Source organism: Dasypus novemcinctus, chromosome 11 (assembly GCF_030445035.2).
Source record: "Dasypus novemcinctus isolate mDasNov1 chromosome 11, mDasNov1.1.hap2, whole genome shotgun sequence".
NCBI classification, from domain to species: Eukaryota; Metazoa; Chordata; class Mammalia; order Cingulata; family Dasypodidae; genus Dasypus; species Dasypus novemcinctus.
Genome location: NC_080683.1, coordinates 100,456,277 through 100,744,634, shown reverse-complemented (window position 1 = coordinate 100,744,634; position 288,358 = coordinate 100,456,277). Strand labels below are relative to the sequence as shown.

Sequence of the window (288,358 nt, the reverse complement as noted above, 5' to 3'; positions counted from 1 at the left end):
AACAACTTCAGTGGGACACTTTGGATTTGAGAGCTAATCTCCATATATGTTGAGGGGGGTAGAATACAGAACAAAAGGGAGAAGAGGTGTGGAATAGAGCAGGGGTAGGGGAAGAGGAAGAAGAACAGCAAAAATAAATAAATTATATACATATATATGGCGGGGCCAAGACAGAGACGGGAAAATGTCGGTGAGAGTTTACAATCTCTGATGGTAACCTGAAGGACTTTTAAATGCTGAGATACAATGACAGGTCTCCATTTTCCCAAACTTTCAGTAAATGACTACTACCTAAAAAGCTCAGTGGTAAGTGTTTTAGGGATATCGAGGAAAAATGGCTGCTTTCCTTAGCTAGGTAGGCACAAGACAAAGACCAGAAAGCATCTCCTGAAAGTGAAACACAGTTGAAATGAGGAGCTCACAGGAAAAATAATATTAGATCAAAAAGTTACCATGAGAAAATTCTAACAAATGTACCACATTAATGAAAGAGTTAATATTAGGGTGGTATTTGGGAAGTCTGTATTTTATGCGTGTTTTTCTGTAAGTCTTAAACTACTCTAGTAAAAATACAAAACTGAATAGGACACCAGGACCTTGTAACAACTTGGTAGGCTGACCATGAAGGTCTTCTGAGATTTCAGCTGCAAGATGGTGGTGGACAGAACAGGGAACAGGAAGCAAAACTGATTAAACACCGCAGTGTGCCAGGAGCTAGATTAGGACATTTTTAATTAATATTGTTTTTAGTACAATAATGCATTAATACCATAAACAATCATCTCTTTAAAAAAGTTACCATGAGAAAACAAATCCATTGGGAGTCCTGGAAATCTTGTGTAGGACATTGGTATTTCCACCGAACATGAAGTGGGAGATTCAGAGCAATTCAATGTCACTCCTCTCTATGCTTTGGTTTCATAATCTGTAGAATGGATTTGATAATGAGATTCACTTCAAAGAGTTATTTGAGGATGAAATTATTTAATAGCTATGAATCACTAACAACAGTTTGGCACGTGGTGTTACAGAAATGTTTATTAAATAAAAATAAACAAATTGAAATAAATAACAAAGGATGGCTAAAACTGTATGGTATTGGCAGGGAACTAGGCAGATAAATCAATGGAACACACTCAAATCTACAAAGAGATTCAGAAATATGTAAACCTTCAGTAGGTGATGAAGATCACATTTCGCCTCAGTGAGAAAAGAACAGAGCATTTAATAAATGCTGTAGGCACAACTGCTTGCTCTGATTGTTCATGAACAAACATTGTAGAAAGAAAATACTGAGCTCAGATTGATCTCAGATTTTTCTTCACTCAAGTATTGATCTAACTAAACAATTTACAAGGATAATTTAGGAAATTCGATATATGGACTCTGGTCTCTAAACTTCCAAAATGCATATTTCAACATTATTATTTAACATCCTCAGTTCTTCCCTTTGTATTTCCTATTGTGGAGTTTCCTTTAGCTCTATTTTTAGCTAGAGTTAAAAGTTCTTTAGATATATGGAAGACAGTTAACATGTGACTGTATTAAATCATATAGTCCAAGAGGACATATACCTGGTGAGTTAGTTTGTGATGGCTGCTATAACAAAAACCATAGAATACCATAGACTGGATTGCTTAACAGGCATTCATTATCTCTACAGTTTTGGAGGCTAGAAGTCCAAAATCAAGGTTCTGATGGGGTCATGCTTTCTCTTAAGTCTGTAGCATTCTGGCCATGGCCTGCCAGCAGTCAATAACTTAATCTCTGCCATCACATGGCCATCTATGTCCAACTGTATCCATTTCCTCTGCTTAAAAGGACTCCAGTCAAACTGGCCTCACCTTAACTGTAACATCTTCCAAGATCCTTTTTACAAATGGGTTCACATCCACAGGACCAGGGATTAGGACATGAACATGTGAGGGGCATGATTCAATCCATATCACCTGATCTGGATCAGTTAAATGTATTTAGTGTAAGCAGGGAGCACCCTTCCTTACATGGCCTTGATTTTATACAGTGGGCTAAGCACTGAGCAGTTTAAACTGGTCACATCACTTGAGGACAGTTCCAAAACTGCAGGCATTCACTTATAAAGAGTTGGTGGTCCCCTGAGAGCACTACCCCAAGGAGTCTATACATTTCTCGGTCGTTCAGTTGTGACACTTAGTAGCAATGGGAGAAGGGGCAGGTAATAGCGTAGCAGGGCCCTAGGAATTACAGCTGATACTAGCTCCAGGTGACACACTGGCATGTCCATGAGTCACTTTTGAGGCTGCCCCATTACCTCTAGACAATGACTACATATATTCATGGTCAAAGACATTATTTTTATCCTGCCTTTTGTTCATAACCAAGCCTAGGAAAAAAGACTGATTGTATTATTTTTAAAGCTCTCTCTCCCCACTACCCCTCTCCTTTCAAGTGCATCATGAAATTTTTAAAAAGCACTGCTATTTCTAAGAGCTCTGAAAAATATGTACCGGGCATGTATTTTAAGACTACAATTATTAAAAATGAAATTGCTATCCCTGGCTTTAGGGTCATAGCATGTGAAGCTTTACTGGGTACTTTTCAATCTAGCAAAAAAAGTTAAATGTTTATTCTCTGCCTCCCTCCAACCATTTTCCTTCACATGTAAATCAGATTATGTCATGCCTTTTTTCATGCCTCCCCACTGGGTGCAAAATAAAATACAAATTCCTTCCTCTGGGGTATGAGGCGCTGAGTGGAATGGTGCCTGCTCCTCCTTGCCCACATCTCTTGCCACTATTCAACAGCTCCACTGACAGCCAGAACCTCTGCTTTAGCCCTTCCCTCTTCCTAGCTTGCTTGTCTCCCACAAATCCCATTCCCTGACCATCACATGACTTGCTCCTTTTTATTCATACCTCAGTTGAAACATCACTTCCTCAGAGAAGACTTCATTGATGACCCAACCTAAAATACCCAGACACTAGCGCCCAATTTTCATTTTTTAAAAAAAGGTAAATGTTTAAATGGTATCTTTTAGTAATATCCCGGAAATGCTTGGATCTGTGATGTTTGACTGCTATGTGCCATCCTTTGCTATCCCAATATCCCCCTGCCCTCAGTTACTCTGCTTTGCACTTAAAGATGACCTTCATATTGAACTATTAAACCTGTGAGGTAGCACAGCATCCCAGTGCGTCCCCTTCCCCTGGCCTCTTAGTGCCCCCTGCTGGGGTCCTTCGGGAATGCTACCTGCTCTTGCCCTGCTGCGCAGGAACAAACTTCTTACATACTATATGCACTCACAAAGGTAATGTACTATAATGTTATGGTCCCGAAATATTTTTCTTTTTCCCTGGTTCACAGGCGCCACCAATGACGATTTAGATATCACCAGTTTCTGCAAAAACATGTGCTTTCCCAGAAAACTTGAATGGGTCTCAAGGGACTGAAACAAAGTTTCTGAAGGCTAAAGCCATTCTTATTAATCATGCATGGCGTGTGCAAACAGGCACATCTAGATTCTGCTCATGAAGTGGCCTTGTGGTACTGTGAGAGCAAAAACAAGAATTATAAGCCCACCAGGGACTCCACAGTCACCCCGTGGTGGTGGAGATGCTGCTCTAAATCTGCTGTCCTCCATGAGATGTAATGCTCTCTGCTTGCTTTTTCTGCTTGGACTTCTGAAATAATCTCCAGAAACCCTAGCTCATTTTTCAATTGCTATTTAGTTTGCTCTTCTGGTTGCTCAGTGAAGGGCACCGATTCCTTCCTGTTTCTTTTGCCTTCTCTACCCTTACTCCCTACCCAGCTCATCCTGATTTCCCTTGAGTGTATTAAAGGAATGCTTAGAGGACCTGGTATGATTCATTTCCTCCACATGTCTTGCTTATGTTAATGCTGGCAGGTTGGCTACTTTCCTAAACATCCTCACTATCACTTAATATAAAATATTTTTCAAAGAGACAATAAAGTGTTGTAAGACAAGATTTTACTAAGCATAGATGGTATGCCTTGTCCTGTGCTAAATTCTGATAGAATCATACCTATTTGTGCAGAAGGAGTACTCCACACACACTGCAGAGGACTCAGGCAAGTGTGTAGCAATAAGTTTTCAAGAATATATAATTCCAGGGAAAGAATGAAAAAAATACTAAATTTATTAAGCTCCTAATCTGCATTATCCTCACAATAAATCTACAAAATAGTATTATTGTTCCCATTTTTTCAAATAAAAGAAAACAGAAGGTCAAAAATATTAAGAAAGTTTCCTAAAGCCATATAATGAGAAGAATTATGATTAAAACATATTGAATACCATGATAATCCAAATATAATATTGGCAGAATAAAAGTACTCAATGCACCATAATATAAAGTAAAATAAACAAGTGTGTGCAAGGTCAAAATGATTAATGCATTTATTTTTTTTTCATTCATTTTTTAAAAAATATTACATTCAAAAAATATGAAATCCCATTCAACCCCACCGCCCCCTGATTAATGCATTTAAAAGAGGGAGAAACCACATCTGGTGAGGGGGACTAGAAAGTCTTCAGAAAGGAACTATATTTAGGATAGCCCTTGGAGAAAGGTCAAGATTTCAACACACAATCTGGGACAAAAAGAATCGGTTCTATAAAAACATACCTAGAACTAATAGGTGAGTTTAGCATGGTTGCAGGATTGAAGGTCAACACAAAAATATCCATGGTATTTCTATACGTTAACAATATACATGTAGAAACTGATTTTTAAAACAATATCATTTACAGTAGCCCTCCCCATAAAAATGAAATAGGTATATATCTAATAGAACATGTGCTGGATTTGTATGCTGAAAACTACAAAATGCAATGAAAGAAATCAAAGAAGACCTAAATAAATGGAGAGATATACCATCCTCGACAATCTGAAAACTGAAGTAGTAAAGACTTGAACAATTCTCCCAAAATTGATATATAGATTTAATGCAATTCCAATTTTTGTGGATATGGTGTGGTAGTTAATTTCATGTGTCAACTTGGCTAAGTTATAGTGTCCAATTACTTTCCCCAACTTCAGTATTGGCTATTGCTGGAATTTCCATGGGTAATTCAGATTAAGGACTTCAGTATCACCTTTTTGGAATTTCCAGATTGCAGCCTGCCCTATGGAGTTTGGAGATGCCAGCCCCAATGTCATATGAGCCACAACCTTATAATAAACCTATATATCCTTTTGGTTCTTTTTCTCTAAATCTCACCTATTGTACAAAATTTAACTCAAAATGATCTTAAAGGAAAACAGGAGAAAATCTTCATTACCTGGGTTTAATCAAGGAATTCTTAGATATGACAACAAAAGCATGTTCCACAAAAGAAAAAAAAATGATAAATTTGAAGTTCATCAGAATTTAAAATTTTTATTCTGCTAAAGATATTGTCAATAAAATAAAAATAGCTATGGACTAGGAGAAAATATTTGCAAGTCAAATATCCAACAAAGGACTCATATCCAGAATATATAAAAAATCTCTAAACTAAACAGTAAGGAAAGAAATAATCCAATTAGAAAATGGACAAAGGAATTAAACAGACACTCACCCAAGATGATATACAAATGGTAAATAAACACATAAAAGATGATCAACATCATTTGGCACTAAACACTAAAATTAAAACCATGAGATACCACTAAACACTGGTCAGATTGGCTAAATTTTAAAATACTAGTAATACCAAGTACTGATGAGGATGCAAAAAACAAAAAACAAAAACAGAAATGCTCATACTTTGCTGGTGGGAATGCAAATTGTACAGACATTCTGGAAAATAGTTTAGTTCTGGAGACTCCAATTACTAGGTATTTACCCTAGAAAATTTATGTTCAAATAAAATCCTGTACATGAATGTTTGTATTGTTGCTATTCATACTCCTGCTAACTGGAAACAACCCAAACATCCTTCAGCAGGTGAATGGTTAAACACACTATGATACATCCATAGCATGGAATGTTACTCTGCAATGAAAAGAAAGAAACTATTGATACACGAAACAATTTGGATGAATTAAGGACTCCTAGACTATGATTTATGGGGTACATTAAAAAGGAGACAGGAAGGAGATAAGAAAGAAAGAGAAGGAAATAAGGGAGGCAGGAGACAAATTACCAACAACTACAGCAGTCAAGATTCACATTCATGACCATGATGACAGAAAAGAGGAAATGCAGTTAAATAGCAAATCATAAACCAAATGTACAGAATGTGGTAACTTAGAAATAGGTTAAAGAAGAGGGAGATGACACTGAACAAGCAAGACACTTGTTAAATGATGTAAAGATCACTGTCTTCTTGCTAAGTCCCAAAGTAACACATTTATATATCAGGAAAAAAGGTTCAGATCACCAAGAGACAGATTTTTCTTAACTTTATTTCAACTTTAAAAACTAAAATAACTGATGAAAGGCAGTGTGGCAGTTTGAGATTACTTTATGAATCCCAGAAAGAAAAAGATTATGTTTGTAACTAATCTAATCCTCTGGGTGTGAAACCCTTTGAGTGCATTAAATTCAACTGAAGGACCTTTGATTCAGCTACTTGCTAAGATCACTTTAGGGCTTTTGATTGGGCTATGTCAGTAAGGCATAACTCACGTTGGATCTCCGCCCTCTTGCTGGGTCTGATAGAAATGGAAACACAAAAAAAGGCTGACTGAGACAGACACAGAAAGAGAGAGCTCTGTCATTTTTCATCCTGCCATGTGACAGAAAGGAGAAGGCTCCAACAGCTGAGGCCCCAGGGAAAGATGAGCCTGAGTTTATAACAGAAATTTGGAAGAAAGCAGAACAGCCACAATTGATATAGGAAGCCCTAAGAGACAAATCCTACGCCAATTTGCAGCTGAAAATCTGGAAGAAAGTACAGCAGTTGAGCCTGAGAGAGAGAGCCCAGAGGGGAAGTAAAGACCCGGTAGAGATCACCCACCATCTTGCTTCAACAAGTGGCAGCTGACTTTGGTAAGAAAGCATCTCTTATGGTACCTTGAGCTGGACTTTTCACAGCCTTGGAACTGTAAGCTTTTACCCCAAATTAAAACCCTTTATAAGAGCCAACACATTTTCTGGTATTTGCATTAGCAGCCCTTTGGCAAACCAAGACAGGCAGTTTAACAAATTATGGAGGCATTACTTTAAAAATTCCTGTCCAGGCACATTTATCTTCTTTAATCCAAATAAACAAACTCTATTGTTTCCCCAGTATTCTGAAAGATGAATAAATGAGTGCAGATTGGTTAAGTGATATGACCAAGGTCTTGTTAATGAAGAAAATGAAAAAAAAAATGCTTAATCATTTTCACATCTCGTAAAACTAAATCCCATATTCTTTTTTTATTCTTAGCATTGATATAGTACCTTCTTTGCCTTTTCTACAAAAAGATTTCAATATTTCTGTTAAACATAGTCCATAAGCTACATTAGTTTCATTCCTCCTTTGCACCTCCACCACAAGAGACAGATTTTAAGCCAAAGCATTTTCCAGCAAATTCCCTTCCTTTTCTACTCAAGATACCATCAAGTAATAATCACAATTACTCAGCCCTCTGCTAGAGAAACCTTTTTCCTTGAACTTATTTGAAAGTTGAGATGGGAATGGATGGGACTCAAGCAGTTGAGTGCCTGCTTCCCACATGGGAGGTCCTAGGTTCAGGTCCCAGTGCCTCCTAAAAAAAAAAAAAAAAAAACAAGCAAAATAAATGCAGGAAAAACAAAACAAAACTGGGGAACAGATGAGGCTCAGTGGTTGAGCACTGGTTTCCCACATACAAGGTCATAGGTTCAATCCCTGGCCCCCAGTACCTCAAAAAAAAAGTTGAGAGTCAGTAGAAATTCTCATATGTACCCCATCACCTTCTTAGAAAGGATGGATTGATAGAAATGGGCCTATCCACAATCAAGTCCCTCATAAGAGACTTGATTTCCTCTTTTATACATAATGTCATGGTTTGAAGCTGTATGTACCCCTGAAAACCATGTTCTTAAATTTAATCCATTCCTTTGGGTATGGACATATTTTAAGTAAGACCTCTGATGAGGCTACTTCAGCTAAGATGTGACCCACCTCATTCAGGATAGGTCTTGATACTCTTACTGAAGACCTTCATAAGAGAATGAAATAGAGAGAAAGAAAAAGCCACGAAGCAAAAAGCTGAAAGAAACAAAACCTGGAAGAGAAGGGAGAGACTAACAGATGCTGCCGTGTGCCCTGCCACGTGCAGAGGAACCAGGATCACCGGCTGTCAGCCCCCAGAATGCCGGTATCTGGAAAGAAAGTATCACCTTCGTAGTGCCTTGATTTGGACATTTTCCTGGACTCAAACCAGTGTGCAAATAAATCCCCATTGTTTAAGTTGAGCCATTTCATGGTATTTGCATAATAAGCAGCCTAGGAAATTAAAACAGATTTTGGCACTGGGGAAGTGGGTACTGTTACTGCAAAGACAAAAAAAGGGGAACAGCTTTGTAGTTGGCTGATAAGTAGAGGTGGGAAGCATTGTGAGGTACTTGATAGAAAAGGCTGAGATTGCTTTGATGCGACCATTGGAAGAAATATGGACGCTAAAGATACTTTTCATGAGGCTTTAGACAGAAGTGATGAATGTGTTATTGGAAATTGGAGGAAAGGCAGTCCTTGTTTTTGCCAAGAGCACTTGGCAAAATTGAGTTCTGATGCTCAATGAAGGCAGAATTAGAGACTGATAAACTTAGATATTTAGCTAAGGCAATTTCCAAATGAAATGTGGAAAGGGCAGCCTGCTTTCTCCTTGCAGCTTATAATAAAATGAGAGAGGAATGGGACAAGCTGACAAATGAACTCCTGGGTACAAAGAAACCAGAAATGGATGGTTTGGACAACTCTGAATTTCCAGAAAGCAAGTCCCCAGAAAACAGTGTGCCATGTGAGGATTTAACTGAACGTGGATCCAGTCAGCCTTTTCAGTGCAAGTCAGGATTGGCAATGCAGCTTTCCAGGAATGACGTGTGGAGCCCAACCACCATCCTGATGCTTGCACCCCAGTATTGGGGAGAGCTTGACGACTGCACAAGCACTTGGAAGGGGTGGGACTGCCACTTCATTCGGACTGGAGAACAAAACATCATTCTGGAATTGTTTGGAACCCATGACCCCTGTTTTCCTTCCTTCACTCTGTTGTATATTGGAAAATGACAACTTGTTTTCTAGGTTTCAAAGCTCCTCCCCCAGGACAGAACACACCATAACCAATTGTGATGAGACTTTATACTAAGCATCGTTTCTGAAAAGGCATAATCATTTGGAGAATTATGTGGAATGAATGTATTTTACATATAGAAAGAACATATCTTTGTGGGGTCCAGATAGTAGAGTGTGGTAGTTTGAAGCTGTATGTACCCAAAAAAAACATGTTCTCAAATAGAATCCCTTCCTATGGGTGTGGACCCATAGTAAGTAGGGGCTTTGGCGTGGCTACTTCAGTTAAGATGTGACCCACCTCATTGACAATAGATCTTAATCTTATTACTGGAATCCTTAGAACGAAATTCAGAAGAGAGAAAGCCATAGAATCAAGAAGTTGAAAGCAAGGAAACTTGGAAGAGAAGGGAGAGACCAGAAGATGCCACCATGTGCCTCACCATGTGACAGAGGAGTCCAGAATGGCTGGCAGTCAGTCTCTGGAAGAGCGCATTGCCTGCTGATGCTCTATTTGGACATTTTTCAGCTTCAAACCCATGAGCAAATAAATTCCCATTGTTTAAGCTGAACCATTTTATGGTATTTGCTTTAAGCAGCCTAGGAAACTAAAACATACAATATGATTGACACTGATGGCATACAGTTACACATTGGCATTCTCATTTGGAGCACTGAGAAACAAACATCCTCTGCTGGCAAATTAGCAAGTATGCTGCTAAAGATAACTATAAGAGCTAAAGAAGATTTCAGCCTTTCCTTTTCTCCCCTTGTTGAAACTAACGTAGATTATCCCATGGTATGGAATGGTCCCAGCCTTCCAATACAAATTTCCTTAAAAACAGTTTATCAGATTCATCCATTAACAAATGAAGGAAGCTTTGTCACAAGACAAATTGCTCAAAAGCTTCTCTCCCCAGCCTGCTTCCTAAGATTGTCCAAGGACTCATGGGAACAGTATAATTGGTCCTTGATAATTCTATATCAATCATAATTATGGCTTTGTGGGAGTTTTATAATTTTTAAAATGCAGTTACATCTCTTATCTCAGTCGAGCAATGTTTTGATAATTTTGCAGATAGAAAAGCTGATGTTCAGATTGGTTATGAGCTTAGTCAAAGAACTGTAAATGGCAGAGTCTGGACTTCTGATTCAGATTCTAGTATGGTGGGGTTTTGTTTGTTTGTTTGTTTTTTACCTTCTCTTTATTGAAATGGGGTTAGGGACCAAACCCTTAACCTAGTAACAAGGAATTAGTCCAGATTCATTATTACTTTATTCTCTCCTTAGCCTAGTAGATGGGCTATTTCCATAGATGAATCAGGACAAGCTAATTTTCCTTTTTCTTTGCAAAGTATACTGGTGGGCTATAACCCAGAAGCATTTTTCACAAAGAGATACCCAGTACAGTCTCTACACACTCCAGCAACATACTGGAAGATATATTAATCCCATAGTTTTATTTCATTTCTTAATTCTTTTTATCTTCCAAGACTTTTAAAAATGAAATCTATGGATTTTTTTTAAGAACAGCAATTTTTGACTATGTTGATAATAAATAAATTACTTCTTAAGGAAAGCCAATAAAACTTCTCTGTTGGTGTTTATTTTCCCCAAGAATTTTTAGAACAGGGATTATGGAGGAAATAGAAGGAGAACATACTATGAACTCATATTATGAACTCTGTGACATTTATCAGTTTCATTTCTGCCAAAGAAAGAAACATTATGATAATGTCATGTTTTCATAAATATATTTGAAAATTGTGAAAATGTTATATTAACATTACAGAGCATAATGGCTGTGAATGCATGCATAAGTGCCTTCAATGCAAACATATATAGCCACTTCAAAGAATCCAATCTAGAGCAGTAGATGTAATTTAATACCAAATGCTTTTATTAACTTTATGGGCTGGAACATTTCATCATTTGCCTATTGAGGAGCCCAGGACATCTAGAGTAGCCAGTGGTGTATGTTAGAAAGGAATCTGGGGAAAGCAGATTTGGCTCAGTGGACAGAGCATCCACCTACCACATGGGAGGTCCAGGGTTCAAACCCACGGCCTCCTGACCCGTGTGATGAGCTGGCCCATGTGTAGTGCTGATGCGCATGAGGAGTGCTGTGTCACACAGGGGTGTCCCCCACATAGGGGAGCCCCACGCACAAGGAGTGCACCCTGCAAGGAGAGCCACCCCACGCGACAAAAGTACAGCCCCTCCAGGAGTGGTGCCACACACACAGAGAGCTGACACAGCAAGATGATGCAACAAGAAAAGCAACGCAGTTTCCCAGTGCTGCATGACAAGAATGTAAGGAGACACAGAAGAACACACAACGAATGGACACAGAGAGCTGACAATAAGGGGGAGGGGAGAGAAATAAATAAAAATAAATCCCTAAAAAAAAAAAGAAAGGAATCTGTTGATACCACTGATATATCAGTGCTGACGCTACACCTCCAAGAGCCCCCTCCACTGTCCATCCCCACCCTTCCCCCACCCATATTCCCTTTGGCCATGGGGAACCAAGGAGGATCTCTTATGAAGGTTAAATGCAGAATCCTTGGCCCGGTCTTACTGAGCCAACACTTACTCCAGGCTTACTGAATCAGGAACTTCAATAAGCACACCAGGAGACTCTTTTGCACATTTAAGTTTGAGGACCACAGATCTAGACTCATGGACCCCTAGTACTCAATAACCCCTCCCTTGGAAGAACTCTGGGCTTTTCCATCACCAGCCCAAACAACCTAACATGTGACTTCTTCAGCTTGCTGTCAGATCAGAGCATAGGATCTGATAAAATCTTTCACGCAGAAATGCTAACAAACAATACTTATTTGTTAATCTTTCTCAAAGCATGATTACAGAGGATGTTTACACATGTGTAGAAAATGTCAGGTGCCTAATGTGTTATTTCAAGCAATAGAGATAGGCTGGAGGAGTAGATACTATCAGTTCTGTTTTTCCATGGTCATTCCTGAGAACCTTCAAATTACGGTAAATTTTGTTTTTAAAAAAAATCACTAGCTGTTTTCATAGACAGCCACCCTGGAAGAGCATGTCAGGATAGAAGTAATATTAGCTGCATTAGGGAACATCCTAATCCTAGGGAAAATGAATATATGAAGGGGATGCCAAGGCATGATACATCACGTTGATTAAGCAACGCAAATAATTTTTAAAGCATATTTCTGAATTAAAATATAACAGGTTGGGAAGTGGACTTGGCCCAATGGATAGGGTGTCTGCCTACCACGTGGGAGGTCTGCGGTTCAAACCCCGGGCCTCCTTGACCTGTGTGGAGCTGGCCCATGCGCAGTGCTGATGCACGCAAGGAGTGCCATGCCATGCAGAGGTGTCCCCTGCATAGGGGAGCCCCACACGCAAGGAGTGAGCCCCATAAGGAGACCCGCCCAGTGCGAAACAAAGTACAGCCTGCCCAGGAGTGGTGCCACACACATAGAGAACTGACGCAGCAAAGAGACACAGATTCCTGTGCCGCTGACAACAACAGAAGCGGACAAAGAAGAACACGCAGCAAATGGGCACAGAGAACAGACAACTGGGGGGGGGGGAGGGGAAGGGGAGAGAAATAAATAAAATAAATCTTAAAAAAAATAAAAAAAATAAAAAAAAACATAACTGGTAAATGTCAACTATAAGAAAAGTAGGATCTTTCCTATTCTATTGTACTTTTCCTTTAAAAAAAATAAAGGAAATTTTTCTTAATTTCTTAAATTTTTCTTAAAATGTACATGCTAAGTACATTTTATTTTCTTAAAACTAACTTCCTTGAAATTTAGCCTACATTAAGTGCCCAAATCGTTAAGTGACCTTGAAATTTAGCCTACATTAAGTGCCTAAATTGTTAAGTGATAAATGTTCATAAAATGAACATACTGAAATAAACATAAAATTCCTAGCTCATCAAAAGTCTCCTCATGCTATTTTCCACTCATTAACCACCATTCAGGTACAACTACTCTCCTAACTTCTAACAACATAATCTAGTTTTGCTAATGCACTTTTTTTTTCATTTTTTTAAATTATCTTTTTTTAAAGACACATAGATCATAAAAAATGTTACATTTAAAAATATAACAGGCTCCCATATACCCCACACCCCACCCCACCCCCACTCCTCCCACATCAACAACCTCTTTCATCATTGTGACATATTCATTTGGTGAATACATTTTGGAGCACTGCTGCACCACACTTTTAAATGGAAAGAACTCTGCCATTTTGTATTAGTTATATTATTGCCCATTTGCCATTAAAGCAAAGACATAGTAATTAGAGATGTTAGGTTTCCCTAAGGACTTCTTCAGAGCATGTTTTTCCAGAAGTCCGTCATCTTGAATTATCAGACTCTGAAAGTGCCAGTTTTGAAATGATGACTTTTATCACATGGACCTAAAACAGAAGAGTAATGATGTTGAAAGGAGCCACTATGTCAGGTGAGCAAGAGCAAATCGTTACTGCTACATGAAATATGGCCATGGCTTTAGCCATAAATTCATAGGAAACTTCCTTTATGTACAACACTTTGTTCTTTTATTATTATCGAGGAGAAGTATGACTTTGCCTTTAGCCATGCTCAGATCCTCTAGGGAGAAATATTAAGTATATAAACATGTGAGGAATGAACTTCAGCATTGTAATACATAATGAATATATTAGAGGCATAAAAGCTGTAATAAATGGATAGAACCAATACCAGAGCATTTCATATTTAGAATGGGTAGTAATACTTCATTCTGACTGAGCAATTCATAGATGAGGTAGATGCTTTCCTTACCCTTCATTCAAATTTAGCAGTGCATCGATTTTCATGTTTTTTTAAAGCTGAATGATGAATTAATCAGGGACTGACTTCCCTACTACCATTTTTTTTTTCAAAACAGGGAGTGGGAGAAATAAACCAACTTGGAAACTCTCACTAACTTGGAGGAACTGTGAGAAGAGTACCCAATGATAGTTTCTTCCAGCTACAATGGATTCTGATAAAAATACTGTGAGACAAAGGGAAAAAGAAATATCATTACATATATTTACTATGCAATTGGGTGGTTGTGGTGATTTCTTGGTTGCCGGTTATCTAATAAAATAAGTTTAGCCCTACTTCCAATGAGCTTAAAGTTCAAAATTAAATTATTATTATTTTTAAAGGTTTATGTATTTATTTATTTCTCTCCCCCACCCCTGACTCTGGTCATCTGTTTTCTTTGTCTATGTGCTGCATATTCTTCTTTGTCTGCTTCTGTTGTTGTCAGTGGCACAGGAATTTGTGTTCCTTTTTGTTGCGTCATCTTGTTGTGTCAGCTCTCCGTGTGAGCAGAGCCATTCTTAGGCAGGCTACACTTTCTTTCGCACTGGGCAGCTCTCCTTATGGGGTGCACTCCTTGCGCGTGGGGCTCTTCTACACGGGGGACACCCCTGCGTGGCATGGCACTCCTTGTGCACATCAGCACTGCACATGGGCCAGCTCCACACGGGTCAAGGAGACCCAGGGTTTGAACCGTGGACCTCCCATGTGGTAGACGGATGCCCTAACCAATTGACCAAGTCTGCTTCCCTCAAAATTAAATTATATCAGGCTTTTTCTCCATGATAAACCCATGGGCAATCAACTTTATTATTTTGGTGTGAATGGAAGGGAGCAACCAAGTGGATATTCCTGAACTACAAATGTTCCAAAAGCTTTTTTTTTCTTTATTAAAGTTTTGGGTTTAGCGAACAATTATGCATAAAATACAGGGATCCATTACACTACCCCACCACCAACACCTTGCATTGGTGTGGAACATTGATTACAATTGATGATAGCACACTTTTATAATTGTACTATTTAATTAAAGTACATGGTTTAACTTAGGGCTCACTGTTTGTGTAGTGTAAGTTCCATGTATTACTTTAAATTTTTATTCTGATACCCTATATACAATCAAACATTTCCCCTTTTAATTATATTCAGATATATATTTCAGTGCCATTAATTGCATTCACAATGTTGTGCCACCATCAGCACCATCTATTATCAAAAAATACCTATCATTCCAAATAGGAACCCTGTACATTTTAAGTCTTATCTTCCAATTCTTCATCCATACCCTGTCCCCTGGTAACCTATATTCTAGATTATGACTACAAGTTTGCTTATTCTAATTGTTTCAAATCAGTGAGATCATGTAATATCTGTGTTTCTGTGTCTGGATTATTTCTCTTCAAGGTTCATCCATGTTGTTGCATGTATCAGGGCTTCATTACTTTTGCTGGCTGAATGATATTTCATCATACATACATACATACATACATACAATAATGCATCCATTCATCAGTTGATGGACACCTAAATTGTCTCCAGATATTTGATTCTTTTAGTTGCCATTGTGGATGAAATTTTTTCATGATTTCTTCTTCTGATTGTTCATTGCCTGGGTATAGAAACATGGTTGATTTTTGGTTACTGGTCTTGTACCTCACCACTTTGCTGAATTCATTAATTAGCTCTAGGAGCTTTGTTGAGGATTTGTCCTGTATTTTCTGTATATAGGATCATGTCTTCTTCCCAAAGGAGAAGTTTTACTTCTTCATTTCCAATTTGGACAACTTTCATGTCTTTTTCTTGCCTAATTGCTCTGGCAAGAACTTCCAGTATATGGTAATTTGAAATTATATGTTTCCCAGAAAAATCATGCTCTTAAAGCTAATCCATTCCTGAGGGTGTGGACCCATTGCAAGTAGAATCTTTTCATAAGGTTACTTCACTTAAGGCTTGGCCCAGGGTGGGTCTTAATCTTCTTACTAAGAGTCCTTTATATGAGAGTGAATTTCAGACAAAGAGAGAGAAAGCCACAGAAGCAAGAAAGTGAAAGCAAAGAAACCTGGAAGAGAAAGGAGAGACCAGCAGACACTGCCATGAACCTTGTCATATGACAGAGGGGCTCAGGGTCCCCAGCAGCTGATCTTTAGGGAGAAAGCATTGCTGATGATGACTTGATTTGGACCTTTTTCTCAGCCTCAAAACTGTAAGCTTGTATGTGAATAAATTCCTACTGTTAAAAGCCAATCCATTTTATGGTATCTGCTTTTGGCAGCTTAGCAAACTAAAACACAGTACAATGTTAAATAACAGTGGTGACAGTGGGTATCCTTCTTTTGTTCCCGATCTTAGCTCTGCTAATCAAAAGCTGTTTTCAGTGATTGGTCATACTTACTCCTGTTCTTGGGAAAAAGGATTTTTATGTCCCTTCCTGTCACCAGCAAGCTAGCCAAGGGCTGTACCCTACAGTGGCCTCCTGAGAATGGGCGATGGGCACCGGTAACCACCACACAGAGAGAGCAATTTAGCGTTCTTTACAATAATTCGTCAACTTCTTTCTCCTGCACTTTCCTGGATGCTGTACCATATTCTTCTAGTCTCTGGGGTTTCTAAATGGTTGTTTCAGACAGTTCCTGCCTGTTTAACAGATGTTTTGGTTGAATGAGTTCTAGAGCTCCCTACTCCACCAACTTCCTACATACCTCTGTTCCTAAAGCTTTATCATTTAATGTGTGCTTTAGTTTGCTGAAAGCTACCAGAAGCAATATACCAGAAATGGGTTGACCTTTACAATGGGGGTTTATTAACGTATAAGGCTAAGAAAAATGTGCAAATCAAGGCATCAGGTGACACTCTGTCCCCAACAACCAGCTGCCAGCAATCCCAGACACCTCTGACAAATGGGGAAGCATATGGTCCTCCCTTACCCCTGAGTCTCATCACTTTCATCTTCCTGGTTTCTGTGACTTCCTCTCTTGGCTTCTGTGGGTTTCTCCCTGTCTCTGTCGCTCCCTCTCTCTGTATTCATCCTGTTTATAAAGGACTCCTATAGGAGGTTTAGGGCCCACCCTGAGTGATGCTCTACTGAAGTAACTAATCCAAAGAAGGAACCACCTACAATAGTTTTACACCCACAGGAGTGTGTGGAGAAACTGCCGGACGTTAAAAAGTTTCCATGACAGGCCAGAGGTTAAAATGTTGCCAAGAAGCAAATGAGAGAATGGACCTTGAACAGCAGGTGCTTTCAACACAGACCACTAACCTGAACAACCCCTGAATATTTGCAAAAAGAAACATTTGAGTCCTGCACCCCATGGGGAAATGTGGGCCTGATTGCTCTCGCAAAGTGTTATCTAAAAAGTAAAAACAGTAGCTATACTTCCATCCCCGAAATATTCAATAAATATGATGTGGAAGCTTGGGTCACGACTCTTAGTCCTTGAGACTCTGAGTCTCCTGTTCGCATCTTTTCTTAATTCTTGAGTCTCTTTCTTAAGTTCTGCAGTGCCTCCTGTTCGAGTCGTTCCTTTGTTGAGCTGGTCTCAACAGAACTGGATTAACTCTAAAGAGATGATCGTTTCTGGGATCCCAAAGAGCCTCAAACCACCACAATGTGTTTTCCCCTATATTTATATGTGGTTCTGTCTGACACCCTAATAATTAAATCACAGTACTTCCAACAAAATAATGAAACCATCTTGTAAAGACTTAACTCATCAAGTAATCAACATTTCCATGTGATCCAATTTGAACTTCTCCCTAAATCATTCTTCATGCTGAAATATGTAGCACTTCTCAGACAGATGAAAATTAGTTTCCCTCTTCAAAACTTTCACTCAAAAGAAACAACACATGGCTTCAAATTATTTCTTTCATGTGCTATAGGAATAGCATAAATAGATATGTGTAAAGTAAAACTGGCTATAATTAATTAGGGTCACTACTAATTCTTAAAAACAGCTCACAACCAAATTTTAATATAATTCACCTTGGGATGATAAAGAAGCATCCAAGACTACTATTTAAGCAAATTACCTGTTTTAAAGACCTGGGCAGAAAGGAAGAACCCAGAAAAAAAGTCAGTATGATTGAAAATGGAATTTCATAAGTGACCTTCTAAGCTAAGATAGAGGCTGTGCCAGAAACAATCCCTTGAGCATGTAGCTAAGCAGCTTTTTATTTGGTCCAGGCAAAGCTGAGTTCCAAGGGCTTAAAGATACTGTCAAAAGCAGTGGTTCTCAAAGAGTTGCTCAGCAACAGTGTAGCCTGGAAACTTTTTAGAAAGTGCAAGCTCATAGGCTGAACTTCAGACTTACCATATCAAAATCTGGGGATGTGATATGGCAGTCTAAATTTTTAACAAGCCCTTCAGAGGATTCTGATATTCTCTGAACTTTGAGAACCATTGGTCTAATGCAGAGGTTAGCAAACTTTTTTGGTAAAAGGCCAGATAGTCAGTGTTTAGGCTTTGCAAGGTTGCCTCTGTCTCAACTACTCAGCTCTGCTATGCCATGCCTAAGCAGTCAGTCAATATGTAAATGAATGGTATGTTGTGTTCTAATGAAACTATATTTACGAAAACTGGTAGCTGTCCTTGTAATAGAAAAGGGGTGGGAGAAAGAGGAGGCAGCAGGTTTGCTTGCTACCTCTCTCTTCTCACCTTCTCCTCTTTTTTTTTTTCAGATTTTTAAAAAATTTCTTTCTCTCTCCTTCCTCTTCCTTTCCCCCCGCCCCCAGTCATCTGCTCTCTGTGTCCATTTGCTGTGTGTTCTTCTGTGTCTGCTTGCATTCTTGTCAACAGCACTGGGAATCTATGTCTCTTTTTGTTGCATCGTCTTGCTGCATCAGCTCTCCATGTGTGCGGCTTCACTCCTGGGCAGGCTGCACTTTTTTCACTCTAGGCAGCTCTCCTTACAGGGAGCATCCCTTGTGCATGGGGCTCCCCTACACAGGGGACACCCCTGCTTGGCACGGCACTCCTTGTGCGCATCAGCACTGCGCATGGGCCAACTCATCACATGGGTCAGGAGGCCCTGGGTTTGAACCTTGGACCTCCCATGTGGTAGGCAGACACCTTTCCCATTGGGCCAAATCCAGTTCCCTACCGTTTCCTCTTTGAATGTCCTAACAGCTAGCAATGAGTCTGGATGGCACAACATGATCTTTGGGCACCTTACATTTGAATGTACAAGCACTTCCCTGCTTCTTCTGGAGAACTGTGCGCAGGAAATGTCCAAGCCATTTGCTAATTAAGGATTTGTTATGAATTGAATTGTCTGCCCAAAAAAGACTGGAAGTCCTAATCCTCAGTACCTCAGAATGTGATCTTATTTGGAAATGGGGTCCTTATTTATGTAATTAGGCAAAATAAAATGAGGTCATTCTAGAGTAGGCCCTTAAATATCCAATATGACCAGTGTCCTTGTAAGAAAAGGTAATTTAAACACAGACAGACAGAGGGGAAAACACCATGGGTTGCCAACAAGCCACCGTTAGGAGCTGGGAGAAATGCATGGAACAGATTCCTCCCTACAGAGTTCTAGGAAGCATGGCCCTGCTAACACCTTGGTTTCAGACTTCCTGCCTCCACAACTGTGACACAACCAATTTCTGCTGTTTTAAGGCACCCAGTTTGTGGCACTTTGTTACAGAGCCCAAGGAAACTAAGACAGGGTAAGATACAGAGAGGAAATCAGTAGAAAGATATGAACATAAATCTACCAGTTCATTAGTTGGTAGAATTTCAGGTCTCAGAAAGAAAGAACAGCCTTAAGATTGAAATATAAACACCATAACCATCATTTATCCGAGTTTTTGTGTCGTTTTTTTAAAAGAAATATTCTCTGTTTTTCTCTGCCCTATCCTCAGGGAACAAAATAAAGGAGTTTGATATCTTTCACTCATAAATAAAAAGAAAACCAGACAGATCACAATGAGCCTGGCAGTAAATGTGCCATTTGAACATCTGCACCCGGATGTCCTACTAGAACACAAACTCAACAAGCCCCAGAGGAAAAATTATTACCTTCCTTCTAAAACAAAGGTTCTTAAATTCTAACAGATATCAGAATCACCTGGAGGGCTTGTTAAATCACCAACGTGGGGCTGGAACATTTACAAAGCTAACAAGTTCCCAGGTAATGCAGATGGCACTGATCTGGAAAGCACCCTGAGAACTATTGCTCCAAGGCAGGTTCTTCCTCTTGTGTCCCCAATGCTAGTTGCCAAAATCATTGTCTCTCTAGGCACCTTAGAGAAAACCTGAGTCATTCTTATGTTATCACTCTCTCTCCCCACCACCCTCTCCCCCAACAATCAACCATATCTGGATAACTTTGCCTTCTCAATATTTTAGAAATTCAATCTCTCTTTATCATCCTTATTGTCAATGCCTTGGTTTAGGCCAGTGTTCCCAACCTTTTAAAAAATTATATTCATAAAGTTAGAGGGCTAAACTGATCTAATTGTTCATGACTGTAGAAAAGAGCCCTTGGGTTCCAGCCATCCCTAGGGTGACAGGAATCTAAATCTCAGCACAGGCATTCTGTTCATCCAGTGGGGAAGTCATGTTTTAGGCATTCAATACCATGTCTTCAATATTTTTGTAGCTGTCCAGGTATTCTACCAAATTATAGATTTAACAACTCAAACACACTGTCCAGTAGCCCTAATGATTTTTTTTTTTTTTTTTTTTTTTACATTATAAGTCTAACCAAATACTCTAAAGCCAAATACTTCTTAGGGCTCCTTGTACCCTACAAAATGTACTTGAAATTCACTTAGATTTGTACACATGATATATCAGTCATGATTCTTACAAGTAACAGATATCAAAGTAAAAATAGGATAAGGAAGATTTATTTACAAAAATGAGAGTGTAGGGCAATGATTCTCAACAGTGGCAATCAGGGACATCTAGCAATGTTTGAAGGCAATTTGTATTATCAAGGCAGAGAAAGACTGCGTGTTATTGGCATCTACCAGGTAGAGGAGAGGGATGCTGCCAAACAACCTACAATGCACAAGACAATCCCTACCACAAGGAAATCATCTGGCCCACAATAACAACAGAGCCATGGTTGAGAGCCTGCCACAAAGTAAATCTCAATAAATGTTTGTCAAACTGAACTAAACCTGAACTACAAACACAATTCCCTGGTACAACAAACTCTGCTTGAGTCAACTAAAGAGGAATCACATTAGATGATCCTTGTCAGATGGTGGAACCTCCACATTTCATACTGGGCTTTGATATCTGCTTGAAGTTCACCTTTTTTAAAGAGAATTGATCCAAACCAGTTAGTAGCTTTTATGAGGCTGAGGAGTTTCAAGATTTTCCTGAGATGTTTGAGAGCCCAGTTTGTCAATATTGTGCTTGAAGGAAAATCCTCAGAAACAGACTTTTGTTTCCACTCCAGGTGGAAAATGAATGCAAAATACATTTGCATTTATACATTCATAAAATATTTACTGAGAGCTTACTACATTCCAAACACTGCTCAAAACAAGCTTGAAAATCCAACTCAATATCACCTAAAGAAGGTTTAGCTCTGATTTTTCAGGTAAATCTTTTCTTAACTTTCAGATTAGAAAATCAGACTCATTCTTCCAGGTTGCATCATATACAGGTATGACCCGAGGGTCCCAGTGATGAGCTCTACAAGAAGAAATGGAGAGGAAAATTTGCCTTTGCATGTTTCCAATTCTTTCCATTATGTTGAGGGAAGGCACATATATTTTGTCGCAGGAAATATTCTGTTTTCCAATTACCTGGAACTGTAGAAAATGGAATAGTCATTCATGTCCTTGACTAAAATTTTCAGGTAGGGGTAATTCTTGTAAGTCATTCCTCAGAAATAATTAACTACTATCGCTCTCAGTGAAAGTAGAATAGTTAACAGGCTAGATGGAGTCATTTGTGTGTCACTTGCTACAAATATATATTTATTCTTTTATGCCAATACTGGTGGTGTGAATACTTGGTATAGTTCCCTCTATTCTCTTCCCTGCTCCCACAACAGAAATGTGTAATCAATCATGGCACTCTTTCCCCCTGAGCCTGGGCATGGCCTCTATACATAAAACTTCAGGAGGCCACCATTGAAAGACAGGAATTGGCATTTCAGGTAAAATCTACTTGTGTTTCCTTGGCAAAGATATTGACTCTGGGAAGCCCTTGTTAACATAAAAATATGTACCTGGAAAAAGCAAATAACTCAATGACATTATATTATCTTATTTTATTTATTTAGTCCATATATTTCTTAGTAGAGACCTGATAGGATAGAATGTGTAAAAACCAGTCAGTTCTGATAAAAGGGCACCAGCCAGAGATGGAAGGAAAAATTCCAGGACAAGAGGTGATAAATTTATATGATATATTTATATGTCCAATCTAGATCTCTTTCCTGAACTCCAAATCCATATATCTAACTGTCTTCTTGAAATCTTCAGTTGGATTTTCAACAGTGACAACTCTAAATTAAAATGTCCAATGAACTTCTACTTTCTGCCAAGATGGAATCACATAACCTGTATTTAGCCACCTTCCTACCCTTATACAACTAGGAAATGAGACAAAGTACATGAAACAACCATTTTCATACATTGAATAACAGGTAGCATGGACAACGATCCCAAGAGAGAGGAAACAAACAAGGTAAGCCCTACACTTGTCCCACCTTACTTCATGAAGAGAGTTTCCAGGCTGCATTGTAGGAAAAAAGAACAGAGCCCAGTTTCCTCACTGAGTTAAGGAGTTAGAAATAGGAGTTCAGAGAGTCCAGGACAGCTAGGATTTATGATGCAGAATCCCAAAGAGAAGGGAACTACCTGCTGAGAATTCCAAAGATGTGCAGAGGAGTCCTCTTGAGTATTTGGGTAATAATATAAGTACATGCGCAAAGAAACTACCTGAGGCAGGAGAAAGAAGCTCCAAAAACAGCAATTCTGGAAGTTCACACAAAGCTGGGAATACTTAAAGTTCCCACCAGCAAGAAGAGAAAACTCGGCAATATATAGAGCATTGGAAAAAATCCTCAGAAGTGTATAATATTTTTTTCAGTCTTCTTATTTATTTATTTGCTTATTTGTTTGTTTATTTATTTATTTATTTCTCCATCCCTTCCCCTCCTCCCACCCTGCTATTTCTGCTGTCTGTGTTATCTTCTCTTCTCATTTTCTCTCCTTTAAGATTCATCAGGATTTGATCCTGGAGAACTCTGTTGGAGAGAGAGGTTCCCTGTCAATTGTACCACTTCACTTCCTGGTTTCTGCTGCACTTCACCTTGACTCTCCCCTTGTCTCTCTTTTGATGTGTCATCATCTTGCTGCATGACTAACTTTTGCGGAGCACTGGCTTACCACATGGGCAAGTCCGTGGGCACTGACTTGCCATGTGGGCATGCTTTCTCTTCTTTTTTTTCACCAAAAGGCCCCAAGGATCTAACCCAGGTCCTCCCATATGGTAGGTGGAAGCTCTATCACTTGAGCCACATCCACTTCCCAGAAGTGTATAATCTTAACACTGTGGATAAATTAACTTTGGACTAAAGAGTACTCTGGATTCTCCTTAACAAAGCTTAGAAGTGGCATCAAATGGATCAAAATGATTCCAAATAACTGCACATCAGAACAATGCCCAGCATTATTTAAAGGAATAAAACTCATGATGACATAAAATTCCCAATATCTGTCTTTAGATTAAAAAAATAATCAGATATCAAAGAAAGAAGATACATGACCCAGAACCAGGAAAAAAATCAATAACATCAGACCCAGAATTTATAAAAATGATGAAATTGATAGACAAGGGATTTCAAGCAATATTATAATTATACTCCACATGCTCAAGGAAGTGGAAGAAAACATGGTCATATTGAGGAAAGAAATGGAAAATATAAAAAACAATTATAATTTTTATATAATATATAGATTAAAGTATAATATCAGAAATGAAAATTATGATGGAAGGCACAGATCCAAGAATCCCAAACAGAAGAAACATAAATAAAACTACACCAGGGCATATCATAATCAAATCACTGAAAAACAGGGGTAAAAAAAAAAGCTTAAAAGTAGCTAAAATTAAAAGGCACAATAAATATAAAGGATAAAGATCAGGATCACAACAGGATTCTTATCAGAAACAATGAAAACCAGAAGACTATGAAGCAACTGAATGTATGGGGGTAAGGGATGGGAGGAAAACTGCCAATCTAAAATACTATATCTAGTGAAAATACCTTTCAAAAAAGATAGTGAATTAAAGATTTTTCAAACAAATAAAAAAGCTGAATGGATTAATCACCAGCAGACCATACACTAAAAGAAATATTAAAAGAAATTCTTCTAAAAGAAGGAAAATTACACCAGATCTAATTTGGATTTACACAAAGGAATGAAGAACATAACATGAGGGAAATATGTAGGTAAATGTAAAAAAATAAAAATGTCCCAAATTGAACTATTGATCTTGTCCTCAAAACCTGCTTCTTGTTCAGTCTTTCTCTATCTCATTTAATGGCATTTCCACTCTTTCATGCTAAGTCCAAAATTTTACAACTCCATAGGTATCTCCTTGCAGCTTGCCTCCATCATTTTTCCTCAGCTATTGCAGTAGCCTTGGCTCTTACATTTGACCTGCAGCAGTGTATTGATGGGGCAGCAGAGTAATCCTGTGAAAACATATGATGGTTCATGTCACACCTCTACTCACAAGTTCCAGTAGCTCCCCATCTCACCCAGAGAAAAGCCAAAGCTCTTGCTGAGGCTTAGAGGCCTAGGAGGATCTGCCTGTCTCCACCTTCATGCCAACCTGAGGTCATCTCCTACACTCTTCCCCTCACTCAGTTCAGGGCACTCTGACCTCCTTGCTGTTCCTCATGCATCAGGTAGCCTCATTTTGTCCTCTGTCTTCCATTCTCCCCCAGATACCAAGATGACTTGTTCTCTCACGTCCTCTGAGTCTTTCCTCAAATGTCGTGTTTTCAGTGAAACCTTTCCTGAACACAGTGTTTAAAGTTGCAACTTTCCACATATTCTCTCCTACCCACTTCCCTTCTCTATCCCACATGCCTTATACCATGTGTTCACTGTGTCGTCTCTCCCTGCTGGGATATAAGTTTCATGAAGACAGGGATATTGTCTTTCTTCTTTTACATGTCTAGAGCAGTGGCTGGCATATTGAAAACCTCAATAAATATTTGAAGGAATGGTGGGAATGGCATACTTGGGCCAAGTCCTATAGCTGTTGTGCATGCTCTTTGTCACCAGGGGGTAGCGCAAGGGCATTGGGCAATGATGGAAGCTGGAGAGGCACTGAAAGCTGGAGATGTGGAGAGGGTTTCAAACCCAAGTCATGTAGTAGAGCCTGCTTAGAAGAGGATATAGAGAGAACTGGAAGCAAGTCTCTGCTTTGCTCTGTGTGACCTTGAGCATAACTCCACTTTTTAGTTTCTTCATGTTTTAAGGCTAGCATGAGATTTGTAGAAGTGATTAATTTCTGACTCTAATAATCCATGAATAAAAATCAAACAGAATTCCCACACAGCCTCTTTTAATTTCACAGACTTAAAGGTAGGGGCAAGGTACTTCCCATAAAGTTATATACAAGCCACTGGGATTAAATTTGATACCCTCAAGTTCAATAGGAAGACTTATTCTTTTACATGAAGTAAGACTATGTCAAAGAGTGTGCTTGACTCTATTTATTCCCATATCTATTTTTTAATGAGAAGGAGTAATACTTCTGAAAGGGGAAGAAACGTTAGCACCACTCTGGAGATGCCTGTGCCCTGAGATAATGTCAATTAAGTGCTGTGGTTTATTTCCTTGTTTTTATTCTTTTGGGGAGAAGCTAATGTACAGCAATATAAGGCAAATAAGTTAGTGCTTCCTGGAAAAGAGGCCGTTTAAATTTATCCTTGGAAAAAGAAAAGACTGAATGTATGTTCTTAATGATGGAAGAATTTAATTTTTCTCTAAAAGGAGCAGCATTTCTAAAATAAACCAGGGGAGGGCAGTAAAGAGTTACGTATAGCTGCATGTAGTCAAGGTTTTCATACAACAGAATTCTATTTTCAACTAATTTATTTTTGTTTTACGGCGCCCTAATAAAATTCACACACAATTTTTCTGGTTTGAAAAAAATTTAAGCTGCCATCAAAGGATTCGTGGAGATTACTTTGGGCATTAAGTTAGCATAGCACCTCAGGATTAAAAATTCCCTGCCTTTCATATTACCACTGACTAGGAAGCATACAACATCAGCAAAAGAAATCAATTTTTCAGGATGAAGTATTACAAACTTAATGAAAGGCACACTTTTATGGGACTAAATTCATTAATTCCTACCTTTAACACAATTTTTTCTTTGCCCTAACATTTTACTTATTTCATAAAGTCTAATCTAGGTTCATGTCTCACGAATTTTATTTTTTCATTGGGAAAAGAGGACATGAACAAACAAAAAGGTTGGACTTCCTCATATTGTTATTATTTTAAAGCAAAATCAAACATGAGAGCTATGTTTCTTTGGCCCTAACTCCAGTGGTGTATATGGGTGTCTCTGGATGGAAATATTTGGACTACAAAAGGAGAAAAAAATGTAATTGTGCTATGTACATAAAAGGTGTTAAATAAACACATCTGACTTTCTGTCTGATTTCCTGACAGAATAGTAAATAGGTAAGGGTACCAAGTGAATCACACTATCCAAGTCAGATCCCAGCTACATTTTCATAATACCTGGTATTTTCCTTTGTAGCACATAAACAAATTGTAATTATCTAATCATGTGTTGTTTTTTATTCTCTATCTCCACCACTTAGAACTCTCCCTTACCCCATTTCATTCGAGATTGCATTCCTGACAACACTACACAATGTATATTCATATAGCAGAGGCTCAATAAATATTTGTGAATCAATAAATAAGTCTTCTAGATTCTTAGTTCCAAGGGCAGTGATGCCCTGTGTTACTTCAGATTCTTGGTATTTAGCACATAGCATGGTAGAAAGTGTAAATCTAATTATTGTTTCCTGAATAAAGCCCTGGATAATTACTTTATTCTCTCTACAGGATACAGCAGGGAAGGAAATACATTTCATGCTCTTATGCAAACATTCTAGTGGGAAATGGGACACACAGATAATAGACACATACATATGAATAAGTAAGTGATCAAAATATCAAACAGTGGAAACTATATACAAACTCTTCTAGGATGTCAATGTAATAGAGTTCTCCAGAGAAACAGAATCAGCAGAAGATATATGCATATATTATATATATATGTAAACATTAAGAGATTTATTATAGGAATTGGCTCACTCAACCTTGGGGTTGGCAAGTCTGAATTCCATAGGGCAGGCTGCAAGTTGGAAACTTCATAGAAGATGAAGTTGGATTCCCCAGGAGAAGCCACAAGTTGGAAACTCCACTGAAGGCAACATTGAATTCCTTAGAACAAGTTGGATAGCTGAAGTAGAGACAGAAATTTTTCTTTCTGACTTCTGCAATCCTTAGTTTTGGCTTTTAAGACCTCCAACTGCTGGGGTAAAGGGAGTTTTTTCATTGCTGAGGCAATGTCCTTTGTTGATAATAGATGCAATCAGCCATTGATGTAATCCCTTTCCTGTAGTCACAAATGCAGCTATGAAATACTCTCACAGTAACAATCAAGCCAGAGCTTGTTTGACCTAACAACTGGACAGCTAACTGTGCCAAGCTGATGCGTGAACTTAACCATCACAGTCAGGAAAGCCTGCTCTGGGTGATCAATACCCAAGCTGAGAGCTGAAAGGGCATCTCTGAAGAGCACAGAGGAGTCTTCATGATCAAGGTTACATCCAGGGCACAGGCCCTGAAAAGGAAAGAGTTTGGCAGATTCAAAGGGTCAACAAGGCAAGAAGTAATGGCTGCAGGAAGGCATAACTGCCCATTGTGTCATTCATGGTAATGGAAATTGAAGAAAAGAATGGCACAAGAAATGTGGTAACGGAACAATCATCTAATAGCTAACAAAAAGGAGTCCTGCCCTAAGCACTCAAAGGCATGCTATGTGGCACTCTCAGCATCTAATTTTGCATCATTGTACATAGGAAGAATCCCACACAAAAGACTTAAGGAAAGCTTATGTTTATAATGCTAATTTAAATATTAGGGTACAGAATTCCTTAGAAGAAGTTCAACTAGGCAAAGACTACTCAAAGAAATAAGGTATTATTCCTACTCACTTGTTAAATCATTATTCAATGAATATTTAGCAAGTGCTTTTCTATTGTCAGGCTCAATTCTCCATGCTGGGGAGTTCTGTGAAAATCGGTCTCAAAACCAACTAAAATTGCTGCAGAAGGACATAGAACACATTATTTCTCCCCATATCTGAGAAAGAAGAACCTCGATGTGAGAGTCCTTAGATGTTGGGAGAAACATTATATCACATTACTTTCAAATAAGCCTCCCCCAACCAATCTGTGATATTCATAAGGAATGATATAGGTAAGGGACATGGAGACTAGCTTATCTTTTTAAAAAGTGTAAAGTAAGCTGTAAGCAGTATTAATACAAGATCTGAAGAGAGAATACCCAAAAAGCATGTCATTGAAAAACAGGAAGAAACATCCTATTTATCATGATTTCTTTAAAAAGAGAATCATTGTTTTCTGTCTCTGCTCTGTTAACACACAATACATCTCTACAGAAAAATTAATATAATCACTGAAAAATGGCAGAGATGGGGTAGGAGGAAGTGGATTCAATTTTTTAAAAATCAAAACAAATAACACTGACATGCTGGACCCCAGCCTCATTTAATTATAAATCATTTCTTTCTCAAGTTTCCATTCCCCATTATTTCCCACTCCCACTACAGAGCCTCAATTTTTTTTTTTTGTTCTGCTCAATAGCTTTCAGTGATTCTCAAGGAAAAGCGGGCATCTCTTGCTCTTTTCCCAGGCTTTCTTCTCATTCCTTGAAAGCCAAAAAGGGGGGGGGGGGGTGACAAGGAGAGTCTGTTTGGCACTGCCTGGTTCCCCATCATGCGACAGTGATGTCATGGGCTGGGGGCACACTGACTGGCTGCTCCTGAACTGGTCATGCTGTCTTCACACACGGAGCAGCAATCAGCAGGCAACTAAATCACATCTGAGCACAGGCTGTCTCCACAAAGACAACCAAGAGGCAGCATTCAATGGCTAACAAAGCATCCCTCAAGCATGAAAGAACAGTAGACATGCAGGCTGCTGAAGAGAGAAGCCTTCTAATATTTACAACCAGTGTGTTTGAGAATTGTATAGAATGAGAATAACTGATGGGATGCTATCTGAAGTTCACGCTTGGAAGAAGCTGCATGTTTAACCTTAGAGGTAGGAGGTAGTGCCAAGACATAGAATAAAGAAACAAATAAGAAAAGAAGGGAGAGCATAAGAAGGGAAATCACAGTATGCCAACACCAGGAATTGATGACATTTGTTGCACATTAGGTTCCCATGAACTCAGCGTTAATTATTCCCAAATGCGACTTTGTGAATTGCATATATTTTAGATGCCATTTATTTTTTTAATACATCATTAGGAAGAGAGTTATTTCTTGAAATTGCAAATGCTTTCCTTTGGAAACACTTCAAAAAATTTTAACGCTGACCAAAGATCATCAAAATGATATCTAAAATATTTAGTAAACTGACTAACAATAAATCTCTTCCCTGGGGCAGAGACTGTTAGTTACTGCTTTATAAGGTATACATAATCATGTCATTTGTGATCTCAGAAATGGGTTGTACCAGAAGAAACAGATCAACTCTGACTTAACCTGCCGCCGAGGTCTGAGCCACTCCTTACAGGAAAGCACATTTACTAATTGTCTCGTTACCTACTCACTTGCTTACCTACCCCTACCGATGCATCCTTCTGTGCATTGAACACTCACCACGCAGTTCATATATTATATTGCTTAGTTGCACTTAACCTTTTTCTCATCACTTTTCTCTTCTGAAAAGGCTTCAACAATATCAAGTTGCATCCTTTTAAGATAGACTCTTTTAAAGAGACATTTAATAAGATCCATATTTGGAAACCTGCTTAGTTCCAGGATTAATTACCTCCTAATTGAGGTAAGCAGAATAATCAAAACATTGATTCTACTAAAACTTGAATGTGAGATATACAAGGTTTTAGAATTAAACTTGGAAAAAAATGCAAATTAAGAGATTAGGTCACATGTGTGCATTGTTTACCCCTCTATTTATTAATTATAGAATCTATTTCCTAAGGTGGGGTGCTGGCAGCAGAAGGAGGTGGAGATGGAGGGGCTTTCTAATCAATGAGAGGCCAGCCCAAGGAGGCAGACCATCGAATGCCTGAGGATCAGTCTCCAGATGTAAGCATGATGTTCCTGACTCAGAGCCCACTTCCGCCTAATTTCTTCTACCTCTATTCCCAAAATCGGAGCCATTGACAGTTGAAATACACAAGCATAGACCCTGACCAAACAGATTTACCCAGCTCCTTTCAATCCCTCTCAGTACAGATTATTCCACAGCCTCTTGATGAGGGTTTTGCTCTGGGCACCAGGTCCCAACATGGTGGTTCATCCTTCTCTGCCAAAGGTGGAACAAAGTCTTGGGCTGATCAGATTCAAGAGACTACACAAGAGTTTGCCTTGATGAGTCAGAATTGCCCTCTGATTTTGGATAGGGATATTTCACATTTCCTTTTCAAAGCCAAGCACACTTCCTTTCAGATGGGTTACATTTCCATCTGAGGATGATACAAACAATCTGGCATACCATACAATTAATGAAGGCAGGATACAGATTAGGAACATAAAGTACAACTTAAAGCAATTTGGACTAGAATTTTTAATGTTATGAAAGTATATTGATAATTTTGAAATTTACTATATTTCAAGATTATTTTAAAGGCCTGTGGTTATTGTTGAAACACTATGAAAAATAACAACAATCATTTATTAGATATAGAAACCGAATCCTAAATAGTGATCAACTCTATTTGGGATGGTCGTGTCTATAAAACAGTGATCAGACTAAGTGTGTAATATAGGATTTAGACATTTTCTGTGCATTTCTATGGTAGAAAGTCATGTCTCAAGATTTAGAAACTGTCATCCTTCTCTCATTTAACCTGATGTACTCACCAGGTACAGCCAGGCTTCTATTTTGTGTATGAAGAGATGGAGAACAAAGCTGTAAAACACATTCTAGTTTAATCTTGAGTAATGAAAGTCCTGCCTCTTAATCATTTTTCAGAAATGACTACATTCTGTCAAAAGTGATTCATTCAAAGAAATGCATGATAACATTGTCACCAATCATATTGTTGAAAGTCTTTAAAAATGATAATGACTGTTATTTGTTAAAATGTGTACTGTGCTAAAATGTGTCAACTGGAACTTGCAACCTTCTCTGGAGAACAATTGGTATCAATAGCCTTAAGAATTTAGAATTTTTCATATTCTTTGATCCAGTGATTTCACTTCTAGAAATTAATGTGAGGGAAAAAAATTAAAGACATAGTCTAAGACTGACGTATAAAGATATCCTGCACAGTACTATTAATAATGATGAAACATTTGAAGCAACCTAGATTTCAAACATCAACTAAATGGTTATATTGCTCACATTTAAACTGCTGTCAAAGATGACCCATGTTTTTAAAGGACATTCATGACCAAACTCCTCCAAGAGATTACACCGATCATTGTCCCCTCCTTCCGCACCCCAACAGCTCTGTGGTGGGCAGGCTGGCACATTGTGATCTAGCTGCATCCCAACAGATTGGATCTCAGTCAGCTCCCTTGTCGCTCGCTCTCCAGTTTCCCATAGCGACTCAGACTGGCATTTCTCTCCTCAAAACACAACGCTGAAAAGTCTGTTTTCAATCCCTAATCTCTCAGCTGCCCTCCTCCCCTCCACAATTCTCAGGAAAGAGTAACGTAGTAAATATCTCAGTCCTGAATTTGAAAGTTATGGGTACCTAAGGGACCCAGTCAAGGAGGGGAGGCATGTCAACTAGGCATCCAAAAAGTCTTTGGCCAATCCAGTGCCAGGCACACTACAGAAGTCAAGTGCTGGGAAATCTGTCCCCCTAAGGCAGCCTCACCAAGGGGCTACATGGCAAGGCTGGACCAAGAGGGACTGAAAGCCCCTGGTTCAATCTCTGTTTAATAAAGTTCTGAGCCTGTGTGCAGAGACCATGAATGGCTCTAGTTTCAGGGGTCTGAAGAAAACATTAGGCAGAAGTGGGCTCTGAGTCAGTACATCATGCTTGTATCTGGAGAATGATCGCTTGGGCATTGGGGGTCTGCTTCCTTGGGAGGCCTCTTTGGTTGATCAGAAAGCACCCTCCCCATCTCCACCTGCATGAACGGCCACCACCCACCTCCAGGAACGGATTCCATCAGCTCCTTGCTTGTTCCTCCTTGACTATAAATCTCATTAGCAAAACCCTCTCACTTTAATCTTCAAACATTTTACTTACATGATCTCTATAAGAATTTTGAAAAACTGTGTACCCTCACACACATTTTTAACTTTAATGAAAAACTACTCATTCTAAGTTTAAACAGTTACTAAGGACGTCATTTCTCTTGTATTCTAAAGTTTGACATTTAAAATACATCTACTAAAACACCCTTTTAAAAGTATCCTAAGTATGATAACTCTGTAAAGTGTCAAATTGGCTAGGCTGAACTCTTTCCCAGAATCCTCTTTCCTATATGTTTCTGGTAATGGTGGGCCCAAAAGAGAGTCTCGTGGGAGATTTTCAGGATGAAAGTCAGGCAGCAGCCTTAGCTCACACACATTTGGCTTCTCTCCTGGCACACCTCATTGGGATGGGTCAGGAGTCCTGATCTGCAACTGTTTCAGCTGCCCCTGGATCCTCCTTCAGCTTCTCCCAGGACAGGTGAGCATTTAGCTCCATGACTGAGGGTTTCAGCTGCTCCTGTAGGATGCCATGTCATTAGGTTTAGATGCAGTGAGAACTGACACAGATTCCAGACCATCCCTGTGGGATTCAGCTTAAGCTTGAGGATTCCAGCTTGTCCTTCATTTCTTCATTACCCCTCCCCAAATGTCTGCCCTGTAGACTTCAAGTTCCAGTATCAGATGCAAAGGCAACCTCCTTAGAAAGGCTGTTTAACCAGACCCCACAATGGCATAAGGTCAAATCCTTGTAAAAAAAAATCCAATCTTTAATAAAAATACATAAATAGATATAGATTGATTAGATAGATGTTGAGAGGTGATAGATAGATAGATAGAGAAATAGATAGATAGATAGATTAGACAGTCAGACAACCCCCCTCCCCCAAGGGTTCTGTTTTTCTGAACCCTGATTGAACACAAAGGAATCTAAATACCATAGTGGTTTGATATTCGCCATTATTCATTTTAAAAATCCATGACCTATCTCTTCTTAAAGTCAGAATTTTACTTAATTCCTTTTTTCCTTGAGCTCACACTTCCATTACACTTTTTATCCCATTCCACTATTATATAAATGTAATATATTTTTATTTTTGCCAAACATTGGTCACTCTATCATGCTTTTCTTTAACAAAAATACATATGTAAATTTAAATTTTTATTTCCTATGATCAGAAGTGTCTAAGTATTTTAACATGTCTTATGGATTTTGTTTTTATTCCCATTGTTAATAGTAAATGATTGATCAAATTACAAAAATGCGTTGTTAATTTTCAAACATCTATATTGGTTGCCGGAGGCTGCTGGCATCCAAAAATGTGTTAGATTCCATTGATAATGAATGATTCTAGCACATGTGTCTGTGGGCCAACTGGAAATCAGCTCTGCTCTAGGCGGAGCTTGCTCAGGGCAGATTATCTGGGATAATTCTGCTCCACGTACCTTCCATCATCCTCCTGGGACACACTGCCTCGTCTGGGCATGTCTTTGGCACAGGGATGGCAGAAGCCTAAGGGAGCCAGGAGAAAACCCACAGCCTGTTCAGGCCTAGGCTCAGAACTGGCACTCTGTCACTTCTACCAAATTCTGTTAGCCAAAGCAAATTGCAAGGTCAAAACCAGAAGCAAGGGCTAGAGAATATACTCTACATTTTTGGTGGGAAGAGCTACAAAGTTTCAAGGCAAAGAGAGAAGAGAGGAGAGTAAAGAAGCAGAGCCCATAGTCTACCGTATATCTATGGTAGGCCTTAGTCTACCAAGTCTACCGTAGCATCTGTTGAGGAGATTGATGGTGCTGTTGTATTTTTTCTTTCACATTAGCTTACATATTGTAGAGCTATCAGGCCACCAGAATGAAAGAGATGTGAGCATTTATTCATTCTTTTTTTAGTTTTTATGGATATAGCACTGAGAAATATTTTTTACATAAATAAAAACGGGAAAAGTCATTTTAGCCTAAAAATATCATTTTTTTGAATTCCTTCCAAGTTCCTTAAAAAAATCCCATAATAATCTATCATCAAAAAGTATTTTCAGTAATTCATCAGCATATTGAAAGCAAAGAATTAGAAACCGCATCACTAGCAAAAGAATTTATCTAATCATTAGAGGTATTCACTTTCTCACCACTGTACTATTACTATGTCCCTTTATTTGTTATCTGGGAAATTTTTACACCATGGAGTCATATACCATTAAAAGATCCTGGATGTGTGACAAGAACACCTTTCTTTTATTTTCTTATTCTTTTAAAGATTTGTTTTTTATTTCTTTCTCTCCCCTTCCCCCTCTATACCACCCCCCACCAGTTGTCTGCTCTCTGTGTCCATTCACTCTGTGTGTTCTTCTATGTCTGCTTGCATTTTTGTCAGGTGGCACCGGGTATCTGTGTCTCTTTTTGTTGCATCACCTTGCTGCATCAGCTCCCTGTATGTGTGGCACCACTCCTAGGCAGGCTGTGCTTTTCTCGCGTGGGGCAGCTCTCCTTACGGGGCACACTCCTTGCACATGGGGCTCCCCTACGTGAGGGACACCCCTGCGTGGCAGGGCACTCCTTGCGCACATCAGCACTGCGCTGGGCCAGCTCACCACACAGGCCAAGAGGCCCTGGGTTCAAACCCTGGACCTCCCATGTGGTGGGCGGATACTCTCTCAGTTGAGCCAAATCTGCTTCCCACCTTTCTTTTATAAAGGGGGAATAAGGACTTATGAATAGGGAAGTGGAAAGGGGTCTGGCCTAATGCTTCTATCATAGGTGTAACCATAGGCAGAGACATTTTAGAAAGCAGAGACCTGGGAAATCCTTGTCACCACTAGCTAGATGTGTAAGTATTCTGTCTTCAAGCTTCAGTGCTGCTATGAGCATATAATTTCAGAGATAGTGTAAATGTTGGGAATTTCATCAAACCCTTTTGAAGCAGGCTAGTAAGATAGGGAATAGACAGATCTGGAACCTGACAGAGAGTCCACGTAGAAATCAGGAACACCCAAGATGGCTGCTGGAGGAACCCCACCCCCGGGATTCTGCTACCTAGAACAAAGACTCCTTCCTGAGAACAAGGAAAAGCTGTGGATGTTCCCTAGAAACTTTATCATTGGGTCCTCACTAAGGAATTGATGGGTGGGGTAATCAATCCAAACAGCACACAGCTGGAAACCCCTCCCCTGCCATTAGCAAAGGGGTGGAATAATTAACAGTTTAAAAGCCAGGCACAGACTGGAATGCAGTCTCTCGCCTTGCTCTTTTGCCTATGGACCCAGCCTGTCCTCTGTGTGTCATTTTTTGCCATTTTCCCTCTGCCATGTGACCACACAAGTAAATCTGGGGATTTATAATCTATAATGGGGAATTGTAGCTTGTAAATCAGCCCTCTTCATCCCTTTTCATCCCCTTCCTCACTACCTGGGACCCCTGCTCTGTTATTTTCTGTTATTTTCTCCCATTTCTCTTCCCTCCCTACCTGAATAAATTACTGTCCTAACTCACCCGGCATGCTCTTGAAATTCATTTCTGCAGCATAGCCAGGAAACTTGATAGAATCTGGTAACACTTTCATCTATATTCAGACAAATACATAAAAGTAATAACAGATATACAAAATAATCAAGCTATTGGGCTTTCAGGCAAGGCTCCAATTTCTTAATACAAAGGCAGTCTTTCAGTTACTGTCCCCACCCCCAGGAGCTTCTTTATCTGCAACAAAAGCCAAGTTTTCAAACCTCTCTTCCCCCAAATTTAACAGTAACACCACTACTTAATTATAAATTCAAGATGCTTCAAAGAGAAAAACAATCAAAGGGAAATATGCTTTAGAAACTTTGATAGTAAAAGAGACACAGTAGGACTGATTAAGCCTTCAATGTCTGCATTAGAAAGCAGGTACAATAAAACCCCCTGTTGCTAAAGAGCACATGTCTTTCAGTGACAATGACAGCTACAAAAAGCACCAGGAAATGATGCAAATGCCAGGTCCTGATGATTTTATGAAAATACTCTTTAAAGTAGTTCTGGGTAAGTTCTTCCTTTTTAACCTGCCTGTGTTCATCAGTAACACATAACAGGTAAATTTTGAAAATGTAAATTAGTGTATTCGCTGGTTTCACCTAATATTAAGTGTTCACAGCTACATACACAGAAGACTTTATAATTCCTACACCCCTGAGCTTCAAAGCAAATGAAAGGATGAGAGAAGCAGCCTTGCTACCTCCAGAAAAAGTGCAGTTTACGTTCTCGTTGCTGAATTAATTGGAAACAAAGAAATATTTTCTTCTGGATCATTTCTGTACAGGAACTAGAATGTCTTAAAGAGGTATTGAAAGTGGAAAGTGGCCATGCTTAGCGAAGTTACCCATTTTAAAGACTCAGAAAGAAACTGAAAATGGATATGGGAAAGTAGGAATGATTCATACAGATCTTGAACTTGGTCTTTTGGGAGAACAGATACATTATCTCCAGTGCTTACAGCATCTAATCCCCAGCACCTTCACAAGAAAGCCCATAATGAAAGCCAATTACCTCACAACATGTCACTAGAAAGAATGATCCATCTAATTTCCATTGTTTACTGGCCTACATGGTGTTACCATGGTTCAGGCAACCTCATTACAAGTGACACTAAATATGCAGAGTATGAATGGAGAATACAGAAAGGCACCAGGAATGGTGCTGTATGAAATTCAATGATTCCTTGGTTTATAGCAACAAACCTGTCTGCCTAATGGGGGAACATACCAAGAGGAAGGGAAAGCCTCAAGAAAATAGGGGAGTAAGTCACAAAATATGTGAAATTTCATAAGCTTCCTAATACAACTAAAAACTAATTTATTCGCTAATTTACTAATTTAATTTAGTTATAACACTAAAGCAAGAAAATGGGCATTGCAGAGAGCTTACCAGAGTAAAAGGAAGGTAAGAAAAAAAAGCCAATCCTCACGATCTTGTCCCAGATCTTCATTACTTGGTTAAAGTATTCCACTGTTACCCAAGTCACAGACTGGAGAAAAAACAACCATTGTCGTTTCAGTAACTTTTGTTTTCTTTTGCTTTGTTTGTAGCTTGAATATTTTCTTCACATTAACTTATTCACACCTTATTTTTCAATATTTTACTTTTACACGTGTGTGAGTGTATTAAAAAATATAAATATGTGTGTGTTTATGTTGTTTTTTCCTGAACCATTTGAGAGCTAGTTGCAGACACCAAAATATTTCAGCATGCATCCCAAGAATCAGGACTTTTTCTTACATAACCACATACAATTATCAAATTCAGAAGGCTTATCATAGCATATATTATACACTATACAGTTTATTTTCCATTTTTGCCAACTATCCCAATGATGTCCTTATGGAGATGTCTTGTCCCAATCCAGGAGTATGCATTGCATTTACTTGTCAGTTTCCTTTAGTATCTTTTAATATGAATGATTCCTCCATCTTTCTTCCTTTGTCTTTCATGACACTGATCTTTCTGAAGACTGCAGGCCAGTTGGTTTGTAGAATCCCCCTTATCAGATGTTTTCTTAAGTGTATATTCATTTTATGCATTTTAGACCAGAATATATCATTAGTGCACCACAACAGGCTCATCTGTTTGTCCCATTGCTAGTAGCATTAACTTTGAACACTTGGTTAAGGCGGCATCTGATGTTTTTCTCCACTGTAAAGTTTCCATTTTTCTTTTTTGTAATTAATTAATCATCTGTAAGGAAATACTTTGAGATAAGATAATATCCTGTTCCTCTTCAAACCTTCACCCCATAGTTTTACCATCTGTCGATAATACTCACTTGAATTCAATATTATTGTGATGGGTAAGAAAATCATTTCAGTATCCTCTGAAAGAACTGTATTAGTAGAAAAGAAAAAACGTTTACGTTGTGTCATTTCTCATATTTATACCTTGAAATGTATGGAGAAATACTTAGGCAATTTGATCGAACTTGCAATTTAATTGATTTCTTAAGAAACACAAAATTACTTCTTTCCCACTCCCATCTCTTTGAGTGCCAAGTCTTTTCTCTCGTGAATACCTAATACGTGTGTAAGTGTCTGTGCATGCAGCAGTTATTATTACCGGTTAGTTTCTAAGAAAGTGCTGGGGCAAAATATAAGCTATACATGTTTATTCTAATACAATCCTTGCTGCTCCTTTTCATAAACTAACACTGACTACTGAAAGGGAAAAACCATCACTAACTGTACCACAATCTGCAGTCAAAGGTAACTTGCTGGTTTGAAAGAAGAGACCTTTGTCCTCTCCCCAGCGCCTTTCAAAGGCTCAGAAGTACAAAACATTTCCCAATTAGAAATCAAGATACATATATTCCTCTGACCAGAGCAGCAACTGGAGTAATGTCATCCTATCTCATTCTATGCAAACTTAGAGTCTATCACCCCCTAGAAAAATAACTGGGCAATAATTATGGAGGATGAATATTTTTAAAACTCTGGGAGATGTAGACCCCATAAACAAAACTGTAAGTAGATATAGAAACAGGATGGGCCCATATACTACTGCATACAGGAAATTGTGGTCTTTTCCAGAATTCTGATGCTTTACGATTTCAGACAACCAAACTGTGTGGACAAAATAAGATCCCAACTCAAGTCAAGCAGAGCCCTATTCACTACATGTCTGGCACAGACATCAATTAGGCTAGGAACTAAGTATCAATATGTCATCCAACTTTAGAGCTGAGAACATATTGACTAACACTCAGTGTTGCAATGTCTGTGACTTACGCTAAAATATTCCAGCAGAGATATTGCGTTGCATTTGTGCTAATCAGTTTAATCTTCAACTGTCTGGCATTTTACCACTGTAATGGAAAGTTCACACACCCAGGTACACAGCTATTATTAAGAAAGCAAAGCCCATAGGTGGTCAGTGGAAGTTCTAATAAAAAAGCCCACACTCCGTGCTAATGAGCAAACTGGACCTCGGAAATGAGTTGTTTTGGTTTTTTTCAGATTTGTTTATTTATTTTTCCCCTTTCCCTCCTCCTTCTCCTCCCCAGCCCTGCTGTTTTTGCTGTCTGTGTCCATTTGCTGTGTGATCTTCTGTGTCTATTTCTCTTTTTGTCTTCTCTTCTCATTTTTTCTCCTGTAGAATGCACCAGGATTCGATCCTGGGTACCCCTGATGTGGAGAGGAGTTCCCTGACAGCTGTGCCACCTCAGTTCCCACTCTGTGCTGCGTTTCACACCTTGATTCTCCCCTTTGTCTCTCTTTCCTTGCATCATCATCTTGCTGCGTGACTCACTTGCATGGGCACTCAGCTCATTGCCTGGGCACTTGGTTTGCCTCTTGGGCACTCATGCAGGGACTCAGCTCGCCACACGGGCACTCGGCTCACCACATGGGCACTGGCTCGCTGCTCAGGCACTCTTTCTCTTCTTCTTTTTTACCAGGAGGCCCCAGGGATAGAACCTGGATCCTCCATATGGTAGGCAGAAGCTGTATTACTTGAATGACATCCACTTCCCCAGAAATGAGTTTTTATTGGGGAAAATAATGATCTATGCGCTAGCATGAAGGATTTTGGAAATGAATACTCAATGGTGAAATTAAAGATACTCAAAATATGTTGCTTGGCTAAAAAAATATATATGTGTGTGGGACATATATTCTTTTGGAGGTGCACACTCCCTCTAGCATCTATGAACAAAGTAGAACCCAGAAAGGTGGCAGCCTTATCCTTAGCGATGATGCTTTAGGCTAAATGCCTACCTGCTCCAGCCTCCAGAGATGAACTCATGACAGCTTATACAGTGCCAAGTCACCTTGGAGCCTGTGACAAAAGGAAAATATGTGTCTTTATATATGCTTACCAAAATATTCTCCCATATTTTGAGCCAAGTAGGAAAAGTTAGTAATAGCTCTGCAGTCACAAAACATGCTGTCCAATTGGATCACATGCCATTGTGACTCTCACAGACCTGCCCTCATGGGCCAGAAACCACTGGTGGTTTGAACATGTAATCTCATGGGTTGTTTCTAGTGTATCAAACATTTATTAAAACCTAAATAATTACTAGGCGGTATTTTTAGTTTTTAATTTTTGATGCGATTTCTTTTAATTTTAAGAGAATTTCATACTCTTGTATTCTACAAGAATTGCTACCAACTCTTCCCAAACAAATAAGGCATCAGAAGAAACCACATAGATTTCAGCTAAAAATGCTAGCTAGATTTGCAGGGAAAGGTGACTAATGAATTTTCAGATGAACAGAGGCTACCTCAGGCTGTTGCTATGGTGCTTTGATACCTCTTGGCAGCAATTTGCTGGCTTAACAGGAAAGAAGACAAATGAACACTCCAGCAAAATGTTTCATGCAACACCAGCAATTGTTCCAAGCATAATACCATTCTTGCCTGGGTGATCTGAGAATAAATGCTTTCAAGTCACATACATAAGAGGGAATTCTGTAAGTATAAGACAGGTATCTCAATATCAATCAGTGACATAATAAGACAAATCTGCCTGGGACACTAATCAGAAAATAGACTTTTTTCCCTTTATATTGTGACAGCCATTTCTGTTTATGTAATTGCATAGTTTTAGATACCACAATCACTTTAGAAAGTTTTCATCATTCTCACCAAATATTTTAAGACTTTAGTGTACATCTCTGTAATATAATTGTCAGTATTTCTGATGCTTTTGTTTTATGACATGACACTGATCACTCCTGCTAATTAATTCTCTGGTAATAAAGTCCATTTTAATGACGGTGGCTCTGTTAAAAAATATGCATTAATTAATAAATCTGGTTTTATTATGTTTGATGTGGCTCAAAGGCAGTATCTCCACTAAGCTGTACAAATATACAGTACATACACACATACACGCACATTATACAAATATGTATGCTAGAACAGGAGCTCCTCCAGGGCAGGGATCTTTGTCTGTTTGGACCAGTGCTGTATTCCAAGCACTTAGAACAGTGCACACACAAGGAACTGGATTAATATTTGGAGAGAATTGTCCTGTATGAAAACATAATTGTCTCGGCCTTGTACACAACATTGAAAGTGTGTGGTTTTGTTTTTCTAACTTCAGTCTCCATTTTCATACTTTTCCCTGCCCCTGTCAATTTCACTCTATTCCCTATAGGCCTTTAAAAACATTAAAAACAAAACCAATATTTATAACTTTTATATAATGCATCATGTCTGAATGAGGATATGCACTTGACATTCATTATCTCATTTAAACCCCACACCAGTACTATAACTTAGTTTTTATTAAAAGCCTTCACTTAATGGATGGGACGAATTGAATCACAGAGGAGTAAATACCTTGACTGCAATTTTAAAAAGTGGAGGAATTGGAATCAGACCTCAAGTGCCTCTAACTAGAAGCCCTGACTTTCTGCATCTTATCCTATCACTGCCCAATGGCCTCTGCTCACTTAGCCCGCCTCACTACCGCAACGCAAGAGGATGTGCTATTTCTGGAGCATGCATATATCATCTTTCTTAAGTCTTCAAATCCTCACCTCCCTTCTCAGTTCCTTTTCCCCATCCCACCATGCCAGAATCCCATCCTCTCTGTCAAAACGAGGAGGAGGTCACAGAGGGTGGCTGACTAATAAACTCATTATAGTTAGTGTGAATAAGTTTCACTCAATATGCCCCATATTTCCATTTTAAGCCTTTAATCTCTATTGTGCAATGTTAAGTTTTATCTACTCACAAAAGGAATTCAGGTATCAGCAAGAAATCAAGAACAGTATCTCCATAATTAAATATGATTTCATTCACTCAACACTGTTGATTATAAAGCTCACTTACCTATTTGTCAAACACCTTGTTAGCCAGTGCGTTACAAAGTGGAGTCAAGTTGAGCTGCCTTCCTCCAGGAACTCATGGAGGAGAGGGATCCGGAGAAAAGGAGGGTGTGATCAGGGGCATTAACGATTTTAAGTAAGGTGATTGAGGTGGCCCTCACCAAAACAAGATTAATTCCACCTGAAAACATGAGGTAAGTTTTGGCAAAGGAGGTGATTTTATGCTGGGTCTTTTAGAAAAAATAATAATAATTTGGGAAAGAAAGAAAGGGGTGAATTTAGACTGGGCAAAGGAACAATATGCACAAAGGAGAAGAAATGGGTAGTTGCATTTTTTAGGAACTGACCGTCTATTTTTAATTAGAATGTGGGTGGTGGTGGGAGAAACAGGAGACCACACTGAGGGAGGAAAAGAGGATATAAAACTAACAGGACTATCGGTCCCTGGCCTTGTAAGAAAAGCAGTCCTCCAGTCCTACGTGGCAAAGCTCAAGGAATATTCAAAGCCAACTTTCTAAATCATCAGTTCTTAAAGTCTGGGGACACAAAAACTTCAAATGGAATGTAATATGTGTGGAACAGAATCAAAAGGCCTGAATTCTTACAGTAAAAGAGAAACAACTTTTATGCTGATTTTATTTTTTAAGTTAAGGAACAGACATATTGTAGAAAGAACTGCATTTTATTTTTTTTTTAAAAGGACTCTTCCCATCCCGCCACACCAGCCTTCTCTTCTTCTACTAATCCCGACTCCCTCAGTGACGCCATTCGCCAGTTGGCTCAGTCAAAACCTTACGAGTCATCCTTGCTTTCTCTCTGCACTTTACCCCCTACATTCATGCCATCAACAAATGCCAATGCTTCTACTTTCACAACATAGTATAAAACAGGCTACCCGTCTCCACGGCCACTACCTCAACCCAAGAATCCCTTCTCAACCAGACTACAAACCTTCCCAATGTTCCTATACCTTCACTATAAATGGTTCTCTGGAAAAGAGCCAAAATAATCTTCCTTAAAGTCTTTTTGTGATCACTACAAAAAGTGATCACATAATATTTAATATATCCAAATGTATAAAGGAAAATAGAATAAGCATCTGTTTAGCACTACCTGCATTAGGATATATAACTTTCTCAACACAATTAAGTCCCCCCTATTTATCTCTCTCCAACCAATTCTCCCATTTACCACCAACCAACTATCCTTTATTTTATGTTTATTTGGGCCACACAGCTTTTGGCTCTACTACATATGTATGTTTACTATCTGTAGCAATATACTATTTTTGCATTTTAAAGTTTAAAATATATTGCATTTATCCTCTGAAAATGTCATGGGTTTTTCCCACTCATTATTATGACATTATGACATTTATTCATGTTCATTTTCATGTCTGTATAATATTTTACATTCGGAGTAGACAATACTTCATTTTTCCATTCTCCAGTTGATGCATATTTAGTGGTTTCCAGGGATTTTGTTGTTTTTACCAATAATGCTACCTGAATATTTTTATACATGATTCTTGTTCATTTGGGAAAGTTTATTCTTAGGTGTACCCCTAGGACTAAGTTGCTAAGCAACAAACAATTTGCATCTTCAACTTTATATTGTAGAACTGACATAATCTGATTATTTGCAGTTACTAGGCTCCTTTGGAATATACAGGGACCCCAATCATTAGAAGTGAGGGCTCTCACCACTGTCTCCAACAACTTTAGAGTCTGATGACATATAGCAATGAAAGCAAGTTTCATAGATTTTATCCAGCAAGCTGGTCCAGAGACAGTCATAGCTGTTGAAACAGTCCATATCCATTGGCCCAGTGGAGTCCCAGCTTTTCTCCTTTTGGCAAAAATCTCATTGCTTAAGAGTCACTCGACTGAGGCAGCAATAGTTCAGAGGCAGGATTCATCTCACCTTCCAAAAGTATCAAGTAACAAAAAACCCTGTTAGGAATCTGGACACAATACCAGATGATGTCTTAGGTCCAGGCACCAATCTGGGACAACTGAATTCACTATGAGAATGCTCCTACCACATTCAGGCAAGAGCGGAGGTGCCTGTTTAAGTTAGTCAATCCATATATTTCAAATGTCATTCATTTCACCTAAGAAAAATATTTTCTAGCATTCTCTAATTAATGAACCTAGTACTGATTAGAGGTAGAGAATCAGAAAGGGCCGTTAATAGCTTCTGTGGGAATGTAAGCTTCTGATTGGTGCCTTTCCAACCCTAACTCACCCCTCTCAGGTATGTGTGGCCAATTAGTATAGTATAAGTATAGTATATATAGTATAAGGTTTAATTAAATACCCTTGTGTTGTAGATTAAAATGACAAACACACTTACCAATATTTAAATTTAACAAGTAATGTAAATTTACAGATAAATTTGCAGATAATACAATAATGTGTTTCCTCTGCTATCTTTTGTATAAATTTCTCGAGCACAAATACCTCGTCTGAATTTTCCATTATAGCCCCACAGTGTCTATGAGTGCCTTAAATGGAGAAATTAAGAAAAGGAAGAATTTATGTAATCCAGCTGATTGTAGTGGTAGGAATAATATAAATAAGAGAACTAAATTAATTGTTAGTTCTTAAAACCTTCAACATCTCAGTTACCTAAAAAAACAAATCTATGAACTAGTCTTGATTCTTCCTTCTCCTTCAACTTACATCGCCAAGTTCTCTTTACTGACTTTCTTCTCATCTCTAACAGACTTTACAACTTTTACGTGGCCCATTACATTAGTCTTCTAAGTGCTCTTGCTGACTTCCATATTTCCTTCTTGAAAAACATCTTTTAATGGCATTATCTTTACAAAATCAGGTCTCAATTTCAGGCAATATGGTGTAGTATATGTTTTTTAAAAGCTCATAGTAAAAAACTAGAAATATTAAGAGTATGGAAAATACCATTTTAATTTCTAAACTAACTTTACTGGAGATCAAGGGACCTCAGAAAAGATTTTGAAAACTGAGGAGAGGAGAGGGGGAGCAGATGTGGCTCAAGAAGTTGAGTGCCTGCCTCCCACATAGGGGGTCCTTGGGTTTGGCTCCTGGTGCCTCCTAAACAAGACACACAAACAATGAGCACATATAGAGCAAAAAAAAACAATGAGCAGACAATGAGCACAAACAAAATGAGCAGGGAGTAGATGTGGCTCAAGCAGTTGAGTGCCCACCGCCCATATGGGAGGTCCTGGGTTAGGTTCCCTGTGCCTCCTAAAAAAAAAGCACACCAAAAAAACAGACAATGAACAATCAGCAGACAAAGAACAAAAACAAAAATAAAACTATGAACAGACAACAAGCAAAAACAAGGAGTATAAAAACAACAACAAGCAAACAGACAAGGGAGACATCTCCGCAGGGAGGGGATTTAGTGGGTGGGGTAGGGGGCAACCTGAGGAGGCTGGAAATAGAGCATGCCCTTGGTGATAATTGCTAGCCTTGTTACCAACTGTTACAGTTTCCTAGGCTGCTCAAGCAAATACTATAAAAACGGGTCAGGTTAAACAACAGGAATTTATTTGCTCACAGTTTTGAGGTTAAAAAAGGTCCAAATCAAGATACTATCAAGGTGATCCATTCTTCCCAAAGACCAGCATTCTGGGGCTGGCTGCCAGCAATTGGCGTGTCACATGGCAAGGCACATGGCGACCTCTCCTGGCCTCTGCCTTCTCTTCCAGGTTCTGTTTAATTTTAGCGTCTTGCTTCCTGTGATGTTCTCTATGTGTGTATTTCATTCTGCTCATAAAGGACTCCAGTAATAGGACTAACACTTATCCTGACTGGGCCGGGCCACAACTTAACTCAGGGGTTCTTAACAAGGGGTCTGTGAGCTTGAATTGAAATTTTTAAAAAAACATTATTCTGGTGGGGATATGTTGGTGCAGGTATGATATATTTATTAAATTATACACAGTATAGTGTGGACTTAGTAAGCAGTCTATGGTTTTCCCCTGACTGGCAAGGGGTCCATGGAACAAAAGAGGTTAAGAACCTCTGCCTTAACTGAATGAACCTCATCAAAAGACTCTTCTCACAATGGGTTCATACCCTCAGAAATGGATTAAATTTAAGAACATGTATTTCTGGGGTACAGACAACTCTAAACCACCATACCAAGGGCTTGGCTTTTGATAGTTACCTGAACAATGGTTACAGGTGAAAAAGTAGGAAATTTGAACTCCCAATAAACCTTGGAGGCTTGAAGGAAACTACACACAGTTAAAGGGTAGGCTAGAAAATAATCCACTCAGGAGCAAAAGGGACTTTTCTCAGTCTGGGCTCTGAGAGGTTAAAATTTTTTTTCGTGTAGTGATGTTGACCATGCAAGAGCTTGTAGAAGTTCTCATTTTGGGTTCTGAATGCGGATTATGTGTTTAACATTTTCTTTTCAATAAATGAATTTTATTTTTGAAAAAAAAAATTTTTATAGTCCTTAAAACTAGTAAAAACAGTTTGTTCTTTAGTGAAATTTGACGTTTGAATCTACAGGGTGTACATATGAGAAATCAACAGAAAAACAGTCACTACTTTGTAATGTCCTTGAGTAAACTTAGTATTTGGGGAACTAGTTTTTCTTTAAGAGTGACATTACCTCAGCCCAAGTCACCCAGAATGTACAAACATAAGCCCCAGTGAACAAGTCAAAATCCAAAATTGTGTACCACACGAAGGAAAAGGCCATGTAGGCAGCTTTTTGGAAACAAAAACCAAAAAATATCATCTTTCAATAATTTAGAATAATGACCAAAGAAATTAAATATGTAAACATACAAATGCACACATACGTGAGATGCAAAAAATAAAAATAAAAACCAGTATATTTGAAAAAAAAAAAGAGCTTTTAGAAATGAAAGACACATTCATTGAAATGATCATTCTCCATTTTATTACTACCAACAGAATTCCTGTTTTTAGGATTGGCAACGTTCTCAGACTCCCTTGCATTTAGAGGTTGTGATGTGATTCAGTTATGTCCAAGAATGTGTAAACTGAAATCACACATTAGGAAATTCAGGTAAACTTTTTGAAAGTGTCAGAATCTGCAGGCATGTCTCCTTGATCTTTTCACCTTCCTGTCCTTTCTACCTAGGACATGTATGAAAACCTGGAGGTGTAGCATCTCTCTTACAATTAAAAGTCATTGAGGATGAAGACAAAGACCTATATTCCAAAAGGTGATGGGGCAAAAGAAAAAATATATAATAGGCTATTGGTGATATCACTATGCAGTTGCACCCACACTGGATTACCTATTTCTAAACCTCTTTTACTTAAGACTTTAAAAAAACTATTTCTTTAAGACCCTAATGAGTTTTTAGTTACTTTCAGCCAACTGCAATTCTAAATGACATGAAATTGTTAAATACCATGTGTCTTAGTTTGCCAGGGCTGTTTTAACAAAGTACTACTGAATAGTTGACTTAAACAGCAGAAACTTTTTACCTCATGGTTCTTGAGGTTAAAAGCCAGATATCAAATCGTCATCAGGGTCATATTCCAACTAATAGAGGAGAATCTGTACCATGTCTCTACCCAGGCTATTAGTGCATGGCTGGCAATCCATGGTGTTCCTTGGTTTATGCCAGCATAATTCAATCTCTGACTCTATCACATGGTTAAATGGTTAGCGCTCTCTCACTCTCTCTTCAAAGGTGTATTTACAAATAAGTTCACATTCCAGGCCTGGTTAGGAATTGAACATGTGTTTTGTGAGGACTAAGTTTAATCCATAATACCATGTTAAAGAGGGCCAAGGAGGAAATAAGTGAAAGGTAATTCTGATGTAGCAAACAGAAGCAAAAAGATGGAACATAAGAAAGGAAGGTTTAGAGACATGGGATAGAATGAGAATGTCAAACTTATTTTTAATAGGAGTTACGGAACTAGAGAATACAGAAAATAAAGATGATGTAATATTCAAAAGATAATAAATGAGAATTTACAAGACCTGATAAAAATAAGAACCCATCTATAAAGAAGCCCAACAAATCCCAAGCTAAGTAAATTAAATGGGACAGTAAAGTTAGATATCTTAAACACAGATAGATAGAAAAGACAGATCATCTAAAAATGATTAATCAACAGACAGCACAAATTAATCTGACGTAATTATCAGCAGTAACAATCGAAGATAGAAGCAAGTGGAAAGAAAATAACAGAATAACAATCTTAGAATTTTATACCCAGCTAAACTATATGGCAAAAAAGGAAGGTGTGCCTGTAAAATAAATATATTTTTGGAAAATCAAACATTGACAAAGAAAAACAATGCTAAAATAGCACTAAAATATTTGACAATGATAAAATGTTATGAGAGGGGAATGATCAGATTTTAAAAAGGGTTCCAATATCAAATTCTACTATCCAAGTATTGTACTTGAGGAGAATCAATTTATTGTTAAAATTAAACTTTAGATAATTGCTTATGTGAAAATTTAAGATTTATCATTAAAAGCAATAAAATATTTAAATTCCAAATAAATAGAAGGAATAAAGAAAATTTGAGCAACTCAAAAAGGTAAGAAATAAGAACAAACCCTACAAAAAAAAAGAAAAAGAAATATAGATATACCAGTATGCAAAACAATAATTTGATCAAATTAATCAGACAAAAAGTTAAGTTAGATTAGTTTAGGTATGCCAGTTCTATGAAATACAGATGAGATAAATGCATGACAGAAAGATACCTAAAGGTTAAAGCAAAAAATAGAAAACTTTTAAAAATATACATACACACAAATGCATGAAACATCACAAGAAAGCAAGCTGAGAAAGCATATTGATATGAATATAACTAATTTTATGAGAAAAACATAGGGAAAAAGATAATTCACTGAGGAGATGTACACCTAACAAACATCCTCAAACATATGTAAAAAGTGTCAATATTTTTAGTAGACAGCTTTCAAAGATGGCCCTCATTAATCCCTGCCTCCTGGTATTCACACCCTTCTGGAAATCCTCCTACTGAGTGAACCTCGAAGCTAAACATAGTGACTTGCTTCCAGTGAGTAGAATATGGCAAAAGTTATGGGATCTCCCTTCCATGATTAGATTACACATACTGTGACTTCTGTTTCCATAGTACTCTCTCTCTGATTCTTCTCACTTGGCCGTTCTGATGAAGCAAGCTGGAAAAGCCCACGTTAAGGAACTAAGTGCAGCCTCTGGTCAATCACCAGTAGCCTTCGGCCAAAAGAGCTGGAGGAACTGAATCTTGCAGCAGCTATATGAGTGAGCTCCTAAACCGACCCTACCTCAGTTAAAACCTCACATAAGACTGAAGTTCCAGTCAACTCTTTCATGTGAGCCTTGTGAGAGACCCTGAAGCACAGATCCAGGCAAACCTTGCCTGTATCCCAAAGTCACAGAAAATATGAGATAATAAATGTGTGTTGTTTTAAGCTGCTAAATGTTGGGAAATTTTGTTACAAAGCAATAGATTACTAATACACTATCATACAGAACATATTCTCTTACCACAATGTAATTTAGTTATAATACAAAGGATAAATAAAAACAAACAAAACATACACATTTGAAAAGTTAAGTTCATTTCTAAATAATGGAATCAAAGAAAATTTATGACAAAAAATTTTGAAATATTTAGAACTACATGAAAACATATAGGATGTAGCTAAAGCTTTATTTAGAAGACAGTATATAGCTTTATATTGCAATAAAAATAGAACAACCACAAATTAATGAGTTTATCAACCCAAGGAATAACTGAATAGGTTCAAAGAAAGTAGAGGGTAGAAAATAATCATTTTTAAAAGTACGTTTCAAACAATCCAGTAGATTGAAAAAAACAAACCTGGTTCTTTTAAAATCTAATAAAATAGAAAACTTATGGAAAAAATAATTTTAAAAATAAATCAAGAAAAATACTTAAGGCATAAAGAAAGTGATATAATCATAGGGAGAAATTGTTTTTGATAAAACAGAATTCTATGAACAATGTTGTGGCGATTTATGCTTACTCTTTAGTGAAATTTCTCTTACATATTACTATATCACCTTTGTGTTTTTTGCTTTATATTTATTCTTTTTTTTTAAAGTTCAAGTACTCTTTTAAAAAATATTTGTTCATTTATTTTTTATTTCTCTCCCATTTCTCCCCCTCCCCCCAGTTGTCTGCTGTGTCCATTCACTGTGTGTTCTTCTGTGTCCACTTATATTCTTGTCAGCGGCACTGGGTAACTGCATCTCTTTTTTTGTTGCATCATCTTGCTGCATCAGCTCTCCCTGTGTGCAGTGTCACTCCTGGGCAGGTTGCACTTTTTTTCGCATGGGGCGGCTCTCCTTATGGGACTCACTCTTTGCACGTAGGGCTCCCCTACGTGGGGGACACCCCTGCGTGGCATGGCACTCCTTGCGTGCATCAGCACTGCTCATGGGCCAGCTCACCACATGGGTAAGGAGGCCCTGGGTTTGAACCCTGGACCTCCCATGTGGTAGGTGGATGCTCTATCAGTTGAGCCAAATCTGCTTCTCTATATTCTTTATTCTGTATATTAATCATTTTCCAGTTATATATATCTTGCAAATTATCTTGGCCTAGTGGCAGTTTCTTCACTCTCTTTTTGTTGTCTCTTGATGAACAAAAAATCTTAAGTTTGATGTAGTCAAATTAATCCATCTCTTTCCATTATAGTTGATGTTTTTCATGCCTAAAGAAGTCAATTTATAAATTGACACCAGGATACTCACCCACATTTTCTCCTTATAGTTTGAGTTTTTATCTCATATTCAAGTCTCTACATGTATAGCAAGAGGTATGGGTCCAATTTCATTTTTCCACCATATGGATAACTAATTGTAACTGCACCACTTGTTGAATAGCTATGAATTCTCTCCAGTATTCAAAGCCATGTCTCCATAGAGATGTGAGATCAGTTCTCTATTCTGTTGCATTTGTCTCCTGGTTTACCCTCATGTCAGTATCACAACAGTATTGATAATTGGTATAGTAAGTATCCTCACCTTCCCTTCTTGTGAGGACTTTGTTGGCTATCCTTGGTGCTATGTTTTTCCATTCCTATTTTAGAAAAGCTTTTCAAGTTCCATGAAATATTAATTGACAGCTAATTTCACATGTAGGTTATGGTATTTTTATGTAATGAAAGAGTATGGATTGAAATAAATGACTAAACTAGAACTAGACATATGGCATAGCTAAAAGTCACAAAATATTCAGTCAAATAAGTTCTAGAAGGACTCATACAGTATATCATATTAAATTTACACATTTAAATAAATGCTATGTACTTTTTAAGGGCACGTGTTTATGTGGTAAAATTATCAAGACCTGCACGTAATGAAAAGACAAATTTCATGGTGTTTATTATATCTGAGGCAATGGGAGCTAAGCAGGCATAAACAAAGCATTTCAGCAATACAGTGTGTGGGAGAGGGATGAGTTGATAGGGTGGTTTGTGAAAGAACATGTAATAGTATGACTATTTATGAAAGAAAAACATTCATTTGAATGGATATTTACTAACATATCAATGGCCCTAACTAAGAACTTTCTCCTCTTTCCCTCACTACCCATCTTTATTCCCCTCCTTCCTACCAATATGCAGATAAATGGAGAAATGAAACTTGTAGGCATATCAAGACAAAGTTTACTGTAGACATAATAAAATTTATTATATATTTGAACACAATCTCAAATAAACCACAAAAAAACTGTAACATTCTCTTGAGTTTTAGAATGGAAAAGTTGATTCAACTACTGATAGTGTCCCTAAATGCCACTGAAACTTTAAAGTCCTTTATTTCTATTTTAAGGTGAAAATAAACTCAATTCAAAAAGATACCATTAAAATTTTAAGCTTTAAAAGAATATGGGAAGAACCCTAAATGTTCACTGCCCAACTTCCCCAGTTGGCAGGAACGTCCTGTACAATAACCCTGTAAGCCCAAACTACTTCATTTCCAGTGTTGAGAGCTTACAGCCCAAGTCAGCTCATGCCATCTTTGGTTTTTACTGTTTCTAAATTGTTCCTTTTATGGTGCAAACTTGTTTTCTTAGAATTTATGCCCATAAATATGATAGTATACAAATACATGGTCTAATCATTTACAAATGCCAACTTTAAATACAATTACAGGCATGATGATTTCCAAAGTATGTGGTTACTTTGTAACAGTGAATTTTTGCTTTGGCAGTCTCACTTATAAAACATATTAACTTACTTTTTAAACCTAAAAAGCAAAAACACAGAAAAACAATGTTTTTCTAATGAATAGTAATGGTTTCTTAAATATAATATTTTTATTCTGTAAAATTAATTTTCTCAGCCCTTTGGGAATCAGGATGATTTGAGTTATTTATGATGAGATCTTCATCTACAAGACTCTTTTTTTTACATGGAAATCAACCAGTCAGAAGGATGATTAGTTCCACTCTCTTCATCAATTGACCTAAATTTGCTGATTTTACATCTTCTCCGGCAAGCCAAAGGATTGGGTGTGCAATCTCCTCCTCAGCCTGCCTCTCTGCTCTCCTGCTTTAATTCTCCCAGTTACCCGGAAAGCAGACTATAGCTTGTCCACGTAAAAGTCCTCAAATCATCCCATTAAATAAAAACTCATTTTGAGCCTTTCTCTTGGGGTGTCCTGGCAAAGAAAAGGCCACTGCTGCATCCTGTCACACTTTCTTTGAGAAAAACTCATACCTTCTGATTGATTTCAGGAAGTATTTACTAAGTGCCAGGTCTTGTACTAGGACCTGGAGTTGCTGGAAGGACAGCTTGTGACATTCTCTTCCTCAAAAGTTGGCAGTGCTAATGATGGCACTCCACTCACAGAGTGAAAAAGTGAGGCAACCCGTGTCCCATGGTGTTTAGGACTCGGACATGGCCCTAACGAGACCTTGGTGTTTTTCCAAGAGTAGATAAGGCATAGCAGTTTTAGTCTGAGTTTACGTGTGAGGTTTTAACAAGAATGAATTAAAAGACTGACATTTTTCATATTAAGAATAACTGTTATTTAGTGAGAAGTCATTTGCTTTTCTATATAAATGGCAATTTCAAAAAGGTCCTACATAACAACAAAGGCATATTCAAGTCAGGAATTCTGCTGGCTCAATCTTCACAAAGATTTATATAACAATTTTCTCAAATCAATCTCAGAAACAGAGCAATGTTACATTTTCTGTGAACACAAACTAATGATTGTACTGGACGTAATACTGTTTAAGGCAATCTCTGTAGGAATTATGGTCAAGATTCATAATTGCACAAATTTGAAAGGCCTTACATTTCGCATCACAAATTGCACTGCTGTCATAACTCACAAAGAAGTAGTTGTAGTATTTTATAAACTGCTTACTATCCAGGACTGCCAATTGCTTGGCTAATCCATATAAACTTTTTGGCTGCAAATCTTCAATATCATAGGCCTGGGTAAGGATGTACTCCAGCTTCCAGTTGGATTCTCCCTTTAGATTAGCTTCTGTCAGGTTCAAGTAATACTGCAACATATCCTACAGTTCAAACAATAACAAAGCCTGGTTCATTTATCAGCATATAAAGTACTGCACAGTGAGAAGAGTCTATCATACCGGGATCTGTGTGACTTTTATCACTTAACTGAAAGTTGTGGTCATTTTTAAAAAGCAAGAATTGGTTTAAAGAAAAAGCCTTGATCAAAAAATATATATATAAAAATACTGAAAGGGTACAAGAGGAAATAATCCAAACTATATAGAGAAAATACGGAGAGTAAAAAGCCTTTGATTCACACACCTTGGCGATTACAGCTGCTGATGGATGTGGATATATTATAAATCAGTTAATGTCACTTTGGGAGCTTGAAATTGGCCATGATCGGAGTATTTACATCACAGAAATTGGCAAACACTACAAATCAAGATTTTTTTCCCCTGGAGAACTAATTGTTAAACATTTACCAGCACCCCTGTGTGTGTATGTGTGTGTGTGTATAGCTCTAGCCTTAACATGCAAACACAAATATAATTATAATATACATACCTATTTAAGTTTTTGGATGTGTTAAGAATGGAAAAATACTTGGCAGTTTTGCACTTTCAAAAACTATTTTATTTAGTGCTATATCACAGACATCTTTCCATGTCAGTAGATACACACACACATACACTTATATCAGAGGTTCACATCCAAGAAATAGGTAACTATTAGTTGTCAAAGAATTTCTTTAGACTAGTTTAAAGGTCAACTATATTATTTCCTCATTTAATCTAATATTTATGAATTAAACCAGATTTTTTCTGCTCTACCTCCTTTGTGAAAGCATGCTCTGGGAAAAAGCAGAGCCATCTCCTACTAAATTTATCCTGGATAGAAATGCAATGACAACAACAGAGACTAGATTTGAAGTGAATTTTTCCCAATATTTGTAGAAAAGGGCAGTTATCCAACCTGAAGGACCCATGAGCTAAATGCCTAGCCTTTTGATGTTAAAGGGATCTCAAACATCAATCCTGCACACACTCCCAAGAACTCAGTTGCCAAGATAAATGTTCAATCCAATTTTTCTTTGTTTGTTCGTTTTGTTTCTCCTAATATTTATTGGGTGTTTACTTTGGCTAAGCATTTTTCTAGGATGTTTTACATATATTTACTCATTCAATCCTCACAATTAATTCACAACTCAGAGACTTCAGTAGTATTTTAATCCCCATTTTTCAGAGAAGTGGACTGGAAGACAGAGAAATTAAGTGATAGAGCTCATGAGAGAATATGGTTCTAAAGCCGTCTCTACACTTACATTCTGGTAAACAGGAATTAATAACAAAAATGGCTTAGTGAAGAGTTTCAATATGCATGCAAGTCCACAAATTAGGTACCACCCAAGTAAATTTTCATCTAAATACTTGTTAGGATGGACAGAAACAGCCTCCCAAAGCCGATCTCATAAACCCACACTTAGGAAATGCTGGCAAATATTACAAACATCAAAAATAATAAAGACATCATGAGATTTCAATATAAAATAAAAGTCACACTATTATGCTTAGAAACATCCAACTAAACTAATGAAATCTGTGATGACATGCATTAATATGGAGTCAACTCTAAAACTATACCAACTTACCAATAATTTATAATCACGAGCAGCATATTGAAATAGTCTTACGCCAGGATTGTTGGTTTGTTTTTCTTGCACACTCTTCACTGGAGTAACAGCAGGAGCCACAAACAAGGAACTTACTGGACTTCCTAGATAAAGCACATGTAATTATGCATATTTTAAAATTGTGTTTAATTACATTAAAAAATATGAACAGATTCCAGATTACGATGTTAAGATAGAACAACCAAATGATTCGTGATTAATGGATCCTGATTTGAATATTACAACTATAAAAATACATTTTTAAGAAAATTGGGGAATTTGTTATTCTAAATATTTATTATGGACAAAAAAAATAGTAATTTTTATGGTTATTCAGCATTACCAAAGAATTATTGTTGATTTTGTTCGGTAAGGTAATTTTATTGTGGTTATTTAATGTCTATACATTTTAGCAAAGCATACAAAAGTATATAGGGCTGAAATTATATGATGTGTGAGATTCATTTAAAAATACTTCAGGGAAGCGGATTTGGCTCAAGGGATAGAGAATCCGCCTACCCAGGGTTCAAACCCAGGGCCTCCTGGCCCATGTGATGAGCTGGTCCAAGCGCAGTGCTGATGCACGCAAGGAGTGCTGTGCCACACAGGGGCGTCACCTGCGTAGGGGAGCCCCACATGCAAGGAATGCACCCCACAAGGACAGCCACCCTGCATGAAAAAGTGCAGCCTGCCCAGGAGTGGTGCCGCACACACGGAGCGCTGATGCAATGAAAAGAGACACAGATTCCCGGTGCCGCTGACAAGAATATAAGCAGACACAGAAGAACACAGAGTGGATGGACATAGAACAGACAACTGGGGAGGGGGGAAGGGGAGTGAAATAAATAAAAATAAATAAATCTTTTTAAAAAAATTTTTAAAATAAAAATAATTCAGCAAAAAAAAGAAGGAGAAAGGGATAGGTAAAGCAAATACAGCAAAATCCTGAAAAATGTAAAATACAGATTTGTTCTATCTCTACTCCCTACTTTTATGTGTATATATACACATTTATATATCTATTACGTGTCTATTTTTATATACATATTTGAAAACATTCATAACAAAAAATACAATTCTATTACAAGTGCACATACACAAAAATACATATAGGGAAGTAAATGTGGTTCAGGCAATTGAGCTCCTGCCTACCACATGGGAGGTCTCTGGTTTGGTTCCCAGTGCCTCCTAAAGAAGACAGTGAGCTGATACAACAGGCAAGTTTGGCAAGCTGACACAACACACTGATCCAGCAAGAGACACAAGCAAAGCATAATGAGAGCCACAACAAAGCAGGGAGCGGAGGTTCCTAGTGCCTCCTAGAAAAATGAGCAAGACAGCAAGCTAGCATGATGGGCTGGCATGACAGGCTGGCACAACTGGCAGGCCCAGGGAGCTGATGGAAGCAGGATGACGCAACAAAAAACAAAGAAGAAAAACAAAATGAGAGACACAACAAAGAAGGGAACAAGAGGTGGCTCAAGCAATTAGGTGCCTTCCACCCACATTGGAAGTGCCAGGTTCAGTTCCTAGTGTGTCCTAAGAAAACAAGGACGATGAACAGGCACAGCAAGTGAAAACGAGGGGGTTGAGAAGAAATAAATAAAATAAATCTTAAAAAAAATATATATATATATATATAGACAAATACACATACACAAAACCCAAAACTAGCTTGCTCTGCAGCTCTACCTAAAACAATTCATACTGACCAAAGTGACATTATTATCCTAGTAATGAAAGAACTTGTAACACTGATATAAAGACAATGGTCACCAGAGGTTCTAAGGGGAGGGAGAGGGAAGAATAGGTGTAACATGGGGCATTTTGGAACACTGGAATCATTCTGCCTGACATTGCAATGACAGATATAGGCCATTACACATTTTGTTAAAACCTATATTATTGTGCAGTGCAAAGTGTAAACCATAATGTAAACTCCATACCACAGTTAGTAGCCATGCTTCAATATTTGTTTATCAATTGTAACTAATAAAGATGTTATTAATAGGGGGAAATGTGAGAAGGGGGGAGGATGGGGTATATGGGAATCCCCTATATTTTCAATGTAACGTTTATGTAGTCTAAACTTCTTTAAAAATAAAGAAAAATAAAAATTAAGAAAACCGTATTTCAATAATCACATAAGAACTTGATTAAAAGTGTCACCATGCCTTATACATGTTATGACTAAATTTCTTTCTGAGTAAAAAAAAGCTATCAAAAGCTGGAAAGGGGGCTATTTCTATGGAGCCAATTCATTCTAGATGAAAGAGGAACAAAATTTTTAAAAATGTACCCAATTACTAACAATATTGCTTATTGCTTTTTCTCCTGACTAGTGTAAAATCAGACCTTATTTTATTAACTCCCTATTTTCTGCCCTCATGCAGCAGTAATCTCTAAAAATGGGAGACAATCTAAAATCATTGTTTTGTTTGATGTTAGAGCCTCTTTTTTTAAAATTTTTTTATTTTTGTTTTTTGTTGTTGATTATACACTTGGGATGACCTGTATGATTTATTAATACGTATCAAGAAAAATGACTTTAAAAAATGCAGACCAGTAAGTCAAGCCCTCAATATCACTGCATGTAAAATGAACCTCATTCTTCAAAAACTGAAAATTAGTAGACCCTGAGGGAAAAGGCCTGGAAGAATGGGTGGAACATAGGGTATTGTTAGGGCACTGGAACTGTTCTGCATGATCCTGCAACGATGAACACAGGCCATTACATATTTTGCCAAACCTGTAAAATTTTATGGTGCATACTTTCTTTTAATCCTTTACACTGATTTATTTTTTTTAATATATTTTTATTTATTTTAAAAAGATACTTAGATTACATAAAATGTTATATAAAAAAATATAAGGGATTCCCTTACGTCCCACTCCCCACACCTCCCACTTAGAGCCTCTTCTGTTTGTTTTCTTTTAACGCTACCTTGTGAGAACAACAATACACACTTAAAAGTCAAAGCTTAGTATATTTTATTTTAAAACACTATGCTTACTTTTTTAAATGCTGAGAAAAGTAAAACAAATCACATCAAAAGAAAGTTAAATAACAGGCAGATAAATAACAAGCAGTACTATTTCTCCAAACTCAAGGATCTAAAAGAAAATTTGAGAGAACCAAATTTCAGAAGCTATTATGCTGACAGCAATTAAATGATGCGGGTCCTGAGGAACTTAGGTTGAAAATAACCCAGTTGCAGTTCTAATATTATTTGAGCACTCACCGTACAACCATGTGAGGTAACTGAAAAGGCTGGCACTGATGAAACTTAATTTACTGGATCAGTAAATTTACTAGTTTCTCCCTGTTTTGCCTTAGCAATCTTGGACCAGGGAAGTATTAGGGAAAGGTGCTGGGTCTTCCCTACTTTCCTTTGGTGTCTTGAACTGAGGAGATTCAAACAGAATATCACCTTACCTTTTTTATCTGTAAGAACCATAATGCTATCCCTGTGAGTGTGTCCATAAAATTGTCCTATAATAATATCACTGTATTTTCTAAAAATATCTAGTAACTTCTCATTATAATATTCTCTCATCGCTGTGATGTTCTTTGAGGAGGGCAGATACCCCACTGGGATATGTGCTATGATGTACACCTGAAAGAAGAAACACAGGGAGGACTGATGAGAATCCATTTACACACTTACCATAATTAAATGACATTTGGATGCCCAAGACTGAAAACATATTAATTCAAACCTAGCAAACGAATATACCATCTCTCCTATTTAGTACAAGAAAGAGTATGAAGCTATTAAGGTCACTATATTTGCACTCATCTCATTTAGACTACACTGTTGACAATATGAGGGAACTGTGCCCTCGGTTGCAAATTTTTAAAATGGTCCTCTTTTTATATTAGCAGATGTCAATCCCCAAAAAATTAAAAGCAAAATAAAACTAAACAAAACAACTACAGAGATAAGTCATAATTTATTTCTTGTGAAACCATCTTCACATTCTAATACTTTTCTTCATACCTGACATTCTCTCCCCCCACCCCCAATTTCAATAGATATACTTGTTTAGTCCTCTGTTCATTCCCTGATGATTGTGGTCGGTGTGATCTACCTTCTCCTCATTTTGCCGAGAGCTATTCAAGGTATATTCTAGCCATTCAAACTGATATGCCGGGTCAGTCTTGTTCAGGGTCACAATATTTGGGCCGTAATACAAGTTTGTGTTTAGACTGATGATCCTAAGGCTCAGATTAACTTTCTGTGAATAAAAGCCACCTATAAAAACAAATCCAAAATGCATTTTAGGAAAACACACACATGTGTATTATTGTAAAAGCAAATTCTTAATTAAGGTTTACAATCCAGTCTAGAAGTTTGTACTTATTTCTCATTGTTTAGGAGGTACATACATTCACTGTCATTAAATTAGAATTAGATTCAATGAACATTTATTGAAAGTCTCCTAGGTGCCAGGTTCAATGCTGGCACTTCCACATAATGAAGTAGCAAGAGATGAATACTATATTGCAGTGGCTTGGAGCTGCATAGACGCAAAAAAAAAAAAAAAAAAAGTTCTTAAACTTAATCCAATCCTGTGGGTGTGAACTCATTTCAAGTAGGACTTTTTGATGAGGTTACTTCAGTTAAAGTGTGGCCCAATTCAATCAGAATGGGTCTTACTCCTAACAAAGTAAGTAAGAGTCCTTTGTAAGTGGAATGAAATTCAGATACATAGAGAGAAAGCCACGGGAATCAAGAAGCTGAAATTCAATGGAACTTGGAAGAGAGGGGATAGGCCAGGGGAGGCCACCGTGTGCCCTGCCATGTAACAAAGGAGCCCAGTTCCAAGGACCCCTGGCAGCTACCTCCAGAATATGGCCCATGTTCTGCCCAGAATTTTCACCCTGTCTTTGGGGGAAACCATTGCCTTGATGATACCTTGATTTGGACTTTCTCTTAGCCTCAAAACCATGGCTAATAAATTCCCATTGTTTAACCACCCTATTACGTGGTATTTGGTGGAGCAGCCGAGGAAACTATTCAGATGAGGAAAGGATTAACTATTTCAGTACCAAGCGATGAGTTATTGAATTTTTGTAAAAGAAAGATTAACACACCATCCCTAATTTTATATTATTGGAAAGTTAAGATGAGGGATATTGTAAATCTAAAAATCCAAAGAATGCAAACACACTTGGAGTTTTCCAGAGTCTACTGGGAAAGAAATGGCAGAGGAACTAGAGTTGCCACAACCTCAGTGCTGAAGAGGCATAAAGGCAAGCAAGTGTGTGATGCAGTGGTGGCAGGACACCCAAGGGCCTGCCACAATGATGCTTCCAGAGCTAAGCCACTGCGATCTTAGCCCTGCCTCTGGTGCTCTCCACTCACTCGCCATCCATGCCTTTCCTCAGCTTTCAAACATGACTACTCACTGCCTCTTTGATTTCCTTTATTCTTCCCTGTCATCATGTCAGCTTATGATTCTTAGTATGGTTGCAGCAGGGAAAACAGGTATGAACCTGATGGAAACTATTTTTGCACAGCTGCCCTTTAAGATGTTCAACATTAAACATGTACCCCAATGTTTTAAATGTAGAGTTGTCCTAAATCCATCCCTCTGCACCTTCGACATCTTTGGGCCAGCAAGCCATTTACGAGATCTTTTCTGCCCATTTCCTCCACTTTACACTGAGCCTCCTTTGACTGAATCTAGAGTGTCCCTTTAGGAACCCTGAGTGTTTCTTGTGACTCTCTCTTCAACCTGCACAACTTTTCCATGTGTTTGGGAGCCTAGGACAAGCCTAAATTAATCAGGACCATTCATTAATTTTAAGATAGCAGGTCTCAAATTCATATACTCTGTGATTTGCTGAGTGGTAGCAAAATAATAAAAATAATAATTATAATAATAGTGGCAAGCCAAAGATTTTTAAAAAATAGTGGAAAAAATAAGTTACAATGGAGAGACTTCTAGAACTGACTTAATATTTGTCTGAAATTTTTCAAAACCCCAAGATTTTAGTTTACCAGCTGGGTATTTCAGTTAAGCTCACAAAATGTCAGGGATTTTCATAATTATGGCTTGTAAGCCACTGGAGCAGGGACTTTGTAGGCAAAGTTCCCACTCATGGAATGTCCTACTGTGGAAGGCTTAGGCACCATTCTTCCCAAACTCTCAAGGTCCATTTTAAAACCTTAGTTAACCTCAATTTGCCAGCTGTTTGATTTTATGAAATTGGGCTTACTTGGTTAAAAGTTAGTGGCTGTTCTCTCTTTTCAATACATTTGCTAACTATAAACATATGCTTTTTAAATTTAATATTAGGTGAAAAAAAATAGTATATAATCCAAGATACTAATTACAAGCATAATGTTAAAATATGAAATTCACCAAAATGATATATGGGGGTTTGAAATGGTGGAATTCTTGGTTATTTTTCCCCTTTTTAATTGTTCAACCTACTATAATGTGTTTATATTGCTCTCTTGAGTTTAAAGGCATTTTAAGACAAAAGGTCAAGGAATAATTAGAAATGCATGAGCTTAGGAGAAAGGTCAGGACTGATGGCTGGAATTGAGGGTACTTGCCCCATGGCTGAAGCCGTGGTGGTCAAAGGCTCTGAGGTACACAGAAGGGGCCGAGGAGAAGCAATGGAGACAAGAAGAGAGAAATGCAATATGTGGAACATATGCTTTTCTGTACATTCCAATCCCAAGCTCTGCTTTTGTTTCATGAGGAACATAGCTACCTGAGGGTGGGAGAAGATTAGGAAATGCTCCCTACAAGATAAACTGGTTCACAATGGGTGTCACAAAGCCATGTTTCTACTGTCCTCCACAGAAACTGGGTGCTGAGGCTCTCTGGCATTGGCACACCCAGACAAATATTCAAGATTTATGTCTAAACTGCATGACTAAAACTGGAGGCAAAATAGGGATGAGTTGTTATTTCACTTACCTTTCCTTAAAGTATGAATAGCTTCCTCATTTAACCATGGTTTCCAAAGGTCTGCTACTGCATTGTACACTTGGCTGGTGAATGTAGGCAGTTGATCCTGGCCACAAACGATACAATCCACCACTTATACATTAATATACATATAAACTAATTAATTTAAGCATTAAGTGAACATGTGCTACTGCCTTAGGTATCTGGAGATACAAGGATGAATATGACAAAGACTAATCTTCAAGGAATTTATAATCTACTTGAGAGAGGGGAAACAAAATATAACCTGCAGGCCATAAAACAATGTCCGGAGTGCTACTATAGAGGTTCTGGAGGATGTAGGTGCAAAAACTATCAAGTCTGCTCCAGGGGTTAGGGTAGAGCGCCATGAAAAATTTGAACCAGAAGTTGAATAATGGTTGCACCAAATCGACAAGAGGCCTTAAGGCAAAAACAACAGCCCAGCACAGACAGAGAGGTAAGCAAAGTGTGCACTACATATAGGGAAGAGCAGGTGTTTTGGGGTGGCCAGGTATGGGTGGGAGAATGCTTATTTAAGAGACACTGAAGGCAGGCTTGAGAGTGAACAAACAGGGCCTGGCACAGCATGCCACAGGAATAGGAGACTCTTCATGATTCTAAAATTAAACAAAGCCTCTGAAATGTTAAAACTATTACAAAGCTTCTTAACTCACTGAATGAAGATTTGCAACTGCATGCACTTGATTTGAAGATGCTTCTTTATAGCAACATAAATTACATCGACATGTTTTGACTTTCTAAAGAATACATTATAAATACAAAACATTTTTATTATTATAAAGAGGAGAAAATAGAACTGTCTTTGTGGTGACATAAACTCTAGGGATAAAACGAAACAATAAGAAAGAAAATGCTGAATGAAAATCCAGAACTCAATTGTGAAGTTGGGTAACCATTTCTATTTTTTTGTTTTAAAGAATGATATTAAAAAATTGAAGCTCTTACATTCACTCCCCCCATTTCCTTCTTCATACTGCTGATAAAGATCTATTTCTTAAAGAAGTTTCCCAAACAGCATTAATCAAAACAGTCATTTTCTATGACACCCAAGTTCAAGGTGACTTTTCACAACTACCTAATAATTGCTGAAAACATATACACTTAGGATAAGTAATAACCAAATAATTTGCTTTAATTAGAACTAATTACCCAAAACATCTTTTCAGTATGCATAAGAGATCAGATAACCCCACTGAGTTTGACAAAGGCTTAGGCCAATTTAGATTGTGATTTGAAAAACAGTGGTAGTAATAATAACAATAATAATATAAAAAACAGAAAGTGTGGACTACTTGTTTACTTTGGGACAGATGCCAACATACTAATATGATTTTATAAAATCTTTAAATTATATTAAAATCACTCTAGACTTTCCTGTGTTCTAAATATGAAAAATATGAGCACCAGAGAAAACAGAGGCATGCGCAGTGAGTGCCGTGCCACCTCTTCTGTTGTAATAGTTATGGACCTGCATCAGTATGTGTATGTTTATGTAACCATGGAGCATGTTTATGGGCACTTAATGGAGAAATAACACATCAAATTTATTTCTTCCTAACATTAACCAGAATTAGATATCAAATAGTTTCTAAAAGAACTTGGGGTTTTTTTCACGTTTCATTTGATATTTCTGAAACTGCAGGAGAGATGGCAGTAGAATACTGAAAAGAAAACTATTTTAGATATAAAATCATAAGCTAGAAAGACAAACATTTAAATGTTTAAATTTTTCCTAGCTATGCATATAATTGGATTTATTTTGGAAGTTAGATAGTATCTTTATCTTTGCATTATTAAAAGATTTGACTTTAAGAAGACAGAAATAGAGGTAAAATAAAGCAAATCCTCAAAGGAGTTAGGAAAATGCTTCTTGTATCACTACTGAATGCCTACATAACGTATGAACAAGCTGCAATAACCAGCATCTCACTTATTCAGGGCTTATTATTTGCCAGATAATAAGCTATTCCCAGGAAAACTTTGCAGGTTAGGCATGATTGTTCTTACTTACAAATGAGGAACGTACAGACCAGGAACATTTAGTGAGTTACCAGGTTGGTCAAGCCATTAAGAAGCAGGCCAAGATGGGGACTTCAATTCTAATGAATATGACTCCAAATCCCCCATACTTCCCCCTCCACCAGCTAGCTGCCTGTCACCTAAGGCAAAATAAAAACAGTGTGTATAGCCTTGGGACACCTGTAGATTGCTGGTTCTCAAGCCTTTGAACTGTGATATCTACATCTCAACATCCCAAAAGTTGACCATTGGTTGAGATGCTGACTCACAAAGACTTACATACTGTATATCTTAAGACTTGAGGCCAGTACCACAAAGTCATTTGAAATTTAGGCTTGCCCTAGATTACAACTTATCAAAATCACTGTAATCAGGTTAGATAAGCAAAAATATCAAAGTCCCCATTAAACACCCAGATGAGATGGACAAGAGATTCTAAGCAAAGAAACAATATAGACAAAGATAGAGAGGTATGAGAATGAATACAATGCATAGGAAGTATTGAGTGTTTTAGTCTGGGAGTGATGTGCCAAAGGAGGTTGGTCTAACAGAACAAAGGATTGGGGTGAAGAGCTCTGGGATATGGTGCTTTTTCTGGATGTGGATGTGGATGTAATTCTGAGAACTTGCACAAGTAGCCTAATGTTTCTGGCCCTCAGTTCTGTCATATATAAAATGAAGGGCAAATGTAGCCCAATAGTAGGCAAATTTTTCTGTAACAGGCAAGATAATAAATAGTTTAGGCTTGTAAGATATACTGTCTCTGTCACATCCTAATCAGCTCTGCCATTAAAACACAAAAATAGCCATAGACAATGCAGAAACAAATGGATGTAACTGCATTACAAAAAAATCTTGATTTACAAAAACTGGCCATGGGGAAGTTTGGCGTACAGGACATAGTTCACCAGCCCCTGGACCTAACAATCTCTGGGATCTCTTGCATCTTTACAAATCTAAGATCTGACGCCACAGAGCAGGATCCTGTAAACAGGACTGGCAGCCAGCTGTTATGCACAGGTTGCTTAGGAACTTCGGCTCTGCCTAGAAGCACATCTTAATTAGATCAACTTCATTAGACTTGAATAAGGAAGTCCCTCTTTGCTTCTTATGACAGTTTGCTATTTTTTTGCTTTATAAATACAATCTAGTTTAGATCAGAATGTGCAGAGCTTTGAATGCCTCACAGAAAGTTTTCAAAATGAAAACATTTGTCAACATTAACCATCATTGTTAACCCTGTCATGGAAATGTGAATGAACAAACACAAATTTTGAAAAAAGAGAAATTGAGGAAGATTATGAAGGAAAGCTCAACGTAATAGTCCAAAACTAGGTAATTTGTTTCTGAAAACTCACTATTAACATAACATTTCAGGAATCATTAAAAGCTTCACTTCAAAGTCCCCAAGGCCCTCATCTTGCTTCTTCAATAATCAGCATTAGGAGCCCACACCACCTCCATCAGCCGACTACTTTTTTTCCCACCATGGGCATGTTATTGTCATAATTTTGACACTACTCATGGGAAAAATCCTCTAAGCACTTCTGGAAGTTGAGGTGAATTTACCTGTGGCCAGTAGTCATGATTACCCAGTGCAGGGAAAACCTGGAGATTTGGAAAGAGACTCTGGACAGTGGTTGTCATATTAGCGATCACATTTATGACGGTGTCTGTCGAGAGTTCTCGCACCGGAACGTGAGGAGGGCTATCTCTGAAAAGTAGATACAACCATAGAGAACAAAATCAGTTTCTATAAAGAATCACGGGACTAATGCATGAGGCCTTGCCATGCCTATCATTGCAGATTTCCACTATAAAACAGCCAATGCCTTTAAAAAGTGTTGATAAACAACTCTATACCTCCCTCTCCTCTGCAGAGAATCCTACTGGAAAGAAAATGTCACGTAAAAGAGAAGCTGGAAATCACAGCCTATTTCACTGCCTGATGGAAGATTTATGAGAGGCTACCAACCTACCAAAAATGGGTAGTATTAAGAGTATAAAGTTCAGAGCAAAATGCCTGGATTCAAATTTCAGCTTTGCCACTTATGTGCCGTGTGGAAGTTACCGTGAGCAAGTTACTTAGATGCTCAGTGCCTCCATTTCTCCATCTATAAAATGGGATAGTAATAATACCTATTGTTAAGGTTGAGTTATGATATATAAATTAAACAGCGCCTAGCACAAAGTAAGCACTCTGTATTACCTATAATAATCATTCCTTCTACTAGAAACATTGGCCTCTTCATTTTGCCATGACAGATAGGACTAGTTGATTATATCACCAGAAGATGATGCTTTACAAAATCGTCTTCACAGGGTAACTCCCACTGTAGCCTTTTGTTCTTGCTTTCAATTTAATTAAGACCTATTTTCACATTAATCAACACTTTAAGACATTTATACAAAAATGTGCTAGTTTTGGATTCATCTCTTATTAACATAGACATATTTTCAAAGCCTGCATAAAATATAGGAGGTTTTAAGAATTTTCTTATCTTGGATAATGTTGGTTAATTCTATCTATTGTTTTTCTAACCAAATAATTCTTAAAACATAATTAATCATAAGGAATTCAGCATTCAAATGAAGCTTAGGAGACTGTAGATGAATACTGAGGAATTCATGCCTATTTCTCTGAACACTTACCCTGTCCATATCATGAAAGATGCTTCTTGTCCTGAATTTTTAATAAAATCAAATGCTGACAAAATAAGTTGATATGGAGAATCACACAGAATGTCTCCAAAAGGGCCAGGATTGGAGGCATTTGCACCTTTGGATGAGGAGCACACTTTTGTGTGGTCATCTGTGATGTGGTAAGTGGGATCTAAGTGTAAGTCAGTCACATGCCAAAACTGTCCTGTTAATTAGAAAAGAAATGCTGTTAACTCTAGTTCTTCTTCTTTGGAATCCCCATGCAAATATTTACAGTAAGACTAGAGACAGTGGTTCCTCCCTGTGAAGGTCATAGAGATTTAAAAGTTCGTAAACCCTAAAGTTAAATGCAATCCTTCCTGGATTAGCTCGGAATAAGCAGGACTATATATAACAAATCTGAATAATGAAATACGTGGAAACATCCTGCTAGGATGTCAATAAAAACATCACACTGTGTCTTAAAAGCATGTCCCCTGGCAGAATTTAAGGCTTCAGAAATTACATTCTTCTTAGAGAAAAATTGACACAGGAATATGATGTGGTTTGTTAGGTTACACAGTGAGTAAATTGCAGAACAAGGAACTAAATCCTACTTCTAATTTCTTGCCCTATCTTGCCTCTCAACATTAATGTAAAAAGAATATAAATCTTGAATATTAGCTTTTAAGCTAAAAGTAGGATTTTCCTGAGGTTCTTAACATGTATTTAATAGAGGTACATCTTCTCTCATGAATGTCTATAAAAATAAAATGTTAATTATATTAAGGAAAGTGTTTTTTAAGGAGGATGCTGCCAGTGCGATTTTAGGTAGAAGCCAAAAACCTCTGCTTGAAAATCATCCTGAGAAAGATTCTTTCATTGGGAAAAAATCCTACTACTACTACTAATAGTACCTTCTCAATTTATTAAGCATTTACTATGTGTGAGGCACTGCAATAAGCAATTTAAAAATAGACTTATTTCAGTCTCAAAACTACTCCCTGAGGTAGATATGATTGTCCTCATTTAGAGTTGAAAAACAAAGGCTGAATTGATTAGGAAATATGCTCTGATATGCACAGCTAATAAGGCAGAATCAACATCTGAACCCTCATTAGAAGAGCCCCCACGTTTACATATACATAATTTCCGTATATCTTCAGTGATTTCACTGCACCCTCAGGAGCAATTTTTAAATTATTTTAATACTGAGATTCTATCAGATTGATTTTTTTAGTTCACTCTGATTATCATTGATCTATATCAGAAACACGTCAGTCATGACATAGCAGTATGTAGTTACATCAGCAGCAGGTAGCAAACGAGGTAGGATGCAAACCTTCATCTTTATCAGTATGTCTGTATGTGGGCAAACACTAGAAGAAAAAGCTGCTGCAGGAAAGTGAAAGTCGAAAAGAGTTGATTTGTTAAGGTGGTAAAAATGTCAGTTCATTTTGGTTGCCCTTTTTCCCAATATTGTTGTATAATTTTGTAACACATTTAAGTTTACAGATAAGAAGTGGTAGACAAAAGGTCCAGAAGAACATAGACATAAAACAGCTTTTGTGGTCACTTACTAAGTTTTTAGTCACCATTTTAAAAAATTACCAAAAGTAATTTGATTTATTTTATTCCCAAATTCAGAAAATACCCTAACCTCTGTTTTCAGCTTTAAACCAAACACCAAGTAGAAGTAGCAGAAAGCTCTGAATCATCCTGGAGGCTGTTCTTCCTCAGAGTATTAACATATAGTCCATCTCATTTTCATGTAAACAGGTATTTCTTTTAATATTTGTAGAATGTTAAGGTGTAGTAAACTGCATACAAGAGAAAGTATAGCACCATGGCTAAGAGCAGAGACTCCACAGTCAGACTGCCTGCCTTGCAATACAAGTTCCACCACGAGCTATGTGACTTTGGCCTCTGTTTCCTCATCTGTAAAATGGAAATATTCCTAGCATGAGAATTAAGTGACTGAGCTAACACACTAAGAAGGTCCCTGACATCTAGTAAAATCTGTTAGTTTTATTACTGTTCTTTTGTAACCCAAAATCTAGAGTAATGGTTAAAATTTATTGAATACTGATTATGTGCTGAGTACTGCATTTTAGACTTTGCATGTATTAACTCGTTATCATCTCCATTTCATAAATAGAGAACTAAAGTACACAAAGATTAAGTCCAAGTCACATATTTTTTTAAGCAACAGAGCCAGGATAAGTATTCAGGGAATCAGGGACTCCAGAGTCCCTGTTGCCAGTAGCCTTTGCACACACTGTCTGTCTTCACATTCTAAAGTCCTCCAATCTCACTTTCCTCACATGTAAAACAGATGTGCGATACATGGGCGATGATTAAGGGAAACAAGACCATAGAAACATTAAATTTGTATAACCAAACTGAAATGCATTAAGGCCCCACCCCTCTGATGGAAATAGTCCCTGTGTTTATATATTCCCAGCATCTCGAATATTTCTACCTGCCAGGGCCCTTGACAAGCAATTCTTTAATTTACATATGATGATGACGTTTTGGCAAAGGCTGGCCCCAGGATTTTTTCAAGGTCTCCTTCAGTATTAAAAGCTGAACCACAACTGGTCTCTCCAGATCTCCAGTCTAGTGCTCTTTCAGCTCCACCCACATTGCCAGACAGATAAAGGAGGGTAATTATTTAGATTCACTGAAGAGTGTCTTTAAAGAGAAGCCTAGAATGGAACTCTGGCAAGTTCTTAACCTGAGATCCATGAATAATGAACTCTGGAGGCTTCACACCCATTCCTAATGAAATTGGATACAAAATGCTGTGTGCGTGCGTGTGTGTGTGTGTGTGTGTGTGTGTCCAAGGCCTAGGACCTGGCCTGCAGCAGAGCTCACACTCCAATACAGGTCCCCCAGTCAAAGTTCAAAGTTCTTTTCACTACACCCCAATGATTATCTCATTCTGCAGACAATATTTAAAAAGAGCACAACGGAAGTATGTGCAAGTGTGTGCATGTATGTTGTCAATATATCTAGATAAATGTGGATATACAGTGGCTGAACATTATAGATATCTTTAAGTCTAAGAAAATGTTAAAATTTATTCTAGAGAACTTACTGAACCGTAGTTCAGATGTCTGGATTGGTGGTGGTTGTTTGAAAGCAGGGTTTTTGTTCCTTAGTTCTTAAGTTTGGGTCCTATGTACCAAATACTGCAACAGGTCCCTGACTAGCACTAGACCTCTCTGGGTCCTAGCGCCCTCATCCCCAGGACTTAAGAGTGCAGAGAGCTGAGGCTGGGAATCTGCACACAAAAATATAAGTAAGTAGAGGCCAGTCTCAGTGAGTATTGGAAAGGAAGTAAAGGAGTTCAAGCACTATTTTTTGTGGGGTAGGAGGAGGTCATATCAAATGGAAAACATATAAAATAATATATACAAGCTGAAACTGCTGCATCACTACTTCAGGCTTTTGAACTCCAGTTACTACCCCTCTCCCTTCCTCTCCAGTAGGAGATGACTCAGCTTTGTAGCTTCCCTATCAAATTCAAGGTGAGAAATGGAGAGTCACACAGTCCCCAGAAAGTTCTCATTCAGCCCCTCACTGGCAATCAGATGCCGAAAACCAAAAGTGAATTTGCCTTCGGTGGGTCTCCTGCAACCTGAGAGATTTTACCTCAAAATCCTAAATAGTCACATAATTACAGGAACACAACTCCACTTTTTTTTTTTTTTTTTTTTTGCAATTTCTTGTTTATGACTGTCATCTGCCACAGTTGGGAAACCAAACTTACAGTTCTTGCTTTAAACAGCCTGACAGCTGAGTCATGAGCACTTGGCACTCAGACAAAGAGGAGGCATTTACCCTGGTCATTCTCCAAGTCGTGTAAGAGAGAGAACTGAGAAACAAGTCGTTTTCCTAAGAGTTTCTGGAAGATGTGTAAGACATCCCAAGAGAATGAGAGAGAGAGCGCGCGCACTGTCCTGTGTCTCAGGCACAGCTATCCCCAGAAACAAAACAGAGGGCCACCTCTCTCTCTCTAATTCTTCAGATATCGGAGCAATCAATTTTAAACGGCATGGGGGAAGCCAACACCCTGATCTTTAGAACAGAAGGCCCACATGTATCGTATCATCTCTCATCAAACGTTTCTCTCTTCCAGGCCAGTGGTTCTCAAACTCGAGCGTCTGTCAGAATCACCCGAAGGATTTGTTAAGCACCGCTGGGCTCCAGCACTGAGTGTCTGACTTGGTGGGTCAGGGCTGAGGCTGAATGTTTCCATTTCTAACAAGTCTCCGGTCTACTGAAACGTCCACCCCAGAGGCGAGGGAGCACCCCGCGGCTCCCGCCCCGCCCTGGGCAGATTCAGCCCGGGGACGACCCACTCCCCGCTTCTTTCTTCCACGAGACCAGCCGCTTTTCCTTCCTCCCCAGGGGACCAAGCCGCCAGGAGTCGCAGGGCGTAAACCAGAGCAGCCGAGGCGCAAGCGCGCGCCCGCGGCCCCGCCACCTCGCGGTCCGCGCGCGCCTTCTCGCCTCCCTCCCCGGGTGGTCCCTGCCGTCTCCGCGCCCAGGGGGCCCGGGACCCTTTCGCCCGAGCCGGGGCCGGGCGCTCCGCCTAACTTCGCGCCCCTGGCAGTCCCGGGGAGGCGAAGGGCCGCGCACGACTCACCCACCGCCGCGGCGGGGCCCGGGGCGCGGGCGGGCGCCAGGGGCAGCCCGAGGCCGGGGCGGCCGGGCCAGGCGACCAGTAGGCAGCAGACGAGCGCGCCGAGCAGCGCCATCGCGGGCCGGCGCTCGGGGGACGCGGGCAGGCCGGCGGCTCCACTCGGCGGGTCCGGCCCGGGGGTGGGGACGCGGTAGAAGGCGGACGCCGGTGTAGACGCCCAGAGGATCACGTGCTAGGGCAGCGTCCGCGGCTACGCGGCTCGTCTGCGGTTCAGCCGCGATTAGCTGCCCTCTTGTTTCTTCTCAGCGTTGGTGACTGGTTTGGGAAAGAATGTTCTTGGGCCAACCCCACGCAGATCATCTTCCCTGAATGCTACCTGGCCCCAAACGGATGGTGCTGCCCGGCAGAGGTGCCAAGAACCCTGAAATATCATGATTTGGAAACGGAAGAGGGCAGGAAGAAGTTAGGGAGAGAGCAGTGAATCTCAAAGTGTGGTGTGTCAGCACGACCTGCGCACTCTGGTTAGAAACGAAACGCAAATTCTCAGCGTTTCCCTCCCCCGGGCTACTGTATCCAAAACTCTGGGAGTTGAGCCCGGTAACTAGTGTTTTCACAAGCCCTCCAGGTGAGGTGATGGTAATGTCTGAGAACCACTACTCAAAAGACTGCTACAACTGAGTTAGAATGTCTCAGAACCGTGTCGTACACATACCAGAGTTGGTCGAAAATCATAAACGGAGGTGGTTGATTTTACTCTTCCAAGGATGTTTTCAAGATACTTAAGTCTGACAAAGGAGCCAAAATCCCCAAACTGCTTTGGGTCGTGTATTCCGCGTTCCAGTAATAGAACCTTTTATAAGGATGCTGACCTCCTCAAGGTAACAAAGCATAGAGTTTAAATTATTTGGAGAAGAAAATAGCCTCCTGAATTACGAACCTCCTAAAAGATGTTGTATGGTGTGTTTACTTATACTTGGCGTCTTGTGTAGTTTAATGGGAGTGGGTCTCATGAAAGAGGCTTTGAAATGCGAATCAAGGCGCCTCCGTTTTTCCGGTTCAAGTCCTGCCGGGGCGGTCAAGTTCTGCCTAGATAGGAGGACAATTAGAAAGCACTGTGAGAGCCCAAGTGCTTTTCAGTCTTGGAGAAAGTGGTCCTCGGAATTTCTCAGTCTGCAGTCTCCAGAGGATAGGGGTAGATGGAGCAGAGAAAAAGTGAATGGTGAGCTGGATGAGAGAACTATTTTAAGGACAGCAAACTGACTTGTGAATTTCTAGTCCAAATATTGTGAAAGATGGGGAAAGGATAAATTCAAAATAATAGCAATTTCACTTTCTTTTTTTCAATTTTTGATATACTTACTGGAATTAAATTGGTTGTGAAAGAGATCTTCAGTAAGCTATAAAATGACACACATTTTGAAACCTAAGTGATATTTGCAGTCCTAATAATATGTTAAAATTAATGAGTGGAAACACCATCCTCCTTTCTATCCCCTCTGTTTTCTTTTGTTTTCCTACAAAGCACAATGCCTTAAATCTCTGGGTGACACTCTCAACCCTGGGTATATATTTGTCAGACTCCACCTTCTTTACGCACGTGTATTTTGTTGTGAGGGTGCATATCTGGGGATGGGGGCAGAAATCACCTAACAGGAAATTTCTGCTTACTGATTTTCAGCTGTATATGACTGGAGTTCAAAAGATAGCCTTCTTTAGACTACTGTGTGTCTTTGAGACCTTGGAATTTCAGAGTAGTTCTCCCAGGGCCTCTAGGTTAAATTTCCTTTCGTCTTGGTAATTTTGCCTTTGCTGTTAATGATTTTTTTTAAGACAAGTCAGATAAGTTAGTATATTGACAGATTACTGTATGATATAGAGTACAGCTTGTGGAAGAAAAAGGATTGTCACTTCCTGTAAACATTTACGAAGCAAAAATATCTATTAATTATCTTACCAGAAAAATGCTTTTGGTCCCCTACTGCAACCTTTTTTTTTTTTTTTTAACCCTGTGGAACTTTGTTTTCCATTTAATCTATCCCAAAACCTTTCCATTCTTCGCCTCTGACCCAGTTGTTAAGGAAATTAATGCCAGGATGTCATTCGGCCTTATTAGAACGAGCTGAAGCTTAATCCCTATCCCCACCCCATCCCTTTTCTGGTTTACCTAAAAACAGAGAGGCCTGGATCCAGCTCCCACCAGCTTCTACGTTAAAAATCAGTAAGAGTTAAGTGGTCCTGCCAGAAGCAGAGGTGAGGGTATCAGAGCACTTGAAAAAACATCTTCCCACTGTTCTGTTTCACGATTTAGGACAGAGGTAGATTTGGTAGTTTCAGAAATGGTAGCCTTAGCTAGACAGTCTTATCTGGACACTCAAAGATAATTGTACTTTCAAATGTTAAATCCTATAGCTGCACTTAGATTTTTGTAATTTTCATTATAGTGATTAAAGTAATTCAGTATTTGGTTTATGGTATCATTGCAGTGAAATGTGTGTTAAAGGAAGTTTCCTAATAGTTGTATGTATTAGTTAACTGGACCTTGAAACCACTGGGTTGATGACAAATGAATGTTTTATATTTGTCCTGAAAAATATTTACCTTCCCTCCCCACCCCCAGAGGCTGACAGAGGAAAGATTTCCTAAGAAATGATGAGTGGAAATAAAATCTTACATTTTTGTTTCAGAAGCAGAGTTAGCTAAAATATTACATTTTTGAGAGGAAATAAAAAATCACAGTGTGTATAGGTCACATCTTGGTATTATTTACTATTCATAAGTACTTGGACAAGTAAAATTCTCTAATCTTCAATTTTCTCATCAGTAAAATAGAAATAATCTTCCTTCCCTGCTTCATATTACAGGGTTGAGAGAAATGTGTATAAAGTACTTTGTAAACTATAAAATAGTATTTGGTTTTTAGTACTTTATAAATGCAAACCCTAAACAGTTACAAATATATATTTTATTTGCTTTGGTTTGGTCAACTCAATTCCAATATCCCTCCCTTTCCAATCCTCCAAAAATGGAATTGGAATGCTTGTATGTACATTCCATTTTAACACTCCTGTTGACTTGGTCCAGCTCAATGTACCTGGAGACACATCTTCATAATCCAGGTTAAAATTCATTCCCTTTCCCTGTTTATAGTTCAGTAAGAAATTTTGAATGTATAATATTTTTATTATATATCTGCCTTTTAACAAGATGCTTTGATGTATATCACTTTGTTTCTTGAGACTTTCTGTTTCTAATGGCAAGACTTCCATTTCTTGCCCAAGCTACTATCAGGAGGCTTCTTGGGCCCTGTCCAAGTGAGTTTAAGCATCACAAATTTTCCATGGAAGTTTCGACTAAAGCTGTGGCATTTCCTACTTCCCCTGGTCTTTGACTTATTTTTTTAATTAGTGTTTTAAACAAGGAGCTAATTTTTCCAGCCTTAATTTATACCATAAGAATGGCTATTTTGTTTAAAACTCTCTTAAATACAATTCTCAATCAGATTAATGATATTAAAGACAACAAAATTTCACATGTTTAAGATTTTTATTCCAATTTGATCTGCATTCCAAAAGGAACTATAAAATGTATTCACGTCTTTATAAAAATGTGGTTTAAATTTTACTACAAATTATAAAACACAATAAATGGGCAGTTCAAAATCGTGATAGTTGCTTGAAGTAACAGGTTTTAATATCATTTTCCACCTCCACACCAAGGATAACCTTCTAATTAGTGATCAGCTGTGCTGTAACATCAGGATAGCACTGAGACTTGAGCAAACAGTAAAATCTGGAGCTTCTCCAGCCCTAGACCAGGAACTGATCTCCATTCTATGCTTTCTCATAGTGGCGAACAGCAACCACATCACCAAACGTAAGAGTCTGAAAGATTCAAAAGATAATCAAACTTTTTTTTACACAGGAACATGAATAACTGGATTTTTAAAGATAATCATTGTTATGTGAAAGAGTAATGGCATTGACAAATGTTAAAATCTGCATAAGCTCTTCCTTTCTTAAAACTAAAAAGAAATGCCACCCTTGTATTTATTGAGTGAATAACATGTCCACGTAGTTCATTTCTCCTAGGTGAAAACAAAGCAAACGCTGAGATTAACAATGTGAATTTGGTTCAAAAGACTTCCTTTTGCCTTAAAGTGGGTAATTAGGGCAAACTGAGTGTGAGGAATGGAGTGTCTAAACCATTGTCTTAGTTATCTGCTTTGAAAGTGAAGAGATTTATGTTGGGTTTTCATAACTGTTTTCAAATCATACTCTAGAAAAATTCTAAACAATCTCTAGGAGATCCAGATCATTTGAGCAAGTGGTATTTGAAATGGCTTCTTCCAAATTGACCAGGCAAAAGTAAAGGTGAAAATGTTCTCACGGCTTTCGCTGTCCTGTTTTAGCCTATGTGAACCTAGCTAGTTAAGCCATTATAATATAGAACATGGGCTCTATTATTCTCAGCCCAAGTTCCAATCCAACTTGAAGAAGAGCTGTAAAGTCACTTTACAAAATTTAGGGATTATTTAGTGCTCAAGCTTTTCATGTATTCACATTAGATTCAAAGATATAATGCGCCCTTGTCATTCATGGCTTTAAGCTCCTTTTTAAACCTTGACCCTACATGATCCCAATCATCAATACCTGCCAAGGTTGAGCTATTTGCTCTTCTGTATTCAGGGGCAGTAATCAAGATGGCAGCTTAAAGGAAAACTTCAGGATGGCTCTTTTAGAAATGAATCCTTTCTTTTGATGATCATTATGGAAACATGTGGGAAAATATCTTTTAATGTGAAAAGAAAATCCTCCCTCTCCTCCTCACAGCCACGTGGAAACACATGAAAAGAAGGATGACTATCTCAGTGCAGAGCAGCTCTGACGGCAGTTGTCAAGGGGAGGAGAAGAAAACAGCAGTCAATTTTCTTAACAACAATCAAATCTCTCTGCTTTTATCTTAGGAGGAATGTATAAAGAAATCCCAATAAAGGAATCTACCTACTTGACTATGTCAATGTCACCTAAATGCAGTAGCTCCAAGGAGGAGTCTCTGGGAGAGGCTAGATGAAGGCATAATTTTGTTCCCGGCTTATGATACTACTTCATCATTGGGAGAACTTCTTTTAAAATTATTTTCTAATTTGTAAATTTTGCATGGCTGGACGGCATGTTTAAAAGGTATCTTATGAATTAAAAAAAAAAAAAGACTGGAAAGAAATAACATCAAAATGGTTTTCCCTGATGAGGGATTAGAAGGAATTTTCTGTTTTAGTCTACATTTTCTGCACTGAACTTGTAAACTTTATAAACCAAAGTATAAAATGTTTAAAGATGTCTTACTATTCATTACGTGAGCTATAATTTTCTGAGATGCAGTAAGCCTGACATTCTTATAATAATATCAATCATTGTATATTTTCGTGATCATTGGTTTTACATTTAGATTTCATTTGAGGCTCATGCTTCTCATTAATCCTACAAAAATTCTTTTTCTTTTTTTTTTGATTCACAGTGCTTGCTTAATTAATGGCAACTTTTAAAAAATACACAAAGTAGAATTTTTCTAATTTTCTGCAAGAAACAATTTTAAGAAAGCAATTAGCTAGGATCTTATAATTTTGATTTTACATATGGCTAAAGATTCTTGCTAGGGATATGTTATTAGGGAAGGAGGGAGTGTGAAAGGGGATAAGAAGGAAGGAAGAAAGAAAATTGTCATTACTTACCATAACCATTTTGCCATCCTTAATTTCTCTTACAAAATTTGTTTCTTTGCCATCCCATTTCTGTACATGGATAAGTTTGTCTCCATCCAGGCTTATAACAGACTGAGACCAACAACAAAACGCAGAGCATAGCAATAGGTACAAGTCAGATTTCTGATAGGGAATTCAAATGACTTGTGATTTTTTTTTTTCTATTAAGAGCTGTATAATTGAGAAACCCATGATGAAGTAATTGTGGTATTAATAACACAATCCTCTATTGCTATTTGTTTCATTATTACATGAACTCTAATAATTCATAATTTGATTGAAATTGTTTCTCTAGATGCAATAACTTTATGTATTAGAAATAATAATCCTGAACTAAATTAAATATGCTCCTTCTGAATAGTCACCCTGATTTAAACAACTCAATTTGAGGCAGGTAGTCTAGTCCATCTGAGGTGCTCAGAGAGAGTAAACAAAGTGCAATCTTTCAAACGAACACTTTTAAATGCTTTCTGAAATGCAAATTTGATATAAAATGTAGAAAATGTATGGTGACAAGTGGATTTGAGATATCAGCTGTGGCAAGTACCCATTGTTCAGAACATAATCTAGGTACACTAGAATGCTAAATAAACCCTGGTACTTCTCCCCTAAATTGAAGTAATAGAAACATTGTCCAGTTTCCAACATCTTAAAAGAGAAAATGTAGGAAATCTCTCCCTATTATTCCCTCCTCCCCACCCCGCCCCAAAGAAAAAGTGGCTTCTGACCTTACAGTTTCTGTCATCTGCAGTTGTTTCATCAAACTCTTCTCCCAGATGGAAACTGATCTCTGTGTTCTTGAATGTGCTTTGAGTCCTGATCACCACTTTGTCTCCTTCCTGACTGATGATCACTGTTGGTTTAGTCACATTTCCCACCTGCCTGGTGGCAAAACCCACACCTAAAATAGCAAAGGGAAGACTTACAGTCAGTCCTTTCTTCCACAGTAGCACACAAAGCAGGAGTCTGCTTTCCAATGCTGAATCGAGGTTCAAAACTGTGAAGTTTCATTAGGGCACAATCAGTCCATTAATCATGCAATATAACTACTGAGCACAAGTAGATACTAAAGAAAAAACAAAAAAGACGCAGAAGTTCTCCCAGCCTCCACAGAATATTAAATGCTCCATTATTTGGCTCTGAGCAAGAGAACAGGTAAATGCCACATTAAAAATCCATTCAGTGAGAAATGCATACTTCCCATTATGGCAATGTGATTTGCCTTTTGTGTGTGGCTAATATGACGGCGAAGAAAAAAAAAAGGAATTTGTAAGGACCCAAAGCTGCAGGTTAAGAAGAGATTAGCATGTCTTATTTTTACCTACCTAGGGCCTTCATGTACTCATCAAAATTCTGACTGTCCGTCAGCTTCCAGGTAGCACAAAAAGCCTCCACCATTCTTACCCTTTCTCCCCTTTAGCTTCTAGAAAGACTAAAACAGGCAGGGGCGAAGATCTTGCAATCTTACTGCCACTGCAATTCTGACAATCTCTTTGCACCTCAGCTGCAGCTTCTGCCGTCTTATTAGGAATTAGGCGGGCAAAGAGCCAAGGATATGAATTGCAAACCCACCCCACCCGTATCCCTCTTACCATGAGACCAGCGCAGGGGGAGTGGATGGGATGCGGGGCTCAGTAAGGTTCCAATCTTTTTTATGATTGGCCCAGGCCAGTGGGTCAGCGGAGTAGGCTGAGTTCCTCCCACCCAGCACACTGCAGCCCTTGTGCCTAAGAAAGCTCTGCAGGGATTCAATGGGGCTGGAGGCAGGGAATGGGAAAATGAGAGAGGGTCTTTCAGGTTCAGCTCGGAAACTTGGCAAAGGCAATTTCAGGCTGTGAGGAAAGAAAAAAGATGCACAATAGGACATTCAGATTGATTTCCGTTAATGGTAAAGCTGGTTACAAATGAGGGCCCCCTTAAAGAAAAATCATTGAAATGCCAGGCTTTTCAGACAAAGGAGGCTGAATAGTGTCTTTTATTTTCTCTCATATTTACAAGGAGAGCAAAACACGAGCTAGAACATGCCAAACTGAGGAGAGAGGGGAGAGGCGTAAATGCCTTCCCTAGATTCTACTGCTGGAAGGTTAGCGCCACGGGTATCAATGGAAGCTAACTAAATTTGGTTCCTTCCCAACCCAAATGGAGTGAATTTAATGACCCCATTGTTCTTTTCAAGAATGTGAGAACCAGTCTGAGATGAAAAAGGGATCTAAGGAAGAGTATGGTTAGGATTCACTAATGAGGAAAAAACTAAAGAATTGAGTGTTCATTTCTTTCCTCCTTCAACAGATTATAGAATCCATGTGGAAAACCTGTACAGAAGACCATTTAGTAAGATTTTAAGTGGCCTGCACTATAGGACTGCTGATTTCCTGAGGTTACAGATCTACACAATACAATCTGTGTACACACTGGGAGTCAGGGAGGGGGGAGAGCGGGATTTGAGGTGCAGTGGGAATCAGAAGAGCCTTGGCATCAGTTTTTTCCGTGCCACACTGGCCAGGGTACCCCCCAAATGATGAAATACCTTGAGGATTCTCAGTAGTGTATTTTAAGATAGACCTTGTGTGATAGATTGAGACTATTTGTGAATCCCAAAAAGAGAAAGATTGTTTTGTAAACTATTCTTCTGTGTGTGATACCCTTTTGATTATATTGGATTCAGTTGAGTGGCCTTTGATTAAATTGCCTGTTAAGATTAGGGCTTTGATTCAACCACATCAGTAAGGTGGGATTCAGCTTCATTCCCTACCCCCCACCCCGCCCCTTGGTGGATGGATATAAACAGATACTCAAGAAAACACATGGGAAGAGAGAAAGCACTGTCACTTTTGATCCTGTGGCCCCAGGGAGAATTAAGCCATTTGCCTGATAGTTTGCAGCTGACCTTGTGAAGAGACCCAGAGCAGCTGAGCTGCTGAGAAGGTCTGGAAATAAATGAGCCCTGTGCTGGAGACTGACATAGGAAACCCTGAGAGACAAGCCCCATGCGAGCCTATAGCTGAGATCCGGGAGGAGCTGGACCCAAAGAGCCTGAAGAGGAAGCCCAGGAAGGAGAGACCAGGCAGAGATCAGCGACCACTTTGCTTCAACACATGGCAACTGACTTTGGTGAGAAAGCAACCTTGAGTTGAACTCTTTAGGGCCTTGCACTATTAAGCTTTTACCCCAAATAAAAACACTTTTTAAAGGCCAACAGATTTCTGGTATTTTGCATCAGCACCCCTTTGGCAGACTAATATACCTTGACACTCCCCTTCACCCTGACAACCTTCCTGCTTTACTAGTAGAGACCAGTGGAAAGCTGGTCCCTGGCCTTTTTCAAGGACAGAGAAGGAGGACTGACTTGATGATCTCAGCTCCCAGTTAACTCAGCCCACTGCATTCTGGTTTTCGTCCCTACCAAACAGACCAGACAAGGTTCAGAAAGCATTTTACCCTAATTTCCCTTTCCACAATGCAACTTTGGTTGTCTCAACAGTACCTCAAAGATGCTTGTTTAACATAAACTCATAATCTTTCCCCCACCTGGTCCTCCTCCAGTTTTCACCGTGTCTGTGAATGGCATAGTCATCCACCCAACTGCACACACCAAAAATCATTTTAATACTCCATCCTCTAAAATCAGACTCATCGTCAAGCCCTATGCAATTTGCCTCCTGAATATTTCTCTAATTCGTCACTCTTCCTCCATCTCCATGACACCATCTTAATTCAAGCAACTACTCTCTTTCCCTCATCTATGGCAGTAGCCTCTTAACTCTTCTTCTGCACCCACTCCCACTCTCCTTCAGTGGTTTCACTGCACTGGAGCTGGAGTGACCTTTTGAAACTTAAATCTGCATCTCTGTAGTGACTAATGATGTTGAGCATCTTTTCATGTTCTTCTCTGCTTTTTGTATATTTTCTTTGGTGAAGGCACTGTTCAAATCTTTTGCACATTTTTCATTGGGCTACATGTCTTCTAACTGATGAATTGTAAGAGCCCTTTATATATACACTAGATAAAAATCCTTTTTGGATATGTATTTTGCAGAATATTTCTTATCTTTTTCTTCTTTCTCTTCATTGGTGTATGAAAATTTATCAAATGAACACTTTAAATATGTGCAATTTAGTGAATGCCAATTATACCAGAGTAAAGTTGTAAAAAATAAAACAACTATAAATCTGCTCTTATCTCTCTCCTGTTTAAACCCCTTCAAATGGTTTCCCCTGCTCTCAAAGTAAATACCAACATTCTTTTCTTTTAAAAGATTTATTTTTATTTTATTTCTTCCCCCTCCCTCCATTGTCTGCTCTCTGTGTCCATTCACTATGTGTTCTTCTGTGTCTGCCTGTATTCTCACTAGGCAGCTCCAGGAACTGATCTTGGAACCTTCCAGAGTAGGAGAGAGGCAATCATTCTCTTGCAGCACCTCAGCTCCCTGGTGTGCTGCATATTGTCTCTCTTCTGTGTCTCTTTTCATTTCGTTATCTTCCTATGTCAGCTCTCCATGTGGGCCAGCACTCCTGCATGGGGCAGCACTCCTGCATGGGGCAGTACTCCTGTGCAGACCAGCTTGCCTTCACAAGGAGGCCCTGGGTATCAAACCCTGGGCCTCCTATATGGTAGACAGGAGCCTAATTGCTTGAGCCGCATTTGCCTCTCATGACCAACATGCCCTTATCAGGCCTGCCCCTAACATCTGAAGGACTTGGGGTAAAAATCTATGGTAATCTGAGGCTTTCATGGACCCCAGAAAAGATCATGTCCTTAGAGCTAATGCATTCCTGTGGGTGCAAAGCCTGTCCTCCACCCTCTCCCCACAGTCCATCCTGCAGCTGCCTACATGTAGCTAAACTACAGAGCTGCGCTCAGGTCTAGTGGGCAGTCAGGGCAGAAGTTTGTTCAGAGCCCAGAGTTTCCAGGCAGTGACAGGACACTCTTAAACCTGGTATGGGGACTAACCTGGACTTGGCTTTGTGGTGACAAGAACCTGAAGATGTCAGAGGCCTCCATGAAAATCCCAAAATGGAACAACCCAAAGGAGGCAAAGCTTATATAGTCAGACCCCTTCAATATGACTTTTTAATCCAAGTACCTAAAGCCAGCCCCATCCATGAACTTTTCATAAATTGTTTTTCTAAAATGCCAATGATAACGTGTCTATGTAAACCATCCTTCATGGAAGAGATTCTCAATTAATTAATTTTGTTAGAACAAGTATAAGAAATACTATTCTGATGTCTGAAATTCTTTCTCAGATTTTAGCAAAAAATAAAAAATAAAACCATGGGAAATTAAATAGATAACTCCATGGACTCTCTTTTTATTCTTTCCTTCATTGCTTTCTTCTTTCCCTCCTTTATTTCCATTTTTTTTGCCATGGTTTTCATAAAATTATTTTACAATCATATAAGTAATTAAATAGGGCATGTGGAAATCTCAAAAACTATTATTTTTCAAGAAAAAATAAATATGTATTGCAAAAATGAGTTGATTTTTCCATAGTTCATTGATGAAAAGATTTTATCCTAATGACATGATAGTACATAATATTCTAATAACATATTATGCATCAATTAACTTACTATTCAATGAAGTCATGATTACTAGAGTGAACAAGTATGTACTTCTGATGAATAATAAAATTACAACCTCAAGAATACATGTATTAGTATTAATATTACTATCACCAAGCCATATTTTTTATTTGGCGCACTCTTCTGAAGATAAATTAAATTGCATTTTCTTATATGCTCCATTTAATAAAACAGATGTTTAAAGTGGTTTAAATGTTTAAATGTTAGTATAAAATATAATAAATCTTTTCCTTTTCATGTCCAAGTATATAAGCTCTGTGAAGACAGGGACCATATATTAGAGATTTTCTCTTAGCAGCTCCTTATGCGTCGGGAGTGCTGAAATACTTATCCACACCCACTTATTTCTTCTACTGTTCAGATAAGGATATGAGCAGATGATCTATTGATTCTAGTTTAAAGGATATATTTTTGTAGTTCTGATTGTTTTATACCTTATATAAAACATAAAGACCTAGTCATTAAGAGGCTGGGGTTTTTTTGGTTGTGAAATACTTTAGCAGTAAGCAGAAGAGAATATTTTAATACAGATGTCTGTAGTAAAAATTTAAGGTAAAAGCATTATATGTTGTAGTTTATTAACTTTACACATTTACCCTCACTATTTTTAATTATTCCAAATGCAGTGGATTTATACCTGAGTGATTACTTTCAAATAATAGCTTGTTTACTCTAGTGATTAATGTTTATGATGGTTTTAATAGAATAAAAAGTGAAAGAATAGGGAAGAGACAGTGTCGTGCTGAGGAGGATTCAACAAATATATATCTTTGTCCTGAGTTTCCTAAGCCTAGGAGCTAGTTATGATTTTGCTTTTATAATTCAAATATATGGCTTTTATAATACAAGTGTATCTGTCAGCTTAAAAGGGGGAAGACTGTGACAGATTGACCCCTCTCTCAGAGATAGTACCTTTATATTTTAACTAACAGAAATAAGATCTTTAAAGAATCCATTATAAATTTTTTCTTAATAGTAAAATCAAGGAAGCAAAGGAAGAAAAGTTACTTTTGGGAATCTTGGAAAATCTCCATGTGAGGCATGAATCTCCTGGACTTTCTTTATAACATTTTTTTTCCTTCTTAAGGAAACAGAAGGTATTAATTTTTAACACTGTTCTTGAGAAAGACAAGCCAACCAAGGTCAAGCACTACTTCCTGTAAAATATCCAAGGATATGTACCAAGAAAAAGTAAATATTATGAAAATTATTTGCTTGAGGCTCTTTTGTTTCCAAATTATATAAAATACAATAGAAATGGAATATCTCTGCAGATGGAAATGAAATGTGATTACACCATAAGCCCACCATTGATCACCTCTCTCTCCTGGTAGCTAAGGGATGAGGTCAGACAACCCCCTTTGCCAGAACAGTGGTACAGAATTTCCTAGGGAATTTCAGCTATCTATCTCATGCACACTTTCCATCACTGCCACCTCCACAAACTGTCACCAGCTCAGGGTGCCAGTAGTAATGAAGACTCCAGCCCCCAAGGAGAGGCTAACACAAGGTGGGTACTGGAATTTGACAGGGAGAATGAGTGAGGAAAAAAATGTGAATTATCTGTGTCTTGGTGTTCAGAAATTTTTGCCTTATTGCACTTTAAAATTTGTGAACTAGATGGGGAAAGAGATGCATTTCTGAGTGTGGCACACCTTTGAAAAGAAGTGTTTTATTTTCCTATTGGAAAATGAAAAGCTAATAAAGGTAATCTGATAAGGTAATGACTAACTTTCCAATGTCCTCATTTCTTTTCTATTTCCTTCTGTTTGTCCTCCTTTTGCCTTCCATTATCTAAGTATCCCATTCGCCATGTTTTCTTAGGCACAAAATGTAGAGGAAGTCCTTGCTCCCTCCTGGATATATGACCACTTAATCTGGAAAGAATCCAAGTGCTACAGGTGTGTTATGAAAACTTTCCAGGCCCTTTGCTCCCTAGGCTGTTTACATGCCACAACACTGCCAAGGAAACGCTCTTCTCCACTCCCTAGCTAATTTCCACTTGTTGTTTAGAGTTTACCTCAAGTATTATTTCCTCATGAAAAACTGGATTAGATACTCCCCTGGTTTCACTTATGTCTTTTTACACATTTCATAATTTTAATTAAATGTTTGGGTAATCAGTTGTTTAATATCTTTCTCACCCATTGTAACACAGTTCCTAGAAGTATCTATTTTATTCTCCATTGTGCTCTATTCCTGTTGTTTAGCACAAAATCAAGTGCATGGTGTGTACTGAACAAATGTTGAGTACATGAACAAAGACAGTGAACACAGAGAATCAGAGAACTTCAAAAAAGCAGCAATTCAAACTAATGCCCAATACTGTCGTTTCCCAGTCTTTATCTAAATTTTTCCTCTCTTTGCAACCTACATAAACCCCATGGAGAATAAACTGAGAGAACATCCAAATGCATGATGGATTTATTAAATGTAAGAGTAGGAGAGTTTGTATGTCATGCCGTATGTGGAAAATGGTGCCAATGAGTTTGCATGGAAACTGTCCTTTCAGTAGATCTTTTGGTCTGCTTATTTTGGGTTATAACCATTTGTAAATTGGAAAAAAAGGACTTTTTTTTTGGTTCTTATAGTCTTTGAAAATCTCTATTGTTTACTCTGCACATGAAATATGAAAATAAGCTTTGTATAATGATTATCGGACAAGTAGCTATAAAAGGAAGGTATTAGTATGGGATCAGTTGAAGATTAAAGAAAACACTCTGGCTGTTTTTAACAGAAAAGGGAGTAAGTATAGGGAGTTAGATGCTTATAAAAGTTGAAGGAGTAGGCTTTAAACAAAACTGAGCTTTCAGGCATACCCCCAGAATACCACCACAAAAACTGGCCTGCTAAGGAAAGAGTTGCCTCTACCATAATCAGGAACCTGGTGAAACAGAAAGCAGCCTTCCCATATTCTGCCTTAGCTGTGACCCAGGAACGAAGGAGCTTCACTCAGAAATATTAACTCCATAGCTATGCCACATGAGCCAGATCTCAACAGCAAAATGAATAAGTTAGTGAGTGTCTTGGATGCATTCTCTCTAATCCCTTCACTCAGTTTTGAAATCAAGTACTATGCAACTGCAGATACTAACTCATATCCAAAGCCATAGGTAGAGGGAAGTTTGAGAAATGTTTTTATTTGCTCCTACCTCTGCAGAGCAGTGGATCACAGAAGGTCGTGGGAGCAGAGGTCAAGTGAGTCAATCTACCACACACACGGGGGTGATCAGATAGTCTTTAAATGTGTTTAAGAGGGGAGTTAAAAGCAAAGATAGAAATCAGACATAACTGGAAATATCCTAGCATTGTAATTCCCCAGACTGAATGATGCTAAGAATTCACTTGGGGACATTTGTAGTAATGTAGATTTTAGGGTTACCCATAGTGATTTTAGTATAGGTGATCTGAGGAAGGGCTGAGCTTTGTACTGAAAAAGAAATCTTAGGTTGAAATCCTTTGTATGATGATGGATTCAATGCTCTATGATTTATTAAATAAATACTATATCCAGTCTTTTGGAATCTGATAAGATTATCAGACATTTCAACAACTTCTATAACATCTTCTCAAACCAACTACAAATAATGCAGTAACTCAACCAATTCAATTCCAAGTCTAACTACCCTAAGTTACAGTGTGGTAACTAACCTCTACCAGATTGCCCTTCAGGCACCAATGGCAAGTTGGGGGGCCCAGGCCCCCTTCAATTCTGACCAACTGGTTAGAAAGTTGGGCATTCCCAGCACCCATCAAGTTCAATCATTCACTAGAATGGCTCACAAAATTATAAAAACTATATAAAGCATTAAAGCTAAAAGAAGAGACACATAGCCCAAGGTCTGAGAGGATCTCAAATGCCAAGCTTCTGTGTCCTTTCCACATGGAGTCAGAACACCCTCCCAACCTATTGATGTATCTCCTCAATCATGGAAGCTCCCTAGAGCTTCGAGTGTCCCACATTTATGTGGGGTTTCATTATGTAGGCATGATTGATGGAATCAATACCCACATGGTTGAACTCAATCTCCAGCTTCTCTCCCCGCCATCCCCCAAAGGTCAGGGAAGGAGGCTGATGTAGGCTGATGTGAGCCAATGTGATCTGACTGAAAGCCCCAATTCCCTAATCACCTGGTTGGTCTTTCTGATGTGGCCAGACCCCACCCTAAGTCTGCAGATTTGAGTGGCCCCACCTTGTAACTATCAGTTGTTCTCCTGGGCCATCCATGAAGAACAAAACACTCCTATCACAAGAAATCCAAAGATTCATAGGTTGCTTCCCCAAGAACTGAGGATAAAAATCAGCCAGGTTTTTCATTATACTGAAGAATCATATTAGTATATTTGGATTCTAATATTCCTCCAATGCTGAGTACAAAGTAGGACTATGAGACCAGCAATACTACTGGCTCCTTGAACGTCATGGTATTACCAATGATTCCAGAAAGTGTATGACTTATACCAAGGGTTGCCTGCCATTAGATAAATTTATCAAGTGATATTCAGCAAGGAAGAAGCATGAACTGGAGCTATCCTAAGGTTGAAATATGTTAAACCAACATTAGCATGTAGAGCTCTGTGTTGCAGTAGACACTATCACCAATCGTAATGTCAATATCTAGGATTCACGAAGTTTCATTAGCTCTATTAATTTTTATGGAGACATTTCTGAGGATATCAAAAAGTTTTGTCCCGAGAGAGAGCATCTGATCCACCTGGGTCTTCAGATGAATAAGTTATTTTTGTACTCACTTCACAGAAGAAACAGTATTCTTAAATAGATTTTTTTAAATTGAATTTTAAGACTGCAGCACATTATTTTTAAGATATTTTCTTGGAGCAGCTGTTGAGGTGATTTGATCAGTAACATAACTGTAAATTATAAATCAGCCATAGATTCCTTCTTAGCCTTTTGGCTAAGATCAGCCATAGAAATTTGGGGCATTTTCCACCCAGAACTGATTGAAAGTATAATATTATATCTTCAAATACTAGTCACATAAAATTAAAATAATATAAAAGTAGAGAATATTTTTTAAAATTTCCAAAGCAACTTTTAAACTGAATAGATCAGTTGAAACCCTTTAGTATGATTACAATATTTTTGTGGGTTTTTTTAAGCACATATAGGAATCACTTTACAAATGTTTGTACCCATCAGTTTTGTGAAGGATGAGCCTCCACTTGGGTGTTGTTAAGAAAAGGCCAGGATTTCATAAGTTTACAGCTCTCATTGTTCATTTCCTACCTACTTGTGAATATTTACTATGTTGAAAATACCATTTGAGACCTAAATAAATGAGAAGAAATTGTAGTAAATTAAGATGTTTCTGGAAAAATGTATTCACTGAATGCATTTTTTCTGTCACTCTGATAATAAAAGAAGGTGTCAATCATAAAAGAAAGTGAAATAGCTCCATGTAAAACATATATAATAGTGTGTTTTGTATAGTTATGTGTTTTTAGAAATAGGACTTACAATGGGATATAATTCCATAAAATATTTACAGCGATAAATAAACAGCAATTCTGGCAAAACTATTGAAACCTAGGGAGTATATGGCTACTTTCATCCCTAGTCTAATCTATAACATATAAAATGAAATTGAAGGTAGATAGAAAACATTATTCAAATTAAAGTTTTAACATTGGGTCCTTAAATATCTGGAGTAGATTTTTGTATATTGTGAGAAATAAGGATCCAATTTCACCTGTTAATATATGGATACTCATTTTATTTCAGCTCTATTTATTGAACAATTCCACCTTCCCTCACTGAACTGGAATGCCACTTCTGTAGTTTTTCAAAGTTCCACACATGTGTTGACCTGTTCTGCTGCTCTCCATTTAAATCCATTAATCAATTTTACAATCCCTGTACTTTTGTTAATCTGTCTTAATTTTTATAGATTGTCCTAATATTTAGAAGAGCAAGTCCCCCCAACCTGTTACTCTTCTTCAGAAATATTCTGACTATTCATGGCCTTTTATTTTTTTCATATATTTTAGAATTTTATTAACCTTCATGAAAAATTCTGTCAGTTTCTTAATTATTGAAATTGCATCTATTTTATAGATATATTTGAAAAACTTACATCTATCTGTCTTCCTATTCTTGAAAATGATATATCTATTTATATACAGTCTTTAATATTGTGTAATAATACATTATCATTTTCCCTACAGGGTTTTTGTACATATTTTTGTAGACTTATTCCTAGATAATTGAGATTTCCTGATACTAACTGAAAATGGTGTCTTCTCCTTAATTATGTTTCCTTGTAAATTGTTGCTGGTATATAGAGATACAACTGACTTTGACAAACATCTTATTTTATATCTAGCCTTCTTGCTGTAGTTTCCTATTATTTTTAACAATTTGTAGATTTGTTTATCTATGTGAATGATCATAACATATACAGTTAATCTATTTTAATTTTCTCCTTTCCAATTGAATTGTTTCTTATGATTTTTTGTGCTGTCTAAGGACTTCAGTTCAATGTCAAATATAATCATGACACTGGTCATCTTTGTCTCATTCATGGTTTTCTAACGAATGCAACTTATGTTTATCTATTAAGTCACCTTCAGGTGTTTTCTAGATAATCTTTATTAGAGTAAAGAAGTACTCTTATATTTGTAATTTCCTAATCATTTTTACTATGAATGGGTCAGCTGGTGTATTATATGCCTTTATCAGATAGCATGGCCTTCAAGACCTGAAATAAAGCAGGATATGTTTGATCTACTCTACCATCTGCCTCTTTCCTGTGGGATGTTCAAAAGATGTCGAAACATCTTTCCTTTAACTTTGCAGACAGAAACACTAACATTTAAAAATGATCACAGTTCCATTCCCTTATTCCTGCTCTTTCTCTGTTCCCCTCCAACCCCTTGAAATGAGAGGACAGGAAGTAGCATACATCACCCTAAGAAGTGTGGCACCTGCATACAAAGTGCAATCGCTTTAAACACATACTTAAAAACTGCTTAAAGCAGTAAATGCTGAGGATGGTAGCTTTGCATGTAATATGCCAAAAGTGTCAGAAAATTAAGCAATGGAGGTTGAAGAATATCCCAACTAATTGCACAGTTCTTTCACTGGGTGAGTACCTGTTAGCCAATAGGAATCAGCTGGTGGGTGATCCCATCAATCTACTCTCTAGCTAAATATCGGAGAAGAGGACTTACCAATTACCATTTGGATGGATGTCAAATTGAATTTTAAAATTCCACTCACACTGTTTTTAACAAAAGCCAGGTCTGGATAGATATTTCTCCAGCATGAAATCTGTGAACAGATAGACAAAAAAAAAAAAAAAAAAAAAACTAGAGGACACAATATCCTAAAGACCATTGATTGGACACCGTGGCCCAAACAGCCTTTACCAAAACCCACATGGCTATTACCATCGATGTTTCCACAAAAGGACAGCTTTACTTCCAGTTACTACACAGAGATCACAGTCAACACAGCCAGCGCGGAAGCACTATGGAATTGCCCCTTCTATAAACTTAGCATCCCCCAAGGAGACTGACAGAATACTTACACAGAAACTGATTGAGCCTCTGAAGCCTTTTGGGGTTTTTAAAGAGGAAGAGGAACTGCAGCACAGGATTTTAATTTGGGGAAAATTAAATAACTGGAAAAAACGTGGATACAAGAAATCAGTGAAAGCAAAAATCACCTGTACTCTGTAAGTGAAAATGTTGGAGGAAAACTGTTTCCCTGCAGATTTTACAGATTAGAAGTACATCCAAATGTGTTGATAATGATGCACTGTGCGTTGTACCAAGACATATTAACTGAAATGACTTTTTCACTTCATTCTATGATAAACTGAAATTATAGAAAGATTTAAAGGCTGTCAACAAGGCATTTGTACCAGTTATCAAACTGTTTCGATGGGATAGAGATTGATATTTTGTTTTCAAGATTAGCACTGCAGATTATTCTAGAACATTTAGACTTCCAAGATGACAATCTGCTTAAGAAATTAGATTAAGATGCATTAGAAGTCTTAATGGTTGCAGGGTAACCAATGAAATTTTACATCTAACACCAAACATTGGCAACTTCAAGTTAACTCTGAGAGCTATCGAACTGGGCCAAACACCACAACATCTTTCCAATATACTAGGATTCCTCAGTGTTATTTCCTCAGCTAGGCTAGTAGCAAGAACAGGCCAGCTTTATCCAAATGCGATAGTATCAACTCATGTACAGAAACTTTTCTTGGAATTTTCTAAATGGTATGTGTTTAGATTATATTAAAAAATAATTGGTTGTAGAAACTGAAAAAAGAATATACCATTGAAAAATGATTTATCAAAGCAAAGAGAAAAGGTAAAGAAAAATTATATTCTTGGCATATTGATTAATATGTGCAAATGGCTCCTATGGAAACAGGAGCCAGAACCCATAAGAAGAGAACAGATTGAAATTTAAAAAAAGAGCAAGATAAAAAGAAAAAAATAAGACATGTAAAAAACAATCTGTATGTGATCAAAAGATTCAGAAAAATCAATAATTAAATAGAAGAAATTAGATCAACATAGGAGACGATAATAAGTAGAATGATACTGTTTGAAGAGAATTTCCAGAATGTAGAAAAATATTACAAATAACAAAATAAAATTCAGACATGAAGAGGATGGAGATGCAGCCTAATCATTACAGCTATTACCAGGAAAGACTACCAAATAATTGGAAAAAGTGGCATAATAAACCAAATCATAACAGAGGAAAATTTTCTGTGGCTAAAAATAGGAATAAAAGTATGCATCAAAATGCCAAAACATTGTGACATTATGAATGAAAGGAGAAACCAAACTCTAATTCTAGCAATATTTTTAATACAAAATATATAAAGAAAAAGAATCTAAAAAACTTTCAGAGAAACAGATGTATAAATTGTCATAAAGAGCATGGTTAATCAGTCCAATGAATCACTTAGATATCAAATAAAAATAGAACTAAATAACAAAATTTAGGGAAAAAAGTGGTGGCTTGGATTTTTTTCATTATGTAAAATGATTTTATGTAATAGATTTTTTCCCCTTTGAAAACTGATCAACTGGACTTCTCATTATAACATCTTCATGACTTGCTTGTCGCAGGAAGGAATGTTAGCCAATGGACTTGAGAACCCAATTTACTTCATAATTAAAAATAAGCATTTTTAATCTTAAATCTGTTCAAATCCAGGATTTAGATCAATTAATATAATAAACATTGACTGCCCTATATTAAAATCCTATTATCAGAAGATCTTGCTTTGACTTTGAGTAATTACTGTACAGGTTCAGAACGCAGATTTTCTTCCACTGGTTATCTGTATATTCTTAGAAAAATTTAATTGCTTTAGCCTATGATTCAGTCTGGAAGTGATGGTGTTTGGTTCATCACTTAGGTTCCTTTTTCTCTAATGTCCTAGGATTCTTTATTACTTCTACGTTATGTTGGTTCATTTTCAAATTTAACTTCGTTGAAACTCTATTAGAAGTTAGGAGATCTTTGGCCTGCATATGTTAATAGTCATCTGTAGAGGAAAACATTGCCTTATATCTCATGAAGCAATCACCTAGATGCATTCATAATCCTAATTCAGGGCAAAAAATTATTCTACCACAGTAAAACTTTTAGACAGATAACATGTTAGTCTTTTTGTGAGGAAAGATAAGGGGAGAAGAAACTAAATAGCTATATCTGAGCTTCTCAGATAAATCAACTTTAACACAGAAATCTCATAAATCTTGCTTCAAAAATGATTTTTATTAAAATCTGATGTTTGAGTTAATGAGAAACTGTACACTAATCAATTGCAAAGCTGCAAAAACATTCATTTTATGTTGTTATAGTGATATAATTCACCATTTTCTCTCAAGAATTTATGACTAACAAATTAGGCCTAATTAACACCAGAGAAAAGTCTCAGCAAAGACTCAATTTATTGTTCCCATCAATTTTGAAGCACGTGCATTGAGAAAACCGTACTTACAGATTCATCCCTCAAAAAACTCCATTTTCTCATGTCTTTTTTTTTTTTTTTAGTTTCCTTTATATTCATGTTGGCCACTAAATACAACAGTGTTATTTAATTTAAATTAAATCAGCTCAATATAATGTTTAACAAATTACTGTTTTCAGAAGAGTCACATATAAAAATTCTTATTGTTAAATTGACTGTTGAATAATGTAAATTATTCCCTAACTATGTTTTCAAAGTAAAAAGTGAAATGAAAATTCTGGTAAAAAATTCAAATTTTATCCCATTTACAACATCTTTCATTAGTGTGGTACATTTGTTACAATTGATGAATACATATTGAAGCACTGCTACTAACCACGGTCAATAATATGCATTATATTAATAGTTTACACTCTGCACCACATATTTTTATAGGTTCTGACAAAATGTATAATGGCCTATAGCCATCATTGCAATATCATTCAGAACAATTCCAATGCCCTAAAAATAGGGAAAAGTGTGTGAGGGGGAGGGGTGGGATATTTGGAAATCCACCTGTATTTTTGATGTATCATTTATGGAATCTAAAGCTTCTTTAAAAATAAAAGAAAAAAAAAGAAAAGGAATATTCAAATTTTGAGGTAAAAGCACAATTTATACCTTGAAATATTTGGGTGGTTGAAAAACATTTTTAATAGTTGAATTAAAGTAAAAACTTAAATTTCATTTTCTTTATTCATACTCTCTTTGAGAGTTTACATCTTCCTGAGACTTAATAGGGAGATTACTTTTTTAAAGATTTATTTTATTTATTTATTTCTCCCACCTCCTTATTTGCACTTGCTGCATCTGTTTGTCGTCCTTGTTTCTTTGGGAGGCACGGGGAACTGAACCCAGGACCACCGATGCAGGAGGAAGGTGCCCAATCTTGCTGTGTTGGCTCACTGTGCCAGCTCACTGTCTTGCTTTTCTTCTTCAAGAGGCACCGGGAACTTCTGCTCCCTGCTTTATTGTGTCTCTCATAATGTTTTTCTTGTGTGTCTCTTGTTGCATCAGCTTGCTGTGACTGCCTGTCATGCCAGCTCTGTCTTCTTTAGGAGGAACTGGGAACCAAACCAGGGACCTCCCATGTGGTAGGCAGGAGCCCAATCTCTTGAGCCACATCCACTTCCCTTAACAGGGAGATTAAAACCAAAATTTTAGTAAGATATTTTCTAATATCCATATGTTTAGCATTCCTGAAGTAGGATAAACACAAATATAAGCATGTATACACACATACACCACACCAAAGCACATCATGCATAAATGACTGAGAGCCAGTAGTAAGGAAAAAATCTTAAAAGCAGCCAAGAAAAAAAAAAGCACATTACTTACAGGGGAGCAAAGCTTAAAATAATTGGCTGACTTCCCACCAGAAACAATTTAAAGTGTTTCAAGACAATAAAAATTCAACCTAGACTCCTCTATCCAATGAAAATGAAAGCAGGGAAGCAGACTTGGCCCAATGGATAGGGCATCCGCCTACCATATCAGAGGTCTGTGGTTCAAACCCCGGGCCTCCTTGACCCTTGTGGGGCTGGCCCATGTGCAGTGCTGATGCGCGCAAGGAGTGCCCTGCCATGCAGGGGTGTCCCCTGCGTAGGGGAGCCCCATGCACAAGGAGTGCGCCCCATAAGGAGGTCCGCCCAGCGCAAAAGAAAGTGCAGCCTATCCAAGAATGGCGCCGCATACACAGAGAGCTGACACAGCAAGATGACACAACAAAAAGAAACACAGATTCCCGGTGCTGCTGGTAAGGATAGAAGCAGTCACAGAAGAACACATACAGCAAAGGGACACAGAAAGTAGACAACTGGGGTGGAAGGGGAGAGAAATAAATAAAAAATAAATCTTTTTAAAAAAAAAGAAAATGAAGGCAAATAAAGAATTTTTGGATAAACAAAATCTGAGAAAATTTACATCTGGGTTTTTAAAATATTTTTAAAATTCTTTAGGAAAATAATACCAGATGAAAACTTAGACCTATGCAAATAAATTGAGTGCTGGTAATGGAAAATATATATGAAAATACTTTATTCCCATTTTTAACTTATTCAAAAGGTAATTGGGGAGCAGGTGTAGCTCAGTGCTTTGAGCACCTGCTTTCCACATCCAAGGTCCTGGGTTCAATCCCCTGTACCTCTTTAAAAAAAAAAGATAATTGACTGTTTAAACAAAATCATAATGAATTGTGTGGTGTGTCAGGGTTTTCTACGGGGAAAGAATTCCCAGGAGATATATACACATATTATGAAAAATTTATAGGAATTGTCTCATGCAACGCTGAGGATGGGCAAGTCCAAATCCCATAGGGGAGAACTAATTTTGGGTGTTACTGTAGGAGGCTTAGAGAATTTAGAAGGGGAAAATGTATGTTTTGGAAGTGTCCTCATAGGAGTCCCCTGCCTGGTACTTTGTTGTTTACTAACGGAAATGTTGCTTGTACATGTTAGATCAGAACTATCTGCTCCTTATTGTTCCCCATAAACATCTTTCTTTTCACCCATAGCACCCTAGCCAATACCCTCAATCAAAAACCCAGTGTTGGTTTACACAGATTTACCAACCTTGGGTGCTACTGGCCTTCCTTGGACTGTAACTCCTTCACCTTGGACAGCATGGGACACTTTTTGGCATGGCAGAATACAACATATTGACAAGTTTGGAACAAGACTCTCATTTAATACTGAGATTCAGCTGCTGTCTTTCAATGAAACTCATAATTATATTTTTTTCCCTTGTAAAGGAACAGGTGAATAAGCCCAGGCCTTTGTTAGGATATGCTGTATGTAATGGTTTAGGATGGTTAATGGCTGAGTCTGTCACTCTAGATTGCTTCGCCCCTGTCTGCATGGAACAACAAGAGGGACTCTGTGATGTGGGGTGGTTATCCCCAGAGTTGTGTACTTTTATGATCAAGGCTAGATATAGAGTAAAGCATGCCCCCAGGTGGTTCTACCCATTGACCATTTTTGTGTCAGGTAGGACTGCAATTGCCACTAAAAAACATCTAACAGCTTTAGCTGTTGTCTTTTATACTATTGCTGTGAAATGTGGGTGCAATACTTGTCATGGTCAATGTAGACCACTACATGGATTGTGGGGATCCAGGACCCCTCCCAAGTTCTCAGCACATAGCCACCTCTGTGATGTAGACATAAGTTAAAGGTTAATAACCCTCCCCAGAGGGGCGAGAATGCATAGATGGTGTATTAGTCAGTCAAAGGGGTGCTGATGCAAAATACCAGAAGCCTGCTGGTTTTTATCAGGGGTATTTATTTGGAGTAGGAGCTTACAGATACCAGGTCATAAAACATAAGTTACTTCCCTCAACAAAGTCTATTTTCACATGTTGGAGCAAAATGGCTGCCAACATCTGTTAGGGTTCCAGCTTCCTGGGTTCTTCCCTCCCAAGGTCTTGCTTCTCTCTGAGTTCAGGGTTCCTCTCTTCCCAAGGCTTGCTTCTTTCTGGGCTCAGGGTCCCTCTCTTCTTGGGGCTTGCTTCTCTTTCCTCTGTGAGCTTCTTTCCTGGGGTTCCAGCTTAAGGCTTCGGCTTAAACTCCAACATGGCCCAATCAAAGCCCTAATCATAACTTAATCATGCCTAGGTACAGACCGGATTACAAACATAATCCAATATCTATTTTGGGAATTCATAACCATATCAAACAGCTACAGATGGTATCATAAACTATAATCTTCCCAAAGCAATAAAGGTCCTTGGTAAACATCCTTCCTATGAGCATAGTGAATATAACACCAGACCCCATATATATGCTTCATGTGACCCTAGCAGAAACCCTATTCTTATACCCTATGGAATGTCCTTGTTCTGAAACCCCTTACATAACCCTTCATTTCCCTGTCCTTTGCAGAGCACTTTTATTTTCTGAATTGCCATCAGAGATTGAAGATCAGAGATTCTCTCCTGTCCATAGTCCCAATAAAGATTATGCCTGACTCAATGCCAGGTGTATTCTTTGGTCTTACAGTCTCTCCAACTCACGCCCTTCAAGAGTTGGGCTGTAACACCTTATGATTAAAGTCAATGCAACAACCCAATCCAGGAAGGACTACCAATGACCCAGAAACTTCAAGAATGAAGGTTTGGGTCACCCCAGCAGGCAAACAACTACAACCAATTGAGGTGCTTACTAAGAGTAAAGAGACTATGGAATGGGTAGTGGAAGAATAAATACAAACTGTGACCATGTGACCAGTTACAGAAACAAAGACTGTAATGGTTATGAATATTTCTAACTTGTTATATTTGTATATGTACATAAAGCAAATTATCTTTGTTTTCTTCCCTATATTATCCCCTTATCATATGACATGAGTTGTATTGGTTTCAGAGTATTTAAGTAATAAAATATAGAATTTAAGAGTGAATATTACCCAAGGACTTTTACCCTAATCTGGAGATTTTGTGCGTTTGCAGTTGTACACAGGACAGTTGAATATTTTTAAGAGAAAAATACAAGTAATTGTATTTAGTTAAAGATTAAGTTTGGTTTAAGGTGATGTATATGGCTGCCAAGTTGATGTATATGTGTTAAGTTCATGTTTCACCTTGGCCAGGTGATGAGATCCAGTTGTTTGGTCAAGCAAGCACTGGCCTGCTTGTTAATGTGATGAATTTCATGGACTTAAGTCATCACTAAGTTGATTTGCATCTATGACTGATTACATCTACAGTCAATTGAGGAGATTCCCTTCAACAATGAGCAATGTCTCATCCAACCAGTTGAAGGCTTTGAAAGAAGTCATCATTTCAGCAGTCAGAAGAGAGAATTTCTGTCTCTGCATCTCACTTAAGGCAGCCAACTCCTCCTGAGGAATTCATCAAAAACCTCCATCAGAGTGCCTAGCTTGAAGGCTGCCCTACAGAATTGGGACTTGTGCATCTGCACAGGTACGTGACACAATTTTTATAAAATCTCATAATATTTACAGATATCTCCTGTTGGTCCTGTTTCTCTAGAGAATCTTGCCTAGTATACCTGTTGACATAACTTGCATTCTTAGAGACAGCCATGAATAAAGTCAAACAGACACATATGGCTGAGAAATGTAGTCAGAGCCTGACAGTATTATTGAAGCCTCTGGATCCTGCTTTTTCAAAGGGTCATTACATTTTCTTGCTCAAATTGAGACTGAGTTGGGTATTTGTCTCTTGCTTTCAAGACACTGACGAGACCTTCACATTAATCTATAACATCTAGTTAAAAATGTATTCAAGTAACATATTATCAAGACATGGCAAGCAAGGAGTAGAAGAGGAACATGTTCTCTGCTCTCAGTGTTGATGCCAGAACTACACCATGTTGAAATGTATGCACTGCAGGCCCTCTGGTAAGTAGTTCAGTAGTATTGAGTGATTTATGAAGCTATGATTAATTGGTTTAGTTTCCTGAAAAATAACAGATATTTAAGAGTTGTGAATAGAAGGTTGAAAGTGATGGAACTAGACATGGCCTGAATAACAGTGCATGACATGAGTCACCATTTCACCTTACTGCCAGCACCCCAGGTCTACCCTGCACGTGCTTACCTGTCCACACTTTCCAGAGAACTCAAATCCTGGACTTGTATAGGGAGGTGTGCTAATACAACTATCTTGAGAGATGGAAGTTTTTTAAAATTGCAATGAAAATTTTAGACAATAATATTTATGAGAAATAATATAAAAATGGGGTACTACCAATCCCTGGGAGCATGGACACATATGTGAGAAACAGATAGTTAAAATAGTGCTTTCTCTTTTTATTATAATGCACTTGGCTGCAAACAACAAATTTAGAGTAAAAATGATTACGTTTAAAAATCCTGATAATTTGTTGTCCATGAGACCACGTAAGCATAAAACTAAACTTGAATTCTTTCATTACTGAAGAGCCACAGAAAACATTAATGTGATGTAAAGTATTTTCTAAAAGTATATTGGAAAACAAAATAGAAAACTTTTCATTGCTTTGAAATTATTTCACATGTCAGTGTTTTAGTTTGCTAAGAGCTGCTGTGAACAGTATACCAGAAATGAGTTGGCTTTTTCAATAGGAATTTATTAGGTTAAAAAATGACAGTTCTGAGGCCTTGAAAACGTCCAAATCAAGGCATCATTGTGGAGGCTGTTTCACAAAGTTTGGCTGCTGGTGATCCTGGACTCCTGCCACGGGGCAAGACAGAATGGTGGTTCTGCCAGTCTAGATCCCTGCCTGCTTTCTCCCCAACCTCAGCTGTGGGTAAGTAGGCATTTGGCTCATCTCCCCCCTCTCCTCCAGGTCTCTCTTCTCAGTCTTTTGGGGGACCTCTTTCAGTGCCTCTGTGTTCTACTGATTCCAGCCTCTGGCCTCCGGGATCTCTCTCTCAGCGTCTCGGGGTTTCTCTGTCTCTGCCACATTTTTCCCTGTGTCTCTGCTTTCAGTTCTCCCTTTATAAAGGACTCTGCGTTGGCCTAAAACATCCATGTGGGGGGTGGCTGCCCTCTAGGACAAGAGGGGACTGCCGAGAGAATATGGGGTTGCCCACTTGCTTGACTGTTGTGGAACTCCACAAGGACACCCAAAAAACACTGATGGGAGTAGCAGTTAACTAAGACAAGGAAAACTTTCCAGCACAAATCTGTGAACCCCTTGCCATCTGGCTGGTAGCACTTGTGGGCTAGTGGAGCTAATAGAATTAGTTTAACTACTGGAAAAGTAGAAAAACTTAGCCATATTAATGTTCTCTGTTCTGTTCCCATGTTACTTCTAATTAGATTGGCATAGCCACACTAACAAAATTGGTGCTGTTAAAGTTTAATAACTTTGAACTGGACAACTCTAAAAAAAAAAGAAAGAAAAACTAACAGCTTTTGTAAAACTGCAATTAAAAATATATTACAAAACTGAAAGCTCATAATGCTTGTGTAAATTGTAGAAGAGTTTAAATGGGATTTTTTCTTTAAAGATTTATTTATTTAACTTCATTTTATTTATTCCCTCCGCCCCCCCTTTGTTGTTTGCACTCATTATCTGCTGTTAGCGCTCCTCGGTGGCGCTGACCATCAGCTCTCATCAGCAGCAGGGGCCAGCTTGCCTTCCCCAGGAGGACCTGGGGATTGAACCCAGGGCCTCCCATATGGTAAACAAGAGCCCAATCACCTGAGCCATATCCACCTCCTGGGATGTTATCTTGACAATGTTTTAGGTTTTCATCACATTTTATTTTGATCAGAATTTTTATCAAGGTGTTAAAGTGACCTTTCAGTTTTGAATCAAGCTTACTCCTGAACTTTGTCTAAGTATACTCCTGAAGAGTAATCCAAAATATATGTATTAAATGTCAGTCTGTCTAAACTGCTAAATTAGTGCTTAACTTTATACTTCATACTGCTTAAGTATTCCTAACTGGTTGCTGGTTACTAATAAAAGTGTTTCTAAGAATGAATTTGCATATTACAGGCAACATTTATTCCAGAGGAGATCTTAAAAGTAGTAAAAATCAGAGATGTGAAATGATGGAGAGCTTGGACATAGCCATACCAAAGTGTTACCAGATTTTATCTAGGTTCTTGGCTATGCTGCAGAAATCAATTTCAAGAGCACACTGGGTGACTTAGGCCAGTAATTTATTCAGGTAGGGAGGGGAGAGAAATGGGAGAAAATAACAGAGCAGGGGTCCCAGGTAGAGAGGCAGTGAAAAGGGATAAAGAGGGCTGATTTACAGAATACAATTCCCCATTATAGGTTATAAGTGCCCAAGTTTTACTTGCGTGGCCACATGGCAGAGGAAAAATGGGGAGAGCGGTGCATGGAGGTCAGGAACAGCTCCAGAGGCAAGAGAGAGAGGAGCGGTGCTCAGGCCTGTGCCTGGCTTTTAAACTATTATTCCACCCCTTTACGAATGGCAGGGGGGGAGTTCCAGCTCTTTGCTGTTTTGAATGATTACCCCACCCATCAATTCCCTGTAAGAGCCCAAGCATAAGGTCCTTGGGGAATATCCAGGGCTTCTCCTGGTTTCCAGAAGAAGCCTTTGTTCTGAATAGTAGAATCTTGGGAGTGGGGGTCTTCCAGCAGCCATCCTGGGGGCTATTGATGTCCACGTGGACTCCCTGCCAGGTTCCAGATTCCCCATCTGGATTCCCTGTCTTACTAACCTGCTTCAAAAGAAGTAAGAATTATGAGTCAAATTAATGAGTTTTTTATGTTTCTGTTGGTGTGTCTTAACTCTTTTTGAGTTGTCTGTTCAATCAGTGTGTATTTTCATACCTCTAGATAATAATATATATATATTTTAAAGATTTTATTTATTTCTCTCCCCGTCCCACCCCCCCCCCCCCAGTTGTCTGTTCTCTGTGTCTCTTTGCTGTGTGTTCTTCTTTGTCCACTTCTGTTGTTGTCAGCGGCATGGGAATCTGTGTTTCTTTGTTGTTGTTGTTGTTGTTATTGCATCATCTTGGTGTGTCATCTCTCCGTGTGTGCAGCGCCATTCCTCGGCAGGCTGAACTTTCTTTCATGCTGGGCGGCTCTCCTTACAGGGCGCACTCCTTGCGCATGGGGCTCCCCTACGCGGCGGACACCCCTGCGTGGCCGGGCACTCCTTGCGCGCATCAGCACTGCGCATGGGCCAGCTGCACATGAGTCAAGGAGGCCCGGGGTTTGAACCGCGGACCTCCCGTGTGGTAGATGGACGCCCTAACCACTGGGCCAAGTCCACTTCCCGTAGATAGTAATATTAAATTAACAAATGAAAATTCTTAAAAGAGCTCTATTCAAATGGGCAAAATTAAGTAAGTGCGTATATTGGTAAATGAGTACTGTTGAAGCTCAAGTTGGAGAAGCCAAACGGGATAAAGAGTCACATAAAATCTGAATAAAGAAACTATTTAAAGGAAAGAAACTAAAAAGTTTATCCTGAATTCTCCCATAATCTTTCTGTAGCCTATCCTACCCCCAGGATCTTCCCCCAACCTTGATTGAATTCCAGTAAAACTGGTTTAGGAAACTAAAGGGATGGACTGGGTGTGGAAAGATAGGGGAGGTATGACTTTAGCCTAGAATTCTGTCTATCAGGCCCGGAAATTAAAATGATAGGTACAGAGGGGATATTACAGAATAAACCTTCTTTTGTATAGTCTATCCTATAATTCCCCAATTAAATTTTGATAGTTTTTGAGATGACAGTAATAATCCAATGGCCAAATTTCAGTAAGTAAAGTACTTGAAAGCTATAGAAAGATTTTTCTAAATTATGATTAAACAAATTTAACAATTATATTCTGGAATTCGGCAGTCAATCCGCTTTTAAGGTTATTCACGATTTTAGAATTGTATTAAACAAAAGAGATTTTAGACTCCTGTGAATGAAGGAGAAAAGAATGTCTCTAGCATAAAATATATGGTTCCGATTTTATGTAGCTTGGGTGTAATCTCCCTAAGTTTAGAGGAGACTAATAAATAAATTAGCATTATATGTGTTAATATTTAAGATGATAAAAATTGTAAGTTTTTGGCTAATGAAATTATTACAAACCTTTTTAAAAAATTGTTTTTGCATAAATCAAAGTGACTAGTTTTGCTTTTTTTCTTCTTTGCAGAATAGAATGAGGAATATGAGACTTAACTGGATGTAGAAAGAAGCAAAAGGTTTGTGTAAGTGTATTCATAGGCAGTGCTGACTAAAATGTGACGTTTGTTTAAAGGAATGTGTTTTGTCCTAAAACAGGATGGCTTTAAATATTCTTGCTGTGTCACAAGGTGGGACCTGTGCCCTCTTTAATGTTCAGTGTTGTATGTATATTACTCCTATTATTGTTGCCTTTTGCACTGTTGCTGTGGAATATGGATGTAATGTTTGTCTGATGGTCAATGCAGGGCGCTATGTGAAGGTGGATTGTGGGGCACAGGGCTCCCCTAAGTCTTCAGCATGCAGCTGCCTGCATGACCTAGGCATAAGTTAAAGGTTAACAGTCCTCCCCAGGAGGAAGAGAATGTATAGATGTTATCACAAACTATGGTCTTCCCAAAGCAGTAAACAGCCTTGGTAAACATCCTTCCTAGAAGCCTGGTGAAAACATCACCAGACCGCCTGTGTAAGCTTCAGTCACCCTGCAGGAACTCTGTTCTTATACCCTGTGGAATGTCCTTGTTAGAGACCCCTTGTATCACTCTTAGCTGAACGCTAACTTCATTCATTCTTTGACCAGCCGCTGCCAAAGATCCTCTGCTGTGCCTAAGTCCCAATAAAGCTTATGCCTGACTAAATGCCACATGTGTTCTTTGTTCTTATGACCTCACCAACTCATGCCCTCCAGAAGTTGGGTTGTAACAACAACCTTTGTGAAGGGAATAATTTGGGAACATTTAACCCCAAATTAGGGTTGCTGGATCCATTTTCCAGTGTTATTAAAAGCTAAAGATGTTGTCGACTACTTAATATTATATTGATACATTATCCAATAGCTTGTTAAAATATCTGTGCCATTTTACATTTCTGCCAGCATGCGAATGACAATAATTTACTAATATTAAACTCTTAATTGGTGCAGGCACTGTACTAAGTGTGTTAAGGTCATTATCTCATTTGAATCTTCATCAATAACCTATGGGGCAAGTCTTATTATTATTGCCATCGTATGGTAGGGAAATCTGCTCAAGATTTACCCAAAGGTGGTGACCAGTAATGGTAGAAGAGCAATTCCTCTGAGGTTTGTCTGCTTCCAGAGCTTGTGCTCCTCACTACTGCACCAAATAAATAGCTTGAGCTTTGCTAACTCAGCAGCAAAAAAAAAAAAAAAAATTCTTGTTTTTTTCCACTTAATTATTGGTTTTTCAAATGTTTATAATTTTCCTCCTTTGTGAACTATTTTCTAGTATTGTTCCTTATTATTTCTCACCTTGAATACTAACGCTTTTCTTAGTGTTTTACTTGGGTTCGTTTATATTGTCTACATAATTGTAAATATTTTTTCCCAATTTTTATTTTTCTTCTGTTTTTATCTGAGAGGTTCTTTTTTTAAATAGTAAAATCTACAGGCGTTTTTCAGAACTACAGAATGTTTAAAAGATCATCTAGGGGTGTGTGCGGGGCCCTGTGGAGTGGGTGGGGCCGTGGCGGGGCCGCCCCCAGGCGCTGGCCCGCGGCTCCGAGGAGCGACTTAGCCTGAGTGGTGGCCGCGCTGTTCTACTTGTTGCGCGACTCGGCTTGGGGCACCCATCGCCGGCACAGCTGTTCGGCTGCGGCGCTACTGCGAGATGGCAGCTTGGGACGTCGGCTTCTCTGGAGGGCCCCCAGATCCTTCTTGGTCGAGTCCAGTGCTTCCTGTTCGTCCGCAGTAGTGACGGCGGCGATGGCCGCTCAGGTCCAGGACTGTCACCTCCACAGCTGGGGCTGCATGCCTGGTCCGGTTCAGCCCTTCCGCCTGCCGGCCACTCAGCCCTGCAGTCACTCCGTTAGGCCACTGTTCTGCACCTAATATGTGCTTCTTAAATAAGACCTAGCAGCAGTTCTAATGACAACTATAATTTTAAAGTAATGATGAGCACAAGAAATATTTTGAGATGTTTGCACCAACTATAGCGCTTCATTAAAAAAAATTTTTTTTTTGGTCGCAGGGTCAAATACAACAGTTTGTTACCTACATTTCATAATTGAAGAAATGCTATATTCAGTTAGGTTAGTGAAAATAAAGTCGTCATTTTTTCCCATCAAAAAAAATATATATATATCACCTAGGCCAATTCTTTTATGTAATATATAAGAAGAATCAAAGTCACACACTCAGCTAATTGCTGATCTCTGAATATAACCTGGGCATTGGCAGGTTAAAAATGTAATACTATATTAGCATCACAATACCAAATTATCACTGGAAGTTCCAAACTTATCTGCTTTATTGTGATCATTATTTTTGAATTATATTATTTTATGCTCTTTTGTGAGAAAAGTTACTTAGAATTACAATGTGTAATTATATTAACCAATTAGCATAAAAAGACCTAGATGGATGCATATACACATACATAAAGGAACTGTCTTAATGATGTAAAATATGCAGAAATTAGGTATATATAAATAATTGTCTTTTTTTCACTTTTACCTAGGTCCAGAAAAACATATAAATAGAACCAGAGTAAAACCTGAGAATGATTTCCTTGGCTATTTCTGCCCCTTCCTATATTGGAACCAATCTTGAATTTAATCCAGAATGGTAACCAATGGTTGAGCATTTTATTTCCTTTGCCAATAGTCTTGCTAAGAACTTCTGATATTTTACTTTTTTCTATAATAAAAGAAAGTAACAAAGTAATGTCAATGTAAGTAGGAGTAAACATTTGACAAAATGAATTCCAAGGAGGAAATGCAAACATTTGCCAAAGGTAAAAGATGATTTCTTTTTGTTTGTTTTATGCTATGTCTTTCCAAATTATTTACAATCTAGGATTTATCCTATCCCATAAGAGTGCATGTGACTTTGAAAGTTCCCTTGTAAAAAACTTTCAGTCGGGGAGGGGCAAATGACATCAGATTAAGTGCACCCATATCTTCTCTCTTACAAAAAACAGCAGAGTGGGGGCAAAACTCTGCCTGAGTGAGCTGTTTTGGGAACCCACAAAGTGGGAGGCTTCAGAGCATCCATCTGGAGAGAGCGGCAATAAAACTGTGAGTTCCTGGTGCTTGAGGCTGGAGCTGTGGGAGGACTAAGCTCCACCCTCAGGGCAGGAAGCCACGGGGGTCCCCAACTCTTTCCAGGCACCCAGCTGAAGGACGCTACTCCGAGAGTGGGATGGTTTTGGTGAAGCGTGGAGAGGTGTCTCCCCAGTGCGGGTGTGATTGCCTGGAACCCTCTTTTTTTTAGCTTTGAGAAGCCTACCAGGGGCTCAAGGAGAAACCAGAAAGGGGAGAGGTGAATCTGCCGAGGCAGCCTGATTTCCCTAACCACCCTGGGGTAGGGAAGACTGTCTGGGAGAAGGTGGAGTCAGGCAATTAACTAGGCCTGTGCAACTCCCCTAAGGGAAGGGGACAGAAGGAAGTGATTAATAAGCTTCCAAGAGCATATTTAGGGTTCCTTGTGCTGAGTGGGTGCTCCCAAAGAAGCTGAGAGTCAGCTTTTTCTGTGGTGAGTTAAATCTCCAGGGTCCAATTTGAATTTCAAAAGGGAACTCACACAGGCTATTGCCCGTCCTGCTGCCCTTGGAGAGAAAGTAGTTAGAATGAAAAAGGAGAACAGATTCCTCGTCAGTTTTTTCAATTGTGAAGTCAGTCCTGCCTGAGGAAAAGGTACTCAATAGCTTTCTGAAGAGGTCATCAATCCAACAAGAAAGTTTAGCTCAATGGAAGAGTTTCTGTCTTGAATACACAAGGTCTCTCCTTTGATTCCCTGGTCCTCTTAGAATAGTGACCCACTGAGATATTAAACATCTAGTCAATCCTTTAGGACAGGGAAAACACAGACATTCTTGTATTAGCTTCCCTGGGTTCTCTTATTTTTCTTAAAAAAAAAAAAAAGTTACATTTGTTTTATGATTTAACTTAGTTTACTTGCTAAAATCCACTTCAAAATCTGCAGCGAGGGAAACAGATGTAGCTCAACCAATTGGGCTCCCATCTACCATTCGGGAGGGTCAGGGTTCGATGCCCAGGGCCTCCTGGTGAGGGCAAGCTGGCCCATGTGGCAAGCTGGCCCACGCGGAATGCCAGCCCACATGGGAATGTGGCCCCGCACAGGAGTGCTGCCCTGCATGGGAATGCAAGGCAGGCGAAAGCCACCCCGTGCGGGAGTGCTGGCCAAGGCAGGGAGCTGGTGCGGCAAGATGATGCAACAAGAGACACAGAGGAGAGAAAATAAGATGTAGAAGAACAGGGAGCTGAGGTGCTACAAGAGAATAATCGCCTCTCTCCCACTACGTAAGTTCCCAGGATCAGTTCCCGGAGCAGCCTAATGAGAATACAAGCAGACACAGAAGAACACATAGCGAATGGACACAGAGAGCAGACAACATGGGGAACGGGAGGAGAAATAACTAAATCTTAAAAAAAAAAAAAAATCTGCACTGAGAAAGCTGCAGGGTAATTGACTGATGAACACCAGCAGCTTGAGAAGCTCTACAGGGGCTTAAGATGGAAGGCTGTTTTTCCTTAGTGTTTGGTTGACTCCTTGCCTGTGGGTTTGTCTGGTTTTTTTGTTTGTTTGTTTGTTTTCTTGTCTTTTTTCCCTCGGTATCCCCACCCCCTTTTTTTAAGTTTATTTTTTAATTCAGTGATGCTGGCTTTTTTCTCATTTGCTGTGTTTCCTCTTCCTTGATGTCCTCTTTTCTGTGTGTACTGATTTGGGCTACTAACACTATCTCTTTTCCTTCCTAAGTCTTTCTATCTTCCACTTTCTGTTGTTGCTGTTGCATTCCAACTCTCTTGGTTTAGCACAAACTTTTATTGGCTTTTTATTTCTAACTTTTCTGTTTTCTATCTTTTACTAACTCTTTTGCTTTCTGTCCTTTTTCTCTTTCCCTCTCTCCCCATCACTCTGGCCTTTTAATTCCTACTATATACTTCCCCATAGTCAGTTTCCCCTTTCATTGTAGGTACTACACTTTATTTTCCCTATAACTTTACGCTGCTTACATGAGTTAAATATTCATTTTCCTAGGTCTTATACGGTTCTTCTGCTAACTTTTACTATCAATATTATGACAATCCTTTTTCTTTTCTTACCCCTTTTGCTTTCCATGGTCCTACTCTTTTTCTTTCAAGGGAACAACAAGGAAATAGAATAAGAAGAACAAAGTGTCAAAATGAAAACTTAACACACACACAAAAACAGCAACTAAATAAAACCCTAGAATAGAGGGAGAGGCTAATCAACTGAACAAACCCATCAAGATAAAACAATTACCAGACAACAACAAAAAATTACAAACAATACCAAGAAACAGGAAGACATGGCCCCATCCAATGAACAAACTAAAAACCAGGAAAAGAAGCAAAACTAATCAAAGATGTCCAAACAATATCATGGATCAACTTAATGAAGTGAAGGAGGAGATTAAGGATATTAAGAAAACACTGGGAGAGCATACTGGAGAAATTGTAAACATACACGAAAAGATAATGGATATGATAGTGATGAATGGCACAATCCATGTAATCAAAAATACACTCTCAGCAAATAACAGCAGATTTGAACAGGCAGAGGAAAGAATTAGTGATGTGGAAGACAGTATATCTGAAATCAAATAGAAAGGAGAACTGCTACATAAAAGGATAGAAAACTCCAGCAGGGACTTAGGGATTTCACTGACAACACAAAACACACAGATATACGCTATAAGCATTGAAGGAGGAGAAGAGAAGGGAAAAGGGACAGAAGGGCTGTTGGAGAAAATAATGGCTGAAAACTTCCCAAACCTATTGAGGAAGATGGATGTATGTGTACAAGAAGTGCAGTGCACCCCAAAGAGTATAAATCCCAACAGGCCTACTCCAAGATATATACCTGTCAAATTATCCAATGCTCAAGACAAAGAGAAAATACTGAAGACAGCAAGAGAAAAAATAACCATCACATACAAAAGAAGCTCAATAAGATTAAGTGCTGATTTCTCATCTGAAACCATGGAGACAAGAAGATAGTGGTATGACATAGTCAAGGTACTGAAAGAAAAAAATTTCCAGCCAAGAATTCTCTATCCAGCAAAGCTGGCATTCAAAAATGATGGAGTCAAAATATTCATGGATAAACATAAACTAAGAGAGTATGCCAATAAGAAACCTGTCCTTCAAGAAATACTAAAGGGAGTTCTGCAGGTTGAAAGGAAAAAAGAGGATAAAGAGAGTTGGAGGATATTGAAAGAACAACTAAAAAGACAAAAAGAGAAATAAAAACAACAGATGACATACATAAACCCAAAGAAAATATGGCTAATGTAAGTAATTCCTTGAGAGTAATAACACTGAATGTTAATGGATTAAACTCACCAATCAAGAGACATAGATTGGCAAAATGGATAAAGAAATATGACCCATCTATATGTTGTCTACAAGAAACTCGTCTTCGACCCAGGCATTCAAGGAGGTTGAAAGTGAATGGCTGGAAAACAATCTTACAACCAAACAATAACCATAAAAGGGGAGGAGTAGCTATACTAATATTGGACAAAATAGACTTTAAATGCAAAACAATTGTGAAAGACAAAGACAGACACAATATATTAGTAAAAGAGGTCATCTTTAAAGAACAAAGAACAATCACAAACATTCATGCACCTAACCAGGCCACCTCAAAATACATGAGGCAGACACTGGAAAAACTAAGTGGAGAAATAGATGCCTGTATAATTATAGTGGGGGAACTTTAATACACCATTATCATCATTAGACAGAACATCTCAACAGAAAATCAATAAAGAAACAAAGACTTTGAATAATATATTAGAGGATCTGGACCTAATAGACATATACAGAACATTATACCCAAATACAGCAGGATATACATTTTTCTCAAGTACACATGGGTCATTCTCCAAGATAGACCACATGCTAGGCCACAGAGAAAGTCTCAATGAACTCAGAAAGATTAAAATCATACAAAGTAATTTCTTTGATCACAATGGAATGAAGTTGGAAATTACAAAGGACCTGAGAACTAGATTAGGCACAAAGATATGGAAGTTAATCAACACACTCTTAGACAAACACTGGATCAATGAGGAAATCTCTAAATCATAACTATATTGAAACTAAAGAAAATGACAACACAACATAACAAAATTTATGAGATGCAGAAAAAAGCTGTACTGAGTGGGAAATTCTTTTTTTTTTTTAAAGATTTATTCTTTATTTCTTTCCCTTTCCATGCCTTCCCCGCCCCCCTCCCCCCCCCAGTTGTCTGCTCTCTCTCCATTCACTGTGTTCTTCTGTGTCCACTTGTATTCTTGTCAGCAGCACCTGGAATCTGTGCCTCTTTTTGTTGTGTCATCTTGCTTCGTCAGCTGTGTGTGCGGCGCCACTCCTGGGCAGGCTGCACTTTTTTCATGCTGGGTGGCTCTCCTTACAGGGCACACTCCTTGCGCATGGGGCTCCCCTACATGGGGGACACCCCTGCATGGCACAGCACTCCTTGCATGCATCAGCACTGCACATGGGCCAGCTCAACACATGGGTCAGGAGGCCCTGGGTTTGAACCCTGGACCTCCCATGTAGTAGGTGGATGTTCTATCCATTGAGCCAAATCTGCTTCTCCTGAGTAGGAAATTCATAGCCATAAATTCATATATCAAAAAAGAAAAAAAGAGCTAGAATGAAGACCTAACTGCACATATGAAGGGATTAGTTAAAAAAAATAACAAACTAACCCTAAAGGAAGTAGAAAGAAATAACAAAGATCAGATTAGAACTAAATGAAATAGAAAATGAGAAAGCACTAGAGAAAATAAAACAAAGAGCTGGTTCTTTGAGAAGATCAATAAAAATTGACAAACCCTTAGCTAGACTAACAAAGAAAGAGAGACGATGCTAATACACAAAATAAGAAATGAGAAAGGAGATATCATCACTGACCCCACAGAAATAAACAGTATCATAAGAGGATACTTGGAAAACTATACGCCAACAAGAAGGACAATTTAGAGGAAATGGAAAAATTCCTAGAAACACATAAGCAGACTACACTGATGAAAGAAGAAATTAATGAACTCAACAGACTAATCACAAGATATAATCAGTCATAAAAAACCTCCCTACTAAGAAGAGTCCAGGACCAGATGGCTTCACAGGTGAAGTCTACCAAATATTCTAATACACATCTTGCTTAAACTCTTCCAAAAAATTGAACTTGAAGGAACATTGCCTAACTCATTCTATGATGTCAATGTTACCTTAATACCAAAGCCAAACCAAGACACCACAAGAAAGGAAAATTACAGACCAATCTTTCTAATGAACCTGGATGCTAAAATCCTCAACAAAACACTAATCGTATTCAACAACACATCAAATGAATTATACACTATGAACAAGTGGGTTTCATCCCTGGTATGCAAGGATAGTTCAGCATAAGAAAATCAATCAATGTAAGGCACCACATAAACAGATCAAAAGAAAAAAAAATCACATGATCATATCCATAGATGCAGAAAAATCATTTGACAAAATACAGCACACTTTCCTGATAAAAACACTGCAAAAGATAGGAATAGAAGGAAACTTTCTGAACATGATAAAGAGTATATATGAAAAACTCACAGCTAACATTATATACAATGTTGAAATCCTAAGATCTTTCCCTCTAAGATGGGGAACAAGATAAGGATGCCCACTATCACCCCTCCTATTTAAATTGTGTTTGACGTACTTGCTCAAGCACTGAGGCAAGAAAAAGATATAATGGCTTCATGAATTTCACACCCAAAGCATGAGCAGTGAAAGAAAAAATAGATAAATGGAACCTCCTCAAAATTAAAGCCTTTTGCACCTCAAAAGAGTTTATCAAGAAAGTGAAAAGACAGCCTACCCAATGGGAAAAAATATTCGGTAACCATATATCTGATAGGAGTCTAATATACAGCATATATAAAGAAATTCTATATCTTGAAAATAAAGACAAGCAATCCATTTAAAAAATGGGCAAGAGATTTGAACACACATTTCTCCAAAGAAGAAATACAAATGGCAAAAAAGCACATGAAAAGATGCTCAACATCACTACAATGAGATACCATCTTACGCCAATTAGGTTAGCAGCTATTAAAAAAAACAGAGAACTATAACTGTTGGAAAGGATGTCGAGGAAAGGGAACCCTCATCCACAGCTGGTGGGAATGTAGAATGATCCAGCCATTGTGGAGGACAGTTTGGCTGTTCCTCAAAAAACTAGCTATAGATGTGCCATATGATCTAGCAATTCCACTGCTGGGTATGTATCCAGAAGAACTGAAAACAAGGACATGAACCAATATATGCACATCAGTGTTCATAGTGGCATTGTTCACCATGGCCAAAAGTTGAAACCAGCATAAATGCCCATCAATAGATGAATAGATAAACAAAATGTGGCATATACATACAATGGAGTACTACTCGGCTGTAAGAAGGAATACAGTACTAACACACAGGAAAATATGGATGAATCTTGAGGACCTTACGTTGAGTGAAACAAGCAAGGCATTGAAGAACAAATACTACATGACATCTCTGATATGAATTAAGCAAATTGAGCCATCTCAGAGAGCTAGAGTCTGGAAGATAGGCTTACAGGAAGTAGGGGTGGAGAGGAAGTTTGTGAGTCAACGCCTACATGGGTGAAGTCTATGATAAGGTGGAGGTAAGTTATTGTGCTGTGAAGGGATGTGACAGGGGTAGAGGGATACTATTGGTTTGAGCTGTGCAGGCTTGATGAGGGCTAGGGTTGGGAGGATGGGTTGGATGGTCCATGAAATTAGGGGGAGGATTAGGGGGAACAGGTGAACATGGGGGATTGGCAGGTACCTGGTTGAAACTATAATGTTGAGAAAACTCTTTAGACAGTAAAATAAGGGTTACTGGTTTTGGGTGTTTGATGGGGGGCATTTGACACAGGGTGCACTGAGGCAGGCTTCTAGGGAGTATGTGAGTGCTCATCATGTTATAGTGTGTTATATCAGTGGGTGGAGACCCATATAGTGAGTGGGAAAGTGAGTTATGCCCCCATCCTGAAGAGGCCTGATGTTCTCAAACAGAGGGGAGGGTGTCTCTCAGGAGTATGGGTGGCTCCCAATGGGGGAGGACATACTAGTATGTCAAGTTCTCAGCACTGACGCAAGTATCTATGAATCTTGTCCTTCAAGCAATGAAGCTTGTTTGTCACTGTGGGCCCCGAGGGGAGTGGGAGAGAGGAATAGAATAGATGGAAGAAGGGGTAATTGAGGAGCAATGGAAGTGTTCTGCATGATGGTGCAATGATGGATACAAGGTATGTTAAATTTCACCAAAAATTTATAAAAGTATATGGTCTAAAATGTAAACCATACTGTAAACTACTGACCATAGTTGGTAGCTATGTTTCAATATTTGTACATCAGTTGTAGTAAATGTAACATCCACATGTAAAAAGATCATTGGTGGGGAAGGGGGAAAATGGGGTGGATGTTGGGCATATGGGAATCCCCTATATTCTGTATGTGACTTTACTGTGACCTAAAAGTTCTTTGAAGACATAATGAAAAAAAAAAAAAGAGGTAAGGCACTGAGGAAGAAATGGAAGAGATTGCCTTGGTACTGTACATACCGGACAAAACCTATTACAGTGATGAAAGTCAAAATGTGAAAAAAATTTTTGTATAATATTCTTCATTTTTTTAATACCCCAATTTTTTTCACTTTAGTTTTTCTAAATTATTATGTATTTTATTTCTAATATTTAAACCTATCATTACTAGTTCATTTTCCTATTAACTGAATTTGGTAATAGATTTCATTTTTGAAGTTTTGGATCACAGCAGGGTTCAACTATGGGAGGGGAAGAAGAGTGGTATGAGGTGTCATTAATGAAGGATGCCTGGGAGGGAGTTCGCCTGGGCATGCCTATAGGACATATAGATATGTTTGGATGTTTATTTGGTATTGACACAGTGGGTAGAGATTCACTTGACAACTGAGGGAGTGCTCTGTTCCCATCCTAGGGAGCTTCTGTCACATTCCCCAATGGAACAGAAACAATCCCCAAAGTGCAAGGGCCACCAGTGAAGGAGGATGATCCAATAATGGGCCCTTGATACTGATGACTATGCTTATGAGCCTATTGTGCTTGAAATTCCAACTTAGCATAGTGTTGCAGGGTGCCTAAGAGCTACCTCCTGAGAGCCTCCATGTTGCTCAAATGTGGCCACTCCATGTTGCTCAAATGTGACCACTCTAAGCCAAACTCAGAATGTAAATACATTACCTTCCCCCCAGCATGGGGCATGAGTCTCAGGGATGAGCCTCCCTGGTGCTGAAGGATTACTCCCAAGCACCAGCTGGTGATGCAACTAGAAAAAGACCTTGAATAAAAGAGGAAATGGTAAAGACAAATGAGTTTATATGGCTAAGAGACTTCAAAATGAGTCAGTTCATCAGAGGGGTCACACTTACACACATCTCAGCAGGATCTCAGAGACAGCCAAAGTAGATATAACCCTAGGTGGTGGTGCTCCTGACGGCTATGGAGACACCCAGGTCCTACAGTCATGGCAGATGGCTCCTGAGTTTGGTGCCTTGCCAGTGGGCCTAGTGTGGAATTTGTGCTCAGATGAGACTTCTCTACACATGCCTCTTCTGTCCCTTTTATTGAACCTGTGGTTGGCACTGAGGTTGGTGTCTGCCCAGAAGACTTGAATCTCTGGGCTGTCCATGTGCCAGCTGGGCCCTGAGCCTCAGTGGTGTTGCAGCACCTACTCTGCAGTTCGTTGGACTTACCCAGGTCAGCTAACAGGGTAGTGAGGATGGACAACCACCAAACCAAGGAACTGAGAGAGTCTACAGCTGTGGGCATGAGGATCGCATTGACCAGCCATGTGGGATCAAGGCCCCCTCTCAACTGAAAGGTGGAGTGGGTATCACCATTCCAGGGTCCTTGGGAGGGAGGAATAAAAAATGGATTAGAGAGGACTTACTGATATTCTGCTATAGAATTAGTGTGACTCTAGCAATGGAAGAAATTATATCATTGATATGGAGACAGTGACCACAGGAGTTGCTGAAGGCAGGGAGAGGGAAAAGGAGTGTGATATGGGGGCATTTTCGGGACTTGGAGTTGTCCTGAGTGATATTGCAGGGACATATGCAGGACATAATCCTCTGAATGGGCTGGGAGAGAGTGTAAACTGTAATGTAAACTATAAGCCATGCTGTGTAGCAGTACTCCTGAATGTATTCATCAAATGCAATGAATGTACCACATTCATGAAAGAAGTTGTTGATGTGGGAAAAGTGGGGGTATGGGGAGTAGGGTATATCGGAACTTCTTATATTTTTTAATGTAACATTTTGTGTGATCTATGTATCTTAAAAATAAAAATTAAAAATTAAAAAAATAATTTAAAAAGGGACTTGTCAAAGAACAAAACAAAACAAAACCTCTCAGTGTTAATGTGAAGAGAAAAAAGGAGAGTGTAACCAATTTATATGTCCAACCAACACTAACAATTCTCACTCTCTGAACTCTTCTATTTTTGTTTAGGAAAGAGATGGTGTGAGTCATTATGGAAAACAACCCCTCTTGTCCTGTTGCCTTCTGCCCCCTCCCGCATTCCTCCAAACACACACACAGACATGCACACACACACACACACACACACACATGCTTATCAACTGAGAATTCAGGTCAAGAAATTCAAGAGGGAGAAATTTGTAGAGATGGGTTTATTTATAATAATGCACTGTTAAAATTTTCGGTAAAATAAAATACCTTATAAGGAAAGAAATTTAATTGGGAGCAGTAAAGCATTTCTTCATGCTTTTTGTACTTCATAACTCTTTGATTAAAAGGGAAAGTGATAATAGGATCTTCAGGGACTGCACACTAATGGAAGATAAAGAACTGCTTTGTAATGTGAAATCTTTTTGTTTCTAAGTGACCTTAAGTGTACCAGGCTCTTAACAGCAGAAAATTTGGCAAACTGTAAAGATTACTCTACATTGCCAAGTGGGCTTTGAGCTGCTTTGCTAATTTACTTCTTCCATGGTTTGTAACTTGGTGTTACACATAATAATGTACCATGCTAGATGAATCTAATTTAAAAAAAAAATCTCACCCTGCCTGTTTTTAAAAATGAACAATTCTCTTAATCCCTCAGAATTATTTGTCAACCACTTTTACCTTTAGAACAGAAACATAATAGAAAATATGGTGTTAACAACTAATATACCTGAAGCTTAACTAATATTCCTGAAATGTTTGTTTTCCATTTGATATTCATAGGGCCAAAAGGCACTAAATTCAATGAGTCCTTCAACAATTATTTGGTAGAGACAGAACCATGCTTAAATTTCCTAGGTAACCATTAGGCAAAAAAATCTGCCTAATTCTACATTTTTCCTTCCCATTTTCTGTTTATCTAGAACTGGTTTATTTTTATTTTTCAATATTTATTCTTTCTCACATTTTCCTCTATATATTATCTTAAGAATATCTTCTCCTCTTGCTTTCCTCTTGCTTCCTTCTCTTCTATTAATTATCTACTTTTCCCTTAGGAAAGAGATCAAAATACGTGTCTTTAATGTCTGCCTTGTCAAGCAGCATCTGGTTACGTTTTGTTCCTTTTCAAGAAAAATCAACAGTAGACCCTTCCTGCATGTGAAAGTTCTGCTCATTTATGCTTCCAGGCCTGGTCATATTGCAGCTTGTTAAAATGCAGAAGGCAGGGACAGAGTCAGCAACAGTTTGGAATCTGATTTCCATATTGCCTGCTTTCTCTGAGGGTTGAGGGGATTTGAAATGATACTCATTAGACAACATCAGAAACAAAGAGAAAGCGCAAAGAAGAAACTATTGAGCCAGGGAGAGAGTGCATTAAAGAAGAGGTGACTAGTAAGGGTAAGGTACATATGCAAGAAACACGTCAGGTGTTCTGGAAGGGGAATATGTGAAAGCTTAGCAGTGACTTGGGTGGTTTGAGGTTTCTCATAGCATCCAGAGCTGGTTTACTGACATGAAGACATTCCTAACAGCTTTTGTTAGTTGCCACCCTTTTCCCAGTTACCAAGAATAAGGCACAAAATAGTTTCCTTTACATAACTGAAGGAAAATGGGAGGAGTTTGATAGCTTCATCCCATTGAGTCACTGCTCAAAAAAATAAAAATAAATCTGTAAGTTTTCCAAGTGACTTCAGGAAAAGGTCCAGAAGCCTCATCCTGTCTTTGGGTATCTCTAGAATCCATTCGGAATCTCATTTCCAACTTTATTTTCCACTACTTCTTTCTGCAACCTCAGTGCCACACCAGCCCCTTATCTCCAAACGTGCCTTAGCCATTTCTTTCTCCATGTCTGAAGCTCTCTTCTAGTTCCTGCTCATCCCCATCCCCAAGTGCATCCATCCTATCACCTCCCCCCGTTTCCACACCTAGAAGCGGCCCCCACTCGCCATGCCTTGCTTGCAGCACATTTCCACGCACTGCATTGCCCATCCTCTGTGGTTGGGCGTATGTTGAGAAAAGCCACAGTGTTCTGAATGAGCTCCCAGAACATGCCAAAGGTGGGCAGCAGGTGTAGCTCCATGGCTGAGTACCTGCTTCATGCCATAGGTTTAATCCCTGGTACCTAAAAAAAAAAAAAGCCCCAAGAGGGTGGAACATCCTCCTCCCTTTTCCCTCTGGCCATGGTTGCCAGAAGATCTAAGAATATGGACTAGATTGGGTAAGGAGTAACAGGAAGATTATTCCAAGGAGTGAAAGTTCCAAGGGAGGGGAATGTCCTGTGGTCACCAGCTAGTCAGATGGGAGGGCTCGTTACCAAGCGTAGCATGGTGCAGAAGGGCACATGAGAGGTGTAACTGCCTCTTTCCCTCGGTCAAGGAAGCCAGAGGGGAGAGCGAGGTCAAGCTTGGGGAAGGCACTCATTAACACACAGTGAATGAATGAAAGCAGTTTAATCAAAGTTTTAGATGTTATTTGCTACAGGGATTCTGATCATTTAATTAGTGCTGAGAATTATTACTCATTCATAGAGCATGCCAATTGTGAAGACTATAGAGTCTGTACATAATGTCCAGTCTGTCTCCTCAGTTGGAAAAGTGAAATAAGTTGCCCAGGAAAAAGTAACACAACAAAATGTCGGTGAATTTGCTCACATGTTAAAAACACATATTGCTACCACTACTGAAAATGAACTTTATTCTTTCCAAAAAAAATCTTTTTAAAATGTGTCCTGAAATCATAGACTATCAGAATGAGGTAGAACTTAGAGGGCTTTTCATTAAGCCCATTTTATATATAAGAATACTGAAGTTCTGAGAAATCAAACCATGTGTGAATGGAAAAGAATCACTCCTTTGGATTTCCTGTCATTCTCAGTAGCATTTATATAGCCATTGGGTCTCATTATCTGCAATGGATAAAGTAGCTGGATAAGTTATATTCCAGTTTATGGCCTTTAATGGACCAACCCCCTCTTCCTTCCACTATCTCCTGGTCCACCCTCTAAATTTCATCTGCTGTAGGGAAGAGGATTTTCCCACCAGAAGAAGGTGAGTACTCACTTTAATTACCAGTGTATGAACAAAAACACCTGGGGAGAAGGCCCAAGATGGGCTCAAGAGATGGAAGGTCATCTTGGATGTGGGAAGTGAGGAGAGAATGGGTAGGATGATGGCACCTATTAAGTGCAGGCTGGTGCAAAAAAGCAGAAAGAAATTGCTGAGAACTTGGACCTAAAACAACATATTAGTTTCTTGTTCTCCCTCTCTATGTAGACTCCCAGCTTTGACAAGGGGCATCAAGAGTAAACTCATTCCCATGCTTAGACCAAAGCCTTAAAAGAGGTGGTATAGCTCAGGGATGGCAAGAAGGGGGTGACATCATTGGAAGTCAAAGAAACCAAAGGGAAAAGAGAAGCTGTGTGTCCATGGGGAGGGCGGTGTAGACTGCAGCTGAATTCTGCACCTGCAGTCTCCTTCAAATCAACTTAATCAGAGACATTCTTGTCTTTAAGCTCACCTTCAACTTCAGTCTTTACCTTAAGCTTTCAACTGACCTGTGCCTAGGTTTCCTCAGCTCACAGTGGGGTTTTTCTGAGAATTAAGAGAGAAAACATGGGTAAACCTCTGAGAACATGTCTGGCACATGGTCATCACTGTGTAAGTACTTGCTTTCATTTCGGGATCTGGTACAAGGTAGTGGTTAAAGGCACAGATTCTAGAGCCAAACTACTTAGGTTCAAAACGCAGCTTTGCCATTCACTAACGTGACCTTGGGCTAAGACTTCTCTTGATCCGTTTTTTTCATGTGTAGGGCTGTTGAAAGTAAGTGCAAACATATAAGGCACCAGGGACAGTTTTATATGCATGTTAAGCACCATATTAGAGTTAGTGCTATTATTTGCCCCTTCCCATCACTGCCTAGCCACACGTGACCCATCACTAAATAGGGAACTTGTCCAGGAAAAGCTCTCCAGAGATGCCAAGACACTGTGCTCAGGCCTCTAACCCATTACGCCCCAACATGCACCTGGCCAGGACAATTTTGCCTTTGTAAATGCAACTTTCCCACAGAACTGTCAGCAGCATTTATGGGAAAAGGTTTCCCTAATTCTCTTTCTGCCCTTAGAAGACAAGGAATGATCACTTAATTACCCTCATTCTGTTTTCATGAAACTCTTCTTTCTCCTAAGTGGAGGAGGAAACTGTTGAGTAATAAAAGGTATTTTAATTAAATCAAGTAATAAAGCCACACATTCACAAATGCTGTATTTGGGTTCAAATTTTGGGGGAACTTTCAAAGTCTAAACTCTAAAGTCAAAGCTTAAAATAGTACTTTTAACTTGAAAGACATCAAAGGTTTATTTTTAATCAAAGATTCAACAAGAACTCATAACTGTTTAGAATTTGATTGTAATGAATAAAACTTTTGTGCATTTATCTTAAAATTTTTTTAAAAAAAGATCCAGTTGACTCTCATTGTACAGAAAAAGGAGCTCTTTGTCATGGGGGGGGGGGAGGGGGGACCTTTGCATTCCTAAGTGTATTCTTAATATGTATTAGAGCACCCTCTTCTGGTATCTGAAGAACATAAGCTATCCTAAAAAGTCAATAGCCAGAGACTAGCACATTTTCTTTCTAAACTCTTTCTGGATAAAATTTTATTTTAAATACTACAGTTTTTGTTTTCTTGTGAGTTTTTCCTTTATTGTTGTTCTGCTTTTGTAATAATCTTTACCAACAAATATAGCAGAATTGGTAAAACAAGCTGAAAACCATGATTTTTAAAACTGGCATTGTGGGCCAGTAAGAAGTGTAGTGGTGCACCACCTAGTGTTGATTTTGTGTAATTCTTGCAAATAAGAATTAAAGACGTGTGCTGAAGAGGAAAATAATTTACCCAAAGCATACAGTCAATTTAGGTCAAATCCTGGAACCAAGCCCACATTTTTTTACTGTCAGCCCCATGCTTTTTCTTCCATTGTTCTCCACAATTTTTTTAATATCAAAGGAAGTAGTGTTTTAAAAGGAAAATACCTTATGTAATGGAAATCCAATTTAGGTGGAAAAGTTGATTATAAAGCAGGAATATTTGAATACCTAGTATATCTAAAACACCCTAAGAGCCTTTACAGAACTGCCAAAGTCAATCCCATAGACTTGAAAGTAGAGCAAGACTTTTTATTCTCATTTATTGGAGAATGGCTGGGTTTCTGTAGCGATCCTACTCTAGGGATGCAGATGCTTCTCTGACACCAGTACGGTCAAACATTATTCAACCTCTGAAATACATCTACACAGAACAATTTGCCTATGTGGCCCTACTTTTAAGGTATTCATAGTTCATGCCAGATTGCTTTTGCATTTCCCGAAGGATGTCAGCGTCCTCTTGTTACAATTACCTCCAGCCGCAGGACCAATGAGAAATGTGGTGTCTCTTTTTTTCAGTTCAGCCTCCATCCTCTTTGCCTGACTTTCAGGTGCTCCCTCCCACCACACACAGCCATAGCCTCCTGTCAACTCTGCATCCCTTCAGGGGCCTCCAAGTTAATAGCAAATCAGATTAAAAAAAAAAACTTCTCTGGAATATGGTACAATGTGACTGGATGAAGGAGCAAATGAATGAATGAATATAAAAAATAGTTAAAATCATTTATGCTAAGATATCAATGTCTCATGATGGTTTATGTGTTATTCCTCTTGTAGACAAGTTTTAAAATTTCCTAGGAATCCTGAGTAGAATTCAGAAATATAATAAAGTTCATGAATGAGAGAGGCCTTTTGGTACAGGAGAGGCACATTTTGACTCAGAGCGTTGCTTCTTTCTTGTGTGAATTCCCATAAGGCACTCCCTGAATCCAGTTCTTTCATCTGTAAAATGGGAAACATTAACACCAGGTTGCATGGTTCCTGTTACGATGCTGCTGAAGTATCTATTATGACACTTAATAATCAGCAGTCTCTTGAAGTATGGCTATAATAATTATTATATTGATATGTGCCTAAGCTGTCCAAGCTGGAAAAACCAAAGCTAACACATCATAATTATTTTTGCAAGTAGGACATGTTTCCCCTCAGGAGTAAGCAACAGTATTCACATTCTAAGAATGTCCAAATCTTTCTGGATCAGATCATTTAAATATCGCTGGGTGCATGACCTCAAATGGTTTCTTTTTGTTCTCCTCCTCATTTGTGCAGTCATGTTTCCAAACAGGCATGTTATGGCTTTACTGTTCCCTTTTGTCCTGGTATCTGACAGTATTAAGACTTTACAGCTGTTGACTAAGCAAGTGGCTAATACAAAGACAATTGCAAAAATGGGTATGGAGACTCTAACAAGCCCCAACTAAGTAGCTTTGTTGAAAGTGTCTACTTGTTATTGAAAAATACCATAGGTTCCCACAAATAGCTTGATTTTTTTAAAATTGGTAGGCGACTTTAATTTTTGTCCTTAAACTACTATATCCTTCTTGTTCTCCTTTAATTGCTTTCCTTCTCAGCAAATATCTCCCTCTCTATATATATGTATATTCCTCTTGTTGGCAAATATTCTTAGTCAACAAGCATGATACCTGTGTAATACAAAATATTGACAATGAGACATTTGTGTGTGCACTATGATGAACCAATGATACAAGATATAAATCATTCTAAATATATGCCATTACTAGTACATAATGCAGTGGGAGGAGGGATGTGGCCTAAATTCTGGTCTTCTAAATGAGAGACTAATACCTTATCAAAGCAGGACCCAAGAGCATTGTTACCTTATTTTTACATTTTCATGGTACAAATTACTCACTTAAATATTGACTCAAAACTGGATTGTTGCAGTAACTGTCATAAATAGTTCATACAGTGAACTATTGTTAAAATGCACTCAGTATCACCTGTCAGGTGCTCATTAGCATGGTTAAACTGGCAATAATGTCATTTTCCACCCCAGTGCCTTCGACCAATATCAAGAAGTGGATGTTTGTGGACGAAAAGCTGAATTAATAAATCTAGCTGCCCACCAACTCCACCACAAGAATAAAATATGGTGACAATAACAATGATGATGATGAGAGCTAATTTTTATTGAATAATTATTCTTTGCTAGGCATTATATCAAATGTTACATGTGATGTCTCATTTACTGCTCCCAGCCACCCTATGAGATATGTACTATTATTAATAACATTTTACAGAAGTTAAGACTGAGGCTTAGTAACATGAAGTAAATGTCCTAAGATCACACAGCTAATGAGCAACATAGCTAGAATTCAAACTGAGGTAATGTGAACCCAAATTCTTGACAGTTTAACTCTACTTCAGGGTTTCTCAACCTCAGAACTAGTGACATTTGGGGATGGACAATTTTGGTGGGCGGCTGCCTTGTTCACTGTAGGATTGTCTAGCAGCTTAGCAGCACCCCTGACCTTTGCCCACTAGATGCCAGTAACACCCTCCTTTACCCTCTCCTCCTCAATTGTGATAGTCGAAAATGCCTCCAGGCATCGTCAAATGTCCCTAAGGGGCAAAACTGTCATGGAGTGAAAACTACTACTCTACTCATATTATTAAATCACGTTCAGAAATATAAGTTTATTGATTTTGATGCATTGCATTATATATTAAATTAGTGGTGCACATAAAATACTACTTTTGATTATTTTAAAAAGAATAGTTTATATTTGAAAACTTCAAACAATCAGGTTCTTTGATATTTATTCCTTTGGTACATAAAGATGAAAAGGTAAGCTTTGTCAATGAAATTAATAAGCAGGCTGTGATACATATCATGACTATTAATTTCCTTCTTTTTACAATGGGTTGACATTTTCCACCTGGTATACTTTAGAATATAAAGTAAGAGAGAGTTGTATCAGTTATAAGTTTAATAGTGAAGGAGTTTATTAGATTACTGGGTACAGACATGGTCTAAGTCAACCATCAAATAAAATATTACTGCATGCATATATACCTGAAAATGGAAATCAATTATTAGTCATTTTTTTAAAAAAAATCAGAGTTCTATTATTTTCCTGAAATGTCTATAAATCAATATTTACTAAAACTTTGGTTTAGCTTTTGTTCTTTTGAAATACATACTTAAATATATATTGAAAGCAAGCATTTTGCTATTTCTACCTATATCATTCATTAACTATTTAAGTGCCTACTGCTGTGGTTAGCTACTTTAGGAAAAACATAAAAATTTATGTCTGCATTCCCGAGGGAATTATTTAATAATAACTCATACATACACAAAAGCCCCAAGAATAAAAAAAGACCATGTAAGCAAGCAGAAAAGTGCTTCGTGTAATTCACAAAGTAAAACATACACACACGTGTGTGCATATGCATGCACAAAAAAAACAAAGTTAAGGAAGATAGTAAAATTCATTTAATAAGCATGTTCTACATAAATAATTTGTCACAAATGTTTCATTTTAAGGGTCTACATGAAAAATCACAGTATGCACAGACTGGAAGCAAAATTATGACACAAAAACAGCCCAGAGATGTTCATGTGTCAGAACATGAACCTTTCCAAATCTTAAGGTTTGGGGGGAAAATCTGGATTCATTTTTTTATTAAAAACACATACTCTATCCAAGTGATTTTGACCGTTCTTTCTTCTCACCAAAATACCTAATTTCCTACAAACAATGATAAATTTCTAACTTAATGGTGCTTGATTTAAACTTCCCAAGAAATGGTCTACCTATTGCCATAAAAATGGAATTAAAAATACCTCTGGATAATATTTAATCCTAAAGAGAACATTGGATTTTGTTGGGTTTCTAGACAATGGTATGTATTGAAGTGATCACACATTCTTTACCTTTTTCTTCAGTGCAATTTGGAAATAACCTGCCTTTTATAGCTATAATGGACATAATGATTACAATTCAAGTGAATAACATCACTACTAAATCATCTAACACACACATGTTGCTGCAATGTTACCACAGTTACTACCAGATCAAATGTCTCAGAACCACTAAGCCTTTAGACTTGCACAAATTCAGCACTTGATAGGTTATGAGCCTTTATTTTCTTCCTTTTTGGGGCTTTCAGATTGGTCTTGTGTTGTTCCTTCCACTTGCTCTTTTACATCTGAAAAAATAAATATTTTTCATTTGTTGGGAATTGAATCATGTCCCTATTAAAGGCGTTTACAGGCCCCAAGGGCCAGTAGTGTGGGTGTGAACCCATTTGTAAATAGGACCTTTGAAGATGTTATTAGTTGAGGTTGAATAAGAACTGAGTAAGAGTTGGCCTTAATCCACTATGGCTGAAGTCTTTACATGTGAAGGGAATTGGACACAGAGGAGAAGCCCTAGGGAGCAGCCAGGAAGCTGGAAGTCAATGGAGCCAAGAAGAGAAAGAAGACACGGCTATGTGCATTGCTGTGTGACAGAAAAGCCACGGAACTCCAAAGGTTGCCAGCTTTCCAAAAGATACTGATCCTGAGAAGAAGCAAGCCTTCTAACCTCTGAAGTTGTGAGCTAATAAATTCCTTTTGCAAAGCCAACACTTTGTATGGTCTTTGTTTTAGCAGCTGGAAAACTGAAACATCATTCATCTAAGAATATACTGAAATATATACATTTTTTATTATAGTGGAATAATAAAAATTGTGTTTTTTTCTTCTTTATCCACCCTAGTCATTTTCTATTTGACTATGATTTATTTTTCCCTCAATCCAGATGTGGAAACTACACAAAGAGAGACTTGTGTAGATTTGGGAATCTATTTTCTCCTAATAACTGCCTCTTCTTTTCTCCAGAATAATAAATAGCAAACATGTCTATATAAGTTAGTATGTGCCAGTAGTCTTCCATGGTATTATTACAATTTCCATTTACAAATGAGTAAACTGAGGCACAAGCAGGTTAGATGGCTTGCCCAAAATCACCATAAGGTAGTGGCAGACCCACATTCTGGACCAGGGTCAACTGGCTCCTTAGTCCCCATCCTTAACCATCTCCCTCTGCTGGGTCATATTATTTCTGACTTTCTCACACTTCCTACCCCATGGGGTGGGTGGTGGAGGAAGAACAATCAGACAGGAGTGCCCTCAACTTTCTGCCACCAAACCTCTAGCGCCCCCTGCTGTCTTCCCTTATTCCTTCTGGGCTCCCTGTTGTCACAGTGGAAGATGTGCCCCTCAGGAATGGCTACGTAATTCATGGAATCTAGTGGAAACTGAAAACGTAGCATCCCTTATTCAAAAATTATAAAAAATTGCAAGACGGCAATCATGGAGCAGTAAACCAAGTGTGGGTCTCACACTTTTGGAGCTGGTCCTGGTGCTGCTCCTAGCCCAGGATTAAACGCCTCCTTGGTCCCAGACCCTTTCCATCAGGAAGCAGACTCTAAGGATCGCCCCCACCCTCTCTCATTTCACCCAACTTTTTCTCTCTTCTGATTCTTCCATTACCTCAAGCCACTATTGTCTTCAAACAAACCCCTTTTTTGACTTGAATTTTTCCACTTACTGTCTTTCTTTTCCCCTTTAAAATGTATCATTTTTTGCTGTCTCTGTTTAAAAATAAAACATTTACGTCTCTACTAACCCCCTCCCCACATCTACTCCTTCCAAGGTGTCAATGGCTTCTTTGAGGGTAAATCTGACGGAGTTCTACTCCCTTCCTCAATTTTCATTCAGAAAATATTTATTAAGTATGAACTATTTGCCAAGCAATGAACAAAGCATTAGATCCAGGACTTCGGGAACTTCTGGTGAAGGATATGGACAACAAAGTAAGTAAAACATATGGTCTGTGAGACAGTGATGAGCACGGAGGAGGAAATCAAAGGAGTGAGGAATAGGAAACATGGAGAAGTGCTAGGGCCTGCAGGTGGCGATTTTAGACAGGGTGGTCTGGGGGTGCCTCAATGAAAGGGGCAGTTTGAGTAAAGATCTGAGAAGAAGAGGGAGTTGGCCATCAGGATAGCAGGGAGAAGGGAACCCCAAACAGAGGAAAAGGAAGGTCAATGTGCAGGAGGGAAGTACAAGGAGGAGAGTATAGCTGAAGAAGGAGAGAGAAGGAAAAAGAAAAGTAGGGTCAGAAAAGTACTAGGAGGCCAGATCTTGTTGGTGAAAAATGGTAGATTTCTGGGTCAGTTTTGAAAGAGATAATCTGTTGAGTGTGAATCTTAACATCTTGTTCAGGATTTTCTGATAAAATATGAAACATGTTTCCAAACGCTTCCTATACCAGTCTCAAAAAATTTTTTTTTGCTTTGAAATGTGAAAGTGAATGCTTAGAAATATACTGACAGAGGACTGAAGAAGAAAGGAAACAAACTCCTCAAAAGAAGGTTATGATTACTGTGAAATTTGTATTGCAATATGAATGAAAGGTAAACGGGTAGTTTAAAAAAGTCTGCAATTGATGCAAAGAACAAAAACACAACACAAGGATGAAATAAGAAAACTGCTTTAAAAATGACTGCTCTGATTTATTTTAACCCTGTACTAATTAAAAGTGTAATTCAGTAAATTGTTCAAGTGGTATGCTGCTTAAAGGACACTTGGTTTCAACTACTTACTGACTGAATTACTTCTTTGCATCAATTACTTATCGAATTCATTGTTATAACACAGTGCAATGTTTTCAAAGAGTGTCTCAGAGAATAAGAATTCTGTGAGATGCTTCTTCAAAGATAGTCAAATAAATGAGGGAAGTGCTGCATGTCCCCTCCTTAGAGGATTGTAGGAAAACAGCATGTTAAAGGCTCTATAATAAAGGCTCTGAGAAATTGTTATATAAAAAAGAAATGCAAAAGGCCAATTATGTCTAAGCCAGCAATTCCAAAATTATTTTGTATGTGACACATTAAAATCCAACAAGAATTTCCATGAAACATTCTGAAAGAAAAGTTAGTGTAATGGGAAAGATGAAGGCCTGGAAGCCAGAGATTCTGCCATCACCTAACTCTATGAGCTTGGACAAGTCTCTTAATCTTCCCCAGGACTTAATTATGGTCATATCTATACAGTAAAAGAGTGGACTTTCTAAGGTTCCTTCTCTTTGCATTCAAATTAAAAGATAATCTATGCTTGTCAGTTATAATTTCATTTGCACTGCTTTTCCCTCTATCATCTGAGAAGCATTTTGAAAATATATTTTGAATATTCCAAAGTCTACATCTCTGAATAGTTTTCACTCTGTACACCAAACCTATATGTCAATCTCCTTTACAGACTTGTTCATTTAGATGTTTCATAGGCATCACAAATGGAATATGGAGAAAACACAAATCTTCACTTCCCCTACTGCCAAAACCTTCCCTTTTTGGGGCTTCCCCATTCTCACACTTTCTACCCCAGTGTAATATGGCATCCCCCATCCAACCACCCACTTGTTCTAAGAGTTAGCTTCCATTTCTCTCTTTTCCTCATTTCCTGTACATCCAACCCATCAGCAATTTTGACTGGTTTTGTCTCCAAAATAAATCCCAGATTCATCTACCTTTCTCTATCTTCACGACCTATTCAAAGCCATCATCAGTTCCTGCTGGACTACTGCAGTGTTTCCAAGCGTAAACGGTTAACAAAGCCCCTTCTGTTTCTCAAAGGACAAATCTGAGTTGGAGTTAATTTTCTAGCTATTACTCTGGAAACCAGATACAGGAAAAATATCAGCCTGGTTACTGGGCTTACGGCAAAAATGATCTGACACCAAATGTGCTTTCTGGTTGGTCTTGTGAGTCTGAATGTTTAATTAAGCCTAAAATGTTTCCCTAATGGGGGTTGTGTCTCCTAATCCAACTATTCCCATTATTGCTCTTCTACAATCCGTTCTCCACCTAACAGACAGAGTGAACATCTTAAACATAAACGAGACATCACTCCCCTGCTGAAAATCCTCACACTGAGAATAAAATACAATGTCTTCACCCAAGTTTATAAAGTCCTACAAGACCTAGCCCATTTATCTCTCCCTCACACCCACTGCACTCAAGCCACAGCACCCGCTTTTATGTTTCTTGTCCACTTCCATCTCATGCTACCCTAAGAACATTTTACTTTGCTGCTCCTTCTACAAAGAGTGCTCTTACCTCTAATCTTCATAGGTTTGAATTATTTAGTTCCTATTCAAAGCATAGAGCTGTCATGGCTTTCCTAATTTCCCAGTCTAAAGTAGCTTCCCAATAACACTTTACCACAGCACCTTATTTTAACTCTCTGATAACACATATCCCTTCATGTTTTTCTCATGTGTTAAGACATTTGTTCACAATCTAACTCTTTCCATTGGAATATGTGATTCCTGAAAGCAGGCATTTACATCTGTCATATTCACCACTGGGCTGCCTGCTTCTAGAATAGCATCTGCCCCTTAGTGGGCCCTCAGTTGCATGATGGAAAAAACAAATAGTAAATGATGGCGGGAAGGCGGAAAAGGCCCTTTGAGATTTTTAGTTTTCTGGGCTGCCTCCCTCCATCACCTCTTACTGCTATCTACTAAGGTATCATTGTCCTCCCCACCACAGTCATTGATTTGGAAAGGAAAGATTAAAACAAAATACTTTCATGCAGGGATGTGGGACTTTGAGATTTTAGATTTTCCTTCCACCTAAGATTATTTATTAAAAACAAAATCTAAAACAACAAAAAAGCAGACTTCTCCAGAAAGATTGAAACCGTAGTGCCTGGGACAGACCCTAGCTTTTGGTTTTTATTAGAAATTGGAAGCTAATCATCTTAGAATCCTTAATAATTTGGACTATTTACACTTGAATAATGAGAAATGATAATGTAATGATAAAGCAATTATAGTTACTAAGTCTATTTCATTTTGTGTATTCTTCAACATCCAGTAATATATATGAATTGTTTTTTAGCATTTGAAGCTTCTTATTGTCTTTGAATTTATTTCAAAACAATTTGAAGGGAAATATAAAAATAAGAATACTCTATTTTCAGATAAAGGTCTATCTAGAGATAAAGGTCTATCTAGAGACTAACATAAAATGGAGAAGTCTACTAACTTTCCTACAGAGTACTTGTTCTCTTTTTTGATTACCTAAGTAGTATCAGTTAAGTCCAGTATGCGTGCTTAAGGTACGTAAAGTTTAAATAGGCTTTTATCCTAACAAGTAATTTATACTCCCTACCTCACTAGTTTAAAATGGGTTCTTCAAAAGTAACATCATGTTCTGACAATCACAATATGTTTGTAAACTTAAAAGGCCAAAAATTTTACACATTTTTTCCCTTCCTCTTTCATTTTTTCTTTCCCATAATATTTTAGGTGTCTGTTTTACTATTATCTGTATATTGTCCCATATGAAAAAATGACTTTCCTCACCAAATATTTTTTAATGAAGTGACAACCTTTGGAACAAAGGTGAGGTAACCTAGGGACTCCAGGATCTGGCCACAGTCCCTGGCTAAACGAGGACATAAGTATTTCATAGGCATCAAATCAAGAACATTTGTAACTTTACCGTAGGACACAACATCCTGAGGCAACAACTACCAAGAGCCCTCTTCTCAGGCTCATGTGAATGTGTGGATGTGCACCAGCTTCAAGTTTGCTCTTGCCTCTTTGCCATCAGAAATCAACTACTACACACACCCTGGGGCCTATAAGGGTCTACCTCAGGCATTTTGATAATGGCTTGAACTAAAATTATTTTTTATCTCTATTGTTTTAAAAGAAGAAACTCCTCTAATGCTTTATTTAAAATATATATACATATTCATATAATTATTTTTTAGAACATTAATCTCTGGAGGCTGTAAGAACTATATGCAAACAATGGAAGAAAGACTCAAGATTTTCTTTCATTGGTTTGTCAGCTCTCCCTTTATCTTCATTCTGTTTTCCACTGCTTAAAGATAATTATATTTTATATAGAGATTCACTTTAAAGGTTCTATCCCTAGTTGATAATAAACTCCCTCCTAGACCTGAGAAGCAGAAGGATTTGCAGACTACTACTGTGAAGTGGCTGGCAGAGAGAACATAGTTTTATTTCTGAGTGTTTCTGAATAGACTGTAAGCTCCTTGAGAGAAGGGATTGTATTTATTCACCTCTGCATTCCCAATAACTAACACTGTGCATGACAGTTCTAGTTTGCAAGGCAGCCAAAATCCAATATGTCAGAAGTGTGTTGGCTTTTAAAATGGGGATTTATTAGATCACAAGCTTATAATTCTGAAGCCATGAAAATGTCTACATTAAGGCATCATCAAGGCGATGCTTTCTTCCTGAAGACCGGTAGCTACCTGTGATGCTGGATTCCTCTTTGACATGGCAAGGTGCACAGCAGCATCTGCTAGTCCTTCCCTTCTCTTCTGGCTTCTTGCTTCCAGGCTTTCTCTCTCTCTCTCTTGGTATTGATCTCATTTATAAAGGACTTCAGTAAGAGTACTAAGACCCACCCAGGGCCATAACTGAACTGAAGTAATCTAATTGAAGACTCTACTTACAATAGGTTTACACCCACAGGAATGGATTAGCATTAAGAATGTACTTTTCTGAGGTACACACAGCTTCAAACCATCACAATGATTCTACACACAGCATAAATAAATAAATGTTTAGTTTCCACATACACACCAGGAGATGAAAAAGTGAAACCGTCTACTTTAGAAAGGCTGAAAAATTTACTCGGCCTTAAACCAAAGCGGAAAGATTTTAGTGACCAAGTAAGAAAAGAAGAGAGCTTTTAACTAGCTAAAAGAAAGACTGCTCCAGAGGAAAAGGCTGATTTTCGGAGGATTTTGCATCTTACCTTCCTTCATGCTTAAGGCCTGCAGTTTAAGGGGTGTGTCTGAGATTCCACCTGGAGCGACTGAACTCTGGATGTCTGGGACAGCATTCCGGCGCCCTGTTCTTGCTGAGGATGCAAAGGTGGTGACCACAGCCTCCACTTCAGTCATTTCTGATGAATCTGTCCTCATAGCAACATCTACAAAAAGAATGTGCACATGTAGAAAAGGATGAGCCTTTTCAGAGATAGATGTTCTCCAAGGTGGCTGAAAGGCACATACAGATAAAAAACACAGCTTGAGATTCTAATCAGATTCACACCCTTTGCCTAGGTCTACCGTACTTCCATTTCCACATTCACTGAATAGAGCAGGAAGTCCATGGTGTGAGCCTGATTGCCATTGATAAGCCTGAGCTGAATAAGCCACTTGGATGATTTAGCGCACAGTAATCCCTTGCCTTTTGTTTGGCTTTTCTATGGATGGATCAGCCAAACTAGGACTTGGAAGGAAATGAACACTGACCTGTTTGGTCACTTCTGTAGACGTTCCGCCCACCACTATTTGCTGTGGTGCTTTTTCAGGCTGAAACCAAATCACTATAATTTGTAGCAACCAAACAAAACCCACTATATTCCTACTTTCTATAAAAAAAGAAATCCAATTTTATCTCAAAGGCTTTTCTTTCGCCCAGAGAACTGTGTATTTTCATTTGTTCTAGTCTAAGATCTAATTTGTAACAGCTTAGTAAAAATGTTAGGGAGACTAGGACTTCTTATACATTTTCTAGCTTTCCTAAGCATCCCTGAGCTTCCTAGCAAGTGTATCTATCTAAGAAAAAAATCTAAAATGTCATAGTCACTATACAGGGAGGGAGGTAGCATATATTACTTACTCCAAAATTAATCTTCTTCCATGTTTTCTAAATGAAGCTTTCCTGAGAAGTTAGCATTGAATATCTCAAAGGCAGCAGCAGCATTTATTGAGAAACCACTAAGAGCCAGGCTCTCAGTGAGCAAAGAGCCAGGCTCTCAGTGAGCATTAAGCATATACAGGCATGGGAGGAGGATGTGGCTCAACTGATAGAGCATCCATCTACCATATGGAGGGTCCAGGGTTTGATCCCCAGGACATCCTGACCCACGTAGTAAGCTGGCCCACACACAGTGCTGTCGTGCGCAAGGAGTGTGCCCCATTAGGAGAGCTGCCCCATGTGAAAAAAGCGTAGCCTGCCCAGGAGTAGAGCCACACACACGGAGAGCTGACGGAGCAAGATGACGCAACAAAAAAGAGACGCAGTTTCCCAGTGCTGCCAGATAATGCAAGCAGATGCAGAAGAACACACAGCGAATTGACACAGACAGCAGACCAAGGGGGGAAGAGGAGAGAAATAAATAAAATAAATCTTTTTAAAAAAAAAGCATACAGGCGTGCTATACTTTGTGTCCTTAGGGCTCTTACTCTCTCAAAGGGAAGAAAGAAGGCAGATATGCAATGACAGATGATGTCAAAAGACAGAACATGCGAAGTATCATACAAGGTGTGGGAGACTGAGTTATTTACCTCAGTAAAAACATGTTCTTTATCTTAATCTGTACTCCTGTGGGTCTGAACCCATTTTGAATAGGTCCTTGTGAAGATGTTATTTTTAGTTAAGGCATTGCCAACTGAAGCAGGGTGGGCCTTAATCGGGATTGCTAGAGGCCTTATTAAAAAAAACCCAAAGCCACAGAAGCCATAAAGGGGAGGACATCACCACATGACGGGAGGCAGAAATAAGCCAAGAGATCCCAAGGATCACCAGTACCCAGCACCCTGGGAGAAAATAACCAGTTTGTGGTATTTGTGATAGTAACTCAGGCAAACTAAGTCACAAGGCATGCATATAATCATTTGTGGGACTTAAAAGAGCAGAAATACATAAACACTGTCCTTCACAGGAAAAAAACAACTTCTTCATTCTAATTGGAAGGGAGCTTCTTCTAAAAATTAACTTCAATTTAGGAAATGCTAAAATTGAAGTGAAATAGAAAATGTGGTGCCTCTGATATTAGATATGCAACTTCTTTGGTCCACACTCAAGAAACACATGTCAATCTTAATGTCTCAGGAGTACAAGAGCAGCCTGGAATTCCCTAGAAAGCAGGCATTTTAGGATTTCCCCGGATAGTCTGGTCTTTCCAGGAATCATGGGAAATTTGACAACAATGCTAAGTTTTTCAACACAACTTTGGAATCAAGCTTTCAACTATTTGATATTTGTCAACTGTTTGGCATTGACAGACAGGCTGGAGTACTATAAAGAGCACTGCACTAACAGTAAAAACAACAACAACAAAAAATAACTTGATTACAGTCTAGCAAGGTGATACTGGTTAATCCATTTCATTTCTCTGAGCCATAGTTCTTTCCCTATATAATGGGTCTAATAATTCTAATTCACAGAATTCTTGAGAAGAACAAATGAGAAAATGATATAAATATTCTACTGCCTATTTTTCAACCTTACATGAAACAACTTCCTATTGGAAATATCCTTGTGTTTTCTAGGAGGGAAACTAGCATTTATCCAATACTGCAAGAATACTTTTACATCTATATTAAATTTAAACATCCCAATAATTCTATGAGGCAGTGAAGTATAACCCTCACTTTGTGGATCTGGAAACTATAGCTCAGAGAGGTTAAGTGACTCATTCAAAATTTTTCAGTGGCTTCTCTAACACTCAGGGATATAAATTTTCCTTCAGTTTACTCTGAACACAAGATGTCATGGATAGTCACAAAAAGCCCTTCAGTCTTTTGGAAAAAATAACTTTCCTACATCTCAGGATACAACAGTTACTTTAGATTTTGTCCTTCATTAATTTTTAAACTTACGTTTGTTTTTTTTGTCACATACAACATTGATTGCTTTTGCTTGATTTTTAAAAAAGGGGTAATACATATATAAAGAACAATGTCTTGTGACATTTCAAAAATATAAAACCCATACAAAGATTAGGAAACACTACTAAGAAAAATGGAAGATAGATTAAGTTAAAAGTTATTTTAATTTTCTGAGCTTAAAAAGCTAATTATCTTTGTTTACTAACCAAGGAAGCTGACTTGTTAGCAACTCTTCCTCTTTTTCTTCTACAGAATTAGGAGAGGAATCTAAGTGAGTTCTGCTTTGTTAATTCTGAGTACTTAAAGGAGTTGTAGCCATTTGGATATTTTGAGATTTAACAGAAGTCCTTGCAAGCCCACTGCAAGTTAATTTTTCTATCACCCAGAATGCATTTCCATCTCTATTGAAAATAAACAATTTTAAGGATGCCTTAAAAAAAGACCACTATACGGTCAGCCATACATACACATGCGAGCATCTTTGCAGTCCCTGAAATACTGAAAACGCAACATCATTTTCAATGCAACACCATCTGAAGAGGACAAAGATGTTCAAGCTAAATGGAACACTGGAGGCATATAAAGAAATCCCTGCTTAGCTCCCAGTGGCTGAGAAAAGTCTTTTAATAAATGAGTATGTTAGTATATTATAAACATAATTATAATCACATGAAATTTTTGCCATCTCTTTCCTTACCAACTGAGACTATCCATGTCTTAGCTCATGGGCATTCTTTTCTCAGGCTTCCTTATTTGAAGGTATGGCTTCAAGGAGATGGATACCTTTTTACCTTTGAACCTACGTCATTTACCCCATATCTCACGGTGGAACTACTATTCATTCTGCACCAAGTAAACTTCCTACCCACCAAATTAGTTCTCTGGGGGAATGAGTCAGACTGTCAGAAAAAGCACTCAGAGTAACCAGCAAACAAAAAGGGAAAAGACATATACATATATTTGGGAAAGTCAGTGCCTTTCACATGGCTAAAAGACAGCGAGAAAGAGACACACATGGGTCTCAGCTGATAACCAAATGTTTTATCTGTCTCTCCCTGGTTCTCAATATTGTAATACCTTAGACTCGATTTCTTCAGTTCTCTGTCTACAGATCATTATTTTGTATGGTTTTTCTACTTTGGAAACAGAATATGCAATAAAGTCATGCAGATAAAATCAAAGAACTAGAACAATTGCCTCTCTCTGTGGATCAACAAAAAAAAAAACGGTAATTCTATGTAAACTCTTCCTCTTTTGTAAATTTCTCCACTTCCTCTGGTGTTTCTGTGCCTTAAGTATAAGCCAAAAGGATTTCTACTTTGTTTTTTGGCACACATTTTTTTCACTCTCATGTTCTTGCTTGATAAACTATATAGACAGAACTTTCAACAAGCATTGGTAGACACATGGAAGTTATTTTTACCACAGAGAACCGCTGTTAGCCTAAACAGAAAAAATTCAAAATGCAAGGTCCAGCTGATTTTTCCATAATCTTCCAGATAAAAGTATTGTGGAAATCTGAACACCCTTCCAGCACAAAGAAACTTATTATATTAAGATTGTTTCACTTAGAAAAATAATTTGGACTGATGTGGATAAGGATAAAATAGATTTTTTATGTAATAAACCATGTCTTCCACCCGAGTGTAGGGAGCAAGACCACTCATCCTACTCTCTTTAGCTTCCTGCTAGAAAGCTAAGCCCAATATGCACTCTCCTCAAAGGGCTGTAGGGACTGAGTTTGCCACATGGTTTCCCCCAACTTCCTGTAGATTCCCAAAGGACCATTAAGCTTTTCCCTTTACTGCATGATTTAAATGGTAATTTAGAGACCATATAGTCTAATCTTCCAAATCCAAACATTTAATTGATAAATCAAAGTAACAAAGTTTGTGTCAAGCAAAGACGTTAAGTTCAGGTGGTACTTTTCCTACTATGACCATGTTTCCCCCTGCTCCTCTCCAAAATATATTTTTAAAATTCATACTTATAAGGATTTTAAAAATAAAAACTTCATTCTACACCCCAAAAGTTTGTATATTATTGTGGTGTGTGTGTGAAGTGTAATGGGTGGTATCTGGAATAATGACTGGTATTTTCAATTCTCCTTTAGATGAGCAAAATTCTGTTTCCCTATTTATAAGTGGTTATAAACCACACCAGCCCATCCCTCCTAACTTATATCTTACATGGTTTTGACCTTTCACCCCCCTTCCCTGCTACATTTTATTTCCATCTTTCTGAGAGGTCAGAATTGGTTTGGATCAGAAGGAACCATTCTCATTCTTTTGTTGCCTCCTTACCTCAAAACCCTATCCATATTGATTTCTCCTCACTTATTTGTAACATTGTCCTTTCCAATCAGTGATTCAAGTAAACACAGTATCTTTCTAATTCATTAAGGTACTGGAATCTGCTCAAATAAATATTTGGATTTGATTTTTAAAGTATTTATTCAATACCAACTCTCTGTAAAGCCCTGTGCCAGTGCCTATGGAGTTTGGCACAGTAGGTTAGGATCCTCTGCCCTCCAGTGGGGATGTCTGGAAAGCCTGAACTTGTGCAGTCAGGAGTGGTAAATTCCAAAATAGAAAACAGGGTTTCAGAAGGAATGTAGCCCAGAGAATGACTAAGCAAATTCCAGTTGAAGGGTGTCTTCAGACTGCTCATTTCTTATCCTTACCCTTTTCCAACCGTGTTTGCACTCAAAGTGTTCCTAGAATCCAAAAGGTACTCCAAATACATAAAAGCCTGAGAATTGAATTTGCACTAATGAGAAAATGATATGATTTTGAAATTCATGTGGTAGGCTTGCACTCTGCCCTTCTCAGAGTGAACAGTAGCTAAACTGTGCAGGGGGATTTAAATGCAGGGCCTGAGAAGCCAATTCCTCTTTTTGGCAAGGAAGGTGGTTTCGGAAAGTCAAAAGACTTTTGATGACGTCAATAGGAAGGTGAGAAGGGGAAGTCAACTCTGATCACCACTGGAACAATAGAAATGTATTTGTATCCCCTGTATTTAGTACATGGATTGGCACATAACTGCTTAATAAATGGTTTATTTGTTGAGTTAGTAGGTGATAGCTATATATTATGAGCAGATAAACACAGTCAGGAGAGGCTCTTTTGATCATTGATATTCTTAATAAATATATAATAAAATTCAATTATTATATACTAAAATGGATTTTGTTATGGTAACATTAAAATAGCTTTAGAGACAGGCTGTAGAGACTAGAGGCAAGCACAATGCCTTGAGGGTGTGGGTTACAAACGATCTACTATCATTATGCAGAACACCAGTCAGTGGGAAAGTTATTACACCATCAACCAGAGCATCTGGATAGTCACAATCCTCCAAGCGAAGCCCTCTCTGGAAGGCACAAATTGATATTAAACTGTGAACATATTTTCCAACCTGAAGTCAATTACACACATTTCATCAGCTTCCCTTTGTACTCCTTTGGCACTCCTTTGGCAACTTAATAAACGCATTCCTATAGTTTCAATTTATTCAACTGCTTCTTCTTTACATTTTTATTCTCAAGAAGGGGAGAAAGTAAGCCCTGTATCATCCAGACTTATTTTCTTTGCTTGCAATTATTATTGAAAGTGCCAGGTCTATGACAAAAGTGTCCCATAATTTCTCTTCCAATGTGAAGATAACTTACAGAAATAGTTTAGATATGGGCATTTTAAATTGTGTATTTTTCAAAAAAGTTTATAACTTTCTGTTTTAGTCTGGTAGGCTGCAGAAGTGCAGATACCACAAATGGGTTGGCTTTTAACAGTGGGAATTTATTAGTTTACAACCTAATAGTTTTGAGGCTGAGAAAATGTCCAAATCAAGGAATCATCAGGCAATGCTTTTGCCCTTCCCAAAGGCCAGCTGCCAGTGATCCTGGAATCCTCTGTGACATGATAAAGCCCATGGCAGCCTCTTATGGTCTCTCCCTTCTTTTCTGGTTTTTGATGCTTTCAGCTTCTTGCTTCCATGGCTTTTTCTCTTTATTCTCTCTGCATATCCATCCTATTTATAAAGGATTCCAGCAAGAGGATTAAGACCTCTGGGCCACACCCATACCTAAATTGAAGCAACCTAATCACCAAGCCCTACTTACAGTAAGTTTACACACACATTAACATACTTTTTTGGGGTTCATACAGCTTCAAAGCATCACAGTCCACAATCTGGACCTCAAAAAGACATATTCTTTTCATAAGCAAAATACATTCATACCACTGGAATATTCCCCCAAAGTCTTAAATCATTTCAGTAACAATATATTAAGTACAAAGTCTCATCAGAATCAGTTATAGGTATGGTGCAAACCTGCACTACGTAATTCATGCATAATTTCTTGGGGCACAATTCTACTCTGGCTGTGGACCTGTGAAACTAAGAGAACAAATATACAATGGAGGGATATTCATAGGATAAATGTCCCCATTTACATAGGGAGAAATTGGAAGGAAAACGGGTCATGGGTTCAAAACAATTCCAAAACACTGCAGGGCATATTCCACTAGATTTCAAGGTCTGAGAGCCTACAGGAAAATGTTTTGTCCTTGGGGCCTGATGAAGTGAGAGCCCCATGCTTTCCAAGTGCTTGTGCAGTGGCCATGTTCTCTCCAAACAATGGGCTTCAAGCATCAAGGTGATGGCCCGGATCTAGGCTCCACCTCCTTTAAGCATCAGGGGGGTGACTGGACTCTAGGCTCCACCTTCCCCAAGTATCAGGGTGGCAGCCAGCCTCTCCACAGTCCCCCAGGCATCTGAGAAAGTTGGACAACTTCCTGAACAACCGGAAGGAAGGTGTATCCTCTCCAAGCTCCAGGGCATACTCACCTTTTCCACATTTGGGTGGGTCCACTCTTTGGCCTGAGATATCTTCAGTCCAGACCTCAGCTCCCATGGTTCTGCCTTTCAAGTCATTTGTCCTTCAGTTTGTCCCTTTTCTGTCCCTTTTAGTCCAGGCCCGCAGTGGTTCCTTTCATACAGATCTTGGAAAAAAACTGTTGGTATCCATGTCGTACACAAGGATCCAAACCATCAGATAGTAAGACTTTCCACAGATCCTTCTTGGATAACTGCATTTCCAATCCTGACTTGCAATGCCGATTCCATATTCAGTTATATCTTCACATGGAGTACTATTCTCTGGTGACATTTTCCTGAAGCTCAGAATTTTCCCGACCATCAATTCCGGGTTTCTTGGTGCCTAAGAGTTCAGTTTTCAGTTTAATCCTTTCCTCTCACATTTTACTACAAGCTTCAAGGAGAAACCAGGCAGCACTTTCCACATTTAGTTTGGAAATCTCGTCAGCTAAATATCTAGGATCATCACTTTAAAATTCTGCCCTCCATTTAATATCAGGACTCAATTTTGCCAAGTTTTCTGCCACTTTAAAACAAGGATCACCTTTCTTCCAGTTTTCAACAACACATTCATTATGTCTGTTTAAGGCCTCATCAGAAGTACTTTTAGCATCCATATTTCTACCAAGAGTCCCTTTAAAGCAATCTAGGCCTTTTCTATCAAGCACTTTACACTTCTTCCAGAATCTACACCTTACCCATTTATAAAGCTGTACCCAGATTTTTCATATTTGTAATAGCAGCACCCTACTCTTCTGTTACCAAAATCTGTTCTAGTTTGCTAGGCTGCCAAAATGTGGACATATGAAATAGTTGGCTTCTAACAGTGGGAATTTATTAGTTTATAGGGTTACAGTTTTGAGGCTAGGAAATTGTCCAAATCATCATCAGGTGATCCTTTCTTCCCAAAGATTGGCTGCCAATGGTCCTTGACTCCTATGTTACATGACAAAGCACATGGTGGCATCTGCTCGTCTCTCCCTTCTCTTCTAGGTTTCACTGCTTTCAGTTTCTTGCTTCTATGGCTTTCTCTCTTTGTTCTCTCTCTGTATTCATCTCATTTATAAAGGACTCCAGTAAGGGGATTAAGACACCCTGGGCCACAGTTTAACTGAGTATAACCTAACCACAAAGTTTACACCCACAGGAATGGATTAGTTTAAAGAATATATTTTTCTGGGGTCCATGCAGTTACATATACTTACATCACACTTATCTGTTTTGTAAAAGGAAAATGAAATAAGATGCAAAACAATGTAACTATTCCTACTAATATACCAAAATTTATATACATAAATATGTACCATATATCCAAAGCAATAACTTTAAGAAACTAGATATTTATTCTACCTCTCATAACATTTTTTGGTGACCTCATCAGTGTACCTCACTTTATACTTACATAAAGTATATATAATGGTAGTTATATATCACATAGTGGTGGCTTTTTAATAAAAAACTGTATGTTCTACTTGACCACTAATCTTTTGTATGAAGAATGACTTCAGGTTCTTTCCAAAAGCAGCCTCCTAAAGTAATTCAGACTGACATATATTCAAAAGAGAACAATTTCAAAAGGCGCAAAGACAACATTACTGAACTACATTAACACACTTTTGGAGTGGTTGCCCTTCACTTAGTCTTCAAGTTTGTTAATTAGCTCATATGAAACAATGGAAAGTTTAGTTTCCTGGAAGTGACTATGCTTGAAACTGAGTCTACATTACTTTCTAATAGACTTCTGACTTCCAGCAAGACATCTAACTTCTCAGTTAATTAAGATTACATATTTAACAGAAGATTAGTATTACCTATTTCACTACCTTGAAAACACACAAACTAATTGATAAAAATGTGCTTGGTTAATGATACATGAACAAAATTTGCTTAGAACTGTTCACATTAATGTATAGGCAATATAGTAGAATATCATTATGAACATCAATTATCTCCTTAAACTATGCTGCTGTTAGGGCTCTAGAGATAGCCTTTGATGTTGCTAGATATAAAAACAAAAGTGATAAGTAAACCCTGAGACATTTCCAGAAATTTCTGTTTAAAAAAAAGATTTTTTAAATCATTTAATCCCCCACCTCATCACCCCTCAACATCCACAAATACCTCAAACTGGGCTATCTTTCTACAAAGTCTGTACCAGATAACCCACCTGTCAAAGAAAACCATTTCTCACTTACACTGTTCATGTGTGTTGAGTGAAGAAGGACTATCCATCACCATTTCAAGAATGGGAATTTCTCCCTAAAGATGAATTTTTTCACATACTTTCAGCAACAAACCATGGTTACGTGTCCTCTTTGATAGTTAAAATGGGATTGAAATTCTCAGTAATGTCTTCATAATGCCTGGAAAACAAGTCTTAATCTGAGTAATACCGTAATGGCATAATAGGGAAAGAAGGAAGGATCACAAAAGGTAATATACAATATACAAGAGATCTCTGTTTTCAAAGTGAAGCCTCCCCTGACAACCCCATTTAAAACTGCACCTCCTCCTTGGTGCTCCCCATCTCCATTACCTTGCTTGACATTCCCCTCACATATATCCCTTTTAAACATATAATACAATGTACTTATGATTCCATTTACTGTATATTGTCCATCTCTCACCACCAGAATGTAAGCTTCATAAGGGCAGAGATTTTTGTAAGTTTTCACTGATGTATTCATGGCACTAAAAAACATGTCTGGCACATAGTATGTACTTTATAAAAACTTGTTTACTAAATGAAAGATTTATGTTTCTGTTTTGCTTTTTCAAAATCAACTTTTTCTTTTTGAGTATGGAAGTATTATAATATATGCTCATTTGGGGAAGAAAACATTTCTGAAAGGGATAAAAACCCAACTAACCACAGACAGCACAGCTATCATTATGGTATGTAACCTTCTGGAATATTTTCATTGCTCACCTACACAAGCATAACAAACACATGTTTTGCACGCTATTTATTTTGACATTATATTTATTTTATATAATTTTATTCTATTTTCAGCATACATTATTCACACTTACACATGCATGAATTTTTAATGAGTGTTCTGTGGAAAGAAAATCTTCTAGAAAGTCATATACCAACTATATTAAAGTATACAAAGCTATAATCTTGAGAGCTGGAAACAGAATAGGAGCTATGTACAGCAGGGGAAGCATAGAGAGACTAATGAGCTTTTTGTTATTTTATTCTTTTTATTATCGGAATAATGAAAATGTTCTAATAATGATTGAAGTGATGAATGCACAACTATGGGATTATACCAAATACCACTGATTGTACACTTTGGATGGATTTATGCCTTCTTAATATGTATCAATAAAATTGATTTGTTAAAAAAAAAAGTATACAGAGCCAAAAGACAAAATGTCTTGGCAAAAGTAAAGGACATGGCTGAGGAATGAAATAATACATCTTTCCTTAATTAAACTGGATAAATTATGTTAATACATAGGGAAGGTGTTTTTTAATGTACAAAATTTTCGAAGTTTCAGTAAAGTTGCTTTCTTCTATTCCAAAAATTTAAAGAAAATTTCTTCGGTAGGTCTCGCAGTACTTTTTTGAAAGAATTTAATTTTCATCTTTTTTCTTCCAAATGAAGAAAGGGGAGAAATGGTTGAGCCTTTTCATGCTCTGATTTGTTTTCGACATTATCTTCAGTACTTCATTGTTCTTTATAGGAAAATAAATCATTTTAGTGTTTCATCACATAAAAATTCAATAAAAAATCATAGTAGCAAGAATTTAAGAATCATTTTAAAGATTTTCTGGGTCATAGAAGGAAAATAGTTTTCAATCAAACAGCAAATAATTTCAGAAAGAAAAGCTATACTATGGAAATGCTTTTGTTCAAATTATGTATGCTGCTATTAACCTTCAATTAAGGTAACAAAATAAAAATCATAAATGGATGCACATAGATTTTACAAAAACCTTATATAAAATGAGAAATATTAACTATTTCTTAATACTATATAAATTCAATAGAAAAAAATGAAACCATAAAGAATGATATCTAAAACATACCAACAGACATCAACAAATGAAGAAGTTTGAAACCAGAATACATGCAGTATTAATTTTTAAAACATACACATAGAGTGAGGACAGCAAGATGGCAGAGTAAGAAACTCCAGAGACACACTCTTCCATGGAAACCTTGAAAAACAAGCAGAAACTATCAGAACCAACTTTCCCAGAACTCTGGAAAACTGTCAAAGATAAAAAGCAATTCGGCAAATGCTGAATAAAGAAAAAGACAAACAAAAATGGTAGGAGAACTGCATAGCACTTTCATTTGCCCTGGCAACATCCCTTCGGTGGGATGACGGTCCACATTCCAGTGTGGGTCCCTGGTTTCTGGTTATGGAGAAAACAGAGCATACTGGACGTGCAATTATAAATCATGGAGGCCAGAAAACAATAAGATGACATATTTAAAGTCAGAAGGAAAAAAACCTGTCAACTGAGAATTCTATATCCAGCCAAACTGTCTTTCAAAAATGAGGGAGAAATCAAGACATTCCAGATAAACAAAAGCTGTGTGAGTGGGTTACCACTAGATCTGCCCTAAAAGAAATGCTAAAAGGAGTCCTTATGGATGAAAGGAAAAGACACTAGTAAATAACTTGAAGCTGTATGAAGAAATAAAGATTCACAATAAGGGTAATTACATGGGTAAATATAAATGTATTTTTGTATTCTTGGTTTGTATCTCTTCTTTTTTTCTTACATAATCTAAAATACAAATGCATAAATAATAATCATAAATCTATGATATTGGGCACAAAGTACAAACATATTGGGTACACAAAATATAAAGAACAATATAAAGGGGGTTGGATGAAGGAATATAAACACAAAGCTTGTGTATTCTATTGAAGGTAAGCTGGCAAAAATCAAACTACAGTGTTACAGATTTAGGATGTTAAATATAAATCCCACAGTAACCACAAAGGAAATACCTTTAAAATATATGAAAAGGAAATAATGAGGAAGGAATGAAAATGCTTCACTGCAAAAGATCAATAAAACACAAGAGAAGGCAGCAATGGAGAAAATGAGGGACAAAAACAATAAACCTTAGAAAAAACAAATGGCAAACTGGCTGAAGTAAATTCTGCCTTGTCAGTAATTACTTTGGATGTAAATGGATTAAAATCACTATAATAAAAGGCAGAGTTTCGTGGAATAGATTAAAAACAAGAGGGTGATCCAACTCATTGCTGCTTACAAGAGACTCACCTTAGCTCCAAAGACAAAAATCCATTGAAAGTAAAGGAGAGAAAAAATATTCCAGGCAAGTAATAACCAAAAGAGAGCTGGGCAGGCTATCTTAATATCAGACAAAAGTTGAAAGCTATTACAGGAGGCAAAGAAGGATATTATATATTATAAAGGAGCCATCAATCTAGAAGCTATAGCAATTATATACATTTACACACCTAACAACAAAGCCCCAAAATATATGAAGAATTTAAGGGACAAATAGACAGTTCTACAATACTGGTAGGATATAATATGTAAACAGAAGTAATGAAAAAGGGGACTTGAATAATACTATAAGCCAACTATACCTAACTTCAATATGTATAACACAACACCCAACAACAGCAGAATATACACTCTACTCAAGTGCACATGGATTATTCTCCAGGATAGACTATATGTTAGGTCACAAAACAAATCTAAATAAATTTTAGAAGGCTGAAATCATACAAAGCATCTTCTCAAACCACAATGGAATGATGCTAGAAATCAATAACAGAAAGAAAACTGGAAAATTAATGGCAATTCTACTTTTAAGTATATATCCAAAAGAAATGAAAATAGGAACTCAAATATTTGTTCACAGCAGCATTATTCATAGTATCTAAAAGGTGGAAACAATCCAAGTGTCCATAAAGAGATGAATAAAGTGTAGTATATACAAGAATGAACTATTATTGAGCCATTAAAAAAAAAAATGAAGTTCTCATACATACTACAACATAAATGAACCTTGAAATCATTACACTGAGTGAAATAAGCCTAACAGAAAAGGGCAAATGGTGCATGTGGCAGTTTTAAATTATTTTATGAATCCCCAAAAGAGAATGATTATGTTGTCAATCTATTTCTGTGGGTGTGAGACCCTACTAAAGTGAACTATGTCATTGAGGTATGACTCAGGTTGAGTCTCCACCCTCTTGTTGGGTCTGATAAAAATGTAGGCACAGAGAAAAGGAAGCTGCCATATTTGATACTGCAATGTGAGAGGAAGGACTCCAGTTTTGCCCAAAGTTGAGCTGCAAGGTGAGAAGTCCCCAGAAGACTTAAAGAGCTGAGGCTCAGGGAGATGAGACATATGCCTGGTAGACTATAGCTGAACTTGGGAAGAAAGTGGAGCCACCAAGATTGAATGAGGAGCACTATGCTAGGTTTGCCTACAGCTGCAGAAAAGCAGGGACTTTGGCAGAGAATGGCGGCCATATTGCTTTACTACATGGCAGCTGACTCTGGTGAGAAAGCATCTCTTATGGTGCCTTGAGTTGAACTTTTCACAGCCTTGGAAGCTTTTACCCCAAATAAATCTCATTTATAAAAATCAACCCATTTCTGGTACTTTGTGTCAGCAGTTCTTTGGCAAACTAAAACATTGATGATTCTGTTTATGTGAAATATTTAGAACAAGCAAATTCATAGAGACAGAAAGTAGATTAGAGGTTACCAGGGGTTAGAGGGGTAAACTGAGAGGTTTTGTTTAAGAAACACAAAGTTTCTGTTTGGGATCATGAGAAAGTCTTGGTAGTGGATCATGTCAATGGCACCACAACAGTGAGTGTAATAGCTTTCACTGAAGTGTACAGTTAAAAGTGGTTAAGATGGAAAATTTTGTTACATATACATACAGTAAAAAAATGACCTTAAAACAAACGTATGCATTGAAAACATTGTAAGGGAAACACATTAAAATTTCTAGGTAATGGAATTTTATATGATTTCTATTTTCATTTTTAAACTGGATTGTATTTCCCAAATTTTCTATAATGAAGATTTTCATAATATGAAAAAACGGCACAAACATTGTAATGGTTAGGCTATTGTGTCAACTCAACCAGGTAATTGTGCCCAGTTGTTTGGTCAAGCAAGCACTGGGCTAATTGTAATACAAGGCATTTATGGACTTTAGTCACCATTCACTTTACTGCAGTGATAAAACATAGATGGCTGATTACAATTATATCAGTCAGGAAGACAGCCATCAGCAATGAGTGATGCTTTATCCAATCAGTAGAATGCCTTAAAAATAGAAGAGATTCCTTACTTTTCCAGCATTTTCTCTTAGGAAATTCCAGCATTGACTAAGAATTTCCCAGGTCACCTTTGGACAGCCACTGTCTCCCAGAACTCATCAAGAACCTTCATTAGACTTTCACTGGAGATCCTAGTTGCAGGCTTCCTGCAGAACCTGAACTTCTCCATCCCCACAGTCACATGAGAGACTCATAAAATCGCATACTATTGACAGATATTTCTTGTTGATTCTGTTTCCCTAGAGAACCCTGACTAATACAAACATGTTGAGCAAATAATGTTAAACATGTTTAAACATGTGACTACTTTGAGTAGTCACAGCTATCTTCATTTTAAATGAAGCCAAAGATCATAGAAATGAGTGGTTTGGCTAAAGTGACCCTACTAGTAAGTAACAGAGGCAAGAGCAAGAACCATTTCATCTGACACTTCATTCATTGATCCTTCTGCTAAACTTCAAATATTTGTTGAGAAAAGATTCATTCTTCTTTCAACAAACTGTTATTGAGCATCTACTATATATCTCACTCAAGTCAAGATTCTGGTGAATCAGTGAAAAATAAGACTAAAAACTGTGATGGGGCATAAAAGAAGCATAATATGTAAGCCCATCCCTGAAAGAGTATCATCTAATTGTACAGATGAAATTAATGCACATTAAAATAAATGTAAAATTAGAAGGCAATTTTATCCTGGAATTTGTTAGGACCCTGAATTTGAGAATTTCATCAATTCTGGAAAATTCACAGTATTATCTCTTTGAATATTGCTTTTCATTCTTTCTGTCACATCCTTTGGAATTTTAGACATGTAACTGACATTATCATTCTATTGACCATGTCTCTCAAGTTCTCTTTTATGTGATGCATTTAGCATGTTTTCAGATCACCAATTCTCTACAGTTGTGTCTAATCTGCTGTTTAACCTATACATAAGAGTTTTTATTTCCAATTATTTTATTTTTCATTTCTAGATGCACTATTAGGTTCTTTTTTCAACTTTACTTCACTGTATTATAGTATTTCATTCTTTAATCATAGGTAATTAAAATACTCCCATTTATTCTTTAGATATAGCAAGCCTAACTTTAAAAAATTCTGTTATGAATAATTTCAATAGCTGAATTCTTTATAGTCTGATTCTATTATTTCTGTGGAACTTTCTCATGACTGCTTATTTTCACTGCATGTTTTATTTTGGTTGTGACCTCATATTTTTTTAAACTTTTTCTTTGGAAATTGGAAATTACTTGAGACCTAGGTTAAAGTGTTTTCCACTGCAGAGGCTCTGACTAGGCTTCTAATGGGTGTCTGGGAGCTTACCAAAGTAGTTAGCTTTAAATTATCAGCATGAGATTTTTGACTACACAGTTGCAAACCTAAAAACCTGTGTGAATGTTCCACTCAGCTTATGAATTATCAGGAGAGCCTTTTCCTCCCCTCTCCATGGAGAGGCAGAGCCAAGATTAGCAAATATCCTTACTGTCTTCCTTTCCGGGTAGGATCTTACCACTTTACCCTTTTACTGAGCATGACACCCTTCAGCAGTCTAAACCTTACGCTAAGTATCCAATCTGATTGTCTGCTGTGGCAGTTTGAGATTATTTTATGAATCCCAAAAAGAGAAAGATTATGTTTGTAAACTAATTTATTCCTAAGAGAGTGATACCCTTTGATTTCATTAAATTTAGCTGAGGTGTCCTTGGTTAGACTGCCTGTTAAGATTAGGCTTTTTGATTTGACTACGCAAATAAATTATGACTCAGATTGAGTCCCTACATGCTTGCTGGGTTTGATACAAAGGGACTCACACAGACACACATGGAAGAGATCCTGCCATGTGACAGAAAGGAGAAGGAGGCTCAAAGCAGCTAAAGCCTGGGAAGAGATGAACCATTTTGCCCGATAGCTTACAGCTGACCTTGGAAAGAGCTGAGGCTGATACAGGAAGCCCTGACAGACAAATCCAGTGCCAGCCTGCAGTTGAAACTGGGAAGAAGCTGGGCCCACAGAACCTCAAAAGAAAGAAGCCCAAAGGAGAAGGCAGAGACCATCCAGTGATTGGTGACCATCTTGCTTTCAACAGGTGGCAACTGACTTTAGTGAGAAAGCAACGCTGAGTTGGACTTTTTATGGCTTTGGGACTCTAAGCTTTTACCCAAATAAATACCCTTTATAAAAGCCAACAGATTTCCATAAGCAGCCCTGTGTATGACTAATACACCCAACTTAAATGGGTCCTAACTTTCTTCCCTTGTTACCTGAACATGGGTGCTCTGTCGAGGTCCCTAGGGGAGCAGCGGCAGTCCCCCAGGTGCAATGTAAGGACCAGGAAGGAATGAGGGTCCAACAGTGACAGCATGATACTAATGACTATACTGTGAGCCTATATGCCTGAAATAAGAACAAGGCCTAGAGCAGTACTGTGCCTGGGAATTTCCTCCTGACAGCCTTCATGTTACTCAAATGTGGACAGTCTCAAAGCCAAACTCAGCATGTAAATGCAATGCCTTCCCCCCAGCGTGGAACATGACATCCAGGGATGAGCCTCCCTGGCACCAAGGGATCACTACCAAGTACCAACTGATGATGCAACTGGAAAATTACCTTGAATTGAAGGTTCAATGGGGATCAGCAGAATATCCCTGTCTACATATAATAACATGACTTTAAAATGCTGTGTGACCTAATGTAAGGGGGAAATGGAAAGGAGAAATGAGTTTATATGGCTACGAGTCTCTAAAAAAGAGTCTGGAGGTTGTCAGAAGGATTGCCCTTATGCACAACTGAGCAGAGTCTAAGAGACAGATAAAGTAGATACAACCCCAGGTATTCATTCCTTTGAGGGCTAAAGAGACCCATGGGTTCTATGGTCATGGCAGATGGGGTTCACTGCCATGTAAGATGGCCCTTCCTTGGAGCTGGTGTTTCTGCGTGATGAAATTGGACTCAGATGGGATCTCTTTTCACAAGACTTTCATGCTACTTTACTGGAATTGTAGTTGGTGTTGGGGTTTAAGATATATTTAGGGGATTTGAATCTCTGGACTGACAATATGATAGCCAGGCCCTGAGCCTCAACAGACATCAGCTCCTACACTCTGATTTATTGGACTCACCTCACTCAGCTAAGATGGAGTTGAAGAAGGACAACCACCACACCATGGAGCCTAGAGTGCCTACAACTGAAAGCAGGAGGATTACATCCAGTATCCATGTGGAATCTGAGCCTCCTCTTGACATAGAGGTGCAATGGACACAACCAATCCAAGGTCTACAGAGAAAAGGTGGCATTGGAGTGGGAAAAGTGGACATGGTGGCTGATGGGTATGGGGAATGGCAGGAAGAGATGAGATGTGGAGGTGCCTCTGGGACTTAGAGTTGCCCTGGATGGTGCTTCAGGGGCAATCACCGGACATTGTAAATCCTCCCAGGGCCCACTGGATGGAATGTGGGAGAGTATGGGCCATGATGTGGACCATTGACCATGAGGTGCAGAGATGCCCAGAGACGTACTTACCAAATGCAATGGATGTGTCACGATGATGGGAGTGAGTGTTGCTGGGGGGGGAGTGGTGGGGTGGGGGTGGTGGGGTTGAATGGGACCTCATATTTTTTTTAATGTAATATTTTTACAAAATAAATAAATAAATAAATAAATAAATAAATAAATAAATGAAACATAAGTTGTTTGAGTCACCAGTGAACCCAGGGGAGCCTTTGGATTTAGCATAGCTTACCTCTATATTTTGTGATTTCTCATTGTTTGGGGCCGTTTTGGTTTGCTAGGCTGTTGAAAACACATAATACGAAATGGTCTCAGTTTATCTAATGGAAATTTATTAGTTTATGAGCTTACAATTTTGACACCAGGAGAATGTCTAAATCAAGGCATCATCATGGTAATGCTTTCTTTCTGGACCCTGGCTGCCAGCAATCCTTGTCTCCTCTACCACATGGCAAGGCACATGGTGGCATCTGCTGGTCTCTCCCTCCTCTTCTGAGTTTTACTGTTTTCAGCTTCTTCCTTCTGTGGTTTTCTCCCTTTTTCTGAATTTCATTCTCTTATAAAGGATTCCCGTAAGTGGCTTAAGACCCATTTTGAATGAGACGGATCACACCTTAACCAAAGTAGCCTCATCAAAGGATCCTATTTATAATGGGTACACACACAGAGGAAAGAAATAACTTTAAAAACAATGCTTTTCTGGGATACAGACAGTTTCAGACCACCTCAGGGGCTTACAAAGATTTTTCCAACATGTACATTCATTTAAAAAGAGATTTAAAAATATTAGATTCTATATTTTAAAGTGTTGTATATTAAAGTTATTTTCAGAGACATTACATTTTCCATAATGCCAGAAAAGGAAGTCATAGTCTTAACTGTTAGTTAAAAACTTAATTTCTTTAGATTAGCAAATACATATGGCAGGGGAAGGATAGCAGGATTGAGAGTGACCACTAAGGGGTAGGGGTTTTTCTCTTTGGAGTAATGAAAATGCTCCAATATTGATTACAGTGATGAATGCACAAATCTATGATTATATCAATGACACTAATTGTATACTTTAGATAAGACTATATGGTTTATAAATACATTTCAATAAAATTAATTTAAAAAATACTTTCTTCTTATCCTGTAAGAGTCAGGTAAACATTTCACTTGGTCACAAAACAAAAACAAAAACAAAAAAATTTGCAATAATGTAAATGCAGCTTTAACAGATTTTATTTCAACTCACAGGTCCCCATTTTTCCTTCACAGCAGGAAACAATCTTGCAATTCAGGTAAAATAACTCCAATACTAAAATTCATTCTCTCTGGGGTAAATTTTCAGCCAACACATGATCTCCCATGTATTAATCAGCCAAAGGGGCACTGATGCAAAGTACCAGAAATCAGTAGTTTTTTATAAAGAGTATTTGGGGTAGACATAGTCACCAGGTCATAAAGAGTAAGTTTCACCCCTCACCAAAGTCTGTTGCCACATGTTGGAGGCAAGATGGTTGCCAGTCTCTGTGTGGGTTCAGCCCTCCTCTTCCTCCTAAGACTCCATGGTCCCAGGTTCTTCCTAACGCAGCTGCAGGTTAACATAAGGCTCATCTCTCTCCCAGGGACTCATTTCTTTCTGGGCTTTCTCAGTCTCTTCAGGGCTCTCCAGTCTCTTCAGCAGCAAATTATCAGGCAAACAGCTCAGCTCTCTCCTCTCCCTGGGGCTCCAGAATCCAAAACACTCTGTGTTCCCCTTCTCTAAGTATTTTCTCCCCTGTCTTTGATTGAGCATCTGTTTATAGAGTCCACAGCTGCAGGCTACCCATAGACAGGGACTCAAACCAAGTCACCCTAATGACGTGGTCAAATAAAAGCCCTAATCTTGATTTAATAAAGTAAAAGTGAAATCTCAGAATCTAATATAATCTAACATGCTCAGAAGAACAGACCAGCTTACAAACACAATCAAGTATCTATTTTTGGAATCCATAAACAATACAGAACTGCCATAATCCACAGGATTAATTCTCCCCCCAACCAATACCACTTTCCATTTTTTCTTGAGAGGGGACCTTAAGTACAGGGTAGACAGGTTCACTTTCACTTAGGTCCTATGTCTGCTGACCCTCGTTGAGCTGAAATCTGAATGGTCACTGGGCCTTAATATCAACTGCTACTGTATTGGATCATATTCTCAGATAGAGGGATATACACCCTCTTTGTCCCAATCCCTGTATATTTAGGGTCTGTGGCCCATTTAAGCCACTTCTTGGCCGTTCTTGGAGACCATGAAAACATTTCAGATGCTCTCTTCACCACTCTGTGAGGGAGCACTCAGGCCCACTGCCTAGACCCTTCTCTTCACCTTAGGTTCTGTCTTTCCAGGTTCATACTACATAAGATGTTTCTTTAAGATGCTTTAAGTTCCCCTGAGATAAGGCACAAGTCCTTCCCTACACTTGGATTTCCTAACCTATTCAAATTTCTATTGCTTAGTTCACCTCTGGCTCAACCCAGTGACTTGGTGTTATAGCTATCAAATGTTACATGTGCGCTGCCTCAGCAACCATCCACCTTTGGCTCAAACTGTCTCAAACCTGATCACTGACCTAGTTAATAAGCAGCCCTGGGACACAGACTCCCCCACAGCCGACACCTGCATCTGCAGCCACCACCCACACCATCCACACAACTCACCCAAAACCCACGGCTGGTCCCCAGTGAAAAGCTAACCATCTCCATCACCCTCCATGCATATTTGCTTTAAGCTAACCAATTGCACCTCCCTTTCCCTTCCATGCATATTTGCTTTAAGCTAACCAATTGTCATCTGCTGGAAATCTACTATCTTCCACCTCTGGACCACAATAAAGGCACAAGCACCCATCACAAGCCCACGGGTGCCTTTTACTCTGTGTGCTGGTTGAGCCACCTAAGCTGACTGCGATTCCGGTCGACCCCTGATGTTCCCCCCTCCCCACCCCATCCCCGGCTGGGACCTGCAAGTAAACATACTATTTTCTCATACATTAGAGTCTTGGTTTCCTCTTGAGACACACCTGACTTCCATCCAGATCCAAATTTAAAATACAACTTAATCAATTTGGAACAAGTGGCACAGTGAACAAGGGAGCAGGTCACAATTATGGGAAACAAGGCATAATGCCTCCTCTGCTCTTAGCTTACTAACAGGCTCTCTTAGATAGCTAATACTATCTGGGAAAGGTCCATGACTTGCTGACCTACAAGCATGCTGCTTTGGGCTGCCACCTTTAGCCTGTTAGGTGTTACCTAACTTCCCTACTCCAAATTGGTGGTCCTGTAAATCCGAGTCCTTATCAGGAACCCCAAAAGGTCAGCCCTAGTAAGGCAAGTGGGGAAATCCTGTTTACCAGTACTCCCCCTAATGGAACAGCTGGTGTGGGTGACCCAGACAGTGAGTAACACTGACTACATAATGAAGGATTTTTGGTTGGCTAGAGCTAAATGCACGCAATGCAAGTGGGCCAAAAGGAAGAGTGCTAGATCTGCGGGTGCCTGGACCACAGCAGCTGGGAGAGATCATCAGTGTGTCTGTGGACGGTGTTTCCATGTCTTAAACTCACCCCTAGCTTAAGGGGTACCACCTCCACAGGAAGCACAATGGTATCCCTCAAGCAAAGGTGCTGCTACAATCTGCAGTCTCTGCTATGGTTGCTCTTCATCCCCTGTCCCATGGAATATGTTTAAAAAAACAAACAAACAAAAAACACCTAATCCTGGGAATGAGGAAAAAAACACATTTTTTTTTTTCCAAAAAGGCCTTGGGCATATTGTGCCAGCACCTCCTAAGGCACCAGAGGAAGTTTCTAAGTTGCTTAAGAAATGAAAGACTCCCATGCAATGTGCATGGGCCACACTGAGTGCTCTGCTTATCAGGAGGCCAAAATTCTGGTGGTCTTCTCCCATAGCCTAGGAGCTATACCTGGGGAACCCGCCGCCGCCACCACCACCACGCCAGCAAAAGCAAACCCCAACTCCCACGGGGTCCACCTAGGGAGAGAGACAGTTGTCTAAGAAACTGGTTGGCAGAATCACAAATATTCCCAGGCCAGAACCACACATCTTCCCCAGTGGGAACCACAAATTTTTCCCGTCACCATGCATAAGGTCAAGCAGGGCCCCAAAAGGGACCCCAATTTTAAAACTAAGCCTCAAAACTTTACTTAATTGGAAAGTCAAATCATATTTAAAGATTTTGTTCAAAGGGACAAGGAAAAAAGAGCATATAGGTTGCTGAGGATCTGTAATATGGGGACTGAGCTACAACTCTCATCCCCCCAAAATGGGGCGATTGGCTGCCCTTCCCACACTGACTTAAAAACAAAAAACACCTGAGGAGATGCCCTTGAGTAAACACTTAAGGACGACCTCTTGATTGTTACTTTAAAAGTACTGAGATAATGCAATGGGTTCATTTCTTTGAGCATTCAAACAACAGAATCCCAGAGTTCTTCCGGCCCTGGAAAGATTCCCTTTGATACTAAGTCATGGAAAATTTTCTTACAGGATACCCTCCCCCCAAATTGGTCTTCTCAACCTTTTCAGTATGACTTACACCATCAGTAAGGCTATGGACAGGGTGGACCTATTGTCAAAACAGGGGGGACTGCCATCAGAGTCACAGATCCTGGCTTATCTGCCCCATGAGGCCACCCTACAGGGGGCCACATGGCCCCTTCCCTGAAAGGCCCCCACCTCTTACTCCCTGCATATCAAAGGCCCAATTTTCTACCCTCCTGGAGTTGTGACTATTGAAACAATCCTTATTAAAAAGGTCCCCACAGCAGTGGCATCTTTTGTTCTTACTTCCTCCAATATAAGTACGAATGCTTTAACACATCACAAGGAATAAGATCAAATCTTTGGCTCCCTTGGTGGGCCCTGCCAAATGACACCCCATATAGAAGTGCCCTTGCCAACAAGATAACACCACGGCTGAAAGATAACTCCCAGCAGGAGAAGCCTCACTGACAAAATGGAAATGGTACCTACAGTAGAGGGCAAAACCTGACAAACAGGGTCTTTCCAAACTACAGGAAGAAGCGCCTTCCCCCATGATCAGAGCCTTGCTCATGGATCTTGAGGCAATGGTCATGATGCTTCCAATGTCCCTCCCCTGGCCAACTGCAGAGCCCCTTGGGACCAACTGTCTGACATGGAAAAAGAGTTGGTACATCCAACTGATGGCAATGCTATCATTCTAGGCAACAGGGCTCGCTGGACTCAGACTTCCCATATACCGAAGATAGGCTGTTTGGGATGTGCACAGTTGCTAGGCTGGAAGCAGTCCAGTTAGCCTTCCAGGATACTCTGAGCCACCAGTTGCCTAGTCTTCAAATCTTCACTGATTCTTGGGCAGTGACTGAACAACTGGCAGGGGGTCAGGCCAACAGGACCAAAGTATTTTTCTCATACCAGAAAGGCCTTTGTTGGAGGCTCCACATTTTAAAATAGCTTGTAGCATCACACATTTCCACACATGGTCAGCACACCACACTAGAGTCACTGTTTAATGACCATAGTGGTTTGAAGCTGCATATACCCCAGAAAAACATGTTCTTAAATCGAATCTCTTCCTGAGGGTGTGAACCCACTGCTTAAGTAGTATCTTTTGATGAAGTTACTTCAGTTACAGCATGGCACAGCCCAATCAGTGTGGGTCTTAATCCTATTACTGGAGTCCTTTATAAGCAGAATGGAATTCAGGTAGAGAGAAAGCCAGGGAAGCAGGAAGCTGAAATTCAATGAAACCCAGAAGGGAAGGGAGAGGTCAGGAGAGGTTGCCGTGTACTTTGCAGTGTGACAAGTCAAGGACCAAAGATCGCCACCAGCCAGCCCCAGAACACCAGTCTTTGAGATGAAAGCCTCACCTTGATGACATACTGAGTAGGGCTTTTCCTCAGCCTCAAACTGTGAGCAAATAAATTCCCATTGTTTAACCCAACCCATTTCATGATATTTGCTTGAGAAGCCTAAGAAACTAAAACAAAGACTCTGATTATAAACTACCTAAAATTCATTTCGATACAGCATACCCAAAAGGGCCCTCAAACACTGCCCACTCAGGCCCTCCAAGCTTCCACTACCAACTGGTGTCTGTGTCCATAGCACTTCAGGCCTCAAGGACTCCTCTGCCCTTGACAGAGTGACATGTAGAAAGGAATTTGCCTGTAGGTCCATCACTGGCCAAAAGAGTTACTAATGGCTGTGACCTAAACTGCAAAACCAAACACTGGAATGCGATAGATGGAGTCACTTTTTGCTCATTACTATATTAATTACATAGGGCCACTTCCTATCCCTAACCAAAGTCACTAGGAAATAGAAATAATCACTCCCAAACCAAGCAGTGTAACTGTCTGGGTCACCTTAAGTGATGAAGAAAAGCTATGTCTGACAGATTCTGATCACATTAAAAAAATGACACTTTACTGTCATGTGTGCCCATTACCCACACAAGGCACAATACCCAGGTTGGTAAAACTAACGCTGAGTCACATGAGTAAAGCAATATACAGAATTTTGATCATAATTTTTTGTCCTCTTTATACTTCTCACTGTTCTTTATAATATGCATATATAATGTACATTATATATTTGTGAACAAATTGTTTTGCAATAAAATGGAAGCACACTCCCATATAAAGAATTATTCTCTATTACTTTCAGGTGTGTTAGTCTTAAAGCTTCTAACTGATCTTCATGTCACAACTGAACATAGTTTAAGACATGGTAGCAGTTTGAGATTATTTTATGAATCCCCAACAGAGAAAAATTATGTTTGTAAACGAATCGCTTCCTCTGAGTATAATACCCTTTGATTGCATTAAATTCAGCTGAGGTGTTTTTGATTAGACTACCTGTTAAAATTAGGCTTTTCGATTTGACTGTCGGAGGCTTAGGTTGAGTCCCTGCCCCCTTCCCCTTCTGGGTCTGATATAAAGGGACACTCACTCAAGAAGACACATGGGAAAAGAGAGCTCTGTCATTTTTGCTCTGGCCACGTGACATAAGGAAGGCTCACACAGCTAAAACCCAGGGAAGAGATGAACCATTCCGCCTGATAGCTTATGGGTTTGCCTAATAGCTTACAGCTGATCTTGGGAAGAGAGCCGAGACTGATATAGGAAGCCCAGAGAGACAAGCTCTGTGCCAGGAGAGAGGACTTTGACTTAAGCAAGAAGCCTCAAGAGGCTGGGCCCATGGTGCCTCAAAAGGAAGAGGAAGCCCTGAGGGGAAGGCAGAGACCAGCCAGAGATCAGTGACCACCTTGCTTCAACATGTGGCAACTGACTTTGGTGAGAAAGCAACCTTCAGTTGGACTGTTGGCGGCTTTGGGACTGTATACTTTTACCCCAAATAAATACCCTTTATAAAGCCAACAGATTTCTGATACTTTGTATCAGCAGCCCTTTGGCAGACTGATGGAGACATAAATATGAACTTTTGGCCAATGATTCAGATCCTTTTAGTTTAATTTTACAATTCATATTTGTAGTTTTTTGTTAAAATATGAAAATCAGTTTGCATTTTAAAGACAGTTATCAAATAACAACAGAAAGAAATCCCCAAAGTATGCAGCAAAGGAAACCCATGATCAGAGTCCGTTTTGGTAACTGACAGTTGACTGCACTGTATTTATTTCTATAAAGTAAGGATCATAAATAAGCATTTTACTGTATAATTTTTACTTTCCCCTTTAAAGCTATAATTAAGATTTGGTGACCTTCATCAAGCTGTCCCAGCTAGGTACACCTCAGCCTGAATATCCTTTTAGCTCAGCAACTGTTAAATGATCAGGCACTTTTCATCCATCTGCCATAACAATGACCTCTTTCGAATTTTTTATAAGCTTTGGGTATTTTCTTTTTATAGCCTTGCCAACATAATCATATTACATCCTGACACCAGGCAGTGTAAATTAATTCCTCTTCTTTCTTATGCACCATGCCACAGAAAAGAACCAGATTTTTCACTTTGATTAAATTGTGAAATGGGGATGAAAAATGAGGCCTATTGGCAAAACTTTATCTCACCTGTGTCAGCCTGGAGACTGACCGTGGATATGAAGTGAATTAGCTGCTTCCTAAGATTATTTTTGGAGAGAAAGGGAAATAAAAGGAGTGTGGGGGGTGAGAGTATAGGTAGAATATTTACCTAATATTAATGTTATGCCAGATGAACTATGACATTGTTTCCCAAACTTGCCTGATCTAAAGGATCACCTAGAAAGCCCGTTAACAAAACAGATTCCAGTGCTTTTCCTAGAGCTTCCAATTCAGCAAGCCTGACACCTAGGTTTTACAAGGACCCTAGGCAGTTCTTGTGGTCATACAAATTTGGCAATAACTGAATAACCTTGAGAATAACTCTGAAGTAAAGACCAGGTGAGATTTTCCTCCATTGTACTCCAACAATAAATGAGGAGGGGATCCCCACACATTATGTTGCTTCCATGCTACCAGTATGTATCATCAAAAGAATGGACTATCTGCTGGTGTTTAAATTATCAAAGTATAGTGATGTATAGAAACAGCCTTAGTGCTACCTAGTCAGCCATTTTCAAACCTTACTAAAAATGTCCTTGTAGTAAAATATTAAATTAAATCATGTAATTGGCTTTGTCCAGATCTGCCCTGTCAGGACATACGCTGCAGCCTGGCTAGATCAGGTGTGCCCTGGGCCTTCTGATCTTTCCCTTTGTTATGGGCTGAATTGTGTCACCCAGAAAAATATGTTCCAATCCTACTGTATCTTTAGGTCCCATGAATGAGACCTTATTTGGGAATATGGTTTTTGAAGACATAATTAAATAAAATGATGCCAAACTGGATTGGGGCAGGGGACGAGGTGGGGGGGGGGCTTTAAGGAAAGGAATTTGGGCACAGAGACAGAAACAGGGGAGAAGGCCATGGGGAGACAGAAGGCAGAGATTGGAGAGATGTGTCTATAAGCCAAAGAATGCCAACAAGCCAGCAAACTCCAGAAACTAGAAGAGGCAAGGAAGGATTGTCTCCTATAGGTTTTAGAGGGAGCATAGCACTGCTGACACCTTCATTTTGGACTTCTTTTCTCCAGAAGCAGGTGACCATACATTTCTACTGTTTTAAGCCATCTAATTTGTGCTACTTTGTTATGGCAGCCCTAGGAAACTAAGTCACCTTTTGATAGCCAAGCCTGAAGTTCCCTAAGAAATCAGTTTAATATGGTGTTCTAGATGAGAGGCAAGAACAAATAGGTTCTAAATGTGGACAGAAGACAGGAGGTGTTCAATGAACGCTTCCTGAAATGAACTTTGTGTCCACTCAACACGGTGCAGCCCACACCAAACACACATACTCTGTGTGGATTGGAAGCTTATGCTGCAGGACCTGATAAAAGTGCTCCCCTGACACTGTGAGCATTGCCACATTTGTATCCTAGGCTAGCAACATGTCTGAACCAAGAAAGGCCTTTCAAGTCATCCTGCCACTCTGTCCATCTCACATCAGAGTTTTCATTCTTATCCTCTGACATTTGATTAAGGGTGCTAAAGAATTATGGTATGGAAAAATTCCCCCAAATCCATCACAATTAAAAGCATTGAAGAGAATAATAAAAAGTTGAATGGGTTTGCAATAACCTAAAAACTACTGTAATAATTGACAATTCTCAAATGTTGTTTCCAGCATGGATATACTTAAAAATAGCAGAAAGAACTACTCACTGGAACTTGTTTACTCTGGAGAGTCAGTCAGCTTGAGAGACCAAAACATCCTGCATGGTACTGACTAACATTTCTGTCTGGATCTATCAAAGAGTTTGTTAAAAATGGACCAAGGTAGAAGGCAAGGAGGTCTCCTTCAATTCAGCTAGTATTTTTTAGACATCATGTGTAGACATTCACCTTCAGAATAAAAAATAATCAGAGGCAGTCTTCTGAAATGTGGTCAATTTAAAGCAGCTCTTTGTAACAGCATAAGTGCTGAGAATAAATCTATGAAAACAATGAAATGAGGGAGGCAGCGCATGATCATTGGCAAAGAACCAAACTGTTTAATGGTGATATTTCCACATATTAATTCATGGAAAAGGTGTGTCTGGAGATGGGAAAAAGGACTTCTGAATGGTCAGCATTTTATCTTAAGGCCAATGTGGGGTTTTGGAGTCAAACAAATCTCTGTTCCCAGCACCACCAATTGTGTAACAATGGACAGATCCTTAACCTGAGCCTTAATTTCCTTATCTGAGAAGGGGATAATAATAATCACCTCGGAGGGTTAAGAGGGCTAGTATTCAGCCTAACACCAATTTTAGGCCTCTGGTCTGTTCTGGTTGGCCCTTTTCTGTGTCCTATAGGTTGTTCAACAACTTTCATTTCAGCTATGGTTGTTCCGTAAATGGCTGGAGCAGAGGCGGAGGTGGTAGTAGCAGGAGCTGTTGCTAATAGTAGCAGAGTAGCTCAACCAGAGACACAATGCTATTGCCATAAAACCTTCAATACGATTAAAAATCCTATATAGCAAATGCCTTTCCCTAGTCCCCCGTCATGTAATGTTCCCTCAATAACTAAAGTATTTACTAATTTGCTACTTGCCTTGTCAGTAGGAACAAAGATTTTTATAATTGTGTTGCTAGCAATTAAGCTGTTAGTTGTCAACTCTTTGACTCTACTTACCTTAAACACAACCCTGCTGAAAACAAACCATTTAAATTTCCTAATCATTCATGAAAAATAGCCAGGAACTAAGGTGGAAAGCAATGATTCAAGCATATTCTAATCTACTTATCAGCACTTAAAAGCCAATTTATTTCATTTTTAGACTGAAATAGACTAGGCATATCCATGTACGATAACCTCAAAAATTGGAATTTTCAAAGCTAGATGGATATTTTATTCAAAATGTTTTACTTGTACTCAAAAGTATGCTTAAGAATAATTTTAATCAGTATCTATATGATAGCTCTTGCTTCACTTGGATGAAGAGTGTTCTGGTTCAAATTACTCTCATGTGAGAAGGCAGTTGTCCCTGGGCCAAGCTACATACCCTACCCTAGAGCACTGAGGTTTCAGAAAACCTCAAGGCCTTACATGCTGGGGCCCGCTGCTCTCTGACAGGCATCATCCATCACAGGTTGCAAAAAGGAGTGCTCTGGCATTTTCTGAAGCCCCGTATCACAGGTGTGTGAATAATGAAAAATAATGCAAATGTTCACAGCCATTTTTATTCTACTTGCATATGTGGCTTTCCCTAGCAAATCCTCTTGTCAACCATGAAGAAAAGCTTAGCAAAGGTGTGTACCTCCTGTTAATTCACAGTCTTTTTTTTCAAGTATTAATTGCCAAGAATTAAAATTCAAAACCTGTTTCCTGGTAAATTCTTAGTCAGATGCTTTATGTAGGCCAAAACATCATGTTTCTTTATCCAAGATAAGCTAACCCAGTCACAGCAGGATACTTTGAATATTTTTCTTTGCATAGACATTTGTTTTACTCAGGTCAAGTAGCTTGGGCATTGGGCTGCTGTGCTTACATGTGATTTAAACTCTTTTTAGGCTAAGATTCCTCTCTTTCTTTAAATCCTCTCTGTAACTTGGTTCCAGATTCATCTGGAAAACATAAGTTGGGTCATTCTTATCTCTATTTTTCACACACAAAGTAGTAATCACAGATCTAAGTAGAAACAATGTTTAGTCTTTTAAACTGCAGTTTTTCTGTATTACTTGCACTCTTGGCTCAATCTTCCCCTTTAAATTACCTTGGGGGTTACTCACATTTCACTTATAATAAATTAAGTGTATCGATGGAAACTTAAGATCCAGCTCCTAATTCTATCACTGTCTATGACTGGTAGCAAGTGACTAACTTTCATAACACATTCTTAATGACTTGTGAAGTTCAGGAGCTGCGTGACAATTACTGAATTCAGTGTGTCTTCTGAGTTTAAAAAAATGCATAACAAGGAGTTATGATTTAATAGGCTAATTTTAAAGACTGAAATGTAACATTTTGCAAAAGAGATTGCTATGTACATTTGACCTTGACCAAAGCATACTAAATTCCAGTTTCTTTTTCCTATTTTATAATTTAATAGTATTGATGTAAAGTCAAACTAATAAATGCTGTTTTTAAAAAATCCAAAAAAGTAAATTAAAAAATCAACAGTCCATGAGTAATTTGTAAAGATCTGAGACTTCTGGAACCATAAGGAAATTCAGTAATCAGCCAGTTAGTTTAAAAAAAGAAAAAAGAGCAGTCCTGATTTCAAATATGAGGCAACAGAGGCCAGATTTGTTGGTATGACTTGCTAATTTCATAATCAAGTTTAGACATTATGTCTCTGGAGAGCTGGGCCAGTACTTAACTCACTAGAATGGTGGTTTCTGAGGTTTTTTAAGGACCAGTTTTTAACATCCGATAACCCTGGACATCCCTCCATTCAATGGTGTTTGTAATTTGTTAAGGGAAAAGGCCAAGGCCAGTGGTGCGTGCATGGAAGAGGAAGTAAACCTTCTACTATTCCTCTATGAAGGCCAGGCTTTTCATGTGCTTGGGGAAAGATGTATGATTGTAAAGTATATTAGGGAGAGGCATGCCCTTGTATCTTAACCCTGAGCCTTGCTCAAAAGTCAGTCTGTGGGGAGCAGATGTGGTTCAAGCGGTTGAGCACCTGATTCCCACATGAGAGGTCCCAGGTTCAGTTCCCAGTACCTCCTTAAAAACAAAAAAACAACAAGCAAAACAAATGGAAAAATCACCTCAGGGGAGCTGATGTGGTTGCAGGCAGGCTTCTCACAAAGGAGGTCCTGCATTCAATCCCCAGCCCAGAATTTCAAAAAAAAAAAAAAAAAAAAAGTCAATCTGAACTCTTCCAAGCATTTAAGAAAAAAAATCACACACCTGCCTTAATTGGTAAAGCACTTTTGCTTAAGAGTAGATGGTTGGATGTGGTGGGGGCTCGATTGAGAATCCCACTTTTAGAACGATGAATTTCAGAACAATAAAAGTTACTAATCGTTCCTATTAAAAGTTTTATTCATTGGGGTCTGAATTGCATAACTGCCAAGACTCCTACCATGTGCTGAATTATTTATATAACAGGAGAGGAATTCTAGCCCTAGGTTCCAGAGAGACAGGACATGATTTTAGCAACTTTGCCTGTGGAAGGTACACAGGTCCCCGAAACAAGGTGGCAGGCTGGACACCAGAGAGAGAGCCAACCAATAGGGAGACCCTGTGAATGGGCACCACTGATGGACTCCAGTAGCAATCACAATGAATATCCATATGGTTTCCTATTTCTGCACTGTAATTCTTACGTTATCCTCAAGCCTTCAATAACATTTACTATGTACTACAACCATCTGAGTGGTACCTTTGCTTTGGGTATTAAAGGGGGGACTCTATGGATAATCTTAAAATGAGGCCGGAGAACTGCAGCAGCAAGAAACATTAGGAGACAGCAGGACACAGTGAACAGAGAGCAGCAGACAAGAAGAGATGACATGGAGCCATGTAGGATTTGATAATTCTTAGAAATATGAGGTGTGGGAGATTCAATATAGACTGTATATCCTGCCAGTGGCGGTTAGACCCAGGCTTACTGAGTTTCAGGTGCAGGATAACCCCTCAAGGTTGAAGAGCATGAGCACATAGAGTTAGAGAGTTTAGGTATCCGCTGATTAAGAAAATATATGGTAGACAAAAAGGTACTATGACAAATATTTTAAAGTAATTAATTCTTTTAAAATAACAAGCATAATCTATATACTTTTAAAAATGGTAGCATATACAAATATGTGACCGTATTTATTTAGACACAATTACATGGTTTTATGGAGCCCTGTAATAATTCTATGAAATCCTAGGACACCAGGATCCATACATTGGCAAACACACAGCCCCTATGTCTCCTGCCACAACCAGAGCCTCAGTGCATAAGCCTTCCTTTACTCACCTTTAATTCCCCTCTTCTTCCATTTAGAATTTTATTTTATTTATTTATTTGTCTTTATTTTTTTAATGTTACATTAAAAAAATATGAGGTTCCCCTATACCCCACCACCCCCTCACCCCACTCTTCCCCCCATAACAACAACCTCCTCCACCATCATGAGACATTCATTGCATTTGGTGAATACATCTCTGAGCACCACTGCACCTCATGGTCAGTGGTCCACATCATAGCCCACACTCTCCCACAGTCCACCCAGTGGGCCATGGGAGGACATACAATGTCCGGTACTGTCCCTGCAGCATCACCCAGGACAACTCTAAGTCCCCAAAACGCCCCCACATCACATCTCTTCCTCCCACTCCCTACCCCCAGCAGCCACCATGGCCACTTTCTCCACACCAATGCCACATTTTCTTTGCTTACTAATCACAATAGTTCATGAATAGAATATCAGTAAATCCACTCTAATCCATACTCTATTCCATTTAGAATTATAGACTATTCAAGCTAAAGACTTTTTTTTAGATCTTCTAATCCCCTCTGTTGGGCCTTAGAGATTTTAAGACTAATGAGAACTACAATTGTGCTAAGGACAATTCCAGGGGGCTTCAACAACATACCTGGAGAACAGACTGAAGATATCTCGCACTAGATTCCATCCACAGTCCCAAGTGTTCAGCCCAGAGCTCTGGAAGCAGTGAGAGCCACCATCACTTGAGGGCCTAGAGCTGACACATTAGTGGCATCCCCACCTCCACCCCCACCCCAAGGCCTTATCCAAGCTTCATGTGTGAAGACTATGCATAGTCACATGAGAGGGAATCAGTCTTGTGGGAAAAAATAGAAGAAAATCACTCCTGAAGGTTCTAAAATCATTTCAGTGGGGCTGGAATGGAAAAGCCTCCTTTAATTAGCAAATGCAATAAAGAGGTGACATTTAAAAACATATTAGGACACATTTCCATCATTCATTTGGTACATTAAATAGTGATACATTGTTCTTTTATGGTTGCCATTTTGAAATTTAATTGCTTTGGTTTAATTGGTTTAATCTGAAAAATGTCAATTCCATAATTACCTTCATGTTGTTTGAATCAGCTCCATTTTTTGAACTAGAGAAAACTGACTTCAGGAAGGGAAAAACAATTATGATACCAGGGGAAATCTTAAATAATTGGGGATTATTAAAGGTTACTATTATATATGATTGAAACAGTTTATTTTACAGGAGTAAAAGAAAAATTTCTTTTATCAATTATAAACAGTAATTTACCAAAGAAATAACTAAATATAAATTAGCTGAACTAGAATCACTTCCATTAATTTATGAATTTATTATTTTACTTGGAAAATATATTCGGAATGCCAATTACGTGTTAAGCAAAACAGTCATTTATCTGTTTTCATGGAATCTAATGGTTGAGAAATTTTTTATAAAAATAATCAAAACTACAGGGGCTCTGATAGAAACAAAAAAATGGTACAGACACTTTGGAAGACAGTTTGGCAGTTTCTTACGAAGTTAAACATAGGTTTACCATACGATCCAGCAATCACACTCCTCATTTACTTAAATGAGTTGAAAACTTCTGTCTATCCAAAAGCCTGCACAGTGATATTCATAGCAACTTTATTTATAATTGCCAAAATTTGGAAACAACCAAGATGCCCTTTAATATATGAATGGATAAACAAACCATGGAATATCCATACAATGGGATATTTTTCAGCGATAAAAATAAATGAACTCTCAAGTCACAAAAAAGATATGGAGGACCTTTAAATAGATATTGCTAAGTGAAAGAAATGAGTCTGAAAAGGCTATATACATATGATTGCAATTATATTAAATTCTGGATAAAGCAAAACTATAGAGATAGTAAAAAAAAATCATTAGTTGCCAGGAGTTCAGGCAGAGGAGGGAAGGGATGGATGGAGCATGGGACTTTTATGGAATTGGAATTATTCTGTATGATACAAGTAATGGTGGATAGATGACATTACACATTTGTCAAGGCCCATAGAACTATACAACACAAAGAGTAAACTCTAAGGTAAACTATAGAGTTAATAATAACAAGTCATTATTGGCTAATCTATTGTTACAAATCTATCACCCTAGGCGACAGATTTGGCCCAGTGGTTAGGGTGTCCATCTACCACATGGGAGGTCCGCGGTTCAAACCCCGGGGCCTCCTTGACCCATGTGGAGCTGGACCATATGCAGTGTTGATGCACACAAGGAGTGCCCTGCCACGCAGGGGTGTCCCCCGCGTAGGGGAGCCCTACACGCAAGGAGTGCACCCTGTAAGGAGAGTCACCACCCAGTGCGAAAGAAAGTGCAGCCTTCCCAGGAATGGCGCCGCACACACGGAGAGCTGACACAAGATGACGCAACAAAAAGAAACACAGATTCCCATGGCACTGACAACAACAGAAGCAGACAAAGAAGATGCATCAAATAGAGAACAAACAACCAGGATGGGTGGTGGGGGGAAGGGGAGAGAAATAAATAAATAAATAAAATAAATCTTTAAAAAAAACCAAATCACCCTAATGCAACACATTAGCAATAGGGGAAATCACAGGGTGTAGGGAAAGGGGCTACTATGAGAACTCTGAACTTTCTTCACAATCTTTTTTTAAAACACTCTAGAAATAGTCTATTAAAAAAAACAGAAAAAAACACAAATCTATGTAAATTACAAACTGTAGATGAAAAATTGCAAGGTGCTATGTTAAGCGAGTCTGCTGGGACCTGACTCATTGACTTATGAGTTGGGATATGAAGGATGAAAAAGAATTAGCAGTCAAGGAGACAGCAAAAGAACGTTTCATGCAGAAAAGAGGAGCATAGCACATCTCAGGAAATGAAAAGTACATCTCAGAAATGAAAGAGGAGGGCAGAGAAGAAGGGAGAAAATGCCACAAAAGAAAATGGATCAATGAGCATCGGCCTTAGGAGTATGTTCAGGAGTAGTCCATCCTAAGAGCAACAGGAAATCATTGAAGGATTTTATCAACAAAGTGATGATCAAAATTAAATTTTGGAAAGATCTCTTTGATGCCAAATGGAAAAGACTGGAAAAGGGAGTGAATCAGGAGGCCACTTGCAATAGTTCTAGGGAGAGAACATGATCACTCAGAGGGTAAAGTTTATGCCTTCTGTTATAGTTAACACTCTCATAAAAAGCTAGAGTGATTTATGTTTTTTTTTTCAAGTGACTTATTTTCACAGAATTATATGTGTCAGAGCTAAAAGAAAAACTGATAAAATAGAAGGTACATGTGCTTTGGAGTTAAATACTCTGGTTTGAACTTTTGGTTCCACTACTTACCAGCTTAGGGACCTTATGCAAGGCACTTTAGCTCTCTGAGCCTCAGTTTCCACATCAATGGTTTGTAGATACTATCACCTCCCAGAGTTGAGAGGACTAAGTGTGAGGCTATACGTGATACTCTTAGTATCTGGAAGGCCAGCTAGTAGTGAACCCCTGGAAAAATGAGTTGGTCTCTTCCCTTTATTTTAGAGATCTTCATCTTCCTTTCCAAACCTGTTCCTCCTGGATTTTTTCAGCGAACAGCACTACAATCTACCCAGTCACATAAATCAGAAATCTAGGAGGCACCCTCCTGGCTCACCCTCCATGACCAAGTCATATAAACTCTATTCTCAGTATCTCTTCAATCTGCCCACTGCTTTCTTCACTCTCATTCACTACTAGCTTCTTTGGATTCTGTTCTCCAGGAATTATCCTGCCTCGGTTTTATTGCCCTCCAGGCCATTCTTCACAATAGCCATGCACCTCAACTCTTGGATCACTTCCTTTCACACTAGGAAAAAGCCATTCACTTCTTTAACAGGACTATTAGCTCCGTTTATGACCTACACTCTGCTCACCCTCAGGTTTATCTCTGGCACTCCTCCCCTCTGTTCTGCTCCAGCAGTTGAAATGAACTACTCTCCAATCAAGTCTTCTAACTCTCAGACATACTTCCTTTCATGACCTGATCTAGGCCACCAATGTATGTGGTTCCCCCTGGCTGGAGCTCTGTCTCTTAAAGTTTCTCTTTGCCTCAAAATGTAGGCCTTGGCTCAAATACCACTTTGTCTAGTATGGGTTGTTTGATGCTTTTTATGGACCCCAGAAAATCATGTCCTTCGGACTACTCCATTCTTATAGGTATAAACCTTTGTAAGTGGAATCTTCTTTTGATTAGGTTGCTTCAGTAAGGTGTGACCAATGGTGGGTCTTAATCCTCTCACTGGAGTCCTTTATAAATGGGATGATTATGGAGAGAGAAACCCACAGAAGCACAAAGAGCAAAAGCCACAGAGCAGAGGGAGAAAGCCAAGGGAGCAAGGAGCTGAAACAGAACCCAGGAGAGAGGAAGCAAGAAGCTGAAACAACAAAACCTGGAAGAGAAGGGAGAGATCAGCAGATGCTTCCATGTCCTGGTCTTCAGGGAGAAAATGTCACTGATGATGCCTTGATTTGGACACATTCACAGCCTCAGAACTGTAAGTTTGCAAACTAATAAATTCCTACCGTAAAATTTCTAGTATATTGCTTTGGGCAGTTTTTAACATACTAAAACATCTGGGCAACATTTACCCTCCAGATGACTGGATCCCAAGTTTGTAGAACAGCTTCTAACACATATTTCGTTATTTGAAAGAAGTGAACAGTGAGTCAAATGAAGTCTAAAAAGTCTGACTATATTATCCAAGGTCACACAGGTTTGGGGGAGTTAGTTGTGGAAAGAAGCCCCAAATTTTCCAGTGTTCCTTTCCCCCTCACCATGCTGATCCCTGCCTTATTAATCTCAAGGGCACTATTAACTCTCTTCATTTAGCCTTAGACACATCCTCTTCAAGGGGTTTCAAATGTTACACATCGATACTATGGGTTATGATTCTTGTGACACTTTCCAATGCTCCTGCAGTATTTTCCATGCTAGGTACTGTTCTCTGTAATACTGTGAGCTCTTCTGAGACTAGGATCCAAATAAGGGTAGCTACCAAGAAAGAATTAACACAAGAAAAAGAAGACAGACCAAGATGATGATGGTTCTGCCATCCTGAGACATGGAATTTGAGAAAAGACATGGCTCTCGCTAAGCTGAAGAGTCAAGAAAGTGACAGAAAAGACGGGGCCATGCTTTCCCTGCTGCCGCAGAGTTGCGTGGAGGCAGAGGCTCAGGTGCTTTCAAGATTTGGCTCCACCTGTAACACACCGCCATAGTCAAGGAAGGCACTGTTGCTGGAGGTGTAATGGACATAAACATTAATTTACAAGAGACGCTAAAGACAGCCCTCAACCATGATGGCCTAGCACATGGAATCTGCCAAGCTGCCAAAGCTGTAGACAAGCGCCAAGCCCATCTTACTTGCTTGCACCCAACTGTAATGAACCTTTGTATGTGAAGCCAGTGTAGGTCCTTTGTGCTGATCAAATCAATCTAATTAAGGTTGATGACAAGAAACTAGGGGCTGGGTAAGCCTCAGTAAAATCAACAGAGGGGAAATCCTGTAAAGTGGTTGGTTTCAGTTGTATGGTTGTTAAGGACTATGGCAAAGATCTCAGGCCAAGGATGACACCAAAGAATGTTTCAAATGCAAGAAATAAACTTTGCTCTCATTCTGCAAACAAACAAACAAAAAAAGATGTGGCCACAGCTGCAATAAAGCTGCCTCTTCTGGTGATTAGCCTCCAATCCCTTAACTGCCTCCCTGCTTCTTTTTATTCAGGACAAGAGCTGAAGCTGGAAAGGAAGAAACTCTCACTTTCAGACAGCTGAACAGTGATAATAGGAAAGCTGACTCATAGAGCACTTTCTATGCCTTCTCTGAAGCCTACAGCCAGCTCAGGAGAAGCTGGTTCCACAGGTGTTCCTGAAATGGTGGAATCAGAATCAGCAAAGGTGATGGAAATAGAACTGAACTGGGACCAGTAATCCGAGTGTTAGCAGTGTTAGTTCTGTAGCCTTGGGCAAATCTCTGGGCCTCACTTTTTCTGGGAAATAAGGGACTTGAGCCAAATGGTCTCCAACAGTTCTTTCTGGTTCAAGAAGTCTGTGATTGGGATGCAGATGTGGCTCAGGAGACTGAGTTCCCGCCTACCACACAAGAGATTGTGGTTTGGTTCCCAGTGCCTCCTGGGAAGCAGAAAGCCAGCTGAAGCGACTAGCTGATGCAGAAGATAACACAATCAAGACAGACAGAGAGGGGAAGCGAACTTGGCCCAGCAATTAGGGTGTCCGTCTACCATATGGGAGGTCCGTCAAACCCGGGGCCTCCTTGACCCATGTGCAGCTGGCCCATGCGCAGTGCCGATGCGCACAAGGAGTGCGCAAGGAGTGCCATGCCACCAGGGGTGTCCCCACATAGGGGAGCTCCACGCACAAGGAGCGCACCCAGTAAAGAGCCGCCCAGTGCGAAGGAAAAGTGCAGCCTGCCTAAGAATGGCGCCGCCCACACGAAGAAATGACACAAGATGACGCAGCATAAAGAAACACAGATTCCCGAGGCACTGACAACAACAGAAGCGGACAAAGAAGATGCAGCGAATAAACACAGAGAACAGACAACCGGGGTAGGAGGCAGGAAGGGGAGAGAAATAAATAAATAAATAAATCTTAAAAAAAAAAAAAAAAAAGAGAGAGGAAACACAATGAGTGATCCAACAAAGCAGGAGTGGAGGTGGCCCAAGTGATTAGGCTTCTTCCTCCAGCATGGGAAGTTCTGGGTTTGGCTCCTGGTGCCTCCCAAAAAGAGAAGACCAACACACAACAAACAGACACACAACAAATGCAAACAACGAGGGAGTGGGGGAAATAAATAAATCTTTAAAAAAAAGAAAAAAGTCTGTGCCTCCACAACCATGGGTGAGAAGAAGACTGCAATTGAGTTAATGAATGTGGTGAAGACACCCAAGCTCATCCCTTTGGCTCCTGTAATGATCTGGATAAGCTAAATTAATATCCATGACTGTCTCCCTTATCTGCATACAGTAAACACAGTTAAAAGCTTTATTAATAAAATGTTAGGGATATGGTAAGGCTGTAAAGCAGTGGTTTGCAAGTATCAAAACTGGCAAGGGAACTTTTGAAAAGACAAGTTTCAAAGTCTTGCCCCAGATCTCCTAAATAAATAGAATATTAGGAATATGTATACTTTTACAAAGCTTCCCACTGATTTTGATAATCAACCAGTTTGGGGGTAATTTTTAAAAGATAAGTTAGTGTTTCTCAAAGAGTAGCCTGTAGATCACTCCCATGTGAATTATTTATCATTCTGGTTGTTGTTATATCTGTAAGGGAACTCCAAATTTGTATTTTAACAATTCTCTCGTAACATATATATAAACCTCATCCATAAAATAGTTTATATATGCTGACATATGCATATTTATCCATATGAAATCTTTATATGGATAAACCCTACTAAACAATATAATAAAGACAGGACCACATGGTAACTGCAGCATAGGCTTATTTCATTATTTTTACTTTTATTACATTATATCATTTAATTCTCACAAGCCTGTGATAAAAGCATTGATCTCCTCATTTTACAGAAGAATTGAAGCATTAAGAGTTTGGGTAACCTGCACCAAACCAAAAGATTAATAAATGGATGCACTGGAACTGAAAACAAATGTGATGCAGCAAGGAAACAGCCTACATTGCTATAGAATATGTAATTAAGAGTTTGTTACACCTTTTAATTAAACAATTTGCTGAGTTCTTATCTGATGAAGCAAGTTAGAAATAGAACCCAGATCCTGTTGGTTGGTTTTATTAGTCACTGCACAAATGTTAGGATCATTATAATAATCTTAGATTAGCAAGATAAGTGACCATTAACTACTAAGCAGCAAGGTCTCAGGGATTTCCTGGAATCATAAAATGATCTAAGGTAGTCATCTAGTCAACAGTCTTCAAACACAAACATTTATAGCAGAGGCCAGAAGTCTGTTGTCCAAAGTCTTACACATGTATTTTAAGATTAACCAGCCCTAGATCATAGTCCCCTGACTCTGCTTCACTAATCTGTCTACCACATGCCCTAGACTCTGTGTTCTTCACCTCAATCCGCCCAGTACCTGCTTTGGTGCAAGAATAGACTTCACTGGATTTGAAATTTTCTTTCTCCTGCATTCTTTCAGGGAATAAGACATATATTGTTATTACTACAAATACATTTTTAGGACAATGGTTTCTTGTCATTGGTTCCTCTAACATTTACGAAAAGGTGTGCAACTGAGTTAAAGCTTCTCTTGAACTCCTGGAAAATCAAAATAGGCAGGACCTTCCAGATTCCCCAGGCCTGGATCCCAGGTCACAGTTGGGTACAGCACAGTAACAGGCACTTCATAAATACAATGAAACCGAATGGACCTTGGTTATTGTGAGACCTAGTTTTGATTTTTTAAAAATTCACAAAAAGAGAAAACAGAAAATACTTTGCTTGGTCAGTGCCATATAATTTTTAAAATTATGCAAAGAATTCCCTCTCCTGTGTTCACACCCTACTCTTTTTATCTCCTTTTTCATTGGTGTTAGAGATTTTATAAAATATGTGGACACAGAGATCATTTCACAAAGGGGATAAAAGATTGAAAATGGCATCTTAGAAAGAGAAACTGCCAAAAAGTAAACTGAATACTCACTAGAGTTGGTGAAGGTTTTCTGACTGAGGTTTTGGTTTGTGTGTCTTGTTTTGTGAAGGATGGTATATTTGGGGGTATATTTTAATCTCATTCAAATTTTGCATGACAACCCATGGAAGGTAGCTATACCCTGCCAAATATGTATGGGAAGAGTTCATTTTTCCTACAAGGTTGGTATCTAATTTCCTAAATAAAAAGGAAAGTGATACTTACGTATCTCCTGATTAAGACCTGCTATTATTTCTAACACAGGTTTAGGGAGAAATGCTGGTGGACTTTCTTTCCTGCAAATCAAAAGAATAGAAAAAAATACAACTATGAAGAACCAAGAAAGTTGACAATCCAGTTTGATAAAGTTTAATTATCTTGGCTGATTTTCTTGGGAAAAAGACAATTTCCAGTACCATAATAAAATTCTCTATTCAAAGTCAAAAGAGTTTCATTTTAAACAACAGGTGTTCATACCTTGGACTGCCACCTACAAAATCCACTGGATAATTATACATTAGTGGCTAGTAGGGATCAAGGTCAAGTTGAGAAAATCATCCCCTAAAACAACTGACCATTATAGCAAACATTTGTAGGTACAGAGAAATAACTGTAAGAAAACACTCAGCATGGCTACACCTGTGGGAGGTGGAGATACATACTATGTTTTTGGAATATGTAGAGACCTTTTCATATCTTTCATAAGTGCCTCGAGGCATTGCATCAATATTCCCAAGCACCTACATGAGGACTATGTGGGAGGTATCCAACCATCTCTCTCCTAGAAATCAAAATCAACTACTACACATAATTATTGTTCATATGTAAGCACCTTCAGAATGTACCCTGTATCTCAAGACTTAACACTGCACTAAACACAAGGGTGAAAAATGAGAAGTCATTCATAGAAAAACAGCACCTAACAAATTCCCCTCCCCATGTAACCACTGCCCTAGTTCAGCCAACAGGGATGACATAGATATCAGATGGAATTATTTCAAAGTCAAGATGCCCACGACCACACTATGACTAATCTTTCACCTACAGGATCAAGTCCAAGTGCTATCACATGGAACATATGCCCTGCAGGAGCTCGTCCCTGCCTACCTCCTTTTATTTTACACACACCCAACCTGCAACAACCCTACATTTTCCCAGTCACACCGGGCCAACTACACCTCTATGTCTTGCTCGGATTGACCCATGGCTGAGGTTCTTTGCCCCAACACCCTCCCTATGTCCTGGCAAACATCTGTTCATCTTTTCAGAGTCAAATCGGGTACCCTTTACCCAGAAGCCTTCTCTGGACCCTCAGGCTAGGTGGGTTCCCTTCTCTATGCTCTAAAATATACCAGCACATTTCTACCATTGTACTTATTACATGTCCTATAAATTTGTTTTTGTAGGCTTTTTGAGGGCATGGACTGTGACTCATTCATCCTGTCACTAGAACAGTGTTTCTCACATGGTAAGATAGTTTCAATAAATATCTGTTGAATGACCTAGGTGGATGAAGTACTTTTCAGACCTAGAGCTGCCCAAGTGCACACTTTAGCACTTGGGAAGGAATTTAAAATAAAAATTGGACATTTTTTAACCTCATTCTTATCCCCAGCTTCCCTATGGTTTTTGTTGTCCTCCTCACTCTGTACCTGGGACTGTTTTCTTCCAATGGAGTCCTATATGGACTAGTAGAAGACAAGGAATGGAGAAGAGAAAGAGCATAATAAATGAAAAAGTAGTAATAAAAAAATTTATAAACTTCAGAATTCCAAAAGATAATTCAAATAACACAACCTTAAAAAATGATATTAGGAAAACATACTTCTGTTATCCTGATTTTTCAACCACGTGCATACAGCTCTTGGCAAAGGCTAATGTTAAATAAAACTTAATATTGTCATTTACTTCTTTAAAATGCACATTTAAAAAAATACTTACAATTTTATACCCATTCCATAATTAAATGCTTGTTTTAATTTTATAAATTTCCACCTATCTCTACCCACAACAGAACCAAAAAAAGAAACATAAGGAGTGAAATAGTTAAATTTTCCTCCCCACTTCTTTGTAGCTTTTGTTACATCCAAATATACTAATGCAATGGACTTTGAAAATAGTATTCCATGCATATTTTTGATTCCTCACATAAATGATTCAGATTTATTGGGAATATGCTAAACATAAATGCTCTAAAGTTAAGAGAATAAGTCTCAACTCATTCTTTAAGCTATCAATTATTAAACATTTTACTAAAAAAAGTACCTTAATTCCTGAAAAGGTTTAAAGAACAGTGGCATGCCCCTACCAAAAAAACCCCAAAAATATTATTTTTGAGCATATATTCCCAATGTATATTTTTACAAATTTTAAGTATTACTATATAAATATAATTTATAATTCATATGATATAAAATACATTAAGAGAAATTAAGAGAAAAATAGATATCACTGAGTATTCTAATACGTTCTTCCTGAACTTCAGTATATGATGGCAGAATTTATAAGACCTTGCTCCCACACAAAGTTTAATTCTCTCTCCATTGCCTCCCCTGGAACCACAGTTAAGTCCAAAGAAAACCTGTTGATATTTATGGTAACTAAGGGATACCAAAGAAAATAAAGCCAGGTCTCAGAACAGTGTGCCATTCACCACAATGGGAGCAAATCAATGTGTGGGTGGATCAGCACAAATTCATCACATTTGAAACGCACATACATGCAGAATTGTGTGTTAGAGATATTCAAATCCATCTAGACCAGTGGTTTTCAAACTATTTTTTTAGCTGAGGATTTTTTATTTTTCCAGATATTCTCGTTAGCAGATGGCCAATATATCAAACAGATACAAGCAGAATTGCTCTGGCTACCGCAGGCTTTGTGATCAGATGCTCTAAGTACTCTAGCCCCCTCCTTCACTGCTCAAGCTCCAGGGGCACAGTCTGAAAACCAGTCTGTGGTTTTTAGGGATGAAGCTATCAGGAGATGGAGATGGAGAGGGAACAGAGCAGCCATTTCAAGAGAGTTTGTGATTAAAGCCACTAGTGTTCTTAATCCTGGGCACCTGGACCCTCTCAGCTCTCAGCGCCCCTCCCTCGTTTTCCTGGACTGGTTTCCCTGAATATCCCTCTCTAATCTCAGTAAAGATAAAATGTTAAACTATGAACTGATAGACTTAAGCTAACTTTTGCTTGAAGGGTTTGATAAAATAACGAATAGTTACCTTGTCTTCCAAATACATACTTTTTAACTTGAAGGTTGTAGCTACTCAAGCAGCCAACCATCTCTATATGAAAATAGTTTGCATAAAGGAGCAGGGTTCTCTGCAGTGTGGTGAGTGAGACATTAGCTTCAGGAACAAAATTTTAAGGGGGACCCAAAACATCAGGAATAAAAATAAATATTTAATGCAATACTTTAAAAAAAACAAAAGAATGCAAGAAAATAACTCCACGATGAACAAAATACTAAAATGTCAAATAAAGGCAGGATCTAATGCTGCATTAGCACAATTTAGACATACTTGCCCAAAACTAATCTCAGTCCCAGTCCAGTCACTTCTCCAAAAGAATAAAGTATAAATACAGAGAAGCAGATGTGGCTCAACTGACAGAGCATCCACCTCCCATACAGGAGGTCCAGAATTTGAACCCAGGGTCTCCTGGCCTGTGTGGTGAGTTGGCCCATGTACAGTGCTGCTACGTGCAAGGAGTGCCGTGCCACATGGGGGTGTCCCCATGTAGGGGAGCCCCACACACAAGGAGTGCGCCCTGCAAGGTGAGCCACCCCACGTGAAAAAAAGCTCAGCCTGCCCAGGAGTGGTGCTGCACACATGGAGAGCTGACACAGCAAGATGACACAACAAAAAGAGACAGATTTCCGGTGCCGCCGACAATGTAAGCGGACACAGAAGAATACAGACTGAATGGATACAAGAGAGCAGACGGGGGGGGGGGGGGGGGGGGGGGCAAGGGGAGGGAAATAAATCTTAAAAAAAAAATTATTTCAATTAGTTGGATTATGTGTATCTCTGTCTCCTTAACCACCTAGGATTATAAAAGCTGAAGAAAATGTTGTTTGGAGGACAAAGTCCTGATGGGTTCTGCCATTTGGACCTGTACATCCCGCTCTGGAGGACTGGAGATAGGGTAATTTGTTTGGGATCAAATAAGAAACTGGAGAACTAGAATACATAAGAGATTTAGTCCCAGCTTGCATAAGACTTTTCTTATAATTTCAATTAGCTACTAAGTTTAGTTGTAGTTGCTACAATAAGCATTCTTTTCAATTTTTTGTTTTCAAAAGCAAATCACAGTTTAAAAAAAAAAAAATATATATATATATATAAATCCTGCAAGTTGACATGTGCCAGTGACATCATCTTGACTCCAAAAGCAAATTAACCACTTCAAGTGCATGACCTAGCTATAAAAGGCTGTTCTGAAGAGGAGGTATCTAACCTCTTAAGTATTACAAGGGTGGAAACAACCATGAAAGAAATAAATCATTGTGACATTCGATGAACATTCATGAGAATGTTTTCCATCCACAGAAGCCAAATGACTTAGCTTAGGAAAATGCATGACTCATGACTCCATGCAAACACATAGTAGGCACTCACCACAATGAATGATTAAACAAACTAAATCTGTGAAAGCTGTAGAAAGGCTGGAAACAAGGTAGAAAAGGACTAGTTTATAAAGAGTTTTGACCTTTTTGCTGTGGGCTTTTGAACAGAAGTTTAACAAGAAAAATGGAAAGGAAAAAGGGGGGGGGTTCTTTAAAAGAAACGATGGGAGGATAGATAAATCCAGCTCAAAAGCTCTTGAGATAGTCTAGGCAATGGGCAATAAAGGCCCACCAAAGGGTGAAGACAGTCAAAATGGGGCAAGGAAGGTGTGGCAGAAACCCAATGGCTCCTCGCTCCTTCATCTATAGAAATAGAAATATTAGCTGCATCCAGAGGGAAGGACACCATTTCCATACTTCCCATGCTGCTAGGCATGGCCAAAGAAGTGGATTTTGTGATAAAACATGAGCTATGAGCAGAAGTGATGTGTGCATTTTCAGGTTACAACCTGAAAGATAAGACAGTGTGGTCTCTCTCTTTTCCTTTAGCCTTTTTGAAAATTGGAGAGCATCTCTGGTTGATGAGCTATCCTCCACCTGGTAGACAGACACAGTGCTCTACAGATGGAAGAAACCTGTGTCCCTAACATGGTCAAGTCAGTACATCAGACCTGTACCACCCACTTGGACTGTACATGAGCCAGAATTAGGCTTAGGTAGTGTTAAATCCACAGCTATTTTTGGATTTTGTTACAACTGCCAACCCAATGTCCTAACTAACACAAATGGATATTTTAAAAAAACATTGCAAAATTGAAAAATCCATGGAATCTGGTGATAGTCTATAGTGAATAAAGGAGAGAGATGAGCTGAACAATTTCAAGGTTTTATGTCTAGGGGCCTAGAATAATAATAGAACCACAACAAATTAATAGGTAAAAGGGAGACCTGCTTAAGTTTAGATGATGGCATAAGAGCCAAGGGGGTATGCCCAGTAAGTAACTGGAACAATACTTCTGGAACTCAAGTTTTTTTCTGAAAAAAGTTCAGAAGGAAAATTTCTGTTATTTTCAGATATATAAATATGAAAATGTGAGAACTGATGAAAATCTCAAGACTAAGGGACATCAGAAAGAGCTAATGGCTTGGCAAGAGGAAAAAGCCATAATCAGCCAAGGAAAGAAAAAGAATATTATCTTACATAGGAGAGGGATAATTGCTGAAAACAGGGAATAATAGAATTAACTTGATTTGAGCTAACAAACAAATTAGAAAGGGATTTGATGTGGTCTGAACATCTTAAATTCATTTAAAGGTGTCTTTAAAAATTAAAGCAATCTTTTCTTGAAATAGAAAATCATTACTCAGGATTCTCATAAGCCAGGTCTCAGTAGAGCTTAACTTTGAATTTAAATTTTCAGAGTTCCAAGAAAGAAAAGGAAAAAGAATAGGTCCTTATACCATTCTCTACTTTTTGTTTATTGTCACAAAAAAGGAGGAAATGAGAGGAATAAAAGGAAAGGAAGCAGAAATATTTGGCTATTGTCATTATCCAGTCTAGGAGGCTGATCTTATATTAATAAGGGGAAATGGCAAATTGAAACAAAAGTCTCCTTGCCACCTTTTATTGTTACATTCAAAGATAGAGAGGGATCTAAATTTGACTGTAAGACACTTTACATTTAAATATCCCTAATATAAGGCTTACATCATGGGAGTCAACTATTACATATAGGAAGCATGAGTATGAGAATTTGTCACTTGTGAGATGCATTCAGTTTTCCAATTACTGAAAAGTCACCAACATTTCAGAACATTCAAACAGGGAAGCAGACTTGGCCCAATGGATAGGGAGTCCGCCTACTACATTGGAGGTCTGTGGTTCAAACCCCTGGCCTCCTTGACCCGTGTGGAGCTGGCCCATGCGCAGTGCTGATGCGCGCAAGGAGTGCCCTGCCACGCAGGGGTGTCCCCCGCGTGGGGCAGCCCCACGCGCCACGCAGACGTGACCCCCGCATGGGGGAGCTCCACGCACAAGGAGTGCACCCCGTAAGAAGAGCTGCTCAGTGTGAAAGAAAGTGCAGCCTGCCCAAGAATGGCACCACACACGTGAAGAGGTGACACAAGATGACGCAACAAAAGGAAACACAGATTCCCGACGCTGCTGATAAGGACAGAAGCGGTCACAGAAGAAAGCACAGCAAATGGACACAGAGAGCAGACAACGGGGGGATAAGTGGGGGGAGAAAAATAAATAAAAAAATAAAAATAAAATAAATCTGAACAAAAACAAAAACGGAACATTCACGCAAAACTGCTTCATGCCCATTAGTTGTCATTCTTCCCTACCTGGTTTTGGCCATCCACCAAAGAACGCAGCCTCTGGGGAAGAGGCAAACCAAAGGCATAACCAACCCAGAGCTGCTTGCTGACCAGCTCTGTGCAGTAACCATAGTTTTCTGATTTTCATTCCATTCTCCACTTTGGATTTATGAGACCTCACCATATTAGCTTTTCTTGAAGATTACTGTAACCTTCAAAAGTTCATTATAGCTGCCCAAAGGAGGCAGAGAAGATTCCATGATTCTCTATCGCTATATTTTTATCAAAATCATACTAATTCACTTTATCTGAGAAATTGATATTCCCCTTCCTTCCTTTGAAGAGAAGTCTGTTAGTAATCTCCTTTCTCTTCACATGGTGAATGCATCATCCGTAGTTTTTCCAGTTGTTTGGGGATAGTTTTTGTTGTCGATTCTAGTGTTATACTTGAGTTTTATAATCAGTCTTCTTTTAATTCCTTAATATTGGCTCAAATTTTTCTTTTTTCTTTAGATAAAGCAGCCATTACTTTATATTCCTTCAAGTGGATCAGGGCAGGGAGTCTTGCCAAAAAACAACCTTTCCATTCAAAATACCTAAACAAACGTTTCTGTACACCATCAACTTAGCAAAACAAAGGAGGAGGAGGAAGAGGTAGGAGGAGGAAGGAGAGAAGAGGAGAAAGGAGGGATATGGGGGAGGGGGGAGGAGGAGGAGGAGGAGAAAAGCAGCTTTTTTTCTATTTTGAATTTGCAATTGGTGGGGGGAAGGATTGTGCTATAAGAAACTTATCATTTGACATACAAAATAAATTCTGTTCCCAACATCCCCTAAGTGGTAACTCTTGGATCTCTGGAATTTCTGGCATTTTACATATAACCTGAAAGCCACTCGGATCACTCAGGAAAGCTTCTCTCCCAACCCTGTCACCATGTGCCACATAAAAACCAGAGCACCAAAGCACCAGACTCACATTTAGTATAGGGTACTCACTGCTTCTTAATATTTGCTTACAAAGCCTCAATAAAGGAAGTAACTTTGATATTATTCTAACAATATTAAACTTCTTAACCTACATCCTTTCTTCCCTATATCATAATCCTCAAACTCCATGAAATTAGCTCATAACCCTCATATGTGTTCCATAATTTTAATGTCAATAATAAAAGGTAATAAACTGAGATCAAATTGTAAGCCTAATGCCAATATTTTTATTTTTATACTATCAGATTTGCAGCTATTCACAAAAGAAGGTCAATGAGTATGTTAGATATAAAAATGTACATGTTAACTCTTCAGGTGGGAAGGAGCTTACAATTACTGAGTGCCCATAATTTGCCTGATGCTTTAAACATTCTCTCCCTGAATCCTTACAAAAAACTCAGAAAGACATATGAACACCATTGGATGCATAAGGGAACCTGAGGTTATAAGAGAAACAGCATCAAGCAGAGCCAAGTTCAAACCAGGTTTGCCTGAAACAAAGTCATATTGGCTCAGTAATAACAGTAGTGGTTGACTTATGTCAAAGTGGATATATATAGTGAACCATTTTGCCTGATAGCTTATAGCTGAAATCAGGAAGACAGCAAAACAGCTGAGACTGATACAGAAGGCCCCGAGAAAAATAAGCCCTATGCCAGAAGAGAGGAATACAGGATCACTTAAGCACAAAGTCAAGAGGCTGGTCCTACAGAGCTCAAGAGGAAGAGGAAGCCTGGAAAGGAAGGAGAAATAAGACAGAGATTGGCTGCCATCTTGCTTCAACATGTGTCAGCTGACTTTGGTGAGACAGCACCTTTTATGGTCCTTTCTGTGGCCTTGGGACTATAAGCTTTTACCCTTAAATAAATACCCTTTATAAAAGCCAACAGATTTCTGATATTTTGTATCAGTAACTCTTTGACAGACTAATACAGAAATTGGTATCAGGAGAGTGCGGTCGTGCTGCTTGCAATTACCAAAATGCTGGAATAGTTTTATGAATGGGTAAGGGGTATTTTTTGGAGGAATTGTGATATGCTTGACAGAAAAGGCCTAGACTGTTTTGAAGAGACTGTTGGTAGGATTATGAATGCTAAAGAGACTTTTGATTAGGCCTTAAAAGGAAAATGATGAAACTATTATTGGAAACTGGAGGAAAGGCAATCAATGTTTTAAAATTGCAGAGAACTTAGCAAGATTGACTCCTGATGTTATATGGAAGGCATAATTTGAAATGATGACCAAGGACATTTAGCTGAGGAGATTTCCAAAGTAAATGTGAGAATGCAGCCTGGCTTCTTCTTGAAAACTATAGCAAAATGCAAGAGTAAAGAGATAAACAGAACTGAATTGTGGGGCACAAAAAAAACAAAGACTGATTCTGGAAATTCCAAGCTTCTGGGAATCAAGCCCCTAGATGATAGTGCCCTTTGAGGCATTAACTAAACTTGGAACTTGTAAGTCAGGATTGAAAATACAGTTATCCAGGAAAGACTTGTGGAAAGACTTACTATCTGATGGCTTAGATCCTGTTTCCTGCATGCCAAACCAACAAGGTTCTTGAGAGATCCATATGAATGAAACCACTGTCAGCCTGGACTAAAGGGAACAGGGAGGGAAGAGATTAAAAGGCAAATGGCTTTAAGAAGAAAACCATGGAATCTGAGGTCTGGAATTAAGACATTGCCTCTGGTCAAGAAAGGAATCCCACCCACGTGTATGGCAACACTGAATTTACCCCAGCATTTGAAGAGGGTGGATGTTGTAGACCAATGTTCAGAGAGTGTTTTGTCACCCCAGGCTACAGAGAGGGTAGAGCCATTCCCCAGTCATTGGGGGGAGTTAGATCACCACCCCACTGTTTTGAGGTTGTTGAGCCTAGTCTCCAAAGATTAGGGAGGGCCAAGTCGCCCCCTCACTGTTCTGAAGATGATAAGCCTCTATGCCAGAGATTAAGAAGACTGTTGCCACCACCTCACTGCACTAAGGGGATTGACACTGTACCCGAGAGATTGGGGAATATGTGGCCATCAGTCCAATGTTCTTGGAGGGTGAGTTCTGGAGCTTGGTCACCACCCAGATGCTTGATGAGGGTGGAACTGAGAAAATGGCAATTGGGCAAGCCTGTGGAAAGGGTGGGCCTCCAATGAGGCCTCAAGGAGAAGAAGAAACCATCATTTTAAGGATGAATCTTAGACTTTGAAATGTAATAGAGTATGCCCTGCAGGTTTTAGGAATTTTGGGGGACCCATGAAGGGTGTTTCCCTCCCAAATTCTCCTTATGGTAATGAATACATTTGTCCTATGACTGTACCCACTTTATATATTGGAAGCAGATAACTTGTTTTGTAAGTTTCACAGGTCTGCAGCCAGATGGGACTTTTTTTTTTAAGATTTTACTTATTTATTTCTCTCCCCTTCCCCCCCCCACCCCCATTGTCTTTTCTCTGTGTCCATTCGCTGTGTCTTCTTTTGTCTGCTTCTGTTGTTGTCAGCGGCACGGGACTCTGTTTTGTTTTTTTTTTGTTGCATCATCTTGTTGTGTCAGCTCTCCGGGTGCGCGGCACCATTCCTGGGCAGGCTGTACTTTCCTTTGCACTGGGCGGCTCTCCTTAGGGGGCACACTCCTTGCACGTGGGACTCCCCTAAGCAGGGGACACCCCTGCGTGGCACGGCACTCCTTGGGTGCATCAGCACTGTGCGTGGGCCAGCTGTACATGAGTCAAGGAGGCCCGGGGTTTGAACCGCAGACCTCCCATGTAGTAGACAGACACCCTAATCACTGGGCCAAGTCCACTGCCCAGACGGGACTTTTGACCCAAGACAAACTGTGTTCCTATAAATGATTTTGATATTATTTTGTATTTATTGCTACTGAAATGATGTAAGGATTTTTTAAAAATATTGTAATGTCTTTTTGGGATTCAGAGGATGGAATGTGGCAATTTGAAACTATTTTATGAATCCCCAAAAGGGAAAGATTATGTTTGTAAACTGATTTATTCCTCTGGGTGTGATACTCTTTAATTGTATTAAATTCAGTTGAGCGACCTTTCATTAGATTACCTATTAAGATTGTTTTTAGGGTTGTTTGATTCGATTATGTCAATAAGGGACTCAGTTTGAGTCCCCACTCTCTTGCTGGGTCTGATATAAACAGGCATTCACAAAAACACATAAAAAGAGAGAGATGTGTCTTTTTTTATCCTGGCATGTGACAGAAAGGAGAAGGCGCAAACAGCTGAGGCCCTGGGGAGACATGAGCCTTTTGCCTGATAGCTTACAGCTGAAATTGGGAAGACAGCAGAAATGCTGAGACTGATACAGAAGGCCTGAAAAGAAACAAGCCCTATGCCAGGAGAGGACGACAGGATCACTTAAGCACAAAGCCTCAAGAGGCTGTTCCCACATAGCTCAGGAGGAAGAGGAAGCCTGAGCTGGAAGGAGAAACTAGGCAGAGATCACCTGTTATCTTGCTTCAGCATGTGGCAGCTGACTTTGGTTAGAAAGCACCTCTTATGGTGTGTATTAGTCAGCCAAAGGTGTGCTTATACAAAATATAAGAAATCTGTTGGCTTTCATAAAGAGTATTTATTTGGGGTGGAAGCTTAACAGGCCATAAAGCATAAGTTACTTCCCTCATCAAAGTCTACTGCCAAGAGTTCAGGCTTCTTGGGTTCTTCTCTTACAAGGGCTGCGTTTCTCTCTGGACTCAGCTGCTGTGCTCACTCCACAAGGCCAGCTGTAGACTATCAGGCAAACAACTCTTTCTCCCCAGGGCTAAAGACCTGTCTCTATTCCTCTGCAGTCTTCTCCTGTGTGTTCACTTCCTGGGCTCCAGCTCAAAACTCCAACTTCAAAACTCCAACTCTGGCCTTTGCCATGTCTTTTATCTGTGAGTCCCCACCCACCAAGGGGCAGGGACTCAACATTCTACTGATGTGGCCCAATCAAAGCCCTAATTATAATTTAATCACACCCAAGTACAGACCAGTTTATAAACATAATCCAGTATTTCTTTTCAAATTCATCCATATATCAAACTGCTGCATGGTACCTTGAACTGGGTCTTTGCACAGCCTTGGGACTGTAAGCTTTTACCTCAAATAAATACCCTTCATAAAAGCCAATTAGATTTCTGGTACTTTGCATCAGCAACCCTTTGGCAGACTAAGATATATGAGAAACAAAGTTAAAAGCTTGGCAAATTCTAGAGGACACTCTGGATATGTTCCATATTTTTCCAAAGCTGTTTTTATAACGCATCCTATTGGCATTATATTTTAACTCCAGATGCTCTACCCCTGACTTAGTAAGATCAGAGACCTGTTCAAAAAAGCCCATTTTGTTTAAGCGATGTACTCATGAAAAAGCAGTTTGGGATTAGCATTTTATGCCATCTTGTACATGTACAGAAAAGTGAACTGACAGACTCTAAGAGTACAAGGGGTATGGGTGGTAGAATGGGACAACAAAACTAGGTTAGATTGCCAATTTTGAAAGTTGTTTTTAAAATTGATAATATTATTATAACTTGGTTTCCTTTGGGGTAAGAGAGGATGCTCTTATGAAAGAGGCAATTTTGTTTAGCCTGAACAAAACATTAAACTCTTTGGACATCCGGTTCTCCATCTGCTTAGGCAGCCTGTTGGATCTACGAGAGTCTTTGCAATGCTAACTTAATTGAGTCTGGTTGAGAGGCAATGGCACTGGTAAGAACACTGGGCAAAGGAAGCCAGAGGGTCATAAATGTTTGACCATAGAAGGCTAAAGCTAGAAAGGCTACACACACTAAAGATGATAGAATACTACAAGTGTGAGCTTTGGAAACAGGTTGGCTCCAGAATATAATAGGTGCACGGGCAGCTTGGGAACTTCAGCCCAACTTTCCTTCCCAATAATGGGAAAATAAAATTTCTGCCTCACAGGATGAAAATTAAATGAGATAATGTCTCATAAGTACTTAGTATAAGTGTAACACATAGTAAAAGCTTAATAAACAGTAGTTATCAATACTGTTCTTTATACAGCAGGAAAAACTACACTTTAGGTTAAGTGATTGGCACAAGTTACTAGCCCATTTCTTTATTAGAGATGGAGGGGTGGGATGATAAACTCAGCTGCATCTAAACTGAAATTGTCTCTAAACAATCAATTACCACCATAGAACCAGAAAAAGTTTGTAGAAGTTTCAAGCATATTTTAATTATTTTGTTTGTCATTAATCAAACTGATTTAATAACAGACATTTGTTGCTCTTCTAGATCTCAGAACTAACACTGCATGAATTCCCAGGTGATTTTGATCCCATTATTTCTTGGACTGAAGATTTCCATCTCAAATCTACTTTGTCCTGACATTCTCAGCAACTGCTATTTACTTCTCCTACAATCTAGGAAAAGCAAAACAGAAGGGAAGTTATTCGAGCATCTTTTCCAGAGGCACAGATCTTTGCTATTTAACATGTGGCAGATTTAGATGTTTCTATTTAGATACAAATTGCTAGTTTCATATTTTAGAATAACCTTAAGAAAAAAATCTGAAATAGTCACTGAAGGATCTTTTGAAGGGTGACTCTTGGGCACCCCCTGTTTGCAAAAACAATCCCTGAAAAGTACAATGACCAAATTAAGGCACCATATTAAGCTTATCATTAGAGAGCTTTAAACAAATGTTTATTTCTGGTCTTCTTATTTTTGCTAAGGAATGAAGCCTAGTGTTTTATTACAGTTGTTCAGTGCTGAAACATATACAATGGGTAGGCATCAACAACAGGAATTTGAGGCTTGGGGAAGTCCACATTGAGGTGTTGGCAAGGCAGTATGTTCTCCCTCAAGAATGTGGCATTCTAGGGCTCCCTGTGATCCTTGGTCCTTGGCTTTTCTGTAGCACGGCAATGCGCAGGGCCATATCTTCTTTCTCCTCCAGCTTCCACTGACTTCCAGCTTCTTCCCCTGGCTTTTCTTCCTGTGGCCTTTTCTCCAAGGCCTCCAGTAATAGGATTAAGATCCATTCTGATTCAATTTGGCACAATTTTAAAATATCCTCATTAAAAGGTCCTTTTTACAATGGGGTCACACCCACAAAAATGGATTATGATGAAGAACATGTTTTTCTGCCCTACCTAGGCTAGTTTGTTGTTGTTTGGGGGATTTTTAAATTCAGGTATATCAGTCAAGTTAAAAGAAAAGCTTAACTTTTCTAATTCATGATCTTTCTATAACTGGAGAGGCATTTACAGCAGACCACTGCATTAGGCTGTACAGACCATGCAGCCCAAGGCCACCGCCCATAGTACAGTCTAAGTAACACTCATAGCTAAATTTAAAAACTTTAGCATGGGTAAAGTCCAGATTTACAATAAAATAATCTCTTAATATACTTTTATAAAGACGTATTTTCCCCAACATAGGGTTTACTGGGTATACTCAGTCCTTAACATTACAATAAATATATTTGCTTTTTAAATGTACTTATATTTAGATATGCTTCATTCACTTTAAATAACTAAACTCGAGGCAAGAACGTTATGGACAGAACATATAAACAGACAAAACTCAAGAAAAATATATTTAACATCAAAACTATGTCCTTCCTCAAATTTGAGATTTTGACAAGCTATCTCCAATTTAGGCCAGTGACATTCACTACCGGCTGAATTTTTGCTTCCTATAACAGCATCTTGTTCATGTCAGGATTATCTGCCTCAGAGAAAAATGGCAGTTGCACTGGTGGGTGATTCACTGAAACCAATTCTCGATGAAGAAGCTATTGCTGAAAGCTGCATTTCAGGCTTCAATAATTTGCTGATTGTCACAGCTTGTTCAGTCAAATCATTTGCCTAGTCTATTGATTTTGTGGGTTGTTGACATTTGTCCTACACTAAAGTATTACTTACTGTTGTCATATCATGCTGAACAAGTTGAAATAACATCATCTTGTGGCCTTTGAAAAATCAGCAAATCCTTATAACCATGAAAATGCAACCATTTTGTGAAGGAGGTAGGGAAAAGAATATTAATTCTAAATGCTGAGAGACTAATTGGTTTTTAGTAGAATGGACATGCCACACCCTTCTGTGTTTCTCTAAGGGGTTGTTCTCAATCAGGCGCACTCCAGCAGAATCACAAATAACAAATCTGGAGAAAGTGACAGAATGTCAGTAGCTCCTAGAAGGCTTTGACCCAAGGAACCACAGATACTTCCTGGACTCTCCTCATAGGTCAGATTGTCTCATATTAATGACTTCACAAACTAGAGGATCCTAAAATATGTAGATCTTTCTCAGGATAAGCACAATCAGGATCAGAGTAATTGATTTTAGACTAAATAAAAATTAAAAAAAAAATAAGAAGCTTGAGGTGAATCAAGTATCTTATATCAGCTTGTGTTTCTTGCACTTCCATGGGCCATCTCAGTATAGATACTCATGCCTCAGGGTTCCAACACACTCAAAAGAACACAGCGATGTAGTATAATAGAATTTCTAGAACACCTCTACCCATGAAGTTTTTCAAAGCAAAGGTACAATTAGGCTATGGGAAAACAACTGAATTAGTTCTAAGGAACTGAGCCACTAGACTTAGCCTTCATAATTCTTTGCTCAAATTTTTCTCTTGGCTAACCCCATAATATAGGCTGAAAACAGGCATCTTGAATCATACTAGCCCACCACTGACTAGCTGTCTCTTTGGGCAAGTTAAATATCCCATCTAAACTTTAGTTCACTCACTAGTGAAATGACACTAATAATTCTATTAACCTCAGAAGCTGTAGTAAAAAAGAATTTAATAATTGCTAGAAATTATTATTGCCAATCTCGGCATTAGTTTAAACTGTCACTTCCCTCAGAGAAGAGATATTTTTCCATGACTCAGCTTTCTGTTTGTAAACCAGAAAAAAATGAAGCCAGCTGTAAAATGGGTCAACTCTTTAAAAACTATCCATAGTGCTAGAGAAATGGCTTCCACAGCATCACTTGGACTATATGTAATTAGAAAACAGGAAAAGTAATATCTTTCCAGATCTTGTTTCTTAGAACCTTAAATGTTCTAATCTCCTTTTCCTCTCTGATAATGAGAAAATAAATGACATGGCAGTATCTTTTTGATGATTTGGCCTCTTGCAATTTTTGATGGTCATTATTTTGTATATCAAATATTAGGAGACACTTTATATTACTCTTTTTAAGTTATTAAGTATATCACAATAGCCTTATACTTATATTAAGTATACCACAAGTGCATAATGCTAAATATACCCCCTTATAACATCTTCCTACTCTTTAACTTCATTTTGTTTTATCAGCCATACATAAGCTTTGTAATAGCTAAATCAAACTATCATGGCGTTAAGTGTTTTCTTCTAGAGGTTAAAATGAATATCAGCTACACATAATTTGATCACTTTAAAACCTCTCAAAACTGATCTTGGGCAGGTAAATTTTGGTACCTAAAAATATTTATTTTCTTTTAAGGCTGACAAATTTCATATTGCTGATTTCAGTTCAGCAATCCAGTCTGGGACTGCACCATAATTTACTCTTCCCAGCCTTGTTTCATAAGAAAAGTCAACAGAAAATCTGCTAATATTACATATAGCTCCACCAAGAGAGCTACAAAGAATGTCATTATAGATTTTCTTATTCAGAGTGATGTAACAGGTATAGAAAAGCCCCAAGGAATCCACAAGAAAGCTACTAGAGTGAATCAACAAATTCAGCAAAGTAGCAGGGTACAAGATAAACATGCAAAAATCAATGTTACTATGCACCAGCAATGGACGAGCTCAGGGAAATTAAAAAAACAATTGTATTTAAAAAGCAACTAAAAGAATCAAATATATAGGAATAAATTTAACCAAGGAGATGAAAGACTTACACCAAAAACTATAAAACAATGCTGGAAGAAATTAAAGAACTAAATAAATGGCAGTATATCCCATGTTCATTGACTGGAAATCCTACTGTTAAGATGTCAATACTACCCAAAGCAATCTACAGATTTAATGCAATCCCTATCAAAATTCCAGAAGTCTTTTTTGCAGAAATGGAAAATCTGGTCCTCAAATTCATACAGAATTGCAAGGGAACCTGAATAGCCAAAACAATTTTGAAAGAGAAGAAAGTTTGAGGACTCACATTCCCTGATTTCAAAACTTACTACAAGGAAGCAGACCTGGCCCAGTGGTTAGGGCGCCATCTACCACATGGGAGTTCCGTGGTTCAAACCCCAGGCCTCCCTGACCCATGTGGAGCTGGCCCATGCACAGTGCTGATGTGCGCAAGGAGTGCCCTGCCACGCAGGGGTGTCCCCCGCGTAGGGGAGCCCCATGCGCAAGGAGTGTGCCCCGTAAGGAGAGCTGCCCAGCGTGAAAGAAAGTGCAGCCTGCCCAGGAATGGTACCGCACACATGGAGAGCTGACACAACAAGATGATGCAACAAAAAGAAACACAGATTCCCGTACCGCTGACAATAGAAGTGGACAAAGAAGAACACTCAGCAAATAGACACAGAGAACAGACAACTGGGGTGGGGGGGATGGGAACAGGGAGAGAGGTAAATAAATAAATAAATCTTAAGAAAAAACAAAACTACAAAGCTACAGCCATCTAAAGTGTGTATAACTGGCATGAAGATAGACATATAAACCAAAGGAATTGAATTCAGAGTCCAGAAATAGACCCACATATCTAAGGACAATTGATGTTCATCAAGGGTGCCAAGTACATGCAATGGGGAATGAATAGTCTAGTCAACAAACAATGCTGGGAAAAATGGATTTCTACATGTAAAAGAATAAAGTTGTATCTCTACCTTGCACCATATTCAAAATTAACTCAAAATGGATCAAAGTCCTAAATATAAGAGTGGAAACCATAAAACTCTTAAAAAATAATATAGGGACAAATTATCATGACCTCATATTTGGCAATGAATTCTTAGATATGGCACCAAAAGTCTACGGCCATACCACCCTGAACATGCCCGATCTTGTCTGATCTCGGAAGCTAAGCTGGGTCGGGTCTGGTTAGTACTTGGATGGGAGACACGGTACCAAAAGCACAAGCAACAAAAGAAACTAGTGTGGTGATAGTTGCATAATTCTGTGAACATACTAAAAAATCATTGAATTTACATTTTAAATGGATGCATTATACAGTATATGAATTATATTTCAATAAAGATGCTTTAAAAAGTTAAATAAATTTACCAGTGAATGTCTTCAGAGGATGTTAAGGTTCAGTGTAAATCTCTGGAGTGGGTATTATAGTGTATAATACACTAATCATGTTTATCCATAGAGCCATTTATTCTTAAAGCATTTTGGGAAACAGTGATTGCAGTTCCCAAATTGAGCTTGTTTTCTCTTCTTCCTTAAAATGGAGTTCAGCACTAGGATGCCAGTTACATTTAATATATCTTGTATACATCCTAAATTTTAATTCTTCTTCTAAAATAATAAGAAATGTCTAAGTATGAATATCTACTCTATAAAATAAATGCCTTCTATATGGGAAGGTTTATTAAATGAATGGGCTTTAAAAATGTATGATAACACTGATTCCATGAATAGGTCAGTCACTGAGATTGTCTCATCTATTTACAACGCAGTTTCAAATCCTTTTCCCTGAAGAAACCATATATTTCCATATGAGAACATGTTCCCTTTTGGTCACTGAATAATAAGCACAAGCATAATGGAGGCCATAAAATAGGTTACCTCTTCTTATTCTGAACAAGAATCTGTTTAATGCAACAGCAACTCTATTTTTTTTTTTAACAGCAACTCTTTAGAGTAACTAACCATGTGTTTATTTAACTCCAAGATATTCATGCCTTTCCAAATATTATCATTATAAATATTAAGTACTCTTGGCCTTGAAGTCTAAGCAAGGAAGATGCAACTCCATTTGTGGTTTAGTTTGTAAAACAAAAACAGATCACAGAACTGCAGAATACTTGGAAGAAACCTAAGAGGAGAATGTATCTAATTCTTTAATCTCAATCCCCTGATTTCAGAAACTGAGGTCATATCTGCTTTGGTCCCTAAATCTGCTGCCAAGATAAAGAGCAGGGGCAGAATTAGACCCCAGGTCTGCTAAGGTCCAGCCCAGTCAGTGATCTTTCCACAGCATCACATGCCCTTTAAGGCATAAGGCAAAACGGGCTCTTTTGTTCTTAACCATGCTGCCAACAACAGTGAATAAGCATTATGAATATGATAAACCCACCATGTTTTGTCAAGCTTTTCTTATGCATGTCAGAAACCTCCAGGCACCGCTGTGTTCAGAAAACACCTGCAGATGATTCAATGCTTAGCTTTCTCATTCACCTAGAAATTTGTTTGACATTTCCAACTCATTTGTAAAGGCAAACTAAAGTAGATAATTAATTTCCATGCTCTTTCAGAATATTTCACTATCATGCTGAACAGGATAAATGTTTCCATTTAAATTCTTTTCCTTTTGTGCAGTTCTTTCTATTGCTGGCTGTCATTCTGTGGCTTTTTATATAAAAGAGCATTGAGTTGTTTTGTTTTGTTACCTTTTTTTTTTTCTGTTAAGATAGCATGAGCAGAAATCTATCAGCTAATAATTTTTCAAATCACTCCACTTTTGCAATTACAAATTCTTTTCATGGTACTTTACTAAACTAGGTACCTTTATCGAAAAGAGTTTGAAAAAGAGCTTACAAAATCGGAATTTTAAATGTTTGTTAAAAATGTCTCCTTTCTCTTGCATGAGCCTTTAGGATGGCAGAGAATTACATTCTCCTTTACTAGTAACGTTAAAGCTTATTGAGTGCTTGTGTGGGAAAACAAGTTAATAGGGTACCTATGGATAAATCATATAAGAAAGGCCATGTCGTTTCGCAGAATGAGCTCACACAATTTAAAAGTACAATTAAATGTTGCTATTATCTCTGAAAGAAACAGCAAGGTAAGGGCTGAATATTCCTGATGTCAATAAATTTAAAAATATCTTCCTAAAGATTATTCCCATTTCCACATTAACTCTGACATAAAAAGTTTCATTCATTGGTATTTTATGAGTATATAGGACTTTATTAATTTTACTAAGTAAATTAATAAATAAAATTCTAATTTTATTGCAAATTATTTAGGTAGGGATCTTTAAACTTCTCAAGAAAAAACTGTTACAAAGTATTTGGAATTATCCATTTCTATGTAAATAATATGCAAATGACATTGTCTTTATTCATTCATTTAAAAAGCCCAGATGAGTTTGGTAAAGTCTAGTTTTTGTTCCTCATGGAAAAAATTGCTTTGATCGAAAATATTAATTCAATCCTACTGTTAAATATTATTACAAAATATAAGTTCCATTAGGCTGTGATTCTGGTTTGTTCACCACTGTATCCTCAATATCCAGAAGAGTTCCTGGCAAACAATAAATGGGTGCTCAATAAAAATGTGTCAAATGAATACTAAATAGATGAATAAATGAATGACCAAATGCTTAGAGTATGCCAAGAACTATGCTAAACTCTCTACAGACATTGCATCTTTTCATCCTCAATTTCATAGGCTAGGGACCACTGTCATCTCCACTTTACATATGAGGACACCTCGCTCAGAGGGGACAAGTGAAACACCCCTCACAGCCCATTTAGAAAGCTTAGGGATTGAAACCCAGTTCTGCCTGACTGCAGAGCCTGAGCTTAATCCCTACTCTATAGTAACAGTAACAGAACTAATAACACTAACAATGATATAATAATAGTATTAATAGCAATAATAATAGGCAATTCTTATGGGCTAGCACTGTTTTCAACATGTCAAAGACGTTGGCACATCTAATCCTTGCAACAACCTTATAAGGCAGATTCTATAATTATCTCCATTTTTATAAATGAATACATATACTATGTTGTTCTGGTTTCTCCTCAATCTCAATTAGTGTCCTTTTTGAGAGTAATAAACCAAAGAAGAAAGGTATACTTTATGGACATCCCAAAAAGACCCAGGCTAAGGCATACACATATAATGACAAAAATAAACGTCTACTGAACAACCAACATATGCTAGACAATTAACACACTTTATCAATAGTTCTCCTAACATTCTCAAGAGAGACATAATTATCATCAGTCTGAGAGAGGCTGCCCAAGCCATAAACTAGTAAATGCTAGGGCTAAGATTCAAACACAGTCTTAAGTCCAAACCAAAACACACTAACCAGGTATTAGCTATTTTCTGAGGTTTTGCAAAAGCTTTGGTGATAGAAAATTGGTCCATTCCTGAACCTGCTCCCCAAAAGCAACTTCTTCTCAGTGGGCCTTTCCACTGTAGTTTCAAAGGCACCCAAACCAACGAAGAAAGAAGGGAAACATGTCACAGGGATTCTTTTCAATAGAAGACCCAGAGTAGTTCCCAAACAAGAAATCTCTTTATGGCTACTATATTTTTTCCACTCTATTTTCTCACAGAGTATAAACTCTTCTATTTGCCTTTATTATCTGAAGGCCTTTTTTGTTTGCATTTCTGTGCATTTTTCATCGTCTTTCATGTCCAAAGACGACAAATCCATTCACAGAAACATCTCACTAATTACAACTTTTCTGAGATAACGGTATTTTTTAATTGTGTGATGAAGTATAGAGGCAAAGGGCACAATTCGAACAAATGCAGAGACCTTTCCTATTGAAGAGATTCATGTTTCCTTCCTCAGACCAGTATCTTCTGACACTTGATTTAGATTTAAGGTAAAAAGACAGAGCAGCTAGCAATGGTCTAGTAAGATCTGCTCTTCCCAAAAATACAAGACTCCCCCAGTTCTTCATTCAGAACAGGCTCTGCACAGAGACAGCCCCTAATACTAAAGAAAAGGCAAGTTTGAACTTCAACCCTGTGTAACTTCCCTAGTGATGTGTGCATTTTAGCAGAATGATAGTGATAACTCCAAGCTTGCAAATAGGAAAAGTAAGTGTATAATGAATGAAGGCAATTGGTGAAAAGCTAAGAAATGTCAGGCAACTGGATTTATTAGCACCTTAAGGGATAGTATAGGTTGTAATTGTAAAGCACTCCACAATACATTTCCTACTCTGGTAGAGTAAGAAATAACCAAAGCTTATATATACATTTGCTATTCTGAATTTGCAAATCAAACCTGACTCATTATTTAGTAAGGATCATTCAATTATAATTATATAGTAACTAATCCAGTACCCCAGTGTGCATGCTGTTGTCAAGGCATAATATAACTAGCTGTACCCAACCCACTTCTGCACATACTATAACACACTTAACATTTCCTACTGGTTATTCTAGAAGTAGCACAAAACCAACTTATTCCAAAAATATTTTAGACACTCAGAAGATAAAATGTACATAATACTTTCAATTATTCTCAATTAACCATCTAAGGTTTCAGGCAAGTTTTTCTCAGAAATTCACATGAAAGATTAATAAATTTAATTTTAGTGTAAATCCTAGTTAACGTGACATAAGCGATTAATCCAGCTATTCAGGACAACAGCAGAAGATTAGAATTTATGAGTATTTACTGAAGATTGTAATACATGCCAGCCAATACCTGGTATTTGACAAAACCCCTTATCTTTAGTTATGTACATTAATTGTTTGAACAAGAGCTATATGTCTTCTTCATGGACAAAAGGGTTTAATTGTATCTCCATGCTTGTTCTGCCTCAACACTCTTCAGGTACCACATTTAAATTTAGGGAACCCATTGCCCCCCCCCCTTCTTCTCCACTCACAGGTATCCCCACTCTTCCACCAAATTTATGGCCCCCTCACTGCTCCCAAAGGGGCAAACAGGCTGTCTGGCTATATATCTACAGCTATCAATCAGGGGTCCTGCCATACTGGAGGGCCAGAATCAGAGAAGTAAAATTCCTAGTGAGCAAAACCTGAGATCAGCCAGGTGCCATACATGGGGACAGATCTCAGCACAGATAATCGTTTTGTTAAAAACCTTTTCTTGATGTTATGAAAGAAATTTTTTTTTTAATTTTTTTATTTTTTATTGACTTTGTAATAATATTACATTAAAAATATATATGTGAGGTCCCATTCAACCCCACCCCCCCACCCCCCCCTCTCCCCCCCCCCAACAACACTCGTTCCCATCATCATGACACATCCATTGGATTCCTTCTTTTTCTCAAATTCAAGTACTGCATTTAAAATCTATTTAAATAAACAAATCTCATTTAATTCTTCCATGAATTCATTCTTTCCAATTATACAGGAATATGCTTAAAAAGTCTTTATATAGTTTGTCTAAAATACAAATGAGATTTACACTTTTATTACTATCCCCTAAAATACCATTTAAAATTTGACAATATAATGTTTAAAACACAATATACTTTCACTTCATGGATTTACTAGACCTTTTAATTAATGGAAGTTAATGATTACCCTGGTCAGATTCTGCTGGTACATACAATAGCTCCATAGCCAATTCCTATTTTTAGGTGAAATCATTTGCAGGTGCTAAAACTAAAGATTTCCTCCAGACAGAAAGAGAGAGAGAAAGAGATACAGAAAGAGGGAGAGAGAACCTTAAGAATATTATATATCCAAACAAACAAAACTCCCAATACCATGAAAGATAAATTATGACTGATGGTAGAAAAAAATTGCAATAATATAACACTGCTGTCATTAAGCTCCAATTTTGCAATTTTAAGTACCTTCTTAAGTTTTTTAACTTTCAAAGCTCTTTAGCTGGAAAGAACATAAAAATCATTTCTTTCTGAGTGTTTTATAGAGGAAAACAACCTAAAATGACTATTTTCCTATGAACTGTCTTAAGGAGGCTAATTAAAATAAATTACTAGCACTATAAAGATTAAGGCTATTCTCTCTAGCAATTTACTTTTTTTTTCATAGAACGCATCAGAATGAGTAACTATCTATTTGGACACTTATTAATATGCATCTTTTCTTCTTGACTGTTACCCTCATGAAGGCACATACCAGTTTCATTTTTTGTTCTATGTCATCCAGTCTTAGTAGGCCCTCACTAAATTTTTACTTACTGAATGAAAGAATACTTATAATGATAGACTACATGGTAATCTGTAAGATTAAAATTCCTGGGAAGCAGACTTGGCCCAGTGGTTAGGGCGTCCGTCTACCACATAGGAGGTCCACGGTTCAAACCCCGGGCCTCCTGGACCCGTGTGGAGCTGGCCCATGCGCAGTGCTGATGCATGCAAGGAGTGCCGTGCCATGCAGGGGTGTCCGCCATGCAGGGGTGTCCCCCGTGTAGGGGTGTCCCCTGCGTAGGGGAGCTCCATGCACAAGGAGTGCACCCCGTAAAGAGAGCCGCTCAGCACGAAAGAAAGTGCAGTCTGCCCAGAAATGGCGTCGCACACACAGAGAACTGATGCAGCAAGATGACGCAACAAAAAGAGACACAGATTCCTGTGCCGCTGACAACAACAGAAGCGAACAAAGAAGAATACACAGCAAAATGGACACAGACAACAGACAACTGGGGTGGGGGGGGGAGAGGGAGAAAAATAAATAAATAATAAATAAGTAAATAAATAAATTCCTGGTTATGAACTGAAACCCAGGAGAGAAAACATTAAGATCAAATACAATTTAATGACGTTCCTAACCACATTAACAGTATTAAACAAAGAGGTGAACTAACATGTTCAAGTTCATGTTTTTCTCATACATGAAAAAAAAATCCAAAGACTTAGAAGATGTCAAAATTTCTCTTCCCAATACTAAAATTGAGAGAGAATATGGAAATAAAAAGAAAAGGAGAGTATAATATTTTCCAACAGGTTATGAGTAAATGAATATGGAAAAAAAATGTCAACTGATGATTAGGAATAAGGCTTATATCTGTATTTAAAGTTTGAGAATAAAATTACCAAAATATAGGTTACAATATTAAAAGCTACAATCACAGAATAATGCTGTTTGGTATTTATGACCAATCTTGGCTTTGGTTCAGAACCCTGAACATAGTAGATAAGTAAATGATCATTATTCATATAAATAATATTCTAGAGGTAAATGCTAACTAGTGAGCTTACCTTTAGAATGTGAGATACAGAGCCACAGTTGTAGGACTGTAGGAAATGGCAGGAACCACAGGTAGGTAACTCTCATCTAAGTGATGTTTACATATTTTTATATTCAGGAAGCAGAGAAGTAGAGAGCATGGAAAATATAACTTGTTAAGTGCCTATCCTGTACCATGCAATTTACACAAACAAGAACTCATTCCAGTCCTCACAACAATGCTCTGAATTAGTTGTTTTTTCTTTCAGGTAATTGATGTTCAGAAATTTTAATTAACCTGTTTTAAGAATTCAAAGCCTGGTCTAACTGATTCCAAAACCTACATTCATCTTACTACATTACACTGCCAGGGAAAAGAGAAAGATTAGGGTTTGGAAGAGACTGGGAGAGGTATCAGAGGGAATGTAGTTGGCCTCAAGGACTAAGATGATTTGGTCTAAAATGAGAACAGAGGTGATGTGCTGATCATAAACAGAGACAGGAAGGGGTAAGCAGTGGAAGTGAGAGCTGCTGATTGCCAGGAAGCTTCCCATCCTCCACAATTCTTTTGTTCCCCCAGTTTCAAATAATCCTTTCAAGTTGTACTAAAGAAAATGCAAGGAGTTTAACATAGAGGGAAAATTAATGTTTTGGAATCAGACCCCACTATCCCACTGTTTGAATTGTTAAGCATCAGATAAGTTGTCCTAGAGGTTTCCCATGAAATCTCTCTCATAGCCACAAATTGTACCTGAAATTCTGCCAGAGAAACTTGTGTTGTGCCTGTTGGCCACCAGAGCATAGATGTAAGAGAAAAGAAGAGCCTTATACACACCATTATCCCTCAAAAGAAGTCCCATGAGCTCACTGAAAGGTGGTAGTCACATGGAAAAGCAATTCAGGAAGACCTGATGCCTTGTTTTGAGACCAATAACCAAATGTTTGCTCAGGACTGTGATCATTTCACTCAACAGAAATATCATTGTAGTCACATGTCAGCCTAACTCTCTCTTTGAAGAATATTTAAACAATATACTGACAAAACTAAGCTATGCAGAAACCAGCTTTCCAGAAATATCAAATTCTAGAACTCTTTCTGGTTTTCTAAAAAACTAATTTCCAAACCTGTTAACACAATGAGGCTCTGAATAGGCAGTGATAAATGAACATAATGGAAAAGACTCCTGGACCCAAAGACCAAGACTGACCCACTGTATTACAGACGTTCTGAACAGAAAGTCAATTCACAGTAATACAGGCTATGGGTGGGGGCTGTTTGTCTCTTCGTAGATAACCTGAGCTGTGTGTGTCCTGACAGTGAGAGCTGCAGCCCTGTCCTTGGTAACCATGGCAACAACTCCAGTCCTGGAAGAACAATTAAGCAATGTAAATTCTATAAACTTTAAATGTTTAGGGAAAATGCAAACCAAATGTGTTAAAAACTTACATGGAATGTGTAAAGTTCATGCTTAAAGCTTACCTAGAATGTGGAAGATATGTGTTAATTCAAACTTACCGAGCACTGATACAAAGGACCATTTAACTCTTTCTCTGTACAAAAGGAACTCAAAAATCTTATTTGGGGGTCAAGTTTTGAACAGAAAGCTCCTGAGCCCAGCCAGTCATAAATAAATTCTTTTTTTCCCTTCCCAAAATTATTACTGAGTCCTGGCCTTTACATGCGCAAATAATTGAAACTCTCTCAATGTCTACCACATCTGGGGGCTCATTCAGGATTTGCAAATGAAGGTCAGAGAAAGTAGCATTTCATTACCCCTTCCAGATCCCCGAGGAAGCTGGGAGGACGTAGGTGAACCCCTAATCTGGGCGCCCCTGGACTATGTTTAGTCCAGAAAAGATGTGGGGTCCGCTGGAATCCTTCTGACAAAAATCAGGGGCAATGGAAGGTCTGGAAAAATTCTGGGAACGAAAAAAGACTCTGAACATGGAAAAAGGTAAGACTCCCCCAGGGAAGCATAATGTCAGGAAAACCCTAGCTGTAATTGTTAGGAAGGGACGTCTGATCAACTTCCAAGAAAACCCCAGTACCTCCAGAAATTCGGGGGAAAGCCATTCTCTCAAGGTCTGAAAGAAAAAGAAAAAAAGGGGGGAGGAAGCCTCTTGTTTGGATTTGGCTAACTGAGTGCTAGCATTTGGTTAGCTCCTGCCTCCATTAAGGTAGTGAAGGCTTGATTATAATAGGAAAGGATGTTTATAGGTTCGAGTCCTAACATCCTGAAAATTGGTCGGGATTTAGAAAATCCTAGTTACAGGAAAATGAATCTGCTTTCTAGTGAAGCTTGGTCTGAGTGTAAAGTCAAACATGAAAAGGTTTAGCCAGAGTCTTTTGTTTTGGTGCTGAATTGCAAATGAACTCACTTTGTAAACAGCCAGGGTAAGCAGAAAATCCTGTTAAATTTTAGTATTGAAAGATCTCTCTTTCTAAGGTTTGTAATGGTTGCAGGGGCAGCCATATCCGAAAAACAGAAACTGTAAGTCAGGTTAATAGGCTTTGTGCTTCTGTCTGTGTTAGTCCAGTGCTGGTGTTAAACTGTCTAATTATGTACAGTAGTGAACTTGGTTAAGATGGAACCCTCCCTTGCCATTAGCAAAGGAGTGAAATGATTGTAGTTTATAAGGCAAAACTGCGGAGTCTGAATGTTTGTGCATGCTCTGCTGTCTTGTCTCTGGGTCTGTTCCATTTGCCAGGGCTCAGGGAATGTCCATGTCCACACAGCGCATCCAAGTTTATCGAAACTGGCCCCAGTCAGGGTAGCTGGTGAAAACAGTAACTTAAATCATAGCCCTGCCAGGGTGGGGGGTCCCAGGGGAAGACACAAAGCTTGGAAGGTTCTTTTTCAAGCCATTTTAAGCAGCCTGGAACTCACCACCATTACCTTCCCCTCCTCCTCCTCCCTTTAGGAGGATGCATAGCAAAAGTGGAGAGCCAGGAAAAGGGGCTAGTGGCTTGCCCCTTTCCAGTGAGTCCACGCCTTCTATTCGTAAGCCACAGTCTTATCTAATTGCTGATCTACCTGGAAGGGGGGAGGTGAGGGGGGACACTGAGCAGGACCAGGATAAATGCAATAAAAATTCCCTCCTAAGAGGCAAAGACCAAAATAAATTTGCTTAATTAACTTCCCCCAGGTTCTGTTTTTCTGAATCTCTCTCTTTGCAAGTCTATGAAAAAAAATGCTTTGAAATGTTTTAAAGCTGTAAAACTGGTAAAGTACCTTTATCTAAAGGAAGGAGGCTATTGCTTGAAACAATAAACCTCAAATCACTTGATAGCCCTTTTAATGGTTTGGCTGAGAATTATCAACAGTAAAGGTCATAAAAATTTATGCCTAAAAATCATGGTAAAAAGTAACTTAAAAATGAATCTTTAAATGCTAATGTTGTCTTGCTGGTGAATCAAATGCATAGCTCGCAAATATATCTGTTCAGTTACTAGGAAAAAAAGCAAAAAACTTCACAGGATTGTTACTAATACAGCTCTTGTAACTTAATCAATAAAAGTATCCAATTCACCTTAAGGTAAAAACATACTAAAAACTGTAAATAAGAATTAAAATCAAATATCTTTATATATATATATATATAAACTTATAACTAAAGCTATTACAACAGAGTAAATGTGGCCCAGATTTCGGCTATTGTAATAGTAATACTGAATTAATTTGCCTCTATTTATGGCTGCTTTGGGTTTATCTAGTGCCTACTATGATGATGGTAGTTATTACTTAAACTTACTCTATCATTATTTTGGAACTAATTTCACTCCTGGTCTTCAACTATTGTGATGGTAATTATAAACTGCATTTGCATTTGTCTTAACTTATAGTTCCACCCCTTAACAATTCAACTTAATAATGAAACTTTAAAAACTTATAGTTAAATTTTTTTTAAAAGGGGGTTATGCATATCACTTTTGTGCCATTCTAAATATTTTTGGTCTTCTTATTTCCTCTTTAACCTTTTAAAGGAAAAGTTGTCTTTTTCCTTACCCTTTAAAATAATATAAATTAATTCTGATTGGCCATTTCTACCAAGAATCAGAAATAACTGTTGCCAAGTTTTCCAAAAGTAAGCAATACTCTTCCCAATGTGCCAGGCCTTACTAAACAACCCCCATTGTTCAGACTATCTCAGAGAAAAACAAAGAGTAAAAGCTACCCGGTTTTTTTCCAGTCTAAACAAAAGCCCAAATGCTTGCCAGGTTCCCTCCAAACAGCAATATAACCAGGAAAGCCAGTGAAGGAACTATATTTTGAATTAACCAGCAAAAAAAAAAAAAAAGTTTTAAATAACTAAATGGTGTTTCTGTATCAAACTATTCGTGTCTGCCTACTTGCTCAAATTATTAAAAGTTAATTATGCCGTTATATAATATATATTCCTAAAACCCAAATTAAACTAAACAGTATAAAAGTTATGTAAAAATCTAAATACAGAACTGTTAAAAAGCTATGAAATCCTTATTAAATTATAATTAAAACAAGTTAAATAATTGCTTTATATTCCAGAGCCTAAAAATTAGTATGGTTTTAAAATTATTCACAGTTTTAGAATTATCAAAAACAAAAGTTTTAAGCCCCTGTAAAAAAAGAAAACAACATTCTTTGTTTAATCAATGACAATTTCAACTTGTTTAGCTTAAGTATTATCTCTTGGGTTTATAAAATACCAGGTTAATAAGTTAACATTATATGTGTTAAGTCTTTAAAATAATAAAAACTGTAAGCATGTGTTTAATGAAATTAAATACAGAACTGCTCTCTCTTAAATGCATAAAGTAAATTCCATGAGTCACTAATTATAATCTAAAATAAATCTGCCAGTCTATAATTGTGGTCAATTGTAAAAAGTTTATAAAAGCATCTTCCAGACTGAAGCATTTAAATGGTTCTAGTTCTAAAAAGCCATTATTAACTAAAAACCTGAATTAATATTAATAACAAGAAGTAACTTCATAGTAATAAAACTTGTCTAAAAGTCACCTCAAGGTGCATATTTAAGTGAAGGTAATAAAAAATTACCTTAATTCCATTGGGAATCTTCCATTTTCATTTTAATAATGAAAAATATTTTTTCCTCCATTACTAAAATAAAATACCTGCTAATATCTTCACAATAAAATTGTAAAGGTAAGCAAAGTACTAAAAAGTTAAGTTCATTTAATTTGCAACACATTGCATAAAAAAACGTTTAAAGGGTATATATAAAAATCAAAAGATAAACTTCAACATTGTCCAACTCTCGTGTGCATTCAAACCAGGCCTTGAATACATTGCAGGTTGCCTCTCCATATGAGTTATTGACTAGTTTGGTCACTGACCTTTAAAACGATAAAGATCGACTACCTTTCTGGTCATGCTCCTGAAGTGGATGGAACCTACTTTGCAGTTTCAAGCTCCTGCAGCAGCCAATAGTGGCTAAAAACAGCCAAATGCACAAGGAATACCGTCTTCAAACTGGCACTGTTTCATAGTGCCAGAGAGCACTATGCACCACCTTTAAAAGAAGTGCCATCTTTGCAGGCACCTATCTCTCTAATCCAGTGTCCTCTTTTAACGAACAGGCATTCCAAATATCTAATTAAGTTTGTTTCTATCAGAACGGACATCTTATTAGCTCTATGAAAATTTCATCCAACTTCATACAGAATGCCAGATCCATTTTCTTCCAGTCAAAATAAATAACAAAGTTTTTACACCTAGCAGCAAGGGCTACAACTCATGGCGAGCAGGAAGAAGTTACAGAAAAAAGACCATCTCCCTTCATCACCCCTTTAAGATGAAAGGTATAAACTCTCTAAGGGTAAAAAAAAATTAATAGATGGATCTGGAGCCTGGTAAGAAACCCACATAAGCACCAGTAACCCCCCAGGATGGCTGCTAGGGGGGCCCCACCCCCAGGATTCCTCTGTCCAGAATAAGAACTTCTTCTGGAAACAGAATAAACCCCGGATGTCACCCAGTAACTTTGTCTTTAGGCCCTCACTGGGAAATTAATAACTGGGATAATCAATCAAAACAACAAACAGCCACCCACCTCATAACTCCAACAATAATTATGCCAACGCTTAGAAGTTTAAGCAGGCATAAAGGGAGGAATGATATAGGCTATGGGTGGGGTTATCTTCGTAGATAACCTGAGCTGTGTGTGTCCCAATGGGGAGAGCTGCAGCCCTGCCCTTGGTAACCATGGCAACAACTCCAGTCCTGGAAGAACAATTAAGCAATGTAAATCCTATAAACTTTAAATATTCACGGAAAATGCAAACCAAATGTGTTAAAAGCTTACATGGAATGTATGAAGTTCATGCTAAAAGCTTACTTAGAATGTGGGGGATATTTGTTAATTCAAACTTACTGAGCACTGAAACAAAGGACCGTTTAACTCTTCCTCTGTATAAAAGGAACTCGAAAACCTTATTCAGGGCTCAGGTTCTGAACAGAAAGCTTCTGAGCTCGGCTAGTCGTAAATAAATTCTTTTTTTCCTTCCCAAAATTATTACTGAGTCCTGGCCTTTTCATACACAAATAATTGGACACCTCTCAACCTCTACAACAAAAGGGCACAGATAACCATGGGTAAGGTGGGTTTCCAGAGGAGGAGAAAACCTCTCTAGAAAAGGCCATTTTAACCAACTCTTTTTGCAAAACAATGAGCCACATAATGTTACCAAAGGGCATTTTGGAGCTTCCTAATTCATTCTATTTTTAATAAAATTTTTAAAAAGGCAGATGACTTAAAGGCAAAACTTTTCTAGAGCATTTTTTTAAAAGAAACAAGTTCCAGACACATTATCCATAATCTTTGTGGCCACATTATCTACATCTGACCATGAGTCATCAAATACAAAATCAAACTATTGTGATGGTCAGTTTTATGTGTAGACTTAGCTGGGCTATCATCCCCAGCTATTTAATCAAACTTACTCATCTAGGCATTGCTGTGAAGGAATTTTGTAGATGTGATTGCCATCTACAATCAGTTGATTTAAATAAAAGCCCTTATCTTTGATAACCTGGGTGGGTTTGATCACTATCATTTGAAAGGCCTTATGAGAACTGAAGCCTCCGTGAGGAAAAAGAAATTCTAGTTGTGGACTGCAGTGTCTGCTCCTGCTTCAGTATTTCCAGCCTGCCCTCCCTGAAGGCCTGCCCTACAGATTTCAGGCTCACCTAGCCAGCCCCGACAACCATATAAGCAAATTCCTTGCATGTGTATGTATACTTGTGTGTGTATGTATATGTATCCCATTGGTTCCATATTTCTGATGGAACCCTGACTGATACAACTGTGCTCAGGTAGTCTTCTATGAGGGCATATAGAGTAGAGCACATTAAAATTATTTCTGCTAAAAATTTTCTATTAAAAAAGAGTGGAGACTCTATCATTGTGATTCTCAAGAGTGTGTGGCAGAAATACAGAAGTTCTCTGACAAAGGTGAAAATTGAGCTATGACACTAAACCCCAGTTTAGTAAATAACTTGCCCAAACTAAATTTCATGACAACCAAGTTTATCCAATCTAAATTAAATTAACTGCCAACTGATCAATGAATGCTTAGTTTCTCTACTACAATATTCACCATTACAAAGAGAGTCTATCAGAAAATAGTACTTAGAGAAAAAATGATGAAGCACTGGAATTTCATAACTTAGTAAAATAAAAAGAGGATATCTGCCTAAGACAATTTAAAATATAGGACAAAGTAATGCTTGGATTGTTTTATTTGCAGGATTTTCTCTTTAATCACAAACATGTCAGTAGGCATACTGAATAGATGAATAGAAAGAAGCTTTTAAAAGTGATTCAGGCAAAGGTGTCAATGTCAAATTTTCCCTCTTAGTTCTTGGAACTGGAAGCCCTGGTTAGATCCAGTGCATTCCTGAATAAAATAACCACCTGATAGCCCGGAATGATTGCCAGAGAAAGGGCAAGTTAACACTCCCTGTCACTGTGAGAAACTAATTTCAGCAACTTCCACACCATTTCCTATTCCATTTCAATAAAGCTTCATTCAGAAACAACCAGCTGCCCTCTAATCCTTGTATTTTATACTCTTTTCTCTAAGACATGACCCCTTCCTAAGGATAAGTCCATGAAGAACAGAGAATAAGAACACATCTCTAATGTGGGCTTCACTTAACCTGGGCCCCAGGTAGAGTTCTGACTATGCAGAATTCAGTGTGATCCGAAGGTTACAGTTACCTTTACCAAGAAAGGGCAGGACTGGTTACATTCAATTTACCTTCTAATCTTCCTCATCAGCAATAAGCATACTTTTTTTTTAAAAGATTTATTTATTTCTCTCCCCTTCCCTGCTCCCCACCCCCTCGTTGTCTGTTCTCTGTGTCTATTTGCTGCATCTTCTTTGTCCGCTTCTGTTGTTGTCAGCAGCACGGCAATCTGTGTTTCTTTTGGTTGCATCATCTTGCTGTGTCAGCTCTCTGTGTGTGCGGTGCCATTCCTGGACAGACTGCACTTTCTTTCGTGCTGGGCGGCTCTCCTTATGGGGTGCACTCCTTATGGGGTGCACTCCTTGCGCGTGTGGCTCCCCTACCCAGGGGACACCCCAGCATGGCACGGCACTCCTTGTGCGCATCAGCACTGCACATGGGCCAGCTCCACACGGGTCAAGGAGGCCTGGGGTTTGAACTGCGGACCTCCCATGTGGTAGGCGGACGCCCTAACCACTGGGCCAAATCCGCCAAGCACACTTTTGTTTAACATAATTTATTTTTAATTTGTTTAACATAATTAACAAACTTCGGTTTTTCAGCTTTCAAAAGATAATCATGGGTGTATACTAAGGAATATCAAAATCAGAATCTGTAAAGATCTGCCTGGCTCACCCCAATCCACACAAACCCCAAAGCTGAGGGCATCCATCTCAAGTCTCCTTTGACCTGTGGACCCACATAAAAGGGTCCTGCCTTAATCACCTGGACAGTCCCCTACTCCCTCCAAAACTGGGCTTCTGTCCTAATTGGACTTCAGGCCCAGCCCCAGCCTATCACCGTGGGGCCCCAGTATCTGTGATCAGACCTCTGTTTATCTGCCTGGATATCACCTGCTTGCAGATGCTGTGTTATCGCAGCCCGCCCACCTGCTGGGACACCATCTGTTGTACCTTGCTAGTCCTCCTGTTCTCTGATTCCTGAGCCAGGACCACCTCTTCTTGCCATCATCATTCTCTCTGGATGAACCCGCAGGCTTGGCTGGACTTTATACCATCACTTGAAACTAGTTCCAACTCCGATGGTCTCTTTCACCTTGGTGGGCATACCCTAATTAAAAACAAACTAATCTATCCCTCTACCACCAAGCTCTTAGTCTGACAACGTTAGATTGCCCCATCTCCTATAAAAATATTCCAATTGAACAGGTTTTAAGCATAATTACAAGAGACAGTGGTCTGTTTAGCAAAGCATATGGGTATGCAATAAACCTCAAAAAGAGAGAGGTCATGAAGCCACCTACACTGAAGAACCTGATAAAAGGTAGAATATTTTCACTAACAATACAGAGGTGAAAGGCGATCATCAAATTCAGTTTTCCAAATAGCCTGTCATCCACAGCACATTTATAAAGACAGAAATTGAAAAATTAAATGACAATAACCCTTTAGAATATAAACTAAATGGCTACACAATGCAAATATAAGTTCCAGGCCCAGTTATAGGGGTTGTCAGTCTATAGAACTATGAGATGTGTCTAGCTTTTAAAGCAATTCTCTACAAATGTATCTTGATTTAAAACAAATGACACAAAAAGGAATCATCAACATTAGATTATATAACCATTAGTATTCTGCTTTCAAACAATGTTTTCACCAGTTAATACATTTAACGTGTATTGAAAACAAAGGCAAGAAACAGACTTACAATGATGAATTTCTTCAAACTGGAAATACAGTGAAAGATATCAAATCTAATGAAGTCCAATTACATTAAATTATTTATCAGTTTATGTAAGGACAATTCCAAATGCTTTACCAATTCAATATAAATTTATCCATTTATACTATCAATATAAATATTAATTTATAAATCTTAATCCTATGAGAAAGGTACATTTTATCATTCCCGTTTTACAAATGAGGACACTAAAAAGGAGAAGGTAATATGCCCAAGGCCACACAGTTTATCAATATCACAAGTGGGATTCAACCCCAGCAATCAATGATTTGATCCACTGTATCTCCAAGCTGAGACTCACAGAGCTGGACGGTGGGAAGGCAAAATTTAAAATAGCAATTTGACTTCCAATATTCAGAGCTCTTTCCACCAAATCTTTTGTGCAGTTCAATTGAAAAACAGTGAAATTCCTTATGGTGGGCTAGCAGTTTGCCAGAAGTAAAAATAGCAAAAGAAATATGGAAAGTACCATTGATACTACAACTTTATGTGAAGTGATTAAACTATGGTATATATTTAAATACTAACAACAGAGCCCCCTCCCCCCCAACTAATGCCTATAATAATTTTAAACAAAGCTTATTTTGGGGGCCCCTTAGCAGTTGGCTTTGAGAGATACATTGTCTTTTTTAGCCATTCTGCCCCATAACACCAGCAGAAACAGCCATGTCCTCACATATGACTGTGATACACAGAGACTTTAATACTCAGCAGTTAAAATAGTCATGACATCTTCCAGCAATTTGAAGATAACATCATCTGAAACAAATAATAATTAACTTGTGCAGGTTTTGGATGTTGATTTCTTTTTAAAAGTTATTTCCTTGACCTTTTAAGCACTGTGTTTAAAAACAAACACAAGCAGTTATATTTTCCTCCCAATGGAATTTGATTTTTTATGCCTCCAGTTACAATGTCTATGATATTTACAATGTAAATGATAGGTAGAAATAAATCAAAAAATACTATATGTTCTCAAGCATCTGTAAATTAGGGTTTTACATGCTGGACTTGTAAAAAATCAAATCCCTTACGTTTTTTAATGTAATGTTTTGTGTGATCTATTTATCTTTCTTTAAAAAGACAGTATTAAAAAGTAAATTTAAAAAATAAAAAAAAATATTTTAAAACACTAAGTAGGGGGAAAAAATCAAATTACCATAATTTTATGAAGAATATAATTAGGTGAAACTCGATACTATACACAAGATAAATCTTCACTTTCAATATATCATTTAACTTATACAGAATACTTGAGCAATAAAATATTTATCTCTAGTAGGTAATCAGGAATATTGATTTTATCTTATAGTTGTATAAAATGCCTTGAGAAAACAAAAACAAATTTGAAATTAATAAAATTTTAAAAGCTACATGCACATCTTTTAATTCTAGGACTTGTACTAGTTTAGAAAAATAAAATAAAAATAAACAAGGAATTATTTGTCCTAATATTATGTGTCTAGAATGAGACAAGAGCAAAACTACTTTACTATGAAGAACACTCGAGACTGGGCCAGGTTAAAGGAAATTGCAGACCAAAAATGGAACTGAAAACCCCTGGTCTTCAGGCTGTGGGTCAGTGAGTCACATCCTCTGTCTCCGGCACAACCCTGGCACACCCAAACCTCACAGAGACAGACTTGCCACTATCATGAACTAGCCAGAAATCGAGCCAACTCAAGGGCAAGCTAAGCTGACAAGTCATTAGAAAAGTGACCACTTCTAGATGAGAGGTGGAGGCGTCTTCGGGACATGGAGCTGCCCTGGATGGTGCTTCAGAGGTAATCACCGGACATTGTAAATCCTCACAGGGCCTACATGATGGAATAGAGGAGAGTATGGGCCATGATGTGGACCAATGTATATGAGGTGCAGAGGTGCCCAAAGATGTACTTACCAAATCCAATGGATGTGTCATGATGATGGGAACGAGTGTTGTTGGGGGGGGGGTGGGGTTGAATGGGACCTCACATATATATTTTTAATGTAATATTATTACAAAGTCAATAAAAAATAAAAAAATTAAAAAAAAAAAAAAAAAGAAAAGTGACCACTTCTAATCACTGGTAGAACCTGATTTACTTGCCCACATTCACCTACCCATAGGGCAAATGGGACAAAGTACTTTACTCAGTGGAAAGAGGCAGTAGTTTACCTGGTCAGGGAAGAGAGAATCGTAAGGAGAAAATGATAGATTCAAGCCATGCTGAAACCAGCCTTTCTGAAAGTAAAGTATCCAGGGTTCTCTTGATCAGGTGGCCTAAAGAATCCATTATCTTACCTCCCCCTACATAGATTTTAAACATAAGCAACATGATGGAATGAACAATGGACTGGAAAGCTTTCTACATCTTGCACCATAAGATTGTTTGATGTTTAAATTCAGGCTGGGGATTTCCAGGACTGCCATAACTAGCTGTGTAACTCAGAAAACCACTTAACCACTCATGGCCTTGTTTTCCTCATATGCAGGCAGATCCTCCACTCTGGTTTGCCTGGGAAAGTCCTCGTTTACTGGTGTTTTCCTGACTTTTCATCCGGCTTAGCTTTTGTCATTTTCAAAAGGCCCCATTGTGCACAATATATAAGGACATGAATTAGAATGCTATGTTTTTTCATAACTTTTCGAGGAATAACATCCTGTCATCCACAGGCCCCATTTGGAAGTAAGGAGGGCCATCAGGTGTGAGACAGCAAATGCCTGATCAAGTGAAACACAAATTTCACAAGGGAGAAGGGCAGTTAAAACTATATATAACTTCATGGATCTCAAAACATAGTGTTGCTAAAAACCAGTATAACTATTTTTGTAAACTTTAAAAACACAGATCAGGACTAACAAAGGTAATGGTTCCACAAATTTATTTGTGAAAAGTATGATGTGAAATGGAACAATACATACCAACAAATAGATGCTTTCAAGAAAAGACAACTACTTACAGTGTTTTTATTTCTTTAAAAAGGAAAACTTGAAGCAAATATCATAAAACAATAAAGTATCAGTTCTGAGTGGGGGTTGATTTTATTCTTCTCTGCTTTATTTAAATATCTCAATCTGTAAATAATAATTTTTAAAAGGATGAAAAAGAGGCTGTTGGGACTACCAAAACAAGGAGAAGATGGAGCTAATCAAAGATAGGCCTGGAAAAGAGCAGAGTGAAATAGCTCATTTACTACAGCTGTTAAGTCTATAGGTAATCAACCACTGTCTGTTAAGCTGATGTCAGACAGGTGATCACTAATTGCTTTCTTTGGTCCATGTTGGCATAATCTGGCTATAAAAAACCACCTTAGTCCTTTTGGCCTTCTAAATGACTAATTAAAATCATTCAGTGGTTGATAACAACATGACTGAAACACAAACAGAAATTGATTGTAATATAGATTCCTCATTACAGCCAAAGCCCCGGCAACTTTCAAACTCATCCAACATATATAAGCAGCTGTCTTTGAACAGGTCACAACACATTGTCCAAGATCCCTTTTGATATGACCAGCTGGGGTTGACAATGCGGGTCATTTAGCATAATGAAACAAAAACAGCTAGAGAAGGAGCTAAAAAAGAAATATTTCCAGCATCACAGAACAGACAAATAAGTAAGCATTAACAAAATAGAACAATTGGCCTGATGGGTTTTCTAATGCTGTATGTTTCCTATTCTTGACCACACATTTTATCAAGAAATCCCTGGTATCATTTTTACAAATCCTAGGGTAGGAAGAGAGGGACTTTGTATATTAATGGGTATCCTTTTAACTTTCTGGATTGCTTAAGGCAGTCCAAGTGCTTTCCAAGATGCGACTCCAGTTCCCCATAATAATAGTACCGTTTATTGACTACTACATGCCAAATGTTAAATATCAGTTCATTTGCACTCATTTTTTAATTCAATCTTCAGCATAGTCCTGTGAGATATATACTATTACCATCCTCATTTCTCTAATTTAGGAACTAAGGCTCAGAGAACAGGGATTTGGCCAAGGCCTAAGAGTTCAGAGGAAAAGCAATTGGGTCTGTGCCCAGGTGGCCTTGCAGCCCTCACAGTATTGTGTTGAAGGGAAGCCCCTCCCTCACCACTGATTCAATAACCAATCTTGGAACTTTGGTCCTCAGAGATAAGTTAATTTCTGACCCTCTAACACCCTCACTATCCCATGCATGAATCTCTTGTGCCAAATCCCTTCCTAATGATGCCAAGCTTCTGGAACCACCTCGGGAAGAAGTATCTCATTATAATGTCAGACGATCTTTCCTTTGCTTGTGCAAAAATGTGCTTCTCCATCACACTGAACAGACTGAATTCTTGCTGCATATGCTATCCCTCAGACAACTGAAGAAAGTCAACACATCATCCCTAGGACCCCCCTCCATAAAGCACCTGCCACTCCTGATACGATGAGTCTCCTTGCTGACCTCTACTCAATTTTTCTCTTGATTCCCATTTCAAATCTGGTGGCTCACAAACCCTGGGGAACTACAGTGTCTTCAACGCTGCATCCCTGGTGCTTGCAACAGTGCTTGAAGCAGGGCAGACAGGATAAATGAGCAATAAATAATTATTAACAAAGGAATGAGAAATGAGTTTTGCAAACACTACCAGCAACTCATGGCAATTATCTTGATCACTAATAAGAGGAAACTGTCACTGACCACCTACATTCTTTGTACTTTTTCCTTTAAGGTAATCTGGCTCTTCTCAAGGATGTCTGCCTGTTCTGTTCTTTTGCTTGCTGGCATTTTTGTTTTGCTGTCATTTTACCCTCCATAATTCACTGCTTACAATCAGCTTTTAACAGTCTTCAAAAGTGACAGTCTTGCAAGCATGAAAAGTAACAAGATTTATTTCTCTTTAAGCTTGTATTTGATTTAAAATTTTTTTTTGTTTCAAATAAAACAGCTAACCTTCTCTTTTGCTTTCATTACCCGTAAGACAAAAATATTTTATATATTTTTTTACTAAGTCCCAGGCCTTTTTTTGATGGAATATATATATGCATATCCATGCACTAAGTTAAGCATGCATATCTCTGGAACAAATGAATTTACATGTTTAAAAACCAATGTTTGTCAAGCATCCTAAAGCTTTCTAAAACTGCATTTTTTTTTTTGATTCGAACAAATACAGGTATGTCTCATGAGCCAACAGGATAGATCGATCTGCCAGGGATACAACTCAATGAGTACCTAAGGATCTGTGGTATACTGAATCATGACCGCCAATATAAATACATTCTTAATCTTAGTACACACCCTGTGAATGTGAACCCACTGTAATCAGGACCCCTGGTCAGTGATTTTTGGTTAAGATGTGGTCCAACTAAAGCAGGGTACTCCTTAATCTGTATTACTTAAGGCCTTACAAAGAGAAGAAACCAGAAGCCAAAAGTTGGAGGAAACCTGAAGGAGAAGCTGGAAGTCAGCAGAAAACCAGAAGAGCAGACAAAAGGAGAGGATATCATCACATGAGGGGAAATAGAGAAACAGGCCAAGGAACCCCGAGGACTGTCAGCAACCAGCACCACAACAGTACAGACTCCAGGGGAAAGCAAGCCTTGCTGATATTTGATTTGGGACTTCTACCTCCAAGCAGTAAGCCAATCAATTCATGTGGTTTAATCCAACCCATTGTGTGGTACTTGTCATAGCAGCCTGGCCAACTAAGGATCCTCATAGTAAGGACACTGACGGTGGCTGCTGGCCAAACCCCAGCATTAATTAAGCTGCTGGGGAAAAGCCAACTCTAAGCAGCCCCAGCCCTTGAGTAAGAGAGAGAAGAAATTCTTTAGGGTTGATGGCTCAAGAGTGTTAAAGTAACAAATGTGATTCAGGTACCATGGTCAGGGTTAGGAAGGAGCAGCAGGGCTAAATGCAGAGCACTGGGCTCTTCAGGCCTGGACACAAAAGGACAAAACAGATTGGGGCCCATCTCAGCTGCAAGACTGCTAGCAGAAAGGCACAAAGCAGGGGGCAATAACCTCAGGAGGAATAGCAGTGGTCAGGAATCAGTGCATTGACCAGTGACAGGAAGTCAAGCAAGCTCATGAGCCCATGGGTTACTTTTTCCTGTGAGATATTTGGGACTGGGAGTCCAGCAATTGTGCTAGTATGGCCAGGGACAAAAAATTGTGACTGTCAGTGTGACCTGATTTGTTGTACAGGCTGAGATTTTTACCTAAATTAAAACTTTTTTTCCCTTTATTTCATTGTTCACTGATCATTATCCCATGTGTAACACTTGCTCTGGGGCCCCAACCTTGAAGGAGAAAACAACTCCGGAGGGAGGTGAAGAAAAATAATCTTTCACTCATCATTATTATAATAAAATAGGAAGTTTCTCTCCAAATTATTAATATATCATTGCATTACTCTGCTCCAAGTATCCACGGCATAATTCAAAAGAGGAAACTGGAAATATTTCACTTTTATTAGAGATGACTTACGTTGTAACGCATTGTAAAAAGTCAGACATTACTCAAGGGTGTTGCTTTTGTTGAAATAAAATGCCTTGGCACATCTAAGAATTATAAAACTGGTTGAAAATCCCCTGTTCTCTTAGATACTATAATTCAAATTTAGTTAATCTTTTTAGGTGGAGCAATTCTACTTTCCATGTTATCATCTTGTATTTTCTACAACTCTATCTTTATTTTTAGCTAAGACATACCATATTTTCACCCTAGAAAAATTTCTGATTCTCTGTATGGGCAAAGTGCAAGGGTACAACACCAAATTAGTACTATGCCATGCCAGTCTGTGCAATATTCACTATCTAGTTTCATCCAGTTCTATTATTTCTCATTACTTTTATTTTATAAATTTTCTATTTATTGGTATAGTCTATAAATAAAGGATACAACTTTACCTTTATCCCCTAACATTAACAAATCATTGCAGTTGTGTTCACTGGAATAGTCAATGCCTTCACCAAAATGATATATCAGCTTTATTATATATTACTTTTATATGCTTAAATCTGCTTGGGAATTTTTAAAGTTGATTTTGCTACTCTAAGTCTCTATTTCAGTTTTTTAAAAAGTACTATACTGTGTTAAAAATTTGTAATTTTATTATATGTTTTAATACCTTAAAATAGAAAGTTTCTTCTTTATCATTATTCTTTTTCTACAACTTGCTTTTCTCAGGTTATTCATTTTTCCAGATGGGATTTTAATTTTTGCCAAGCTCCCCCCAAAAATCTCTCCCGGGTTTGAAATGGAATCACATTAATTTTATAATAATTCAGGAAACCTAACCTCTTTACAACATTTATTCTTTTCTTGCAGAAACAGGATAAATTCCCTTAATGCTAGTCTTATTTTGTGTTCCACAAAATAAAAGTTTTCTTCATTTAAGTTCTGAACATTTCTTAGATAGTTTATTCATAGATATCTGATATTTCATTGCTATTATGAAGGGGATTTTCTTCTATCATGTTTGCTACTTATTACTGCTATGGAAAAAGCAACTGATTTATGAACATTTATCTCTAATATGGCCACTTAACTGTACTTCAGTTCATTCTATTGGGATTTGTAGTAAAAATATTTTTTAAGGAAAAAATGATGTCTCCTATCTAATAATTAAAGCCTTTGAGAGATTAGCATTACATAGTGTTATGATTAAAGACTCACAAGTTACACTGTCGGCATTCTAATTCTATTCTGCCACGTATTAGCTGTGTGACCTTGGGCAAGTTCCTTAGTCTCTTTGGGTCTCAACTTCCTCATTTATAAAATGAGAATGATAGTAGTCCATATTTTTTTGTGGTTGTTTCATTCTTTTATTCCATATTTTTATAGTATTTTTTCACTTATTGGCCAGAATTTATAGAACATTAACTAGAAGTGATGAGATTTGGGCACAAAATAGGTTACTCAAGTTTCTTCTTGAACTCTTTCTTCTTTACATGTTAACGACAGCTCATTCTATTAATTTATTAATAATATGTTGTAGCTATGTGGGTTTTCTAAAAGAAATTTAGTTGTATTTTGTCAAATACCTGTTGGAATCTATAAGAAAGAAAAATAGGGCTTTATTCTTTTGTGGTTGACTGAAATTATTTTAATAAAGTCCCGAAATATTCAACCACTTTCACATTCCTAGAATAAAAATCATTTGTTGCATGGAATAATAAAACAAATATTTTGTTGACTTCCACATTCATTTAGCTAGTATTTCAAAGAGTTTTTTCTTGGTTTAACTTTTAATTTTGAAATGCATTCAAATGTACAGGACAGTTTAAAAAATAATAGAAATGCTATAGAAAGATTTCCAACATAGCCCTACTCCCCAGAAACCCAGATCTACCAATGTTAACATTTTGCCACATTTGCTGTATAATTCTATCTATCCATCTATCTGTCTGCCTATCAATCCATTTTCTGAACACCCAAGTGTAGGTTGAATACTACCATTTACCTTCCTAAGAACAAGGATATTCATTTATGTAACCATCTGGAGTACAGTTATCAAGCTCAGGAATTTAACACTGATAGAAAGCTTACAGTCTATATTTCAGTTTTTTTCATGTTTGAATAATGTCACTTTTCTTCTCCCTTCCTAGATCTCATCCAAGACCATGTATTACATTTAATTGTCATTATTCTCTTTAATTGCTCTTTTTGCTAAATTGTAGGAACATATATACAAGTTTCTCATCTCAATGACTCCCAAGCACACCATTCAATGGAATTAATCACATATTACAGTATCCTCACCACCCTCACCACCTTCCATTATTAAAACTTTCCCAACTCCCCAAACAGAAATCCTACACCCATTATGCCTTTTCTCCCCATTCCACCTACCCTGGCAACCTGTACTCTAATTTCTGTCTCTATGAGTTTGTGAATTCTCCAGTAATTTCTTTGTACTTACCATGGGCTTAAATTTAACATCCTAAATCTGTAACACTCTCATTTTCTTGATACCAATTCAATTTCAATAGTATACACAAACTATATTCCTATACCTCTCTAGCCACCCATCTTTATGCATTTCTTGCCACAGATTACATGTTAATACTTTGAGTCCCAAACCACTGACATATCATTACATTTCATGCATTTGCCTTTAGATCCTGTAGGAAGTAAAAAGTTTAGAGTTACAAACCAAAAATATAATAGTACAGGCATTTATATTTACCCATGTCATTACTCTCACTGGAGATCTTTATTTCTTCATGCAGCTTCGATATACTGTCTATTGCTCCTCTTCTTTCAACCTGCAGAACTCTTTTTAGCATCTCTTATAGGGTTAATCTAGTGGTGACAAGTTCCCTAAGCTTTTGTTTAACTGTGAATGTCTTAATCTCTCCCTCAATTTTGAAAGACCATTTTGCCAGAAATAGAAGTCTATTATTAGCAATTATTTTCTTTCAGCACTTTAAATATGCCATCCTGCTGCATTCTTGACTCCATGATTTCTAATGAGAGATAGGCACTCAGTCATATTGAGGGTCCCTTGAACGTTGACACATTGTTTCTCTCTTGTGGCTTTCAGAATTCTCTATCTATTGGTCACAGGACGGGAATATTTACATTTACCTCATTTGGAGTTCATTGAGCATTTCAGATTTGTGTATTCATGTCTTACATTAAATTTTGTAGGTTTTCAGCCATTATTCCCGAGAATTTTCTCTTTGCCCCTTTCTTACTTCCTTCCCCTTTTGGGACTCCTGTAATGTGTATAGAGGTATGCCTGATGGTGTCCCACAGGTTCCTCAGGCTCTGTTCACTTTTCCTCACTCTGTCTTCTTTCTGCTCCTCAGACTGAATGAATCCTATTGTCTTATTTTCAAGTTGCTGATTCTTTTTTCTGCCACCTCTAATCTGCTGTTGCACCCCTCTAGGGAATTTTAAATTTCTCTTACTGTGATCTTCAGCTCTGTTTGATTGCTTTTCATAATTTCCATCTCTCTACGGATATTCTCTTGGTGTTCATCTATTGTATTCTTGATTTCCTTTCTTTTTTTTTTTACATTTTAAAAATTAAAGTTAATAGATCACAAAGAATGTTACATTAAAAAACATAAAATAACATAAAAAACATAAGAGGTTCCCATATACCCCACTCCCCATCCCCTACCCCATCATTTTTGTAAATGGTATTTTTTTTGAAGATATACATCATTAAAAGAAAAGTTACATTAAAAAATGTAAGAGGTTCCCGAATACCCCCTACTCCCCCACCCCATTCCTCCCACACCAAAAACCTACTCCATCATTGTGGCACATTGATCACACTTGGCAAACACATTTTGGAGCATTGCCACATCACATAGATAATAGTTTACCCTGTAGTTCACCCTCTTCCCCAGTACATTCAGTGGGTTACGGCAGGATATATAAGGTCTAGCATCTGACCTTGCAATATGATTTAGGACAACTCAAAATCCCAAAACTGTCCCCACATCACATCTCTTCTTCCCTCCCCCTGCCCTCAGCAACTACTGTGGTCAACTTTCTCCACCACAATGCTACAATTTCTTCTATTACTAGTCACAATAGTTTTATAGTAGAATATCACTAAGTCCACTCTAATCCATATTTTATTCCTCCATTCTTTGGACCCTGGGATGGTGATGTCCACTCCACCTCTAGATCAAGAGGTGGGCTTAGATTCCACATGGATGATGGATGCAATTCCTCTGCTTGCAGTTTGTTGGCACTCTTGATTCCCTAGCATGGTGTTTGACCATTTTCACTTCCCTGTTAGCTGACCTGGGTAAGTCCAATGAACTAGAGGGTAGGAGCTGCAACTCTGCTGAGGCTCAGGGCCCAGCTGGCACATGGGCAGTTCAGAGATTCAGGTCCCCTGAGTATGTACCATCCCTAGCACCAACCACAGGTTCAGTAAAAGTGACAGAAGAGGCATGTGTAGGAAGGTCACATCTGAGTCCAGCTCCATCACACTCAGGAGCACAAATTCTAAAGTAGGGCCCTCTGACATGGCACAGAACTCCAAAATCCATCTGCCATGACCATATACCCTGTGGATCCCATAGCCTTCAGGAGAACCAGCACCTAGGGTTGTATCTACTTTGGTTCTCTCTGGGGTCCTGCTGAGGTGTGCGTAAGCGTGACCTCTCTGATGACCTTCCATTTATGTTTTTCTTTAGCTGTTTGAGCATACTTAAGGAGTTTCCTAGGCTGCTGAAAGCAGATACCATGAAATGGGTTGGCTTAGACAACTTAGTTATTTGGCTTAAATAACTTATTAACTTACAGTTTGAGGTCAAAAAAAAAAAGTCTAAATCAAGGAAGACATCATCAAGGCAATGCTTTCTTTGCCAAGACAGGCTGCCTGCAATTCTTGTTCCTCTGTCACATGACAAGGCACATGGCAGAGTCTGCTGGTCTGTTGCTTCTCTTCCAGTTTCACTGCTTTCAGCTTCTTCCGATGCTTTTTTCCCCCTCTCTCTGTATTCACCTGTTTATAAAGGACTCCAGTAATGAGATGGAGACCCACTCTGAATGAGGTAGGTCCTACTCACAATGGGTTTAAACCCACAGGAATGGATTTGATTTGCAGTACACACAACTTCAAACCACCACAAAGAACAATATTTTAATGTCCCAGATCTTGTCTTCTTTACTGATGGTTTCTAATGTTTTAATTTTCTCCTTTCCATGGGTCATTTCTCTGTATGTAGTGTGACCTTTTGTTCAAACCTGACTATCTTGATATTTTAATATGCTATCACTGTGATTTAGAATCTGAGGCATCTGTTCCTAAAGTCTGTGCCCAGCAACGATTATGACAGAGCTTTTTCTAAAAGCCAGGAGCCAACCAGGGGGAAAAAAAAAGGAAAAAGGAAAATACCTTTCCCAGTCTTTGCAGATTGACCTGTGCAGGTGCGATCCTTCAGGGATTATCCATACAATGACTTTAGAGAATATCTGAGGGCCAAAGCATAGAAGCCTCCGTAGTCCTTTTGTACACGCATCTTGTCTTGGGCATGTGTCTGGAGCCCTTGCAATTCCCCCATTTAGAGGGATACAAATGTCCCCTCTTCCCTAGGAAACTGTTTCCTTGTGTTCCCAGGTACTGCACACTATGTACTAGAGCCAGCAATCCCTTGCCCCTGGCAACACGGCTTGACTGCTCTCCCACAGTATTCTATAGGAGAACTTGGTGCTATGGTTTTCTTTTCTTGTGCTACTGTTATTAGTTTTCATTTTTTGGCTTTTTAGTTTTTCTTCTTAGTCATATTGTTCTTTATTAAATAAAATAAGAAAAACTTCTATCTTTTTTGTCTTCTAGAAGAAGAGTTCAAAGAACATGTGGGTAATACATTCCTAAAATGTATATTTTAAACAACTCATTTTAAATACCTGATAAAAACAAGATACTTTGCTCATCAATGAAGGGAGTATTTTAGGTCCTGCTGAACTTTCCAAGCTGGTCAAACACATAGGCTTAAGCATTAGACAGAATTAAGTCCGAATGCTAACTTTACCACCCACTAGCAAAATGTGTGCATCTGGCAAGATACACTTTCACTACTGGGAATAATCATAATTCTTTTTTTTACCTTTCTCACAGAGTTATAAGGACATAATGAGATTGTGTTAATAAATCAATGAACACCCAGCCCTTATTACTAAAGATAAATTAGGTATTACATATTAGTTTTAATTTTAAGTACAAAACTAGTATTTATAATTCTACTTGCTAGTCTTTCCTAATATGAATATTTTAGTTGTTTATTCAAAAATATAAACACCTTTGAAAAAATTATTTTTTTCAATTACTTTATAATAAAAGGTGGATTTCAATTAAGACATGTAGTTCTCTGTTAATAAATTTAAAGTTTAAGAAAAAATGCTGTGAGACATGGAAATGAATCCATCACACCAAAGTCTAACTGAAATCACAGTACGTTAACAGGAAAGTTGTTCTTATTTTGAAAAAAAACAGGCAATAAGCCTAAACCAAGTTTAATCTCTTCCACTCTTTCCTGTTTCCTCAGAGCTTTGTTCTCAAGAGAATCCAAGAGTAGAAGAATGTTAGACCTTTACGCAGGCCAAGCCTTTCTCCGTCTACCATCTCAGCTGCAAAAGGGAAGTGTGGCTTTCACTCCCAGTGGAAGGAGGTGGTTCTAAGGGACTGAGGTGGCACATATACAAACTCTAGCAACATAAAAGACATTTGTGAAATATTAATAAGATTGCTACAGATGTGTTCTCAATTTTCAAAGATATTCTATTTGTGTAGGTAAATATGAAATTAATGTACAAGATTCCATATGTAATCATGATCACCTACACACAAACAGTGTGTGCTCTGGGGGAAAATCTCTTTCTATAGATATATATATATTTATATAAACATCAAGCCACAGAAACCTGTTTATTTCTCAAGAGTATTAATTTGAAGTATATTTCTAAAGATCAATGTCATCAAGAATACTTGTATGCTTTGATTAGAAATACACATCTATAAATCTGTACTCTCTGAGGAGAGTAATAGGTTTATAAGATATGATCAGTAACACTGAGTTTCTCTTCTGAGTTTAAAGTCTATAAACTTAAAACATATCCTGTTTGGCTAGCTGCCTCTACTGACGACAATTTAAAATAAGCACAGCTGTGCATGGAAATATCAACCCAAGCTCAGTCTCTCTACTAATCGCAGCTCCCTGGCAGACAAAGACATGGAATGTATACACAGATCTTTCAGTACATACTATCTGCTGTTAATTTGAAATTAACAATTGATTCTATCAAGCTTGAAGTATATTGATTTTTTTTAATGTAGACCTCCCACCATACCTTTTCTTTGCTGTGCTGTCCTCTAATTTTATAACAAAGACAATTTCAGAGATATCCTCAATACAGGTTCAATAACACAAAAGTTTACCTACCTTTATCGTTTTGGTCCCTGGGGTGGCCTCTTTAACTTGATGGTTTCAAGTTTTCCTCAGATTTCTCTTGTTTGAGTGCCTTTTCAGTATACCATGTCCTCTGAAGGAAACAGAGGGGGAAAAAAAGATTTACTAAGATAAACATCTTTAGTTCTTTATCTCTTGCAGAAAAGAACAAATGGTTCCTTGGACAAGCACATCTAATTTAATGATTGAATGCCACACAATTTAAAAAACAATGTTCATTGTTATTTTTTTGCTGTCCTAAACCCATATTTTTTTTCTTTTGGACTTCTCTGCTTTAAAGCAGAAGTAGTGCATATTTCCTTAAATCAGAAGCACATACTCCCTTTTAAATGAGTAGGTTTCTTTTTTATTATTTTGTTTACCACTCAAACCCATTAACTGTTTTCTGAACAATCTTTCTTGTGTTCTCTAAAACTATGAACATGAGTAGTCACAGATATTCTTAGTAAACAGTAAAATTAACAATATAGCAAGATATATATTTTTTCTCCAAATGTTCTTCAAATATTCATTGAAAATACATTTACTTGCTGAGTCACACCTTTCTAAGATGTGTAAATTGAAAAAAAAAAAACACAATATTCCCTGCATTTCATCTTTTAATTCCAATGCCAAGGAGCAAGGACATTATTTTCCACAACCACATGACAGAGTGAGCAGAATTCTGGAAAAGAAAATGAACCCAGTGAAATCCAGCCTACATACAATGCCCCTGTATCTAGAGGTAACTTGGAAATTTGCTATGAATAGGCATCAACCCAGTTGTATGTTTTCCTACCTTTACATCTTTATATAACAAAAGCTCCCATTATAAATCTATTAATATAATTATTTTCATCTCCAGATATACTCTGAAAGAGGTGGTTACAACTGATCACTGGGTCAACCAGGCTGCCTTTCAACCAGACAGACTGTGTATCTGAACAGACACACAGTAAATGTTTAGTTGGACTAGATGGGAGAGGCATATTTTTTCTCTTAAGTGTGCGGCCCATAGTATCAATATCTCTGTTATATGTTCTGTCTACCTCAGCTTTTCAAACAAAAGAAGGTCCAGTTTCATATTGTGTATTCCAGGGAGCAGTACTGTCTTTTTCCTTTCCCTTCTTCCTTATAATCAATCACCAAATTCTGTCTATTCCAGGCTCAGAATGCAGCGCAGCTCCCTCTCCTTCCAACCCCATTTCCACAGTCACGATCTAGTTTGACACAACCACCTACAACTTCCTCCATTCCATTAGTTCTCAAGAGGATCAGTATATGTCTCACTAGGCTCCCTGGTTTGGGGACACTCTCCTTCCAATTCGTTCTCCACAGACCATTCGCTTTGATACAGGAACTGACATCTTAATTTGTATAAAACACAAGAATTATATGCGGTGGAAATATTTCACCGTGTTTCAGAAACAAAGTATCTTTTGTCCAAAATACAAAGAGCATTGTGCTAGCCACTCTTTTCATTCCTTTTCAAATTTAATTATGTTCTACTTTGTTTCTCACATTTTCTCATAGCTCACAAGCAAAGCAGTCAAAGTCCTAAGGGCACTAGAGTTTGGAGACAGAAGCACTGAACTTAGTTCAAGTTTCAACTCATCATTTCTCAGTTTTTGACTTTGAGTAGTAATTTCCTTTCTTGTGGGCAAATGGCAGTCTTGTTCATCAGAGGGATAATAATATTTATCCCGCCTATCTCTCCAGGTTGCTCTGCAAATTTAAGCAGGTCACACACAGGAAAATACTGAATGTACAGTACTTTAACTACTCTCCTTGAAGAATTACAAGAGTAAAAATCGTGTATCTTGGGTTTAACACAGATGATTCAGATTGGGATCTCAGAAAAGTAGCTGTGATTCCACTCCTAAATCTTAGAGCTTCCTTTTGGGAATTTGATGTTCTAAAGAGTTTTACTTTACCCTCCAATGAGAAAGAGCACCAAAGGAATCATACTCTAATATATCTGGGCTTCAAGGACATTCTGAATCTAAAAGAGAAAGGGGCTGAAAAGAGGAACAAATCTCAATAGGCTAAACCTGCATTAATGAAAATAGCTCACCTGTCATTTGTTGCACAAATATTTAAGCATTCTCCTTGAAGCCCAGCTACTGGACAATTTCTATTAGGAAATGTGTTCCTAGGGCAATTATTATGGAAATAAAAAGTCATGTATGACCACATAGCAGGTTTTTAGTTGAAGAATATGGAACATGGATAATAGAATGAGTTTCTTTGTTTTGCTTCTAAAGAGGAAACAGAAGGTATCAACTCAAATATTACTTAATATATAATTAGCACTATAACCTCAGCTCTAGCAAGGTTTTATTTTAGAATAAAAGAAAACAAAAATGCTGCCAGGCCCTATTTCTCTCATCAACACCCTGAATTTCTCATGAACCTTTTATCCTGCTAGCTTTCAGGCAATTTTTACATGGGCAATATACAGGAAGACCAAAATTTACCTACTCTTTTAACCTCTCTGCTACCTTATGACACCGTTAGAACATAGGGTCAATTAACACTCAAGCAGGATACCAGAGATTAGAAAATGAAAAGGAAAAGACAGAGAACATCAGTATAGTATTGATTCCAGGAGACTAATGGAATTTAAAAAGGTCATTTGATAATACCATTCTTTTAAAATAAACCTTTTATTTAGAATAGTTTTAGACTTATAGAAAAATTGTAAAGATAGTATAGAAAGTTCCTATATATGCCACACCCAGTTTCCTCTTCTTTTTTGACATCATACATTAGTATGGTACATTTGTCACAGTTATTAACTATAGTCCATACTTAAAGATTTCCTTAGTTTCTATCTAATGTCCTTTTTGTGTTGCAGGTTCCCATTCTGGATACCACATTACATTTAATCATCATATCTCTTGTCTCTCTAGACTCTTCTTAGTGACAACAGATTATCAGACTTTCTTATCAGTTTGTATATGTGTGGTCATTTCATTTTATTTATTTTTATTTGTAAAATAAAAGCTCTTAATTTGCTTTCTATCTTTTGTGTATGTATGTGCGGTCATTTCATTTTATTTTTATTTGTAAAATAAAAGCTCTAGTCTGCTTTTTATCTCTGCATATATGTTGTTTCTAGTCATCTCTTATAAGTGATAGCATATAAATTTTGTCCTTATGTATCTTGCTTAATACCTTGAGCACGTTTTCAAAGTTCTTCCATATTGCAGCATGTCTCAGCCTTATTTCTTCTCATGGCTAAATAATATTCCATTATGTATATGTATCATAGTGTATAATCCAACACTACTTTCTTCAGGTTCTCAAATTATTCCAACTTAGATCATTAGTAGTCCTTCTAGTTGACTCCTGTAGTACTCATCCTTCTAATGCAATATGCATGTATTGCACCCAGTATCTCAACCTTTTCATACACTAGAATATACCTCCCCAAGGAAGAGTTTATTCAGGTGCAAAGGAAAAGGGAAAACGCTGTGAGGCAGATGCAATGGACACTGTGGTGTGTCACCTGAGGCCCCTTTCAAAACTGAGCCACCCCTATTCCCACCTGAGAGGAGTGTTGGTGGCCCTCAGGCATGACCTTCTCTAAGAAGTGGACTCAGACCAAAAAAAGTTCACATCCTCTGAATGGCCAACACTGGATATAAAGAGCTGGCCTGTGCCTCCATTTGGGCTGATTCTGAGGGGACATCACAGCTGCAGAGTTCACTGAATCAGCTTTACCCTCTGCCTAATCCGGCTTCCTTCATGCCTTGCACAGATTGTTCCAGAAAGCACTCCTGAGTCTTCTAGACCATTTGCTAGATACACAGTCAACAACTCTGAGTAGCATCAAATAATATAGCTGAGGGGAGAACAGGCATAATGTGAACAGGAAACTGTAAAGAAATGGGCCACCCTGAGAGGAGAGAATTGAAACTATGAAAACTGTCCTTTAATCAGCTTAGGCCAGATTATAAGGAAACCTGAAATGTAGGAAGTAAGGGTGAAGACTGAATTGGTAAGCAATGGTAAGTCTAATTGGAAATTGGTCTAATAAAGTATGGTGTATCCAAAGGAAAAAATACCATCTTACCATTAGAAACATGAAAATTTAATAGCTAACGTTTATGCCTTACTATGTGCTAGGCATACTTGACATATATTAGGTCATTAAACCTTCACTACAATTCTTAAGATCTCCATTTTACAGATGACAAAACCGAAGCTCAGAAATAGGCAGTAACTTTTCCCAAAGCACAGCTAGGAAGCGAAGTGTAGGCATTCAACTTCAATTAGTATTACTCTTAAATTCTATGCTATTCAGCAATTTGAGAAGCCTTAATGAATAGTTAATGATCGGGCACAGATATTTTTTGTAAAATGTTCAATTAAACAGCTAGATGTACATATATATGTAACAATCACAGTATTATTTTTAAAAAGTATATGTTAATCCCATACACAATTTTGTTTTTTAAAAATATATGTTGGTGGAAGGAACAAGATGGTGGCAGAGTAAGGAATCCTAGAGCTCCTGCTCCTGCTTACTTCAGGGCAGTTAGTAATCACCCAGAGCTATCTAAAAAGCACCTGTTTGGGGGACCCAGGAGACCAGAAGAGCATCCTGCAACACCCTTGAAAGAATGGAGGGAGAAGACTGCCCATTTGCAGTATAAGTTCGTGAGTAGAGCACACCACACTGCAGAGGCTGTTGTTACCCATTTCCCACGGGAGCAAAGGCCACCTTAGGAACTGTTCCATGGTTGGGATTGGAAGTTCCATTTCCCAAAAATGGGAGAAAAAGGGACAGCTGAGTGCTGACATCAGCTAAAGAGTAGTAAATTGGCTAGCTAAGATATAATCCTAAGAGCAGCTCATTTTGAACCTGTCCAAGTCAAAAAGAGGCCTTGAACTGCCATTTAAACTCCACCCACAGCATTAGGGGAAGCTGGACCAACTGAAAATGACAGAGACTGAAGGCATCCACACAGCATTGCAGCTCTAGCCTAGTCTCCAGCCCCACCTCCAGCAGGGTGAAAGCTGGGCAGGCCTGCACCAGTCTCTTGGGGTAACTGCAGGCACTTTCAGCCAGCACAGACTGGATAGTCGGACATCTGAGGCTCCATCATTGCCCCCCATAGGATAGGAGGCAAGTATGCTTCCTCGGCCTCTCTGGGCAACTGCACATGCTTTTGGCCAAAACAGAATGGTTGTTGAGCACCTGGAAAACCACCCCGTCCTGCCCCCACTGGACAGGAAGGTTCTAGTGTTTCCTTAACCTTTCAGGGCAACTGCAGGCACTTTTGGCCTGCACCAACTGGACTGATAAGCTTTTATAGCTCCACCCCCACCCCTGAAAGGCCAAGAAGGGTGTGGTGTCTCCCCAGCCCGTCTTAGCAAGGGTAGCTGCTTTCAACCCACACAGACTGAATAGTTGGAAACCTATGCTCCACCCCCACCTGCCAATAAGATAGGAGGACGCTAGTGATTCCTCAGTTTCTCTGGGCAACCACAGACAGTCTTGGTCTGCATAGCTGGGATTACTACACATGGCTGCGACTCTGTCCCTACCCCTGACAGAAGAGAAAGGTAGGAGAAGTTGTATCAGGCCCTAGAGCATCACAGGCAGCATTAGCCTCTGTAGTCTACAGTACCAACTACATCCTCAGCTCCTACTACACAACCAACAAGGAATAAAGGGCAAGAAAGCCCTAAACTAAAGAGAGAAACTGCACCCTCAATAAATACATCTACTAAGTCACATGCCAAGACACCAACAAAAAATTACAATCCACACCAACAAACAAGCAGCTATGGCCCAGTCAAGAAAAGAAGATAAGCCTACAGATGACATAACAGAGTTGAGAAAATTAATCATAGATGTTCAAAAAAATCTCCTTAATAAATTCAATGAGATGACTAAAGACATTAAGGATATTAAGAAGATAATGGGTGAGCACAAAAAAGCATTTGAAAGCCTACAAATAAAAAGAGCAAATCTTATGAGAATGAAAGGCACATTAAATAAAATTTAAAATACACAGGGGAAGCAGACATGGCTCAACTGATAGAGTGCTGCCTTTCTACCATATGGAGGGTCCAGGGTTTGATCCCCAGGGCCTCATGACCCATGTTGTAAGATGGTCTACGTGCATTGCTGCCATGCTCAAGGAGTGCCGTGCCATGCTCAAGGAGTGCCATGCCACGAAGGGGCGCTCCTGCATAGGGGAGCCCCACACTCAAGGAGTGCATCCCACAAGGAGAGCTGCCCTGTATGAAAAAAGTGCAGCCCACCCAGGAGTGGCACCGCACACACATAGAGCTGATGCAGCAAAATGATGCAAGAAAAAAGAGACGCAGTTTCCCAGACACATCGGATAACGCAAGCAGATGCAGAAGAACACACGGCAAATGGACACAGACAGCAGACAACGGGGGGAAGGGGAGAGAAATAAATAAAATAAATCTTAAAAAAAAAAACCACACACACACAGGAGGCATGTAACAGTAGATCTGAGGAGGCAGAAGAAAGGATCAGTGTGGTTGAAGACATGGCCTCTGAAAGTGAACGTACAAAAGATAAAGAAAAGAATGGAAAAAATTGAACAGAGTCTGGGGAAACTAAATGATGGTAAAAGACTCACTAACATATGTATCATCAGTGCCCCAGAAGAAGAGAAGGGAAAAGGAGCTGAAGAAATAATGGTTAAATACTTCCCAACACTATTGAAGGACAAAGACACTCATGCCCAAAAAGTACAACATACTTCCATCTGAATGGATCTATATAGACCTATTCCAAGACACTTACTAATCGGAATGTCAAATGCCAAAGACAGAGAATACCTAGAGCAGCAAGAGAAAAGAGATGTAACACATACATGAGATACTCAATAAGATTAAGTGCTGATTTCTCATCAGAAACCATGGAAGGGAGAAGGTAGTCAGATGATATATTTAAGAGTGTAAACTACAATGTAAACTATAATCCATGCTTAGTGACAATGCTCCAAAATGTGTTTATCAATTGCAATGAATGTACCACACTAATGAAGGATGTTGCCAATGTGGGAAAATGTGGGAGGCGTGGGGAGTGGGTATATGGGCATCTCCTATATATATTCTATATAACATATATGCAATCTAAGTATCTTTTAAAAAATAAAAAGTTATAAAAAATTTTTAAATTAATACAAGTAGAGGGGGAAAAAAGATACTGCCAGCTAAGAATCTTATATCCAGCAAGACTATCTTTCAAAAATAAGGGTGAGGTTAGAATATTCATGAATAAACAAAAACTGAGAGAGCCTGTAATCAAGAGACAAGCTTTGCAGAAAATAAAGGGAGTGCTAGAGCCTGAAGAGACAGGACATAGAAGCTTGGAAGGCAGTCTAGAAATAAAGATATCAGTAAAAGAAACTTAAAGGGTAAAAATAGTGAAAATAAAATATGGCAGATAAAAGCCAAAGGTCAAAATGGGTGAAGAACTGCTTTTACAGTAATGACATTGAAAGCTAATGGATCAAAATCCTCAATCGAAAGACACAGACTGGCAAAATGGATAAGAAAATATGAGCTATCTATATGCTATTTACAAGAGACTCACTTTAGGCTCTAGGATACCAATAGATTGAAATTGAAAGGGTGGTAAAAGATATTCCACACATGCAGTAATCAAAACAAAAAAAGCCTGAGTAGTTATACTTATATTGGAAGAAAAAGACCTTAAAAGCAAAATTGTTATTAGAGACGAGGAAGGACATTATATATTGATAAATATATTTCAGGAAGAAATACTGATCATAAATGTATATGCACCTAACAAGGATGCCCCAAAATAAATATACATGAGGCAAACCCTAGAAAATTGAAGGGAGAAATAAATGTATCTATTATAATATAATAGTTGGAGACTTCAATGTACCACTCTCAGCACTGGATAGAACATCTGGGCAGAGGATCAATAAAGAAACAGAGAGCTTGAATAATATGATAAGTGGACTAAACCTAATAGATATATACAGAACACTGCATTCCAAAACAGGAGGATATGCATTGTTCTCAAGTGCTCATGGATATTTATCCAGGATAGACCATATGTTGGATCACAAAGCAAATCTCAATAAATTCAACAAGATAAAAATTATACAAAGCACATGATCATAATGGAATAAACCCTGGAAATTCACACAGGCAGAAAAAGGGAAAATTCACAAATAAATGGAGATTAAACAACACTCTTATTCAGTGGATCAAAGAAGAAATTGAGAGAAAAATCAAGAAATATCTCAAGAAGGATGACAAATGAGAACACAACATATCAGAACCTATAGGATGTGGTGAAGGCAGTCCTGAAAGAGAAATTTATAGCCCTCAATGCTTACATTAAAAAAGAAAGAGCTAAAATCAATGACCTAACTACACAGCTGGAGGAACTAGAAAAAGAACAGCAAACTATTCTCAAAGCAAGCAGAAGGAATGAAATAACAAAGGTCAGAGCAGAAATAAATGAAATTGAGAACAAAAAATTAGAATTAAAACCAAAAGTTGCTTTTTCAAGAATACTAACAAAACTGACAAACCATTAGCTAGGCTAAGAAAAAAGGAGTAAAGGGACAAATAAATCAAATAAAAAATGAAAACTGGGACATTACAGAGACCCAACAGAAATAAATGAGATCACAAGAGGATACCACGAACAACTGTATGCCAATAAATCAGACAATTTAGATGAAATGGAAAAACACCTAGGAACATACAAAACCTACATAGAAGACCCTGACAAAGCAATCACAAGTAAAAAGACTGAAACAGTCATCAAAGAACTCCCCAAAATGAAAAGTCCAGGACCAGAAGACTTCACAAGTGAGTTCTACCAAGCACTCAAAGAAGATTTAATAAGTCTTCCTCAAACTTATCCAAAAAAATTGAACAAGAAATGCTGCCAAACTTACTCTATGAAGCCAATACCACTTTAAAACAAAGCCAGATAATAATGAAAATTGCACAATGATTTCCCTAATGAATATGGATACAAATATCCTTAAATAGTTGCTAATAGAATCCAAAAGCACATTAAAATAATTACTCATCATGATCCTGAGTTTTTACACCAGGCATGCAAGGGTGGTTCAATACAAGAAAATCAGCATAACACACCAGATTAATGTATGAAAGAAGAAAAATTACATGATCCTATCGATTGATGCAGCAAAGGCATTTGTCAAAATACGGCATTCTTTCTTGATAAAAATACTTAAAAAGGTAGGATGAAGAAAACTTTCTCAACGTGATCAAAGTCAAATACAAAACATGCACAGCCATCAATGTACTCAATGGTGAAAGACTGAAAGCTTTCCCACAACGATTGGGAACAAGACAAGGATGTTCACTGTCATCACTGTTGTTCAATATAGTATTAGATGTTCTAGCTAGAGCAATCAAGCAAGAAATAAAAGGCATCCAAATCAGAAAGGATTCACAGATGATATGATCCTATACCTAGAAAGTACCAAAAAATCTATAATAAAGCTGCTAGAGCTAATAATTTCAGCAGAGTGGTAGGATACAAGATTATTACGCAAAAACCAGTTGTGTTTCTATTCACTAGTAAGGCACAAACTGAGGAGAAATTCACAGAAAAAAAAATTCCAATCACAATAGTGACTAAAAGAATCATATATTTAGGAATAAGCTTAACCAAGGACATAAAGCACTTGTATTCAGAAAACTAGAATCCATTGTTAAAAGAAATCAAAAAGACCTAAATAAATGGAAGAATATTCTATGTTCATGGATTGGAAAACTAAATATCATTAGGATGTAAATTCTACCCAAACTGATATATAGATTGAATACAATCCCAATAAAAATTCAACCAGCATATTTTAAAGAAATGGAAAACATAATTACCAAATTTATTTGAAATGGTAAGGGGCCCAAATAGCCAGAAACATCATTAAAAAGGAAGAGTGAAGTTGGAGGACTTTCACTTCCAAACTTTAAATCATATTACCTAGCTACAGTGATAAAGACAGCAAGGTACTGCCATAAAGATAGACACACAGACCAATGGCACCAATCTGATGGTTGAGAAACAGACCCTCACATTTACGGTCAAGTGATTTCTGACTAGACTGTCAAAACCACCCAGCTGGGGCAGAACAGTCTATTCAACAAATGATACTGGGAGAACTGGATATCCAAAGCCAAAAGAAAGAAAGAAGACCCCTATCTCATACCTTACACAAAAATTAACTCAAAATGGATCAAAGACCTAACTATAAAATCTACAACCATAAAGCTCATAGAAGAAAATGTAGGGAAACATCTTCAAAACCTGGTGGTAAGATAGTGAATTCTTAACCTTACATTGAAAGCGCAAGCAATGAATGAAAACATGGATAAATGAGAACTCCTCAAATTTAAACACTTTTGTAATTCAAAGGACTTCTCTAAAAAGGTGAAAAGGCAATATATTCAATGGGAGAAAATACCTGGAAACCACATATTCAGTGAGGGTTTGTTTTCCGTTCCATATAAAGAGATCATACAACTCAACAATAAAAGTACAAATAAGCCAATTAAAAAATGTACAAAGGATTTAAACAGACATTTTTCCATGGTGGAAATATAAATGGCCAAAAAGCATATTAAAAAAAAAAAGTTCAACATCACTAGCTATTAGGGAAATGCAAATCAAAACAAAAAATATCATCTCATCCTCAAAGAAAGGGCTTTTAAAAAAAAATCAGAAAACAATAAGTGCTGGAGATGATGTGGAGAAATAGAGCACTCCTTCACTGTCAGTTGGAATGTAAAATGGTGCAGTCTCTGTGGAAGGCATTTTGGCAGTTCCTCAGGAAGCTAAATATAGAACTGCCATATAACCCAGCAGTTTCTCTAGTACATATTTATCCAGAAGAACTGAAAACTGTGATGTGAACAGACATTTACACACCTATGCTCTTAGCAGTGTTATTCATATTTGCCAAAAGATGGAAATAAACCAAGCGTCCATCAACCGATGAATGGATAAACACAACGTGGTATATACATACAATGGAATATTATGCTGCTTTAAGAAGAAATGGAATTGTGACACATATGATAACATGGATGAACCTGGAAGACTTTAAGTGAAATAAGTCAGACACAAAAGGACAAATATTGCATGGTATATTAGTCAGCCAAAGAGATACTAAAGCAAAGTACCAGAAATCTGTTGGCTTCTATAAAGGGTATTTATTTGAGGTAGAAGCTTACAGCTATCAGGCCCGAAAGAGTCCAACTCGGGCGGCAGACTTGGCCCAGTGGTTACAGCGTCCATCTACCACATGGGAGGTCCACGGTTCAAACCCCAGGCCTCCTTGACCCATGTGCAGCTGGCCTATGCACAGTGCTGATGCACGCAAGGAGTGCCGTGCCATGCAAGGATGTCCGCCATGTAGGGGAGCCCCACACGCAAGGAGTGCGCCCTGTAAGGAGAGCCGTCCAGTGCGAAAGAAAGTGCAGCCTGCCCAAGAATGGCGCCGCCACAAGGAGAGCCAACACAACAAGATGATGCAGCAAAAAGAAACACAGATTCCCATGCCGCTGATAACAACAGAAGCGGACAAAGAAGATGCAGCAAATAGACACAGAGAAGAGACAACCGGGGTAGGGGCGGGGGAAAGGGGGGGGAAATAAATAAATAAAATAAATCTTTTAAAAAAAAAAAAAAAAAAGAGTCCAACTCAAGGTACCAAAAGAGATTCTTTCTCAACCAACATCACTTATCATGTGTTGAGCAAGATGGCAGGCAATGTCTTCAAGGGTTCAGCCTTCCTCTTCCACTTAAGGCTCCACGGTCCAAATTGCTTACAATCTCAGCTGTAGGCTACAATAAGTGTATTCTCTCTCCCGGGCTCGTTTTCCTCCAGGCTCAGCTGCAGCTGTAGGCTATGAGGCTCAGTCTCTTCCCAGGGCCTCTACTGTGCCTACTAGCTGTCTCTACTCCTCTGTGTTCTTCTCCTGTGTATTTACTTCCCAGGGCTCCAGCATCAAAACTCCAACACGCACTTCTGACATATTGTTTTCTTTGAGTCCCCACCCACCAAGGGCAGGGATTCAACATCCTACTGACATGGCCAAATTAAAACCCTAATCATAATTTAATCAAGCAAAAGTGAAACCTCTGAATTTAATAAATCTAATATGCCCAGAGGAATGAACCAGTTTACAAACATAATCCAATATCTATTTTTTGGAATTCATAAACAATACTGAACTCTTAGACTCTACCTCTGAATTCCAATAAGACACTACAATATTTAAAAAACCTTATTTCAGTAGCAATGCTATATACAAACCCACATCACAATCAGTTTTTAGAAATACAGTTGGTCTTGGAGCAAAGTCCCATTTGGCTGTAGACCTCTCAAACTTACAAAATAATTTCTCTTCTTCCAGTACACAAATGGACAGAAAAATGATAAACACCTGCATTACCATAAGGAGAAATTGGGAGGGAAACCATTAGTCACAGGTCAAGAACAGTTTTTCTGAAAATCTGCAGGACCTATTTCATTAGATTTCAAGTCTGAGAGTCATTCCTAAGATGATGGTTTCTTCTCCCTGGGGCCTTGTGAGGACCCACCCTTTCCACAGGCTTGCCCAATGGTCAATTTCTTGGTTCCACCGTCATCAAGCATCTGGGTGTTGACCAAGCTCCAAACCTCACCCACTCAAACTCTGGGGTGGAGTCTTGACCCCACTAGCACAGTAAAGTGAAGACAACATCCTCCCTAACCTTTGGCATATAGGCCCAACCTTCTCAGAGCAACAAGTTGGAGACCTCATCTTCCCTAATCCATGGGGGACAGGCCCACCCCTCTCAGACTTATGGGGTGTTTACCTTACAACCCCTAATCCTTGGGGAATGTGCTCCATCCTCTCTGTACCTTGGTGTGGCAAAATTCTCCTTAAACATCAGGCAGGAATGTCCGCCCTCTTAACTGCTAAGGCAAACTCATTCTTTCTGTACACAGGTCTCTTGGCCCAAGGAGATGTCTTAATTTCAGATCTCAGCTTCCACGGTTTTCCTCTTAAAGCATTTTCCCTCCCACATATCCACTGACATCCCTTTTTTTTTCCTCTCCCTTCCCTACCCATCAAATGTCTGCTCTCTATGTCCATTCGCTGTGTGTTCTTCTGTGTCAGCTTGTATTCTTGTCAGCGGCACCCAGAATATGTCTCTTTCTGTTATATCATCTTGCTGCGTCAGCTCTCTGTGTGTGTGGTGTCATTCCTGGGCAGGCTGCACCTTCTTTCGTGCTGGGCGGCTGTCCTTATGGGGCACACTCCTTGTACGTGGAGCTCCCCTACACGGGGGACACCCCTGCATGGCACCACACTCCTTGCACACGTCAGCACTGCGCATGGGCCAGCTCATCACATGGGTCAGGAAGCCCTGGATTTGATCCTTAGAGCTCCCATGTGGTAGCCAGATGCCCCACCCATTGGACCAAATCTACTTCCCCCATCAATATCCCTTTTAGTCCAGGATGACAGTGGTTTTGTTCATCCAGCTCTCCCAGAAAGCTTGTTGGTTTAGCATGAAGGAAGCAGGGGTCCAAGCCATCAAACAGTAATACTTTCCACAAGTCTTTCTTAGATAATTGCATTTTCAATCATAAATTACAAGTTCCATGCTTAATTACTTCCTCAAATAGGGCACTATTGTCTGGGGGCTTGATTACTAGAGACTTGGAATTTCCGGAATCAGTTTTTGTTTTCTTTGCTCCCAACAATTCAATTCTCAGCTTATCTCTCTCATCTAGCATTTTATTATAAGCTGCAAGGAGAAACCAAGCTGCATTCTCCAAGTTTACTTTGAAAAATTCTTCAGCTAAATGCCCCAGCCTCACCATTTTCAAATTCTGCATTCCATAAAACACCAGAGTTAATCTTGCTAAGTTCTCTACAACTTTAAAACAAGGATTGTCTTTCCTCCAGTTTCCAATAACAGTTTCATCGTTTACCTCTAAGTCCTCATAAAAAGTCTCTTTTGCATCCCACCAACAGTCTCTTCAAAGCATGTAAGGCCTTTTCTATCAAGCACCTTAAAATTTCTCCAAAAAAAATAAAGCTTACCCATTTATAAAACTGTGTCAACATTTTGGTCCTTGCAAAAGCACCACCCTACTCCTGGTACCAAATTCTGTATTAGTCAGGCAAAGGGGTGCTAATCAAAGTATTAGAATGCTGTCAGCTTTTACAAAGGGTATTTATTTGGGGTAGAAGCTCACAGTCACAGGGCCCTAAAGAGTCCAACTCAAGGTACCTTCTCACCCAAAGTCATTGGCCACATGTTGGAGTAAGATGGTGGGTAATGTCTGCCAGGGTTCAGCTTTCCTTCTTCCTTTTAAGGCTCCATGCTCTCAGCTTCTTCTAATCTCAGCTGTAAATTCATATAAGGTTCGTCTCTCTCCCTGGGGCTCATTTCTCTACTGACTCAGCTACAGTTGTAAGTTAACTTAGGCTCATCTCTCTTCCCAGACCTCTGCTCTGTTTATAGAGCTGTCTCCATTCTTCTGTGTTCACTGCTGTGTATTTACTTCCCAGGGCTCCAGCATCAAAACTCAAACTCTCCCCTCTGCCAAGGGGGCAGGGACTCAACATCCTAACTGATGCAGCCAAATCAACACCCTTAAAATTTAATCAAGTAAAAGTGAAACCTCTGAATTTAATATAATTTAATATGCCCAGAGGAATGGACTTACAAACACAATGCAATATTTATTTTTGGAATTCATAAACAATACCAAACTGCCACACATGGTCTCACTAATATGAAGAATAAATGCATGGAGTTACAACCTAGAGTATAGATTATTAGGAGATAAGAGGAGGGTGAGAAGGACTACTGACACTTAATATATGTAGAAGTTTTAATTAATTTGACTGTGAAAGTGTGGAAATGGATAGATTTGACAGTAACACATTATAGTGAGTAGAACTAATGCAGCTGGTTTATAAAGGGAATTGTGGCTGAAAAGAGTAGTCTAGGAATATAAATGTCAATTGAAAGAATGTTAGGGAATAATCTAGGAACTGAACAACAGAGTGAATCCAGAGGTGGATGAGTATTGTGGTTAACAGCACAAATGCAAGAATGTCCTATGAACCAGAAAAATCTACAACACTATTGCAAGGTAGTAAGAATGTGGAGAATCTTAGGAAAATACAATTAATGTAACCTATGGACTATAGTTACAGCACTACTATAATACTCTTGCATCAATGCCAAAGATGTACTGTGTTAATAATAGGGGAGTATGGAAAAAATATACCAAATGTACACTGTAGAACATAATAGTGGTAATAGTCTGATGATTTTCTCTCATTATCTATAACAAATGTTCCACAACAATGTAGTCTGTTGGTAGAAGGGTGTACACTAAGGGAATTCCACACATGTGCATAACTGTTCCGTAAGTTCATAACCTCTCTAATAAAAAATACACATTTTTAAAAGTATATGTTAATCCCATACATAACAAAATGTTAATAATAGCTCTCTCAAATAATAAGATTATTGGTGATTATTTTGTGAAGTTTTGTTAGAGAAGGTCTAGGTTTATAAAAAGGTCATGCATGGGAAGCGGATTTGGCTCAACCAATAAAGCGTTTGCCTACCAAATGGGAGGTCCAGGGTTCAAACCCAGGGTCTCCTGACCTGTATGGTGAGCTGGCCCATATGTACTGCTGATGCAAGCAAGGAGTGCCGTGCCAGGCAGGGGTGTCCCCGTGTAGGGTAGCCCCACACGCAAGGAGTGCACCACACAAGGAGAGCTGCCCCATGCAAAAAAAACACAGCCTCCCAGGAATGGTGCTGCACACACGGAGAGCTGACACAGTAAGATGACGCCACAAAAAGAGACAGATTCCCAGTGCCATTGACAAGAATACAAGTGGACACAGAAGAACACACAGTGAATGGACACAGAGAGCAGACAACTGGGGGGGGGGTAGGGGAGAGAAATAAATCTTTTTTTTAAAAAAAGGTCATGCATAAAATACAGTTTCCATATACTTCCCACCCTATTATAAACACCTTGCATTAATGTGGTTTATTTGCTACAATTAAAGAACATTTTCATAATTGTACTATAAACTATAGTCCATGATTTACAAAAGGGTTCATTGTGTTTTAAAGTCCTATATTTTTAACAAATTTTATTGATACATATTAATAAAGTATAAATCCATCAAAAGTGTACAATCAATGATATTTGGTATAATCACATAGTTATGCATTCATCATTTCAATCATTTTTAAAGCATTTCCATTATTCTGATAATAATAAATAAAAACAAACAAAAACTCATCACTTCTCAACGTCTCCATGCTTCCCCTGCCAGACATCACTGCTATTCTGTTTCCATCTCTCTCATTTGCGTTCATATATTTCTAAAAGTCTTATATATGCATTATCACCTATATTCATATTTAACATGAGGTTTCATTCTATTATAAGTCCCAAGTTACCTTTTCTTTAGCTTTCCTTCTAGTAATATACATGACCTTAGACTTTCCCTTTCAACCACTGTCATACCCATATAATAGCTATGCTAGTTACAAACACTATGGTGTGCTTTCACCATTTCTATTTACTCCCAAAGACTTACAAACAACCTTTTTTACCAGTTCTGCATATATTAAACCTCAGCTTTCCATTCTCTACCCTCATTCTACTTTCTGGTGACCTATATTCTAATTAACTCCATATATTTACACAGTGTATTCAGTTTATAATAGCACAATCATACAGTATTTGTCCTTTTGCGTCTGGCTTGCTTCACGCAGCATAATGTCCTCCAGGTGCATCCATGTTGTCATATGCTTCACAACTTCATTTCTTCTTATAGCTGCATAATATTCCATCATGTGTATACAGCACATTTTCTTTATCCATTCATCAGCTGGTGGACACCTGGGTTGTTTCCAACTTTTGGCAATCGTGAATAATGCCACTATGAACACTGCAGATGTCTCTTCGTGTCACTGCTCTTCTTTTTGTACATCAGCCCCTTTAACTCTTTTCCATGGTTTTGAGGAGTCTTACTGTCTTTTGAGATTCCCCTGCCACCTTTGCCTGAGAGAAATAACCACCCTCAGAGCCAGGTCCCAGCAGTCTGAAGCAACTGATCAAAAGTAGTGATCAGTGATCAGACCACACACCCCTGGGATTTGAAGAACTGGGTCTTTATGTCCCATTCTGGCACCAGCAAGCTGTGCCAGGGGCCCAACCTGCAGTCCCCAGTGCTGCCCCCACCCAGAAGCTGGGGGAGGGGGTATGGTAGCCACAGAGGGGGTGACACTCAGGGGTATTTACTGCAAATTATCAGCCACTTCCTCCTGTTCTTCCTTGGATGCTGTACAAGTGCTTCCTTAGACTCTGGTTTCAAAGTGGTTGATTCAGACAGTTCCCACCAGTTCAATGGTTGTTTTGGTAGAGGGAATAATTTCTGGAACTTCATATTCTGCCCTCTTCCAAATCCTGTCTTGTGATTTTACTTATTTATTTTCTGTTCTCTTATTTCCCAAAATAGTAGCATATTCTTTTCTGTTAAAAATATTTTATAAAAAGAAGCTGTAGTTTTCACAATGGAAGTGTTTTAGGATGTTGGACAACTGCAAGACTGAAGGAAAATTAATGAAGGCCACTTAGGATAATAAGCCAGGTGTTGCAACTTGTGACCCAAGTCTGATAAGGAAGAACTATATCAAAAGAATAAATACAAAGACTTAATCCGGAATTTGGGTGAAAAGGGGTAGGGGAAGAAAAGAGTCAAATATACACCACCATTTCTTATTTGAAAACAGCAGCCAGAAAGGAGATAAAGTTGACAAGAATTGAAAGGGACATTGTAAATTCAAATTAGGATATTCAGTTATTAGTGAATGAAAAGATGGTAAATAGTAAATAAAATCAATGACCAAATTCAGGGAATAAATGAGGGAATTATAATAAAGGGTATATATGAACTCACACATCTAAACAAGCCAACTGAGATATCAAGTATAGAAAGAGAAGAGCAGAGGACTAAAAATAAAGACTACAACTATATTTGTTTTATTTAGGCGAAATGAATGTTTAAAAAGCTGCAAAGTTTAAATTTTCCTTTGAATTGTATAAGTACAATGGGTAAAGAAAAACAACTCTTAATGGAACATATTTTTTTAACTTAAATGTCACTGTCCTATAATAAGAAGAATTTGTAAATTAGTTCATTCATACATTCATACATTCAAACAAGGTATAGGAGGATAGGAGGTGCTATTTCTGAGTACTTCCTATCCCTGAGACCTTGTATAAGATAAATGCTGGTTTGATCCACATGGGGCTAACAAGAAATGCTAAAAAAACAGCACAAATAGAACACATACAAAACAGTCTGCTTCATCTGCCTAGAATACTTGTCTCCCTTTGCTCTCACTAGTAGACTCTAGGTCATCCTTGAAGATCCAATTCATGAACTGCCTCTGCTGTGAAGCTTTTGGAATTTCTACAATTGGGAATTACTCGTATAATAATTCCCGTCCCTAAATCACTTTGTTCACAACTTTCCGATGCACTTAATTACTTTGTGTTATGAATGTGTGCGACCATCTTCCCCAGCAACCTATGACCATCTTGAATGGTAATGTTATCTTCCATCTCCAGACCTTAGCACAATATACTTTAGGTTCTCAATAAGTGCTAATGAAATGGAAAATTCATACTTCTTTATTGCATGAGCCAAAGGCACATCATAACTTTAACATAAGGAAGATTTGCAAATGTGTTTTACATTCTTGCTCCATCTAGTTCTGGCAGGATGAATTTATATCTTTGCAAAAACATGGAAAACCTGAGAGTATTCACTGATAAGTGATCAAAACAAAATTAACATTATTCTCTTCAATTTTTCTTATTTATTCTTCAATTCCCCCCTTGTTGACACTTAACCTATTCTCTCCTATTTTCTTCTTGATTTCTACAACTCTGAGTTTTAAAATCCTTGGCAATGGCTACATTTTCAAAAGTTTTTAGAGTTACTGAACGCATATAAAATTGCAAACAATCTTTTCCCTCCGTTCATTCATTCAGCAAATATCACTAATTGTCTTTCATGTAGTAAACAACAGGGAGGTAATATAGACCCTGTTTCTGGGGAGGTTACAGGCAGACTAGTTAAGAAATATACCCAAATTAGCCAAATCAAAATTATATTGCAGTCTTATCTCTAATTTATCTGAAATTTTAATTTAGCTTCAGAAGCTTAAGAATAATTTAAAAGGAACTGATAAAAATGACAAAGATTCAGATATTTTCATGTTTCAGAAATTACTTAATATAAATAGCTAAATATCCAGGCTAATTGTCTTCTTAGGTTCAAATCAACGCTGTAAACATTTACAGTGGGCAAAATAAAATCAGTTTTCCCAATTAAAAAGGTAATGTTTGCATTGTACAACTTCTCTTACATAGCAATTCTGCAAAGTACACCCAGAGTCTCAAAAAGGTTGACAAACTTTGGCCTTGTAATCCCACAGAAAAACTTACTTTACCATTTAAGACCCCAAGATAATCTTTTTTTTTTTTTTTTTTTTTTTTGCTGTTGTTGCTATTGGGAGAGGAGAGTAATGATGGATTTTAGTATTTATGAAACACCTGTTCTGTCCTTGACACTTAACATTTTCATTTTCTTTCATGTAATCATTACAATTAATCCACCACATTCTCAAAGTTTAAGAGATGGTGAGATACATCCCTAAGATCACACAACTAATAAGTCACACAGTCAGGTTCAAACAGCCCTGTCTTATTCTAAACCCTGCAACTGATCTACCACACACCATGATAACACAATATTCTTGGACCATTGCAGCTTTTCTATGTAGCTATTCCCCTATATGATTTTTATCTTATGATTGAATGATGGCTCCTTAATACTTATTATGATAATTCTAAGATACATTAATCAAATTAACTTGCTGAAGAATTAGTTCAAAAGCAGTTCACAAACTTATACTTTCTCCTTTTTTTTTTTAACCATTTCCCCTTTCTCCATGACAAAAGTATATTTTCACATCTCATACCAAAGTAAAACAACCTAGAAATGCTAAATAACTGCCATATTTATTTTTCATGTTCATAAAACGTGGACGGACATAAAGAACTTGATTAGAAAGGCTTCCTGCTGAGGACTAGAGGCCCAAAGAATAAAATAAGCAAACCTAGTGACCTGAAGAATTTTACAATCTGCATTCTCATTATATCATCATAATTTTAAAAAAAAAGTTTGTTGTGAGTACCAACAGCGTGGCCCTCATAATATATACTTACAATATAGTATAGATTAAAACCAGGGTCTCTGAAGACATAATTTCTGGTTATAATTCCTTACTGTGTACACTTGGCCAGTTAACATTTCTGGGTGGGCCTAGGCTTCCCCAAATGTAAAAGATTCATAATAACAATAGTTGTTGCATAGGGTTGTTGGGAGGTTTTAATGCCATACCAAATTTAAATCATGTAGAACAATGTCTGGCCCATACTGTGCTTAATAAGTTTCAGTTTTATTAATACTCTTCTATAACAAAGACAAACAGAAGGCTCCTTCCAATGACATACATGATAAAAACAGTAACAAGATTAAAGTAACTTTAAAGACTCTTAGAAAAAGGCTTAATTATTGTATTACTATTGTTATAATACCTCAGTAGCATTCTAATAGAATGGCCTTAGATACATTAGTTGTGAGTGTGTATGTAAAACAAAATTTGTATGCAAGATTTGAGAGGAATTTTTACATTTTTAAGTATTATTTTTAAAGAGGATACAGGTCCCAAAGAGAGTGCAGAACCCAATACCAACAAAGAGGCTTCCACTTTGTACCCAAAACAAAACCCCACTTCCTGAACTCTTAGATGAGTAGGCAAACAGTTACAGCTCAAGGCCAGAAGTACCAGGTGAAAATGTAGTGGGAGGGAAGGAAATAAGGAAGGTTTATGTCACTTCTTTCTTGCTGACTAATGTTAATTATTTCTCAAATCTGATGGTTGCACATTCTTCTACTTCACACTTGAGCCTCTGATGTAACTGCGTTTTATTACAAGATACTGAAAGAGCTATGTCTTGGCCTTTAAAATATGTGCCTGGATCTGGAAGAAAAGTAATTGCTCAACCTGGGTAACTTTAAATCCTAAAAGAAGAACTCAATCTTCTGATGAGATAAAATGTGTCAACATTTTGTCAACTCCTCTGTATTAAAGATTAAAAGTGAAGTAAAAGAAGACGTGGGTCTTGGTGAATTGTTATTTTCTGACATTTCAATTGAGGAAGTATACTTGAAGCAGTATCTCAAATACTAGTGCCAAGTTCTTTCACTGCTAATGAGACAAACATTCTGCCATCCCAGTTCACTTAGTGAGAACAGAGAAAGTTAGCTTGTCGGGTTTTCTCCAATGTAATTATTTGCTTTGGCTAAATAACGTAAATAGAAAAAGTTACACCCCCCCAAAAAGAAATCACTGCATATTCCATATACAATAAAGAAAAGTTATCACCTATTGACCCAGAAAACTCACCTTGCAACTGCCTTGAAAACGAATAAGAATGCAAGTATTTGAAAAGAGAACTTTAGCTGCCCAGCCACCTGCCTTGCCCAAGTTCATGTTTAATTAAATGTATATGGTAATTCCACAAATTACTTGCATAAGGACATAAGTTATCTTCTTTGATTATAAGGTCAAATACTTACTGCTAACAACTCTCTTGTCTCTGAGGGAGGCCTGGTCCCCTGCCAGACTGTTCTGCTTCACCCCCACCTGAGGGCGGCCCACCTCCGCTGTAAAACTCCGGGAGGGGGGTGGGGGGGCGGTCAACGCCGTCACCACGGAGCCCTCCTCCTCCGCCCCCCCCGTTGCCTAGCAACAGCCCCTTATGACCGCTCCACCAATACCGCAGGCACCAGCGCTGCCTCTGAGGACCCAGCAGCTCTGAGGACGCTCCCAGCTCACTGCTTCTCAAGAGCGTCAGGTTAGCAGGAGGCCCGGACCCTAAGTGACTAGTTACATAATCTAAACATACATTTCCCGGAATTCTCTTCAACTACCTCTAAATAAAAATCAGAGAGGAGCTAGTTCCTACCCTTGAATATATCCTTACATTTGAACTTTGGGTCTTTCCTGTAGCTGAGCGAAAAGCTAAATAAAGCATCAGGGCCGATATTTGCGGGGTAAGAAACACTAAATAGTTTAAAAATAAAAAAACAAAACTCATTGCCAAAATGTGTAGAAAGAAAAGTTTAAGTAGTAAAAAGAAAAAAAAAAAAATCCCACATATACAGGACCCATTTTCTTTGTAAATGGTATTCAAAATATAACTTTCAGAATTTCAAAGAATTTTGCTATTATTTTCCATTAACAGTCAAAAAACTGGGGGAAAATATAACGAGTTAAATCACATTACCTTTATGGCAAGCCTGTTCCTAAAATGTTTAAACATATAATTAACTCATTCAGAATAAAAATTTCTGTAAAAGGCTTTCAATTCTTACCTGGTTGGACCCACATTTACACCTTCAAGTCTCTATGGCTCCTGAGTTCCAGATCCTTCATTCAAACTTAACAAAATCTAAATTATGAGTCACATGTTTCTGTCCATATCTGACCTACCTCTTAAAACAACAGCACCCACCCAGTCAACCAAGCTAGAGCCCTAACCACACATGGAAACATGAAACCAGCCTTGCCCATATTTGCTCTAACTTCCTTTGCCTCTGTGCTTGTGCTCCTGGAGACAAGGGTTTGCAGCCATTATACCACAGTACAATAGGGTCACATTACTCTAATTCAAAACCTTCAATCAAGTCCAAGCTATTTAGCATGGTGGCAAGGCACTGCAGAATCCATTTCCAGTCCCTTAACTTCCCAGCCACACCACATCTCCTGCTGCTGCCCTGTTGTCTTCACACTCCACTATTTTGAACTGAATACAGTTTCCTAATTTCCCTTTGCCTGGCAAATTATTGGCTCTTATTAAGCCAGAATGTCACCTCTCTGAGAAATAGTCCCTGATTTTAGAATTACTCATAAGCCCTTTTGAGTTTCTTTATACCTCAGTCATACTGCTACTATAGGTTTCAGTCACAATGTTTTTCAGTTGTTTTCTTGCCCCAAATTGAGTGCTCTTCAAGGGCTAGGACTTTGTTCTCTTCAATCTGGCTTCCTCAGTACCAACCATATTTCTTAGCATTTAGGTGTTTATACAATAAAAATTTTTTAGGAGACACCAGAGTTTGAACCCAGGACCTCATACATGGGAAGCAGACATTTAACCAACTGAGCTATACCTGTTCCCCTGTACAACAATTTTTAATGATTAGAAAACAGTACTCCTAGGCCAAACTGCAAAATACATGAGGATTAGGCATCCTTCCCTTTTTAAGCTCTTCAATCTCCCATAAGTCCACTGACCTATAATAGCAGGGATGGGTAATAAAGGAATTGACCAAAAAATAAAATGAATTATCTATCTCCTGACTTGTGGATTGGGCCCTCCTTCCACCCCCAAACTGTAAGGAATCATTGTACAGCAAACAAGCAGATGCCCTTCCAGTAGTCCAATCAATCCAGTAATATGGCTAAAATAATCAGATTGCCCATGCCCCTTCTATTGTAATCATAAAAACAAGAAATTTAAGGGAGCTAATGCCCAAATAACCAAATCACCAAGAGCTGGTCCAGGCCTGGTTTCAGGGATGACTAATTTGACCTTCAGATTAGCAACTCAAAGCATTTTATGGAGGAATTGTTGGTGCAAATAAAATGGGACTCTTTGGGGGGAAAAAAGAAAAGAAAAAGAAAAAACAGTAATTTAGGGCTAAAGAATAAAATAAGAAAAAGTTATTCTAATTTTAAAGCCTCTTAATAATAACTCATAAGTAATTCAATAGATGCCTCTCAAAGCACTAATTGAAAAAATGAATAGGAATATGAGCAAACACACAAAAGCCGCCAAATAAAGCAGTCAAGTGTGATATCAAGATGCTGCTCACCCCATTTTTAAATACAGAAATGCTGTTATGCTTTCTCTGTAACTTCTTTATTTCATATGCTTATGCAACCAAATTGCCAAATATTTTGATATTAGCAGTAAGATGATTGCATAAATTAAACCAAGCAATGCAAATTGTAATAATAGAAATCTGAACTGTTAGCCTATCTGTGTTAAGAAACTGAGAGAGAATTCTTAGAATATTAGAAACTTGTGAGTTCCATATACTGCTAAATTTGTGCTTTTTCAACTAGGAAATTTACACTTTTAGGGATACCTGACTATCCCAGAAGGTACTCACAAACCACATAGTACATTTTGTACTGCTAGGCAATTTTACTTGATGGTATACAGCTTAAAACATCATTTATGTAATGAAACACTATAAAGTAGAATGCAAAATTTAAATAAATTCGTAAGACAATACAGAATTTCAGAGAAACTCTGTGCTTTCTATGGAACACTATAACTCTAGATTTCTGGCAATCGTTTGACAGAGAAGAGTGAGATGCCTTTTCTTGGATTGTATTGAGGGGAAGATTTCTTCACTTTAATGTCTCAGAAAGATAGAGACTTGGCTCTTGGTCCTCCGCCACCCCCCTCAACGCAGAACACTACCCGCACTAAAACAAGCGATTACTTTTTGCTTCAGATTAAACCTTTTTAGCATCTTTTTTACTTCAAGGTAAAAGTCTTTCTCTCTCCAACATTAGTCCTAAATCTTCTGTAGATACCTCCCAGGATCAGTCTAAACACCGATATATGTAAGATAGTCCTTCAGATAATAATAATGGCCACGAATAATAGAGGTGTACTGGGTGTCAGGAAATGTGCTGGGCACTTGACAATCATTAACCATCACAATAAAATTGTAAGTAAATAGCACCATCTTTACATTACAAAAAGAAAAAAACCCTGATACTGCAATAAGTTCAGTGACTTGCCCAAAATAATAATGCTAATAAGTAGCAGAGCTGAGATTTAAACCCAGTTCTCATTGTAAATCCTGTGTTTGTTTCTCTTTTTTCACTCTTTTGTACATCACGTAATGCTACACTTCCATGCCTTCTTCACTATGTGTTCATTTCTCCTAGCTAAATATCTCCATTTTATAACTATTCCTACTATTACTTCTGCAATAACTCACCATCCATATCACTATGGATAGATAAAGGAATGGCCTGGATGATTGGATGGACTCTTTTTGATAGATGATAAATAGAGATAAAGGATAGGTATATATATATGTGTTTGTGTGTATATGTATATATACTACAAAGAGAGAGAGAATAGATTTGTACAATAGAGCATCCAGAACAATTTGTCCTGGGCACAACAGAGGTGAACCATCACCTCCCTTGTTCAGGATAACCTACTACTATTAATATAGTTTAAAAATACCCTAGCTTTGTTGAGCAACTTGACATTACCAACTTCGTATTGGATCAGCTGTAAGCCAAAATCTTCTAGCATTTTCTAATTGATACTGCTATTATTTATTCTGTCATGTTTCTTTAAAAACATGTATATGACTCTTGGATTTATCCACAAATAAACAACCTGCCAAAATAAGTTTGTCACTAAGTCCAGCACTGATTATATGGCTCCCTATTATAACACTTTCCAGGATGCCCATTAGTTACAGATTTAAATCCAAATTCTTCATCCTGGCATTTAAGACTCTCACTAGAGACCCAATCTATCTTTCTACCCTCTCTCCTTCCAGCCTCCAAACCTCTACACAGCTCTGCCTTATTCTCATCTGTCACTGTACTTTTGTTCATGCTGTTCTCTCAGGCAGAAATGTTCTGCCCACTTGTTGAAATTCCAACAGTCTCTTTAAGGATCATCCTGCATACTCTGTCCTCTCTAAAGCCTTTCTGATTAGTCTCAACTTTCATCTTTCTCTTCTTTGATACCCTTACTTGAGTTCTTTCATAGCACCTAATGCCATCTGCCCTGCAGTACAGTTTTGTGTTATCTTTCCTCACCTCCCCCAAACATGGTATTCTATTCTTGTAGAAAGAACAGTCTCACTCATTCCTATATGTGCTACAGCACTAAAAACAAGTACCCTGCATCCAGAAAAGTGTTTTTTTAAAGAGATATTTGTTTAAATTGAGTTAAACTATTTACCTCAGTGACACATGAATTAAGTTCTAGAGTTCATTACGAACGGAAACAAAGGGCATCTATTAACTGCCCTCAGTCATGAATCTGAAAATGAATGGGCATATGTGACATTAAAATATGCAAGTATAGAATCTGTTTAGAATAACAAAAAGTATTTTTTCAAGGTACTCATGAAGAACTGAAATCATGTGACTAATATCCATGTAATCATTTTGAATTTCAAGTTTCTCTAAAATCCCATGACTAATTAAAAGTTGAGCTGGCCCTACCAATAAAGCTTTTCTTCTACAGTAGTGATTTTCTCACTTTTATTGCCCAATTCATCTGTCAATATCTTTTCTATAATGTTAGCTATGAAAATAATTACATAAAAAGAAAAAAATCCTCTTCTTATTTCTCTTCAAAATATCTGAAGAGGCAGAGGTTGTAAAAAAAAAATCTATTAATGCTGGCTAGAGAAGATTATATAAAATAAAACTGATTTATACAAAGTTCATTTATTTTGCAACTTCAACTAATAAAAATACAGTCAAGAATCTGGGTATTAAAAATATACTATTTAGCAAAAATAAATGTCATACAACCCTATACACTAATAATATTCACAGTTTTTACTCATAAGATAGTCTCACAGGTTTAATCAGAGCCTATTTATACGTTTTTACTTTTTCACACCTGTTTGCTACCAGCTGGAGGGGAATAAATAATTTGCCTGCCCAATATCCATTTCACCTTTGAGTAGCCTTCCCTCCAGTACTCTCATCTGATGTGGTTCAGCTATTTCCAGCAATGACAATGAGACCCAAATACGAGCTCCAAATGTCCCTAGTTAAATGACCGATTCAGAAGTGGCACATGACTCAAATCTGCCCAGCAGCTTATTACATTTTCCCAACCATACTGATTGCTTCAAGAATGGGACTTTGAAAAGTTTTGATAATGGATGGTGGTGACAGTAGCACAACATTGGGAATATAATTAACACCACTGAGTTACATAGTGCATGTGATTAAAGGGAAATTTTAGGTGATATATGTTACTAAAAAATTTTTTAAATTGTAAAGCACCATAAGACTGTACAACATAGTGAACCCTGATGTAAACTAACTGCTATAGTTAATAGCACACTTACAATAATATTCTCTCATCAACTATAACAAAATGTTGCAGTTTTGAGATTATTTTATGAAACCCCAAAAGATAGATTATGTTTGTAAACTAATGTAGTCCTGAGTATAATAATACCTTTTGATTATATTAATTTCAGTTGAGGTCCTTTGAGTAGACTACTTGTTAAGATTGTTTTAGGGATTCCAATTCTACTGTCAGTAAGGCATGACTCAGATCAAGTCCCCACACCTTTGCTGGGTCCAATATAAACAGACACTCACTCAGACAGACAACACAAGGAGAGAGAGCGCGCTGTCATTTTTGATCCTGTCATGTGACAGAAATGAGAAGGCTCAAAAGCTGAGACCCCTGGGGAGAGATGTGCAATCTCCCTGATAGCTTAGGGCTGACCTTGGTAAGAGGGCAGAACAGCAGAGACGTGATATAGGAGGCCTAGAAATAAACAAACCCTATGCCCTGAGAGAGGACTACAGGATCACTTAAGCATGAAGCCTCAAGAGACTCGGCCCACCATGCAGCTCAAGAGGAAAGAGTGAGCCCTGAGGGGAAGACAGAGATCGGTGGCCATCTTACTTCAACATGTGGCAACCGACTTTGGTGAGAAAGCACTTCTTAAGATGCCCTGGGTTGGACTTTTTACAGCTTTGGAACTGTAAGCTTTTACCCCAAATAACCCCCCTTTATAAAAGCCAACGGATTCCTGGTACTTGGCATTGGCAGACTAATACACAGAGATACCACACTAATGAAAAATATTAATAACTGGGGTGGATATATGAAACCCCCTATTTTCTACATGATTTTTCTATAAACCTACAATTTCTTTAATAATATTAATAAAAGAATGGGCCTTTGATCCAAGTTGGTCCATCCTAGGGCTTGGGCTAAAGGTTCTGAGCAGGGTCACTATTTTTCCTTTGAATTTAAACTTTAGCAGTTATGACTGGAGTCGCTGATAGCCATTTTGACACAAAGCAGAACCTGAAAATGAAGTCAAGTTGAAGGAAAGCAGAGCTAAGAGGTAGAAAAAGTCTAGCTTCTTTTAAAATATCTGAGTTCTGGACCAAGCAATGACTGAATGCTGAGTATTTCAGTTACATAAGATTGATGTTTACCTTTCTCCATAAGCCAGTTTGACATGGATTTTCTATCATAAGCATTACAATTGTCCTAACTATGTACTTAGTTATCTGAGTTTCTCCACCCACAAGAGTTTAAAAGGGTAACACAGAGACAGAACAGGAAGAGCCAGCAAATAGTTTTACATGAAATAATAGCTTACAGTTTGATACTAAAGATAAAGGCAGGTGATATATAAAAAGAAAATTAAAAATTAAAAAAATTTCATATGTATAGTGTCTTTTAAGTCAAAGCCTTAGCATCTCACAAAGCATCCTGGAAAGCCCCTTAGTCCAGGCAAACCAGGACGGTTGGTCATCCTACTTGGGAATACAGGGCTTCTTAAATGATATGCATAAACAAGATGAACGACATAATTATGCCCTGGTGGACTCAAAGCAGGTGGTGGTACTGAGGCAGAGGAGGCAGTGGTAGGGGACTAGCCAGAAGCATATAGATTTATGAGGTTCTCTGCTGACTTCTGCTGATAGGAGCTGGAATCCACTGAGAAAGAGGACTCTGACTCCAAGCCCTGAAAGCATGGAGAATGAGAATAGATGGGTCAAAGAAGCAGTCATCGATGAAGCCAAAGGACAAGTGAGGAAGTAAATCCTTAAATAGGCATAAAAAGAATATAGGAATGCCAAGCCCATAGAGTTTAGGAATTTGAGTTTTTAGGAAAGGAACAGTTTCACGTGATAACCAGCCCAGGGTGTGGCTACAGAAATGGCTGAATGAGGAAGGATAAGAGAAAAAATGAATAAAGACAAAAAAAAAAAAAAAAGAGAGAGAGAAAGAAGTAGTGGAGATCAAGAAACAGAAATTCCTGGTGTTGGCTATAGATGGGAAGTCACCCAGAATGAGGAGAAGTTTGCAAATGACTACACTATTTGCCAGAATGTTCAGGGAAAGAAACGGTTGTTCAGGTGGTGGCTAGATGTTAGGAACGAGCAGGTATAGGACAGTATAGGTGGTGGCTCAAAGGATCAGGAAAGAGGGCGAAAAACTAATGGTCTAGGGGAGTGGATGTGATTTAAGCAACTGAGTGCCTGCCTCCCACATGGAAGTCCTGAGTTCAGTGCCTCCGAAAAGAAAAAACAGACAATGAGCAGACAACGAGCAGACAATGAGCAAAGAGCAGACAATGAGCAAAAAACGATTAGATAACAAGCAAAAACAATGGGCAGACAACACGCACAAATAACAAAAGCAAAAACAAGCCAACAGAAGAGGGAGCCATTCAGGAGGAGGGAGGGGAGACAGGGATGGGGATAATTGCCTAGAACTGAGCCTGGGACCCAATTTGAGCCTGTGGCCTACCTCCCTGACCTGAGACTTATGGACTGTGAAAGAGCAAACAGCCTCCAATAGGGTGGACTCAATGACAAGTGAGACCTCAGGGCAGAGCCAAGTTTCATAGTAGGGAAAATGTGAAAGTTAATGATAATGGCTGAATGGACCTCATATATATATATATATTTTTTTAATGTAACATTTTTACAAAATCAATCAATCAATAAATAAATAAACAAACAAATAAATAAAAGTTAATGATATAGGGAAGTTTGCCGTGATCAAATAAGAGCTCCAGAGGGCAGGATGGAATGAATGGTTTTAAAGGAAGAAGAAAAATGAGACACTGGGTCAGGTGAGAGGCGGCACAGGCCATAATAAACTTAGAAAATGGAAAAATGGCCAGGGACCTAATTGGGTGGCTAATGATAAAAGCAGAGATTTGAAGCATTATAAAATTAGCTGTTTTGCAGAACTAACAAAATTGGATGTTCTAAAACTGATAAAACAGAAATTTAGGAAAAGCTGTCAGCTATGATGTGGAACATGAAATTCTTTTTCATTCTAGGACTCTAATGGCAAGTGACAGATATGGATGGACGTAGCCAGCCAAGAGCAGGAATGGTGGCCAGCAAAATATGTGGATGCAAAGTCTTGGGATCTCACAATGGTGGGTACACATGTAAGGGAGCCAGGAGCCAAGACAGGTGCAGGAATGAAGAGGCATGGGATGTTATTCCAAATCAGTGGAGAATCAATTACAGAACAAATGTATTTGAAACAGTGAACCAGTATTGAAAAAAAAATGCTACTAAAATAATTTCAAATGGATTAAAATTTAAATAGAAATAAAAGACACAAAAAGGCATATGAAATGTAAAGGAATATTTAAAGTAGACTTCTCAAACCTAAAACGTCCACAACTTGGGAAAAATTGATAGCTTTGACATAATTGATAGCTTTGACATCCACTACAATTTAGAGATTTTACAAAGCAATGCACTATAAATGGGAATGACAAACAAGAAGCTGGTAAAAAAAAAAAAATTCAACTTAAGTATATAAAGAGTTAACATTACAAAATAGGCCATGAATATAAAGAACTCAATTCATAAAAATAAATCCAAAATAGCCAATAAAAATCTAAAAATATACAGCCTCACTAGCAAAGAAACGCAAGCATGAGCTATTTTTTTTATCAATTCTTAAATTTAAAAATTTTGAATGATGTTAATATGTTAGCAAGAACATGGTAAAACTTGATTTCAAAAATGCTATTTTAGGGAAACGGACTTTGGCCCAGTGGTTAGGGCGTCCGTCTACCATATGGGAGGTCCGCGGTTCAAACCCCAGGCCTCCTTGACCCGTGTGGAGCTGGCCATGCACAGTGCTGATGCGCGCAAGGAGTGCCGTGCCACGCAAGGGTGTCCCCCGCGTGGGGGAGCCCCCACGCGCAAGGAGTGCGCCCGTGAGGAAAGCCGCCCAGCGTGAAAAGAGAGTGCAGCCTGCCCAGGAATGGCGCCGCCCACACTTCCTGTGCCGCTGACGACAACAGAAGCGGACAAAGAAACAAAAGCAGACAAAAGAAACAAGACGCAGCAAATAGACACCAAGAACAGACAACCAGGGGAGGGGGGGAAATTAAATAAATAAATAAATCTTTAAAAAAAAAAAAAAAAATGCTATTTTAAATACAAATTGCTACAGGCTTTCTGGGAAAAAAATTTGCAAAATACATCAAAAGTCCTAAAGAGTGAATATCCTCTGGCCCAGCAATTCCGTTCTTAGAAATTTATCCAAAGGAATTAACCAAATACATGGATACAGTGTATAAAGATTTATGAAGCAAGTTATCCACTATGATACTGCTTATAAAGCAAAATTGAAGAACATTCTGCATATCCAAAAATAGGAAATTAATTATTTTAGTAGAATATTATGCAACCATTAAAAATTATGTTTATTGTCTTAGAAAGATTTATGAAGATGACTTATTTAGTGGGAAACAAGATATATAACATATATATCTTGTGTGTGTATATATATTCATAGTATGCTATCACTGTTTAAAAAAGCTATATACATATGCAAAGAATAACTTTATAGTAATTACTTCTAGTTCAAAAGACAGATGGTCTTATTTTCTTAATACTATTCTGAAACATCTGATTTTTTTGAAATGTACTCAAAAATACTATTTCAAATTTTTAATGTTTAAAAATTTGTGGTATTTTAAGTGGCAAACTTGTCTTGCCCAGAAAGTAACAAGCAGAAAAACTCAATTAATGTAATGATGGAGCGGTGAGACATAACTTCACAAAAGAATGAGACTAAAAGAAAAAAAAAAACTTTACTAAATTTTCACCTCTGTGATTCTTGATGAAGAATTTAAAATAGCAAGCATCTACTGTACTTAAAAAAAAAACAAAAAACCTGAACTCCACACTTAACCACTGCTAAATCACTATATTCCAATGGTTTACATAGATTTTTCTTTTATTTCCCATTTCTGTGTTAAATCATTGACTACCACAGAGACCAGTGAAATTAGAATGTAGTCTTTCATTCAACAGCAAAAATACTGTTCATATCCTCAAAATCTGAAATTTCATCTACCAAAGTCTGTTTCATGGGTTACTTTACATAATAATGGAAAATGTTATTTCTTTTATTTGCTGTCCCTATTCATTTCCTTTCTGGCAATAGTAATTCTAAGAGAAAAAGTAAGATACAAACTGAATTGTACAACTATTATTACATTAAAAAGTATATCTTTCCAAGTGTACAAAGACTGGAAGATAGCCAATATTGAAACAATTATGGTTATTAGAATTGAAATGAAAAATATTTAAATATTCTGTACTAATGTGATAGTTCTATGATTTAAAAAAAAATAGAAAGAAAAAAGCTATCAAATAAAGTAAACCTTTGGCAATCATTACATAAAGTAACTTGAAATTAGATATAATCTAAACTGCTGTCCTTAGATTAAATCTTATTTCAGGTGGATCACATTGAGACAAAACCTACAAAGTGAAGAATGAAATCAAATGACTATTAAGACCGATAACAATTACTAACAGATAATATGACAAATTGGTATAAATTTAAACACTTAAGAAAGTTGATAAAAATAAAAGCCTACAAGTAAAAAGTGCTTTGTTTCCTCCCAGTTTTCAATTAAAACTGAACTGAAAAGTTTATGTTTCCTTTCAAAGCATTCAAACCCAGAACCCAACATATGGACTTCTCAGAGTTGGAACAAACTATGCTGGTTTTACACTTGAAGCTTACTATTCTTTAGCAAAAGTTCACAAAGATCCCTGGTCACTGAGCCAGATCTCATCCTGTAAAGAAAGTACTTCTCACTTCCCCACCCTTCCATGAGGCAAAGAAATCAAATCCCCCCCATTGTCATATACTGGTCCCATTTCTCCAGTCAAATGCATATGGTACAGGGAAGCGGACTTGGTCCAATGGATAGGGCATCCACCTACCACATGGGAAGTCTGCAGTTCAAACCCAGGGCCTTCTTGACTCATGTGGAGCTGGCCCACACGCAGTGCTGATGTGCGCAAGGAGTGCTATGCCACGCAGGGGTGTCTCCCGCATGGGGAAGTCCCATGCGCCACACAGGGGTGTCCCCCATGTAGGCGAGCCCCACGCTCAAGGAGTGCACCCTGAAAGGAGAACCGCCCAGAGCGAAAGAAAGTGCAGCCTGCCCAGGAATGGTGATGCACAAACGGAGAGCTGACACAACAAAATGACGCAACAAAAAGAAACACAGATTCCCGGTGCCACTGAGAACAACAGAAGTGGACAAAGAAGATAAAGCGAATGGACATAGAGAACAGATAACCGGGGGGGGGGGGGGAAGGAAGGGAAGGGGAGAGAAAGAAATAAATAATAAATCTTTTTTAAAAAATGCATAATGGAACAAATAAATGGACAACCCAAAATGACCTGGTTAACTTCAGTGCTATAGGACTTTGACCATGTCAGGATACTACAGACGCATAACTCAAATCATCACACTGTTTTCTTTATAACCGTCTTTGCAAGTGATACTAAGGAGGAGCCACCAGGTCTGCATGCTCAGAAGAGACTGTCAAGAATATCCAATATGAGCAAGTCAGCTGGGCATTTTATTCAGTTCAGATTAAAATGGCAGACACCAGATTAAAATGGCTTTAGACACCAATCAGAACTGGCTTCCAATCTCATCTTTGCCACTTTTTACAAATGACTTTAGGTAGTTACTCTCTATGCCTACTCACCTGGAAAATGAAGCCACAACACCAACTCTGCAGGATGGAGAATAAATGAAATATGTGAAAGCATCTAACTTGGAGCATGGCATATAGCTGATGTTCAGTAAATGGCAGTTTCCCTTCTCAACACGTACAGCCATTTCCATGGAGAGAAAAAAGTAACTATTGTCCCTTAGAATATTTTAAAGCTTCTATTACAAATTGAAAATTGTAAATGATGTTTAAGGCCTCCACCTTTGCCTTAATCCCATCTCCTCCTTTGGAAATCAGCTCCATGAATAATTTCCCATCTTTTCTGTACCTAAGCCTCTCCCACACTAATAGCTCCTTCATGGCATCTCAAGAGAAGAGAAGGTTCTCTTTGAAATATTAAATAAAAATTCAATGACTCTGTGTCAGGATCCCTCAATCTCCCCAACTTTCTTTTCTATCTTTTACCTATAATCAAGTTAACATTTGCTGACCCCATTTTCTAACTTTCCATTTCCTCTCATCCCACAAAATCTAGCGGCCACCTCCCTATCATAAAACCATTAATCTTCCTTTCTACTGGTCAAATCAGAAGTCTTGGGAAGCAGGGTGTAGCTCAGGGTTTAACTGCCTGCTTCTCATGTATGAGGTCCTGGGTTCAAGCCGTGATACTTTCTAAAAAAAAAAAAAAGTCTTTTCAGCCCTTCTGATGCCTCTTGACCTGTTTATTATGCCACATATTTTGAAGCTGCACATACTCCTTGTTGCTAGCAGAATGCTCTCTCCAGCTTCTCTTCTTGGGCTCCCAGGAACTCCTCTCATTCCTTAAGCTTCCATTTTCTTCCCATTTCCTTTCTCACTATAAGTACTCTCCATAAGAGGCCTCATCACTTTTTTATCTCTTGGATGCCAATGTCTACTAAATCTATGTATCTTGAACTTGTTATGCAACAAGTCTTTTGGATATGTTAAGTATCCTCACCTCTGATTCATCTTTTACCAACATCATCTTCCTCCATACCCATCAAATCTGCCCTCATTCTTATATTCCCCAACTACCAATCTCAAATCAAGAATCTGAGAAGCACTCTTCATTATCCCCTCTTCCTCTTCCAAGTCAAAATAACATCAAGCTCAATCATTTCAGGCTTCTAATATATTTAGACCCTGAATAATCTTCTTCATCTCTAATTCTATTGCCCTAACTCATTCTTTAGCACCTCTTGCTAGGAATACTAAAACAGTCTGTCCAATACTCCCCAATCCAGCTTCCTCAGAGCTACAATAGTATACATATATACATACATACATACACCTTCAGAGCATGTTAGAAAGACATAGATAGATAGGACTGGTTTTTTTTCCTAATCCTTTACTGTATGACAAGTTCTGCTTCTTTACCATAATGCATACAATTATGATAGATGTCCTTCTGCAGGGATGGAGGATATGAGAGTCAGAGTGGTTTCCGTGGAAGCTCTTGCCTGTGAAACTTCTTCTTTTGGCTTGACAGACGTATTACAAACCTTCAGAATGAGACAAAATCCATCATACCTAAAATCTACATTTTCATTAGGTTTCAAGGACTCTTGGGGGAAAGGCAGACAAGAGGGGTTCAATTCAAGGTATGAGATTTAGTATTATACCTAACTCCAAAGGGGCTTAGCAACTGAAGTCCTTTTTCTCACTTTTAAAATAAACAAACATAATAGGCTAATGTAATTGCATGAACTGCAAGACATCCTTATTTAAACATAAACACTGATTTTAAGAACAGTGTTTCCACTGGAGACATATTAGTCCAGCCCATAAAGAACAGACCAGGAATAAATTATTTTATAATCATTAAAACATAAGAATGCTTGGGAAGACTGATAAACTCTTTCCTGTCTTACAGAGTATGATGGATATGCTGGTGTGTCAATTTGGCCAGGTAATGGTGCCTGGCAGTTTGGTCAAGTAAGCAATGACCTATTTGTTACTGTGATGACATTTTGTGGACTTAAATCATTAGTAAGTTGATTGCATCTATGCCTGATTACATCAACTGAGAAGATTGCCTTCAACTACCTGAGATGTCTCATCCAATCAGTTAAATGCCTTAAAAGAAAAGGTACTAACTTCAGCTGTCAGAAGAGAGAATTTTCATCTCTACTTCAGTCAGCCAGCTCCTCCGGGGAAATTCATGGAGGACCTTCATCGGAGTTCCTGGTTTACCCTACAATATTTAGACTCCCGCACCCCCACAGTCATGTGAGACAATCTTACAAAATCTCGTAACATTTACAGGTATCTCCTACTGGTTCTCTTTCCCTAGCGAACCCTGATTAATACACATGATTTTATTTCTAAAGTTTCTCTGGACCTCAGGTTTCCCCCTTCAATCACCAAACCTGAAAACCTAGAGTTAACCTTGCTGATTTCCAGACTCCCAAAAGGTTTTGTCTTTCATCAGCATAACAGATTTTTGTTTTAATTAGAGAAGTTGTGAGTTTACAGAACAATCATGCTTACCATACAGGATTCCCATACATCGTCCTACCATCAATACCTTACATTCTTGTGACACATTTGTTACAGATGATTAAAGAACATCATAATATTACTGTTACCTATAGTCCACAGCTTATACTTGGTGTATTTTTCCCACAAACCATCCTATTACTAATACCATGCATTAGTATGTATACTTCTTATATTTCTTAAGAGAACGTTCTCATATTTATACTGTTAACCACATACCATCATCCACCACGGGATTCTCTGTGTTATACAGTCTCCTGTGTCTTGTACAATCCAACAAAAGTGTACACTCAGTGGTTCTCAGTTTCATTCCAGAGTTGTCAACATAATAGACTTTAAGGCCAAGAAGGAAATTGGGACTGAAAGAAGGGCAAGCCCAGGAAGTGGAGGCATTTAGCTCCATTTTTAGGTAGATTCCTCTGCTGCTGCTCCCTAAGCAGTACTCAAGTTGTCTGTTGTCCACACAGGGTCTTAAAGTGTCTCTGCTCCCTTGACCCTCTTACCGGTCTGAACAATCATATTCTATCTGATCCAGGATTGTAGGTGAGATTATCTCCTCCTGTTCAGAATATAAACAAATCTGAAAATCATTTTTCTCATCTAGAATACCCCAATTCTCTTTTCCAACCAAAGCACCAAATACCTGGACACTATCACATTTAAAGAACAGGAGTGGCTGAAGAACACGAATTCACTCTGCTTTATAACGTCCTTGGTATGCACCTCATGCAGAAAACTGTTACTTGCCAATGGGAGCTAGAATGAAAAGCTTATCTCACTTGAGTAAAAAGTAGAGTACCTATCTGATCTCTGGAAATCAGTTGCACTGCTAATAACAAGAAAGAAAATAGCCACTTTTGGGTTTTTTAGGTATGCTCAAATGCTTAAACCAGAGTTCTTTTTATGTAATGTCACTAACTGATAATAACTTATAAAATTACACTGAGTATATTAACATGCAAATGTCTTAGAACAAGAGGATTGAGAAAAGCATATACTAAAGGGGAGAGGTTTCAAAGCAAGAAAAGAGGAGGTCTGGATTTTTCCCTAATGTGTGATTTTTATACATGTAAACACTTAATCTTGGGCCTTCTATCTCCTGAATAACAGAATAGTTAATGGTTATTTAAAAAGATTATGTGACATCATAGATAAGAAAGTTTATTTTTATCATAGGATTAGTTCTGTGTTTTTGATATTAAAAAAGGAACAATTTTTCTCACTCAATTAAAATCTTGCATTGAAGAAAGAGACAACCACTGAATGTACTGTCAAGGCAAATACAATTTGCAAACTGTTTTCCTTCTCATTTTTAGTGGATGTTGAAGGAAATTTAGTCCTGATTAAGCCTAATTCATTCTCATTTACCCTATGTTACAACCCAACTCCTAAAGGACATGAGATGGTACAGCAGCAAGACTAAAGAATGCACCTAGGATTGAGCCAGGCATAAGGTTTATTGGGACTTATGGACAGGAGAGGCTCTCCAATTACAGCATTTCAGAGAATGAAGACAACACTCCACAATGAGAGATGAGATGGGAAAATAAGAGGTGATATAAGGGGTAACATACATTCCACGGGGTATGAGAACAGAGTTCTTGTTAGGGTACGGTACCATGGCGGCACACATGGGGTCTGGTGATGTTTTCACTACGCTTGTAGGAAGGATGCTTACTGCTTTGGCACTATTACGGTTTTTTTATACTATCTATACATTCTCTCCCCTTTGGGGAGGGTTGTTAACCTTTAACTTATGTCTAGGTGATGCAGATGGCTACATGCTAAGGACTTGAGGTGGGGAGTCCTGGGTCCCCACACCATAAAAAAATCTGTTAAGCAAGAAATTATCTCTGAGAAACAGTGTAACATTTTTTTTCAAAATTGTTGGTTGTACTTGAAATTAAATCTGAAAGGAAGCAATGTGTCTCCTTCCACAAGCTTCTCTCTACTTACATAAAATGATACATGATCCAGCAAGAAGTGTATTTCTCCAGAATTTTCTACATCTTGTAAATGTATAACCTCTACAATAATAGCCATTCCAAAAAGACAAATACTGTGATTTCATTACTAGGAAACAAATAGATTGTGTAACATATTGTATGATTAAAAAAAATTTTTATAGATATACAGTACATTTAATTGAGAAATGCATGTTTTATTTCAACTGTGTTTTCTTTCTAGTTTTTAATTGTTTATATTTTCAATTATTAAACGTACAAAATAAAGTTAAAAAAAGAGGTAATTATCTGAAGTAGAAGGAACCACAAAAAAAGAACAAAAAAACGTTTCATGTGGTCTTTCAAAAGTTAAACATAAAGTTATCATACAACCCAGCAAGTCTACTGCTACTTATCTAGCCAAGGGAAATGAAAACATAAGCACTCCCCAAAACATGAATATTCACAACAGCATTATTCATAATAGCCAGAAAGTGGAAACAATTCAAATGTCCAGCAAACTGGTAAATGGACAGATGAAATGTATATCCATACAAGAGAAAACTACTCAGCAATAAAAAGGAATGAAATACTAATAATACTCTGAAATATAATGAAATACTAAGTAAAAGAAGCCGTAAACAAAGAATATATAACAGTATGATTCTATTTACATGAAATGCATAGAAAAGGCAAATCTAAAGAGATAGAAAGTAGATTAGTGATTGTCTGGGCCAGGGAATGAGAATAAACATTAACTGTAAGTGGGCATGAGGGATCTCTATGGGGTGATGAAAATGTTAGAAAACTAGATTATTGATGATGGTTGTACAACTTAAATTTCAAAAAAAAAATTCATTCAAAGACAAATTATCTAAAAATCTTACCTTTGAAAGGGGTGAATTTTATGATATGTAAATTATATCTCAATGAATTGTTTTTTTAAAAACACATTCTATAATGCAAACCAGATAAGGATTTAAATAACTGAAAAAATTGTGAGGAAAATGAAATTGATCCATCACTGACAGTAAAAATTGACTAAAGAAAGTATTCTCAACCATTCTACTTTAACATCCTACATTTTTTTCTTCCATTATACATTTTCTGGTAGAAAACATTCTACAACAGAAATGAAATTTGACACATTTTTAAAATTTTCTACACAAGGTAGTCCATTAGCCCTTGATTATTTTAAATCATTTCAATGATTATTTAAAGCTGTGGTAAAGTTAAGACTAAAAAGTCAATTACTAAAAACTTTTCCAATTTTTTTTCTTCCAAAGTATAACTTTGATTCAAAATTGAATCACCTAAAATTCCAAAACACCGTTTTAGAAAGGAACTCTATTAAAGAAGTGTCAGTAGACCGGAGCGAGGATATTAACCAGGACAGGACATTTTGACAGGCATCACAGCAGGTTTTAAAAATGCTAGTCTAATCAACGGCGATCCAGAACCTAAGCATTAAACAGCTTCCTGTGAGCCTTATGGACATAAACTCTCAGTTTAAAAGTCCAAGTCTTGAGCTTTCTGAATGTTAAATCCTAGGGGGATTTTTTTTTTTTAAATAACAGTGAATGGCAATGTCAGTAAGAAGGCCTCTTGTGAAGACAAAGCGGACAGATGGATTTTGAATCCACATGTACACAAAGAGAAGTGCAATAGCGAAAGTAATTCTAATCCAATACAGTCTTATCAGTGTCTAAAGCATGGACTGGAGTGTTTTTAGTTTTTAGTGTTTTCCAGAAAAACTGTAAAGTGGGCAAATGCCTTCTAACTCCTCTTCCAGGCCAGCGATGGATTTTGAATCCACATGTACACAAAGAGAAGTACAATACTGAAAGTAATTCTAATCCAATACAGTGTTATCAGTATCTAAAGCACGGACTGGAGTATTTTCAGTTTTTCGTGTTTTCCAGAAGAACTGTCAGGTGGGCAAATGCCTTCTATCTCCTCTTCCCGGCCAGCACAGACTCCAGCTAATAATAACAGCTCCTTCCGTTTATTTCGTACTTCCCATGTGCCTAGCGCGTTTCAAGCGCTTTTCCAAAGGAGCGAGCTCGGCTCCGCTCTCTGAGAAGAGCTTCGGGAAATCGGGACTAGCCAGGGCACCTCAGCGTCACTGGGCGCAGGCCCCCAGGCCACCCACAGGGTAGCCGACCAGGCAGCGAAATCTCCCTATTAGGGCACTCCTAGGGCTCGCCAAGGGGTTGGAGCAGCAGCAGCAGCCTGGACCCGGGCTCTCCCCGCTCCTTCCGCTCCTAAGCCGGGCCGACCCCCTCGCCCTCAGGTCGTGCCCTGGCTGCCCGCCGGGTCCTAAGTGCCAAGAAAAACACAGTAGCTAAACGTGACCCTAGGGGTTATTCGGTCCATCCATTCCCATATTTTATCAAAGAATGGGCGAAACCCGAGATGTGAGGTGATTTTGCTAAAACCCCACAGCTCGACGCTGGCAGAGCCGGTGAGCCCTCGGGTCTCGGCGGACCCTGTGGCCGCGAGCGGCTGCCTGGAGCTTGGAAAGCGCCGCCCCAGGGAAACCGCGAGGCATTGGTGGCGCGAGAGGCGAAGGGCCAGCTACTTGTGACAGGAGGTCACGAATGCCCACCTTCCCGTCAGAGTGAGCAAAAAGCAGGTGCACGTACCTCCCACTTGACGCCTGCCGCCCTGCGCGCCCCCTTTCGCTCTAAGACTGCCCGGGTTTGTCTGACGCCTGAAGAGGTGGCCCCAAGCAAAAGGAGCATCCGCTCGGAATTCCCCTCCACCCCCCCAGGCTTGAGCTGACCCGGCGGGAAATGGGAAAGTTGCACTTCCCACCCCTGCGCTCGTTCCGTCTCCGCCAAGTCTCTTTCCCGCCGCCGCTCACCTTCCGCTGGCTACGGACCGGTGGCGCGCGGAGCCGCCCGCCGAGCCTGGGCCAGGTCCCCGCGCTGCGGTTCTCCCGGCCTCTCAGCGGCCCGCAGCTGCGACGCGGGCTCTAGACCGCTGCCGCTTCTCGCGTCCACGAGGATGCCGCGGCGTCTGAGCTGCCCGCCGGCGCGCAGCCGGGCGCCGGAGGCAACGCGGGGGGCGGAGGGAGCAGCCGCCGGGACCCGCCCCCGGGCGCAGGGCTCGGCTCCTCGCTGGTGCCCGGCCCTGGTAGCAGCCGGGCTGCAGCGGAGCGCCCCCGAGCTAGCTAGCGCGCCTCGGGGTCTTTCCCTCTGGTGCCCTGGGAGGGCTTTCTTTCCTTCGTGCGCGTTAACAGCCACTAATCTTCGGCGATCATTCCGGGCCGCGAGTACTCGGCGCCTGCCACTCCCAGTCCCGCTGGGTGACTGCTCAGGTGCTGTTTAGAATGTGCTGATTAGGGCTGCGGGAAATGCACTCCCATCCCCCCAGTGCGCGCACGCAGCATCTTATTTTCCGTCCGGTCTGTCTGTGCGCGCCTGGAGGGTTTGTGCTCCAAGGGTCGTAGCATTGCCCTTTGAGCTAATCGTGCCTGTTTGGAGAAGATAGGAATGTGAATAGTTTTCTTATTTGTACCCGGAATCTGGGTCTTAGCGTTTATTTGGAAGCCGCACGCAACGCAGACAACTTCTTGTGCAAAGGCAAAACTGCTTATAGAGTTCACGTGCAGGTCCTCACTAAGAGGAAAGAGATCCTTACTGGTAAGGTCTCATTGCGTCCTTTGAAAAACCACATTAAATACATGATGATACCATTGACAGATTTAAGGAGCGTCTTCTGTTTCCTCAGAAGGTGGTTTCTCCTCTGTACCTAGAATAGTACAAACACGTAGTAGGAACTTAATAAATGGCTTTTTAATGAATTAATATTCACCTTACTTTCTTCAAAGAAGAGGAAAATGACTCAAGAAACTACTATTTATAGAAGGCTTTTGTCCATTTAGAGTGGACAGATTTTTGATGGCCTCTCATTTACACTAAGAAAATAAGAGAGGCAGGTAAGATGGCCTGAGGGTTTGCAGTAGCTGCTGTTGGAAATAGTATGGAGAACCTCACTGTAAATCCAGAGAAGTATTTTTAAGGTCAGGAGTTGATGGTAGCAACAGTTTTACACATTTGTGTGAATTTGTGTAAAATGTAGGGCTAAATGCAGAAAGTTGAACTAATCCAAATTTGTGTTTTTTGCCAAGTGACTTGATGGAAAGACTAGTGACAGGAAGACTGGGCTTTAAGGTCAATTTAAGACAAGATGGGAAAACAGGTGAAGAAATGAGAGAGGAAAAGAAGTTAAGGAACTACACATCTCAACCAAATGAGAATGATAGTAAGATAAATAAATTGTACTCAGGAGGTGGGAAATTTTTCCTTAAAGTTGCAGTAGTAGAGTGATGGCTGGTTTGTGGAGTAGTTGTGGATAGACTTGGCTGACATGGAATGGAAATCAAGAAATTTTAGGCTAAGGTACTGAAGAAGCCATTCACATGGACAGTGAAGCTACCAACAGTGATTCCAGGGTCATGGGGTAGAGGAGGCTGTGAGTCAAATACCAAAAGCCTTCCATGAATGTGGAATGATCCAGAACTGAATGCATGGCTGGGGAGGTTGGAGCAGAAGGTACAATATCCAGGATAAGATACAAGATACTTATACCAGACCAAGGGCTGCTGTAAGAGGAATTTGGAAGCAATATTGAGGAGCTACAAGGATGCCAGCACTGCCTCTCGTGATCCAAGGGTGTGTGCTAATGAGTAGTCTACACTGGAGAGATATCTAGGGGGATCTATTCTCTGGAGAAAGCTGATCTTTACTTAAAGACATAACTCTTGGCTTAATGCTCCATTGCCTCCACCTTGAGACTCTTAATAATTTTTGAACGAGGCCCCACCTTTTTATTTTGCATTAAGCCCTTCACATTATATAGACAGTCCCATTAAGAGGGAGTGGAGAAATGAAAGCATAAGTGAAGCAGAAAGCAGCACAAACCCACTGGGGATTCAAATGTGGGAGAGGCAAAATGGAAGAGATTATAAAGGAGTGGAGATTATTTATAAGAGAGATGAAGCATGGCAGGGAAAAGAGTTGTGGCTGCAAGGTTTCACGTGAAATCTAGTTTCCACACACTTCAGAGTGAGACTGGCTAGACCTGGGCATGAGAGGAGAACATCAACCTACTCCACGTTTCTGTGGACCACGTCAACCGAGGCCACAGAAAGAGCCCAACTGGATGACACTGGCTGACAATGGCTTTTTAGCAAAATCAAGATACCTATAATAACGTGAAACCTATCAATATTCCTAAAACTTTCCAACTATGAAATTTAATACATATAAAATTTTGAATTTTAAAACTGCCCAGAGATATTTTGCATTTGTAGCTAACTGTTCATGGGAACAAAAGACAATGGGTGTGAAGTCATATGTCTGAGACAGTGCCAACTGTGATTACAAGGAATGGAGGAAATGGGATTCTCCACTCCTTTCTCCCCGCCCTCCATTCTAGAGGACATGGGGGTTCCTTCATACGAATAGAGGGTCTAGAGGATTACCATATTTCATTATCCCTAAAAGTATGAAATTTGGGAGGGCTGAAGGAGTGATCTTGTGCGTTTGTGGTAAAGGCGGAGCTAGTTTCCCAAGCTCTCTCATAGAAAAGGGGAGAAGGAAATGCTAAGGGCACTACCCCATCTCCTACCCCAGCTAACAGACACTCTAAGAAATAGTGGAGTAGCTGGCAGAGCCAAATGGAATGCTCCTTAAAAAGCATAACACTCTTGGGTCCTTTCTCCCTTCTGTTCAAGGCAGAACAAGTGCTATAAATTCCATCAAAGATTCCCTCCATCATTTACTCAATAATGAGAATGAGAGGATCCTAAATTGTGACAGTGGGGCAGCAGCATAGCTGGGCCAAGATTTGGAGCAGATAACTAAGAGCACCCAGAGGAGGGATCCCAGAGACCAAGCTTGGAAGATGTAGTGACTTAAGGCAGAAGGGGCAGAGTGCAAGCCTCCAGGCAGTGACCCTGTTCCTGCTGTGCAGCAGAGACGTGGCCTCATACACATAAGCACGAAGGGAGAGGTTGAATGAAATGATTGGGGCATGATGGGCTTTTAGAGCAGAGACTATAGAGTGAAAGGCAGAAGGAAGAACCAGAAAGAGACTGGTTTCCTTTTAGTATTTAAAGTACACATTTCCTAAGAAGATATTCCTGTATTATCTTTGTAGCCTTGCGTCTCTCCTGCTCCTGGTCAATCAGGCATCATTTTGCAGAGTAGCAGGGAGTATGAAAAGAACACTGAAAACAGGGAATCTTGGACTCTGATCCAGGCAGTGCCACTCGTAGTTGCATAATCTCAGTCAGGTCAGTTTCCTTGTGCCTGAAAGGCAGGTGTAGGGCTCAATGATTATCCTGCTCTAAAATTCTTTTTCTCTGAATTGGCTTCCTTATTAAATTCAAACTTCTCAGACAAAATTGAGAACATATGACCCCTCCACCTCCCTCTCATGTTTAGTCTTATTTCCCGTCACAAATCCTGTTTTCAGGATCAGCTAAGCACTTTGCCAATCCACGGGACTTCCTTTTTCCAACATTCATAATTGGTGCAAGGCAATGTGCTTTTTAAACCTACCTTCCACTCTTAAGCAATGTCCCTTACTTTCTTCAAAATCCTGTTCACAAATCATCTATTTTTGGAGCCCTATTTATTGCTATTTTTCCATCTCTGCTCCATTCATCCAAACATGTGCCATGCTGCTATCCAGATTTTATAGTCCCTCCTTAATGTATTTAGGGTGTATAGAGATTTTAATTCAAAAGAAAAATATTGTTCTCTTAAATTTGGGGCATGCTTTTAAGAGCTTTTCATGTGCATTGTCTCGTAAGCATACTGTAAATCTTAGCACAAAGTTCTTATATTCTTTAGGAGTGTTTTCTAACTTCTTCCAGTAAATGAAACAACTCAGTGTTTTAGGAGCAAAAAAAAAATAGCTAAACATCTAGCCATCAATTGATACAGCATCAGCAAAGTGCTTGGCACAGAGTAAGCATTCAATAAATATTTTTGCATGAATGTACTTAAATTAACCCATACCTTCCTTCCTAACCACAATTACACATATGTGTGAATACATGTATATGTGCACATATATATACAGATGCACACATACATGAAACTATAAACCCCAACCATTGTCCCTCCTATAATCAATATGATGATCTTAACATCTGATAAAAACATAGAAAGATATCAAAGATATCTAAAATGTAACAAAGATATCTTTGTGCTTCACCAATATATATTAATTCATTTGCCCAAATAAATTTATTTTTTTACTTATTTTTAAGCAGGCACCAGGGACTGAACCCTGGTGGGGGTTCCCATGTGGGAAACAGGCATTTAACCGCTAGAGTGACATCTGCTTCCCCAAGCTTTATTTTTAATACTATACATATATACATGAAATAACTGAAAATGTTTCAATATACTTTTAAATGAATTGCTTCTGTACACAGATTATTAAAATCATAGATGAGAACTCTAAGATGAGAGCTCTAAAATTAGATGATCAACATAATTAAAAAGCCAATTTGCAACTTCTAACACAGGGGATCTTGGTGTCTCTAGAGTTATTATATTAGAAAATTTTATCAGAAAGCAGTATCATTTTTATGCTATTTATTCATGGAGGACATTTATTATGGTCCTGAATGACTTAATAAGTAGATACTATAATGAATGCCAAGTTGCCATAAATGAGTTAGGTCTTTGGATTTAGGACAAATTTTTATTTAACCTAATTTAACCCAAGTATCATTAAGGGAACTTGAGGTGGGTAGTGTCTCCTAAAGAAAAGAAACCACTCTAATGATGCCAGGGCATTGTACTTGAAGGTAGCCTATTTTAAAATATTTCTTTGGAACCTAGAATTTAAACTTAGCTCAATTAGGACACTTCAGGGGGAATTTTTCTTTATACAGTATAGAAGTTATAAAAGCTGTAAAAAAAAATTAGCTTATAAAACCAAAGTAAATAACAACAAAGAATGTATTACTAAATTTCAATTATCTTGACAGTCAAAATAATAATCTTTGGCATTCACATTTCTCTGGGTTTCCTGGATAAGATGCATCACATTTGTGATGCTCCTCATTGGTTGTAGCCCTGGGAAGAATTTTAAAGAAGGTAAATAAAGCCTGTCCCCTTTCTGAATCTTTTTTGTCTTCCCATTCCCAAACATTTGAGGGTCTCTGGTAAACAGTGAGTGGTTGTATATGTGCACTGACCCAAAAATATCAATAGCCTCTTATGTAACACTTCTTGGGGCCAGGGATCGGGAAGTGATGAGAGGTCATTTATATTGCAGAAGAGAGCATTAGGAAATGATCATTCCTGAGACCAAACAGTTCATTTCTAATAGATAGAGTTTAAGCACCATTCTGATATCTAGGAGGGGACATCGTCCTTTTAAAATTAGGCCTTAGCAATTAATACATATGCATAATTTAAATCTTTTTCCCAATCTTGTATTGATTAAGAGAGGAAGGGAGATGTTTGGAAGGAAAGATGGGGCAAATGCAATCAACTACTTTGAAGATGCAGAGGCAACTCTGTACTTTCTAATATCCAATCTACCTGCTAAAGATCTCTTTCCTTGAATAATAAGGAAGACTTTTATATGGAATTCTAGGTTGACATTTTTTTCAATACTTTAAGGAAGTTACTGCATTGTCTTCTGACTTACATTATTTCTGATGAGATGTCTGCTGTCATTTTTATCTTTGTCCTATGTACTTATTGTCTTTTTTTCTGACTGCTTTTTAAGAGTTTCACGTTTATCAGTGCTTTTAGTAGTTTTATTATCATACACCTTTATGTAGTTTTCTTCATGTTTCATGCACTTGAGGTCTGTTGAGCTTCTTGGAATGGAAGCATTTTAGTCATTTCTTTAAATGATTTTTCTGCCCTTCCCTCCTTTAGGGACTCCAATTACACATATGCTCGGCTGCTTGAAGTTGTGCCACAGATCACTGATGTTCTGTTTATTTGTTTTTATTTTGTTTCCCCATCCGTGTTTCATTTTAACCATTTCTATTGCTATATCTTCAGGCTTATTGATCTTTTTTATTTTGTGGTGTCTAATTTGCTGTTAATCCTACACAGTGTATTTCTGTATTAGATACTGTATTTTCATCTCTAGAAATTTGAGATTTTTTACACCTTCCATGTCTTTACTTAACATGCTCAACCTTTCCCCTACTTTCATGAGCATATAGAATATAGTTACAATACCTCTTTTAATGTCTTATGCTACTAATTCTTTTATGTGTGTCATTTGGGAGGTCTGCTTCTATTGATTGATTTTTTCCCCTTCATTATAGGTAATATTTCCCTGTTTCTTTGCATGCCTGGTAATATTTTATTGGATGTCAGACATTGTGATTTTACCTTGTTGGTGGGTGATGGATATTTTTGAATCCCTATTAATATTCTTTGAACTTGTTCTTTGTCATAGCTAGGTTACTTGGTTAGAATTGTATTCTTTTGAGGCTTGCTTTTAAGCTTTGTGAGATAAGATCAGGAAAGTGTTTAGTCCAGAGCTTTTTTTCCTGTATGACTGAAGTAATACCTTTCTGAGTACTCTACCTAATGTCCCTTGAATTATGAGGGAACATGAACTATTCCTAGGTCTGTTTAACCTTTGGTGATTTTTTTCCTGTGTTCCTTTGGGTGGTTCATCACCAGCCTTGGGTAGTTTCATCTCATGTGTGCCCTTATATGTACTCAACAAAAGAATTAAGGGGCCCTTCTGCAGATTTCAGCAGCTTTTTCTCTGTTCAGTTCTGTCTTCTTGGAGGCTCTTCCCTGCAACTTCTAGCTACCTGAATCCCCAGATGCTTAGCTCTATTTTTCCAGTCTGAGAGACCACCAGGATCTACCTGGATTTCCCTTCCCTGAGCCTGGAAACTCTGCAGGTGGTAAGCTAAGCCAATCATAAGACTCTCCTAATTTGTTTCCTCTTTTGCAGGGATCACTGCCCAGTGCTGTCTGATATCCAATGTCTGAAAACCATTGTTCCATATATTTTGTATGTGTTTTAATGACTCCAGGCAGGAGGGAAATTTGGTCCCTATTACTCCATCTTGACTAGAAGCAGAAGTCTATATAATAATGTTTTGCAAATTTAGTTTTTTATTTTTTCATATAAATTCTTCTCCACAAAACACAATAATAGCATAGTGAACACAATGTTCTCTTAATAAATATTTTGGACTGAACTAAATCTTTTGAAGAAAAAGGGAATATTCAAAATATTTATATTTTGCAGAGAGGAAAATTTATCTGGAGAATTTTGTGGAGGACGCAACACTGAGATTACCAGTGTATTCTCAGCTCTGTTCCTACCAACTTCTGTGACTGTAAGTTTTTATGACCGAATTTTCAGAGAAAATGGAAATGGATATTGAAATTCTGCCTTTAAATTAAGCAAAGTTTTTTACATTATATTTGAACAGGGATCATCTTAACTAGGATTATATTGAAATTCTTCCTAACTGGCCCTTGAAACACTTTAACCATTGTGAATATTACCTGGTTATAAATTATTCATTACCAATAAATGAGCTGAATTCCAAGCTATGCTCTTGAAATCATCTGATAAAGTCACCATCAATGGCAACACTGAGGCCATATCCCAGAAGGGGGACAAATTAAAAAATCCCTCAGTTCAAGGGTGATAATGTCAGCTTTTACATTAACTTAACAAGTTAATGAACTTTTATTAACGAAACTTCCCACAAAGAAAAAGCATTTGTATGATAGTTATATATAAACAAACTATAAAAATTTCTTCTGTTACTTCAAAAGAAATGAAAGAACATATAAATTTGTTGCAAGCTTTTCTTTTCCCATACTGCCCCCTGGTTCATATCAAGCCATCTGGGGCATTCAACATGAGGAAAGTTAAATAGCACGGTTACATAAAATAATTCTGTATTTGCCCTAAAACCCATATGCACAAATGTGTAACATAGTTGGAATAGTGTTTTAGAAGATTTAGTTTCATTTCAGTAAACAAATCATCTCAATAAAGGGACAATTGATGGCTGAAAATATTAGCTTGGTACTATACACCTTCACCATCAATAATTTGTCTGTGAAAGTCCAGGAGAGAAACTGACCTCTAAACATCCTTAGATTTCAAATCAAGAATATTAACCTAACCCAGGGTTTTTTTACATCCTTGCTACTCAAGATCCTCAGTTCACAAGGGAACTGTTAGAAATGAAAGATCTCAGGCCCCACCTGAGATCTCCTGAGTCACAATCCACATGTAACAAGATATCCAAGTGATCAATATGTACAATAAAGTTTGAGAAGGACTGGTGTCCTGCCTTAATAGGTAAACTCATGAGGTTTGTCTCTGGATACACTGGGCTTCTCTTACTCCTCTCATCCTTGTATAATAATCTCAGGTAGTATTTAAATTAATCCGACTTCTGTGATGTCAAATGTAACTTTCAGATAGTTTCAGGTGGATGGGGGAGGCGCTAGGGCAAACCAGTCACATGACAGGCACACTAGAGCAAAGGTCTTTCAGTCTTGAAAACATGTGTCTGATTTCTTGTTTAAACAATCAAATACTGTATATGACTAGGCAATATTAAAAATAAGGTTCCTCCATGATTCTTTCAGTGATTAGGATTTTCAGGAATTTATCCATGTTCCTAATTTAAAATAAAATTAGGTTTTATTGTTCTGGTAGAAAAGGTGGATATAGTTGTTCATAGTAATAGAAATTTAGATCTAGAGGAGATGTTAAAAGTTCTTTAATTCAGCTACCTCATGTTGCATTTAAGGGGAAGTGATTTGCAAAAGATTGCAGATCCAGTTATTTATTCTCTACATGGTTGATACCCTGCCAGGTTCCAAAAGGAATTTAATAGTATAGAAGACCACATATATGAAATAAGACTGTTCAAATTAGATTTGTTAAAAATAATGTATAAACGGAATGAAATATATCAGCCACCTGGGCTGTGTTTACTTTGATCATCAGGCATTTAATTTGGATCTTCACTTCCTGGAAATGAAGGGGAAAAAAGGAAACGTAAAAGTTTCTTTAGCAAGTTAGCATTTAATCCCATGTATAGAATCCTAGTTGAGGAAATTAATAACCAAATAGTTCATTTTGCTTCTTAAAATCTTATTTTACAGATGATCAAATTGAACCAAACTTTTATCTGAAAAGTTATGCTTCAATAAACAAAAGATGATTACATTTGATTTGTTGTTATTCTAACTTAACTATATTTTGAATAAAGTCTAATACACAAGGGAAAAAAAATTCATGGGTCAAATCCTGAAAATATGAACCAGATAATAATGAAGATACAGTAAAAAACATTAACAAAAAAGTCTTTATTATCTCATGTCTGATAAAGCTATTTCTATATGGACAAAATGCTCTAATCAAGTTATCATGAAACCATTGGTGTTATGGAAATAAAATGCTTTTGTCCAATACAAATATTCATTTCTTCCCCAGGTGAGGACTTTTAGAACCAGTCGTTTTTAATGTATACTTGTAGTGGCTTCCTTTATGGAAATGTTGGTATTGCAATCAGAAACATAAAATACTAAGTTCTTGATTTGGTTTTCAACTAACATCTAGACAACTGGTTTTGAATAAGTTCAAATCTATGAGAGTTATACAAAAGACGCGGAATGGGGTTTTGTCATTTCTAGTAAAGGAAGCAGTGGAAATCAGTCTACTGATGCAAAAAAGAGTAATACTGAAAAGCAATAATTTCCAGTAGTCCTATTATTCAAAAGAAAATCATGCAGTCATAAAAAGTTTTTCCAGCCTGGCAATGTGTGTGGCTCTGTGATGTGCATGTATATGTGTGTGCGTGCAAGTGAGAGTGTGTGTTGAGGGAGACAAATTAGAAGAAAGAGAGCCCTTGGAAATAATTCCATAGAATTATTTAAGAAGGAAAAACAGGAGCATGTGGAAGTTTCTACCTTAGAGCTAACTTTAGGAGGTAGATAAACCATAATCTGCCCAGATGGCTGAGGTCCGTATCTTTTTAAAGTAAAGACTGTGATAGATTCCTCCACGGACAGGGGCAGATCTAAAAGAACCAAAGAATTGTGGAGTAGCGTAGCCCTAGCAAATACATTCCTCTCTTTTAGCTACTGCCATCTATTTTCTGCCCATATTCTTGTCAATAGAAGTCAGTTATCTCTGAGCAGTGGAAAGCTATGTGGACAGGACACTGAGCATATGTCATTTCCCTGTATCCTCTTTATCTCCAGCCTCTCCTTGCTGTATTCTGATTGTCCCCTTCTCCTTGACCAGGCTAACCCAAGAAACCTTATCTAAACTTGAAAATCCCACTGTGGAAACTGAACTATCCTGTCTTTGGTGTCGATATTCACCAAATTAACTAAAGAACTAAATAATCTCCCTTTAGTTTTGTAGAACACTGGTATAAGGCTATCATTTACTGACTGTCTATGCTTATAAATGTCCACTGAAGTAACTCTGGCAGCTTTTGGTGTACTTTCTAAGCTAAGTGCTTTTCTTCCACTGCCTCATTTATTGTCTCCTTAAGCCAATTTGTGAGGTATGCAATATTATTGCCTTTAACAAAGAGTAAACTGAGGAACGGATGAGTTAATAATTGACATAAGATTTCAAAGCTTGTAAGTGGTGAAAGATTTCAAAATGTGGATATGTGTGAGCCCTCAGCCTGTGATCTTAACCTCCACACAGTATAACTTCCCATAAATAAAGATCACAAAGTTTCACTATGAATCATATTTGATAAAAAATAGCAACTCATGAAGTTGTCTTCCTAAATAAGCCTTCATTTTAAGACATATTTGCTAGCAGCAGTTCAGAGCTCAGTAAAATAAACATTTTAATCAGATACCACTCATGAAAACAATAATTTAGCATTTATGTAGCCCTTAATGTTTCCCCCTAAATATATGTATAAATATCGCATTTTGCTCTGATCCTGATTTTTACTTATTTCTTTTGGTTCCTTGATGTCAAAACATGCATAACAATTAAGTACAGAGGCAACAGAAGGTAGACTATTTCAGAATTTCCAAAGTCTGAAAATTCTTATCTTTTCCAGGGAATATGGGATATTGAATACTTATGGATCACTTATTTGGGCTTGAAAAAATGAGTTTATCATAAAATTGACCCTTTGTTGGTAAACATAATCATTTTTACTGTCTTTTTTTCCCCCTTTACTGTCTTCTGCCCCCTTATTTTTTAGCATTTTCTTTGTTTCCTGTAATTCAGTGACAGTAATTTATTTGTTATCTCCTTTGTAGAACATGAGTTGGCTTACAATGACAGCTTCCTCCTGCAAATATGCATATTTTCTACCAATCCCTAAGGTAGCATAATGTCAAAATAGAATAGAAACAGTAAGCTTTAATTATATAATATTTTTGTATATGTGTATGTTTTCCATACTGAAAATATTCTGTAACCTTCATTTTTTATTGTACTATGTCTTAGGTTTCTGTTGTTAATGCCAAACATAGGCCTGACACAGTCTTTTTTAACTCTTGCATAGTATTTCATAGAATAAAAATATCAAAATTTAACTTGTCATTCCTTTGTACAAGAATATTTAAGTCATTTCCAGGTTTTTACTATGATAAATGTTGCTGCTATAAACATTCTTCTTAATGAATCCCTATGTACATGTGCTATTCTAGGGTAGATACCAAGAAGTAGCATTCCTGGGTCATGGCGTATGTCTTAATTCAGGAGATATTTCTGTCCTAAGAGGTTATAGTAGACTCATAAAGCCTCGGGCACTGAAGTAAGAACCTCCTCAGCCCAGGTAGCAAAAGTTATAAAAAGACTTGATTTAAAAGCAGTTGTATTCTTGCCGGTAGAAAGCCCACTGTCGTGAGAATCAAAGCAAATAGATGCTAACCCCCTGTCATGACTTGAATGGTGACTTCAAAAAGAAATGTCCACTTGGAAATTGTGAATGTGACCTCATTCGGCAAAAGGGTCTTTGGCTATATAATTAAGTCAAGGATCTGGGGATGAGATCATCCTGGATTAAAGTGTGCCCTAAATCTAATGACAAGTATCCTTATATGAGAAGAGAGGATGCACAAAGGCACAGGAAGAAGAATATGTGACAATAGAGGCAGATATTGTGGTAAGGCATCTGCAAACCAAGGACTGCTGTCGGTCACCAGAAGCTGAACAAGACAAGGAAGAGTTCTCTAGAGCCTTTGGAGGGAGCATGGCCCTGCCCTCACTTTGGTTGTGGACTTCTGGTCTCCAGAATTGTGAGAGTTAAATTTCTGTTGTTTTTAAGCCTCCAACTTTGTGGTAATTTGCTACAGTAGTCCTAGGAAATGAATATACCTCCTTCTGCCGTTAATTAGAAGTCAATCAGCCTTTCCAGAATTCTCTTTCCTTATCTACAGTATTAAGGAATGATGATTTGTCAGAATTTTTTCAGCTCTAAATGGTATATTTCTGTTCTCATTTATGTTTTCAATCAACAATCATATACAAACAGAATTTACAATGTTTCAAAGTACAAAATTCAATTGGTTTTGTATTAATTTTGCAACTGTCCTATAAGTTTGAAATTATTTTAAAATAAAAGGTTTCAAAAAAAAAAAAAAGACCTTACAATGTTTTCATAAGGACTTACAAAAATAATGCCAGGAAACAATGCAATGTATAAATAGACATCATTTAAACAAATTTATCTACGCAACAAAATGTCTGCTTTCCAAAAACAAAAAACAAAACAAAACAAGAGATAAATACTTATCACGTATTCAGAATAAAGCAGCTTCTTTGTATACCTTTATCTACAAACAAATTCTAGAGTGAAGTTATTGCCCCCTCCACCACCACACTCAGACAGAGGCAGAGGGAAATTGGTTCTAATAGCAGCTTAGACATTTCCTGTAGCCCCAAATACAGGTCCCCTCATCTGCTGCATTATCAACTGTAAATAGTAAATAAATATGCTGAATAAAAAAGGGTCGCAAAGGTGAAGTAAAGGGAAAAGACTTACTGAGAAAGAGACTTCTGCATTTAATACTCACTGAAGAGCAAAAAGAAAAACACAACCATTTTTAATCCAGGTTTTTGAGATGCCTCTCCTTTAGCACTGAATCTGTATCTCTTCATTTGTTTAAGTTTTCTTTGGAGTTAGAGTAGCTTCAGAGGCAAAGGATAAAGACACAAAAATAAAGATGAATGAAAATACAAACAAACTATAGTAATTTATAAGACTGAATTGTTGAGATTAGCTGAATTATAAATGATATAAAGCATAATCATGTAACAAAGAAAATCATTTGACAGTATCAAGAGTGCATTTAACAACTGCAGCATAAATGATGAAAAAACTAACCAGGACAGAACCAAAATAATTTCCTCCTTGACACTGCCATCCTTGGTTCAATAGATCATGGTTTATTTTCAATTTACCCAATGTCTACCCACGTGAAGTGGAAAATTGAAGCGTTTTCTGAATAGGTGATTTCAAACCTGATTTCACAAAACTCATGCCAATAATATCAATTTAGCTAAGCTCAGTTCAGCTCAAAAAACAATTTTTAGACACCAGGCATACTATATTAGTTGCTGGTGACATGTACCTTATAAAAGGTGAGCTCTACCAAAAAGAGGTTACCTTCCACTGGATGTCTTTCAGAGATTCAAAACCTCAACTTTCTAAGGTAAATTAATTTTAGAACGTGTCATGTCTAACAAAGATAAGAAAAACAAAGAGGAAGAGAGAAACAAATTATATAAATACTTTGCAAGGACTTAGTATAATGAACATAGAAACGAAATAATATCTTCAAAAACATTAGGAATCACTGTTCTGGGTAATTTTTAAGGCAGTATTTTTTTTTTTTTTTTTTTTTGCCCAATTTTAACAATTTTGTAACAAAGTAACTTGGGGGAAGCAGGAGAGTAAGGTGGAAAGAATACTGAACTGGAAGTGAAGAGACTGGGTTTTGGCTGCTAGATCATTAACTTGCAGTTTGTACTCACATAATTTAATTTCACTCCCATAGACTTTACTTTCTTTATAAATTATGGTCCCTTTGCATTAACTTAAACAACTGAGTCAGCTTTGGGCTTCCAGTTATTGGTATAGAAAAGTGACAGGTGAAGGTAGCCCAGATAAGTCAGTGCTAGAAAGCCACCTGGAGTTGAGAGGTGTTCAATTATTCAGCAGACCATCTGTTCCTCTTTGTATTCATTACCTTGCCATATGGGATAATACTCTTCCATTGATCACAATACTTGGTGAATAGGATATTTTGTTAATTTAATATTTTTGGATAACAGTAAATTAATCAGACAACCCATACTTAGTTTCAACTTTCCATTTTAAAACCCTTCCTTAATAGTCTGAGGCCAGTTTTCCATCCATGAATAAATAATATGGTAAGTATAATTTAACCTTTCTTTGGTTCTATCCACAGTTAAAACTGTACTTAAGACTACATAATGTAAAAGTTAATAATATCTGAGATAGATTTTTAAATATTTTTGCATCTTTCTTCTAACACATAGAATATAGCAAAAACACTTCACAAGTTCGTTAATCATTATATCACAGGCCCCTAATCTGGTGCTATACTATTTATCTACTGAACTCATTTAAGCAAAGATAAAGCACCTGGTAAGAATTCTATTCACATTAGAGTTAATTAGGATTACTATTACAATTTCCCACAGATATCTCAATTTTGTTTGACATGTTTACCTTCTGGTTTATAGATGTAAATCTTAAATTTTTTTCATTTTATTCTTCCAAGAGATAAGAAAACCAATACTTATTTGGAAAAGTATGTAACAATGAAGTGGGGAAACTACTCTGAGATGCTGTACCATGTTCCATCATTTAACCATTCTTACATTCTTCCCTTTCCTGATTCCTTTATGATTAGAACTGTGCATTTTTAAATTAGATCTTCTTTTATATTTACTGTCAATCTTTAAATAGCTATTTGCCTCAGTCACCATCATTAATGATATTACTGGTAATCTCTTACAGGTTAAACTAGGTCCATTAGCCTTGGTTCTGTATATTCTTTGTATGCTGAGTGTACCTGTTATATGGTTCCTTATACTCCAGTGGAATTCCCCAAATTATCCATCCCCATCCCTTCCAAGAACAATGCTGGGCCCAGCACTGAATTGTATCTTCAAGTGAGTGTTGTACACTCACCACCGAAAGCTGACCTTGTGAAGTGAAGATAGCACAGTAAGGTAAAGGCACAAATTTAATCTTAGGATCTGACTAGGGCAGAACTAGTGGTAGCAGTGATTCTTAGATCTAGCTAGTCCAGCAGGACTGCAATTTCTTCTCTCATTTTTCAAACTTTCAAGGGTTCTAGTAAAAGACATCCATTCATTAGCTATAGAAAACCTAAGAAAGGCTTTAACTTATCTGACTCGCCTCCTAATGTCAAATCAAATACATTCAACTATATTCGAAGGAGGAAAAAAAAACAATAGACCACCAGCAAAATAAGTAGGCAAGGCTTCCCCTCATTCCTTCACGACTTCTCAGTGGCAAATCCCCCATACTGCAAAGACACTAAATACTACCTCTCCAACTCTCCATCCAAGTGAACCCACCAGAAGGGATGAAGACTAAGAAAAGAGAAAGTCCAGCAAGCCTAACAGCTGACATCTCTACTCTCTTCTTGCTGTCTCAGTGGACCCTAAGGAACTGTTTACCACTCAAGTCAAAAAACAGTAATTTAAGTTTAAATTTATGAAAATAAACAAACCATTCCAGAATAGGTTGTTTTTATTGTTACTAATGTCATCATCATTATCTTTATTGGTGTCCATTAGAATTGGTATTTGTGCCTAGAAGAAAACTGAAAAGGCACACTAAGATTAGCATTGAGGAATGTATTTGTGTTTGTGCATGTGTGCTTTTTTTTAAGTGAATGGTGAAAAGGGGTGCGACGCTAGGTAGCACTGTAAAGTAACAGCAGCACAGATTTCATGGGGCAACCTGGAAAGCAAAGAAGTATGATAAAAGTATTTCAGAGAATGATTTGTGAATGATTAAATTTTGCAAGATTAATTACAGGTCACACCTTCAATATATATCTACTGGTTTATTACCTATAAAGAAAGAATTCTTTCTTTACTAAAAGAAAAAATTCTCAATTCTAGGAATAATTGAATATTACTCTTAAGAATGTGTAATACCTTCCATAGACGTGCTTTGGCATGCCTGGTTTTGAGAAGCTCTATCTCACCATTTACTGTCTGTATAACACAACAGATATTATTAATATTTCTGCCCTAAAGGCAGTGATAAAATACGTTTTTGAAATATATTTTGCAAATAAAATTAGTAAATACTCTATTAGCTCAAAATAATCTTGATCACTGATTTTAATAGTGTACTATGCTATGAGAAATCAAAACAGCAACCCAGGCCAACAACTTATTTGAAAAAACCAGCAAAATGGAAAATAAAATAAAATGCTTGTGAGGAAATGTTTTTCCATTTTGTTTGCTAAGGTTCTATATCATCTCTCTTCATATTGTTCTATAATGAATAATAGTAGATGATTATGAAAATAAGGATAACAAGGCACAAACTTTAGAACCAAAGACAATAAAATATAATGACTGAGAGCCAAAGGCAACAAAATGTAATGAGAGTGTGTCCATATTTCTAATCTTTCATTTAATAACTATTTCCTTAGTGACTACTATGAATTCGGCACTCTTTCAGGTTAGGATACATAAAAAAACAGAACAGGAAAAAATCCCTGATCATATGAAAACTATATTCGCATCTCTTTAAAGGTGTTTGTATATAATAACGTTAATATATTCATCAGTTCTTTCCTTTACCACAGGCCACACAAAGGAGCTGCACCTTCTACAAATACCATATATAGCCACAAAGAAAACAGCTCTCATCTCAGGAACATAGAAAAGAAAAAGAGTTGGTCACAGGGCTATCTGTCCAGACCCCTCTGTCTGGTAATTACACTCCTAGCTTCAGTCTCTCTAAAAGGCATATTTACAAACATTAGTAAGCAGCATTTGAGAAGAAAACAGAATTTATATTCAGAATTTTTATTTTATAATAACATACTCTGGTATAAAAACGTCTTTTGGCCTTTGGAATCATTGCCGACCATTCCCATCTGGATGAGAGCCACAAGCCAACAACTGGGCCAACAACTGGGGGGGTTGTTAAATAGTAACCACATCTCCTTACTCCTATCGTACATTCCCTTAGTCACTTCTCTCTTTGGGTGGCCAATTGGAGGAAGAGAAGGGAAGCACAGTTGTGTGACTGCTTCATTTGGCTGAAAACAACCACTGAATTCTGGGAAGACATAAGACTGCTTAAGGATAGCGCTGATGATTCTAGGACTGAGGCTTTTTTTTCTAATGTAACTGTTACCATATTAGTTCCAGAGAGATGATAGAAAACAAGCAACTACAAAGAGACTCCTCTCATCTACATCAAGAAGCACAAACATTTTTTGAGCAAATACCATATATGAGCCATGACCCATAACAATGTATAGTTTATAGCATAAAAGATAATCCCTGCCCTCAAAAAATATCCACACACATTGCAAAAGATGGACATAAATATTTTTTTAAATTACAGAACGATGCCGTAATCCACACTCACTGCCTACCATCCATTCAGACCACCCTCGCCCATGAAGACAGCAAGTTAGAACAAAAACTGCAAAATTGTGTAGGGCACCAGCAGCCATGAAAACATAAGTCACGGCTCAACCAACTAATATTTACTCAGTAGTCAGAAACATCTGGCACAGTTGAAGATTTGCAGTGCTCCCTGCCCACAGAAGAGATTAAGATATAATAAGGAAGATAAACAGAAAAAAAATACTATCAATGCAAATGCATGTAGATACACCACAGAATTATAAGAACAAAGCACACTGAAAGGAAGAATTATGCTTGTGTAAGGGAGAAAATAAATTTCTTTTAAATCTTTAATCTTGGTCTTTGAAAATTTAAAGATTTGGTGATTGTTTTTCAACATTTATTTGGCACATTATTTAAATTTAATGTTGTCTTGCTATCTTCCATTCCCAAATCTATAGTCCTTTGTAAGCCACTCTGACCAATTTGCATTACTTCTTTTCTGTTCAGTTCTGTGCACAGAAATGCCTAGTTTTGATAATAACTTGCAATCCTAAATCAAGATGAAAAGGAAAATCTTAGACTGTAAAAGAAATGTTATAACGAAAACAACTCTGAGATCACCAGTGGTGGAGAAGGATATTCTCTAAGTAGGAACTAGCATTTCCCAAGAGATCTTAATCAGTATCAAGAAACATCTTCAGACCTAAAAACTCTATTCTCTATACAGAAAAATTGTGATAACATTATAATGGTTGCATTCTTCGAAACCACAGTGTGATATAGTAGTTAAATATCTATTTCCACAAAATTGCCACAAAAATTAGAAGAGTAAGTTGATGTCCTGGCTGAGCAATAATCAAAAATCCCTGCCTCTGCTTTGGGAAGCAGATTTGGCTCAACTGATAGAGCATCTACCTACCAACCCAGGACCTCCTGACCTGTGTGGTGAGCTGGCCCAAGTGTAGTGCTGATGTGCACAAGGAGTGCCCTGCCACACAGGGGTGTCCCCCACATAGGGGAGCCCCACGTGCAAGGACTGCACCACGTAAGGAGAGCCACCCCACACAAAAAAAGCACAGCCTGTCCAGGAGTGGCACCGCACACACAGAGAGCTGATGTAGCAAGATGATGCAACAAAAAGAGACACAGATTTCTGGTGCCACTGACAAAAATGCAAGTGGACACAGAGAGCAGACAACTGGGGGGGGGGGGGTAGGGGGGAAAGGGGAAGAGAAATAAATTTTTTTTTAAAATCTTAAAAAAAGAAGTCAAGCTTTATCTCGAACCTCTGACTGATGGAGGATATACTAAGCAATTGCCAGGCTATACAATGTTGTGTAGAATCAGTGCCATCCACCTAGTGCTAGCCCAGACAACAAGAATTGATGATGATTGTTTCTCCATCAGCCATAATTCACATGTTTTCTAGAGGAAGCAAAAAAAAAAAAGCAGATTTACCTGGGGTAAAGGCCAACAAAATGTTCAGCACAATTCAGTAAAAATGAACAAACCAACCTTACTCTTCCACTTCAACCATGAACTTTTTTGTTTGAGGTTCACTAAAACAGATTCAATCTTAAAAAAAAAAAAAAAGTTTTTGTGACTGGACCCAAGAAGATACAAACCAAGTAATGTTCTCTGCTGCTTGCAGTGTAAGGCACATGCTGTTACAATGCCAGAAAACTCCAGAACCAGTGTTGTGGTAAGAAAAGCCTGGGGCTTAAGGAGGCCTAACTAATGGTGCAAGGCTGGGTGAGCCCAGCCTCAGCAAATGATTGACTTTACCAACATACTACAGAAGAAGCCAATTAGTTAGCAATTTAACAGTTACCAACGTGTTAAAGAAGAGAATGTGGAAAAGGAAGATGTAGAAGAAATTTATATCTAATCCAATTAATGAATTACATACTAATGGCAGTGGGCTAAATAAGTACCTTCTTTTAACAGAATAGATGAAAACAAAATCAATACATGCCAAAGTCATTTTCCAGGGTTCCTAATCTCCCATACAAATCAACAAACTTCCAATTTTTAGATCTTTATTTGTTTTATGTTCTTTATAATTAAAGTTAGGAGGGGACTGCTTTCCCAAGTTTAGAATCCATTTGAGCCATCTCAGCCTAATAAAGAATCTTCAACCCAATGATTTTAATGTTTCAATTTGAACACCGCATTCAAATGAAACCTATTTTCAATGAGAGAAAAACAAATTTTAAAAGCTTTACTATATTGGACCAGTAAAACCAGGCAAATATAAAGTAGTGAAATTATTTCAGTATAAGTTTGTTGAATAGGCTTTTGTACTTTAAAAATTAAAATAAGAGATGTGTCTATATTACTGAATAGAAACACTTTAAAACCTATTTTTAATATTATGAGAACAAGGCTGACTACAGTATCAATCTATGCACTATGTCTTCTTTTCTTTGCACCTGAATCTCTCTAAAGAAGTAGCTGATTTTGTTTAACATGTACCATTTGTTTGATGTAACTGCTTGTCTGAGACTAATTCAGATATTCCTAAACTGAACTACGAATGGAAAAGATGCCACTTTATTTTCAGTAATAATATTTAGCATTCATAGTCTGATCTTGACACGTAAGACCTAAAAAATAGGGAAGCGACCTTGGCCCAATGGAAGGGCATCCGCCTACCACATCGGAGGTTCGCAGTTCAAACCCAGGACCTCCTTGACCCATGTGAAGCTGGCCCATGTGCAATGCTGATGCGCGCAAGGAGTGCCGTGCCACGCAGATGTGTTCCCACGCAGGGGAGCCCAATGCGCAAGGAGTGCGCCCCATAAGGAGAGCTGCCCAGCGCGAAAGAAAGTGCAGCCTGCACAAGAATGGCACCACACACGTGGAGAGCTGACACAGCAAGATGACACAACAAAAAGAAACACAGATTACTGGTGCCACTGATAAGAATAGTAGCAGTCACAGAAGAACACACAGTGAATGGACACAGACAGCAGACAACTTGGAGGGGGGAGGGAGAGAACTAAATAAATAAATAAATAAATAAATAAATAAAATAAGACCTAAATATATAGAACTGACACATCTTAAGTTTTAAAATTCAAATGAATAAATGCTCAAATGCATCGTGTTTTAAAAATAGTACTTTGCTTTGGTACTAATTATTGATTAATTAGTGCTCACTCAATTCAATAAGTGGTTAATCATATGTAAGGAGACACAGAGATGAATGATGAATAATACACAAATCCCTACTTTGGAAAAGGCTATAATTTAGTAAGGAAAATAATAATTCTTATGTTTTTGTAATAGAAGATAAAATAAAGGAAGTGGCATAAAATATAAAAATAATATGGTGAGAGTTCAAATGAGTGAAAGCTCCAAAAACTTTGATGTGTCAGAGAAGGGCTTCATAGAAGGATATGAAGATGGATTTTGAAGAATAGGTTAGGGCATGTGGGATAGAGGGGAAGGGGAGGGTCTTCATGAAGAGTGAACACAAAGCAACGACAAGAGGATTTTAAAATATGGGTTGTGTCAGTGTATCAATGAGAACTCGATTTGATTAGAATATGAGAAAAGGGGAAGCAAATGTGGTTCAAGTGATTGGGCTCCTATCTACCATATAAGATGTCCAGGGTTCGATTTCTGGGGCCTCCTGGTGAAGGCAAGCTGGCCCACATGGCGAGCTGGCTGAGCAGAGAGCTGGCCCGTGTGGAATGATGGCCCATGTGGAGTGATGGCCTTTGCAGAGTGCTGGCACAGCAAGATGATGCAACAAAAAGAGACACAGAGGCGAGACAATAAGATACACATCAGACCAGGTAGCTGAGGTGGTGCAAGAGACTGAGCACCTCTCTCCCACTCCAGAAGGTCCCAGTATCAGTTCCTCGTGCTGCCTAAAGAGAAGACAAGCAGACACAGAAGAACACACAGTGAAATGGACACAGAAAACAGACAGTGATCACAAAAACAATGAGGTGGAGAAACATATAAATAAATCTTTTTAAAAAAAGAATATATGAAAGTAATTAGAAATAAACCTGGGAAGGTAAGTTGTAGGTAAATTATAGCAGCCTTGAACTCCTGATTTTATTCTGAAATAAGGAGTCATCGAAAAGGATTGATATGATCAGATTTGACTCTCAGAGGATTCACATCAACCATATACATTGTAGGAGAAGAGCTGGAAGGCACTGAGAGCCTGGGCAAGAAATAAGAGACCAAGATCAGGACAGTGACCATGGAAATGGCAAGGAGGAGGAGGGAGGGAGGGAGGGAAGAGAAGGAGATGGATTAAATGGTGGAACCTAAACAATTAGGCAAATAATTGAAAATAGGAAATGGAAAAGAAGGAATAACAGTTTGGCATGTGAGAGACAAGAAGATTGACATTATAACTAATAGCAATTAGTTTTGCATAGAAAATTGATAAGCTCCATTTTGAACAAGTAAATTTCAAGATGTAAGAAAGATATCAAGAGGGAAAGATCAGAAAATAATATCACTATTTTTCCATGTAAATAGCAATCTTATCACTTTGAAACTTCCTGAGTATTGCTAACTCATTTGCCAAATCCTCTAAAAGGTCTTGGTTGAACCCTGATTTTATTCTGGCCTTAGCTCCCAGTTTCATTTCACTCACTTTTGAAGCAAAGTCCATCTTCCTGGCTCTTATTATTTCTATCCAATTTCCTTCCAACTCACAGAGTATTTGCTAATTTCCTATCGATCAGATTTCTCCTCTCTTTTAATACCATCCTAAAATAATTCTTACCCACTATGTTTTCCCCTTTATCCTAAATTGTATAGAGAAATTATCTTTTTTTCCTACCTAATAATGCTCTTCTCTGTTTCACTATATTTAGGGCATTTTAAATAAATATTTCCCCATTTAAAATGAGAATAAACCATTCCATTTTCCCTCAATACTGGTTTCTGTATTGTTTTTCTTCATTGACATTTGAAAACTAATCGTCACTGTTCTTCTGGGAGTATTTGATTAACTCACAAACCTGAAAATCTTTATCTCCTTTGTCCTTCAAATATGCTTGAAAAACAGTATGGTTAATTACTATACAGTCTTAGAAGGAAACAACAGATAAACAAAATAAACATAAATTCAAGGACAATAGTAAGAGTCTTGAAAATTTATTTTTTTTCTCTTTGTCATCTCTCTAACCCTGCCTTCCTAACTCGGGGAAAAAATTATTCCACCATAGATTTCTTTACTTAAAGTAACACAGGTCAAGTTTTAATCTCATTTTACTCTCTAGAATTCCTAATTTGGAATCTACTTATGATATTATTTGGTTAAATGCTCTAACCAAGCTATGAGTCACCTGGCCTTTAGGCGGCCATACTTTTTAGGTAACACCATTTACAATGTAGTGTGATCATTGTTTGTCTTTCCATATTATTACAAGGTCCTTGAAGACAGGGAGATCCTTCTTAATTCTTATGTGACTCATACGTAGCCCAGTACCAACACGTAAGTGGCCAAATGTTTGATGAACAAATTCATGAAGAAATGAACATACAAATGTTAGAGATAGGCCTCATAGTCATCCTGGGATACTTTTGACACACCACACTTAAAATGTCATATCTAGTTCCTTGGATCTCTGACCTTCTGGTAGTTTTCCTTTGGTTTAATAACACATGAAGTCCAGCAAGTTAGAATTAATTTTTAAATGCATGAGTTAATGTCATATGCTTAATGAAATCAAGTTGTGATATGTTACATGTAGCTTTTTAACCAAATAAAGGTTGTCAGTAATGTTTCTTACTTTAAATTAAATTATGTTCTTTTCCATCATATTAACTTTATAAACTTCCTTTCTGATTTTGAAAGAAGTGTTATTTGTAGTAGAAGACATGGAAACTATAAAAAAGCATAAAGAAGAAAAAAAAGTCATTCATAATTCTACAGGCTAGAAATAACAAAGATTTATATTGGATGTGTTTTCTGCATACTTTTTTGATATATGAGATCATAATTTATAAACAGCTTTCTTTGTATCCCGGTCATTTTTTTCCTTTTAACATATTGTGAATAACTCATTGTCATTGCAAAGTTTTAGAAAAGATCCTTTTTTTTTAGATTTATTTTTTATTTATTTCTCTCCCCTTCCCCCGGCCCCCCAGTTGTCTGCTCTCTGTGTCCATTCACTGTGTGTTCTTCTGTGACTGCTTCTATCTTTATCAGTGGCACCGGGAACCTGTGTTTCTTTTTGTTGTGTCATCTTGCTGTGTCAGCTCTCCATGTGTGCAGCGCCATTCTTGTGCAGGCTGCACTTTCTTTCGGGCTGGGTGGCTCTCCTTATGGGGCGCACTTCTTGCGCGTGGGGCTCCCCTACATGGGGACACCCCTGCGTGGCAGGGCACTCCTTGCGCGCATCAGCACTGTGCACAGGCCAGCTCCACACGGGTCATGTAGGCCCAGGGTTTAAACCGTGGACCTCCCATGTGGTAGGCGGACGCCCTAACCACTGGGTCAAGTCTGCTTCCCTAGAAAATATCTTTAATGGTTATTACTATTGCCTTTGATGACAGTACCCAAATATTTTTTTTCCTATGCCTCTATATATAGGGGTTTTGGATAATGTCTACATTTGTAAGATTACACATAGTGCTCCAAGAAACATCTCTGCCATTAGAATGGCTATCAGGTAAATGCTTTTGAACATTTAACCCTATACCAAATTGTTAATTGCATTATTTAACTAAAGCTTCATGATTATCTATAAGATATAGTTATCCTTATTTTACAAACATTGAGGAAATAGGCACAGTAAAAAGGAGAGTAGAGAATTCAACCAAAGCTTGTATTGTGCCCCAGCCTCTACTCTGACCAGAAAAGCCACAGCTCTGATGGGACCTTTACAAATAAGTCTTGGAAGACAAATTACTGAATCAAAGGGAACCAACTCTCTAAAATACTATGTACAGGGAAGCGGACTTGGCCCAACGGATAGGGCATCCGTCTACCACATGGGAGGTCCGCAGTTGAAACCCCGAGCCTCCTTGACCCGTATGCAGCTGGCCTGTACACAATGCTGATGCGCGCAAGGAGTGCCCTGCCACGCAGGGCTGTCCCCATGTAGGGGAGCCCCACGCGCAAGAAGTGCGCCCCATAAGGAGAGCCACCCAGCCCGAAAGAAAGTGCAGCCTGCACAAGAATGGCGCTGCACACATGGAGAGCTGACACAGCAAGATGACACAACAAAAAGAAACACAGGTTCCCGGTGCCGCTGATAAGGATAGAAGCAGTCACAGAGGAACACACAGTGAATGGACACAGAGAGCAGACAACTGGGGCGGGGGGGGGGGGGGGGGGGAGAGAAATAAAGAAATAAATCTTTAAAAAATAAAATAAAATAAAATGCTATGTACACACAAAATGCTTTGTATCCCCATCAGAATTAAGAAATATTGTTTTAAATCTTTGCAATGTTAGAAGTGAAATTGTAACTTGTTTTTTATGCTTTATTTGATTACTAGTAAAGTTAACGACTGAAAAATTAAGCTAGTTCTCATGTCTTGTAGCTATTTTATCTGCTTTTTGGGAGGTGTGTGTTCACGTTCTTTTGCCACTGTTCTATTAGGGTCTTACTGTTTTACTTATTGATTTGTGTCAACACTATATACTAAGAATATAGTATTTTTAATGTTTTTGGCAAATCAGTTCCCAGTTTAGAAAATTTTCTTCCAATACTTTGACATTTAAAATTTTACATTTTTAGAGTCAATTTTGTCAGATCTTTTTATTTCTGTTAACTGTACATGTAATGTTATTTTACTTTAAATATTAGATGCATGTTTCTCTACAAATATTGGAGTTTTCTTTACAAAGGTTTTGATTTTATTTTATATATTTGATCTCCTTAGATAATCATGTTTATAATGACATATTTTGGACATACAAAAATCATATGCATATTGCTTTTTTCATTTAATAATAGTTTTGAAATTTATTTATGTTGATACAACAAATAATAATTGACAGCTAATTTCCTATTAAATAGCCAATCAAAAAAATTAAGTAAAGGTAGCCAGTGCTGATATTTAGCTTGGGTTCTCCCAGAAGCACGCCCTGAGATGAGGCTAAAAGTGTAAAAGTGTAAGTAATTTGTCTGTGCAATGCAGAGGAGTAGGGACACAAGACAAGGAAGGGAAGTCTGCCAGCTGCGGGTGCACTAGTGAAGCCAGCAACCACAGTGAGCAACTAGAGTTTAATGCTGCAGAGAATGATGGAAAACGCATACCTCTCTAACTTGCATCAGTTATGTTTTGAGGGCTGCAGCACACACTGATCAGAGATGCCTCTGCCGTCCCAGAGAAAGCCCAAGCACAGAAGTACAGGGGTCCGCAGTCGGAAATCATCTGAGCATACTGAAATGGTAGGGTCCAAGGAATCTGGGCAGGATGATAGCACCTACTACAGCCAGTGGGGATGGAGTGAAGCTGGTAACTCTATGGATTG

At 38.2% G+C, this 288,358-nt stretch overlaps 2 protein-coding genes, 1 long non-coding RNA gene and 1 pseudogene across 17 annotated transcripts; 2 read left to right on the top strand and 2 right to left on the bottom strand.

The window, feature by feature from the left end:
• Positions 1 to 51,911: 51,911 nt before the first annotated feature.
• On the bottom strand, positions 51,912 to 72,095 carry SMPDL3A (sphingomyelin phosphodiesterase acid like 3A). Of its 2 annotated transcripts, XM_071218644.1 has the most exons (9): positions 71,676 to 71,926; positions 68,682 to 68,841; positions 67,034 to 67,247; positions 65,951 to 66,095; positions 62,330 to 62,426; positions 59,483 to 59,646; positions 58,827 to 59,007; positions 55,370 to 55,494; positions 51,912 to 53,777 (listed from the first exon to the last, which is right to left on the bottom strand). In XM_071218644.1, the coding sequence occupies exons 2-9, from the start codon at positions 68,737 to 68,739 to the stop codon at positions 53,460 to 53,462; spliced, it is 1,302 nt and encodes a 433-aa protein (XP_071074745.1). In that variant the 5' UTR covers positions 68,740 to 68,841; positions 71,676 to 71,926; the 3' UTR covers positions 51,912 to 53,459. The 2 variants fall into 2 exon arrangements, with proteins under 2 accessions (XP_071074745.1, XP_004469142.2); XM_004469085.4 differs by lacking the exon at positions 68,682 to 68,841 and having other exon boundaries at positions 71,676 to 72,095.
• LOC131280441 (uncharacterized) lies at positions 72,077 to 103,275 on the top strand. Its single transcript, XR_009188036.2, has 5 exons — positions 72,077 to 72,550; positions 97,728 to 97,944; positions 98,217 to 98,384; positions 99,090 to 99,274; positions 102,610 to 103,275. It is a non-coding gene; the product is annotated as an uncharacterized lncRNA (long non-coding RNA).
• On the bottom strand, positions 75,197 to 262,609 carry FABP7 (fatty acid binding protein 7). Of its 14 annotated transcripts, XM_058307351.2 has the most exons (9): positions 262,118 to 262,607; positions 220,789 to 220,888; positions 172,317 to 172,387; positions 164,049 to 164,116; positions 140,841 to 141,008; positions 130,902 to 131,078; positions 78,159 to 78,331; positions 77,401 to 77,502; positions 75,197 to 75,553 (listed from the first exon to the last, which is right to left on the bottom strand). In XM_058307351.2, exons 5-9 carry the CDS (start codon positions 140,881 to 140,883, stop codon positions 75,503 to 75,505), a joined length of 546 nt encoding a protein of 181 aa, XP_058163334.1. In that variant the 5' UTR covers positions 140,884 to 141,008; positions 164,049 to 164,116; positions 172,317 to 172,387; positions 220,789 to 220,888; positions 262,118 to 262,607; the 3' UTR covers positions 75,197 to 75,502. The 14 variants fall into 14 exon arrangements, with proteins under 14 accessions (XP_058163334.1, XP_058163337.1, XP_058163329.1 ...); XM_058307354.2 differs by lacking the exon at positions 140,841 to 141,008 and having other exon boundaries at positions 262,118 to 262,609; XM_058307346.2 differs by lacking the exon at positions 164,049 to 164,116.
• On the top strand, positions 85,475 to 92,076 carry LOC139440068 (poly(A) polymerase alpha pseudogene; annotated as a pseudogene).
• Positions 262,610 to 288,358: the final 25,749 nt, after the last annotated feature.

Bases quoted from the DNA above. Each gene is read 5' to 3' on its own strand.
- FABP7 (XM_058307351.2), bottom strand. From the start codon at position 140,883: ATGGTGATGGATAGTCCTTCTTCACTCAACACACATGAACAGT. The intron at 78,332-130,901 runs GTAAGATGCAAA...TTGCTATTTTAG, and splicing joins GGCCTTAAGCATGAAGGAAG to GTGTGGGTTTTGCCACCAGG. The intron at 77,503-78,158 runs GTCAGAAGCCAC...TGTTGGTCTCAG, and splicing joins CAGATGACAGAAACTGTAAG to TCTGTTATAAGCCTGGATGG.
- SMPDL3A (XM_004469085.4), bottom strand. From the start codon at position 71,787: ATGGCGCTGCTCGGCGCGCTCGTCTGCTGCCTACTGGTCGCCTGGCCC. The intron at 67,248-71,675 runs GTGAGTCGTGCG...TCTAATTAACAG, and splicing joins GGGCCCCGCCGCGGCGGTGG to GACAGTTTTGGCATGTGACT. The intron at 62,427-65,950 runs GTAAATTCACCT...GTTTGTGGCCAG, and splicing joins ATCATGACTACTGGCCACAG to GATCAACTGCCTACATTCAC.